Source organism: Strigops habroptila, chromosome 10 (assembly GCF_004027225.2).
Source record: "Strigops habroptila isolate Jane chromosome 10, bStrHab1.2.pri, whole genome shotgun sequence".
NCBI lineage: Eukaryota > Metazoa > Chordata > Aves > Psittaciformes > Psittacidae > Strigops > Strigops habroptila.
This window is the reverse complement of record NC_046359.1, coordinates 41,676,240-41,932,890: the sequence shown is the minus strand read 5'-3', so window position 1 is coordinate 41,932,890 and position 256,651 is coordinate 41,676,240. Positions and strand designations below refer to the sequence as shown.

At 43.3% G+C, this 256,651-nt stretch overlaps 5 protein-coding genes across 17 annotated transcripts; 3 read left to right on the top strand and 2 right to left on the bottom strand.

Moving 5' to 3' along the window:
• Positions 1-3,488: 3,488 nt before the first annotated feature.
• Positions 3,489-35,740, bottom strand: INTS7 (integrator complex subunit 7). 3 transcript variants are annotated; one of them, XM_030498849.1, is made up of 20 exons: positions 35,640-35,740; positions 35,338-35,467; positions 34,131-34,277; positions 31,877-32,014; positions 31,338-31,384; positions 30,132-30,331; positions 28,642-28,764; positions 25,288-25,405; positions 24,060-24,194; positions 23,432-23,562; positions 22,821-23,060; positions 21,534-21,671; positions 20,579-20,785; positions 16,651-16,845; positions 15,817-15,920; positions 15,170-15,238; positions 13,944-14,076; positions 12,846-12,944; positions 11,854-12,041; positions 3,489-4,432 (listed from the first exon to the last, which is right to left on the bottom strand). In XM_030498849.1, the coding sequence occupies exons 1-20, from the start codon at positions 35,728-35,730 to the stop codon at positions 4,429-4,431; spliced, it is 2,637 nt and encodes an 878-aa protein (XP_030354709.1). In that variant the 5' UTR covers positions 35,731-35,740; the 3' UTR covers positions 3,489-4,428. The 3 variants fall into 3 exon arrangements, with proteins under 3 accessions (XP_030354709.1, XP_030354707.1, XP_030354708.1); XM_030498847.1 differs by lacking the exon at positions 3,489-4,432 and adding an exon at positions 9,136-10,922 and having other exon boundaries at positions 11,856-12,041; XM_030498848.1 differs by lacking the exon at positions 3,489-4,432 and adding an exon at positions 9,136-10,922 and having other exon boundaries at positions 11,856-12,041; positions 23,465-23,562; positions 35,640-35,739.
• A 272-nt stretch (positions 35,741-36,012) lies between these two features.
• DTL (denticleless E3 ubiquitin protein ligase homolog) lies at positions 36,013-58,075 on the top strand. The gene is made up of 15 exons (XM_030500037.1): positions 36,013-36,087; positions 36,240-36,365; positions 37,628-37,726; positions 38,045-38,106; positions 38,198-38,318; positions 38,796-38,861; positions 40,014-40,129; positions 40,785-40,858; positions 41,789-41,892; positions 43,151-43,255; positions 45,268-45,380; positions 48,929-49,018; positions 50,198-50,333; positions 55,393-56,246; positions 57,747-58,075. The coding sequence occupies exons 1-15, from the start codon at positions 36,042-36,044 to the stop codon at positions 57,813-57,815; spliced, it is 2,181 nt and encodes a 726-aa protein (XP_030355897.1). The 5' UTR covers positions 36,013-36,041; the 3' UTR covers positions 57,816-58,075.
• A 40,743-nt stretch (positions 58,076-98,818) lies between these two features.
• Positions 98,819-145,667, top strand: PPP2R5A (protein phosphatase 2 regulatory subunit B'alpha). Of its 2 annotated transcripts, XM_030499990.2 has the most exons (13): positions 98,847-99,807; positions 118,294-118,490; positions 124,348-124,449; positions 128,542-128,634; positions 131,101-131,231; positions 131,320-131,379; positions 132,614-132,722; positions 135,167-135,220; positions 139,989-140,039; positions 140,875-140,994; positions 141,078-141,205; positions 143,360-143,461; positions 144,443-145,667. In XM_030499990.2, exons 1-13 carry the CDS (start codon positions 99,657-99,659, stop codon positions 144,573-144,575), a joined length of 1,431 nt encoding a protein of 476 aa, XP_030355850.1. In that variant the 5' UTR covers positions 98,847-99,656; the 3' UTR covers positions 144,576-145,667. The 2 variants fall into 2 exon arrangements, with proteins under 2 accessions (XP_030355851.1, XP_030355850.1); XM_030499991.1 differs by lacking the exon at positions 140,875-140,994 and having other exon boundaries at positions 98,819-99,807.
• PACC1 (proton activated chloride channel 1) lies at positions 144,661-239,051 on the bottom strand. Of its 10 annotated transcripts, XM_030499997.1 has the most exons (11): positions 183,812-184,018; positions 179,413-179,762; positions 178,484-178,570; positions 172,958-173,087; positions 164,113-164,272; positions 162,359-162,568; positions 160,639-160,793; positions 159,019-159,161; positions 152,176-152,320; positions 149,082-149,186; positions 144,661-147,437 (listed from the first exon to the last, which is right to left on the bottom strand). In XM_030499997.1, the coding sequence occupies exons 5-11, from the start codon at positions 164,150-164,152 to the stop codon at positions 147,276-147,278; spliced, it is 960 nt and encodes a 319-aa protein (XP_030355857.1). In that variant the 5' UTR covers positions 164,153-164,272; positions 172,958-173,087; positions 178,484-178,570; positions 179,413-179,762; positions 183,812-184,018; the 3' UTR covers positions 144,661-147,275. The 10 variants fall into 10 exon arrangements, with proteins under 10 accessions (XP_030355857.1, XP_030355858.1, XP_030355855.1 ...); XM_030499998.1 differs by lacking the exons at positions 172,958-173,087; positions 178,484-178,570; positions 179,413-179,762; positions 183,812-184,018 and adding exons at positions 192,953-193,095; positions 234,962-235,021; positions 238,312-239,051; XM_030499995.1 differs by lacking the exons at positions 178,484-178,570; positions 179,413-179,762; positions 183,812-184,018 and adding an exon at positions 174,782-174,868.
• On the top strand, positions 169,042-176,446 carry NENF (neudesin neurotrophic factor). The gene is made up of 4 exons (XM_030500003.2): positions 169,042-171,897; positions 172,940-173,000; positions 174,082-174,185; positions 174,833-176,446. The coding sequence occupies exons 1-4, from the start codon at positions 171,748-171,750 to the stop codon at positions 175,007-175,009; spliced, it is 492 nt and encodes a 163-aa protein (XP_030355863.1). The 5' UTR covers positions 169,042-171,747; the 3' UTR covers positions 175,010-176,446.
• Positions 239,052-256,651: the final 17,600 nt, after the last annotated feature.

The window sequence follows — 256,651 nt, the reverse complement described above, 5'->3', positions numbered from 1 at the left end:
GATCAGCAGCTGCCCAAACCTCACACTGGCTCTGGTCACTAGTGTTAAGAACAGATGACAAATTAAATATCCTTACAGAATACAGTGGATTAATGTTCTGTTCCAATAGGACAGAGTTGAGTGTCACAGAAAAATCTATTTATTTGCTATTTTAGCCTGTATTTTTCATGTATTACCACTGCTTTTCAGTAGAATCTCTACTTAATTCACCAGTTCTTCCTCGGTCTCTGTGCCCTTGTTCATCCTGGGAGCCGTGTTGCTGGGATCCTACCAAGCCTGTAACAGCTGATGTGGTTCACACTGCATTCAGTGGACCTGTTATAAAAACCCTGCAGGGTTTCTACAAAGGTCATCACTATGTACACAAATGTACGTTCATTGCAAGATAAACAGTATGAATTACTGATTAAACTCACGTGAACCCAGGTAATATACACACACCAAAGACAACTTCTATATAATCTGATTGTACGAGTCAGTGACTTCATTTCAGGGACACACGAGCTGGAATGCTCAGATTTTTCACTCCAGTCTACAGTTTCACACACAGAGCCATTTGCATGTATTCAGTTCCAGGCTGAGTCCACTCCGAAGCACATGTGTTGTCTGCAAACAGAGTTCAACAGATCTGCTACATAAATGCAAACCCATAACGTTCTGAATTTGGGTACAATGTATTGGATTGGCCATTAAAAAACCGAGTCACAAACAAGCACAGGAGCATGTAGATTCTGGCTACTGCTACCAGCTAGATTAAAGAGGATGCTTATGAAGAAGATTCAAGTTTTTGCAATTCAGAAGTACCAATTCTGTTACATTAGACTTGATTGAGTACACTCGGATTAGTGGTTAATCAGTAAAGTTGCTGCACAACATGTGCTGGTTTAGTGCATTTATGAAATGCACCGTTAATATCTCCCCCCCAACTCAAATACCTCAAGATCCTTCTCACACTCTCTTTTAGAATTCAACTTTAATCTTTGCTACTACAGAAACATACATGTGCCCAGTTTCTCTTACCTCCCACCCCCTTCAGAGTCATCAGAAGCACAAATAAAGACTTAAATCCTTGAGAAGGCAGAAAACTTTCATACTTCTCCACCATACTCCAATAAGTGGAATGCCCGCTCAACTGTAGCTCTTTCTACTCCTGGGTAGTAAAAAGAATTCCAGAAACAATCTCAATAATGCCATCATTAATCACCAGCAGCATTCTTTGCAATGACTGGATTCTTTGCCATTGCCTAGATAACAGGTAGGCATTTCACTGTATCAGGTTGTATGTCCTGCCAGGCTTGTAATTGAAGTGGCCTGGCAGTTTTAATATTTCAGAGTGGCACAAATGAGTCATGGGCTTGACTGCTTCTGCTGAGCATGAATTATGTACCTCCTTTTAAGAGAGCTCCAATACAAAACTATAGCAGAAATCCTGTGCCCTACAGCATTCATCCTACACTTCTGGCTGCATTCTGTTCAGAAACGTGATTCTTGTGAACGGCTTGTGAACTGTCAAATAACCACATCACAGCTGGAGATTGCTACTCTCTCGCTAGACAAGACCACTTCCACCTCTAGGCTGTAATTTCAGCCATCAATGTTTCTTTACCACACTGCAACTAGTACTAAGAACAGGTACAAATGAATCACTGCTCAAACAGCTCAACTGCTCTGAGTAACCCAGGCTCCAGCTTCCCTAGAAACTGCTCAGAATCTCTCCTTGAAGGTAAAAGACAAAATGAGTCATGTTTTTATTCCCAGTTGATCTCAATATTTCAAAACTCTCATTTACTGAAGGTATAACTTTATTAGTTGCAATCATTTCTACGAGCACAGAGGATGTTTGAGTTTCTTCTCTTCCAAAAGGGAGAGAAGAGAAAATAACCTGGGTGATAATTACAGCGATAACATTTTGAAATAGCAGACTTGCAGCCAACTTTTGGCAACTGGTAAGCCTCACACAAGTGCTCCCCACCTCCTGCCACACTGCCTTTCCTACACTTTCAGTGGAAGACACTTGGCTTGTAAAACTTCTATGGAGGTCCTACTCTGCTGTTCCTTTACTCCTTGAATGGCCAAGTATGTCAGGCACAACCCAGCAAGACTGGACATCTGAAGGCCAAATCACAGCTAACTGAATTGTCCAACAATATTGTCAGAAGGACAGATTTTACTGAACATTTGGTTCTTGCTTTTTTCCTTTTAACGTATCTTTTTTTTAAGCCACACTTCCCGGAGTCAAGTACTAAAAATAAAGAATAAGATTATCCAAAACATAACTTATGGCTATTGTGATTGTGGAGAAGCAGCTGAAAGTAAAAGCTGAAGAGATTTAAAATGGCATTTTTAAAGTGCATTCAGATTGCACAGCAGAGTGCAATGCCAACTTCTCCCTGGGCTGCCTTGGAGCTGCTGGAGGCACTCAAAGATTTAAAGAGGAAGAGGGTGCCAAGCTCCCAGCAGCTTTTCATGTCAGATATTCTCAGCTCTGCCAGCAGAAGGTAAGTGGTCACATGTAGGTGAGAACTCAAAATCAGAAGTACATTGTACCACAGGTAAAGAGTGGCTGATTTGGTAATAGATTATTAGCCTGGAACTGCTGTTATTAGCCACAATGAAAAGGGCAATGTCCAGACAGCACAAACCCCAAGAGAAGCAGAAAGGCACATTTCAGGTGATGAGGCAGGCATCACCTTTCCCATCTGTCTTGTCACAGCAGGAGCTCTCTGTGTTTGCATTGCAGAATGGGCTCCACTGAAAACAAATGTTAAGTTCCCATATCCCTCTTGGGAAGCTGTTTTTCTGGTGAGGTAGTGTTTACGCGTATACATAAATACATTCAGTGAATCATCAACATTCCCATCTGCCATTTAGTACACTCATATCATTAAAGGACAGAGCTGCACATAAGTACCTGGGTTGCAACACTGGGTTTGGTTGAGATAAGTTCTCATTGAGATAAGTTTTCATTTCCTTTCAAAAAAAAAGGGGGTTGGGGGGGAAGATTGATTCATCCACATGGCATTTTGAAATAGCTTTTCTCAAAAGCGTTACTGCTGTGCAAGTTCTGCACTGGTTTTGTTATCTGGCCAAGCTGAACTATTGTGGGTATTGCGACACTCTTAGTAGTCACGGGACCTCCTTTTTCCTATACAAAAAGGAAAACATCCCCCCACAAAACAGCAGAACAGTATTTAGTACTTCCATAAGACCAACGAATTACTAAAACAGCAAACCATAAGGAATTAGGATTCGGTTTTGTTTTGTGGGGTTTTTTTGTTTCAATGGGAAAACCAACACACAATAACTAGGTGCTTTTCTGAAGGTCAGGCCAAAAATAGCAGGAAGACAACTAAACTCCCCCCCCAGAAATAAAAATGGGAGTATCTTTTTGTTCTTCACCTACTGTACACATGCTAACAGAAACACAACTCTCTCTAGGGGATCTATCATGTGGGATGTTCTACCCAGATGCACTCAGAATTAACCCTCTCAGAAATGCCTACCCAACTCACAAAGACTTTGTCCACACGAACATGCAAATGCTTACAACAGGCAAAACAAGGCAAGGTTCTGCATCTCTCCTACAGGACATGAAGACTGTCAGGTAAATCTCTTCCTCTGCAAGGATGGAAATGCACATCCATTCTTTATCGGTGACAGAGACACAAAGGAAATCAGCTATCAGAGTTTATACGCTGCAGGCAGGCTCAGTTCACGCTGGCTGAGGAAAAACGTCTCAGAGTGATGGCTTTACTAACTGTAATTAGTATAATTTATTACAATAGCTTTTGTTCCTGCCTCATGAAATGAGGGAAAGAGACCTTCTGAAGAGGTCAGACAACATTTCTTGTGGATTATTACAACACCTGGAATTTCCCATCTGTCTGCAGTGGGTGACTGACTGGCTGCGAGAGGTCCCCATCCACGTTGTTGCTTCACTCAGTACACAACCACCTAGTCTGAACATTGTCGTTTGCACAGACCAATTTCTGCAAATACACACCTACAAAAATAGTGCCAGTGGACTTAAGATCAAGTGATAAAAGCCTGGCTTTAGCCAAACTTTCAAAGTGTTCATGTAGGAATAACACCAGTGTAACTAACAAATAACGTGAAATCAGAACCTTGACATCTGCATACTTTAAGACTTAGTAAAACCAGGCAACTCAGATGGCTGTCATCGCTCATCACTGTTAGCTGCTGCCCATATGCACTGCTGGCAAATCAGGGCACATTCAAGCACACCTCACCCACTCCAGAGCAAAGACTGACAACTCACTGCAGGCTTGGCCTCATCCCCTGCTCCACAAGGGCATTCCTCCCCTTCTGCTGCCCCAGCCGTGGTGGTGCCTCACAGCAGATGGGAAGGCTGGTCACTGCTGCAGTGATCTCTGCCCTCTCAAACTGGCCATGCAGAAATGCTACAGGTCAGTGCGAACAGATTATTCCCTCTAGATTGGTGTTAAATACAGAAATACACCACAGATGTGTGCTCAGTCAGCCCAACAGTTGATTATTACTTGAAGGATACACCACATATCTTCCCCAGCACCTTCCTTGTAGTGGCTCTGTGAAGTTGCTGCACTGTCAGCCAAGCCAAGCCTGCTGATTCAGCTGAAACACCCCCCTAAAGATGAAACTTTTACCTGGATAAACTCGTGATCTGATGCAAAGAGCAAAGACAAAGGCAGGAGTAAGCTGCAGAAAGAGCCGCATCAGCAACACCACACCCCTCCACTGAGCGAAGTGAAGCACGAAAACTATACCCTGATTCACCCATCGTCTTTGGCAGAGTCCCTCCATCCACACACCGTTCAGTTTATATTTACGACAGACAGTCTCTTCTAGCTCAACTGCTACTCATTGTTTTTGCCCTGTAGTTAGAAGCTGTTAAGTATGGACAGCCATTAATTTCAAATTAACTGTATTCCTAAACTCAGGACTTCTAGTAGGCAGGGAAGGAGTCTGTAAGCTGGGCTGCCAGCAAGTCATGGAATTAAACTGTTGAGCAAATATATTTTAAATCAGACAACCCACACAAATCTTCTTTGGAGCTTTGTACTCACCACTGATACCCATAGAAACACCCCCAAATAACTGCTTTTATTAATCAGAGTTTTAAAAGGCTTTTTGAAAACCACAAACTCAAATCTGAGGGAATGTGTATGTAAGACTCCCTATCCATTTAAGAAAAAAGAAAAAAGGAAAAGGATAGGATTAGTTTTAAGACTAGGAGGTGCTTATGGCCTAAGTTTTATTTCTACGCAATAGAAGAGGTATATCCTTGACTGCTCTTCTAGGTCTCAGGTTCAACATTGACAAAAAAGAACACAGAAACTGCTTTTCACTACAGTTAGGTGTCCAGCAGACTAAGAGTTTAAGGCATTGCTCATTATCTTGCTAGCCTGAGAAAGATTTTTCTCTCAATATTCATGGAACACTCTTCTTACCTTGTCTAAGGTCCTTGGATCAGGAGGCTGAGGCTAACTGGAAACTCCATTAACATACAGCCAAGCTGCCCTTCATTTCAGTAGCATTGCTTTGAGGTTTGCAAGCAAGGGGTAGATAACGACTACCCTAAAAGCAAATGAGACCACCACGATGACACTTGCTATTTCTCAGCACTCTGCTGACAATCAGCAGCGCAGAGCACCTTTGAAGCACGCAGAACAGCAGCTGGTTTGAGTGCTCACTGTAAGCTGTGACTTCAGTGGTGAGTTTGAGCAGCTGCTGTTTGTCAGAGAGAGATCTCTTGGAGCACAAAGAACTCGGGAGCTACCTAGGGTCACCATCAAAACAAGCTTATTTCCCAGTAACACAAACCAGCACCTGGCTTCAAAATTCACATGGGGAGGAAGGTAACCGCAACACTGTGTAATATCTTGTAAGAAAAGCAATGGAACACTTGTTTTTCCCTTGCTTTTAAGAAGTGCTTCTATCACTCTCTCTGCTTTGAAGGTTAAGATAGGCCAAGGTTCTGGCTAAGTCTCCTTTTGCTTAGCATCTAAGGTTGTGTCCCTGGAGGCACCTATGCGGGTGAAGGAAGAGCAACTCCAACACTGCTGGATGCTGCGTTACAGCAGTTGGGCAGAGAGAACTACCAGTTCTTGGGCCCTACTCAACTCAGAACTGCTTTGTGAGCTGGCAGGGCTCTTAAAACACACATCCCCCCTTTATTTCCCCCCCTACACTTGGTTTGGACAATGCAGATATCTTACTGCACCTGCACTGCCACAGAAGGAACAGACTGTTTGGGAAGATGCTGCTAAAAGGGCACGTGTGTCGATATGCTGAGCGAGCAGACAGCAAAGCACTGTGGGCCAGCAGGAAGAGGACAGCCAGAAAAGGAACACAGCTACTTTTGAAGGCAAGATGCTTCATGCTGTACCGTATGAGATCTCTCTTTCTCTATATAGACACGTGGTGAACATCATTCAGAAGAGATTCTGGGAATGCAATATAATTAATTCAAATCCTATTGATTCTTCAGTAAGTTTTGTTGGGTTTTTTAAACTCAAGTTGTGACATCAGTAAAGAAAGTAATTTTACAAGTTTATGCATATATTTAAAGGATCATTGAGCTTTCTTGTAGACCTGTTAAGTCCTGTGAAACTGTACAGAAAATCAGGTTAAAGTGAACATATATCCACTATCAGATCCAAAAGCCTTAGCTAAATTAAGGCGCTTCAGTCCTTGGTTTTTGAGTGCATAACCAAGGAAACAGAACTGGGAAGAAGGGGAAGTCTCAGGTGCCCTGAATACCCACAGTGAGTGACACTTCAGGGAATCACTTGTGAAACACACTTAAATGACCTTAGCAGGAGGTTACACACTAAATTCCAGAGGAAGGCAGAATCTGACGGGAAATTCTTTCCCTTCGCCTTGTTGAGTTCCACACTGCCTTGAGCAAGAGGTCAGCCAGGAATCTAGGAATGACACTTTCTGGTATGTCTGAGCACAGGGTCACAGGAAGGGGAGTAGTAAGTACTTCTGAGAGCATCTGGCTCCATCACCCACAGAGAAGTCAGCTTAAATTCTCGAGCCTAGGAACCATTGCTATTAGCTTAATGCAGAACTGCACGTTATGAATACCTCCTGTCATCTTCATTTGATCATCTCCACCTTCCCCAGCCAAGAATTTATCAGAGCTAGATGAAAACTAGATGATGATGGTAGCTGCCTGCATAAGCCTTTTTGTTGTTTGAATTCGCAGCAGCAGCTTCAAACCGGTGTCTAGCCACTGAGTATTTTCTTTCTTTTGCCAGTAAGTGAAGAAGAGCTGAATTGTGTCCCATTATCAGTATGCAGCTATGCAGAGTGACCAAGTTACTGCTTTGTTTATTGGGAAACACTAGTGACATTCAACTTGGGTCCATATCATAGAAGTACTGTCTAGATTCTTTGCTGCACATCTCTAAGCACAGGCACCAGAAACAGAATGCAGGATTCAAGCAAGATAGCCTCCCTGCTTCTATTAATAGCCAAGGATCACATTCACTGCTGATGGCTTTCTGTGCATTGCTGTAACTGTAACACCCTTCTTCACTTCTCTTTGGGGGCTTTGAGTCATTGATTTCTGTGAAAACCTTGGCTTGCAAAGTGTGTTTCAAAGTGTATTAGGAATAAAGACACACAGTGTTTGAAAACAAACAAAACAAACACCCAAGGAATAACCTCACTACAAACTCCACATAAACCACTGCTTCCACAGAAGGACAATATAGTAACAGGTCCAGGGTCTTGCCTGATCAGCACCCACACATAACGAACCTGCAAAGGAGCCAGCATGGGCAACCCTTCAGGGGGTTAGGAATTAGATACTCGCACAACAAGCCACCTTCCTCTGCAAACTCACCTCCAATAAATGCTACTCGCCCTTTTCCAGAAGGCATCTACGCTCACCCTGCAATCCCCCACACCAAGCACCCAGGTTTTCAGACTTCAGTTTTATTTGCCTGGCTCCAAAATTGATCCAAGTTCCTGGAAATTCTAGAGGCCTTTCAGATCAGGTGAAGAAGCTTGTCTGGAGAAGGAACCATTTTTCCCACTGCAGTAGGGTTAATCTTACTGATTCACAGGCCATGAAGCCTCAGGTGAGGTCAGGGATTTCCCTGGATAAGTTTTTTTCCTATTGGGCTTCTCCCAAGGTTAGCTATTCACTGTAAAACATCTAATGACTTAGGAGGAAAGGCTGAGTTGTTTCTGAGTTGTTCTGGAATGCTGCCATCACAGGTTTCCAGCAACATATTGGTCAATAACAGCAAGAAACACACATTCATTATGCAGGATTTAAAAAAAGAAACGTTTGACCTCTCAGTCTTTTTCTTTTTCTTATTAAGGAGGGTTTTGTGGTTAAGACACCGATCTATGACTTTAATGAAAGAACCCAACCCATCACAAATAGTTCAGATCTTCAATGTGACAGACAGCATGCACAACACCAGAGGAATCATCTCTTTCTGGAGCACGTAACTATATGTAGCTTTAGGTACATGTATGCAAGTGTGCATACACACCTGTATGGACCTGTTGGAGAGGGTCCAGAGGAGGGACACAAAAATGATCAGAGGGCTGGAGCACCTCTGCCACGAGGAACTGCTGAGAGAGTTGGGGTTGATCAGCTTGGAGACCTTATTGCGGCCTTTCAGTACTTAAAAGGGGCCTATAAGAAAGGTGGGGAGAGACTTTTCAGCAGGGCCTGTTGTGACAGGACGAGGGGTGATGGGTTTAAACTAAAAGAGGGAGATTCAGGCTGGATGTGAGGAAGAAATTCTTTACAATGAGGGTGGTGAAACACTGGCACAGGCTGCCCAGAGAGGTGGTGGATGCCCCATCCCTGGAGACATTCCAGCCCAGGCTGGATGTGGTTCTGGGAAACCTGGTGTAGTTGAAGATGTCCCTGCTCATTGCAGGGGGTTGGACTAGATGAGCTTTGAAGGTCCCTTCCAACACAAACTGTTCTATGATTCTATGATTCTGTACACATACACACACACACAAAACTAAGTAACCATAAAAGTGGGGAAAGCAACTGCCACTTCCCTCAGGCAGCTTGAAGGGCAGGGGTAGGGGTAGTTTCCATCTCCTGCACAAAATAAAAATGAGCTTTAAGAAGGATGCTGCTGAATCTTCCACTGATTTTGAGAGTCTTCTATTTCCACTTTGTATCCCAATTACCTTTGCTGCTCAGTATTACAGCATGACCAAGCTATTACGAAACCTACCATCATACTTCCAACTCTTTGTTAGTCTCAAGCCAAGAGGAAGAAAGTTGATTTCTTAAGCAACTATTACGGGAAAATAGAGCGAAAACAATTCTTCGTCCAGCTATGCCAAAGAAAGCTAGGCTTCAAACAATTCATTATCATTTTCTCTGCATGTAAGGCAAGCTGAATCTGCAAGCTCTAGTCAGCTTCTACACTGAAATCAACTTGCAGTAGCATCCTAGGAATTTACTGAGAAAGTAACTGAAAATTTATGCTCCAAGGAGAGGTATTACACCATTTACAAACTGAAGTCTGTAAGGAGTGCCATCCTTCCTCCTCCCCATTCAAGTGGGTCCTACTTTCCTGCAGAGTGACGAGCAGAGATTAGTTTTGAGGACTAGGTGAAGGACACATTATGCGATCTATTGCCTGAGAGTCCAGACAGAGGCAGAGTTCAGCCTTTTACGCCTCAAAAGAGGCATGAAAACTATGTATGAAGCAGCATATTCCCAAAATTATCCTGAATCAATTTCTAGTATTGGCAAAATTCTCCTTCAAGTTATCCTGTAAAAGTAACAGTGAAGATTGACTGAGTTGGTCAAAGAGTACACAAGATTACAAAGCTTTGGTATATAAAATTCCCTTTTAAAAACAAAGCAGTTAAAACAAATGACAACTTGCAATTTTCTCTTCAAAGAACAAACAAAACTCCAACAAAACCAAAGCCTTCCAAAATGCATGAAGATTGAAAAACAACATAGTAATCTCTTCTGTATCATCTGAGAAACAGTTATTGTTCCCATCTGTAAAACTCTGCCTCTTGTAAGACTCCCCAGACAGCAACTCCCTCTACAACTAGGTATGAGAAGTGAGACACAACTTCTTTCCTTTCAGATGCATGCATTGGGTACTGCTGCTGAATTGTAGTAATACACATACACCAGACAAATACTAGAAGCTGCTACTAAAATGTCACAAAAAACCCCAAACCTCTGGATATTCCTGCTAATTCCTTCACATTAAGAGATACAGACTTGGTATTACACTCAGTTCTGTATATAACTATCCAAATAACTATCCAAAGTGTTCACTGATGTCCCATAAGCCTAAGATTAGAACCTGTGTGCCTCAAAGAAAGTACCAGTCAAAGGGCTCTTAGTGTCCCCTGCTGTCAGGGTTTGTGGAGCTTGCTGCCACACATTTGTGAACAGAAGTGATGGGGCAGAAGTTCTTATATTAAAAGGAAATGTGAATACAGTTGCTCCTGCTGAATCAAGTTCAGATTTACCCGAGATCATTTAAAAAGCACAAGTTGGCGTCTGAGATTTTCTAAGAGAAGGTTAAAATTGTAGGTCTTTCAAAAAAACAAAAAGAAGTGTCCAAGAAAAACTGTAATACCATTGACCAGGATCGAGTCCCTTCTGGGAATTAAAACCGTGAGTATGCTGTTCTCTGCTGCTGCTGCTGCGATGGCGGCTGTCCTTGCTGCTGCTGCAGACGAACCTGCTGGGAATAGGGATCCTCAAGAGATTTAACAAAAATTGTTGTTTTAGGCCCAGTTTTCCAGACAATACCGTTCGAATCTATTACAGAGGACTCTACTGTGATGTTGTGGGTGCCAAGTATCACAAAGTTTAACAGAAACTGAGTGCTGAAGTAGTCGTTGTGTGGTTCCACCCTCTGCTCCATTTCATTGGTCATGTTGTCAATAGGAATCTGAGAACACACGGAAGGTTAAAATGCTATTTTGTAGAAACCTGTTCAAGTAAGTTTTCTGCTCTCCATTTGAAGGGGAGAGAGATAAGAGAAAAATCTTTGTCCTCAGTTTTCCTAACCAATGTATGTGCATGTTCGAACCAGCTTGACACGTTTTATCATTGATGAATGCATTCTTTTGATATCTATTCACAAAAGCAAGGTAGCTAACAAGTCTTTTTCTCCCTGAGGTTCTAGTTATCCACAGACCAATACAAGTCAGATAAACATCACACACTTCCTAGTCCTGTTCATCTTTTAAAGCAACTTTTTCCTTTCCCCCCTTAAAAAACCTCCCAACCAAACAACAAAACAAACACAACCACCCCAAGCCCACCAAAACAGGCCTCTCACTGAATGTCACACGTTAGCAGAACCTTAACTTCTGACATGCAGTCTTTGACAAAACTGTTGACTCGCATTTCACATGCATCTCCTCAGGTGCTATTTAATTTGGACAGCATGTCCTCCCAGTTTCCATAAACAAATGGAAAAATCCACCCTTAAAATGAGGATAAAGAAGTTCTGGAGTCCACATGGCAGAGAATAATCTACTTCTGCCTTTTTCCCTTTGCGGTTTCATATGGTATGTACCTAGGCTGAATTTTCCCCAATTTCAAGCAGATTCCTAATGACTTGTTCTGAACATCACAAAGCCTCTTTTGTTTGGAAAAGCTGTTACTAAAAACACATCAGCACACAGCAGACTTAAAAATCTCATACACTCTGCCTGGCTCTGGCATGGGCTTGAATGCCAACTGCCCAGAGTGAGAGGATTACAGAAGAACCTGCTCATTTCAACCTGAAATTCTGCTAAAGCAGAGCCAAACAAAAGAGCAGGAAAACACAGCAAGAAATCTTAAGACTCCTCCTGACTCTATTCTATCTATATACCTTATAGTCTTGTCCAGATTTGCTCTGCAGCACTGAAGAGACATTTAGACAGACGGACTGGATTTTACGGAAGAGGCCTGGTTTAGAGCCATGCTGAACCACTCCTTCCACCTTTAGAGCCAACTGCTGATTGTTCTGTACCGCAATAGGTTCTGCTGGGTTCCTCGGAGATGGGGATAGAGCAAGCTGAAACACAAGAAAACAGGCTACAAATGTGATTTTACACCTCCAGGAAAGCAAACACAATTCCAGGATGAAACAGAACACCTTCTTATAGCAAAAATTCCAAGGAGGGGTTTGGAAGAGAAACCAGCAAATGGAAACACAAAACTTCTATGTGAGGATCGTTACTGTAATAATTAACAAGCATCAACACCAGTACCAGATGTGGTCTGTCAGTTTCATTAATTGCACTTCTTAAAAAGAAGTGGATAAAGCCTTCTACAAAATAGCCCAGGGAAGTACAGACTAAGCTGAACAAAGAAGTAAAATGCAGTAAGAGTAAACAGTAAAAATCTTAAGGCTTTCCCTTTTCCCAATCAAAAGGGGCACTTGAGTAAAGAAAATGATGACCACTGCAGGTCACATATAGCCATTCTTACTCAGTCACCTGATAAACATTACCATTTTCTTCCAAGATAGTAAATGTTGCTTTTTAAAGGAAAACCAGTACAAATGTATCAAAGTTGCCTTCTTAGGACTAGAACATTATTTAGCTTTGCAGACTCAGAATCAACAATTCCAGTTAGATTTTCTCTTTAAGGCTTTGCAGTCAAAGAAATGAATCCTACTTGCCTAAGCCACAGTCTGGTGGTTCTTAATGACCATATGTACATATTATTGAAGTTATTCCTAACAGATAACCCCAGATGCTATTTGCAGTTAAGTATCTTCATTAAAAATGCCACAGCTTTGTGCCTTCAGGGAGGCTTTTCTCATAAGATAGACTCTATAAAGAGAGATTTCAGGCCACATTTGAGCAGTACTTACCTTAATACTTGTAGACTGCAGCTTTTGAAAAAAGTACCTTTGAAACGAAAGGGGTACCTTCAACAATGCAATAACAGCATTGCACAGACAAGCTGTATGCTGCAAGAAACAGAGCCAAGCCATTGAGAAAAATACATCATTCAGAGCATAGGGAAAAGAAATACACTTGAGGGACTGAAACTGCAGTAATTTCCACTGGAAGTCCAGAAATACACTGATACACTCACAGGATAACAGCCTTTTTGGAACTAGATGATCTTAAGGTGCTCTCCAACCCTAACCATTCTAGGATTTTATGACTACATTCAGCCTCTCTGTTTATGTTCTGCACTTTATGAAGAACTTATTCTGCTCTGGAAAGAACAATCCAAATCATTTCAGTCATAGTGTTAGAGTCAGTGGAGTAGGATCCGCTTGAAACACACCCAAAACCTCAAATATACAACAATTCCCCTCCAAGCAAACAAGTCCCTCCAAGCACCACAACTTCATGTGGTGCAATAATTAAGTTTTAAGCTTTCTGTCTACTCTTTCTTTCCTCACTACACTACACTGTCCTTCTGCCCCATCTGAGCCAAGGTAGTGGTACTGAAGTCACCAAGCTGCATGGAGCTAGTGACAACCGAGTTTACAGGGTTTACCTTTGCTATGCTTTACACAACTCACTCCTCATTGTATTTGGAATTGGTAAGGATTGTTGAATTTAGAAACGAGGCAAACAGATGCCAGCCATGACAAATGAACTACCTTGTTCCCATCGACATGCACTACAGCTTTATGATGTTCACTAAGAGATGAAACCATACTGGCCCTGTAAAGGAGTACGTTATCAGCTCACTGTTTGCATTCAGCACACTTTACTTTGTGTTCTCTGATGACCTGCATTGATAAGAGAAATGCTACACTCACAAAACACAGTACTAACTGCCAGCAGCTCAGGGACTGAAGCTAGGCTAGTGCTGCATGCTAGAGACTGTTCATGCCAGTAAAAGCTTAGGTTAAGCGTGCTCTTCAGTTTCTTGCCCACTAAAGATACATGGAGTTGCTGAGTTTTTGGAAGGTTTGTCTACAGAATATACATTTAAAACTATTACTTGCCAAGTAAGACACAGGAGCATACTTCCTGTTGAGGGATTCCACTTCTTCCAGTACATGATTAAATACAGACATCATTCTTCTTTCATATTCACTCTCAACATGTGCTGTTCCATTCGAGCTGTATTCCTGGAAACTAAAAAAATCCAAAACTTTTCACTGTGTCTGACATACTTTCCTCTTTGTAATGTGGGAGGCTTATTCCCAAACAGACCCAACAAGACCATCCCCTGTTACAACTCCAAATCCATCAAGAAATAACTGTTCAAACTGTTTACTCTGTTTATTTTTCCACCATAAGACTTGCCCTTTACATTTAAACCCCTAACTCCATCTTATCCCACCTTCTGTCCCCATCCTCTCTCACTTGAAACATTTAGAGGTCCAACAGGCTCAGCCCACTTAATATACCTAGCTTTTATTTAAGCCTGTAGTGTTTCTAATGCTTTTAGAAGTCTCACAGCTCAAGGAAAAGCAAGAATGCCAGAGTTAAGACTAAATCTGGAAGTTTATAATCTCATGCCTTGAATACAATTCCATCTCCTAGACACCTCATGTTTTGAAGTCCCCAGCTTCATACTTTTTACAAGTCTGATCAATACACCTTCTAAGCAATGCTTAATTCATAATGAGTAAGGACAGTCATTTTGATGTTCACTTTTACTTCCAGTTATAAAATCACACATTTAAAGCTATGTTTATCCACATTATCTTCCATTTAATCTCAGCCTGGGAGTTTTAAAGAGTGATTCGATTCATAGGTACTTCATTTTCTAGTGGGTATAAGTTCAAAGTTAATGTAAATCCATAACCTCTGGCTCTTTTTTTAAGAGTTTAAACTAATTTAGTGCATATATTTTCAGGACTCTAAAGGAAACTGATGTGTGCTTACAAGGGCAAACAGTAGGTATGAGAGCCAACACAGAATGACACAAGTTGAAATAGGTGGCTAAAGAAGAGATTAAAAGTTGGGTTTTATTTTAATGCAAGCCTATATTTAAAACATGTCCAGTATAGTACTCTCCAGAGCAAAATCAGGACAAATGCAGAACCCAAACCCCAGCCCCTAGCCTGCCAGGTACAGCACGGCAGCACCAGGTCCTCGAGCCTGCCCAGAGTGGAATTAGAAGGGTCTATTGAGAAACCTTCTGAGCATTCTTTGAATTCCTAGGCTTAAAGCCCCCAGGGATTTAGAAATAAACAGCAAAGGACTTAACTATCAGACCTACTTTGCAGATTCTGGATCCAAAATCAGCGCTTCTATTGCATGTGAAATCAACAGGCAGCTCTGCTGTTGTCTGACGTTAATATTAAGGAGTTAAAAGAATTACAAAGATTGCACCTAAACCAAGAAATGGAGTATCATTACTGGACTTCTTATTTCTCTACCTTCTGCAAAGTAATCCTACCGTCATTACTCCTTTAGTAAACAGAGCAAGAACCATGAAAATCCCCAACTTTACGCTGTTGCAATTTTTGTGTCCAAACTTAAAGTTAACATAAAGCAATTCCAAACAATAGTATAGCAATGTTTATTTCCAAATAGGTTTTAAGCAACGAGTACCTAATTTTTATGTTACTGTTTTAAAATGATTTTGTGCAAGTCTCCACAGAAAAGAGGATTGTTCAGCATCATGCTGTCCACGTGAGAAGGAAAGTCTACATATGAGAGGGTGCTCAGGCATTGGAACAGGCTGCCCAGGGCAGGGCTGGAGTCACCGTCCCTGCAAGTGTTCACACCCCGTGTAGCCGAGGCCTCAGTGCCATGGGTCAGTGGTGGCCTTGGCAGTGCTGGGGAATGGTTGGACTGGATGAGCTTAAAGGTCTTTTCCAACCCAGCTGATTCTATGAAATCCTAAGATTTTTAAAAGGATACAGTTCTACATTCCTTAGAGTTGCCGAGTCGGCATCAAAAGATGCTTGATACAGCTCTCCATAGCGGGTAGCCAGGTTTCGGAATTCCTCCATGGAGTGTTTCATCTACAGAGACAATGTTGGTAGTCAAAAAAACCCAAATCAAAGCAAAACAAACGCACGCCACACACATCCAGCATACTCTAGCAAGATATATAACATTCTTGCTTCTTCACACAGATACAAGTCACCTAAGTGACACGCTGTTAGCTGTGCATTAAACTGGTATGTTTTCCTGTAACACAGCACCAACATACCCTCCTTGGGTTAAAAATGAAGCAAAACAAACCAACCAACCTCTAAACCCCACCAACAACCTCCAGCATCCCCTAAGGTAAATCCAGCTGCCCTGTCTTTCAAAGACAACCCACTGATGCCTTCTTGCAGACTACATGCATTTTAGAAGCAGACTGTCTTGGTGTTCTCTGTGGTAGCAAGCCTGTTGCCAACGCTCACCAAAAGGGGTTGCAATAGGATCCTAAATTATGTATTTTTCCTTAGTGTAATCACAGTATCTGAGGGTGTTTCAAAACAAGGTCTTGCTGCAAGTGTGAGCTTGCTCAGAGGCTTACTACATGCATATCTTGGAAGCTGTGTGTGTGAATGTATGAGAAAACACATGTACAGAACTTCATAATACAGCCTGCTACAGGCAGACATTTGTATAACTATAGGTGAAAACCAAGGCCCACTATTTAGCAAAACTCTTCACTACCACTTTTCACTCCTTTCATCAGATACGTTTGCTGAGAAGCAAAGTTCATGCCAAACACAAGAGCAGAATGAGAACACATGCCTGGTTAGAGATGCGTCCACACCTCTGGAGGTCATTTCCTGATGTCATAGCAATCGTCGTGGCAATAGCTGGTGGTGGACTTGTTTTGAGGCTGTTGCAGGTACAAATAAGTTGAGAAAAAGCTTGCAGAAGGTCAATCCTGAGTTTCACAAACCCGCACTGAAAGCTCAGCGGATTAAGTGGCGTACTAGCAGCCTGAAACACAGCAACAGGAATGTTGGCAATCCAGGTCAAAAGCAACCATGATAAAATAACTTTGCAATGGCACTGAACTGTCCCATCCCACAACTGAATTCAATTCTAAAAGCTGCTGTTTTAAAAAACATTTAAGAGATTTGCTCAATTTAAAATCATTCTGAATATAAACAACACAGTAATTACTAATCCGTATTTCTAGTGTATCACCCTTGTAACAAATGTGACTTAAGCTGTTACAATGCTATTAGGGCACCTATTTCCTCTTTTCTGAAGGCCAAGCCATTAGTCTTAGGATGACGTTAGTCCTCTCTTACCATAAGAGAGGGCACACTGAATTGGAAGGCAAAGGGAAACACAAGGACTAACAAAGCGATTCCCTGCATCAGCCAGAAGAGAAAGAATTGGCTGAAGTTACCTGCAGTGAGAGGAAGGGGCAATAACCTTGGACTTTTTGTGAAATGGAACATTACAAAGGCACTGAACCTTGCATTTGATGCAGGCAAGAGACACAGTTCAGTGACAACTAAGAACAGTAAATAACACAACTGCAGGAGGGCAAGACATGCTGTTGTTATTTAGAAGATGCAGTCCTGTGAAACTGCTCCCTAACACTTATCTGATGTGTGAAGCATCTGTGACACCTCAGGACACCCAAGGTGGGGGTAAACTGCAGCACCCAATATTTCATACTAGTTAGGCCAGAAATCCACTGATTTTTCTTACACTGTTGGATTTTGAGTACACTTTTTTCCTTAGGAGAGGGAAAAGCCACCTGTAAAACAAAGCACTGGGACTGTCTCTTACTCAGAGAATGGTAGTATGTTAAACCCATGCACATCATCTCCTGTGCTTCTTATTCCTCAACAGAAAAGGTTACTGCTGAAGGCAAAAAGTTATAACTCATTCTAAAAACCTTATGAAGATCCATTTCATTGCCAACAGGAAAGCAGCAAACTCACAAAACACCTAGGAACTGGCCCACTATTGACTAAAGGGAAGAAACATCAGCCAACAGCAACCACTTTAAACTACTGAGCTAGATTTCAAGCAAATAAGACTACTTCAGCCCTTCTTACCCACTACTTTGCTTTCTCCTCTACAAGGGCATAAAAAAAAGAGAGCCCTTTTGAATGGAAATTGTTCAGTTTATTCTGCAAGGGTGGTTTCAGAAAACCCTCTATGGAAGAGACTTCACTGCACTGTAATTGCTCTACAGAGACTACAGGCTTTTATAGAGAGTAAAGGAGCAGCACTTAGAGCAGAAAATCCAGACATTTTTAGTAGCACAAATTGGACTTGACTCTTGTAAATGGAAAGACAAGCTTGTCTCATTAATACTCAATTTACCTTATCTGCTACTCCTATAAGCCATGGGCAATGAGTTACAATTCTTTCTAGAAAATGGCAGAGTTCTTTGGCTCAGCCAAGTTCTTCAACAGCACCACTTCTTATCAACGTATTTGGAGTTAGCACACTTAATCAAAGGTTATTTTAGTGCTTTGTTCAAGTTCTGTATCTTCACTAGACTGCCAGCAGTGAAAAATAAGCACAATGCTACCAAATGAGATGCATGTTTTGTGCAAGAAAGAGCAGGTCCTAGTCAAAAATTCACTAACTATACAAGCAAGTACGCAGAGAGACAGATGGGGACTGTGGTCAGTATGCTCCATGACAAGACCCTGCCCTCCCTGCAACATCCATGAAGTAATGGGACTTCTTCCTCAAGTGAACTAACTCATGTGAAAGAACGTTTTGCACAGAGCAGTGCAAGGCACACAGCTGCACGTCTATCAAGAAGGCATTGAGAAATCTTCTGACAAGCATTTCATCATTGCTAAACTGGGCTGAGTGAACATCTACAACAGATTTACTGACACAGCGTCTTCCAGCTACAAAGTGGGCAGCTACACAGGGCTCATCATATGCACTGAGTCAGTGCTCTACAGCACCAACAGTGCTGAGTCATGCCCTACACTGGAACAGCAACAACAGTAAAGCTAAACTCAGAGGGGAGAGACAGCAAAGGTCTTCAGCAGCAAGACTATCATGTGCACATGGCACTGCTTCCCTTTGAGAAGCTGGGTGCTGTAGATGTAAGCAGCGAGTGGCTCCTTCTACAACTGATACACACAAGGTTAGGAATTCGTCCAGAGCGATGCAACAGCCAGCTATAAACCCCATTTCCTCTTCTCTAGGCCTTAAAAACCCGTACTTACTCCTCTGGACCACAACCACCCACAAGGAAGGTATTGCACTCAGCAAAGTACTATGTGCGACCAGGAAATGAAGTCAGCAGTTGATGAAGACAGGAATCCTTCCACAGAAAAAAACCCCCAAACCCTAGGGAAAGGCTCATTAAATTACTGACTCACAGAATGACCTATTGAAGCCAGTTATTTTCCTGCCTCTATTAAATATTAACGTCTAATTAGATGAGGTCTCCCCCTCAATGTCTTTTAGAAAAATCTTGAAATGTTGAATTACAAGCCTTGTTCACTCAGCCAACAAGTTAAAGGCAAATACTTCAGGAATAATAGAGCTTCCTCTCAGAAGAACAAAGGTGTAAAATTTATATCCTTCCTGCTTCTTGAGGAACATTTATTAATAAGCAGTAGTATCTGAACTTCATTAAACAATAATATGTGGATTGTCACAACACTTGACAGTTCCAGTAACTGAAAAAAAGCAGCTTAATTCCAAAGACAAAGAACTGCATGTAAAGATTTCTTCATGGAAACTAAGATATGCAAGTACTGTGTGAAGCTGGTTTGTCTTTTGCTAAGAAGCAACTTCACAGTAAGAGCTGGTCCATATTCATTACTGGCCTTTTTTGTTAACATTCTCAGCCACCACACAGCTTCCTGCTGTTTTCACCACTCCAGAGAAACAGAAAGTATTTGCAGAAAAGCAGGTACCATCTGAATTCTGCTGGTTTGATTGTCCTCCCTCCTCCTAGTAAACTGGTGTTGCCTTGTTGTTAGGATTCCACAGGATCACATTTTCAAAGAGAAGGCAACGTGAACTCAGCAGGAGGGAGGAAGACAATTAAATCCTTCTCCATATCTTGAGAAGATAGCAGCCGATGTAGACAAAGTCCCAAGCTTTAAACTTAAAATAGTTTTTAAACACTATGATAATAGTGTTTATTCAGCCAAAACAAGGAGTGGCAAATTTTAAGTGCTGTAACTTTAAAAACAGATGTGTCTCATATCACAGGATTTGATCAAGGCAGGAAGGGGTGGTGGTGATGAAGTCTAGCTAATCACACTTGGCTGAGCTACAGGATCTTCTCTCTGAAGATGCAGTGTGTTACAACCGGCTCTTCCCTGCACTCCTCTCAAAAAGAGTCTGGCAGATGTCAAAAAACTTTTCAGGGGTTTAAGAACAGAAATCAAATAGATCAGGGCCTGTAGCGATAGGACAAGGGGTGATGGGTTCAAACTGAAACAGAGGAAGTTCAGGTTAGATCTAAGGCAGAAGCTCTTCCCTGTGAGGGCGCTGAGGCGCTGGCACAGGGTGCCCAGAGAAGCTGTGGCTGCCCCATCCCTGGCAGTGTTCAAGGCCAGGTTGGACACAGGGGCTTGGAGCAACCTGCTCTAGTGGAAGGTGTCCCTGCCCATGGCAGGGGGTTGGAACTGGATGATCTTAAGGTCCTTTCCAACCCAAACTATTCTGTGATTCTATGCTACAGTATTCAGAAAAACCATCACTAAAGTAGGTCTGTGCTAACCGTCAGTGATGCTATTCCTTTGTGATAGGATTTTAAAGCTTCAGCAATGCACGACAGCACCGAGCTGTAGCTGTCCTCCTGCAGACCTGTCAGACACTGTTCTGCATGGGAGAACTCCTTCAAGCTGTTCAGCCAGAAGTAGAAGTGTTCTGAAGCCACCTGAGTGAGCAGGCTTTGATACAGTTCTCTGGCCATGTCATGGTTGCCCTGCAATGACAAGAACGTTTTTAAGACGGGACATTAATGAAGGCTGTGCCTTTCTACAACACAAATCTACATAAGAGAACAGTAACATCTCCAGAACTACTCTTACTTTAATGTTAGAAACAGTGAAACTTCTTCCAATCATTTGATCATGACAATCCTAACAATAAATAAAAGCACAAACGCTTATTTTATGGAAATAGCTGCCTGTATATATATTTACCTATATGTATATATATTTATACTAAATAAGTATAGTACTTATTTAGACAAGGTAATTCAACAAGATGAGAAACAAATACTGACATTTACTTTTACGCCAGCATCTCGTATTAGGGTTTCTACATCATTCTAACCCCACCTGTAATAAAGGGAAATAGTATCTTTTTCTTCCTTTCATCACATTGAAGAGAGAGAAGCACACATGAGGATGGCCTATATCACCTTCTAAAGAACAGCTAGACAATGCAGATTAGGCATGTGCTCAAGAAAGTATCAGATCATTACTTACTTACTTACTTCCCAAATACTTCAAAGAGACAAGTGAAAAACCATCCTGATGGGATGACTGCCCTAAATGTCATATATCTTAATCAGCATTCCAGGGAATTAAGAAGGAAGTTTCCCCATCCCCCATTCATTTCCTCCTCCCAAGTCCTACCATTTCGCTTATTTTCTTTTTCTAGTTCAAAGAAATCACTAGCACCCTTCCAACCACACTAAGCCATTTTCCTCCAGGTATTTCACTTACCATTCTGGAAGCCTGCCTGGCTATCCTGTAGGCTGTCCAGCCATTGGAGGCATTCTCAAGCTGCTGTTTGATAACAGTTTTGATTTCTGAAGATAAAGCTTTCTGGCTGGAAACAAATATCACTGTAGCAAGAGAAACCTAATAAAGAATGGTGAGGAAGAAGGTTATATAGCAGGAGCTAAACAAAAAAAGGAAAGAAAAAGCCAATTCTGTTTCCTAAGCTACCAGAAATGATCTGCTTGATTTTAGACTCAAAACTAGAAGATTAGACTCAAAAATAGAAGATTACATACACGTTTTAACTGAGGAACTTTTCTCAGTCATATATCTTTTAAGCAGTTATTTAGCTTCATTCTTGGAGATGAAAGTCACTTTCATTTAAAGAATCTTTACTGTGGCTTTTAACTGAGATATTTCAAATGCAATGAGTGAATTAACAGGAAGCTTGGAATTTCTCTCTTAAAATTCAAATTCATTTCCAAATGGACGTGAGAAAAGCATTTTTATCTCTTACAGTATATTAAGTCATGTGAGTGAGAGTTACCAGACAGGAAGTGAGCTAACTGCCATTTCGGTTTTCTCTAACCATTATTTTACAGATATCCCATTAATTTCAATAGCTGGATTTGTCTAAGCAGTGCCACCTGCTGGCAAATCTACTGGAATACACTGCATAATGCAGCTCCATCCATGAGAGATTTCAACATTGAACATGTGTCATCAAAAGTTAAAGCAAAACTGAAATGAGTGGCTATAGACTCTGATGTAACAAATGGCTTAGCTGGCCTTGTAAATAAAATCAATCCACAGTAGTTTGTATAGAAGTTTGTGCAGGGCCTGGAGCACAAGTGTGATGAGGAACGGCTGAGGGACCTGGGGGGGTTTAGTCTGGAGAAGAGAAGGCTCAGGAGGGACCTTATCGCTCTCTGCAACTGCCTGACAGGAGGATGGAGCCAGGAGGCGGGTGGTCTCTGCTCCCGAGGAACAAGGGATGGGACAAGAGGAAATGGCCTCAAGCTGCACCAGGGCAGGTTTAGATGGAGATGAGGAACAATTCCTTCCCCAGAGGGTGCTCAGGCATTGGAACAGGCTGCCCAGGGCAGGGCTGGAGTCACCGTCCCTGCAAGTGTTCACACACCGTGTAGACGAGGCCTCAGTGTCATGGGTCAGTGGTGGCCTGGGCAGTGCTGGGGAATGGTTGGACTGGATGAGCTTAAAGGTCTTTTCCAACTCAGTTGATTCTGTGACTCTACGACTCTAAGGCCTGTTGACCAGAGGAAGTCTTACCAAGAGTTCCTGTTTTTTATCCGTGGCAGATTGTCCAATTAATTTATAGAGGTCCATTAGGTCTCCTAGCATCCCATCTGCTAGGACAGGCAGCTGCATGGCAATAGCTGCTAAACAGTGGCACATGAGAATCCTGGCAGCATCCTGGGCGCTGTGCAGCTGGGTCAGCAGAGATTCAACTACTGACTGGCTCAGGTGAGGACGGCACTTGACCAGCTTCACCATGCAAGTCAACGTGATCTGCAACTCACACAACCAACGGGTACAATAAACATAATGTCTACTTAAAAATAAAGCAGCCAGACACACTTATCTGCAAGTATGACTGCAGAAATATAGAAAACAAATTCAAGAAATTATGATCTTCTTTCTCACATCACCAGCCTTTACAGTAAAATAACCGGATAAAATTACCAGGAGCAGCTTATGAAGTGGGAAAATTAAAATAATAGTTTAGAGAAGTGCTGCAATCATGCACATTGCATCCCCATCTCCAAAAAGCAAGTTCTCTCCAAGAGTCTATTTGTCCTCCAGAGACACCTCCATGCCATGTTCAACTTCATGTTTTATTATAGCTGTTCCTCTGAGAGGAATATTACTACAAAACTTACAGCTGTGCTAGGGGAAGACAATAGTAATGTCACCTTTAAGGTTGCCTGAGCTCCTGGACTGTCATCTTGACTACAGAGAACAAGAAGAGCTTCTAAGCCAAAAACCGCATCTTGCTCCAAAGGCAAAAGATCTAAGAAAAGAAAAACAGAGTAAGTTAGTTCTCAGTTACATTTGCTGACCACAGTCGCTGTAATGTTTGGACTGGTGTTGCATTCATGACCAGTAAGTATCTTCCTAATACCTCTGCCTCTCCTTATTTTGATTAGAAACAATTCTGCTGTTCCATGTCTCAGGTAACTTATTCAGCAGTCACACCAACTGTGGCATTTGTAGAGCTAAGTCTCTGGACCAAGGCTTCCAAATGCCCCGTTATTCTTTTGCAACAGGCTTTGTACAAAGAGTTTTCAAAGGTTGACAAACAATTCTAAATCAAAGATGGAATCTTCCCAACCATTCATAAAATAATACAGAGTATTCTCTACTAGATTATACTCCCCATTCTCCCAAACCAGCATGAAGGATCAGGCAGATTTACTGGCAGGTTCTCAGACAAGACCAGTTAACACGTGTTAAGTGCATAAGCCCAACTGTACACAGACACATTTCACTGTCCTTGCTTTCATTTACCTTTTTCCTGACAAGAGGCTGATATATTAGTCAGAATTCTCACACCATGAGCTGCAATGCCACGGTTATTATGGTAACAGCACTCCTGCGCCAGTTTTACTAAATCAAACGACCTCGCAGTTGTAGCTGCTGTTCCTAAACAAAGACAAGGCAAACAGGACATAAACCAGCAGAGTCCATAATTACACCACAGATCTCTTCAAGCACATTCCTACAGAAAGCCTAAATTGATTTAGGATTATTTCTTTTCATATGTTTAAAGGATAGGATGAAAGCATCTCTTTCTGCACACACAGAGGCTCTCCCTCCATTCCTGAAGACTATATAAGTTAGACATAGATGAGAAAGAATATTTAGGTCTAAAGGCTGATGTTTCAGAGACTCAGAGGAATATTGCCTTAAGAAATGTTATATGTGATTAAAAAAGCTGGTGAACATATTAATTATTTAGACATGCCAGAATGACTGAAGAGGATGTACTATTTTTCTCTGTTTCTGCAGCCCATGTAGTTGGGCTTGTACTAACTCATTAGGGCAGTCTGGCTTCCACGAAGAAAAAGAAAACCATGTGATCATCATTTTAAGAACAAGATACCTTGAATCACTTTTAAATGTCTACTCTATTTCTTCAAAACACAGTCACAAGGCAGAAAGGTTCACCTGGTACTGAAGCAGGTCACTCCCACAAATGTGGCGTAGCTTCACTGTGCCAGGATAACATGCCAGCCCACACTCACACCATTAAGTCTTCATGCTACTCAAAAACTATGCAAATCCATGGTTTCAAAGCAGAATGCAGGTCAGCCACTTGGGAGGCATTACATTTCTTCATTTGATGAAGAAAAGGTGAAGAATCATAGAATCAACCAGGTTGGAAAAGACCTTTAAGATAATCAAGTCCAACCATTACCCCGGGATTGCTAAGACCGTCACTAAACCATATCACTGAGGGGATGTAAGACCCAAAGGTAAGAAAACCTTTCATAAAGCACATTAACCACAAAATCCAGAAGAAAATCTTAGACCATGACTATTCATGGGTATACAGTATCCCATTTTAAGTTCACGTATGATGAACACATTCTGACTCTCATCTAGTGTCCTGAAGTTCAAAACCAGTTTAAGAATACACTACAAAATGTTTAGATGAAACTGATTATCAGTAGACAGACATGTCAAAGCATCAGAAATGCCAAAGATAGATAATCATCTGATCTTGTTTTCTTACCTGGAGCAGTGCTGAAGTACTGTTTAATGGCAATGGTCCCGGATAACACAGAAAGAACAGACAGCATGCCCAGCTTCAAGCTGTCGTAAGGAGTGTGAAGAGCAGATTCACAGAGTGCCTAAAGATTAGCAGGAGAAAAGATACAGAGGGAAGGAAGTCCCATGAGCTATCTGTATTCAAAGTTTAGTTGCACTTGGCTGTGAAAAGTTTTGAGAGTCAAAATAGAAATACTTTGAGATTTATACTGACATCAAAAGTTAGAAGTCATGTCCTGAGGCATCTGTGTTAGTAGACCTAGGACACGGCTTGCAGAAAAAGGACGGTGGGTTTCATATGCTGGGAAACACCAATTCTAAGTCATTTCTTAACTAAAAATCAGTTGCAAAAATGTCATCCATTCTCATTGATCAAATACTGCAAAAGATGTTAAGACAGTTCTCCAGTCTTAGAGACATATGTGATTATTTAGCCTTGTAACAGTCTGTAGGGGTTTATGTAAGTATAAACCTCTGAAGGACAAAGTTTCAAGTGTTCCCTTTAACAGCCCTGGTGTTGAAGTTTATCGATAAACATCTTCAAGCACATTTCATTTTTTAACTCATTTATAGTAGAGCTCCTGACGTAGTTTTGTGCCTTTTGCCAGATCTCCTCAGGCCTTATCACATGGAGGTTGGAATAAGCCTTAAAATGCACAATGTTCTCAGATGTGTTATGCTAACGCTGGCCATAATTTAGTCATTCACTGGTTTTGGAGGCTTTTTTAGTCAAAATGAGAGAAAGCAATATGAGACACAAATGGAAAATGTAAATATAGTCTGCCTCAGAGAGTGCCAAAGCTGAATGACAACATTCAGTACTGAATAAAGAACAACAACACCACAGAATTAGTTTCACAGAACAAATAAATACCCCAAGTAGTGCTCTTCTCAGGCATACTAATGTTCTTCTATGGTTAAAGGGTTAAATACTAAACCAATTTGTCATTTGTGACAAAGTAGCATTTTGCTAATCCACTGAATAGTATGGCATCAACAGACAGATGAGGATACAATGATTAGGGTTGAAAGGGAGTCTTGATGCCTTTCAAGTCACTGAGGTTTTACTCCAGTGCTATTAGATCACTACTCAGAGAGTCTATTTGAAACAGTAACTGTGAAGAAGGCCAGGAGCAGGAAAGAACAAGCAGGATGGATTGCAGCCTGCTTGTTATTTTCACAGTCAGTATGAAGAACTGCTCTAAGTATCAAAAGCAATGGCTTCTAAAACTGATGTCCAGGAATCAGTGAAGTCTCCACAATTCGAAGACCAAGCCTCCTATCTGACCTACACAGACAGACCCAAAATGCTGAGGAAGTTAATGCTGCTGAAACTCCTGTTGGTAAAAAGGTACCTCCTTTCCTTACAGCAAAACCAAGAAGCGGGTTTTGCTGTGAGAAAAGGAGGGTCTGTTCCAGTCCTTGCTGGATAAACATCATCAAGTTGTTTAAAAATAGGGAAGAGAGTTGCCCAGCTCAAAATGTTAACTTGATCTCAAAAGTCAGACAGCTCATTACTCCTGCGAGCCATTCAGCAAGCAGCAACAAGCTTCAGTTAATGAATTTTGTTCTTACCCACTCACTGGTTTAGTTCCAACTTCAATAAAACTTTTTCCTATGGATTTCAACTATCAGAACACCTACTTTAAGACACTACATAATGATGAAAGCCATGTCATCAATGTCTCTCACTTGTATTAACTACCAACCAGGCATAATGGTATAAAGTAGCATTTTGACTGCAAAGAATCCATAAACCATTACAGCAATTCCTTAGAGTTCCTAAAAGGCAATGAATTTCTGGGTATTAAATGCATTATTAAGAATAAAGCAGTTCACTGAAACAAAACCCGCTTTACACTCCAAATCATCTCATCCAAGAATGGAAGAAAAGCAAAACATGCTTGCTTTCTTACACAGTTATGAACAAAAATCCACAGTTTTTTTTCCCCCAGCAGTATTTTTCCCCCCCAGTTTTTTTTCTAACAGCATATAGCAAAAGTAGCTTGCAAAAGCAGCAAAACAAAGACAAAAAGACCCAGCAAAAAGCAAAACTCTAACCCTGTGCTGTTAAGTTTTGAAGTATTTACTTTCCCATTAATCTAACCAGAAGTTACTTTCTATAGTCATTTCTACCCGAAAAAGGGAAAGACAAGGAGAAAGAAAACAACTAAAAGGAAGCAGCAGCACAATCTACAATTACCAACTGCTTCCCCAAGTAACACAGATGCACTATAAACACCTTCTCAGGTGTCTCATTCGTACAACAGGAGACACAAGGATACTACTGAAACTGAACCATTAATGAGAGTCTCCCTGCAGTATGGCATTCAGTTTGGGGGCCCCCAGCATACGAAAGACATGGAGCTGTTGGAGCAAGTCCAGAGGAGGTCACGAGGATGATCAGGGGCTGGAGCAGCTCTGCTCTGGAGCCAGGCTGAGAGAGCTGGGCTCGGTCAGCCTGGAGAAGAGAAGGCTCCTGAAGGGGACACCTTAGAGCAGCTCCAGTGCCTGAAGGGGCTACAGGAAACCTGGAGAGGGGATTTGGGCAAGGGCCTGTAGGGACAGGACAAGGGGAATGGCTTTAACCTGCCAGAGGGGAGACTGAGATGAGCTCTTAGGCAGAAGCTCTTCCCTGTGAGGGTGCTGAGGCGCTGGCACAGGGTGCCCAGAGAAGCTGTGGCTGCCCCATCCCTGGCAGCGTTCAAGGCCAGGTTGGACACAAGGGCTTGGAGCAACCTGCTCTAGTGTGAGGTGTCCCTGCCTGTGGCAGGGGGTTGGAACTGGATGATATTAAGGTCCTTTCCAATCCAAACCTTTTCCAAATCCAATCCACAACTCTGTGAGTCTGTGAATCCTATGAAACGAAGTCAAAATTACATCTGTCCTTCAAGTATACCTTGCTGGATGCCATGCTTTGACAAATCCTGGAGGGACTCTCTATGTTACATTGAACACATATTGATACTGTCAGACCATAACAATGGAAACATTCAGCTCCTGTCATCTTAAATGAGTTTGTCAGATGGAAAAGTTATTTCCATACTATAAAAAGGCCTGCTACATGACACATGCCTTTCCTCAGTTACACCACCCCAACTTTGATACTTACGGGTCAACTTAGCCAACTCAAGATATTCTATGATTTCACAAACTATTCATTAATACTTGGCTATCGGCTTGGCAGAGTAACCTAAATTAAGGATATGGAGATGTATGTTCTTCCTTTGTTTACCTCCAAAATTGTTCTTCTGGAGAGAATCCTGCAACTTATTGCAAATTCTCATAATAAACTTTAGCTTAAAAGAAATATATAAACCTGAATATTTTCTCTACTCCACGTATGTGGTGTCTTGTTGGCCAACAACTTTAAATCTTGGATTGCAAGCCTCTTCACAGCCTTCCTGGGGTCATTCTTCAAGTACTGCAACAAAAGCTGGATCTGCAACAAAGTAAATTCACTGTTTAAAAGAGATGCTACTAGAAGGAAGGTCTTTTTAAAAGTACTTATGAGGGAATTTTGAGCATACTCAGCCGAAACTAACTTGCCTTATCTGTCCAACTGCTCACCACATGGAAAAGCCACTGCTTAGGCTGTAATGCCATGGCAAGCTAAAATAGTCTGATTTCTATCATGCTGCTCTGCTTTTTCAAACACCCTTCTCTACCTTCTCTCACCCTGCATACCTGAGAAGCCTTGAAACCTGTTTTGACACTCTCAGAACTACCATAAAATATCTCCAAGAAGCTCAATAAAAACTTTATACTCTTGTGATTATGCTACTAGCAACTAATCTGGGCATTTGAAGCTAATTTGGGTGGCTGCGTGATCTGCAGTTAACAGACAGCAACACAGACACCTTCTGTGTAGTTGCCAAAACCAACCCCTAAAACCCAAACACACCCAACCCCTATCCACTCCCTCTGAAGCACTGATCTCAAATTAAATGACACTTAACTGCATGTCCTTTGTGGTGTTCTTTTGCTGAAACTTCACAGAGATGGAAAGATGGAATAGCCAGCACATGAAAAAGCATGAACGTGCTGGCCATGGTTTTGCTCTCCATCCCCACCCTGGCTACATCACTTTTAAGCAGCATTGGCTGTTCTGTTGCAGAAATACAGCCTAAATCACCACTTTTACCTCATAAAGGTAATAAATCACCACTCTTTACTCATAAAAAACCCAAAAAAGCCTATCAAGTGTTCTAATGTTGTTTCAGATGGCTTAGATTCAGTACTATTGAAAGCATCCTCTGAAATACAGAAATCAGCCATACCAAAAAAGAAGTTTCAGACAGATCAATGTTACTGCTTTAACAGTAACAGACACCAGCCTTTCATAGCTGTACAGGATGGAAAGCAAGCAATGACTTTCATGACTACAAGGACTAGTTAGTCTCAGATGTCACCATGTTCAGATCTGCTATATAAATCATGTCCACAAAGCACATGATCAGAACATAAAAGTGTTGTATTTTTCTATCACTTTCATTTCTATAGTCATTTCTACCAGAAAAAGGGAAAGACAAGGAGAAAGAAAATGACTAAAAGGAAGCAGCAGCACAATCTACAATTACCAACTGCTTTCCCAAGTAACACAGATGCACAATAAACACCTTTATAGTTCAGAGGTGACCAGAGAGGGCAAAAAATATGAAAGCAGCAGCAGTTTCAGGGTATTCTTTATCTACAGCACATAGGAGGAATCATCCCAGCATATACATCATGATTTATTTTCACCATCAGCTAGAATCTGAGGTTTTTTAAAAGTACTTTAAGTTGAAAGACTTAATTAGGAAGAATTACCTGCTTAGGAATGTCAACCAAAGAAGAAGCAGCAAGCAGAGTAAAGGTGTGCAGAGTAACAATGACCATCTTGGTAGAGGGATATGATGTTACCAGCTGCTGCAGCAGCTGCCGGGAGCTGGAGGCCAGGCTGGCATCATGATGCATGTGCTGTAGAATAGGGATCAACTTCAACTTCAAGTCCACAGGTGTGGCCAAACCTGCAACAGGGAGGAGAAACATAGGCAGTGTTAGTCCTTTGTACTGGCTTTTGGCAGTACTGAGGCACAAATATGTCTGCATTGCTACCACTGCTGACTGCAGATTGTACAGAAACCTGTGTTAGCTTCAAATAACTCATCTACCAGCTACAAGCATAAGGACAGCAGTATCGAGCACTTTCATAGTTCGTGGTGAAGATCGCTCCTTGCTTCACTGCAGGTAACACAAGTATCTGGTGTCCTCAGCATAAGAAGGACATGGAGCTGTTGGAGCAAGTCCAGAGGAGGCCACGAGGATGATCAGGGGCTGGAGCACCTCCCATACAGAGACAGGCTGAGAACATTGGGGCTGTTCAGCCTGGAGAAGAGAAGCTGCGTGGAGACCTCAGAGCAGCTTCCAGTGTCTGAAGGAGGCTACAAGGATGCTGGAGAGGGACCTTCATCAGGAACTGGAGCAACAGGACAAGGGGTGATGGGTTCAAACTGAAACAGGGGAAGTTCAGGTTAGACCTAAGGCAGAAGCTCTTCCCTGTGAGGGTGCTGAGGCGCTGGCACAGGGTGCCCAGAGAAGCTGTGGCTGCCCCATCCCTGGCAGTGTTCAAGGCCAGGTTGGACACAGGGGCTTGGAGCAACCTGCTCTAGTGTGAGGTGTCCCTGCCCGTGGCAGGGGGTTGGAACTGGATGAGCTTAAGGTTCTTTCCAACGCAAACCATTCAATGATTCTATGATTAACTCACCTGAAGCAACCTGTGATAGGCTATGCAAGTTTATTCGTTATGCTATAGATGAGTTTTTATTCTTTGCTAAACAGGTGTTCTGAGAACTTAGATTTTAAGAGGACGTAAGAGCCAGGCATTAGATTAATGGTTAGCTAATTTAATTTAAAACCAGGAATCATTTGAGGATAAGGGCAACAGCATTCTGATATAAAATATTTAAACAGGGATAATAAAGAATTCTCAGAAAAATGAGGTTTTCCCTTTTATCACTCAATATACATATGTACCTTGTATCATCTCACTGATTTTATTACATATTCCAGCAGCAAAATCCCTGTAGAGAAAAGACAAAGTATCAGGTGAGATAAATAAAACAGGGAAATCATTAAAAATAAAAATCAATTGAACTACCAAACACTGTGCTTTAACAATAAAAGCTTTCACAAAAGAATGCTTGACAGGATCTAAGTTCTTTTAGAACCCCTGCACATATGGGCATGATCGAATGGAAGCTTTCAAGAATGTGTCAACGTGACAAGCAGCACTAAGTTTTGTTCCAGAATATGACTGCTGTAAAATAATCACTGATTAAAGCTGCTATTCCACTTTGCCTTCCCATATTTATGAGCTTTCCATTACTATTTTAGAAAAAAGAAATATCTGTTAAACTTGTGTTCAGATTTCTTTACAATGCTCTTATTCCACCCAATTAAATGTTTTGCTAAAAATTACATGGTTGGCACTACCAAAAGTTTGTGAATGCCAGTGCTAATGGAGTTTCCACTCTCTGTAATATGAAAAACTGAAACCAAAAATGACATCTTACTTTGACTGTGCAGAAAAATTGGCAGCAGCAAATATTGCAGCTTCAACTTCCACATTATCATGGGAATCCAAACTTTGACGAATACTGTGATGTGCATTCTTCCTTTCTGGAATGATAGATGCCATGCTGCCCAACATCCTACAGAAACAGATCACAGCAAAATCAGGAAGAAGATCAGAAGTGATCGTGAAGAAATTCAAGATGAAACCAAATAGAAATGGAGAAGGACTGGTTAAAAGACTATTCCGATATAAACATGAGCTCATCCACATCTATTACAGAAACAAACAAAATCATAAAATCAACTGGGTTGGAAAAGACCTTTAAGATCATTAAGTCCAACCAAGGCACTGCTCAGGCCACCACTAACCCATGGCACTGAGGCCTCGGCTACACGGTGTGTGAACACTTGCAGGGACGGTGACTCCAGCCCTGCCCTGGGCAGCCTGTTCCAATGCCTGAGCACCCTCTGGGGAAGGAATTGTTCCTCATCTCCATCTAAACCTGCCCTGGTGCAGCTTGAGGCCGTTTCCTCTTGTCCCATCCCTTGTTCCTTGAGAGCAGAGACCGACCCCACCTCACTATAACCTCCAGTCAGGGAGCTGCAGAGAGCAATAATACTAAAAGCAGGCAAATAATTAGAAGGTAACAAGTTTTGTCATGTGGGTTATGGCAGTGGTTTAATAAAACATTTATTACAGTTTGATACCTTTCACCTTGAAATGGGCACAGTGAGAAACTTTGGGGAATGTTTCTCAATGACACTTAGAACAAGCTGTTTTAAGGTGCATTTGCATTCAAGCTCTGGTACCAACACGAGAGATTTAATGCTAAAATGTAGCGATGGCTCTTTTCAGACACACATGAAGTACACGTTATAGGATATAAATTCAGGAATGTGGTAGTATAGGGGGATAAAAAAATCCCACAATATTTAAAGAAGTGTTTCCACACCTTTTGTGTAACTGCTAAAAAAGGAGCAAATCAGTCTATACTTTGCTACCAATATCCCAAAGATACTTTTCAGACATGTTGAGCATAATCCAATCAATGAATCCAATTCATAACGAACAAATGCAGGATTTGCACTGACGGTACTTTCAGCAAGGGTTCTATGCAAATATTTACACACAGTTATCTAGCACTACAATTCCAGAGACACAAAGTTGGGTTTGAGCAGATCTTTCTTTCAGCACGTTCCTCCTTACTGACACTACTTAAGGAGGACAAAAACAAATCAAGACAGATTTCCAGCTGAAACTGCCATTTTAACCTTTCACTTGATGCATCCCATGAATTGGTTTGTAATTTAAGTATTTTTTCAAACTAAAGCAGATTCCTGGGACTTCTGATAGTCTGTAAAGATAGCCCTCTACACCAGTCAACAACTGTAACCTTCTATTAGAATAATGAAGTGGAACTACAAGAAAACAGAGATATGCTGTATTTACAGATTTCTGAGACACCAGAGCGTGAAAGCATAATCTCAACTAAAATAAAGAAATGGGCACAGGAGCTCATCAAACAAATCCCTGTTAATGCCTCCCATCTTTCAATAGTGAAATCAGTAACAGTTCTAGACGGATTGAAGAAAAGAATACAAAGGGAGAAAGAAAAGTTCTATCTTCACATTTGAATTCACCTGCACAGGAGCTGGAAGATGCAGTTAAGATAATAATGTTGTACAGTGTTAGACATAGACACCAAGGCAGCAGGACAGTGACATTAAAAGCTAGCTTAGTTTTATTTCTTTATGTGACTGCAGGGAGTCCAAAGCAATCCACAATACAATGGCACTTCTTTAGAAGTCACTGACCAGAGATCAACAAGCAGTAAACTCCTGTGACAACCATTAATGAAATATAGATGGAAGCATACCAATTTTGACATGTAAGGAAACACCTTCCTTTTGGTCCTGGTCTAACTATATCATAGGCAACATAAGATATATTACATTTAGCTCCTCTCTGGGTTATGCATAAAACAGGCTCATTTGTCTCCTCAGAACAGAAAGTTTCAATGCTGCAAATTCTGGTTTGCCCAAAGCCACACACAAACCTCTCACCATTGTCAGTGGTTAATAACCTTGTTCTTCTGATCTCAGGTCTTTATCATTCCCCACCTTTAAAAACAAATGTCTTTGCTTTAACTCTGTAAGCAATGCAGAAAACACCTCCCACATTTCATTGATGGTAGTTTGCTATTCCAGACCAGCACAGTAAGTAAATTAGGTTCATTAATGTCATTTACATACCGAAGTGTAATAGCCCGAGCAACTGGATCATTGCTGTGAATTACTGAGAAAACTCTCTTGACAAACTCATCCACATTTAGGATCTTCTCTAAGTGCTTCTCACTCTGCTGCGTAACTTTCAGCACACACAGCCTCAGGAAGTTGTTTCTGTTAGGAGAGACACACATTTCCACACACATTTATTTATCAGGCTGTTTTATAATAAATATTCAAACACTTAAAATATGAAAGTATCGTAAAAAATAAAAGAACAACCTTCCAAGAGTAAATTAAAACAAGGAAAGGTCTATGCTTTAGAACCATTATATTTAATTAGACTAATAGAGTAAAAAAGACTATAGACACACTATTATTTTATTTTCTAGTATAGGTAGTGTCAAATTTGGGCCCAACTCCAGGGAAATTAACTCACTGACACCAGTGAGGAGGACTGTAAGCAAATCATAAAATCATAGAATGGTTTGGGTTGGAAAGGACCTTAAAGCTCATCCAGTCCCAACCCCTGCCACGGGCAGGGACACCTCACACTAGAGCAGGTTGCTCCAAGCCCCTGTGTCCAACCTGGCCTTGAACACTGCCAGGGATGGGGCAGCCACAGCTTCTCTGGGCACCCTGTGCCAGCGCCTCAGCGCCCTCACAGGGAAGAGCTTCTGCCTTAGGTCTAACCTGAACTTCCCCTGTTTCAGTTTGAACCCATCATCCCTTGTCCTGTCGCTCCAGTCCCTGATGAAGAGTCCCTCTCTAGCATCCTTGTAGCTCCCCTTCAGATACTGGATACCTGTTTTGTGCACACTTAGGGATCAAGATCTGCTAGAAAAGCATGACCAGAACAGTTTAATTGCCATTGCCAGGTGCGAGTGAATTTCTTCTCCTTCCTTGAGCCAACAGCAACAGATAACCTTGTAAGCTATGACAAAGTAGCTCCAATTCCATCACATGCATCCATCATCAGGTACTTGGAAAAGCTAAACTTTGGCCTTTGTTATTAACATCCCCTGGAGATGGAATCTGCACATGGGATCATTCATCTATTTATTAATTATAATTTGAACATGTCTATGGAGTAGAATTAACACTCAGTGCAGGAGGTACCACTGTGCTATTACCACACAAGCAGAAAAAACCCACAACTGCCCAAGCTCCTGCGCACCAACACTCCCAGACACGCTGCATCACTATAGACTAAAGACGGACTGATGGTACTTACCCGACTCTGAACACATCAGCCAGCTTCAGGAAAGCCGAATTAATGAGAATGGGGAAGGGATATTTCTGGAAAAGCCTGGGAAAACGAACGACGGCTTCGCACTGCTCCCCGAGCTTCCCGGACCTGAGACCTAAATGAGACACCCGCAGTCACTGCAGGTACCGACCCTCCTCCACAGCCAGGCCCCGCTCACAACACCGAGCCCCCGGGCACCGCAGGCCGGGACGACACCACCCCTCAGAGTGGGAGCCGACGGCCCTAGCGGCAGCCCTTCGGGGCGCGCAGCCCCAGCCCCGCCGCACCTTTATCGAGCTCCATGAGGGCGGAGTTGGCGTCCAGCTCCTGCTCGCCATAGCCCGCATCGGCCAGGAACGACTTAGTGCTGGCCGCCATATCCCCCGCCTCAGCGCGGCCCCTGCGCTGCGCATGCGCCGCCACCCTCCCGCCGCCTCCGGCCGCGCCGCTGCCTTGTGCGCAGGCGCAATAGCGCGCGCGGCTACTCGCGGCGGCGGCACGCCGGCGAACAACTGCGGTAAGTGGTGGGCGTGGCCTGGAGTCCCCGCCCCTTTTGCGCCAGCCAGTCAGAGGAAGAAGGCGCGGCGCGGATGGCGCCTGCTGCCCAATGAGGGGCCGAGGGAGGTTTTGGCGGGTCGGGTCGGTGGCGGGAGTTGGCGCCAGGACGCGGGCTCGGCCGCTGCCGGATCATGCTGTGCCGCGCTCTGCTCCGCCGCGCCGCGGCCCCGCCGCACCGTGAGTACCGCGGGAGAGCCCCGCACCGCGCCGTGCCGCCGCCACCTCTGCATCGGCCGCGGCGGCCCCAGCTCCGCTGCCGCAGCGGTGGTGTCGGAGCCCCCGCGCGGCGCCTGGCGCGGTTACGGTCTCGTCTCGTTGTCTCGTTGTAGGTCGGTGCTCGCCGCTTCCTCTGCAGCACCTCTTGGACAGCTACCGGTGCAGCCGGGAAGATGACCATCTGTCTTACGGGGAAACGGGAATGCCGGTCCCTCCTTTCGGCTGCGCCTTTTCTACAGGTAAAGTCACCTCCGAAAGGCCTTTTGGGGGGCCAGGGTGTGGGCACCGCTGTTTGCTACTGTTTTGTGGGGGGGAGGTTGTAGTTTTAATTATATTTCATGATTTGATTTCAGAGTTTCTTGTTTTAAGGTGAGCTGGGAATAGTGTACTTGCATCTAGATGTGGTGTAAATTGGATCTGACCAGGAGGGGGCTGGTCTCTGCTCCCAAGGAACAAGGGATGGGACAAGAGGAAACGGCCTCAAGCTGCACCAGGGCAGGTTTAGATGGAGATGAGGAACAATTCCTTCCCCAGAGGGTGCTCAGGCATTGGAACAGGCTGCCCAGGGCAGTGCTGGAGTCACCGGCCCTGCAAGTGTTCACACACCGTGTAGCCGAGGCCCTCAGTACCATGGGTTAGTGGTGGCCTTGGCAGTGCTGGGGAACGGTTGGACTTGATGATCTTAAAGGTCTTTTCCAACCTGGCTGATTGTGTGATTCTATGATTCCATTTCAGAGTTTCTTATTTTAAAGTGAGCTGGGAATACTGTGCTTGCACCTAGATGTGATATAAATTGGATCACAGTGCTCCTAGATATCCTGGTGGAATTTATCCTCTTAAAGAAGCAGCTATAAAGCATTCCTTTTAATGGCTCTTTGTTTCAGCTTTGTTTTCAGGTGCATCCTTTTGGTGACAGTGCTAGGCTACAGAGTTGAAAAACTGGGCTTTGTTCAAAATATATAAAAGAAGTAACAGGCTGGATAACAGTACGTAGAGACCAAAGGTGGATGGATGTCACTAGACTTACATGCAGCATTTCCCCATGGTGAATTCATGATGAGTGATACATATATAGGGCAAAATTCATCCGTTGTACTCTAGATTTGGTGGGAGCTTATACGTTTCTCCAAGGCAGTTTCCTGCTTTTCCAACTCAGCTCCATAGAAAGTGCTGGAGGTTGCAGATGATAAGTAGTATAGATACACAAAACTATAACTATAGAGCTATTACAGCTGGTGACAGAGGCCATTACCACAAAAGCTGCTTCTGGAGCCATTTGATTGCCCATGTGTGGTAGAGTAGTTCCTGCATGGAACATCTAGAAAAAATGCTTGCCAGTATTTCTGCATTTTGATTTAAATTGCTACGTAAATACTGTTTATTTCACAGCTATCTATTTGCTCTGTACCTTATTTAACGTGTCTGTGGCCCTTCACAAAGAGCAGGGGCATGATTATGAATCAGCTGCATAATACACAACTACATTTCCATTTCTTTTCAGCCCCGAATTTGGAGCATGTCCTGGCAGTTGCAAATGAAGAAGGGTTTGTTAGACTGTACGATACCGAAGCTCAAACTCCCAGCAAACGCGTCTTTAAAGGTAAATGTTTTACAGATCTTCATTTGGTGTGACAAGTATGTGACTTATTGGAATCAAAGAAAGCTTTTTGCAAGTCGTTTAAACATAAATGTGGGCAGTACTTAAATCCCTTCATATACTTTGCTGAGTCTTCTTTACAAAGCAGCAGCATGGGTGCGCTCTTACAACTGTAGTAGTAGCTGAATTGATCGGTGTTGTTTTTCATGCCTCAGGCAAGCTGCTGACAAGTTGTCTGATTTCAGGGCCTGATGTTCCTTAGTCTTCTGCAAAAATATCTGCAATGCACGGAACTAATCTTGGCATTTGTTTTCTCCTTAGAATGGCAGGCTCACTCCAATGCTGTGTTTGACCTTGCCTGGGTACCAGGGGAACACAGGATTGTAAGCAATCATTTACCACCTCACTTTATTTTTAATGCTTTGGCAACTGTGTGCAGAGAATGACTAAAGCTTTTTATATTTTCCTCTGAAGGTCACTGCTTCAGGAGATCAGACAGCCAAGGTGTGGGATGTGCGAGCTGGCGAGCTTCTTGGCGTATGCAAAGGTCACCAGTGTAGCCTCAAGTCAGTTGCTTTTTCTAGATTTGAGAAAGGTAAATGTTGATACTCTGTGTTGTCTGTTGTTTTCCTTCTTTCCCCCTGGCACATCCGTACTTTTGGGGCTAAAAAAGGGCTTTGGAAACTGACAGTTGCAAACAGCTCAGGCCAACTGGGCAGCAACCCAGCCGGTGAAGCAAGGCTAACTTAGAACTTCACAGTGACCTGACGCTAATGTGCACATATCTGATCTTGGGCAAGGTTAAGATATGATAGCTACTTCCATACATAAGTGTGTAAATTCTTCTTTCATAAGCAGGTTTCTCTGGAGTAGTAGTAAAAAAAAAAGAATAGTAAGATTAAGGAAACTAGTTAAAAAGCACAGCAGAACAATGACCTGATTTTTATATTTCTAGGACTGGTATCTTCTGTTGGGGCAGAAGAGCCAGAGGCACATAGATCACAATGTGCTGCATTTAGTTAATTAAACTAACACTTTTGGAAGCTAATAGCACTCTTTTTCTCTATCTCAGCTGTCTTCTGTACTGGAGGCAGAGACGGAAACATCATGGTTTGGGATACCAGATGCAACAAGAAAGGTAACTGAACCTTCTGATATGTGTCGAAAAAGCTTGGTATCTCATGTGAAAATAGTACCCAGATGTAGTTGTTGGACTAATGCTTTTGATTATAATAAACGCAACACTTCAGTTAAGGAGGATTGTCAGATAACAGCACTGTTCTAGTACAGTAAAAAAGTGGAATAGGTATTTCTTCTATATATAAAACATTTTTTCACTTTGTAACAGTCTCAGATCTGCAGCGTGATAAACACGATGGCCTGATAATACCCCGTGTGTTGGTAAGGAGGTAAGGGAATACAGAATACATCCCTGTGGGAGACAGCACAGCGTTAGATGGGCCGGGTAAGAGTGTTTTGGTCAGAGCCATCCAGAGGGGTGAAGAGAAGTTGAGAACGCTCCTGCCCGAATAGGAAAGCAGGCAGAAAGTGCAGGATCAAAGGAGCTTGTGATTGCTGGGAGCAACTGAATATATTGTGAGAACACCTACGAAATGCAGGGTGAGCTCATTCTGCTCCTCTCTTTCTGCTTCCTGGAGCTTTCCCCTCCCCGGTCAGGTCATGCCCTTATGCCTCTTCCAGTTCCCTGCTCTGTCTCAGCAGTTTCCTGGCCTGTGCTGCCAGAAAATGTCTTATTCTCCCATCTGTCCCATGTTCCCTGGCTTTTCAAACTGGCAAGCAGGGAAAAAGAGGGGCTCCACATCACTGAAGTGGAAGGTATAGGAAAGAAAGGAGAAAAGTCAGTAGCAAAGCAGTAGGCTTCATAAAATGAGAAGTAGCAGACAAGAGGCTAAATAGAAAATTATAAAATAGAGTGGAAAAGCGCTGGAAACCTTCCTGTGAGCGCAGTTCTGCTCGGGATGAGATGGGTTGAATGCTTCAGGCCAGGGTGCATGCTGAATACCAGACCAAGGGGTAATGGTTTCCAAAAGCAGCCTGCCCAGACTAGTGTTAGTTTCAGTGTCCATGCTACACTGACCTGTCATTTTTTGCAACATATGCTCCTGTCTTCTGTTGTGTTCTTCTCATCTGTTTGGTATGTAACTAACCATTTTTGTTTTCAGAATGCAGAGATGATTTTTTAGGATTTATTCCAAGCTGGTGCCTGGTTTATTAAAGTGATAGCAAAATTGCATAGAAACTATAATTGAGATGGCTTGATTTCTTTCAGATGGATTTTATAGGCAGGTGAAACAAATCAGTGGAGCACACAATGTGGTTGACAAACAGACTCCTTCCAAACCAAAGAAGAAGAGGCAGAACCTAAGGGGACTTGCCCCCTTGGTGGTAGGTATCTGGGGTACAAACAAAATGTAGACCTTTCTTCTGGGAACAATATTATTCCTAGAAGCCTCCCTAAGTAATCACCGTGAGAAATACCTGGCTTGAATGTGCTAAAGGCTTCCATTTATCTTTGCAGAGGTAGCTTTTTGTGTCAGGTCACTTGCTATGGCTAATTTTAGACATTGTTTAGTTGTCTAACAACCCATGTGTCATCAAAGCCATCTTTGTGCAGGTGCCATGTGAAAATACATCTGTTTTTTCCCAGAGGGGAAAGGAGTGGCCAGCATTCCTTTTTAGAGGGGGGAGATAGGCAGGTTTGTAGGGTTTTTTCTTTCTCTTCCCCCACCCCCCGAAATTAAGTTACTGCCTTACTGGCGTAAGTCCTGCTCTTACTTAATCTATTAAACCTTGTGATGAACGCAGCTCTCTTATCTCTGACCTGAAAGGTATAGTCTCAAACTGCTGCCCAAACACCTACTGCTCAGTGGCAATTTCACTGGTGGGAGTGTTTGGAGGATTGTTGTGCCCTAAATGGCACCTGGTATTGCCAGGTTCTACCTGGCTGGGAGGAGGTTTTCTCAGGTTTCACTTGGCCTTGAACTAAGCAGCAAGACCTTGAAATAAAATAAAGTTCTTTCTTTTTCCTTTTCTTTTTAAGGATTTCCAGCAGAGTGTAACTGTGGTGCTGCTTCAGGATGAGCATACTCTTATCTCTGCAGGAGCTGTTGATGGGTAAGGAGGGAGGATACCTGCTTTTCTGTCTATTCTGTGTGGTGGTCTCAGTGGCACAAGAAGATTGGGAGGATTTTTTCCCTAAGATCACCCAGTGAGCCCACAAGGCTATAGAGTTACTATTAGGCAGAATCAAGCAGAGCTACTCTGTCAGCTGGCATTGGCGAAGCTGAATGCCACTGTTCTTCCTTACTGGAGATTGCAGCACTGGGACAAATTGTGCTTACGTGGTAAATGCTCCTTTTAGTGTCTTGGCTATGGGGCAGAACGAGCAGTGCTTAACATCTCTCTCCATTCTCATGGACCTATGGGCCTGCATATAAACAGATTATTGTTAGACAGTGAACTGTTTTGGGATGCAAGTGGGTGGTTGGTGCCTGGATATGTGTAGGCATGCTTGAGAAAATGTTGCCTTGAGTTACAAAAGATTAATTCTTTTAGGTGCCAGATCCGTTGTGGCATCTTTGAGTTTGAGCAGACTGTCTCATTGATTAGCGTGGAGGTTGCCCTCCCACGACTCAACTCTTTAGGAGGCTCCATGTGGTCAGAGCCTTTCTGAGGCAGATAAGATCAACTCTCCTGCCTATGGCTCGTGAGAGAGGCTTGCTTCTGGAAAGCAAGAAAAAACTTGAAGGCCTTAATTTTTAAAACTACACGTCAGGATTATAAAGGCATCTTTGTATTTCCTTTTACTAGTTGAAGAAAGTTGTTGTACCTTGTGTTAGTTACAGAAGAGAGTGCTGTTTCCTCATCCATACCCAGCAAATCAGTTGTTTGCTTTTAGCACATCTCTACTCGTGCTCTATTGTGTTCCTAAGCACTGGAAGCTCCTCAGGAATGAGCAACCAGTCTTCCTGTGCTCTTAGAAGGCCCTATCAGCATTGCAAAAGGAATTTTGAAGTTAAAGACACTTGTGCTTTTCTGTTTCAGTGTGATCAAAGTATGGGACCTGCGCAAGAACTACGCTGCTTACCGTCAGGACCCGGTGCCTTTCAAGTCCTTTTGCTACCCTGGGACCAGTACTCGCAAACTTGGTAAGTTACTGGAGGATGTAGTTGTTAAAGTGCAAAGTGACTTTAAAAAGCACTGTCAGGGCCATCTCTTTTCAGAATCATAGAATGGTTTGGGTTGGAAAGGACTTTAACATCATCCAGTTCCAACCCCCTGCCACGGGCAGGGACACCTTCCACTAGAGCAGGTTGCTCCAAGCCCCTGTGTCCAGCCTGGCCTTGAACACTGCCAGGGATGGGGCAGCCACAGCTTCTCTGGGCACCCTGTGCCAGCGCCTCAGCACGCTCACAGGGAAGAGCTTCTGCCTTAGATCTAACCTGAACTTCCCCTGTTTCAGTTTGAACCCATAAATTAATAATTGAGCCAATTATTGATAAGACTGACAAGCTCAGCAGGGTGTTTTGATCACCAATACCAAATTTTCAAGTTGAAGAGTGAAAGTGCCCCACTTATGTATCATCGCAACAATGATAAAGACTTGCATAAACTTCACCCGTGCACTTTCAGAAATGGAGATGAAGGAATAATAGAGCTCCTGAGGTAGAATTTAGCGAGTTGTTTTGATGCATGAGTAGAAATCAGATTGAACTCTTTCTTTGCATTTTATCTTGCAAAGACGACAGACTGGACTGGGTTTTTACATTATAACCTTCCAGAGTTCAGCATTACTTGAAGCTGTTTGTTATCAAAAACAGTAGTGCTTTTGTCTGTGTTGCTCTGTGCTTCTCTGTATCTTAATGCCTTACAATGCTCTGGTGCAACACAGCAATTCCTGCCGGCGTGTCTAATCCCCTATCTTAACACAGTAATGGTCAAGTGGCAGTCCCAAGAACATGAGGGAAATCCTCAGGGAGCTGGTTGTGAAGTAATTTGCTTGCGGAGAAAGATTTTCCTTGAACCCGAATCATTGGCAAATCAGAGGATGGCTTATTCTACCGAAGCATGAGGGCTTCTGTTTCTTTTTGATCTCTGCTTCTACAATTGGTTATCCACTTAAAACTATCAAATAAACTATCCACTGTTATCCACTTAAAACTATCAATTAAATTGCTTGCCTGCTCTGAAGGTGAGATTTGTTCCTAAATATACGTTGTTATAGAAACTTTCCTTCTCCAGCAAGTGCTTTGTCAAACAAACTGTACAATGACAATCTCATACGTGATAGAGATCCTTTCCCAAGTTACCTCTCTAGGCATTTCTTTGAGAATGCCTGTTTTCCAAACTGTTTGGGGTTTTTTTGTGGAGTTATTTCCTATGAAGAATTTCTCTCTTTGTCAATAGGATATTCTAGCCTGGTTTTGGATTCCACCGGTGCTAATCTGTTTGCTAACTGCACTGATGACAGTATCTACATGTTCAATATGACAAGTTTAAGCACCACTCCAGGTAAGCATGATATCTGTGAAAATAGCTGCAAAAAATAGATGTTACGCAGTGTAGAAAGAGTTTCTCACTATGACATAGAAAGACAGAGAGCAGATTGAACACTTAGAAAACCTGTTCCATGCTCTTCTGTCTAAAGTTACTTGTTACAAGGACTGTTCATATTTTGTGATAAGCTATCAATAGAAAGTTAATGAGACAAAAATTTACTTAAGTGCAGATGCTGCTTCACCCAGACAGAGACTAGTGGTAACTTGCATGTTGACACTAGTTACCTGGTGAGGAATGGCTAGTGTCCAGCTGCTACCCACCTGAGGCAAGCTTGAATCTTCTACTTACTGGCAATCACTGATTTCTCAGATATGAATCTCAGATATCAACATGGATTCATACCAACTCTCAGATATGAATCCATGTAGAGTGAGCACCTGCTTTGTTGTATTTGGGTATTTTACGGTGTCTTTAAATTTAGCTTCTACCACAGTCTCAGGGAGAAGGTGTTTTGTGGAGATGCTTCAGCTTTTCAGATTCCTTCAGTTCTGCATCTGTGACCTTTACATTGGCAAGATTATCCCACAGCCCTTGGTGCACTAAGCGGCTCTGTCACAGGCCAGTGGCTGCTTCTCAGGAAGCAGCAAGACTTGTTAGATGCATTCCAGCCAGACACATGACTTGTTTCCATTGCCTTTTCTCAGCCTCTCAGTTAATTGAAATTAAGTGAACAATGTGTCCCTCTGTCTGCTCCTCAGGAAGGCAGTCTGGTGGGTGGGAACGCTTCCAGAACCCAGAAGTGGAGCAAGTAGTAAATATTACTAGCTCAGTTGTTGAGGTTAACCCCGGTGCCACCACCAAGTTGTGGAAATACACTCACTGGCCTGTCCCTCCAAAGCACAGCACGTCCCACCCTCAGCCTCCTCATGAAGCTCATCTCTTCTGTGGGCAGCTGATAAAGGCCAGCAAGCAACCTGGATTCATCCAGCCGGATAAAACATGTGCTGCTGTTCCCGCAGAGGGCAGCGCCTGCCTGCGGGATGCTGCCTCTCTCCTTGCTCAGCAGCTTCTATCCAGATTGTGGCTGCTTCTATGTGGTACTGAGGCAGATTTAGTTTGCAGGGGGACATGAAGAAATCCTCACTGTAACAGGACTTGGTGGTTGGTCTGGCTTAGGAAGGGACCTGCTGTCTGGTAACCGCTGCTCTGGGTAGAAACTGAAGGATATTTTGGGGTGCTGCAACTTTTCAACGTGTGCCAAAGGCAGTTGCACATGCTCTGGTCTGCGAGTTGCCTTCTCTACCAAAATCACTATTAAAACAGGGCTGGTAGAGGGTACCAAGTTGGGAAACTCATCCATTCTGCCCTGCTGAGAGGATGGGATACGATGCAGCCAAGTGCTCTAGTTCCACGCTCAGCTCTTGTGCCGGCTGCCAGCTATTTGGGTCCTTGCAGCAGAGGGAATGGCAACCACTTGGGTGATGGTTTCAGGGCTTTAGCAAACACTACTAAGGCTTTAAATACAGGCAGCGTGGCTGACACGATGTAAGTCTTGATGAAATAAAGACGTTGGCAGCAGGACAAAGGAGCAGTAAGTGCTTCTGTTGCCACCTGGTTGGAAGAAGGCCCTTGCTGTGTGTTCTGTGCGACTGCTCTTGTTAATGTAGCAGGGCTGGTGATGGTGGCTGAGGGAGGAAGAGACAAGGAACCTTAACTGGAGTAGTGGGACAGCCCAGGTCTCAGCCTTCCTGTGATATGGGTCAAGCTAAAGCTTTAATGAAGCTGCCACTGCTCCCTAATGATGTGGAGAGAGTTGTTGCTTCATTTGGAAAGCCTGAAGGGCTTTCATTGAATAATAAAAAGCCAGAGCCCCGGAGCAAGGGAGCAGTGCAACCACTTTCTCCAGAGGATATGTGGCTAGGCAGGAAAAGCCTGTAAGATCACCCCTCCTTGAGCAACTGACTCCATGGCTGTGCATCAAGTAGGGCTTATATTTACTGGGTTTTTCCCTTTTCTCTTCACAGTGGCAGTTTTCAGTGGGCACCAGAATTCAACCTTTTACATCAAATCCAGCACCAGCCCAGATGACCAGTTCCTGGTCAGTGGCTCGAGTGACTGCAATGCATACATCTGGAAGGTGAGGTGGTTGGGAGAGACCCAACCCTGCAACCCAGAGCTGCTCTGCTCTTCCATTTCATTTACTTCTCATGTTCATGTAGGACACTCCCTGCTTCCCACTCCTCCTCAAAGCAGCATGGATTTAGCTCCTGGCATGTTGTGTCCAGAGTGTGTTTGTTGCTGTCAAGGCTGGATGTAACTGTTTAATGTAAAACAGAGCTAACTTCCTGCCATCAATACATCTCTCATCACAGCTGCTTACTGCAAGTTGCTGATCTTAATCTGGTTTTAATGGGTATTAAAATCCTCTTTCAATCCTGTTGATTCAGCCAGCTGTGACAAGTAGACAGACAGCTCTTGGTTCATATTTAGCAATATTAGCCAAAATCTAACAATTCCATTGTTTTAAAGGGCACTCTTTGCCCCCACCTCCCCTTTTTCAAGCTCTTGCTTCAGACATAGCTTTTCCTCATGCTTAATTTACAGTGGTTAAAGCCTTTGTATTACAGCAAGGGCTCAGCCATAGCCTTCAGCAAAACTCAGAAGCACCATCTGACAGCCAAAAGGCTTTGTCATTTGGCACCTTGAACTGACATGTAGGAAACGCAAATGTCACCAAGTTAATAGCAGGGACCTCAGAATAAGGCGTGCTTCAAGTTCTGTTCCCCATATGGGAGCAGAGTAGACTTCTTACTGAAGTAGAATGGGCAGCAACCACAGGTGACTGCCTATTTCAGGTTTGGGGGGATTTTTAGGGAATGCTGAGTTTACCCTTTTTGAGAGGAGTTTGAAAGGAAAATACAAACCTTTCAGGGCATAGGTTGTGGTTTCAGCACGCAGTCTCTTTGATTTGGAGAACACTTGTAAGCAGGTAGGTTGCTTACTCAGTAGCAGCAGGAGTGCCACAGCATGGCTACTCCCATGCCAAGTGGTATAATTCTAACCTTCCTCATGTTTTGTGTGAGTTCAGCAAAAATACCTGTGCAAACTTGAGTTGCGCATCCTGCATCTGTGTCTTTTGATACTTTCTTGGAACACTGGCTGAGACTGGGTTGAGAGCATTCATACATGTCATTACATCTCAAAGCTTAAGCATTTAAGCATATTGAGAACGCATTCTTGTACAGAAGGCTTCTGTTTCTATCACATGTGAGTGACAGATCATATTGCATATTTATTAAATCATCAGATAATTACTTTTATTTTAATCCTATAGTCATGTTAGAAAGTGGGACTTGGAGCAAAACCATCTCTTTTGAGATCTGTCATATCCGGAGGCTTCTTAATTTGTTTTAAATGTTGGCAGATCTAACTGACTCTGAAACATATGTGTCTTTTCCTGGCATGAGGACTTATGCTGTGAAAAAACCATGGTTAGATATTGCATGAGCAATTAACAGGTAACGTTCGAAAGAATCTAATGAAGAGCGCAGCTTTCCCTATATAGAAAAGAATGAAAGGCAGAGGAAGACCTTGTTGAGGAATGAAACACAGAGCAGGACCTTGTTCAGAGTATTTCTTTGAGAGATTTTTGCAGCAGTGTAAGTTGTGTTTGGGTCAGCATTCCCAAGAACACTGTGGCTAGAGGTTATTGCTGACGAGGATGCTGTTTCAGTCTTTTTCCATATATAAATCACTTCCAGGCAGTGAACACTTGCTTTATTGTGTTGTTTGTTTGGGGTTTTTTTAATTGCTAGCCTGTTGATTAATGAACTGACTCTTGAACAACCCGAAGATTATAAAAGCCAGAGAGCAGAGAGGTTTCTCTGCACAAAAATGCTACCCAAGTGAGATATCTTCTGGTAATAAAATTATCCTATAGAGACATATATTTCCATTGTCCTTTTAATCCTTTGGTATGGACCACTCTGAGGTGACCGTATTAAGTTACCCTTAGGTCTCTCCAAGCATTGGAATTTTAAGTGCTTCTGTATCTTGTGGTACTCTAAGCTGTACGTATGCTGCATTCTATGCTGCATCTTGAAGATGAATACATCTGTTTCAGTGAGTAGAGTAACTAATAAAGTCTTATTTCCTAGTTTTCTCTTTTTACCCGTTCCACAATAGCTCTAACTTCCTCACAAATATCCTGTCAAATCAGGCAAAAAGCAGCATGTGCTGTGGCTAATCCTGACTTAACATGCACAGACTAACCTACTGTCTTCTGCCAAACACAGCAGACACAGCTATAACTGTGCACGTTCCTTTAGTCTGCAATATCAGTTTGGTGTAGTTGATTTAATTCACACCAGTATAGTGGAAAACCAGTGTGTCCCAGCAAGAGTAATTCTCTTCCTCTGCTTTCCTTTCAGCAATCAGTTACTACTGATTAGACACTACTCTATTGTGTCTGTTATGTGTGTAGAGCAAGATTGCTACTAAAAGTAAACAAAGGTATTCTCTGCACCAAGATCTCCTGTTGTTTATTCCCATAATAGGGATTTAGTTTCCATGGTGTTGCATGTTTTGGCAGAGAAGGGAATATTCTGACTAAAGCATTTAGTGGATATTTAGTCAAGTGATTGCCTCTGCTATGCCAGTTAAAAAGAAAGCTGCCTGTTAAGATGAACCTGTTTGTATCAGAACAACTTTAGGATTTGAAGCTGGATATTCAGTTGTGGGTTTGCAGGCTGTTGTAGGACGTGATCCACAAGAACAAAACTTGAGTGTAAATCAGAAGTCTTGCATCTTCCTTTGAAATCTGTACGTAATGTCTACTCCTTTGCCTACACAGTAAAGGATCTGTTCATTCACTTAGTCATTTATGCAAATCCCCTTAATAAATCCCCCTTATGAATGTCACATTGATAACAGTGACCCATAGTTCCAGAGAGGATTGCCTGCTGAAAACATGAAAACTTGGATATAATCTCTGTGCATGTGTGAATGGATGTGTGCTTTCTTCCTTGGGCCACTTAATGCTAGCTTCAGCTGTATCTATCACTTAACATGATCTGTAACCAAGGACTCACAGTAATACTTTGGTTACCATGTACCTTTATGAACTCTTAAGAGTGTCTCTGGTCCAGCTGGTTGGTTGGAGGAGTTACAGGCACTTGGCAGTCACACAAATGCCAGTTCTGATGCCAGTGAAGGTTCATCTATAGGATTTTGTTGGTGGCAGTTTTATTCTTTTAATAAACCACTGACCTGGGGCATATGTAAAAAAGCAGCAGAATATATTTGCCTATCCTCATTCGAAGTATGAGCCTCCCAAACTTTTAAGCATCTTACCTACAATAGGTAGAGGTACTTAGAGTAAAATGCTTGTGTTGTGTTCTGGGGTGACAACTCTGGAGGCAGAAATCCAGTGTGTAGCAGGAATTGAACAAGTGTTTCCAGGCAAGCCAGTACATCTCAGTGCTGAGCAGCTGCTTCCCCTCTAGAAATGAAATGTGAACTAGTTGCATCAGTTGTTGCCTCACGATGAGAGGCTGAGAGCGTTTGATTTATCTGTCTCATATAGGAAAGATGGGAAGTATTCATATGCTGAGGGATCTTTTAGTGATATGTATTAGACTGCAGGGCTTCTGACTGTGACACTTGTTTTTCTATGGAACTTTTAAGGTTTCTGAGCCCAGCCTTCCTCCACGGATGCTCCTTGGTCACTCTCAGGAAGTTACCTCCATTGCTTGGTGTCCTTCAGACTTCACTAAGGTTTGTTTTCTGGAATACTGTCTTCAGCATGAAACAATAGCGACTTCCAAAAATGTTCATTTGGGGGGGGGGCAGTAAACCGAGCTTGTCACATGAGTGCAACGTATCAGAACATTTAAATTGCTTTCAAATCATTTTAGGCTATTTGATAAGTACTAGGAAATTGCAAAGGAACAAAGACCTCTCCTGATCAAAAACCGTGTAGACGAGGCCCTCAGTGCCATGGGTTAGTGGTGGCCCTGGCAGTGCTGGGGAGCGGTTGGACTCGATGATCTTTTCCAACTGAGGAAAAGACCAAAAGGTCTTTTCCAGCTGAGTTGATTCTACGATTCTGTGATGAGAGCTCGTGGCACTACCTATAAGAGACAAAACTGTGAAGCCATTTAATCAGGACTTCCATAAGCCAGAAGCTTGTTTTGTGGTTCCATATTTACAGCTTCCTTACCTGTCAGACCATTCCATAGATCCTTTTGGAGCACGTCATGCTGCTCTATGTGGGAATCTAGACCAATGTTTCTAGCAGAGTTGGTTTCTCTGCCAGATACTGCTGACATCTGACTTTGAAGAGCTAGTGCTTAAGGCTAGTGCAGCAGCCTTCCAATGTCACCTTGGAACGATAGAATAGTTAGGGTTGGAAAGAACCTTAAGATCATCCAGTTCTAACCCCCTGCCTTGGGCAGGGATGCCTCACACTAGACCATGTCGCCCAAGGCTCTGTCCATCCTGGCCTTCTCGGTGTGTTGCAGATATTTGTCCCCAAGCAGAAAAGGCCCTGAGTAACAGAGGCAGACTTAGATGCAGGTGCAAAGAGCAGCATGACTGCTTTTGTCTACTGAGTGATTGAGATCTCAAAACGTGTGCTGGCCCTTCCTGAGCAGACTGTCACCTATCACAGAGCTACACGAGGCAAATGGTTCTTGGTGACTGAGATTTCTCTAGCAGAAAAGACATGAAGGCAGCAGCCTTTCCCTTCTTTAAAGCAAATACTGCAGTCTGTTATAGTAATGAAACAGAGTTGGGTTGTTTGGTTTGGTTTATGGGCAAATCTTGTACCCCCTCAACCAGGCTTCACGCTCATTCATATTGGTATGGTGTGTCTGGTGTAGCTGTTCTAGTTCGCTTGGCTGGTGAGCCATAGGATGTGCCCTGGTTGCTCCAACAAAATGATTTATGCTGCAGATTGCCACGTGCTCTGATGACAACACTGTGAGGATTTGGCGCTTACGACATCGTCCTGAAGAGGAGAAGTCAGCATCCAGCAAAATCAACTTGGTGGGCTGGGTCACTCAGAAGAAACCACAACAGCATGGAGCAGGTAAGACCCCTAAGCTGAGATATCCAGCTCTGCAGCCTGACTTCTAAGTTTGGCTGTTCTCTGTACCAACAAAAGCCTTTGGCTTGTCTTATTAGTCTTCTATTTTTTTTCATATAGCCAGACAAACACTTCTATTTGTAATTACTTCAGCCACCAACAAGACAAGCGGGCTGAAATAGCTGACAAGTACGCTGAAGTGCAACCAGACTGCAAAGCAAATATTCATTGATACATCTTGTTGGGCAGCCAGATTTTTAGTGGGAATAAGCAAGTTTTAGTAACTGAACAGCCAAAGGAGATGCCATGTGTGCTATTTCATGTGTGCATCACACTTTTATATCAAATAATGGCTGAAAGCAGTAGGATCATATGCTTTTTCCTGTTTGCTAGTTAACCCAGTAAAGGGCTGACAGCACATACACAGCCTTGGAACTCTGAACTCTTTCCTCCTGCCCAGTAGTTGTGTTACCGTAAAAGTCAGTCAGAGAAACTCTCTAAAACTCAATGTGGAGTTTCAGAAAGCAGCATTCTTTATTGCAGTGCTGGGCGCACACGCAAACAGCTTCGCAAAGGTGATCGCACCCGTTCCTTGCTGGCAGCAGCTGTATATTTAGCATACTCATGCATATTCACAGATTTTCCAGGAAACTATTTACATATTCATGATATTTCATGAGAACTGATTATAATATTTGCATCCTAATTACGCATGCGCTTTCTTGCTGAGTAGGGGTCTCTGGTGGTCGCTGATAGTCTTCCTCACTGTGTTTCCTGAATGGCCTCAGTGCTCGCACACACTTGCAAGGTCCTAGTGCTGAGTTAGCAGCTGGTATGTCCTTGCTTCTGTTCTCTTCCAGCCTTGCTCCATGTTGGGCACCACTGCTATCTTGACGGCTGGCATCCTTGATCTTATTTGCTGTCTCCCTAGTTGTTATCAGTCCCATGATGTTCCTTCCCCCATCAGCCGAACATTCCTTTCTCTCTATGTGTTAGTAAGTTAGAACAGTTTGGTCTATTCTGCTACGTTAAAGGCTCACACACTATTGTTAGTTTAAAATTTAAGCTTACAGTTGAATGCTACACAGATTTCTTTGCTGCTGCTATCAATATTACTGCTTTTCCTCAGCTTCATACAGTGGTCCCGTCTATATAGACAAATGCCACATAGTGAAAGTACTTCCAAAACATATGTAGATAATCATTATGTGATCGTAATGTTGCAGAATCAGTAGCATTAATCTATTCACGTGTTAAGGCTAGTTAACAAATGCCTAGGTGGTCAGACAAGCTATGCAGCAGGCTCTCACAGCTCACCACCACTACTCACTGGACAGTACCCTAGACCAGAAGAAAGAAGCCCCAGATCATAACACTACTTTAACTTGTTTGAAACTTATGTTTTGTTATAGTAGAGTAGGTGAAAGGTGAATAACCCCCCCAGAAAGTGAAATAAGAGTAACTTCTCTGTAGAGTAGCTCTTAAGCTAAGAATACAATAGCTTCCCAGCAGCTGCTGGTGTGACTTCCTGTGTTCCACCTATCTTTTCTAGCCACCTTCCAAATGAATTTCACCTTGGCTAACACAAATAAAGGCGGAAGGTCTCCAAATCCTCCTAATGGGATAACATTACCTCTAGGATAACATTACCTCTAACCTTTTGCCAGTGAGTAACAGTCTTGCAGGAAGTTTGCAGGACAATAGCAGGGTGAGTGCCAGGTCTACTCTTTAGCTGGTAAATGCTTTGTGTGTATGCTCTGATTCAGAGAGGGCTCAAAATTCACTTTGTGTACTAGTTTCAGCAAAAGAAAAGTAAGCACAGGTCTAGTCCAGAAGCCTGAAACCTGAAGTAGCTTGCACACTAAAACTTCACAAGTCAGATTTGGCAATTATACTAGAAAAATCATTTATTTCTCCTTGCCCTTTCTGCATTGAAGTAACACCGGAGGAAAGAGGAAGTACACAGACACTGCAAACACAACAGCAGGCTTCCTGCTGACCTTGGGTCTTGAACACAAAGCACGTGCTGTTAGAATGTAGGAGTTATCTGCAGAGGCTGATTCAGAGCTAACAAGCAAAGTGCTATTTCAGACCTGCTGGGATGAGAGCTGGGTAGTTCCCCACCCATTTATGTGCAACAAACAGCGAGAGTGAGGTTGTGTATTGACTGTTGACCTATATCATCAGGTGTAGCAAGCACAATTTCCTTTCCTTTAGAAATTATTTTTACGGTTTCCCACTTTCTCCTTTTTTTTTTTGTGTCTAATCAAATTTCTGGAGCAGGGCTGTGCCTGGATGGTTTGTGACTCTTCAGTCTGGAGATTGATAATATCACTTTAAAAGATTTGTAGCAGACAAGGCAGGAAACAACTGAAATAACCTGCTTTGGTGTTATGCAGGTTGACTGCAGGTATTTACAGTACTGTATGACATGCAATGGCAGCATAAAAGACAACAGCTTGGAGCTGGCCTAGTAGAAGCCTGAATAATGCAATGCAGTCTTAAAAAGAAGCCTGATCTTCATATTCTGTATCTCAAGGTTGGGGATGCTTCTCAAGTTTGGGTTTGCTCCTTGCCATGACACCCATCCAACTCTCAGAAGAGCTTTGTTTTCCCCTACCCAGTGTCTCCCCAGTATAACTTTCAGACTGTTCTGGGATCAAGAGTGCTTATACCAAGCTAGTCATGCAATGTTTCTGCTGTATGAATATGTAAATGATTGTTAAGGGACCAAGAGCTGCTGAGCTTGCTATTTCTCTTCTTCCTCTAGGAGCTCAGATTTTTAAGTGCAACTAATTCCCCAGTTGAGATATTGTTGTCTTGTAAGTGCTCATTAAAGTACAGAATATGAGAAGCAATCTTGGCAGTTAATTTCTACTAGTCCAGATTGAAGCAAGTTGTTATGAAGTAACAGATTTTATCAGGAAAGGAGGCTTTAACTCTGTTTTGTGTGTTACAGTGATTTGTAGTGGGATATGTTAATAGGGAATCCTGTTTAATTTTGCTCTGATGCATCAGTACTTGTATTTTGGATACCAGATAATGCTAGTAAAAGAGGCTTAGTATAGTATATAATCAAAGAGTCATGTAGGCACTCACTTGACATGTTGTTTGTGAGACAGCCCAGCGTCCTAAGGAAAATGGCAGGTTATTCACACTAGGCTTCTCGTTGTTCTAATGAAGTGCTTTATCGTGCTAATGCTGAGATTAAATCCCTGGTATATAGAAAACGTTTCTTGTGCTCAGCACTGGAAATACACAGAGTAACTAAGGTGCTACCCTGTTTAATTGCATCACCCCATGTTAGATGAATGAGAAAGCAGGCATCTAACAAACCCACTAATGTGTTCTCTCTTGGAGGGTGGTAGAAATAAAAAAACCAAAATAAAATAAAGTAAAAAACGAACTCTCTAATATTGCTGCAGATCAAGATCTTTGCTATAGATGATTCTGAAGGGGGCCAATGAGGATGCTGGGGAGGGACTCTTCCTTAGTGACTGTAGTGGTAGGACAAGGGGTAATGGCTTCAAACTTAAACAGGAGAAGTTTAGATTAGATATAAGGAAGAAGTTCTTTACAGTGAGGATGGTGAGGCACTGGAATGGGTTGCCCAAGGAAGTTGTGGATGCTCCATCCCTGGTGGTGTTCAAGGCCAGGTTGGACAGAGCCTTGGACAACATGGTTTAGTGTGAGGCATCCCTGCCCATGGCAGGGGGGTTGGAACTAGATGATTTTAAGATCCTTTCCAACCCTGACTATTCTATGATTCACACTGTCACAAGTAAGATCCTTATGCCCCTACCTATGACTACTGTTCCAAGAAGCTGGGTATTCAAAACCTCATTTTAAAAGCAGTGGAGTGTACATCTTCGCTAGTGAGCTCAAAAGCCACTGTGAAATCTCTGTTTGAGAATCATTTGTTTTTAAAATAATAACTTACTAGGGTGACAGATTTGATTTGCTTTGGAATTTAAGTCCTTGTTCAGAGGGTGAAGAATTTCTCACATTTCCCTGGGTGTGGTAAATAACTACCATCCTCATACCACTATAGCATTGCAAAAATCCTCCAGCAAAAAGGCAAGAGAATGAAAGTATGTCCTTTCCTGTTCTCACTCCTTTCTTTTCCCATCTTTAAAATATGCAGCTATTAACAGCTGACTAGGAGCACTATTCATGTGGTAGCGTAAGGCTTCCTTGGTATTGTAGTTAGCTGTGGGTCCTGCTCACTGTGCCTTTGTCCCTCAGCTCAGCTGTGCAACCACTAAAGATGGTGGTGCACTTGGGGACCAGCCTTTCTGTCCCGCAGCATCTCAGTACAGAGCTGCCTGGACCAAGCTGTTGCAAGGCTTCCAGCAAAGCTAGATAAACTTGAAAGATTCAAGATCTATTTTGTCTGTCCGTCAGTCATAGAATCACAGAGTGGTTTGGGTTGGAAAGGACCTTAAAGCTCATCCAGTTCCAACCCTCTGCCATGGGCAGGGACACCTTCCACTAGAGCAGGTTGCTCCAAGCCCCTGTGTCCAACCTGGCCTTGAACACTGCCAGGGATGGGGCAGCCACAGCTTCTCTGGGCACCCTGTGCCAGCGCCTCAGCACCCTCACAGGGAAGAGCTTCTGCCTTAGATCTAACCTGAACTTCCCCTGTTTCAGTTTGAACCCATCACCCCTTGTCCTGTTGCTCCAGTTCCTGATGAAGGTCCCTCTCCAGCATCCTTGTAGCCCCCTTCAGACACTGGAAGCTGCTCTGAGGTCTCCATGCAGCCAAGTCCCTTGGCTGTAGCTTCTGTGAGAGTGCTCGTTGCAGGAGGGATAGATATTAGGCATTACACAAACATGCTGTATTATACTTACCAATATGACAGAGGGCTTTACATAGGACTTGTAGAAGTTTAACCAAAATTAGATGGATTTATGCAACCTCTTAATGCAAAAGGGTATGCCTGAGAAGCAGGGTCAGTGCTAGTAGAATTCATCTACTAGTTGGAAGGGGTGTTTATACAAGGGCTGTCTTTAATCTGCTGTTCTGTGTTCCTCATCAGACTACTTATTTCTCCACTACCAGGACAGCCAGCCAGCCCACAGAGTACTCCTGCCAAGGCCTTCACAGCAGGCAGCCTGCGCATGTCATCTCCACAGCCAGCTGCCTGTGCTCCCATTGACTCTGGAGATCTTCCCCTGTCTACAAACACTCCAACAGGCATTCTTAAAACCCAGTCGGCTGCAGCCTGCACCCCAGCCAAGCAGAGCAGAACCAGCCCATGTGCTTCTCCCAGATTCATCCCTTCCTCCAAAATGTCCATTAAACACTGGATTACAAGGACTCCATCCTCTTCTCCAGAAGTGGGTAAAAAGGCTCCTTCTCCTAGAAAAGCCCTGGCAGAAGTCACGCAAGGTGTTCTGGAAGCCACTTGCCCTCCTAAAGCCCCGCACTCACAGTTTGAAAAGCGTGCCAAGAGAAGGCTTGACTGTGGCAAGGAAGACAATACGGGGCAGAAGTGTCTGCAGGCCTGTAGCTGTGTGACTGAACTGGACCATGCAGCTAAGAAATCCAAGCTAAATCTATGTCACTTGGCCGCAGACCAAAAAGCTTGTGATGAAGGCTCGCTCAGCCTGTCTGGCTTGGATAACGATAGTGAAGGCTCCAGCCACAGCCCAAAAGAGCCTTCCTTTCCTGGAAGCTATATGAATCAATTGAGCCTTCAAACTGCCTCCCATCTTTTTAGATCTCAATGCAGGAAAGACACTGAGGTGGTGGATAAAGAGAATAGTTCACCTGAAAGGAAAAACTGGTTGTCTGCTCTGGGGGAGAAGCTGCGGACTGGCAGAGCTGGCAGCCAGAACACGTCCAACAGCCCCCCAGCATCTTGCAGTCCTGGTGCCAAGCGACAAGAGGCAGCAGCCACTCCACTGAAAACTGTAAGTAGGACGATGAGTGACAGTGCTCATGAAAGAAGTTGTCCCAGCTGCCACTCTTCCCCTTGTTTGTTCTCTCCTGCTTAGGCATTCAAAGAATTATCTGATCCCCTTTGGTTATGGACAAAAGGGATGATTTCTGACCTAATAAGTCAGATAAGTTAATGCTGCCGTCTACTAATCCTCTCCGTGCAGGAACTTCATTTTTAGGATGGTGGCATCCCTCATTTTAAAGGGACTTAGGGCACAGATTTGCTCAGAGATCCTTGCAGTCCCAAGCTAGATGTTCAGAGGATGTAGCCATCATCTCTACTCTGAGAAGCACAACAATGACAGCGCCTTTCCTGGCAGATCTACCGTATATGTGTTCATTGCCACATCTGCCTGTTTATGTTACTGGAAAGCCACTTGCCAGTGGAAGAAAGAGCTAAATTCTATTCTAGCCCAGGTAGCAAAAGGATTTGTTACCCATGTTAAAACCATGGGGCTAAATAATGCCTTCTGTTCCTTCACTTGAAAACTATCAGAAAACAAAGGAATCATAAAAGAGTGAGAGGGCAGGATCTGACCTATGTAATCCTGGTTTTGATGTACAAGAACCCTGGCACAGAGCTCACTCTAGGATCTGAAAGTTAAGCTTATAAAGCAGCTAAAATAGTTGGCATGAGGACATGAGGGTTTAACATGCAAACTGAGAAATGATAATTACCTTGTTAAACCAAACCAAACTTGGCTCATCTCTGAAACTGGACTCCAAGTCCTGCGGTGCCTTTGAGTCTAATTTCAGTAAATGCTGGGTATAACTTTCAATCATTAAATTTTAGTTGTACTCTCAATTGGATATCTCATGCTAGAAGTTGTTGCCATCATTAAGGCTTATTTTGGTATCTCATTTCTTACCTGATTTCACCTCTTCCAGCATTTCCATCAGCTATGAAGTGGGCAAGTCACCACTCCTTATGCATAAAAGTTGAACTCTTCATATGATGGTTGTACTGAGAAATCTTGGTTATAGGAAACCTACAACTACTTGTGCTTTATGCTGTGCATGTTTAAACACAAATCAGAAAGATTTGCCCCCAGGAGAGATTACTATGGAATGATTACCTTTCCTGCCCAGTGTGCTCTAGTTCAGATTTCAGAATGCTCCTGTGTTGTACTCAAAGCCTGAGGAGGTGCCTAGAATACCAGCAGCATTCAAAGATCTGGTACATCTTGGAAATCTGCAGTTCTCATCTGCTGTAGGGAAGCTGAAACTGCAGCCAGACTGCTTTTCTTATGGCAGGAAGACAACCCTAGGATTTAGCCAGTGTTTCCTGTAGGTAGTAAGCCTCTTATCTGTGAGACAGATTATAGTAAAGAACCTTTCCTTTACTATCTTAGTTGGGAAGCTAAACAAACTGGAGCGGTGATGGAGTGGAGACTTTAGGGCTCCTGCAGCATATGAACTGTTAACTTAGAAACATTTCTTGTCGGTTTTGTTTGGTTTTTCCTTCTTCCTAGGCTGCAACCACTTCAGTTTCCATGAGGAAAATCTGCACATACTTCCACAGAAAGCCACAGAATGACTGAAGCAGCACGCGGCGGTGGCACCTGATGGATGTTGACACTGTGCTATTAAGACGAGATTTAGCAACACCGAGAACGATGCACTGGGATTACAGTTTGTTGTCAGACATTCACAAACGTGGGGGTTTATTCTTCTGTTTTTAAAGCCGTTCACAGTAGAAGTCAGCTGAGTGTGGAAAATCTACACCACACTTACACATGGTCCATACTGACTTTGGATGGTGGATTGTTTTAATTAATAAAGAAAAACTGAGCATTTTTCACATGGTAACTGTTAGAGTCCAAAGACAGCAACAGCTCTGCTGTGCGTTGTTGACAGGCACATATAGCTTGTCAGTTTAAGTTACTAATCTGCCATTGAAACTTCCTCTACTTAAGAATAATGTGTCAATCACTGCACCCTCCTGAAAAGCAAGTGTTGGAATGTGTGTAGAGAAACTTTGTGGAGGTAGATCTGAATGGCATTTCTACAGTTATTCTTCTAGTACTGCAATGACCACCCACTTCCAGCAGGGAACTTAAGAATGTGTGAAGTAAATATAAAAGACTTTTAAACACCCTGTATCCATCCTGTGGTGATGACAGTCTAAGTGGAGACAAAGTATAATCAAGTAGGTAATGCCTGTACTCCTCTTGCCATCCCCTTTCTTCTCCAGTCTGAAAACTTCTGTATTTACCAACTTAGTTGGCTCTTGAACCATCAGCACTACAGCTTTGAGGCCTTTTATTTCTCTGAAATAAAATACTGGCAATAAGTTTGATCTATCCCAAATAGGCATCCCATAACAACCAGTTGCTCAATCATCTCTTACAGATCCAACCTGTAGCAAAGGCATTAATAACTGCTTGTAACATAACTCCATAACACTTTTATAGTACAGAATCTATACAATAATAGCTTGTAAACTGGGGGAAGGGCACTTGACATTTTAGAAAGCACTTGACAGAGTTTACATATTAATATTAAATGCTTTGCTGCTGTAAGTCGTCACTGAGGCTGATAAAAGAAGGTCACTGAAATGAGATCACTGTCCTGCTGGCCAATGATACTAACTCCTCAGTCATGCTTTCCCCAGGGGAGCTAGTAGAAGATCCTTATCTTAGGTTGGAGCATTTACTCTGTCTTCTGATATAATAGGTGCTATGAACTTAAAACCAAAAAAACCAACCCAAAACCAAACTGCTGAATCCTGGTTAAGTTTTTCTGCTGCTAAAGAACGAAAGTATTCGAAAGGGATGCGATCCAGCTAACTCATGTTTTCCATCTGAGATTTCCACATGTACTTTACAGTAGCATCAAATAGTACAGAAGTCAAAAAGGATTAGAGGAAAACCTGCTGGTTTGTATTTTATGTTATAGATTCTATTTTGCAAGGAAATAAACTGCTCGAGAGAAGGTGGCTTTTGTGAAAGGTCTCTCACAGCTACAAAGCAAAAGTAAGTGGAGTGTGCTTTCCTAAAAACATAAAAAGTAGTCATCATCACGTCACTTCTTTTACCAGGAGCGCTCAGGTACACACAGGAGCGAGAACAACTCTCTCCTGTTTACTGAGTTACAGGCCATGATCCCATGAGCTTTGAGGAGATGCCATTAGGAAAGTGGGAAAGGTAATGAATACTTCAGGCTTTTTTATATAGTTTTTGTTTTTTAAAAAAAGATGGATTTTTAAAAGGTGATTCTCTGACTAGACCTAGTATCTTGGGCAAAACAGGAATATAAAAGATCTGTTACTTTAGTTTTAACCTACTGCAGGACATTAAGATAGATGGAACTAGTAGAAATGTATTCTAAAATAAGTAAGTTTTCTAAAATAAGTAGGTTTGGGATTGAATTCTGTCTTAATTTTAATAATTGGAGCAACTGTATAGGGTACAACCTGCTTGACCAGTTTTCCATGCAGGATACTTCCATGCAGTCTGTAAATAATGGGTTGCAGAACAAGGAGAGTGGACCCTACGGAAGTACTGAAATGTCAACAACAGGATTTCACATTCCTCCACTTCTTCCACAGTATTTTCCTCCAAGAATGTTCTGCAACCAGATAACTCCCATATCTCCTACCTCCTGTATCTTGTAAATGGCTGCCTAGAGTTGATTTACACTAACGGGTTACCACTTGGATGAATAATATTATGTGGAGATGTGAGATTTTCTCCTTTAAAATAGTATTTGCTTATTGGAACAACTCATTTTATGGACCACCAGGCATCATTTCTTTCATTTTAAGCTGACATCAACCTTGTTCAGAGCTTAGGAGAATTAACTGAAACATATTCTTCTATGTCCAACTACCTTGACCTTATCATGATCAAATCAAGATTGCAAAAGCATAGAATAGTTGCTGATACAAATCATGGTTTAAGCTAACCAGTGCTGTCTTTACCTGAGACACACACTGAACTAAGCATTCAAAGAACTGAACTCTTGTTGTGAGCCAGCAAGCTATACCTTTGAATTACCTTTCCTTCTAAAGGGTTTATAATCAAATTAAGCCTTTTGAGATATTACTCCCAAAATCTATGTATCTGTGTAAATCTCATCTTCTGTATCTTGCAGGATGTCTTGTCTTTGTCCTCAGTGTTTACCCTCTAATTGCCAAGTGGGATTTGGGAATTACCATGCCAGTTTAGGCTGGTACTATTTCCAATAGTTGTTTCTACTGCTTTTTAGGAAGTTAAGCGACTCACTGCTCAGCTATGAGCAGTCAACCAGTTTAGTTTAATAGCAGCCTGACAGTGACTTGAGCTAACCTGGCTTAGCAAAACTGAAGGGCACTCCCAGGATCTGTACAGATGTATGACCAGCAAGCCTTGGCAAGCGTTTCTTCTGGTAACACCACTGATTTAAGAATCCCTTGGGGAAGCTAACTACAAATTAAACCAAAAATGGAATTGCCTCAGTTCCCTGACTGGTTATACCGAAACCATTGAGGGTGTGGGGGCAGCATTGCTACTGAGAGTGTTCTGTCAGACCATCTCTTGATGTGTAGAACTGGTAGCTTCGTGTTCGGCAGGGGGTACTAAAATCTTCCTTTGGCACTACTGTTCCTGCAGCCATTGAACACAGCTGAAATCTCCTGGATGGTCCATTTTAATCATAGAATTATAGAATAATTAGGGTTGGAAAGGACCTTAAGATCATCTAGTTCCAACCCCCTGCCATGGGCAGGGACACCTCGCACTAGAGCAGGTTGCCCAAGACTCCGTCCAACCTGGCATTGAACGCTGCCAGGGATGGAGCATTCACAACTTCCTTGGGCAACCCATTCCAGCGCCTCAGCACCTTCACAGGGCAGAACTTCTTCCTCATATTTAGCCTAAACTTCCCCTGTTTAAGTTTAAACCTTTGAGTGTCCACACCACCCTAAATTGACCTACTGAGATTAAAGAAAACACTACTGTGGCACTTGAAAGCATTCTAGGTGCCATCTGTATATGGTATATATAATTTCTTAACAAGTTTTGTTTAGAAATAGATGCTTTCCAGCCAGGGATTTGCCAAAAGCATTTCATAGCAAGCTAGAGGTATCACCATACTTAAGGGTTTATGTGTAGGCCTTGCATCCAGAATGCCTCTTAAAGAGGTTCCTCAAGGTCAAATATTAAGAGGCTTTCATAACCAATACTGGTTTGGCAGAAAATGGGAAACAGTGTTGAGGTCCATTATAAACAAATTTCATCCTTTCCCTTGTGAAGCTGACCTAAACAGTTTCCCAAGTGCATGGAAACCATCACCCTCTGTTTCTCTACACAGAGGATCAGAACCCAATGGTGTGCATTGTTTCCTCTCTCTGATTTGTGTATGGCCCGGTCTACAATAAATAAAATGCATTCTGCTGCTATATGCTGCCCATGTGTCATCCTTCATAGAACAGCTTTGACCATAACTAAGTGCTCTCCATCTGCGCTTCACAAAATGCCAAATGCAATGGAAAGCAAGGATGAGGAGAAAGCAACCACGAAGGAGCCCACATGTAACTTCTTGTTTTATAACTATATATATAAAAACTTGAGAAGAAACATGTCAATGGTTTTATAGAAATATGGACGATGAAATGAGGACAGCATGAACTCAGAAGGGAAAAGATAAAATTGTAATCAAGGATTACCTTTCATTTTTAAGCCTTAATCTGAACTACATATTTTTTAAATCAGAATAAGTGATTTTCTATCTTAATTTGCACATTATGGAAAAATTACGGGGACTAAAAGTACAACTAGATTACAACAGGAAGACCCATTATTCCAGGCTGGTGCAACTAGACAGAGACTTAAAGATTAGAAAGCATTACGTATAATGAAGTCCAAATACCCCATATACATGGTATTTTTAACTCTCTTTAAGCTACAGCATTTCTTAATGTTGAAGTTGTTCAGCCTTGACTTAAAGGCTTCAAGTGGTAACAGGGCAATTGTGGCTTTACATAAATTATCCTAGAGGTGAAATGCTGTGGAAAGATTCACTGACTTACAGTTTGAATTTGTTTAGCTTTGTCTTTCACCTGTTAGCTCAGATTCTTCACTTTCTGGTCTGGGTTAAAGCTATTTCCACTACTACCGATCTTATCTAATATGTAGGAAGCCCAGACATGAGACTGAACCACCTCTTGTTCTCCTCTTTGAGGAGCTAAAGAGATTCTACATATAAACCCCAAAATATTTCTCAAGCTTGAATAAAACACCTAAGGAAGCGCTTCATTCCTTCACATTAAGGTGCCACAGTAGTAGCTCTATTTGTATTAACACAAAGCCTTTCTGTGTCTTTCCTTCAGCTCAAGGACTCAGCTTTATGATTTATTTCTCCCCTCTTGTCTAAAGAATGGCTGAATAATTAGGTAAAGTATCTTCAACCATCTACTTCTTTGCCATGACTCCCTGTTTGCCTCATACTGAGCTCTCACTTCGTGCTGTTGTGAGCATGCCAGAGGAGGAGATGAACAAAAAGCCAAGCAGCAAAGACTAAGCTGATCTGCTAGAGCTGATGGTTCTTTCATTAACTTACCTGTAACCGTGACAAAATGTCAGTATACTCTTGTGTGGCTGGGGTTTTATCCTTCCAGTGGTAAGATCCTTCTGATAAAAGTCTCAGTTTAGTGTTCTATTCCTGTTCTTGCAAAAGGTGCTAAGTATCCAAAACCCAGACTAATAATAGACTGTAGGACTGTAAAGCCATTTCCACTGTACACTGCAGCAACAGCAAAGTAGGCTGTGTTGACAGGAGTTTAGCAGATATTGTCAGAGTGTATTACTGAATTATTCAGTGTCACCATTATTTTTGTTCCGCTAGTTTTCATGGATTTCCTGATGGAGGAAGTGACAGTGTGTACACTGTGAAATCAAGAGATCCATTGGATTCTCGAAAACAACATGTTACTGACATAAATTCAATGAGCTCTGATTTGCTTGAGCAGACTGATTTGCTGCAGGTAGTTTACAGCAAGTTAGTTATGTGAAATCTGGAAGTGTTGTGTCATAAGAAATCAGCAGTTTGTACACATGCAGTTGTTTAAAGAAGCAGGACTGGAGTGATAGAGCAAGCTGGTGTTTGCAGAAGTTAGCAGGGGAAAAATAATGTAAGAATAAAACTAAAAGAACAAAGTACATTGCATAAAAGATGCAACCAACAGCAGAAACTAATCTTCACCTAATAGTTACATACTTAGAAGAAAGGGTAGGACTTGGGAGGTCCATGCTGCGCCTGCATATCAGACTGTTATCTACATACTCTTATTTCTTTTTCTTCTGTGCAATGGGACAGTTGTCTATGCTTGCCAATTCACACTAATTAAGAAAGGGTGTGAGTTTGAAGGCCGTTCCCAATCCTTCTGTGTGCGGGCACTCTTCTTCCATCTAGTCTGATTTTACCTAATCCACTATTGGAAAGATACAGAGCATTAAGATCAACCTGAATAACGTTTTCCTGTTTCAGAATAAGCCTGATTTTGCACAGGGTTGTTCAGAAAAGGCTGTTCTGAAACAGCAGCTCTGCAGTAACTCCACCACGTAGGCGATCCTTCAAGAAAGTGATGTGAGACTGCTGGGTGAGTGGTATAACACGAACCCAAGGGTGCTCTCAAGCATGGAGGCAGCAGCAAAACTTTTCTCCTTGAAAATTAACTTCTTAATGTCAGTGCCTTGGTACCCCTAGTCTTCATCAGGGACTGTAGCAACAGGACAAGGGGTGATGGGTTCAAACTGAAACAGGGGAAGTTCAGGTTAGATCTAAGGCAGAAGCTCTTCCCTGTGAGGGTGCTGAGGCGCTGGCACAGGGTGCCCAGAGAAGCTGTGGCTGCCCCATCCCTGGCAGTGGTCAAGGCCAGGTTGGACACAGGGGCTTGGAGCAACCTGCTCTAGTGGAAGGTGTCCTTGCCCGTGGCAGGGGGTTGGAACTGGATGAGCTTTAAGGTCCTTTCCAACCAAAACCGTTCTGTGATTCTATGATTCTGGACCAGGTGGAGAAGAGTGACTCAGAGCAGCTCCAGTGGTGTGTAACACAACCTGTGGTTTGGCTGTTGACATGCTGCTGCCTGTCCGAGGCTGAAGGAACTGCTGCAGAGCCCTCTCCTTCCTGCTGAGAGAGCAAGACTTCCTCTTGCTTCCGGATTTGTGCAAACTGCTGCTCCACTTTCCCACCGGACGCAGGTAACGGGGGTGCTTCCTGTCGCTACCACATCCCTGTTGGGTCCCCCAGGCTGTGCCTGCATCCCCACACCGCCGCCAGGCTCAGCATAGCCCTGCATCACTCTTGCAGCCTCCCACCAACTTCTGTCCCTGTCCCTCCCCTCAGAGAGGGTCCTGAGTGTCCCCCTGCGCTCACACAGCCAAAGTGCTCAGAAAAGTATGTTCTGGCTGTGGTTTTCTTTGCTTGCCATGCACCCAGCGGGGACACCACCTTGGGGCCAGCCCTGCCGAGGAGCGTGTGTGCACCTTCCTGTTCCATTCTCTCCCTGGGAGGTGGAGAAGAGGGAGTTTTCGATACGATGCTGTGAGTTCAATGCTGCTAAGCAGAGCTTGTCTGATTGCAGATGCAGCTGGAGCTCCCGGCTTAGTCCCGGCACAAGTGAGTTAAGGACAAAAGGTCTTCCTTGCTCTTATGCAAAGAGGCAATGTCTGTGGCAGCTGAGGGCAGCATTAGTATTCATGCCTTGGCTGGGCTGGCAGCAAGGCAGCTCATTTGATATTAACTGTGGTTTATGGGCTTTTTCCTTAATATATACCTCAGGTGGCCAACAAGTGGCTTTGTATCCGGATTTCCTTGGGGTACCTGCTCTAGTGATGGGCCTTGGGTTTTTCTTGCAATGGTGGTGGTTTATCAAGAGCCACAGGCGGGTTCTCCATGTGGCTGATTTGTTGTCGTGTTGTAATCCTGCATTGGTTTATTTTTCAGCAGACCAAAGTTCCTCTTAAACTCAAATCATCTGTGTTTACAAATACTTTATTGTGTAATATACTACGGCTTTTTCCCAGTGTTTGAACAGCACCACAGATATGCAGCTGGGACATTTCCACATTATATGCATTAGAAAAGTGTTACCCTAAATGACTAATGGAAATTATTTCTGCTCCAGGAAGCAAAATGATGCTGAGTGAAAGAGAGAAGAAGGTTTATATGGAAACAAGAATATATTCCCCTTTGTTCGGGCCCACTGAAATGCTCCCTCCCCTTTCCCCCTCTTCATGTGTCTCACCATGGCACGAGGGTGTGCCAGAACATGTTCCCACAACCTTTCAACCCATTCAGCACAGCCTGCAACTTTCCTGGCTATTTTTGTGTATTCCACTCAATGATTAAGTGCTGAAGACTGTGATAATACGTCCTTTCACCACCAGTGCCCAGCAAAATGCAGGCTCAGCTGCTCACAGACCGCTTTTCCAGTTATTCTCCCTAAAAAAAAATGGGTTATCAGTAGATTATCCTTCTGATCAGAAGGGTGTAAACTTGAAGATGTGTTATTCCTGGCTGGGACTCCAGGTCTTAGTAATCAAGCGTTATTCTTGTTGACAATATGATTTCTGCATCTAACCAAAGCTCTTTGCAGGCTGCCTTTGCCTGTTGCAAACAACGTGGCTCATCTGCTGCTGAAGATAAACCACCTCTGGGTCGAAAGAGGGCAGCTATTTAATGATACAAAGCTAGAGCACGCAGTGGTTTCCTGAACACCTCCGGTTGTACAGCGGTATTTTAGCTTTGCTTCAACTTCTTAGGACTGTGCTGATAGAACAAGGGGTGATGGGTTCAAACTGAAACAGGGGAAGTTCAGGTTGGATATAAGGGAGAAGTTCTTCCCTGTGAGGGTGCTGAGGTGCTGGCACAGGGTGCCCAGAGAAATGGTGAATGCTCCATCCCCGGCCGTGTTCAAGGCCAGGTTGGGCAGAGCCTTGGGTGACATGGTCTAGTGTGAGGTCTCCCTGCCCATAGCAGGGGCTTGGAACTGGATGATCTTAAGGTCCTTTCTAAGCCAAACCATTCTGTGACTCTATGATTCTATGATTCTATTTACCAAATATGCCATAGCCCTGCTAATGATTTATCCTTTGTAGAAAAGTCCCTTTGTGCTCTGACATCTGCAAGTTTTTTCCATTGCTCAGCAGCTCTCGGGTGCTGCTGCCCCACTATCACAGCAAGACTAAATCAATCTCACATTGACCAGGCGCAAGAGTTACCATCAAATCACTGTGGCTTGTCAACACCAGGACAGAGTCTCCTCTTTTGGGCTGAGGTGCTGCGATACAGCACAAAACACTGTCACAATTGCTCCTGCTACATTGACTGACATCAACCAAAGCACAACGCATCTGTTGTGATTGATGGGCAGCCCGTTGACAGCTCACAACCCAAATCACCTCTGTTTCGCGTTGTATCCTGGTGAATTAAAAGAAAAGCAACAACAAGACGATAGTGTTACCATTGAGCAAAGTAGGGGAGCATCAGCCACTGAAACGTGGGCAGGATATGACGGGATTGGAAATGGGACCTTTTAGTTCCCACCTTCCCACTCATCTTCAGGAGTGCCTGAATCCTTGAGGAGCCTTCATACCCTGAGCTTCCAGGCAGGCTGCAGCAATGTTCGCAAGAAGAAGTTTCTCTTCCAAGGACCTTTGGCACCAATGAACGTTTCAGCATTAAGGCCTGACTCAGTAAATAGGGTGGGGGTAATTGCGGGCAGCCAAAATCAGGATCTGGCCCTGCAAAGACCTTCACAGACAAGTGATATTTCATGCCAAGGTGAGCTGGTAGGAATGGGGCCAGGCAGAAGGGGAAAGCACTCCCCTGATGGGTTAGCTCTGCGACTGCAGGACATACCCACTGAGTACCTCGGGGCAGCCAAGGGAATGTCTCTATCCTGGAGTAGAAAATGAGGCTGCTTTGGGACCAGACAACCACGGCTGATGGGAGTTACATGGACAATGGGCCAGAGTCCTGCAGATATAAATCAACCAGGCTCCATGACACTGCTGCTCTGCTTGTTTACACTAATGGGAGGTGTTGCCCATTGTATTTCAGGTGTTAGATTCTAATTCATACTCACTCTCTATCCCACTACAAGGCAGATCACACTCATTGGCAGGCTCTTGGCAGAAGAAGGCATTGCATTATGCCTCTGTTTTAATTTTAAAAAGTAAAAGCAAAACCTTGTAACTTAGTCCTTCCAAATGGTGGTATGAAAATGCATGCCAAAACTGTGCTGTAAAAACACTTGGAATGCTAAAAATAGATTGGCATTTGAATAGCTGTTGAAAGGGGAAGCATTCCCAACCAAACCTGGCACGACCAAAGCTGTTTATTTTCCATATACTAATTTCCAAACAGGTTCAGCACACGCAGTGATCATTTCCTCAGAGGGTCTCTGTAAGCCCAGGTACCACTGATGGCAGTTCCTGGTGTAACTGTAGCTGGGTTTCCACTGCTGTCACCTGCGTTCCTGGCCAGGCATCCAGCCTGGGCATTGTCGTCATCAACCTGGAAACTTTTCTCACCAAAGGAAACTATGAAAGTTGAGCTAATGAGAGCAAAATTCCCACCTCAGAGCAGACCAGCATCTTCAGATGGAAGCCTCTGAAACCCTTCTCTGTTATTCTAAATGCAGAACTTACTAATTTATCAAATCATCAGACAGATCAATGTATGGAAACATATGCTACTTTCTCAGTGCTCTGTGCTGATGCACTTGCACATTGCTCATTTTCCACCACTGAAGTCATGCTGTAGTAAATCAAACATTAAGATGTAAGTCTCCGCAGCATTCTACCATGGCAAAATAATGATACCTTAGAAGCATATTTCTCCAGCTCAAATGTAAGTGTGAATGTATTTTTTATACCTCTACAATCAATATTCATCTTTAAATATGGGAGACCTCCAGCACTTCTCATGAAAGCATTTTGAAGGGCCAGAGCATGAGAGAACTAGAAGGCCCATGTTAGGGAGAGGGGAATTGGTGCCATGAGGAGTGATGAAGATGATGTTGTGTGAAGCCAACAGAAAGGCAGAAAAGCAGTAGATAAATTTTCTTATATTATTCTTGTCTGATTTAAGCCTCAAACCATTTGTACCACATCATTAGCAAGAAAGTGCTGCCAGTGGAGTCTGAATGTATTTTACATGACCGTATTTGTGTGTATGTTTCTAAATAAAATCTCCTCTGCAGCAGGCTGCAACAGTCGGCTTCACACTTTTTCCAGGCAAAAAGCTTCACCTTTGTTCTCTCTTTTCAGTATGCCCCACTTAAATTGAGCCTGGCTTTTTGATGAGCGCCCGAGGTGGTTTCTCTGTGTGCTAGGAGAATCACTTCCATAGGCTTATTTGTTCTAAAGCACACCAGAGGAATGCAGAGAAGTGCACTGGCACAGGGAAAGATAAACAGTGCAAACAAAAAGAGCGGTTTGATCTTGCTTAGCTGCACCTCTGCTGCAGTTCTGCTTCCTCTGTGGGGCTTGGACACAACCGCAGTGCAAGCGGCCAGCTGAGAAGTGTGGCCAGCCCTGCCTTGAACCAGAAAGACTGAAATACCTACAGAAAAGGTTTGCTCACCGGGCCATAGCATACAATGGAATGTTCCTCTGCCATGGGTGCAATCTGTTGGTAGCCTCTTACATTTCTCTGTCACATATAGCAGGCACATCCCAAGAAACCAAGGCAGCAGAGTGGCCATATAAAGTGGTCCTCTTGGCCAGGACAAGAGGCTTGAGCTGAGCCCTGTTCCTGCTGGCAGCAAGTTCTCTGCAGGTTATTTGATGGTGTTTTTTCCTTGTTTCTCCTTCATAATGAGGTTATTCCTTTCTATTCTGTCTAATGCTGGTGGCACCTCCCACTTGCCAAACACTTTAAAATCACTGCATGACAGGACAGCTACAGAGATGCGCTTTACAGCTCCAGGGCAACTGGAGAGAGTATTTTGCCCTGCAAATCCAAAGAGTTAATGTAACAACAAGTTTCCTGCCTCAGAGCTGGGAATGCCAAAAAGATGCTTCACAGTGAACTCTCCTTTCTGGCATCTCAGTGTGGGTGAAGGGAGGGGAAACCCAGGGAAGCATCACTACAGTAGGGCCTTTAAACCTACACTTTGGCCAAAATGGAGGTTTCCTTCCTCCAGTGCAGCGGCTTTGAAAAACATGGGCTTACTTCAGGTAAAGCCCAAAGAGGTGAATGATTTGAGCTGTGTCACAGTTGATGAACAAAAAACCTTAAGCAAGAACGAGCCTCCCTTCTGAGCTGCTTTGAAATAACCTTTGGCATAAATGTCTCTCTAGACTCAGGATATCTAGACGCAAAGCAGATGTGACCCACGGGCTCCTTCCCCTGCTCTCGTATACCACCTCTGTATTGTTTTTGTCGTGATGTATTTGCATTTAAAAGTAACAAAGGGAGAAAAATTACACTTTGTGGGAAGTTCAGCTCTGTTCACACCATCTGCTTTCATTTTTTAGCTTCCTGTGGTGCTTCCTGTATGCTCAGGGAGGTTAGTTGCTGCTTCTGGCAAAGCACATTCTCAGCAGAGAGGGGCACACAGGAGAGAAGGGAGCACAGGACAGGTAGTTTGTGTACAAGCAGCCCCTGCCAGCACAAGAGGGGATGTGTATTTGAAGGAAAGATGTTTTTCATGCAGAAGTCCCCCTTCTCTTTGGCCTCCTGGCAGAGTGAGCACAGCATCTCTTGCCGCAAGCCGCTATCTCAGAGATGCAGCAATTGATTTCAAGCACGAGGGTGAAGGGAAGGTGGCAGCCTCCTTGCCCTGCCACCCTCAGCTGTGATGGCACCTCTGGAGAGAGCAGCGCTTCGGGGCAGCAGTCCTCACCCCTTTCTGGAGGTGAAGCTCTGGGTAGCGCCCTCCTGCACCCAGAGGCACCCAGGGGGAAGAGAAACACTGGGCAGCAGCAGATCCCAGTGTCCTGCACAGCTCCATGCCCTGGGTGCCATGTGGATTTGCAACATCCCCAAATCCATGTGGGAAAGCAGAGGACATCCCTCCCTCCCCAGCACCACCAGGTGTGTTTTGGCTCCTCAGTGTCTGGACCAGGCTGGTTGCTGCTCCTGCTTGAGGACGCCTCCTTGCCCATGCTGCTGGCAGCGGCTGCAGTCATTCTTTCCATGCGATAAATACGGCAACAGAGTTTGCACGGGGTCAGAGCTGGGGATAAATTCCATTGCTCAAATAGGAGAGAGCTAAGTTTCATTCACTCACTGCTGTTCCAGCTCTGTGTCAACGCTGTTTGTTAAGGGTGACCTATTACGGGTGACCTAGAGGCTGCCCTGGAAACCAAATTCACTCACTATCTCTCCTGTAAGCCTGCACAAGCACCTCGGGTACAGCCAGCGACCCAGCACGCTGGCTGCGTTTGCTCCCAGCCAGATGCACAGCTGGGGCACAGGTTAGGGCAGCAACAAGGACAGAAAGCAGAAGACCTGGCACAGCACACTTAGGATGGTGGAATGGACCCAGCCGAGGTGGCATAGTGCTGGATTCGGCTGCTTGTTCTGCATCCAGAGGTCTTGCCTGCTCTCCCAGGCCCAGGGAAGCTGGGAGCTCGGCACCATCACGTGGTGGTTGTGCAGCCCAGGAGCACATGCTCTGTTCCCAAAAGGCTTGTCTTGGCTCCAGTGGGAAAATACCTTTCCACGCATCTGGACGTTGCAGATAGGTCAAATCGCTTGCCAAAAGCTAGTGGTTGGAGACTGTGCTAATACATGCAGAAAGAGATAGAATTACACATTACAAGCATGGGTTTTTTAAAACTCTGGCGTTTCAACAGCCCTCAGCACTTCCCTTTGTGACTTAAAATGGAGAGTAAAAGGACATGAAATATTCCATGTGTGGTGTATGCTAAATATGGCAATTGCATATTGAAGACCATTAATCTCTTTCTGCTACCCATTTTTCCTAGATCGCATAGAAAAGACTTACTTTTGAATACCTGAAAGACCGAAGTGTTGTCCAGGTTAATAAATTATGGGCAAACCAACTGTCCATGTGCACAACAACTGCTTGGTGAACATGGGAGAGGAAAAAGTCTCATCTGATCATAGCTGATGGCCTTTACACAGTTGAGTTGGAGGTTACCTAACAAATACATGTTCTATTTGAATGATGAATCTGCCTCACTCTCACTGAATCTGCTCAGATTCACTCAGCCGTTGAAGTTAAATTAGTATTTATACACATTTATGTCTGGTTGAACAGGCCAGGAGTGTCATTTCAGGTAATGATGTTTTGACTGGGGGCAATACACTGTGGAATAGTAGAACAGCTTTCTGAGCTGTCGGGCAATAGATCATACTGGACGATGTGAATTCAAAACCTTAAAGCTGTACCAAATGAAGGTGGATTAGGCTGCTTCATCTTCATGCTAGTTTGGATACTCAAAAAAAGTTCTCTGTCTTTGTTATCAAGAAGCTGGACTAGGTGAAACGTAGGTTGCTCCTTCCTAAATTGTCCCTATTCATTACTTTAATTCTGAGAATTCAGGGAATAATGTCACTCTTATGCCTTGGTATACGGATGATGAGGGAAAATGTGTATCCAGGATGGAAAGTGGTATAATTTACATGAGGAAACTCTAGGTGAAAAATGACCTCTGAAATCCAATAGCTTGCCACTGTACAAACGTAGAGCTACCACAGTCTCAGTGTGCAGAAGCAAGTTTTAAGACTCTTCAAAAAAACCAGAGCCAGTTACAGTCATTTCCAGTTCTCCTCACATACATTACTGAATTTTTAACTGTCATCCATAGGTACACCAAAACCAAACATAATTCCTGCCTTAAGGAATTGTCAAATCTAGTAGAAGACTGATGAAAGTGCAATATATTACAGATAAGCCACTTCCATATTTTAAAAGTATCCAATTAAACTTGGAAATATACCTGCAGAATCATCTGGTACCTCATACTTATACAGGCAGGACTTCTCTAATCGAGTTAAGTGGGAATATGTATGCCCAGGACACATCAGCGATGCTTGCTGATAGGTTTGCACTATGTGCCTTCAGTATTTCCCTCAGGCCAATTTGGAATTTCTAGGCTGTTTATTTTCATTGTAGGCTCCCTCAATGACCACATCATTTGTTCACTGAAGTGCACTTGAAAGGCCCTATCACTCTACGTTGGTTTTATTTACAGGCTATTGGAGATGTTTTCGGGTGCCAAGGCGATAAGCATCACAGCAGGCTTGTAGAGCTGGCTTCCAGGGCTCACCTCTGACGGAGGTGGTAGGAGGGGAGGTGCTAAGGCTGGCTTGGGAGAGCATAAACAAAGTTGTCTTCACGAGGAGTAAACAGATCCATCTCTTGGCACAGGAGAAGGGTGGGAATTACGGCTGAGTTAACTTTCGCTGTTTGCATCGCTACGGACTTAATGTGTTTGTAGGATGAGTTTAAAGAGACGTGCGGATGTTTACAAAGATCTTCCTTCTATTTCCTATTCTAAATACACTCTCCTTTGAAATACAGAGCCTTGAGACAAACGCTTAAGTCTTTCATGAGAATTTTGCCTAAGTAATAAAATGAATAATGACTTCAGGTTTTGGCCCTGGATAAAAACAGATGTTCTTCCTGTGACAGAGAAAAGAATCCATTGATATGAAGTATTTAAGTGGCCACTAACACAATAAATCATTTCATAAATCCCTGACCACTGGTATTTCAAATGCTTTACAGTTGGAAACAGATTGACTGCATGCTTTAGAAAGTCCTTAATTAAGCACTTTTTCCAATACAAGTATTCAAACCTCTCACCTGACTAATACTTGGTTTTAAGCCAAAGCCTTGACAGAAGGTGAGATTAGCTGATGGCTGCCTCCTGAGCAGATGTGCTGGAAGAGCAAAGGGCACTTGCGGCACATCCGTCCAGAGGCAGCAGCAGCTTGGCTCTCCTCTCAGGGCGATGGCACCAAAGTATTCCTGTTGCATCATTCACTTCGGTCATCCTCTCCCTCATGACACAGCGGGTGATACACTGTGCTTACAGAAAGGATAATCAATGCTGCTGACTCAAACAATTCCCAATTTGGTGTGGCAGAAGGATATTGCTTACAGTTATCAGGACCTGTCGTATGCAAGTTATGGGAAGTTAAATACCAGGAAGCTAGAATACTGCATTGCAACTTCTGTTAATGGATTACCTTCTCTACTGTTGTCTTTCAGAAACCTCTTCAGTGGAGGTTTTTCCTGCTCCTGGATACTGTATAGCTACACAAATACAAGTGACCAGCTGAGGACATACCAGAGGGGTGAAAAAATCCCAGATAATCTGCTGAATTTCATTATTGAATTTGATATTTTTTTCCAGAGTTGCTTTAGCATCTCTGCACTACACCAGAATTGCTTCTCTTGGGTGAGTGAGCTAGAATCATAGAATGGTTTGGGTTGGAATGGACCTTAAGATCGTCCAGTTTCAACCCCCTGCACTGAGTGCAGTTCTGGTGTCCTCAACATAAGAAGGACATGGAGCTGTTGGATCAAGTCCAGAGAAGGCCACGAGGATGATCAGGGGCTGGAGCACCTCCCGTATGGAGACAGGCTGAGAACATTGGGGCTGCTCAGCCTGGAGAAGAGAAGCTGCGTGGAGACCTCAGAGCAGCTTCCAGTGTCTGAAGGGGGCTACAAGGATGCTGGGGAGGGACTCTTCATCAGGGACTGCAGTGACAGGACAAGGGGTGATGGGTTCAAACTGAAACAGGGGAAGTTCAGGTTAGATCTAAGGCAGAAGCTCTTCCCTGTGAGGGTGCTGAGGCGCTGGCACAGGGTGCCCAGAGAAGCTGTGGCTGCCCCATCCCTGGCAGTGTTCAAGGCCAGGTTGGACAGAGCCTTGGGTGACACGGACTAGTGTGAGGCCTCTCTGCCCATGGCAGGGGGTTGGAACTGGGTGAGCTTTAAGGTCCTTTCCAACCCAAACCATTCTATGATTCTACAGATAGATAGATAGATAGATAGATAGATAGATAGATAGAGTGGGTAGCTATATTTGTGTGAAATCTGGAAAAGTAGCTATTCTTAAATTGCCCCATTTGTTCATGCAGATGTTTCTCTCTCCCCCATGTACTTTGTAGAAGGACAAAGCTCTCATCTTGTATGTTTTACATCCCACAAACCCACCAGCAGTGCAGTGCGCAGCCCTGTGACATCTGAATTTCCTGTGTGGCTCCAACCCCTCATCACCGAGATACCCTTTGTTACAGAGCAGCCACTTGTGACGTTGCAAGAAATCCCTATAAACTGATGGGATACTTTTTTCCACCACTGCTGGAATCTGCTGTTCTAACCTCCATCCCAAGGCAAACTGTATGGGGCTGGTTGTACCTCTGCACACAGCTCTGCAGTGTCCATGCAACCTTGAGGGTCTCTCCAGCAGAACCGAAGCCTAATTCTGTTGTCTTGGGGAAGAAACCTGATAAAGCTTTTAAAAAGAAGGACAAAAAAGGCATGTTCTATTTCTTTTCTATGCTGGTGACCACAGCTTTACGCAAGAGTTAAGGAAGGAAGTGAAGAAAGTTGGCCGTTGTGCTGTCTCAAGCCAACAACTTTCTGCAGCTCCTCAGGCCAGTGAGAAGGGGATCTTAAATGTCCTATGATAGGTAAACACCACACTGGGGGTATCAAGGATATCGAGGGCAGTATTAGCCCTGTCCCAGGGTATCTCTGTCTTTCTAGTTCAGACCCTATATGCAAACATCAGCCATATCGACAAATAAATACATGACACATCAGTGCCATGACTATGCTTCTAAATGGGATGAAGCAGGATAGGCCCTTGCCGAGTAGCTGCCCAAAGTCATGTTTGTTTTATGAGCCACATTTAGCTGCACACAAGATAAATGCTTGCCAGCTTATCACTGGCATAAGATTTACCTTCTGTATGCCACAGCTAAATTAATTGCTTGTGCTTATCATCTAAATTGCAGTTCTGTTTCTTCTGACTTAAGACACATTTGTAGTCAGAGGGCAGCTGATGCACAGATGGCATTTCCTTCACCAGTGTGCCCGCTCCTTGAAGGGAAAGTAGTTTGTTGATTTTTTACAAAGAAATTGCAATGTTACCTGTTTCCTCACAGCAATGGAGTACGTGTCTCTGTAGCCTTTCTTTTATGGCTCTGGGACAGGTAAATCTTCGCCAGACTCAGCTCAACTGCGCACTCAACTGTGCGCAAGTGCCTCCTTTCCCACAGGGATATTTAATTCTGTCCTAAAAACTAATCGGGTTCTGGCTTCCAATTAAACATCCAAGCCTCCATCTTCAGAACTTGTGCTGCAAACCCCACTTCTCCTCGCTGCCAGCACTGCTAGTCCCAGGATGGCGCCTGCCAGCTTCCTGGTGGTCCTGATGGGGAAGAAAGAGATGGGGAGAGGGTTGTGAGGGTCCCCTCAGCACTGGGTGCATTCCGGCTGTTCCCATTTTAAGTTCAAAGCCTTCTACACGGCAACTGAATGGGAGGCTTTCCAGGATCTACAGGAGGCTGGGAAGGAATCCAACATCACACGGAATATCCTGACGGAAACAGAGGAACTGGCAAATAAGCATATGTGAAACGTACCCATTTTTGTCACAACCAGAGGCACTGTTTTCCCAACAAATACCCTGCCCTTTTGGAAAAGAACAGTCGCTACCTATCACTCTGGATAATGGCCTTGCTGCCCAGCCAAAGAGAGCTCGGGGCAAGCAATCCCTCCTCCATTCCCTGCTCCTACCTTGTGTTCCCTTTCCAGTATTGCTGCCCGTTTTTCAACAGACAGTGTTTTTCTAAGATCCTAGACCTACAAACTACCATAGTGTCGTGCAAATGAGTTCATTTGCAAGGATAAAGACTCATCGCAAGCACAGTTTTTATAGGACTGGGCCTTATATTTCTCCTTGAAGCCCTTGCAATGATTTCTCTCCTACCAAATCCCTTTCTATCTAGATCCTGCTCTTACATTCAGACTCCATTTCCTGTGGCTTTGGTTTGGCTGGAGTTTGCGCTCTCTTTTCCTTCGTAATACCTCAACTTTCTTTTGCTGTGTTTTTCTGCCTCTCAAGCTTGTAAGAGCGTTTCTGTGACCAGGCTGCTTCTGCACAGCACTCAAATGGCAACGCTGCAGGTCTGTCTGACAGCATTAGTCCACAAGTATGGGAAGAGGCAGAGAAAACCCCTCTGTGTCTAAATCCCACCATTTACACTATAATCATGGATTTACAGGAAGCCCTTTAAATGTTTTTTTTTGTTTAGAATTATCATATCTCAAGTGCCATGCACACTGCAGGCACAGACTTTATAAGTAACAGATTTGCACCAAAATCAGCGTTCCTCAGCTTTCTTCCCAAGCATAGCACCTAACTCTGTCCTGGTTTGCCCTTCCCTTTCTCCAGTGCCTGCAATAATACCAGAGGAGCAAGAGCCTCCTGCTTTGTGTATATCAGTGGGAAGCACAAGGACAGAGCGAGCCAGTGTTTCTGGCAGCGCAGGCACATGATAACTAGACAGCGCTGGTTACATACCCGTCAGTGCAGGAATGGCATACTTTCCTGGTGAGTTGGCAGGGGCAGGTAATCAAGCTTGCATGCTTACACGTTCATTATGAACAGACCTACTAAGAGCCTCTCCTCCCAAAGGAATGCTGTAGCATACATGGAAATGATTCTGTGGTCACCCAGCATTTCACAGGTATCGAGCTGCACGCTCAGCAGACACCGAGCATGCAAAGCTGTGCTGCACCTCCCAGGCAGAACCCAAATATTCTTGATTACACAAACAGGATCCTTTCAGCTTGGGCAAAGAGAGGGTCCATCTGCTTTTAGTGCTGTTTGGACCACAGTCAAAAGTCATGTCTCATTGTCTTCTCATTCTCTTGCACATACACATAAAAGCCCCTAAGGGCAGCTTTTCTCCATCTAAAATCCTCTCGATTACTTCACAAGTTTCTTAGCCAATATTTCATTGATTACTGTTGCTATAACTCCTAAACAGATAAGCGCTCCAGAGAAACGTCCCCTTCTCTGCACTGACGTGTGTAGAAATGCCTCTCATGCTTTCTGGATCTAGCTTATCTTTCCCAACGGCTGGGGCATGATCATCCTTTGCTATTCTTTTCTCTGCTATTTAGAATGGTTCTTCTGCCCTTCTCAAAGGATGGCAGAGGTCAAAGTCTTCCCCTATATATTTTGCTGAAGTTACAGTATTTCAGACAAGTTATTAATGTTAATGCTATTAATTGTTTTAGAACATATTTTTACTGCCTTATAATATTTATGGGATTTATTGTGATCCATTTAACTACTCCCTTCAGGCATCCTTCCTTTGAAGTAAGGGGTACAGTGTAAAAGCTTGAAATCTCATGAGCTGCAAGGGCTTAGGATGCATGTGATGACGATTAGTATTTCCTTCAGGAACTTCATGTTTCTGGGATATTCTTAACTTCGAACGCCTGCATCCCTCTGACACTCAAAAATCCCAGGGGATCAAGGGAAGCTAGTCCAGCCAAGCCCACTTATTCCCACAGTTCGCTTTCCACACCTCATTAAAAGAGTGATCCAGGATTTATCTTCAAAGCTTCAGCAGCCCTGCACGTTAGAAGAGAAACCTTTCAGAAACAAAGCAGCACAGGCTGTTGAGTGCACGCAGCACTCTGAGAGGGATTATATGGCAATAAGGAAATATTTCTGTGCAGAAACCAAACCAGAAGAATAGTTTTCAAAAGCAATGCAATACAAATGAGACCAGCAGCTCCTCCTGACTGCAAACAAGATGCCAAGGTCTACGAGGACTCACTTATGCTTACCAGTTCTGCTACTTTAATTATGCTGATGCAGAGCAGCATAATGCCTTTCTGGCACAGTAGCAATTATACTGGTACAGTTTAGTCCAGTTACACACAGCAAAACAGGGTACACTGCCATACATTTATTTTTATAGCTCTATATGCAGAGTTTTTACTGGCTATATGTATATATCATATCAACAGAAAAATCATATTCTCGTTAATAAAACCTCAGTATAATAAAACCTCAGTATCAACTAGGTGTAAGTCCCAACTAAAGTTACTTTCACTTGAACTTGCATATTTCTCCATCACTTCTTCCAGGATTTTTCTCTGGGGATTTCTTCATCACAACCCCACTTTAGCTTCCCTGCTGTGCTTCTGTGTGTGCTTCCACAGCTTCCAAACCTCTTCCCAGGCTTGATTTCAGGCTGAATCCCTCCCATTCCTCTTGCAACACCATCAGATCAAACCTATGGGTATGAATGATCATCTAAATTCCAATTTTCCTTCCAACAGTCACTTCCTCTTCTTTCCTATCAGATGGGTTACCAAACCGGTGGCAGCAGAAGGCCAACATGAGCCCAGTTATTCCAGCAGAGCAGGTGAGTGTTAGGCAATACTGTTACCTGCTCATTCCTGGATTTTCATATAGGAAGACAGAGAATGAATACAATTTGGGAGAGGTATAATTTTTCTTCTTACCATCAGGCTGCCTCACCAGCCTATTTTCCATTGCAAAGAGGTTTCCCTAAGTACAGACCTTATTTTTCCCCACACAGGTTCTCTCTGAGGCTATTGCCCATTTAGATTCATTGGATATTTTAATTAGAAATTAACAGCTACCCCACAAAACTGGCTAAGGCACCTTCGTGTGTACATCTATCTTCCCTACTGCTTCTCTAGTAGCAGCAAGATAATTCCTCCTGACTGGAATAACTCCTCCATGCTTCCTGAAGGGAGTCAGCATCCCGTCAGCCCCTGTACACACATTAACACGTCCTTCTCCGACGCAATCACAAGCTGGAGGCAAAAAGGGGGAGAATCTTCCATCTGAAGCAAAGACTCCAAGTACATGTCTTCACACTGCAGCTGGCACCAGTAGTTTGAAGGGGGTTTGGGATGCCAGGCTCGTCTCTTAAAAATTAATAGGAAGAACTGTGTATTGATGTTAATTGATTGCCCAGAGAGTTGTCCTGCAACTCTGTGGACTGGTAAACTTGAGGCTTACATCTCTGCTGGTTATGTCAGCTGCAGGAGCAGTTGGATTTCCAGAGAGGAAGCATGAAAAGGGCGTTAGAGAGCTGCCTGCGCTTCACCGATGTCCTCCTTGCAGATGGGGGAGGTACCAGGCTGCTGTTAAACAGTGCTGAGAGAACTAATGCACAACCGCAGCCAGGAAAACTTGCCCGTGCCTGAAGCATGCTCAGGCTTTTACCTTTGGGAGCTGGGGAAGCGAAGGGCTGCAGAGTGCTGAGTATGGTGGGGGTTTGATGCCTGATTGATCGCTTTGTGTCAAACCTAGTGACAAACCAAGGGAAGAACCTAGCTGAGGTGACCAGTAAAGACAAAACAAGACAAGCTGCAAAGTCTGACTTCCATCATATTTACTTAACTTCAGTGAGAACAGGCAGGCTGCGCAACATGAAGTGGTAGGAGTAGGAAACTGAAGCCCCATATTGACTCAAATATCAGCCTGAATCCTGTGATGACCCAGATCACAAAGATTGAAAGCACCACAATCCTTGAACTAATGAAGTAGGTAAACAGATATGGCAATGATGGTGTGATGCTTGGTTACAGTTTGCGTACATTTTGCAATAAAAAGAAACTCTTTGGCTAACTGATTAATTTATTCCCCTCCTTTTCTCAGCCTGTCTGGAACCAGCACTTACACTCTCAGAGCATCTTGATCCTGCCAACAATTCTGAGAGGGATGCTAAATGCTCCTAGCTTTAGAAATGCGGTAGTACAGAAATGGCTTAGCTTTCCCCCATCAGTGCCTTTTCTTGTCTTTATTTACACTGTAAGATGTTTAACTAGGGAAGGGACAACTTATTTTTATGGATTTGCATGATGGATTCAAACTACAGCTCCTATATTTCACTGGGACCATTAGCTGCTGCTGTAAAAAAAGTAGTAGTATGAAAAATCATACAGGGATATGCAGTGGGACACTCAAGTGGTTACTGGAAAACTGTTTAGGAAGCAACAAATCAAAAAATATGATGCTCTACTGCAGGACTGTCTTACCCTTGGGAGTGGGGATGGCAGTTTTGGAACACTTCCATGGACCAGCTCTGAGCCCCATGAGCACCAAAGCTGGCAGGGATCAGGGTCCACCCATGCATGCACAGGGGCACTAGGAGGCCTTGGGCTATGGCTTTGTAGTTGGATATCCCTGTATTACTAACTGCATCTATACTGACTCCCCTTACAGACTAAATACTCGGGGGATCCCTCTAAACACTGCAGGGAAGACCTAGGCACTAAAACAACTGTCAGCCTTGTATATGCTGCTGTTTTGTAATTAAAGGGATGGAGACTGCAATTACTTGCTCATCTTTCAAGCCTTTATTTTGAAGAAGGTAACACTCCCAGCTACAACCAAAATGATTAAGACAGCAGAAACTGCAGAGCAGATGAGTAAATAATAACCATTGACTCATTTCCTAACTCAAGAGGTGCCTGGAAACTGAAATTAGCGAGTCACAGAGCAAAAGGCTTCATCTTTCAGTAATTTCACCTCTTCTTTTTATTGGACATGAAGAGAGAAAACTCTGCAGTTCATGGGACTTGTGACAGGGTCTTGCCAAGGCCATTTACAGAAGAGCCTGCACTTTGTGGTATTTAGAGGCACACCATGATTTCAAGCACAGTGCATGGCCAGAGGGTCTGCAATCCACCTTCCTGAACTGTTGGTGCCATGGGGCTTTTTGGTTTTGGGCTCTTCTTACCCTCTGAGCTGCAGGTCACAAGTGGTTTGGGTTGTTATTTATGATAACAGTCAGATCAAGATTGATTTTAACACAAAATTGCCTTGCTGCAAGGAAGACTGAGTTTTAAAGGCTAACTAGAGCGTGAATTAGAAGAAACCACAAGCTAAGAGAACCCTGCTTATGTTCATGAGTGAACTTACTGTCCGAAGGTGGCTGGTCTCCACCACATCAGCCTGCTTTCCTTTGCAAATATGTTGATTCACAAATGGACTTCAAGAATCTAGGAACTAAATCCACCACTCTTTGCAAATCCTAACATTCCCTGAAGCTGCAAGGAAACCTATCTTTGAGGTTGGACAAGTAGCATGGAAGTGCTATATAGCGTTGTGCTCATTCCTGAGCATTCTAGAGGGAAGCCTTGCCTTGGATGCACCCACAGAAATTCATTACAAGAGTAAATACGTGGTACAGAAATGATTCATCTCACCTTGACAACTTGCAGTCTGGATTTAGGAGGTTAAGAGGTAAAATGCTAAGGCAGATAGGAAAACTGCTTCATCTGAATGTAATTTAAACGTCCAGCAGAATGTCACTGTAGTCCCAAGTCACCCAAATAAACGACTGCTCCGAAATGAGGCTCAGGGAACATTGTTCAGAGTTTCAAATAAAGGGATATAAAAAATGGAGATGATAGACTACATTATTTATAAACGCTGGTCCATGGAAAGACCCAAAAAACCTGAGCTTTCAGAAAGTCCAGGCAGTGATGATCCCCTGTCTAGAGCCATTGGAGGCCAGAAATCAGTCAGTGGAATTCACCCACGGGAGAGAAGCCCAAATAAAAAGAGGAAATACTTAAGAAAGCAAAAAATCCATAACAGTCCTGAGCAGCAGAAGATAACTTCCAAATCCATCAACCAGTTGCTTCATTCTTATGTTTACACAGTACTAGTTTGTTCTCAAGGGTTTATTAAAAACAGCATCATTTCAGATTTGAGTAGAGCAAACCATACCGAAACCATAACCAAAACATATGGTCTACCTGCAATTTTAGCAATTATCAAATGTGCTATTTTGAGTTAACACAATTATTAGCAAGGGTTTTGCAAACATTTTGGATGTAATGCAAAACAGGCATGATATATATTTGCCCGTATTTGCAGTAGAAATAAAGACACGTTGAGGTCCTGTTGGCCTCCCTGGCAGTGCTCCAGCAACCTCTCAAGTGGGCTGAGGTGTGGTGCCAGGATAACAAACCTTACCCTTCCCATCTGCCCCAGCAGTCCCAGTATAAGCAGCAACGGGAGGCGTCCCACCCGCATGTCCTCACTGAGTCCTGCTTTTATCTTTCTACTCTGCCCCAAATTGGCCATCCCCCATTAGTCCTTCCACAGACTGTCTTCCCATCCCCATTACTCAGTTACTACCAGTTAAACCAGGAGAGAGCAGCAACAAAAAGACATTTTTCAGCTCAATATGATGCCAGCTGAACAACCCAGACCACATCTTTGTCTGGCACATCTTCTTCTCCTATGCCTTCACCTGGCCATGACTCTAGGAGGCCTCTCATACAGTCATGTGCCCATTTGTCCTACCTATATTGCTTCTCACCCAATTTCCAGCGAAATTCCTGGTTGCCATTAACATGACTGTGCATACACAGCCTGCACAATGCAAGCAAAACAGCCTTTCATCCAAGGTGACACAGTTACCTTTCTCCCTCCCTTTTTACTGCCTCTTTCAGAGGTGGAAACTTTAACTCCATTTGACTCCAAGCATTTAATCGAGCCTCTTCAGCATCAATGCCTCATCATTCCCTGTTCACTGAGAGGTTGCAAGAATGCACCTTCAGTACATCTATCAACTGACTGTAGAGGGAGCATAGATCTCTAATTCCGGCACCTTATGTGCCCAAGATGTGTTTGCATGAATCCATGCAGCCACGTGTGTTAATTGGTACAAGTATTGATGTCTGACACAGATATCCTGTTTGGAATAGTTACTGTATTTCTCTGGACTTATCCAGCACCCAAGGGAATGGGCCTGGAGCTATTCTGGAAGACAGATAAAAATAACCACGTGCACAAGTTGCAGTGTAGAAGCGAAGCCTCTCAAGCCCTCATAGAAAACCTGCCCTGTGCAAGGGGTCCTGGGCATCCTCAGGTGAGTTCTGCATCTCAGAACCCCACCATCAGACACAGATTCATGAGAAACAAACATACCAGGTCTTCAAAAGGGGCCAGTTTGGATCCCAAATTCTCCTACCTGACCCAAATGAAGAATTGATAAGGACCTCTCTTTACTCACCAATAGTGAGAAGATGTCAATATTTTCAACATTATGGAGTGTTTTCACCACTCTGGTTAGGAGCACTACCTTCATCTCCATTTCATCTGGGCCCTGGAATCACATCTGGGTCTTTTTCTGTACAGTTATTGTACATGAAGCCATCAAGGATTTGGGTTTGTTTGTTTAAAACCTGTTTGCAGCCAGGAGGTGTTGAAATTCACACTTTTTTTCAACTGCTGAAGCAACACTCTGGGATGACATATCACAAAAGCGAGGCCAACTGCTTTCCAGAAGGAAATATATCATAAAATAAAATAGATGACAAAGAAAAATGGGCCACTGTTTAAGCAAAAGAGAAACAGTGCGAGGTGATAGCATAAGCAATCAAAAAAGCAAGCAAAGAAGAAACGTACAGGAGCTCACACCACCCTTTCAATCCACAAAACTACTCAAATAATGGCAGCAGTATTCAGTGGAAACTCCACAAAAGCGCCATCATCCAGCTGCTTTATTCTTCTCTTATAAAGATAGATTTAGTATTAAACAGTGCAGCTCCTTGTTAGAACATGAGGAACTAAGGCTGGCCACACACTATGAATCACAGTGAGTTTCTATCTGCATTTCAATGTTCTGGACTTTGAACAAACTGACCTAACAGCTAAAAATACAACCCAGTTCCCATTTCTAAAATCCCATTTCTGCCCATCCTGCAGTTCATCGCCGGGATTGTTCACTGCAAAGGCACCAGTGCCTCCTCTTTTTAAAAGAGATGTAATGCAAGCTCTTACTGCTTGGCATGGAGAGGTATTCAAGCAGGCACCTTCTCTAGCTATCAGTTCTTAACTTCTGTGTTGCTCAGACATGGTGACAGGAATATGGAAGTTAAATTACCTGGCAATTTTTCTTCCTTATAAATATTTTGTAATACTGACTTTTGGCTCCTGCTACAACACCGTGGGAACACTACTGCTGCCTGTGTTTGGTCCTGAATGGCACTGGCAGTAGCAAGCAGTGAAAGAGGTATCTTCCTTATAGCAGCCTTCCAGTGTCTGAAGGGGGCTACAAGGATGCTGGAGAGGGACTCTTCATCAGGGACTATAGTGATAGGACAAGGGGTGATGGGGTCAAACTGAAACAGGAGAAGTTCAGGTTAGATCTAAGGCAGAAGCTCTTCCCTGTGAGGGTGCTGAGGCGCTGGCACAGGGTGCCCAGAGAAGCTGTGGCTGCCCCATCCCTGGCAGTGTTCAAGGCCAGGTTGGACACAGGGGCTTGGAGCAACCTGCTCTAGTGTGAGGTGTCCCTGCCCGTGGCAGGGGGTTGGAACTGAATGATCTTAAGGTCCTTTGCAACCCAAACCAGTCTGGGATTGTATGATTATATTACTGCCCATGGAGATAAAGCAAGAGAAAGAAACAAAGGGTGGATTTTAACAACACAATTGCCACATATATTACGACTTCTGTAAAAGATATAAAGTTCCACACTGGAAGTTCGCTCTGACTTCACAAATAGGTCATTCAAAGACAAATTGATAATTATGAATAACTGGCTGCACCTAGTTTTGCATAGGTAGCTATATAGTACTATGCAGACAAGGCTGATTAGACTTGAAGATGTTTCTATGGGACATATAGACCAACCCCTTACAAGACGGAAGTGATTTATGTCCTCCATAAAGCTAAATTCAAGCACATGTGTTCCATAGGTCAGGTTGTAAAATTGTAATGATTCTTACGTAGCCATGTAGCTACATAATTTAGAAACTTCACCAAATCCTGCTAGTCTCACAACACATTTGGCAATGCTGTACAGTGGAAATAACGCAACTCCATAAACCAAGGTTATCTTGGGTATCCAGCAGGTGTATCCTCCTAAATCAGCTGCATTTGCTTAAAATAACTAGCAGGTCTGACTTAAAAGCACACATTCCTTGAAAGTGAAACAAGTGTTGTCAGAGGAGGGGTGCCTCCTTACTTGGGTGAAAGCTGTAATCCCATGGAGCTGGCAATTTCATCTTGTCAAGAAGCACACACAGTTATGTTTTCACAACTCTTCAACCGTGAGAACAAAAAAGCCTGACTAGCTCACTGGAAACAAATCATGCTGGAGAAGACTCCTACAAAAATCACGGTGGTAATAAAAGGATGTGCATTATAAATGGAACACGTTACCCAATAAATAAGAATCTGTAATGAGTGAAAGAGCTGTAACAGCAAATTAGAAGAACCTGTATGTTAACTGAAAGATTAAATTAACTATGTGAATGAAGCATCAAGTTTTTAAGTCTATTTTGCAAATAAATGCTTTTTCCATATAATATATGTAATATAATTTTTTTTTTAATATATATGTATTTTTCCCATACAATGGGCATTGTTTGTATCTCCTGCTTATTTTCTTCTATTCACAGACCAAAAGCAGCACTACAGCAAAGTGACCCCGTGACATTCCCCATCCTGGAGTGGAGGGTCTTTGTGATCCACAGAGGATGGGAGCTACTCTGGGACTGCTCCCAAGAGTCAGGATACTATTGCTGCTAAGAGGCCAGTACCTCTTGGGTACACAGTGAAGATTATCCACATCTGACTAATGACCTCTCCTGGAAGAGCCTGAGGTGGAGACAAGAACCATTACAGAAGCAGAGGCGGGATCGGCCTCGTATGTGTCCCTGGAGTTCCAAGGGGACCACGGGGGCAGACCCATGGGGGCAAGCCGAGGGACAGGCCCTATGGAGCTCGTTAGCTCAAGGGCAGTCCGGATGCCCAGGTCTTGCACACTTGATGAACAGATCCCATGGAGCACTGCATTCCTCAGAGCCCCCCTGGCTGCCACCTCCAGCCTCACACTGACTGATACGCTAGTACGTAAAGTGGAGGTTGTGTTATTACTCCCACAAAAACCTGATGGCAGCTACATCTTTGCCTGCTCTCTTTAGGAAATGGGACTTACGCAACCACCCCGTCCGTTAGATGTACCCCCTGAGACTGTTGGTCAATTTTAACCACAATCCGACGGAAGGGCAGGGGTCTTACAGATAAAAACTCTTCTGAATGTCATGCAAATCTGCCCCTGGGTTGTTGTGGGGAGAGCACAGCAGTTAGTCCAGCATGAGAAGAGATCACTATGAGAGCTCAACAGCCGTGGGGGTTTTGGCCGGTCAACATGCAGCAGACCTCAGAGCCAGCCATAGCACCATCTCCATCCTGCCAACAGGAGCACTGGGGCACCATGGAGGTCATAAGGACACATGGGGGACATCTGTACTTAGTAAGGTGCTGTACGACACCAAACACTTATGAGAAACCAGGCCCCGTTATTTTAGCTCTGCTGTACAGCTTGTTGTTCCTTTCTTTAGGTTAATCTACAGAAGGAAGATCCTTGTTAAAGGTCACAGCAACAGAGATGAAGTTTGCAAGAAAGTGTTGCCAAAAAGCCAATATTTTAATGCCTGACAGTTTCAAGTGCATTGCACTGACATTATGGCACGACAACATTATACTATTCTAGTAACATTCTATAACATCTGATGCTCACGCAATCTGTAGATCACCATTCTGAAACTCTGATTAAAAAAAAAAAATCCTACTGTCTTATGATTATTTGGAATTTTATGTTGAACTAGACCTTTATAGGCCTCTAACTTGCACACAGCAAGGAATGAAAACTGAAGAGTGCAAGTAGTTTTCCAGTGTTTTCTCTGGTGAAGATGAACAAGCATCTTAGGAAGATATGAATCCTCAGCACTGAAGGGAGCAGTCAGAGAAAGCTATTGAGCATACTAGCACTGCTATCAGTTGGCAAAGCCATTTTCTAACTTTGAAAGCATCATTAAAGTGTGTATTTCTTTGCCTTCCCCATCCCCACCAGCACCTTCTGCAGAGAACTACCCTAATCACCATGAAAGCAGGACACATTACAGTACCAGCCACAGGAGGATGTGGTCTGCGCCCTTCGGAAAACCCAGAATCACCAATTCTTGTCAGGCTCGTTGAGGAGGAAGGGAAATGGGAGGTTTCAGATTGTGGATAGCACACTGCCTCTTTTAACCATCTCCTAACTAGAACTGGGAATGTACAATTGTACTTTCTGTAGAAGAAGAAATTGGAACCAATATGACTTTTTTCAGTTCTGTTTATTTATAAAGAAGAAAAAAACCGCTGTGCCTTTGAGAGGACTCAAGCAGCAGGAGAGGCAGGCTTTGCTCACAAATCCCATTCATAGCTAGTATTCTGCTCAAAGCTCCTCTTTTCTCTAAACCATTTCTAACCTTGCCAGACCAACTATTGGTACTTCTGTGACTGCTGCAATCGCTTCCTTACTGCCTTATCTCAGTTCCTCTGTTTTTTCTGCCCTTTCTCAGAGAACTACAAACCTTTACCAAACAGTACTCAATAAAACCTCTTTACCTGCATATGCTTGTGCACTGGACAATAGCTCGTACTGTTTCAATGACCATCTGGTCCATAAAACATCCCTTTTCTTACCAGGTTACTAAAATTTACCTAAACTTGATAAAACTATTTACTCCTCTAAGGGCCTGATTACTGTTCAGATGCAGCAAAATGATAGCAGCATCCAACCTGATGAAAGACACCCAGTGTAACATGGCCTGTGAAAGTAACACAAAGAATTTCAACTCTGGTCTGCAGAGCTAAAAGCAACGCTAAATCACATAGCACTACAATCCCTACAGTGACAGATTGCTTGTGGTTAGAAAAGATCAGTGGTCAATGAAAACAGCAAATGTAACACCATAAACACAGATTGGGGGGGGCAGAGAAAAAGAAACTTACTAAGAAAAGACTGATGAAATTGCCAGATATTCAACTAAGTCAATCAGTACATCTTCAGTGAAGGTGAAGAACTTCTTTAATGTAATGGAGCTAAGAAAATGGCCGAAAACAATTATTAGAAATTAGGATGGTCGTAAAAGAATAACGGGGGAAGAGAAATAAATTAATGAAAACTAGTTTCACTTCGCATTATCCAGCAAAATCCTTTAAATAACATGCTTATCATTACTCATATGAACAGAACATTCTAATCTTCTAGTTATGAACCAAATAACCTACTGATGGTGATGGTCATGGTAAGCTACTTCTATAGTCAATGTAGAGAGACAGACCATCTCCAGAGAGCAATTCAGCCCACCTGAGATGTGACCTTCCACTGCAGAGTGTCTGTGTCACTCCACTGCCTAGAGAGAGCGTTGGTTATCAGGCTTAACATTGAGGTGCTTCAGGTAGGTGGCTACAGCGGGGTAGGACCAGGCTGTGTGTAAGTCCCTGTCTGTGCAAAGCAGGGTTCCTAGCCATGCAGATCTTGTACCGAACTCTAAACCAAGTGACTCTGCACTTAGCTCACAAAAGAAGCATACATTGTGCACAAAGTCCAAGCCTCAGTTTCTACAGTACAGTTTGGCAATAGGTCAGACATCCTCTGACCTGTTGTAGGTCCTCTACCATATCTACAAGTTTCTCGCATCAGACTGTGTCTCCTCAAAACTGAGGTGCCTTTCTTGGGCATAGCAGGGTCTCATAGTTAAATCCCCTTTTCTCCTGCTTCAGAAAATCACCTTTCTTTCCCATTCAAAACCTTTGAAGGACTTCATAAATCTTCCCCTTTGTTTCCTCTGTGAGTCCCTCTGGAACTACCACTCTCTTAATTTCTGTTCCTCCTTCCTGCTTGAGAACTTTCCACTTTATTTGGTACAGCCGTTATCATTAATGGCTCTTCATCACTTTGACAAGTGCGTGCTATAGACCCAGCCAGCAAAAGGCCTGTTGCACATTAAAAATACAGCATTCATAACAACATTGTCCAAAATTCATAAGATGTGTAGAGTGTGCTGGACACCTCGTATGGCTGGGATCAAACAGAGTTTAAATGTTGTTTAAAAGGGATGTTTAAGTGACAGTTGCTTTGTAGTTTAGCAACTCTATGCGTAGAGAGCAGTACAGTGAAGGTACTTTTAAAATAAAAAGCCAAGAACTTACACACACTCTGAAACTCTGCGGTAAAAATTACTGAAGACAGACAACAATTTTTGATCTAGAACACACATTTGGAGGCATGAATGGGTCATTTCCAACCACAGAAATCAAATAGATATGGTTATTACAGCAATTTGTCTACATTATTTTGGAAACACAGTGACTAATAACAGAAGTTGTCGTAAGAAGAGATTCCATCTTCTACCCATTAGAGTGACCTTACAAAATACTTAAAAAATGCTCCTCTCACTTAACAAACTTACTCATGATGCTTCTTAACATCCATAAAGATCCAAAAGTCCGATCAATCATTCTTAGGCTAGAGACAAGCAACAAGGTCTGGGCAAAACCATCTATCTTTTGGAGTCCTACTGCTGAAATCTTCATAGGACTGAGTATTTTGGGATCAGTAAAGATCCTGTTTTACCAAACCTTATGTTGGAAGAACACCTAATATTTTTCTGCCTTATTTTTCACACACTGTTTATCAAGTACCAGCTCAGGTGTATTGACACTGTTTGTGAGAAACTCATGGGAAATGTCTTTAACCTACAAAGTAATCCCTGTCAAAACCCAATCACTATTTTCCCTGATTGCATTCATTTATCAGCATGATAAGTCACTCCTTTTTAAACATTGCTTTTCAATTGCAAGCCCCTGCCAGGTATTGACTGGGCCAGCAAGCCATAGCAACCTGCTCTAGTGGAAGGTGTCCCTGCCCGCAGCAGGGGGTTGGAACTGGATGAGCTTTAAGGTCCTTTCCAACCCAAACCAGTCTCGGATTCCACAAAATGTTCTATTTCATACATTTCTAAGCTGCTTCAAAGACGTGCCCCCAGTGGTGGCTCCCCAGAAGACAAGAAGCTTCCACAAGCAGTGAGGTAGTGAGCAGGCAGTGCATACAGCACGATGCATCCTATGGGAAAGACAACCGCGTTTATTTTTCTTAAGAAAGCTCTGTAAATCATTATTTTAAGGCAACCAGAGTAGGTCCAGGCACAATGCTACACTTTGGTGCACTGGTTCCTGAATAGTGAATGCCTATAACACAGGTGAGGTGTGAGGGCTGGTAAACTCTGTGGGACTTGTGCCAGCTCTAGGCATAAAGAGCTCAGGACAGACTCATGCGGATTTTCCAGCAGGGGCCAGATATCATCCTGGCTGCAGCCAGTGGAAGTGCTCTCCCACAAGCAGGACACCAACCGGGTAAAAAAGGGAGGGGAGATGGCAGCAGCAGCCCCACGGACAAGAAGAAGCCCAAAGATGCTGACGGTAACGAGGGAAGCAAGGATGCAGTGTGTGCAGTCCAGCGGGGCACAGCACAAGGAGTGAGCATTAAAGCGTGCCAGCTACAGAAAGGCTAGGAATGGGTGTTCTGTGTGATACCCTGCTCATGCCAGGACAGAATCCTTACGGATCATTGCATTAACTTGGCAGAAGGATGCAGCAAATGCGTCTATCTGTTGGATAGTTTTGGTGTTAAGGATTGCATGGATGTGGGAGACCTGACACCAAACTCTGCAATTATTAGGCAGATAACCCAGCAAAGGGCTGCTGAAGTGGCACAGCGCAAAGGAACTTTGCAGGCCCTTTTATGCTGTGAAATCGAGGGACTGTCTTGAACTCAGTTTAATCTTAACAGAATAACTGGAATAGAACATACAGTATAAAATGAAATACAAATTTGTCACTTAACACAGCACAGTGGTAGGACGCCCAAAGCAGTCACACAGGCAATAGCAATGGAGATGGATGCAAGTCAGCAAGATGTCTAACCCAGGCCAGTGGACTGCTCAAAGAGATAGAGGTGTCCTGGTCCAAAGCACACATATTTCAGAATATATATACCCAATATATATACTTAAGACTGTATATATGTATAGTTTTAGTCCAGTCACATTCCAATATATATTTAATGTTTTTAACTGTGGCAGGGAGATCAGGATCATTAATTTTCTTTAGAACCAGTCTTAGAATACCATTGAGCTTTACCTACAGATCAGCTTGTACTTCTGCTGCCTACCTGTTCTGTAGGAAAATGATTTGCTTTACTTTCCAAACACCCATTTTAATATTATTTTTTAAGGAAAATTTAGTATTTTACAAGAAATTTTCATTTCAGAAAACTTAATTTTACATTTTTGATGATGAAATCTGGCCTCCAGGCTTATTTGAGGAGCTGGTCCTTAATGACATGTTAGTACATTTTATGTCACTAACTTTAACCACTTTGGTAGTATTATGGTCTCCAAAAACTAGCTTTAACAGAAGCGGGGAAATGGATGCGAAATCTGAGATACCCCTGTATAAGGGCATACATGACCAAATAGTTTAGCATGTATTTCCTTTAAAGTCTGTTTTATGTTTCAACTCTTTAATCAATAAGAAATAATCTAGAAAAGAATTACACCAGCTGCTTGGTTATACTATAATTATTCTGCTTCACCTCAAACAAGTTCTGAGGTATATTAACACAGAAAAGAGTCTGAATCTTTTCTTTCTTTCCTTAAAAGCTGGCAGCTTTATAACAAAGAGCTAGACCGGAGTAGCATACATAGTCCTTGCAATCTGTTCTGATCAGTGCTGGCTAATTACGGCTATAGCTAATGAAAGATGGTTTGCGTTAGAATCTGCAAACTCTTGTTGAGTAACACAAACAAGAACTGAAAACATATGTTACACACCGTGTAGACGAGGCCCTCAGTGCCATGGGTTAGTGGTGGCCTTGGCAGTGCTGGGGAACAGTTGGACTTGGTGATCTTAAAGGTCTTTCCCAGCCTGATTAATTCTATGATTCTATTCTTTTACAGGACTGGGTGAAGATAAGTATGTCTACAGCAAGATTTCAGGTTGGAGCCCATTACACTTCCTGTGATCGACTTATTTTATACTGTTAAAAAATGTTATATGTTAAAAAATATGGTTGGCTCATCTTTTAAGAATACTCAAACATCTTTAATATTCATGACATTTGGCCTATCTGCATTCAAAAAGCTCTTTCTTGAAAGTGAAAATACAGCACGATTTTCCCAGCAATCTTTAACTTTCTGCCTCTTAAAGAGTAAAGCAATCCTGCTATTTAGATTGCAAGAACAGCAAGAAGAACATTTGCTCTGTTTGAATCTTCTCTTTCTGAAAACATGGCTTGTTTGCTTGTCTATAATATGTGGAAACACACTTGACAACTGGTTTTGTAAAAAAAAAATAGTATAAGGAACAAACCAGAGTTATGAACTCAAATTACCACAGCAGTCTGAAAAGCCTAATAATCAGGCTTAAAAACATGCTATGTTGCTAACTGGTAATTCAGGGTGGAATTCATCTCCTCCAAAAATGCAAGGTCACATGCTACCTAATCACATTCACACTACATGAAGTTTTATTTCTCTCACGATCTTTGTCTTTTTAGTTGGTGTCGATCTAAGATGTTAGAAGTGATTGCAGGCTACAGCAACAAGCAAGCAAAAAATCAGTTGTTAAACGTGCCTGACTCTTGGAGATAATTCAAATGGAAAAAAATCCAGGTCATTGGCCTTTTTAAATAGACCCCCGGCAACATTTACTCCGCCATAAATAGCACAGTCACATGAAATAAAACTGTGTTCAGTAAAGCCTGCAAAACAAAAGAACAATTTACAGACTGAAACGCAAACTGTGGCTCTGGGTAGGATTAAGTGAGCTTGCCGCACGCTCCGTGCTTAGTGGCTGTGGTGTCAGATCCGCTGGAAGGAGAGCAAGTCAGGTCACTGAAGGTGCTCCATCCTTCAGCAAGAGCAGGGAAACGCTGGGATCCTGCTCTGGAAGGTGACCTCTGAGAGACAGCTTTTGCTGTAATGTCGTGACTAAGAGCTCCTCTGCACAAGGAAAAATCACGGGCATTACTGTGCTGCTTTAATTCCACCACTATGGCTCTATGCTGTGGGAAAGGCAGTACATTTCTCCCAGGTAGACAAGCCCTAACGTGGAGGTACATACTCCTCAAATCTCAGTAGGACTATTTATTTCATCCGCTGGCAAAAATAAATCTTTTCAGATGTTACTGACAATAAGACAAATGACTAAATGACTATAAACATTATTTACAGCTCTCTAAAGCTCACATCAATCTCTTTTGTGTGCTTACCCACACTTAGGACTTTATCTCCATCTTACTTGTATTTTTTTCCCAAAGATCCAGCTCTGGGAATCCTGTTCATAAGAACCACAGCTGTCTCTTTTAAGTCCCTTTTGCAGCTCTGAAAACAGTTGAGAAAAACTTCAAAATGTGAAACAACTGCACACAAAAGTTTTGTAACCAATACAAGAAATGAGTAGTATCCACAAGTGCATGTGACTTGACTTCATTCATTAACCAGGGAGTGGAAGGATTGATTATAATTAATCAATATTTAGGTCTCTTTCTTACTAGGAGCACTCATTCTGGTTTTGCAGAAGCTTGAACAATGCCGCTGGAAGGTGACAGTGGGAAATTGAGCCAGGTTTGAGAGGGCAGATCTGCAGACAACGGGTGCCAGCCCACTTGCTAGCTGGCCACGGAGAAGTGGCTGTTTGGCTGACTTGGCTCTTTGTTTCCAGTTGCTAAATCACAGCAGGGACAGATGAAAATAGAAAAAATACATTTCTGCTATTATTGTCCAAGGAGAATAGAATTACAAGGGAATAGAATTACAATTCAAAATGCAAACCCAATTCCTCACAGAAAGTATTCTACACTGTCGAAGTGCTCAGAAACCCTGGTACTGTGAACCCTTCCCACCTTGGATTTATAGAGAGATTTCCCAATCCTCTCCATTTCTCTCTGCTACAGCCTATATATCTGGTTTGCATCTCCTGGCCACGTTTTGGACTTTTCTGGCTGCCACATTCATTAAGTTTCCAAGAGCAGCTGATTCTTAGCATGCCGTAATTCTTGTGAGCCTGCTGAGAAGCTGACAGAATAAACCTTGCTGTTTGTTTGTTTAATTCCTTTCACTGAGCTTTAGGAATTATTTCTGAAAGAACTCAAGCTTCCAGGTGCTCACTTTTACATGCAAACGTTTCATAACAGAAACAGTTCCCTTTTATTCTCTATATGCTGTGTTAAACGACCTTTATAGAAGACTGTAAAGCTGAGGATAGTGCTCGCTGGCATTTACAAAGGTCTGCTTTGCCACAGAAAAAAGCATTTAGAAAGTGGCAGTGGAAAGGCTACGGTGGTGTTTGTTGTTGGCAGTAGTGGTTGGTTGTTGGGGAGGGTTTTTGTATTTCAATCAATACAGGTGCCATTTATTAGATTTAAAAATACAACGAATCCACTCCTCTTGCTGAAGATCTTTCCCCGTTTTATATATAAAATGCAAACAAATCTTCAGCACAGAGAACAGCTTAATAAATACACATATGCTCATGTTCTGTAGCTTTTTGTATGGAAATGTCATTATGGCAAAGATGCTAACTGACTTTGAAAGCTTAGTTGTAAACTTATATCCCTGAGGGATGCTTTGCATCTTACCGAGCCAAAATGACTGCTGCTGAGTTCTCAAGCAGCACTGTTTCCACCCAAAATGACAGTTCAAGATACAGGTGGAATTAAGGAGTTAAATTGGGATACACTTTCATTGGACTGTTTTGATAATCAGTGTACGTGTGTGTGCCTGTGTGTACAAACTTGATAAAATACATCTTTTATTTGCAACCCAATCAGGCTGGATTGCCTGACGGAAGATTTAATGAAAAGGTTTTTTAAAGTAACAACATGAATCAGAGCTAGTTTTAACAATCCACTGCCTGCGCAGCCCCATTCACACAGTTTTCCCTGGAAAGACCATAATGACGTTACTCAGAGGTATGCCAAAAGACATCAAACTTGAGGCTCTTACAAAGAAGGTCTCATTAGCTAATCTCTGACTTCCAATCCCAGAATTTCAAATCCTGCTCTGAGAGGAAGGTGACAGATGGCCCCTGAGATGACCAATGCTATATTATTTAAGGATTTATCAAGCACTAGACTTAGGAACACTTCTGCTAGAGAGCAACTAGCCAGTGCAGACCACAGAGTATGTAAGCAGACAGTTTAACCTGAACTCTGAGTAATAGCACACTTGGTTTTACTGGGACAGTACAAGTGGTTAAACTGAACTCCGTGTATGCTTGAAAGAGCACAGCCTCAGCTCAGAAAGTCTTTTAAGTTAGCTGAAATACCCCCCAAAAACTGATGGGGGTAGTAGTAAAGATAGTGCAGAAGTAAATAGAAGCACAGCTGCAGCCAACAGGGCTTTTCTTTAAAAATTTTCATTTTGAAAAGGAAATAAAAGTAAGTTTTCATATTCTTTCTCCACAAACCTTCCTGGCTGAGGGTTCACCCACTCAGGGCATCCTCTTTACTAGAGGATATGCCATAATATCTTTACTAAGATATTCCTCCCACTGTCTCCGAGAAGAGCTAGATTCCTTGTAACTTGGCCCCTAAGCATCAGTACAGAAGAATGGGAAAGCAGAGCTACAGTTAACTCCTCATTTGCTGGCAGCCAGGCAACTCCCTGTAGTAAAAACTCCATAGCAACCTGGTACTCGAAGCGCCACGTTTTCAAGCCAAGTTAGTCAGGTTTCTGCAAGTTAATGATATGTCATGTTCTCATGTTTGCACTCACCTTTCGAAAGGTCTCACTTCTGGGTAAAAAGGTGCTAAGAAGGAAATAAATCTCTTATGACTGAATGGAAACAACTGCAAGTGTGACTTTTAGTTAAATCTGCTCCAGAATGTTGCTTCTCTGTTTTGAATAACGATTGTGAATGATAATGAGCTTTCTTCCAAGTCAAGTTAGAGACATGCGTGTGGTTTTGCAGAATCAATGCTTCGGCGCATACTGAGGGCTCCGATCTGAGACTGGGAATAGCTTGGCATAAAATTACTATTCACAACATTCTCTGCGGAGACCTCAGACTTTGATGACTTGGGTTTGGAGCCAGCAGCTTATAACCTGGCATCCTCACTGTGTGCCTTTAAATACGTTCTCCAAACCAGGAGGTTCAGAAGCTGACTCAGAGCAGCTCCGGCAGCTGTGTAGGAAGCAGTATGTGCAGAAGGCAGGGAAGGGCAATCTTCAGCCTTCTCAAACGCAGCTATTTCAGATTGATAGTCAGAGCTCTTGCTTTTGTTTTTCTCTCCGAACACCCCAGTCCCACAGGCCTGCACGCTCCCAATGGTTTCCCACATAATGCCACTAACTTTGGGTGGACATTAATTCAAACATTACCATTTCAGTTTGGGAAACTCTATCTGGTCTATAGAGCTGCTGCCGATTCTTTTCCGAAACAGGAGAGTAATCTTAAAAAGACAAAAAAAAACTCAACAGCTAAAAATACTTTTCATTTATTTGAGAGAATACACCAGCTTTTTGTTGGGCTGACTCAGATTTCACCAATGTTTCCTTTATGAGTGATACACGAAGATACGGTCTGAAAATACCTTCCAGTGCAATTGATATGAAAATCCCATCATCGCAAGCCTACACCTATTATTTACCAAGGTCTTTGCGTCACGAATTTCAGCTGCCAACAGACTTTTACAACATAGTTTTAAACAGCAATGAATGCCACTGCAAAGCCTCATCAGAAGAAAATACTTGAAGAAGAAAATATTTTAAATCTCAGGACTTGGATAAGGCTCTTCATTAAAAAAATTCAAACTATTTAATTGATGAAACTTTAAGGCAGCCCCTTTTACACCGGGAACAGGCAGCAAAGCTCAAGTTGCCAATAAACAGTGTACAGGACACATTGGGCAGTGTCAGCTTCTAAAAATGGGTGCAGAAGAAAATGACAGCTGGTGGAGGGCAGGCAGGAACAGAGGAACACACCGACACAGGGCCTAGGCCTGAGTGCTCTCGGTAAGAGCTGCGAGCCGTAAGGCAAAATGTGAATTAACCTGGGAAGGAATGCAAAGATATCTTCACTGCAACAAATCCGTGAGTTGGCAGGTAAAAAGACAAGCGCCTAAAGACTGCCATTTCGTCTGTAAAATGGATTTGGTAATAAAGAAATACAAAGTCTTACACACCTGCAAGAAAAATGACAGCATACCACACTTGTTCCCTGCTATTTCTAGCTATGCTGTATCCAGAATTGAAACCAAAGTATACGGAAAAAGAATTCTCTCTCAGAACTCTCCATCCCTCTATTTTGAAACACTGAAGATGACTTCCCAAAGGCAAGAAAGTCGGGAGATGCACAAGCAATCAGACATTAAAAAGTTGTGCTGACAGAGGAAAGTAAAAAGGAAGGAATGACAGAAGGAAACACAGACAACAGTTTCTATTGAACAAGCTTCCACAGTCTCAGTCTTCTTTTATGTTTGCATAAAGCTATAATCTACACTTGGCTTTTGATTTATGGCTTATACATATAAAGATTAAACTCTAACTCGTGAAGGCATTTAACAAACATTTATGGTTACCTTGCGGTATTTATGTCCTACCACAGCCACTGAAACTTGAGTGTGTATTTAAAACACTACAAATACTCATTTGCTGAATTGGTACCTAAAACCATGTAGTCAGAAGAAATGTGCTGATGCGCATAAAACGTTCTCTATGTGAATGACTACAAGTGAAGGCATCCTGCATGTCTGCAGCTCAAAAGGGGGAGCTGCTCCCACAGGGAAGCGGGACCGAGCACCAGTCAGGCTCACACACACCACCGTGATCCCGCCGTGCTGCCGCAGCCCCGGTCTCGCTTCCCGCGGCACCGGGAACCCGAACCGAGCGGTTCAAAGCACTGCAGAGTCACTCCATGAACACCCCTCCGAAGGGAAACACGTGCTTGTCCGGGGCACCCCCGCGCCTTCAGCCTGGCAACGAGGCTGTGCCCGGCGGGCACAGAGGGAGCGCTCCGGTACCGCGGCTCCGCCAGCGCACACCCCGCCGGCGGCACAGGAACCCAGCGCACCGGGTGCGCCGGCAGGGTGGAAGGGGAAACACAAGGCACCCGCCCCGCCAAGGCGGCACGAAGCGCCTCCGCCCGCGGCTAAACGCCCTCCTCGCAGCTCCCCCGGGCGGAGCAGCGCCCGCCCGGCTGCTAACGGCTTGCGGAAAGCTCCCAGCAGCCGCCAACGGACACCGGAGCACGGACACCGGAGCCGGGACCCCCCTCCCCGCCGCCGGCCGCCAGCGACCGGTCCCGGCCCCCGCGGGCAGAACCAGGCCCTGGCCGGCTCCGAAATAGGGGGGGGGGCCCGCAGCTGCGCGGCGACGTCACGCGCCCCGTGTCCCCGCCCCCCAGCGCGGATTGGCTGGCGCCCGCCCCACCCACTATCTCCACCCTTCCCCTTTGACCGTCACCCTGTAAGTCCCGCCCACCGCTCCTCCCCTCCTATCGATTGGACAAGCCTGCTGTCAATCACGCCGCCTCAGCTCCCGCGTCCTGCCCAAGCCCCTGAGCGAGCAGATGGATGGGGGGGGGGGGTGTCCCGCCATCCTCTCTTGTCATTGGCTGTCCCGCGCCGCCAATCATCCAGCGCCGCCACTCCTCTCGCCCCTTCTTGCCCCTTTCGCGGTGGCCCCGCCCCGTCCCTCTCCCTTCCCTCCTCCCCTCAACTCCGCTCGCTCCGCCAAGTTCCGCGGCCCCGCGCCCGCCGGCTCCGGGGCGCTGCGGCTGCGGCGGGCGGGCACCTCGCGGCGGCCCCCGGCGGAGCTCGGAGCAGGCAGGATGACGGCGGAGGCGCGGGGAGCACCCGGCGGCAGTTGAAGGCAGAGAAAAGGGGCGTGTGGAAGCCGAGCAGCGGGGAGTGGAAGCCGCCTCTCGCGGCGAGCTCGGCCCAGGGGCGATTCCGGCCCATGACAGCGGGCTCGGCGCGGGCGAGCCCGGCTGAGGGGGACGCGGAGAGAGCGAGGCGAGAGCGGGGCAGCGGCTTCCCCGAGCCCGGCCCGCGGCGGGTCGCGCCGCGCCTGCCCTGAGGAGAGCGGGAGCCCCGGTCGTGCTCCCCCCCTCCCCGCCCGCCGCGGGAAAGTTTGGCGCCCGCCCGCCCGCCCCGCGGAGCGGAGTTGTCGCTGGGTTGGTTTGTTTGTTTTTCCCTTTCCTCCTCCCCTCCTTCCGCTCCCCCGCCGGCCGCCGCTCCCCCCCCGCCTCCCCGGCAGCCGGCTCCGCGCCGAGAGGAAACGCCGGGGGAAGCAGGAACCGCGGAGCCAGGCAGCAGCCCGGACCCGGGAGCCTCCCCAGCGCCCGCCGCCAGCCCCTCTCCTCCGCTCTTGCCGTCCGTGCGGTGTGCGCGGGCAGGGGGACGGGGGTTTGGCGTTCTCTTGGATTCTGTGGGGGTTTTGTGGTTTTTTGTTTAAGCCCGTTTTTTGGCCGCCCGCTTCTCCCTCCGCTTTAATATATGCTTCTGGAGAGCGACGTCCCCCCGCGCCGCCTCACCGCCCAGCCATGTCGGCGGCCATCTCTGCCGCGGAGAAAGTGGATGGCTTCACACGGAAATCGGTGCGCAAGGCTCAGAGGCAGAAGCGCTCGCAGGGCTCCTCGCAGTTCCGCAGCCAGAGCAGCCAGGTGGAGCTCTCGCCGCTGCCCCAGCTCAAAGGTACCTGTCAGCCGTCCTTACCCCCCCACCTCGTCTCCTGCACGCCCCAGCCCTCCGGCTACAGGTGCCGGTGCCCTCGGCCGCCCGGGGCTGTGTTCTTCTGACACCGCTCGCCGGCCCCGCGCTGCCTTGTGGCCGCCTGCGCTGCCTTGTCCTCTCCCCTGCACCCTCTGCCCTTTAGCCGTGTCCTCCTCCGCTCCCGGTGCTTTCCAGGGTGCTTCCTCTACTCGTATAAGTAGGTGTTGTACAGGTTGGTTCTCCTTTACTGCCCCAGGGACTGACTCCACTAACTCGCCACCCTTTTTCTGGGTAGCTTAGGAGGAAGCGTAGGGCGGGCAGGTTTGCTTTTTGAGGGCTTTCTAGGGGAAATGTGGACGGTAAGTTGAGTTCAAGAGTGCAGGGAATCGAGCTCCTAAACCTAGGAGTGAGTGGTGGCTCCTCCCACGGGGGGACTTTGCAAAGAGGAACTCTGTGCCTGTGGCATAATATCCTGAGTTACCGGAGAGAGTTAGTGTTTGGCGTCTTGGTCCCTTTCCATCACTTTTGGGTAGTAGTTGAATGGCGTTTTGGCTTATTTTAATGATCAGGAGTTGCCTCAGAGGCCTTCTCCTGCATAGAGCTGTACTGGGAGCACTCGCAAGTGAATGGAAGCTGTAGATGCTGGCACTGCTGACAGTGAAATAGATAGTGCAGGTTTTGTCCTTTGTACTGGAGCTAAAATCTGAAAAGACTCAGTTCTTTAGATTAGATTACAAAAATGAACTGGAAGTTGATTGCAACCTTTGAACATCAAAATAAATTTACAGGTATTTCTTCTTTTAAAAATTACAAAAGTCTTTATTAGGCAGAGAATATAAACTTGTTATTAAAGTATTTGACAGGGACTTGGAAAATAAGGGAGAGAGATTACCTTAACGAGACCCAGCACAGTAATTCGACTTCCACAAGTGTTAAAGTCTCACGGTTTTTGAAGCTGCATCATATGATGGTGGAAAAAGTCTGATGACTGGCAGCAGATATCCAAAACCTGAATTAAATAGAGCAAACTTAAAAATATTCCAAGATACTGCGTATTTTTGTTTTCCTGTTTGATTTTTATGGCTTCTACAGCCATGTCTGTAGTATTTCAAGACTTTCGTTTTTCCCTACTCGTGAGTGGCAGAGGTACACGAACCATAAAACTGGCTATTGGCAGAAATGTTGTTAAACACAGATAAGCTTGGGCAGGAGAAGAACAAGGGGAGTTTTGGGGGCTTTTTAGCGTGTTTGTTGTAGCAGCTTTGGGTGTTACTTTTAGCAACAGCAGGGGTGTTCTTGCTGCCTGTTTTGGGCTTGCTTTTCTCTCTGAAGTTGTGTCCTGTGTCGGTGCACTCATTTGATTTGGGGGATTTGTAACGAGAATAATCTGTTTCAAATAAAGATTTAGTTCCTGCCGTCCACGTGCTGCTTTGACAGTGTATTTTCCTCAGAGAGCATTTTTATAAAACAACACTTGAGACCTTGTAAAAGCACTTGGTAAATATTGCACATAGGTGGCAGGCTTCAGAAAGTTTGAGTCCTGATCCAGCAAACAGTTAAAGATACGTACTTTATGCAGGGAGTAATTCCAGCTTCAATCAGCAAAATGTCCAAGTTTACATTCTTTGCTGAGCTAGGACTTCAATATTAAATTTGTAACTCCATATGATTAAGTCTTACAGTTTTGCGAGTGTGGTTTTACAGCTTTTTACTTCTAATACAGAGAAATTTTGCATGGCATCAGCAGCTCAGATGTTTGGAAATTTGAGGCCAGAAACTATCAGAGGAATTTCTTCAGTTAGGCAGAATTTTATAGTGGTTTGAGTTGCCTTAAGTTCTTAAACGAAAATCACAACTGTTTTTATGCTTATGATTTAGACACTTGTCCTGGAAACCTGCTTCAGAATGTAAATTGTGGGCAAAATATGCTTTTATGAGTTATAATATCCAGTTGTCAGGAAGTCAGGCAGCACTATTCCGCATGTGTTCTCCCTTGGGTTTGTGATGTTAGATTTGACCTGAACATAGCTATAGACATAGGATGATTCCTCTCCATCTGCCTTATTTTTCTTCCTTTTCTCTCTTGAACCTCCCCTGCCTCCCAAACCAAAAAAGTGTCTAGGAAAGGAAGTGTTTGCTCTTTCTATACATTTGTAAACCATTTTGTTCTAATCAAGGAAAGATGAAGCTTTGCTTTAAAGTTGGAATTCAGTAATAGTTGTGATGCTGCCACTGTGGTATCATCTATGGCACAGTAGACAGTGTTCTGACAGGGGCTGTGAAGTACAGTCATTATACTGATGCCTAAGGGTGCTCAGCATGCACTTAGGAAATTAGATGAAGACTTTTTGCTTTTCCAGGTATGTTCTAATAAATGGTTAAATCTGAGGTGTTTGAAGCCTGTATTGGGAGAAAAGTAGTGGTTTGTAGCTGAAAAAGCAGGTGGGTGTTAATCTGCTGTAAAATCTTTCATCTTGTTTATGGTTACTTTTTTCATCACTTTTCAGAAACAAATATTCTAAATGAAATATAAAACTCCCCAATGGGTTTGTGAGACTGGCCTAAAATACTTGCACGGATTTTAGTGGAAGGAGAGATGTTCCAAAAGAAAAAGTACTCATCCACTTTAAAAATTACCTTCTTGCGTAGATAATGTTGTGGGTATTTTTGCCCCTTTATCAAGGGACTGTTGTTTGTTTGGCACTGAAATGGCCAGATCAGATTGTGTAACACGCTTTTGTAGTTGTGGTGTTGGAAAGCCTGTAGACAGATTATCTTAAAAGTACATATTTCTGGACTTAATCGTCCTGCTGCTGTGGATGACCAAAATGCCTTAATTTGGCTGCATAGTGTATCACTATGAGGAGAAGAAATCTATCTGTAACTAGTAGGGGACAGTCCCAAATAGTAGGTGAATTTCTCTTCAGAGGTTTTGTTGGGGAAGTGAGATTGAGATGAGGGGTAGCAAGATTGTGTGTTAGTTATTAACGTTCAGGTTATTTATTGTATGGGATTATAGCTATCATTTTAGCTAGAAGCTCAGCAAAACCTGCTTGATGTCAGAATGCATACAATAAATTAGCAATGTGTTCTTCTGTTAAGCAGGTTTCTTATGCGTTTGTTATTCAGGAGAGTGTCCATTTTACTGTATTCTTTAAAAGCTGAAGAAGAAATAACTGAAGACCCAATGACAGCATTTAAAATGTTAAACCTGTTAAAAGTTGAAGTTACTTTTTCCCCATCTCCTTTTCATTGTTACTTTCTAGTTTACATCATACAAATCCTTTGAAAAATGTACAGCCAAAATAACAGCAGGATTTTATCACTCTATGGGCAATGCTGAGTGTTGACTTTAAAGAAATCTGGCAAAGGAACTGTTATTTTTAACATCTTCAGAAGTAATTTTGTCTCAATAGCAAGTTGTTTCAAAGCAAGACTGCAAGAGCACGTGCAGTTACCTTCATTTTTTGACAAAAGAGGTGCAGCTTGACCTCGGAGCTTGATCTGACTCAGTGCAGTAAAAGTATGCATACTTGTTTCTATCACTTCTGGGTGAAGCAGCATGTAAAAATACAGGTGGAAATGGTGAATAGAAAGCCCAACTTGTTGCTTTTAGTACTGTTAATATGGTCTGTCAGGTTGTAAAGTAAATAATACCTTTTTCTTTTCCCCTATGTACCAAACATGTCAAGTGCAGCTGGAATGAATAAACGCTTCCTGATGCCTTTCTGTGATCTTCTCAGTAGTGAATATCCATTTGGGAACATGCATGTCACCACAGGCTTATTTACTATATCATGCAAACAAATATACTGTATCGGCAAACAAATACATTTAAAGAAATTCTTAGTATTTGCTTCCAAATGAAACTGTCTCCCCACAGAGAAATCTCTGGCCCTTACAGCAGAACAACTGGAAAGTGGTCCAAAAATCCATCAGCCATAGGCAAGTGATGGTTATAATGACCTCTGTGGGGCTGGGGAAGTGGTGAAGTACCCTGGAATAAGACATATTTAAGGCAGCCTTCCAGTGTGTATTTTCAGCATTGAAATATGGAGCCTAAAATGGGTGTTAACAATAGTATTTTCGTTACTTAACCCCTTGAGAGAGCTTGGTGGGTTTTGGCTGAAAACCAGGTGCTGTGTTCAGGCTAAGCTTGTGGGGGAATATTCCAGGAAGGCCTAACAAGCTTGCTTATGGGTAGAATTTTAATGTTGTTACATCTATCAGGGTCAGTTCAGACCTTCAACTTTGACAAGTTTGAGTCACATAGTTTGTGCTTGAGTGACAAAAATAAGCAGGGTTAAAAACAGCTGAGAGGAATTCTCTTCTCATGTTAAATTGCCTTTGTTCCCCAAAGGAAAATGTGCTTCGAAATTTTAGGATGGTTTTACTTTTACTACAGCCTTAATACATTTTTGTGCAATGTCAGTTTGCTGTCTCAGATTTGCACTTTTTTGTGTATCCCTTGTGCTTCATTGTTATTTCCTCTCCTGTAGTCCCCCATCCTCTACCTTTTGTATTCAACATCCCTTGCAACAGCAATCTTCTCGCAGGAGCGTTACCATAGGAGAAAGAATCTTTGTTTCAGACAAAGTATGAGGGTGTTCTGTGAGGAATTTAGGTTTAACTCTTATGTATAATCTCAGCAGGGCATACTATAAGGCAGTCAAAACTTCTGATTACTGAAGTTGCAGTCTTGAGAAACGGAGAACCTGTAATAGCCAAAAAAGCTTGAAGGTTGTTTTTTAATATTCTAATGTAGTTCCCTGTTTGATTTTACTTTTTTCTATATTAAGGAACTGTTCCTAGTTTATGGAGTGGAACATTTAGTCTTTAATTCTTAACAAATCGACCTTTTTTATCCTTAGACTTGAATTTTTGGTCTTAGAATATACTTCCATCAAGAGCAACTCCTAAATATAGAGCCTATTGACAGTCTTCACATGAACTTTTCTATTTAAATCTTTCACATCTTCTGTGTGCCAGCTTAGGATCAGATTTCTTTTTCCATATTCGTTGCTTTCTAGTTTAGGCAGATATTAGTTTTGCAGGTGCTGAACTTAATGGTAGTTGCTGTAGGACATACAAATAGAATTGCTTTATTGCTCCACGCTATCTGGTCAAAAGAAGATTACTTCAATCTACAGATTTATTTGTGGGTGTGTATATATATATATATTTAAGTATCTATCTATCTAAAAAACATTCAGTGTTTTTGAAAAGGTGTGATACCAACAGTTCTGGATAGATTAATACTGTATATCAGCATAGAGGGGGTGTGTGTTGTGTTCTTATGAAAAAAGGCCCTGCCATTGGGAAGGGTATAACATTTACCTTCTATGCCATTGTAGTCCTGACTCTTGGTTTAATCTAGCAGGCTAAAATTATATTTATAGTCGCACAACAGTGTGTGGATTTGGAAGGTTGAACCACAGCCAAACCAGATGAATAGGTAGTAAATAATGTCTGTTTTATAAGACTTCTGCAGCAAAATGCTCTGTTACAAACTAGACTGACAGTGACAGCTTCTCTCTAATATCTGAATCACTGATTTTTATCAGAGAGTCACTGAACTAGTTACTGTGAAGTTTTGTGGAGGTCATGGCCAATGAAGTATGTTGTCTACAGGATGCCTATTTCATAGTATACTTTTGCCTTGAAGGCAGAGCTCCTCGTCGTTAAGGTCGCGCACAATTTTCGTTCACAAGACCTTATTCTCAGCTGCTTACAGCATTGCTAAACCGTTTGGACTGAAGTTTTCCATGCCAAGTATGGACAGTTTGATTTGGAACTGTTCCTCAGACTAATTTTCTTAGTTTCAGCAAAAACAATTCGAACTGCTTCTAAGACTAGAAGAAAGAGAAAATGTCTAGTGTCAATATTCAGAAAAAAAAAGATTAAAAATAAAAAGAGAGGGACTCTTCATCAGGGACTGGAGCGACAGGACAAGGGGTGATGGGTTCCAACTGAAACAGGGGAGGTTCAGGTTAGATCTAAGGCAGAAGCTCTTCTCTGTGAGGGTGCTGAGGTGCTGGCACAGGGTGCCCAGAGAAGCTGTGGCTGCCCCATCCCTGGCAGTGTTCAAGGCCAGGTTGGACACAGGCTTAGGTGACATGGTCTAGTGTGAGGCGCTCATGGCAGGGGGTTAGAACTGGATGATCTTAAGCTCCTTTCCAACCCAAACCATTCTATGATTCTAAAAAAGAACTGTCTTGAGGCTTAATGTTTGCTGTACTTCAGGGCTTAGCACATAGTTCTTGTTGAAGATGCATCCAGTTTGGTTCAAATTTCCAAACATTCTCAGTAGCTGTTGCAGGTCAGTAGCAAGACTGATGATTCAGTATCTACTGTGCTATTCTGTATAGATACTTCAGGATCTACTGAAGTATCTATCCTGAAGGCAAGCTACTCTCACCTACTGTGCTGTGTGAGGCTGCTGTGCATGGCTTTTCTTTGGTTTTCTTGCCTGTAATACTGCTAGGCACAGCAGCTAAGTGTATGGAAAACTTGTATTTTTCTGCAAGCAGGAACCCAGAAATGTGTTACGGGTGAGGGGATAGTATGGAAGTGGTGGGCTGGTTAAAGAAGCTTGAGTGGAAAAAGACTGCAGAAGCTACCTCCTCTCCAGTAGCTGTAGTAAGCTCAGTATTTAGAGTCTCAGCATTCCTCTTGGCCGTGAAACTTACTGGAACTGTTTCTTGTCATACTCTCTTCTAGTTTCTAGTTTCTTCATAGTTTTCCCTTGCAACCATGGTTTTTGAACTTCCCATGGTCTTCCTGAAATTTTATGGGCTCAGGGCTTTTATTCTGTACATCAGGAGTTGATTGCAGATGAGTTGGCTCACAAAATGAGAGTCTTTACTTGAGAATTTAAAAACTAGGAGAACATAAATGCAGCAACCATGAGTAGCGCATGAAATTCACTTTCACTGTTGAGTAATACTGCTTCTGGCTACTACATGTTTGGGGAGGAGAGGGAAAGTGAAGCTGAGAAAGGCCAGTGAAATGTAGATGCATGATACTAGGCCTTAGTATTTTAAGGGTATGGAGGCTATGGGAAGAGACAGCAGTCTGATCAGAATTGTAGCCTGCTAAAGCAGCAGTATGTATTGATGCTGTGAATATGGTGAAAGGAAAAGGCTATGCTTGGTGACATTGGTAGCTTTTGTCAGCTTCATGGGTAAGATAGGGTTCAGGAGAGAAGTAAGAATTTTGCTGTGGAGCTGGGAGGTCAGGTGTGAGTAACAACAAAACTGCTATTTGCACATGTACATTCAAGATGTTCTAATTCTAGTAAGTGATTTTTAAACCCTTAAGAATTGAAGACACTAAAGCTACTCCCTACCAGAGCAAGAAAACTTTCAGTATGCTGTACAGATTTGCTTTTTCAAAGTACTGACTGAAAGTTTATACCCAAGACCATCACACACCTGGAGAGTTGTCAAGCTGTGGATAAGAGGCAAAAACAGCATTGTAGATCTCAGAAGAACAGAAAGAGGAGGTGGGGTGAGTAAGGGTAGAAAAGGGCAGTGTAGCGTGGTCCAGTGATCTGAAGGTCCTTTCCAACCCTAACTATTCTATGATTCTGAAGAAGAGCAGGAATGAAAGTCACAGCAATTTGTCTGAATATGAAAGGGGAAACAGCTTGATTTCTGCTCTTGCTGTATTTGAGAACTAGCGTAAACAAGGCAACTTTCAGAAGTGATTTAATAGGTTACTTTGGCTCTGTAGGCGGTTGGGCCTTTAAAAAATAAATCCACAGTTTTTATTTTCTTAATGTCTCCCCAAGTAAAATTCTGTGGGGAAGTGTAGGGGAATAAAATGGATTTAAAAAGAAAAAGAAGTTCCAATTTTAGTGTAATTAAGTAAAGCTTTTGGCAAGCGTATGATGTTTCTCATTCAAAATCCTATGCTGAAAGTATGGCATACATGAAGTCTCGTTAAGCAGCATAAATTTTGGTTCCACTCTGCTGTGACAGCAACAAATGATGAGACTTGAACTTAGATTTAGAATTCTAGACGTGAAATCAATTTGTGCACTTCAGCACTGTTGGATTCTGTAGGGAAACAGAATCCAGGCATTATTTTGAGATGCAAAACTCAGATGCAAATGTCAGAACACCCTAGAGAGGTGCAGGCTGGGTCCCACAGCACAGCCAGGAAGGGCAAGGACTGGTGATTTATATTGCTGTGTATTTTCCCTTAAGAGTAGGAAGCAGGAGCAAAATAAACTCAGTACATCAAAACTGTGTATGTTCAGTTTAAAAACAGCCAAGAGATTTTGCCAAATGGGAATATACTCAAGTGTAGGATCCCTCGTTACTGAATACTTCGTGTTTACAGGTTTTGATAGAAAGAACTCTTAGAGTAGGATTAAAATTGATGAGAAAAGTAGCTCAACCTTTTATTCAGGAGGGTAAATGTTCAAGTGAAGTGGGTGAAGACATCCTGCAAGTGCCTGAATATTTGTCTGCTGAGGATGGTGTAGTCCCATTGAGGTCAGTGGAAGTGGGGTCACTGAATGCAGCAGAGGCAGGATTTCACCTGTGATTCCAGTCGAATTTAATCTCAGTTCTTCCTACCGTAACACTTACTATAAAGTACCTCATCTGCCTCACAAAACTGAAAATTAAGAAACACTGGTTTAGCCAATTCATAAAGTACCTATTTATCTGAGGAATTAATCCATTACCTGTAACTTCCCCCTGGATTTACAGAGAGATTCAAGGGCAGAGGGATTTTTTCCCTTGGCTTTTGAAAAGCCAGATTGCACGTTTCCTCTGGCACAGATTTCTTATTAAGTTACTTCCCTATACATCCCCTTCACACATTTAAGTGCTACATGAACTGCAAAGTGAGGTTCTGTACTTCTCTGAAGTATTGTTTAGCAGCAGCTACCCCTGGGTTTCAAATAAAAGGTATTTTTACATTGCACAGCACTGATTTTGCCATGTGAAAACGACATGAGTGTTTCCTCAGTTTCTGGGAAAACACAAACTTGATTTGTAATGTTGACTTGCATTTCCCAGTGTGATGTCAAACCGGAGCAACTTCAGCATCTTATCCAAAATGAATTTTATGCTTCAGGAAGGTGAGGAAATGATTGGGGAAGAATACAAGTTAATATATTTAAAAACAATATCCCAGACTAGGTCCACTTATGGCATACTTATCAATGCTCTCTCGTTATAAAATACCACCATTTCAGTCAGACAGGAGTTTGGCAGTTGACTTAACAAAAAGGGAACTGAAATCGAAATACAGTTTCTGTCCTTTCAAGCTTAAAAAGTGCAAATCAGTTTGGTTTGGTTCTTTGGTTCTGGTCACGTGAAGTGTTGATGTTCCTGTGGCTAGAGAAGGGCTTTGGTACAGCGCTGTGTAATGGGTACTGAGCTGCAGTTTTGGCTGAGTCTGTGTGGCACACAACCTTGTCACCTGCTTTTCAGCTGTCTTTATCTCCTGGTGTAATGTACATAGAGACTACTACAGCTGTTGGGGTTGGAGCAGTAAAATAAGGAGCAGAGCTGTTCAGATGATTCTTCTTCTAATTCTTAGCAGGGTAAACGTGAAACAGTTCATGGAGTCCACCTTGTGGCAACCTCTGTAGCCTCTTTCCCTTTCTATGGAGTCCTCTGGGTCTTGGAGCTGGTTCATTTTCCTGGTGCATGAAGGAGTTAGTGGGAGTAGCGGATTGTTGTGTACCAGCCTCTCTGTGGGGGCTTTCAGCTTGTAGCTAATACAGTCTATCCCGGGTTAGACTTTAAAGAGAGGACGTGTTTATGTACCCAGGACTTTTTCACCTTTGTTTGCCCTCTTATTAGGAGGACTTCTTGAAAGCATGTGTGTTTTACCATAACAAAAACCTGTGTTGCATTTCAGTATGCTATTTAGGAGTTGTGTTTTCTGTTTTGGGAAAGCGGGTTGAACTCTCAGGTGTTTGTATCAACTTTGATAATTTTAAGTTAAAGGTTGCCATCTATCCCATATTCACATCTTCTGAGAGAGAATTTCCCAGTCCAGAAATCAGTTACTCTCCCCTCTTTCCCAGTTTAATGACCTGGCTGTGCACGTTAATTCTGTGATAGGATTTATCACTATTTCCTTAAAGAGACAGGGTGCCTATTTCTAAGATCATTAATACACCTTCATCAAGCCAGTGTAACCACTGTTTGGGCTAATGTCTTGCATGTAGGAGAGAATCATAGAATAGCTTAGGTTGGAAAGGACCTTAAGATCATCCAGTTCCAGCCCCCTGCCACAGGCAGGGACACCTTCCACTAGAGCAGGTTGCTCCAAGCCCCTGTGTCCAACCTGGCCTTGAACACTGCCAGGGATGGGGCAGCCACAGCTTCTCTGGGCACCCTGTGCCAGCGCCTCAGCACCCTCACAGGGAAGAGCTTCTGCCTTAGATCTAACCTGAACTTCCCCTGTTTCAGTTTGAACCCATCACCCCTTGTCCTGTTGCTGCAGTCCCTGATGAAGAGTCCCTCTCCAGCATCCTTGTAGCCCCCTTCAGACACTGGAAGCTGCTCTGAGGTCTCCACGCAGCTTCTCTTCTCCAGGCTGAACAGCCCCAATGTTCTCAGCCTGTCTCCATATGGGAGGTGCTGCAGCCCCTGATCATCCTCGTGGCCTCCTCTGGGCTTGCTCCAACAGCTCCATGTCCTCCTTATGCTGAGGACACCAGCACTGCACACAGTGCTGCAAGTGGGGTCTCACGAAAATAGAGGGGCAGGATCACGAAGCTCTCAGAGTCTCTGGTTATATTTAAGATAGGCCCATCCTGGCATTAAAACTGCTTGATGGTTTTGAAATAAAGACAGCAAATACAGTAGCAGTGTTTGCCAAAACAAGAAATGAATGCACTGGGGAGCGTAACAGTTGGCTTACTGTGGAAGAAAGCTGCTTTCAAATACAAGAGGAGTAGCATAGTGGGTTTTGAAAACATACACTTTGGCTGTGTAAGAAGTGAAACTTCTTTGCCTTTTGTGATAAACACAGTATCACTGAACAACACAGATTGCTCAACTCCTCAGTGCTTCCACAGCCAGCACTGATTCAGCTGTGTCAGGTCATTGGACAATATTCTTACTTTCTACCTTTCTTGTTCTTGCATGCAGCTGAATCTCAGTTAGATTCTGAACTGGTGCTGTGCTCTTGAGGAAACCTGTGTCTTGGTGGAGTTTGTTAAGGATGACTTTGGGGTATTTTACGTTCTGATTCCAGTCATTGGTATGTTTGAGGTTTTTGGTTGTTTAAGGAATCAATGGTGCTTTAATTCTCCTTTTTCAGAAAGCATGGTAGAAATGAGGTGAATTGGGGCAGACCTGGTTACTAGAGGCTTACTATCTTTTTGAAGACCAAGAGAATAACTTCTGTTACTTCTTGCATCTGACTGCATGTTGTTTTCTGTAATTAGAGACTAGGAAATAAGCTATTGATATGAAAGCACTTCAGCAGGGTACTTTCTTACTATATAAAGTGTCTTGGTTGACTCAAATCTTCATGAAAATCAGGGGATTTAATGTGGTGGTAGCTGGAAATTCTTAACTATGAGATTATAAGAAAGCTTGGAAGGTGGTAGAAACGATCGAGATAAGACACCTGCAGTTTCCCATCACTGCAAGGAGTCATGGCCCAGCATTTGTGACAGATGTTGGTAGATCAGCATAGGCTTTTCAAATTCAGGACTGATTTGTTAAGGTCAACTGCTGGCCACGTGGAGTGGCAGATGTGAGACTGTCTGAACAAACAAGATCTGTTACTGGATGGAAGAGAGCTTTCCAGGAGTGCTTTCAGTAAACAGCTTCATATTATCTATAGCCTCGCCTTTGTGACTTCATAAATACCTTTTCTCCTTTCTTCATTTTTTCCCCGCTTTCTTCTTTTTTCCCTTTTTTCTTTTTTCCCTCCCTTTTCCCTTGGCATGTATCACAGAATTAATCTTAAATCCAGAATATTCTAATGAGAAAATGTTCTGATTTCTTACCAATTTCAAAAGCAAAATGGAGATTTACTTGGATCATTTTTACCAGGTTGTTTGGTTTGGGCACTTTTAATTTGACTTTGCACAGCTGGTTGGAGAAAGGTGTGTATTAACTTGGATAAACCATGTGTTACAGGGGCAGCTGAGCAAGTAGGGTGTCACAGTGTATGTTTAAAGTACTGTTCATCTTAGTGCAAGTACTGGATCTCTCAGTGCAAGTCCTGCCTGACCACCATCTGCAGAATAGTTTACCTGTAAGTGGAATCATAGAATAGTTTGGGTTGGAAAGGACCTTCAGATCATCTGGTGCCATGGGCAGGGATGCCTCACACCAGACCATGTTGCCCAAGGCTCTGTCCAGCCAGGCCTTGAACACTGCCAGGAATGGAGCATACACCACTTCTTTGGGCATCCTGTTCCTTATATCTAACCTGAACTTCCCCTGCTAAAGTTGTTTGAACCCATTACCTCTTGTCCTATCCCTACAATTCCTGATGAAGTGCAGCAGCAGCTCAGCTCTGCTCCTTATCTTGGATTGCTCCTTTGCAGTCCTTTTGCTTTCTGAAATGAGGTGGTTAGTATCAGCACACAGGTCCTAGACAGGATTGACCAACATGCCTTCTGTACCTTTAATTCTGTGCCAAGTTTTGTTTTGGTTCTCTCCTATATGTAGTATGAATTTCCTTGTAGCCTGGTGTTTGAGATTATTATTCTGCTTTGTTGTCTACCAAACTCCTCTCATGAACAAACATACTACTGTGTACAGAGTTGGATAATTTTTAAGGTGCATAATGTTGTTCTATCTGACCTGGAAAGTCAGAGCTCTGTTGACTGAAAACACACAGAGGAACTTACTCAGCCCTTTGCAGAGTTCAGCTGTAGGCTTTGGGGTAACAGGTAACTTGAAAATACATGCGATTAAACTCCGAATGGAGGGAGAGGGGGAAACCTACAGCCCTGGTCTATTAAGAAATGGTACTTATTCCTTAGGGTTGCAAAGTTTTTCTGCATGGAAGACCTGAAAATACTGGTGACAAAACTCCTTGGATACCTAAGGTGCTGCATGAGTACTCATCTGAGTAGCCCCACTAGTTTCAGTTGGGCTGCTGAGCTTCCAAAAGCTTCTCTTATGGGTGTATGGTGTTACTGCAGAATGTTAGAGACTACCAGTATAGCCAAGAATATTGTGTGATTTTTATACAGGGCCTACATTTTCCTTTAAAAAGCAACTTAAACAAAACAAATAATTCAAAAAAACCCATATAACCCAAAATTTATTGTTCAGAAAAGTGCCTAACTTAATGTGTGGGTAGGATTTTTCAGTTCTCATACCTCTAGAGTTGGGTGATATGGTTACAGAGGACACAGTGAACTAACGAACAGCTCACTGCAGCTGAAAGGAGTTTTTGCTCCCATCACTAATCTTGTGCCAGGGCACATCAGGCCCCTCCAGAAGCCATTTAACCTCCCTAATACAGCCATGTTATTGAGTTAAAGCAGCTCACAGAGGAGTCTGACAAGTTCCAGAGCCAGTGTTGAGGGATGGATGTGACTGGGAGCAGAGGAGGGGCAGAGAGGAATAAATGGCAAAGGGGTAGTGGGGCGAGACTTCTTTCCTTTTCATTGTCAGCCAACTATTCTGCTGCCTGTCAAGCTGAAGATGTAGACTTCTGAGAACCTGGAAACACTCTGTCTACATCAGTTCTAACATCAGTGGCATCAAAACTCCATTTCTTAATGGTTTACCATGCCTGTAACATAACCACTGACACCCAGATGCTGTGAGAGATCACAACAGTAATACACACAAAAATTTCCCAGGACAAAAAAAATCTTAAATTTAGGTTAAACAGGGCTCCCTACACTTGATTTATGTAGGCTGGGGCAGAGTTTACCAGACTAACCCCTTCCAGACTAATGGTATCTCTGAAAAGAGCAGGTTGTACAAGTGTTGATAATTCAGTGATGCGAAGAAATAAATAAAGCAAGCAAACAAACCCAAACACTTGATGTCTCACAGTAAAGTTCTCCTGTCTCCATGTCAGTGTTATGCCTTCATTCTGCTCTAGCACATCCCTCCACTCTTGAGTACAGCTGCATATAGTACAGTAAACGGAACAAGACAGCAAAGACTAAATGTTGATCTTCACATTGTGGAATATGTAACATAACCGTGGCGTGATCCTTGTCACGTATCAGTCCTTGCCTGTGTTTCAGTTTGTCAGGGAATTATGTAGAAGTGTAGGATTGCCATCTCTCCTTACCCAGGTTGCTGTAAGGAGAGATGCAGTACTTCATTCCATAAGAACACTGTCCTCTAAGTGTTGGAAAGGGCTGTGTGTGAACTGCTTTAAGAGAAAAATTTCCTGGTGGTTTCTTTGGCTTCTGCATCTTCCTGGGGTAGCTTTTTCAGGGAAAAGTAGAAATATTGAATTAGAGATATAAAAAAAAATAATAAGATGCTGGGAACTGGTTGCAGATGTTTGAGAGGGTTTATTTTCCATTGGCAGGGAAATATGGTATTTGAACTTCTAATTTGTGTAGTTGGGAGAGGGTGGTTTTGTGGACTCAGCTTCTGGCTCCTGCTACTGAAGCAAGGATTACGTTAGGTTCTCTGGCTTTGTACAGAAGATCTTGGGAAAACAATTCCGTTGAGAAAGGAGAAGAATCTATCTTTTCCTTTCAGGAGAAGGGCCTGTAAACATAAGAGATAAATATAGTGGGAAAGACGTCAATGTAGTCCCCTGGCTGGTGATACGGTGGTGTTTGTCTCTCCAGTTACATGCTAGGGAGGTAGCTCTGCGATTGTGAACTCTCTGTTCCTGTCTGTGTTTTGTTTGGGCCCTCCCTGAAAGAAATTCATCTTTTAACTCAACATTCAATGCTTGGACTTGGATTGGTGACCTTAGAAATTTGAAAGCATTCAATTTGCAGGCAAATCTGTGCAATCAGACAGTTTTAATGTTTCGTAACTTCTGCTCAGGAGGAACTTTGAGTCAACTTGTTTGTCACTTTTTATCCTTTGATATTGTGGCTCTTGTCAGGTTTTTGTAAATGGTAGAAACAGTCTGGTAGATTCCAGTATTATGAAGGACAGTGATCAAACTGTTTTCAGCTGTTACAAACTTTTTACCATGTATTGCAGAAATGCCCAGAGACATTGAATATCCTTAGAAAGAGGCATGGTTAAAGTGGATCATACTTCACAGCAACTCTTTTGGTGTCAGATGGAAATCGGTGTCTTTAGGATTTCCTACCACATGATTAAGAATCAGCTTTCTCTGCCTGCCTAAAAATCTCATTATTACCTTCCCAAGGACTTCAGATCAACTTACAACCAGCTTCTCAAGGAATGGAACAGTGGATTTAAAGAATTTCCTAAATCACACTTCTGTTGAGCAGCATCTAGAAAACAAAGATGAGGCAATTGCATTTCTATCACTTGGAACAGATGATGTGCAGACTGTTTTCTGAGGTGTGCTTTAGCATATGATACTCTTCTAGATAGGATGAAATGCTTTTGTTTGTTTTTTCCTGCTTCAGGCTTCCTTATGGGTTTGGGTTTTTTCCCCTTTCCTCCTTCTGAGCCTACATTATCCTCTGTGGTCCTTAGGATATTTAGGGTATTTGAAGAGAAGCAGTTATCTTGAACTTCAGATGTATGGTGTAAATCTTGATAGGTATTAAATTGAAACTGGTTTTAAAGTCATGCCACAGGTTGTTATACTGCTAAAGCTAAAAGCTCTGGTGTGATGCACTTATGGTGCCACAGGTCATTTTATTCGTAGAACTGGGATAAACCATTGCAATATGATTTTACTGTGGTGTAGGCTTGTGTAGCTTCTGTTGTGCTGGGATAGTGAGATGGTTAAATACAAGGCTGTAAAAGTTCAGAGCACTATCTAACAAACAGATCCTCCCAAATCACTTGGTAGTTCCCATGGTATCTCTGATAACATTCCTGGGACAAACATGTGATGTGTCAAGAAGGGATTGAGCGCATGAAGACAGGTAGTGCTGGTACAACAGAGCTGGCTGGCTTATTGCCTGATTTATTACCACGGGTGCGCATAATTTTCATCTCTTGTAGAGGTCTTTATAATTCCCCTTACAAGTATGGCAAATGGATGTATGTGTAGGAGAAGATTTGCTTTGGTTTTGCTTTAAACGATAAAGGTAACAAACCAGATTAATGGGCAGTTTTTCATTTGAGAAAACATGTCTAGTTGAGATAGATCAGATTGCTAATGAAATGGACTGGTGATGCATGGCAGGAGAGATAGGATCTGTTACTCATATCTAACTGAAAGGGGCTAATGCAGGGGTTTCTTTGATATTCTGGGGAAGGGAATAAGTGATTAGATTATTTTGTCTGAATTCCCGTTATTTGCTTTTAACCCTAGATCTTTAGTCTGGTTTAACCCCTGCTAGGAGCACTCAGGTGCTGTCTGCTGGGAAACTTTGATTAATGACACGTCATCTTATTGAACATCAGCTAAATGCACCCAGCTCACTGCTGGGTTTTGGCACCTTGGAGTATAGTTAAGTTTTTGTAGGGAAGAAAAAGAGTAGGGTTGACTCCTGTTTGAGCCTGGCTGTCGTTGGAGCTAGTGTCAAAGAAAGCTGTCCTCCCTACGTTACTTCCTTAAATTAGGCATTTTGGATTTGATCCTCGGCATGTTGCTGTTGCTGCTTTGTTGCTGTGATACAATACTTACTCATGCCATCGGCTGTAGAGTATTAGATCTGAGCTGAAATGTTGTGTAACTTACAACTGTTTTCACAGCTGATGTTCATGATTTTGCACCTTTGTTGTTCTCTGAGTGAAATAAGCAGCTTGCAAGATCTTTATTCAAAAGAGAAATGGTGAAATGGCAGAATTAACATTCCAAAAGTATGAATTGTTCTTTGCAAGGGAATAGCAATTGGTAGCTTTTTCCCAAAAGCTCACTGAAGTTGTTCTGCTCAGTTCATAGGATCATAGCTGGGAAGGGGAGCACAATACAGTATTGTGGTGTTTGAACTCTCAGGGCAGAGTGAGCAGTTGGGATTACAGCAGAGGGGTTTCAGTCCATTTTAGCAATTACTTTTGCTTATGAGAACAAAGTCTATGAGATAATGACTGAATATTAAAACCACTGTTGACTGTTGTTGTTCCAGCTGCTAAATGGAAGCTGTTTGGGTAAGAAACTTGAGGAACTGGCATTATCAGAGTGAGTTATTAAATTTAAAACTCAAAATGAAGTTGGTTTAATAAGAATAATCCTAAAACAATCAGGAGAAGCAGGAGGTCTTTTTGTGGTTGGTTTAGATTTTGAAGTGAGACTTCAGATTTTTGCATACTCAGTGTTACAAGGCAATTGCTGCCTTCTTGTCTTGATAATGTCCTTATGATGACCAGCAGTGCTACTATCAGTACTACAGTGAATGCATGAAGCTGTAGGGATTAGTTGTCTGGTGACAGGCAGGTCTTGAAAACGCTTCAGAGGGAGAACATTCCGTTCTTGCAGATGAAATTAGAAATAATCTTTCACCAGAATAAGTGGAATCCCAACTGACTGATGGATGAGGTGATGTGATGTTGCTGGAGTGGCTTAGAACCCCAACAAACAATTAAAAACAAGAATAAAAGATGCGTTAAACCAAACCAACTTCTCAGTTAAAACCGTGGCTGCTTTTGTTGTGATCGTGCAAGTTTTGAACAGTTACAATATTTGGAGTGTACTGCACTTAATCCATCTTTTTGAGAGCTAATGTGAACTAATGGAGGAATTTTGCTTATCAGCTCAGAGAGAAGCTGCACTCTCAAATGAAAATGCCAAGTCATAGCCAAACACGTTGTCTTAATAGACCAAAAAAGCTGGAAAACCTGATGTGACTAAGATTGTGATAAATTAGTTAGACCAAAGCATGGAAATTCAGGGTTAATCCTTTTGAATTATTGGAGTTGATTCTTAAGGGAAACATTTATCACATGATGTCTAAAGTATGTGAAGTATTTTGTATTGGGGTAAAAAGACAAGGTTCCTTTAAAGCAGCTTTTGCAGTTTTTAAGCCAGGTTATATAATAAAGGATTAGGGAACAGAATGAGCCAAATCGCATGAATGGGAGGTTAGAATGATGCACTGCTGCTGTATATGACTTCTGATGAGAGTGACTTGGTACTTATTCATGTCTATATTTCAAATAAAGTTAATTCCGGAGCTCATTTTCCATAAATACATTTATTGCCGTATGTTTATTCATTATTTCTTGTATGAAACACAGGTTGAGAATAGTGAGTCATTCTCTAATATACTTAAACAGATGTTTTCAGTTTTGACAATATTGGTTTATTCATTTGCTGTCTATATAGAACATACTATTCCCCATAGTGAAAAACTGGTGGCTATGCAAATGTTAGCCAACGAAATAGATTTAGCAATTCAGACTTTGTTTCTCTGGACTTAACTGTTGGTTTTTGGTTTTTCTTTTATAGATGCCACCTTCAATGAACAGCAAGATCTTTTTTGTCAGAAGTTGCAACAGTGTTGTGTCCTCTTTGACTTCATGGACTCTGTTTCGGACCTGAAAAGCAAAGAAATTAAGAGAGCAACACTGAATGAACTGGTTGAATATGTTTCAACGAATCGTGGAGTGATTGTTGAATCAGCTTATGCTGACATAGTGAAAATGGTATGTAGAATGCCCATTATATTTTCAATGTTAATAAGATATCTTAATCAGTTTATGGCTCTGTTGGCATCTAACTCAGGCTTGCTGTTGGTTATTCTGCTTATGCAATATAGTATAATTCATGAATGATAACTTGGTCTAGAAGATTGCTTAGAAAGGCTTGTAAAAACAACTTGAGTTTTAATTAGCTGAGTTTTAATATTAGCTGAAATATGATGCATGCAGGTTAATGAAAATGAAAGAGCAGGTATATTGCAGATGCTTGCAGTTTGGCTAAGCTTTGAAGTTGTTCTCATTCAGAAAAAGGCAGTATTTCAGTGCTGCCTGTCTGTTTCAGAACGGCAGTGGAGTGAAGGCTACAGTTTTCTAGTAAAGATTCTTGTGGGTACTAGTGTCAACAGAAACGTTTATCAGTGTAGGGAAGCAACTCTAGTTTGTAAATACTTTCTAGGCCTGGCTGTTACTGTTTTGGCCTTGGAGAGCTGTGCTAGAGTAGTCTAAGTGGTTCGCTTGAGTTGTAAACCATGGGATGATTTATGCTGTGCAGTTTCTACCAATGGCTTGTTGAATAAGCAACAAAATATTTGTGGTTACTATCTGCTGGCTTTCCCAGGTGTGTTATATTCATTTTCGTGTGCTACCTAAGCGATGTTTCAGCTGTGCCTATACTCCATGTACAGGGAGCTCAGCTGAGGGACGTTTGATAATCATCTGGAATACTTGAAAACTGCCTCTTCTAGAAATGTTCAGTGTAGAAAGAATGTTGTTTAATGCCCGTGCATTCAGGCTAATGGTTCTCCAAACTTCAGTTAAGTTTACAGACATGCAACACTGACTTCAAAAGTAGCTGTCAGGAACGTAAGCAGACCAGCTCAAACATATGGCTTATGTCTTTTGTGGTTTTCTATACAGTGCAAGCTGGTTTTTTCTTCAAGGGTTTTTGCTGGGTTTTGTTTGGTGGCTTTTGGTCTTGTTTGCTTTCGGTGAGCAGCTGATATCAGATCTTTAATAGAAATAAGCGTAAAAATGTGCCATTGTGCTGAAGGGCTGGAATTATTGAAACCCTGTTAATCATTTTGGCTGTTTCACCAGATGCTTGGTAAGTTTCACAAAAGATCTAGGACACTGAGGGGGTTTGTATAGTTTTGCTTTTTTAAAGGACCTGTGTTTCTGTCCTCAATGTGTTTTACACAGGAAAATCAAGGACAGGACAGAGCATGTCCACCTCTTCTCTGGCTTTTATATTGCTGCTGGTGGCAGCAAGCCTGAAGCCTTGCAGTATTTTCTTACTCTGTGTGCCCTCTATAGCCTATTCTTAGAAGAAAGAGTATACTAACTAGCTTATCATACTTGTTGAAGGGAGATTTTCTTTTACACTGAAGTTGTTTTCTTTTCTTGGAGATAAGGTGGTGTTGAGCTGCTCTTTGAGGTTATTGTTGTTGTGCAAATGATTGGGCTCTCTGGATGCTTCTTTTTCCTTCCATAACAAATTTCCATCTCCGTTTGTCCCCTAAAATGACCGAAAATGAAGAAGGCCTTAAATTCTCAGTGAGAGCTTTTTCAGAGCTTGAGACAAAAGATCCCTCCAAGCCTGAATAGTATTTCTAGTCTCCCAGGCAACTGGCAGCAGCAAAGGTCTTTGCTGTGGATCAGGCCCAAGTGCCAGCTTCCAGAAAGAACGCTGGATGGGTCTCTCCCTCCAAACAACACGTGTGTCAGGCTCGAGGCCTTTCTTTTTTTAAATCTCATTGAAGTTTTACTACAGAGGTTATTTCTTTTTTTTCTTTTTAATTTTGTAAGTTTTTGACAGTGTTACTATGTTAAAAGAAAAAGCATTTGAGGTTTCTTTGCAGAGTCTGAAGGATAGTGGATTTTGGGGTGAAAAAGTAGAAATCAGCCTTAATGAAACCCAGCTGACTGGTAGTAAAGGATGTACAGACTCCAAAAATTCTCTAGCAAAGCCGGAGTGGCATCAGTGGCAGAAGCAGAGCCAGTTTCTTTCCAAAGCCCCTTGTCTTTCCCTAGGCCTGGGACACCTTTCCTCCTGCTTGCAGAGGAAGCAGCCCAGTTTCCTTGGAGTTGCCCAAGTCTGGAGGAGGCAATGTCAACAATCCCTTACAGATACCAAGAGGAAAATAAGTGTTGTTCCTGACCAGTGCATAGGCAAGGTCTGTGCGGGTGAGGAGGGCTCTGAGCATTCCTTCCCTTCACATGGTCTCTGTTACTGTGATAGCCAGTACCACGCAGTAGTGGTTTGTGTAGCTGTCCCTGCTCGGATCCTAGGTAGGGAGCACTGGTGGAAATGATACAAATATCTTCAAGCCACCAAGGAGGGAACAAGATCATAAAAAACCCACAAAACCCCTTTGTTTAGGCAGAGGTGCAAGACATGCTGTAGATTACTTTTTGGTGCCCCAGGCAACCTGATTTCACTATAATTTCTTTGCCAAAGCCTTTGAATTAAGAACTGAGAAGTTTTACTTATAAATAGTTTTGAAGGGGTAGCCCAGAATACCTCCTTTCTGATCATCTAAAAGTAATGTCTTCTCTGTTTGGAAGTTCTCAGTTGAAAGTACTCTGAAGCTAACAGCAAATCAGAGTTTGGCACTGTGAATATGTTAAGTTTGAAAACATCCTGGGAAGTTCACAAGCTCTGGCCTTTATCAGGTTTGGGAGCGTAACAGAAGTGTCCCTCCAGTACACGACTCCTCCATTTCCTTGTCCCTGCCAGCCTCTTCTTGCTCCCCACCAGCATGTCAAAATCTGATGTAAATGAGAGTGTCCTAGCAGCTTGCACGAGCTAGGAATTCAGCATTTCATCAGTTATCCCTATCTGCACGCTCAGAAACTGGAATTGAATCTGCTATCTCTCGAAAAGCTCCTTGGGAAGTGCACAGGTAATCATAAAATCATAGAATAGTTTGGGTTGGAAAGGACCTTAAAGCTCATCCAGTTCCAACCCCCTGCCATGGGCAGGGACACCTTCCACTAGAGCAGGTTGCTCCAAGCCCCTGTGTCCAACCTGGCCTTGAACACTGCCAGGGATGGGGCAGCCACAGCTTCTCTGGGCACCCTGTGCCAGCGCCTCAGCACCCTCACAGGGAAGAGCTTCTGCCTTAGATCTAACCTGAACTTCCCCTGTTTCAGTTTGAACCCATCACCCCTTGTCCTGTCGCTCCAGTCCCTGATGCAGAGTCCCTCTGCAGCATCCTTGTAGCCCCCTTCAGACACTGGAAGCTGCTCTGAGGTCTCCACGCAGCTTCTCTTCTCCAGGCTGAACAGCCCCAATGTTCTCAGCCTGTCTCCATACGGGAGGTGCTGCAGCCCCTGATCATCCTCGTGGCCTCCTCTGGACTTGCTCCAACAAGATAATAAGGGACTTCTTTCTTGTTTTAATAAAATAGAATTGCTGTATCTTAATACATTAACTAGCACATTTTCAGATGTCACTGTCACCAGACTTTCTGAGATTTAATTTAGGAAGCTAATGCTGGGGTTCTCTGGAAACCTATCCAGCTGTAAAAGCCTTTTAGGATTTGTATTTCTCAAATCACAGTTTTGGGATAAGACCCCGCTTACAAAAGAAAAAGGATGTTTTAAGGAATACAAGAGGATATAGAGAAGAAGTTGCCAATGGAAAAACAATGGGGGTTTTAGCCCAAACCCCATTTTTTATCAGTACTATTAGCAAGACATTAGAAATAAGCAAAGGAGACAGGAAGCAAAAGTATTCAAAACAGAACGAAGCAAATGAACAGTGGTTTTAAGGAGACAGGCTAGTATATAAAAATTGTGCCCAGTTTACTCTAAGTTTCTGAGTTCTCAGGAGGCTGATAATACTAGTAGAAGCACTGAATGCTCTGAAAATCATAGCATTAGTTTTCTAAAGATCTGGCCAAGAGGCTTGCTCTTTGTTTCCACTGCACAAGTATCTTCAGTAGGTAGTACCTTTGGTTTAGCCTTCAAACTGCTGCTTTCTCTACTTGGAGGTTTTGAGCTAAAGGGTTGACTGGGTCATTTCAGCAAGGTGCATCTAGAAATAAAAGGATGCATTTTCAAGAGATGTTACCCAAAGACTTATAAGCAGAGGTGAGGAAGCCTCTGTAAGGGACTGACTTGTACATTGCATGTTTTTGTTGAATACCTACTAAGAGTAGACAATATTAAATAACACAACTAGGACTGTAGTCTTGGGGTTTGGGCTTGATTAAACTTCACCTTCTCGCAGACTCCTATTTCCCCCTCCTTTCCCCCCAGCCAGTTTCTCTTGTGCTCCAGAACCCCCAGTCCCTTGTGTTTACAACTTTAAAGTACAACTGTACTGTTTCAGGTTGGGGTTTTTTCCTGCTGTGCAGTAAACAAGGAGACTGCTGTAGCGCCCATCCGTATGGAACATCATTGCTCTTCTACTCCAGAGCAGCAGTGTCTGCAGCTTTACCGTGTACCAACAGTACAGACAGTGACAGGACACGGAATGAGGCGCATAGGAGGGAATGAAAAGTCAGTTTATGCAATAGCTTTGTATCTTGTTTAATGAGGCAGGTGATTCTTCAGTGCAGAGCCAGCTGGGTGACTTCAGGAGCTTTTCAAGCCCTTCTGCAAAATCCTTCAAACACCTTGGAGACTCCCTGGGAGCTGTGCAGCAGCATTTGCTGCAAACTGACATTTCCTATGGTCTTTAGTAGGCTTGGGTGGTTAGCAGCTATTTGAAACAGATTTGGTCAAAAAGAATAAAGGGTTTGAAAGAAGATTGGAAAAGTTGGGCTACACATGTTCCGGAAAAACCAGGAGAAAAGGCAGAAACAAAATGAACTCTTATGTTCTCCTCTGTTCATGTTAAAGAGGCTTAAAATCCAGTATGTTACATCTGGCACAAGAGATGCCATTTCTTTTTCTTTTGACATCTGAAAGATTGGTCTTCTCTCCAGACTAACGTATACTTGAAAAAAGCCCAGAAGAAACCTCTTTAAACTTGCCCTTTTGAATTGGATTTGACAATTTGTACTTAAAGTAACTTGGTACCTATTTTTCTTAGGGTTTTTTTTTCCAAAGTTACTCTGTGTTAAGTCAAACATTTACAATTGTTAATATAGTTCTGACTGCCCCAAACTGTGAAACATCTTGAAATGATGAAAGGTGAAAAATTGTCACAGTACTTCAGTTCTTACTTTAAAGTGAGAAATAGCTTGAAATTAAGTGAAGAACTCTAAAATGAGAGATGTTTTGGGGGTTGTCTGCCTTAGATGTGGAGAGCACATAATTAGTGGTTAGTGATGCTGTATTTGTTGTCTTATATAGAATCATGGAATAGTTTGAGTTGGGAAGGACCATAAGATCATCCAGTTCCACCCCCCTGCCACGGGCAGGGACACCTCACACTAGAGCAGGTTGCTCCAAGCCCCTGTGTCCAACCTGGCCTTGAACACTGCCAGGGATGGGGCAGCCACAGCTTCTCTGGGCACCCTGTGCCAGTGCCAATAAAACCAGCTCTTGGTGACACAGAGTTGAAAATTGCTCTTTGTAAGAGGAAACTACAACTTTAACTTTCTTGGTTTCAGAGAAAAATCTTAAACGTGACCGTGTCCAGCTCCAAACTTGTAACCCACTTGAAAGACAAATGTTACTTTCTTATTATTTTCATTGGCCTGTTTCAGACTTTTGGCTGTTTGGATTTAGCAGGTTTGAGGGGAGTGGGGGAAAGGAGATTACAAAAAAAGGCATTAAAATATTTATCTATTATATTGGGTTTTTTAAATATGGTTTTGTTTCATGTAATGTGAGGACAACATCAGTGCCTTGCTGCATTTGACCTGTGGAAGCATAAAAAGTGATATAATTAAATTCTCTTCTCTTGCAGATTAGTTCTAATATTTTCAGAACACTTCCACCTAGTGATAATCCAGATTTTGATCCAGAAGAAGACGAACCGACTCTTGAAGCCTCATGGCCCCACATACAGGTATGTGATACCTTTATAGAATCATGGAATCCCAGACTGGTTTGGGGAGGAAAGGACCTTAAGCTCATCCAGTTCCAACCCCCTGCCACGGGCACGGACACCTTCCACTAGAGCAGGTTGCTCCAAGCCCCTGTGTTCAACCTGGCCTTGAACACTGCCAGGGATGGGGCAGCCACAGCTTCTCTGGGCACCCTGTGCCAGCGCCTCAGCACCCTCACAGGGAAGAGCTTCTGCCTTAGATCTAACCTGAACTTCCCCTGTTTCAGTTTGAACCCATCACTCCTTGTCCCTGATGAAGAGTCCCTCTCCAGCATCCTTGTAGGCCCCTTGTAGCCTCTGGTGATAGCTGTAACGATTATAAGTTTGCAAACATCAGCATGCAGGAGAAGGGAGCAGCTGACTATCCAGAAGTGGCCATTGCAGCCTACTTCCTGAAATGCCTGAGGTAAAGCTTCATGGATTTCCCAAGGATTTCCAAATTGACACCTTTTACCAGCTGTACCTGTTCTAGGAGCAGTGGTACTGATTATCAGGAAGCTTGACAATTTTGAACACATTGAAACTGCATAAACACTCCTGCAATGTACAAAACTTCCCTGTGCTACAGCTCAGAAACTGGATTTTTGAGCACTCTATTTCTTTTTCTGAAAGCTCTTTAAGAACAATAGCAACAGTCATGATTCTGGAATTGCATGTGTTTCTCTGAAGCATCCAGGAGGTTACTAGTGCATATTCTGCCTGTGGAAGAAATGAGACGTGACAGTTTAAGTTGTCATCAAGTATGGAGAATCTTGGATTAATATTGACTTGTTCTGTTTTATAGATGACATGTACCTTGGATTTGGTTGTAGTTGATAACCTAAACTTAATCTTGGACAGCTTGTACCAGGATGTTACAGCATTATGCTTTAACTTAGTTCTTCTGCTTGATATTTATTGCAGTGCCCATATCTATTTATGGAAAGAAGCCACAATTGTCCTTCCCTCCCCCTATCCTTTTGGGAAAACAAACTATACCAGTTTAATCTTGACTTGTAAAAGGTTCTCTGTCCCATGACAATTCTACTGGCTCCTTCTGTGTATCCTTTCAGGTTTGAATACATTTCCTCAAGCATGTGTAGGACTGGACATCTCTATCCGTACTGTCAGTATCTTCCTGGAATATCCCAGCATTTCATCTGTCACTTCCATGTCTTCATCGAGTAGATGGATCTTAATCATCCTTTCTCAGCTCGAAGGCTGCCTAAGCAGAGCTTTTTCTTCAATCTCTGTGATGTTGCAATGCTTGAGTTTCATGCTGTATTTCTTACTCCAGGCCCTCAGTGTCAGCGTGTTCTTTTTTACTGATAACCTGACATACTTCTTTCTTCTTTTTCCTCTTTTTTCTTTTTCCCTGGTAATAGCTTCCAGTGTTGTGTCATTGTCTAAGTAATTTACACACATAACTAGGTTTTTGTGGTGGTCACTGACATAAATACTTAATTATAAGAATTTATTACAGAAATATTGATTGAAATTTGATGCCAAAATTAATCCCTATGAAGCTGTGCTAAAATCCTGCCTCCAGCTGTATGTTTCCCATCAATACAAACCACTGACGAGTTTATCCTGTTTCTAGCTTGAAAAAGATCAGTAGAATCGTAACATGGTTTGGGTTGGAAGGGACATTCAAAGCTCATCTAGTCCAACCCCCCTGCAAGAAGCAGGGACATCCTCAACTAGATCAGGCTGCCCTGAGCCCTGTCCAACCTGAACTTGAATGTTTCCAAGGATGTGGCATCTGTACCAGGGATGTCGCACCTCTTTGAGCAACCACTTCCAGTGTTTCAGCACCTCCATTGTAAAAAAATTTCTTCCTTATATCTAGCCTGAATCTCCCCTCTTTTAATTTAAAACCATTGCCCCTTGTCCTGTCACAGCAGGCCCAGCTAAAAAGCTTATTCCTGTCTTTCTTAGAAGTCCCCTTTAGGCACTGGAGCTGCTGTAAGGTCTCCCCTTCAGGAGCCTTCTCTTCTCCAGGCTGCCCCAGCCCAGCTCTCTCAGCCTGGCTCCAGAGCAGAGCTGCTCCAGCCCTCGCAGCAGCTCCGGGGCCTCCTCTGGCCTCGCTCCAGCAGCTCCACGTCCCTCTTGTGCTGTTGCCCCAGAGCTGGATCAGGACTGCAGGGGGGGTCTCACCAGAGCGCAGCAGAGGGGCAGGATCCCCTCCCTGAGCTGCTGCTCACGCTCTGGGGGTGCAGCCCAGCACATGGGGGGGTTCTGGGCTCAAGCACACACTGCCAGGTTATGTCCAGGTTTTCATCCACCAGTACCCCCAACTCTTTCTCCTCAGGGCTGTTCTCAATCATACCTGCAGCCCGTATTGGTACCAGGGGTTGCCCTGACCTGGGTGCAGGACCTTGCACTTGCCCTTGTTGAACCTCATGAGGTTCACGTGTGCCCACCTCTCAAGTTTGTCCAGGTCCCTCTGGATCCCATCCCTTCCCTTGGGTGCATCAACTGCACCTCTCAGCTTGGTGTCACCTGCAAACTTGCAAACACTTGGTCCTGCTGTCTGTGTCACTGATGAAGACATGAAACAGCCATGGTTTATCTCTTTCTAAGGCAGAGGCTGGAGTATGGTAATACTTAGAATTATGTTATTGGATTGTCTATTACCACGCTTTTAAAAGTTCTGTTCTATGTTGTCTCTTGTGCACCTACGGTGTTTATGCACAAGAAGACAAATTAAGGCTATCCAGGGAAGCTTGGGTTTTAGTACAGTATTGTTACATGAAATCTGTATACATTTAAACTGCCAATATGAAAAGCTCTGGTTACAGTCTGTCAGAGGGAAGAAAGAGTGAAGGGGAACTTGTGTTTCTGAGCTTGTGCTTTGCAGATGGAGCAATACCCTCCTTGAGGCTATGTGTAAGTAATGTTCTAGATAAAAAGTAGCTATTGTCAAGCACTTCTCTCAGCTGAACTTCATAATCCTGAACTACTCAGGTGTTGGCTCTCAGTTTAGTAAGTACTCAGAGTGGTAATAGTTCAGATACCTGCCTGTGAGTATGACCACAGCTCTGTGTGGGTTTTATTTAGAAGTCCAGTCAGTGATGTCTTTATGTATCTAACTTGCATGTTAGTATTATTACTAACCAGTTTAACACGGAGTTAAGAAATAGGTGTTGAGAATATAAGCAGCCCTGAATGTATCTAAACATACACGTTTCCTCTCAATTCTGTCTTGGTTAAGAGATGCCTTATGTGTATTTTACACATCTGCCATTGTAGTACTGTAGTACATTGTAGTCCAAGGCACACAATACTGCAGTACAGTATTGTGTGTGTCTTGGACTTCTGATGAACCCCAAAATATGGCACTTGTGCTCTGGCTGCTTCTTGCCTCTCTCTGCTATCTCAGTCCTTCACTCTCTCCTGTCTCTTTTTCCATCTGTGGGCATCATGGGTTCATAGCAAGTGGGGACTTGAACTCAACAGACATAATACACTACAAAATACAAAGGACTGAAGATATGAAGATAAATCTGCAGAGGATCCTATTGTTTGATTTGAGTGTCCAGGATATAGAAACCTAATGTTGAGCCAAACTCTTTAGTTTCTGCGTATTCATTGAGCTTTTTAATGACTTTTCATTTTTGGAGTTTTCAGCTGTAACTTAATTTCAGGAACACTTAGCAGATTTTTCTTATGTGTTTAAGGAATTACATGGTGTTAGAACATTTAATTTTACCCTCAGTGCTGTAAAGTGTTTGGTAACTTATTTCTACAAAATAAATTCTTAATATAGGAGGAAGTGTGAATTTATGGAATATGAAATAACTATGGAGTAGTTGAACTTGCTTTTTGTCTAATAGTGATATTTTCAGTCAATTGTTTACTAAACTTTGACTCTTCTGGGAACTAGTGTTCTTGATACTTAATGTAACTGTTTCAGTAAATTCCAGTAGAGGTTGTGATTAAACAGTGATGCGTCAGGCTTCAGTTTCATGCTTTTCAGCATGTGACTAGCCCCACTGACACTGTGGTGGTGGGCCTGAGATCTGTGTTACCGTGCACTCACTAACCAGAGAATTTTCATTTCGATGTTTGTAGTTGGTGTATGAATTCTTCCTGAGGTTTTTGGAGAGCCCGGATTTTCAGCCTAGCATTGCAAAGCGGTATATTGACCAGAAGTTTGTACAGCAGGTAAGTAGAGTGTTTTCCCACCCCTAGATTTAAAGATCACCTCTTCAGTTGAACTTACCAGGTGGACTGTACAGACAAGGAGAATATTAGAATCATAGAATGGTTTGGGTTGGAAAGGACCTTGAGATCGTCCAGTTCCAGCCCCCTGCCATGGGCAGGGACACCTCATGCTAAACCATGTCACCCAAGGCTCTGTCCAACCTGGCCTTGAACACTGCCAGGGATGGAGCATTTACCACTTCTCTGGGCACCCTGTGCCAGCGCCTCAGCACCCTCACAGGGAAGAGCTTCTGCCTTAGATCTAACCTGAACTTCCCCTGTTTCAGTTTGAACCCATCACCCCTTGTCCTGTCGCTGCAGTCCCTGATGAAGAGTCCCTCTCCAGCATCCCTGTAGCCCCCTTCAGACACTGGAAGCTGCTCTGAGGTCTCCACGCAGCTTCTCTTCTCCAGGCTGAACAGCCCCAATGTTCTCAGCCTGTCTCCATACGGGAGGTGCTGCAGCCCCTGATCATCCTCGTGGCCTCCTCTGGAGCTGCTCCAACAGCTCCATGTCCTTCTTATGCTGAGGACACCAGAACTGTACAGTGCTGCAAGTGGAGCTTTCATGCTGATACAGGGTTAAATTTTAGTTGTTCCAACAGTGGTTTCTGCCAAACACCACATAAACAGCACATTGTACCACACAGGCGAGATGTAATTACTGACTTCAGAAACACTTCGTCTTCAGTTATCAACCTTCATGCTTTGCAATGCAAGATAGTTGTCATTTGTAAATACAGGTTGTGTTGTTAACAATTTGTAACTTCCAGTCAAATCAACAATGTGCTAATTGAATTTTTGTAGTGCTTTTGTGTTTGTTTTTCATAGGTTTATCATGGGAAAACTTACAGCAAACTTTTTTTCCTGCAAAAACTTCATGTACTTATTGGACAGGAAATGTGTTCCAACATCTGCTAACTCGTGACTAGATAGTGTCATTCTCTTTACTATTGTTTGTTAACCAGAGAAGGAAAATCAAGTAAGAAGGTACATAGGAAAATCATGCTTTGCCTTGCAAAGTAATTACGAGCTAGAAAGTGAAGTGAGATTTCATATTAAATATGACTTCTCAGGGAACTGGGCTGTAGAATACCATAACAATTTTTGTCCAAGGTTACTCAGTGGGGATTTTCTTTTACCACGTCAAAATAGTTGTTTGCTAAGGAAAAGCTCAGTATCTGCAGAGTGAGTGCCGGCAGGCCAGCACAGCACAGCAATGAAGAGTGAAAACATAGATGGACACTTTCCCTCCCCACTTTCAGTGGCTGCATTTAATTTCCACTTATTTGGTTTTACTGTTTTTGTTTAGAGGCATTTCCTTCTTTATTTCCTTCAACTTTCCCACAAAACTTAGGCCTGGAGCTGCTGCTGAACTTTTGGCTGTGGGTATCCAATATTGACCCCGTTGCAGTGTTTCAGTTCCTGACCTTTCACTTGATCTTTCTGTATAGTACAAGACAGACAATGCAATGAACTGAGATAGATACATATGTATAGATAGAGATATATATACATATGGGGGGGAAGAAGTGGAGTAGTGACCTTGAGAAATTCCTCCTAAGTGCAAGAATGAGCCTGAACAAAGTTCCTGAACAGCTCTTTCCAGTCCCTTGTGCTGCTTGCTGTAGGCATACCTGAGCCCACAGACCCGGACTGAGCAGAGGCTGAGGACTGCTTGAGATAAGTTACTGACCTGTGTAGTGCAGGTAGTGTTTCTGAACACGCTCTTACTTGGACCTGCAGGGGAAATAAAATCACTACAATAATGGTCTGTACTGGGATGGGAACATCTTTTGATGTCTTCAAGGGAGTATGGTCTTTCCTTGGCAAACTTTCTACAAGAAACAAATGGGTGGGAAATCTTCCTAGCTGCTTGTGGCATTTAGTTTGTATTAGCAGAGAATTGGTTAATAGTTATGTATCTTACGCTTCTTTTATGACCCCTTCCCTATTATTAATTGTGACATTTTGTGTATGGGAATGCTTTTGCTTAACCTTCAAGACAACAAGTAGCTTTTTGAGATGAGCTGTACAGGATTTTGATTAAGAAATTGTAACTGACACAGACTTGGTTCACTTTGATTTCTTTAAGACCAAGTGTAAACCACTTACCTTAAGGTTTGATAATCTAATTCTTACAATTTAATTTTCCTTTTGATAGTGTGATAGTTGTTGGAATTGCTTTGTCTGTTGTATACAGGCTTCTGAAGGGAATGAAGCTGCTGGTTTCTTTATTTTTTTAATAAGCAGCTTTACTAAAAATCTAATTTTGAAGATATAATGTTGACCTAAAAATGATCTTCAGTTAAACTGATTTAGATTCTTCTAATGCCAACTTGTAAATGAAAGTTAATACTTGAATTGGTTATAACATAACAAAATTGAAGTCCTTCAGAAGTAATACCTTTCAATTTCATTTTTCAAGTTGTTGGAGCTCTTCGATAGCGAAGACCCACGAGAACGTGATTTCCTAAAGACAGTTCTTCATAGAATCTATGGGAAATTCCTTGGTTTAAGAGCATTCATCAGGAAACAGATCAACAACATTTTCCTCAGGTATGCTCTGTGTGTGTGTGACTAGGTTGAGGAATATTTTATCTTTGGGATCTCTGATCCTCTGTTTTGATGTCTGTTTTTGTAACAGGTTTATATATGAAACAGAGCACTTCAATGGTGTTGCTGAACTTCTCGAGATATTAGGAAGGTAAGTTTGATCTGACAAATATAAAATGTTGTGGGTGTTTGCTTCTGCTTGCTTGCTTTGGGAATGGAGGGGAAGAGAAATACTACAGTAACGAGTAATGAAGTGCAGTCACTGATCTAATACTGTCTGGGTTACCGTGTGAATATCAAGTGAAGGTAGAGTATAAATTATTCTGTTTTGGTGCAAGTTTTACAGATGACTGGCAAAATATTTCTCAAGGCTCCTTGTTTGTCAGGAATATCTACTCTTCCTTGTCTTATACAGAATCATAGAATAGTTAGGGTTGGAAAGGACCTTAAGATCATCCAGTTCCAACTCCCCTTGTTCTTGGATTCCAAAAATGAATGTTAACTTTTGCCCTCGTGCTGAATGAAATGCTTTAATCTTCAGCAGGCTGGTTTTCTTCAAATTCTATTCAGGAAAGCCTTGTAAGTGCTGAGGGGGGAGTTGAGTTGTCTTTTTTTTTGACATTATTTCACTAATATAATTTTTAACTTTGAAGGTTTTTTATGACAATGTTTTACTGTTTTTCCAAAACTGTCACACACATTTTACAGTAGAAAACTTTATAAATATTACTTGGTCCAACTGAAAATCCAACCATTGTGAAGCTACTGTGGAGCAAACTGTCACGAAAACCAAATGAAAGGAATGCCATTGTTTTCTCAGCGTTAGCTAGAATGTAGGGGGAAGAGAAACCCCAACCTCTTCCCAAAGGACTTTTGTCTGTTCTACAACTGATCAACTCTTCAAAACAAGTTTACTGAAGCAATGAGAACTTTTTAATGTTGCTTTTGGAGGGGAGGGTTGTTCAATAGTCTCAAACTGCTCTGTTAAAATAGTTCCAAAACATATGCCACAATGTCTCTTTCTCTGCAAGTGGCGTGTGATTGTGGGTGGAATGGATCAGCTTCCTCACGCATCTGTCTAAGCTTTACAGTTAGACAGCAAGGCGTACTGTGGATGGTTTTACTTAGTCAAGGTCACAATCAAAATGCTTCAGCTCATCTAACAAGTATTATTTGACTCCTGCTGTGGTTCTTAAGTATTCCCACCAAAAGTCTAAACTCTCATGAGACCAACACTTTAAAGGTTATGCATATGTAGAGCTGGTTTATGGCTTCAAAATAACCAGGTTTAGAAATGGGGCGTCTCTCGAATTTATATAAATTCTTGACTTGCTGGGAGAAATAGATTGTCATAAAAAATAAACCCTGCTTATTCATGTTTTCAGTATTATCAATGGCTTTGCACTGCCACTGAAAGCAGAACACAAACAGTTCCTTATGAAAGTTCTGATTCCCATGCATACTGCAAAGGGATTAGCTTTGTTTCATGCACAGGTAAGCTTTTGCCTATTCTTAAGAGTTGGTGGGGGTTCTTTGTATTTGCATTTGAAACTAAGGAAATCTAAAGCAGGATGTGTTGTTCTGTCAATATTCCAAAATATTTGCAAATTCAGTCACTCTTAAAAGAAATAATCTTAGAGATCTTATGTCTAAATGTTAATTTTGAGATAATATTTAGCATATATTAAAAGTGAAAGAATGTACCAGTGAGTCAAAGTCATGTCAGCTGAAGTGAGAAGCTTTCTTGCTTGCTGGTCTCGTCACACTTTAAGCTTCATTTAATCCCAGGACCCTGTGCTGTAGTCACATCCTTTATGTAACCTAAATGCCGTGCATAAAGGAACCTTGAGGATGGCCAGGTACATACTTCAGAAGTGCTTTTGTATTGCTAAAACCATACCAGTGACAGAGAGGGGAGGAGAATGTTGGATATAAACGGCAGAAATGCCCAATAGCTCTCTGGATCAATCCAGCTAGAAATTATGTAGATCCTGACACACTGTCAGAATGCTGCAGTTCATTTGACTTCCATTCTTATACTTTGCACAGACATTCAGCTTTTTATTTGAGGAATAATGTGTGTCCTTTCCAGACATATGGCACTTGAGTATTGAATCCATTCGATGCAGACTTGCAATTCTGCTGTGGCTAATTAAAAACTTGCTTTGTTAACTTAGCTCACTAATACAGCTCCTTATAGACTAATGATATAAGGAAATGAGTTCCTAATTAAAGCAAAGTCATTATGACTGTAGAGTTACCAACAGGATTGAGTCAGAGCTCAAGTTAATTCCTGATTCTCCTATAAAGTTTTAAGTTAATTAAATCACTTGTCTTTGTGGCTTATTGCCGTGCAGTAGGCTGCTCCATGGAGTGAGTCAGTGATACGGAAGGCACCAGTGGCTTGCCAAAGGTCCTCTCCCTGGCAGATCAGTACAGCAAGCTGGCCTCTTTGCTGTGAGATGTTTAACATCACGAATGTTCATCACTACCTGAAAGACTCCTATTAATTCAGCTGTACTGTGGACCCCAAAGTAGCATTTGGTTTGCTGACCAGGCTCTTCCCCCTCCCTTCATAAAGCACTATTGCCACGTGCAGTTTCAGCACTGGGTGTTTCTGGTTTTGTATTATCCTGGAGGTGGAGACCAGCATCACATCAGCTTAGCAGTCAGGGGTGGTCTGGTTGCTTTGTACAGGACAGGTTTAGCCTATTCTTAAAAGTTAAAGCCATAAAGTTGAATTAAGCTGAAGTCTTTGTGTCTGTGAATAGAGCATTACCGCACAATATGTGTAATGGGATTTTATGAGATTAAGGTGTGACATTTCTTATTTGTTGAAGCTACACGTATACATCCTTAGCCTAAGGGTAACAGAAATAAATTAGACCTGTGGTAATTACAGAATTGTAATTATCAGCTTTGGGATAACAGATTAAAAAAAGGAGAGAAAGGTGATGCTTGAATTCAAGCATCTGAAGTATTGAAATGTAAGTGTAGCACATGTCCATAATCTTTGCTTTATACTGTGAGATGAAAAACCTGTGACTTCTTAAAATCAGCCTTAGTGGAATCTGGCATTGTAACTACTTTAGTAATAGGATTTTTGCATGGTTTCTGTACTGGGCAGATGTATAGTTGTTTAGTTAGTTGATTATGTGCTGAGTAACTAAACAACAAGTAATCAGGTAACATAAAATACCACACTTTGGCCTAAGAAGACTTTCCTGGGCAGGACTCACTAAAGGCTGGGAGAGCACGCTGGGGACTTGATGACGTTTTGCTTCCCCTGCTTCAGACACTCTTCATGGGTGTTTGTTGCTGGCCATTGCTGGGGACAGGCTGCTCAGCTGCCTCATCTCATGTGGCCATGCAACACCTGCAAATGCTTTTGCCTGTAATCTCACTGCTGAATGTTGTATGCTGGACATGTCTAGTACTTGAGCAGTGTGTGCTCAGTCAAACCTGTTATAAAACTTTCTTTTTTGACTGAAAATATCACCTTTTTTACCTCTGTGTAGATGTTTGAAATTATAGTTTTGTAATGTTAATACAGGAAATACATCTTACTGTATATATTTAACATAATACGTTGAGGGAAAGTCTGTCTGGATCCTGGATTTGAGTTAGGGAAATATCTGTCAAGCTTAAAAGTAATTTTCTTCCAGGCTGGGGGGAGGGAGGGAGGGGAAAGAAAAAAAGGGAAGGTTTTTGGTATGCAGGAAGCTTTAGTAAGATAGAGCAGGCCTGTATATCTTGCTGCTTTAATTGCTGTTCTGTTTAGTTTGGAAGAACTCGAAATGACTGTGTGGTGGGGTTTGGGTTGGGTCCCCCCTTGCCCCGATCTGAAGTGCTTCCATTATAAGTTGTGATACTCAGTTATGCTGCGATGTCTAAACAGTGTCGGTTTAAACTAAATAATCATCTACCTTCCTTTCTAGCTCGCCTATTGTGTTGTACAGTTCCTGGAAAAAGATACAACTTTAACAGAGCCTGTAAGTGTGTTTTTTCAGTTGGATGGTTTTCTATTTTTAATTTCAACTAAGTATTGCAGTGCAAGTTGCTGGAGTTGTAGAGCAGTACTGTCTGTGCTGCCTTCACGAGCCAGAGGCATTTGGGGGGTATTTTTAAATCTAGAACAGGGTTTGAAAGGGCAGTTACCTCTTAACCCGTGACCAAGATAGGGCACAAATGTAACTCAAAGTTCAAACCACTGGTATCCTGCAAATCACCTCATCTGAGAAAGCCCGTAACAACTGTCTTCCCTCCTGGTAACAACTAGAATCCCAGTATTTTTGGTGCTGGTGGCTTGTGCCTAGCCACTGCATAAAGCTGAAATATTTTAGGGAATAAACAATCCCAAAATAAGAGTTGGAAAGAATAACAACACTTTATTTAGGCAGGAAGGGCTCTGAAATTCTCAGTGTTCCTGTTCTGTCCCTTCAGTTCCTGGGGCACCTCTCAGCAGCTGTACAGGTGCTTCAGGCTCTTGCCAGGCTGAATCTCTGTGATCCACAGTGACAGGACAGCTCAAAGGGGTTTCAGCACTTCTCTGTGCTGGGGCTTTGGCAATGCCTGTAAAGAAGAGCACAGGCTCGGGGCAGTGCAGCAGCTCATGGGGACACAGGCTGATGTCAGAACAGAAACTGAGTTTAGTTGGGCACTTGGAAATCTTTCCATTAGGGGTATGTTGATGTTTAAATCCTTTGATAAGTTGATATTTAAGACCTTTTTTGTAACAGGAAAATGAAAAGCTTATGCAAAATCTAAATTTTTCTGTAAAGAAAAAAAAAAGATGAACAGTTTAGTGGGAACAGTGTGGATCTGCACTGGGATTGCAGTGAAAGCTTGTTTTCTGCACAGCCACTTAACCATAGAATGGTTTGGGTTGGAAAGAACCTTAAAGCTCATCCAGTTCCAACCTGCCTGCCATGGGCAGGGACACCTTCCACTAGAGCAGGTTGCTCCAAGCCCCTGTGTCCAACCTGGCCTTGAACACTGCCAGGGATGGGGCAGCCACAGCTTCTCTGGGCACCCTGTGCCAGCACCTCAGCACCCTCACAGGGAAGAGCTTCTGCCTTAGATCTAATTTAAATCCACCCTCTTTCAGTTTAAAGTGGTTGCCTCTCTTCCTATCCCTACATGTATTAAGTATTGGTGTTCCTCATCAGAAAAGTTATTCTGTAGGTGGTGGAAGGTGGCTGACCTGACTGTAAATGTGCCTTGTCTCCTGGAAGCACTTTCTTTCCCCCTGCACTGCAGCGTTGCCAGCTGTACTGATCAATAAGCTTATTTTGTTGGATAGGGCAAGAAGAAAGGAATTGTGTGAGCCTTAAGCCAAGTGATAAAACCACCCAAGCATCTTGAGAGCTGACGTGAGCAGAAAATGGGTAGTATTACATGGAGACCTGTGAGATTGAATGAACTGATCTGAATTCACAGAGCTGTGATGCAGGATCCAAGCCCAAGCTTTGGCAGTGAAGAAGGCAGGGCTTTTGAAATAGGAGTGCCATGGTGCAATTCCGGGGCTCCATCTGGATGATATAGATGGTTCTGGCTGCCTCTTGATCAGTAAAGATAAGTTCAGAACAGGGAAGGTTAACTCACTGCAGAGTCACTGCCTGTGCTTGCTTTGGTCATTACTCTGAGCATACAGCAAAACTGGCTTTATAAAGGAATAAAAGTTGCTAAGATAAGAAGGCAAAGCTCTGAAACTTCCCGAAATGCTTGAAAAGTCAATGTTACATCTTGGGGCAACTGATGAGATAGCATCTGAAATTTTTTCTTTGGCTTTAGGTCAAGTAATATTTTAAGAACCCCATCAGCAGGCTGCCTCCACAAGTACCTTCCCGTTATTTTTCTGGCAGCGATTGTCACTCTGGGTCAATTTAGAGGACATTCAGTGTAAGCTCTTGTAGCTATGGGAGGCTGCCTTAGGTCAGTCCTGATGTTTGCAGAGAAGCAAACTCCTGTTTTTTGACAAGAAGAGTTACCTAACCCCGCTCAGTGCAGTGGCCTTTACGTTGAAGAAATCAGGCTAACCGTGTGGTTCTTGTACATAAGATTTCTAAGCAGTGCCTACTGGTGTAAGTCACTTTGTGAGCTCAGGAAAGAATATTAAACTGAAGAGTTTTGTGTAGTACGAGCAGCAAGATCTCAGCTCTGCATTCATGTCGAATGTTCCTTTGAATACGATCTTTGAACATAAATGAGCATATATAAGCTTTTCAATATGAAGGCATAGTCAAGCTAGAAGCTGATGTTCTCTCTGAGGAGCATGGAATAAGTATCTTGTTGAGGTCTGCCCTCTTATACTCTGATCATATTATTCCTTTATCAAGTTGAGAATATGAGTCTCTGTAGCAAAGTATATCCAGCGCTCTTACAATAACAAGAATAGTGCTGGAAACTGGACTCTTCCAGCTATCTCAGTTTTATGCTTTCAAGAGCAGTAGATTCATGTTCCACTTGGGGGTGTTTGGTGGGTTCTCACAGCCTTTCTTTGGCAAAGGTGCTTGTCTGAAATTTTTTGGCTCGCTTTCATTGTAAGGGGGAAGGTGTTGGCAGAATGAGCTATGATACCTGTAAATGTTGGGGTTTGTTCTTGAAAAACACAAAATCTCAGTAGTATATCACAGAGTCATTCTGTTTCCAGCTAACCAACAGTGTAATGGCCCTAGGTTTAAAGTGTATTTACATAGACTGCTTCAGATCATGAATCCAGAGAAGCAAATGTGATTCATTTATAGAAGTGAATGAGTGAAGGATTGCCCCGTAAGGTAATGGCAGTGCAATGGGGGAGCTTCACATGTCTCCTCCCCTTCTCAGACAAAGGCAAAGCTGTCACCCATGGCAGCTGATTGCTCCTGCATCTGGCGCTGGTGTTGGTGCTGCAGCTGCCTGCGCCATGCAGCCAGCTGGGTAGAGCTGCCTGGTCCAGGCTCGGCTCTGGAAAGCTGCTCGTACAGCACACAGGGTTGTGAACAGAGCGGCCATCGGGGGCGCTGGGGAAAAATCAACATGGCAAAAGCCAAATCCCAGCCTGGTTTGGGCTGGAAAGGACCTTAAAGCTCATCCAGCTCCAACCCCTGCCACGGGCAGGGACACCTCACACTAGAGCAGGTTGCTCCAAGCCCCTGTGTCCAACCTGGCCTTGAACACTGCCAGGGATGGGGCAGCCACAGCTTCTCTGGGCACCCTGTGCCAGCGCCTCAGCACCCTCACAGGGAAGAGCTTCTGCCTTAGATCCAACCTGAACTTCCCCTGTTTCAGTTTGAACCCATCACCCCTTGTCCTGTCGCTCCAGTCCCTGATGCAGAGTCCCTCTCCAGCATCCTTGTAGCCCCCTTCAGACACTGGAAGCTGCTCTGAGGTCTCCACGCAGCTTCTCTTCTCCAGGCTGAACAGCCCCAATGTTCTCAGCCTGGCTCCATATGGGAGTTGCTCCAGCATTCTAATAGTTGAGGAAGTTTTCTAGCTGGATATGATCAATTAGGTGTTGTATCACAGAGAGAGAGGCCGTTGCTTCCAGTGAATGTTTCTAAGGCCCTGAGAACGTTTCTGCTTCTGAAACATAGAGTTACAGCCTTCTTTTTTTAGCCAGCATTAATTTTGTCATTTAGATGCCACGTCAGATGTTTGTTTCTAGGAGACAGGCCCCCAGCCTCTGTTTGTTGTGCTCCCCCCTGCTCCTCCTGGGGCTGTGCTTTCTAATTCAGCTTCCCAAAGGTTTTTTTCCAGTCCTGTGTAAGACAGTTTCCAACATAGATACTGAAATCTATTTTCTGTGTAAGTTCATATCTTTTCTTTTTAGTTTTCAGTCCTTAATATTTCACATTCCAGAAGAGCAGAGGAAGTGGTGGAGACCAATGGCTCCCCTGCAGTGCAGTCAGCATATACCGCTTGTGCTCAGGCTTCAAGCCTTGATGCCAGGATAGGGGTTCCCCAAAGCATAGACAAGGGAAGGCAAAAGATATTATGGGAAATCTAGCTACAGGAGAGTTAAATGCATGGGGTTTTTTAATCCAGTGTTACCAGGATCATGTCAATATGTGCAGAATCATAAAACCACAGAATGGTTTGGGTTGGAAAGGATCTTAAGATCATCCAGTTCCAACCCCCTGCCACGGGCAGGGGCACCTCACACTAGAGCAGGTTGCTCCAAGCCCCTGTGTCCAACCTGGCTTGAACACTGCCAGGGATGGGGCAGCCACAGCTTCTCTGGGCACCCTGTGCCAGCGCCTCAGCACCCTCACAGGGAAGAGCTTCTGCCTTAGATCTAACCTGAACTTCCCCTGTTTCAGTTTGAACCCATCACCCCTTGTCCTGTCGCTCCAGTCCCTGATGAAGAGTCCCTCTCCAGCATCCTTGTAGCCCCCTTCAGACACTGGAAGCTGCTCTGAGGTCTCCACGCAGCTTCTCTTCTCCAGGCTGAACAGCCCCAATGTTCTCAGCCTGTCTCCATACGGGAGGTGCTCCAGCCTGAGGGGATGGGAGCTGAGTGTGACCAGATAATCAAAGACCTGTGAAGTGATAAAGGTCTAAATTACTCTGATAATCTAGACCAGATGAATATTAGATGAGACAGCACAGTATTTGATTTCAGTGGAGCTACATTTAGCTGTATTCAGTTTTCATGTAACCTCTGGGTAAGGAAAAGAGGAAAAACAAACTACTTTGGGGTGTTCTTTTGTTTTGTTTAAATCTTCTCAAGTATGTAATAGAAACTTGTTCTGCTTTAACTTGTTTGTGTTTTTAATATAGGTAATCAGAGGACTGCTCAAATTCTGGCCAAAAACGTGCAGTCAGAAGGAGGTTGGTTTTGTCTCTTGTTTGTGGCGGTGTGGTGCCTGCTGTTGTGCAGGGTAGCGGCGCAGGGGCAGGTACCTCTGCTCTGCTTTCCAGGAGACCCTGCAGCAGTCCTGCGCTTCCTGGAGCTTCTTGGGGTGCTTTGTCATGTTAACTCAGTGCAGGCATTTTGTCTGCCTGTTCTTACCGTGGGGTTCCCATGTTAAACCATGTTGGGAGTTGTGCTCTAATAAAGATATCGTATCGAGAAACTATTTTGAGGTGAGAAGTCTCTTATTAGGTACAGCCCAGGTTGGAGGTAGTCACTTGCAACGTGACACTGATGTAGCACTTGAGATAGCAAGCGTCTGGTGAAGATGCTTATGTTCTTTTTCCATAGTACAAAAATAACTTTAAATGGTGTTGGAAATTCATCTTTTCTTTCTTCTATGTAGTCAAAATGAGTTTGAAGATCAGGAGTTTGATTTATGCCACTAGATCCCACCCCCTGACAGCTCCTTAAGAGCAGGGTCCCTTTATGCCATTGTCCCTCTTCCTGTGAGTGTTCCTGTGCCACCCACCCTGGTGCTGGTTGTAATTTAAACCTGGAATTAACTATTTCTCACTTCCTAAGCCCCTTTGGAGAGCTCTGGTGACAGAAATCCCTGCAGCCATGCTCGAAGAAATCAAATGCTGCTCTTGCAGGCTGCACGGAGCCCTTGGCTGGCTGACACACACAGTTACATACAGCGTTCCTGGCAGGATTCCTGAGTTGATGTATGAGCTGTTTGGCTTGGTTCTGTTTGCAGAGGTGATATAAAACACTCTCACGCTTTTTGATGTATTTCTTTCATACCAACAGGTCATGTTTTTAGGTGAAATTGAAGAAATCTTAGATGTAATAGAACCGACGCAGTTCAAAAAAATAGAAGAGCCTTTATTTAAGCAAATATCCAAGTGTGTGTCAAGTTCCCATTTTCAGGTAAAAAAGAATATTAAAAGGGAAAAAAAAACCCCAAACTTGTAGGAATTCTCTTTTTTTGACCCCTAAACTTTGTGTTTCAGGTTGCGGAAAGAGCTTTGTACTTCTGGAATAATGAATATATCCTTAGCCTGATCGAGGAGAACATTGATAAAATTCTACCCATTATGTTTGGCAGTTTGTACAAGATTTCCAAAGAACACTGGAATCCGTATGTAACATTTAACTGCAGCTCTGGTACCATAGATCAGTTGTCTGCTGGGTCAGGTTTGGATCAGAAGCTTGTAAATGTGACTTCGTTTTGACTTAAATCAGATGAGCTCAGGGAGATTATGGGTGCTAAATGTTTTTGGCAATAGCACGTGGTCACTGTTGTGCCATGTTATGATGGAGACCTGGAATTTACTGGGAAAGTATGAGGAAATGGGATGCTGCTCTTCATCCTGTAATCACATTTCATCCTACAGCTTAATGAAAAATGCAAATTAATATTACTTAGACCAAAATCATCCCCAAAGGATGCTTCTGCTGTGTTTATGCTTTGCTGTCCTTTCCTACTTCAGCTCAACAAACCCCTGTCAGTGTCTCCATAAGACGTTATTGCTGCCCAGTGGGATAAGAAGGGCACAAGATACTCTCAAGAACAGAGCAATGCCTACCACTATAGAGGGTGGTAGTGAGAAATGAGTGACTACTTCACCTTACATTTAATGCCAGAAGTTAAATACTAGTAATTTTATATCGTGTTTGACAGAAGCAGTAATCCCACTGAAATACTAAAGAGCAACTTTGCTTATGTCCAGCATCCGGAATTGAGTTGCAAGTCCATTTGCAGGAGGTAAAGCTCATACAGGCAAAAGCCAGGGTAGGCAGGTCCTCCCACAACTCCACAGTGAACCTGGTGTCCTGCTTTAAGCCCTTGGAGGCTCTGAAATCATTCTGGATCTATCTAGGTGGTGTGTCCAGTCGCAGAGGTATCAGCTGGGCCTGAATATAAATTGTAGAGAACTAGTTCTTGGAGCATTGATAATACTTGGGATCTCACCAAATGTGAAGGATGTCCCTCTTTTCCTGACTGCAGATGAAGTTGCTCTTTATGAAGGAGGTGGGAGATGCAGGATCATTGTGTATCTTGAGGACTGAGGAAGTTTGGGGAAGAAAGTTTGGGGTTTGAACTGGTTTGGAGGGCAGCAAAACAGGCTCAAACTGTCTGTCTGATATGGCCTTAGCTGCTGGCTCAAAATCAAGCTTTTCTTCTCAGAAGGCCAACACCCTGAGTGAGTTTTGTCTTCAAACCACGTGAAAGCCAGTGTTCAGAGAAAGCCAAGCCAGCAAAGGTGTGAGGCTGGGCTCAGAGGTGTGCTCTGAATGAGGGTGAGGCCTCTGATGTGCAGCCGGGAGGTTTCATAGTGCCACAGTGGACAGAGCGCATTGAAAAGGCAAACCAGGACCTCTGGCTGCTTCCTTAGGTGGTTCCTTCACTCATTCTCAAGGCTTCCCTGCTCCACAGCCTTGCAATCAATGCTGCTGAGTGCAGGTGAACTGCTGGTGAGGGAAAAGATGGGAAGACTCCTTTCTCTTATCATCAGTGATAAGCTTAATGCCGAGCACCTTCTTCATGTTCCATTTCATGCTGGTTTTGCATCTCTTTGTATAATTGAGCAGGTTTAAAGGAGAGAAACACCACAATATTGAAGATAATTTACTGAAACGCAAATGCTTGCACAAGACAAGAGTAATACCCAAGGTCAAATAGGGACAGCCATGCAAGACACAGCCACTACTGCTCAAGCTGTTTAGTTTGTTAAGGAAAGGAAGGAACTGGGAACCAGCATCCGATGGTCACCAGTCGATTCTTTAATGGAGCATGCATTAGCAGAGCTCCCTGGCGCCCAGAAACCCTTCAGTAGAGCTTTTAGAGACTGGCTGGAACCACGTGCCTGTGGTTCCGCTGCTGTGTCCCTCTGCCCAGGCTCGATGCTGCTGGCCAGAAGGAGTTTGATATTTTTCCCTCGACTCTCACATTTTTGTTACTCAAGTACTATAAAACTGTTGTTAAAACTTGGTTTAAATGTTAACGTAATTGAATGGCTTCATAGCACAGCCACAGCGCTGATAATTATACCCTGTGCAATGACAAGAATCAGGATTTTAAGGTTAAACAGCCATTTCGGAGCATGTTTCAATGTGCCATTTATTGATTTTCAGAGGAAATGATAGTTGAGGATTTTGTTTCACAAATTCACTGATCTTTCAGTAGAATCTTCAATAGGAAGCTCAGCGTCCAAAAAAGAAACTGAGCACTTGTTTACTGAAGTGAGGCTTGTGTTGAGTCACGCTAATGCTCGTGTTCCTTCTGTTCCAGCACCATCGTGGCGCTGGTGTACAACGTGCTGAAAACCCTGATGGAAATGAATGGCAAGCTTTTCGATGAACTTACAAGCTCATACAAGGCAGAAAGACAAAGGTATCGACCAGTTCTTCTTCCAAACATGTGTTGATGACAAGAAAGAGCTTACCTGGTGTGGCTGGGGGGGTTCTGTAGTGGAACTGCCCAGCAGTGGGAGGTTGCAGCAGGTAGGGCCCAGCTTGTCCTGCAGTGGGGCAGGGAGCCCCCACTCTCCTGAGGGGTCAAACCAGGTTTGGCTGATAGAGCTGCTGCTGTGAGGGGCTGCCTGGTGCTGGGGCTGCTGCTCTGGGGGGTGTCTGAAAAAGCCTGAGCTGGAGAATACCTCATAGCTCAAACTCCTCCCTCGCCCTGTGGGGTGCAGGGTGTCCTAGGCCAGCCGAGGCAGCATGTGCTGTGCCCTGGCAGTAGCTGTGCTGCTCTCCCCGAGATGTGTAGTCCCTTCACTTGCTTGCATGTAAAGAACCTCCTTAGGCTCGCAGCCGTCTGTGCAGAGCCACATGATAGCAGTTCTCTGGGTTTGCTGAAGCAAAATTAGAGTTTTGCCACTAATGGTTACCAGTTCGTGCACTCACTTTTTAACAGAGGAAACTGTAATTGCCACTAAAAATAGCTTTGGAGAAGAACAGGAGGAATTATGGGCCTACAAGGATGCTGGAGAGGGACTCTACATCAGGGACTGCAGCAATAGGGCAAGGGGTGATGGGTTCAAACTGAATCAGGGGAAGTTCAGGTTAGATCTAAGGCAGAAGCTCTTCCCTGTGAGGGTGCTGAGGCGCTGGCACAGGGTGCCCAGAGAAGCTGTGGCTGCCCCATCCCTGGCAGTGTTCAAGGCCAGGTTGGACACAGGGGCTCGGAGCAACCTGCTCTAGTGGAAGGTGTCCCTGCCCATGGCAGGGGGCTGGAGCTGGATGAGCTTTAAAGTCCTTTCCAACCCAAACCAGTCTATGAGTCTATGAGATGTAAACTGTGGTTTTTAAGTGACTGTGTCTCCACATCACACTCCAGACACATGTGAAACTGATACCTCGCTCTTTGCAGAGAGAAAAAGAAAGAGTTGGAACGTGAAGAGCTGTGGAGAAAGCTGGAGGAGTTAAAGCTGAAGAAGGCGATGGCAGAGAAGCAGAACAGCACCCACCCCGTGCTCAACGCACACAGCACAAGTGCCAAGTAACAGCCGAGCGCCGCTGCCCGGCAGACACACACTTTTTGTACCCTTTTGAAATACGTAAGGATTTGCAAGAGAAACCTCATCAGTGTAACAGCAGCAGCCACTTTTATTTCCCTCTGGCAAATGTAAAGATCTGAATTTCAATACAGCAGTTGAGTGATGTCATACCACAGCATATTGTAAACCTGTCTGATTATCGGTATCCTGTCACCTCCAACGTTTCCTAGGCCTGAATTAGCATCCTTTAATGAGTGAAATTCTTACGGGAGTGGTGAGAATTATGACTTGAATTTCTGATTGTGTTGCACATAGGTGGTAGAGTTTGCTCTGTACACATTTTTCCTTGTTTTCTATGTGCTTTTCACATCGCTGCATACTTTGGTTAAGATGATAGAAAAGGCTTCTAGTTGTGCTGTATTTTCTCAAATAAAACCAAGGTACGTTACCAGTAACTCGAGATACTCGGTATGTGCCCCTGGCAGCAGCAGGAGGAACTGGGATACGGCGCTGTCCTGGAAGTCCTGACTGGATTGGGATCTAGATTTATCTAATGCTCGTGTTAGAACGAGGCAAGGTAAGGAGGGAAAGTCAACTCCAACAGGTTGGGTGCTCCGTGTGTCTAAGCTACCCCTTGGCGAGTGCCTCCACCCCGTTCTTGCTGCCTCCTGGCCCTGGGCTGCTTAGAGATTTCCTCCTGCTACAGCCGAGAATGGAGCTTCCCCTAGAGCCCATCAATGATGCTCCTCACCAGCCCGAGGATGCCCTGCGGAGTGGTGCTCGGGGATGTCTCTGCATTAGATTTAGCATCTCATGGACTGAAGAATGAGACCAAAATTGGGATTATTAATACTTTAGTAAGGAGGGAAGGATGTCAATAAATAGTTCCTTGTTTTCTTTCAAGAAAATGCAGTCTGTTTCTTACCAGTGGAAAGCTGACAATAGAAGTCTTGTCTGTTTACTTGATCAAGTATTTTTCACATCTTTTATCAGAGTACCATTCCAATCTCTTCAATTGCAGTTGTGTGGAAAACTTTTGTAATGAAAGACCTTTGGGGAATTGAGCAGCATTCAATAAAGTCTTTATGTTTGTATTTAGTGCTGTACATCACATCTTTGTGTTCACAAAGACCAGGAGAATTAGAAGGGCTTTTACAAACCACCTTTTAACCACCCAAGTCTCTGAACGATCTGTGGCAGGAGTGGTGGAAGGAGGTGAAGGCTGCTGGGTTTCAGGTGTGGTGAGGAGGGTGGCTTTGTTGTTGCTCCCTTGTTTAGCTGTGTTTGGTCAGTGCACTGCCATGATTTCCTCTGGAAATCAGCTGAAAGTAGAAGATCTTACAGAATCATAGAATCACGGAATGGTTTGGGTTGGAAAGGACCTTAAGATCATCCAGTTCCAACCCCCTGCCACGGGCAGGGACACCTCACACTAGAGCAGGTTGCTCCAAGCCCCTGTGTCCAACCTGGCCTTGAACACTGCCAGGGATGGGGCAGCCACAGCTTCTCTGGGCACCCTGTGCCAGCGCCTCAGCACCCTCACAGGGAAGAGCTTCTGCCTTAGATCTAACCTGAACTTCCCCTGTTTCAGTTTAAGCATTTGTTCCCAAATGCTTCCTTCAAAGGCCAAAAGGAAAAGGGGGGGTACTTTTGATATGCTTACTGCTGTATTAATACTCTGTTAGTAGAGGATGGAAGCAGCAGAACAGGACTTGGCATGCGCCTCTCCTTGCACCAAAGCCTTTGGAGCAAACACACCACAGGCCCTGCTGCCCTGCAGGCTCCACAGGTCTGAGCTGGGCATCCAGACAATGGAGGGACTTGCAAGGAAGCAGCAGCCCTGCCACCAGCACGGTTCGTGAGCACACACTGCCTGGGTGGTGCAGGAGCACAGCCAACTGCCCGGCTCCTGAAAGACCTTTTCACTTCCTCAGCAAAGACTGGGGGAAAGAGGGAAGAGCAACAGCCTGGGCCGGACTTGGAAATCCACCCTCTGCTCGCATGGCCAAGGACGGAGCTGCTCGAGTTCCCTTTGAGCTGGACACATCAGGAACAGGTTTTTGTTCCTCACCTCATCCTCCTGCAGTACTTCTCCTGCCTGGAGCAGCTGTGAAGCTGCATCTGAGCACAGGTGCTTTCAAAGAATGCACACAGGATCTTCTTGGAAGTACTTTTTTAATATTAAAGTCACTCTACTTGGAATCAAAACCACCACGTACTAGAATTCCAGTGTATTTTGTTAGAACACACACTTTGGAGAGGGGAGGCCAGACTGCTGTTGAGTGCTTTACCTTCCACTAAACCCGGTCACAGCAGTAACTGTGTGAGGGGAGCAGCTGCAAAACACAGCTCCTGCAGCACTTGAATGCTCATTGGTGCTGAGACACATTCAAACACTGCCCCTCTTTTAAAACCTTAACCACAGATTTTTCTGCCCGTGGCTGAATTCTCTCCTTCCCTCCTGGTCCCCCATAGCCTGAGGTACACTTGTTAAATTTGGACTAGAAAAGCGTGAGTTGGTTAGACCTGTCCTAGAGTTAAGCCCCTTTCTGAAGTTGAGAGGCCAGTTCCTGAGGCTGCTCCTCCAGCCGTGGCTCTTCTGGAAGCAAACATACCTGCTCCGCAGCTGGAATTGCTGATTGAAGTTTATTCCAGTTATTCTCTATCCCTTCTGCTGTGAGCAGTTCAAGGGCAGCCTGCGGGGGCTCAGTTTATGTGGTTCCTTACTTGATGACTCCTCTTCAGATGTCTCTTTCGGATTTTGATCATCCACTTCACACTTAACTTCGCAAAGTCCGCTGCCTTGAACAGAGCCAGGAAGATACCACAGAGGAGAGCAATCATGTTCCAGGGGTTTGCTGTGACAATCTGAAAGAGATGGAAAACGTTATTCCTCTCACCTGACTCAGCATCTATTATATACCTACTGCTGTGTTCTGCAGCATATTCCTTTATGCCACACACCTCATGCCATGGTTTTCCAATTCCTTCCATCAGGAAGAAGACGCACTGTACCAGCTGCAAGATTCCTTTTAGGCTATATAAGGATCGTGAATTTAAAACTTTAGTTACATAGGTAATTTTAAGATTATAGATTTAAATTAATTGCTTGCTTTTTGTAAAGAAATAGCAACATTAAAGCTCTTCCAGAAGACAAAGCACAAAGCAGCAGTGTAGCACTAAACCAGCCTTTGACAGCAGCATCTCCTTCTGCAGACTCACTAATATTTGATGTTTCTAATTACATTTGGCTCAAGAGTAGTTACGTTTGTTCATAGTTTGTGATTCTCTCACACCTCTAGGCCCAAGGATGACGTGTACGATCCGAGGTGGTGCCAGCAGAGCTCAGCTTAGGCAGCAGTGAAGAAGTGGCACACAGCTTTGGGATGTGCCATGGAGTCTGCAGCTCCAACGGCCAGCACGAGCGTGGTGTGAGCACCCAAGCCAGAAGGCCTCAGACAGGCTTTGTGTATTGTTCATCGTCCTGCCAGCGCAGGAGGAACTGAGCGCTGGCTCAGGGCAGCTTTCAGCAGCAGGAGGTGCGGGGATGGGAGCTGGCTGCAGAGAGGAGGGTGCCTGGCCCCAACACGGACACAGCAGCAGGAGCGCAAAGGACCAACTCCCCCCTCCTGGTGCACAGCGCCTGGGGTCACGCTCTGCTCCGGGGCACCAAAACCAGACCTGTGTGGTGAAAGTGTTCACACACCGTGCAGGAGAGGCCCTCAGTGACACGGGCAATGGTTGGACTTGATGAGCTTAAAGGTCTTTTCCAATCCAGGTGATTGTGTGATGGACTCTGGTTGTCAGATTTAAAACACACTGTATTAAGCAGGTTTCCTCTGCACACTTTGCCGTTCTATATTTTTATGGGGAGGGCAAATGTATCTGACCTTCCCCCTCCCCAAACACCAGGAAAACAAGATGTAGCTCACGTGCTTAAGGCACATGTACCTGCAGTGCCCTCCTGCATATCTTTTAAGCACTCCAGGGCCTGCCCACAGTCTCATCTGGCCCATGGAACACACTAAGCTCGATTCTGAAGTGCATTTTTGCATTTGAATGCAGTACCGAATTCTAGTAACAAACAAAAGACAGACCAGGCTATTGCTATTGTTCTGCTTCAAGCCGAGGTTTCTTGCTCGTCAGTTAATCAAAGTCATTAAATCAGTTTATCCAAGCACACTTGTTTAAGCAAAAAAGTTCAGGCTTGACCTGAAGCCACCCTTTGCTGTAAGACAGAGACGTGTTTTTTTCTTAGCTACATGTACCTCCAGCTGCAAACAGAACACTGAGTGTTCCCAAGCCAAGGAAAGGCATCAGATGGTCTTGACCTCTGCAGAACAGGCATTACTGGATATAAGGAAGAGCCTAGACTGACATTTCAGCAGCAACCTCTCACTCTTCCTCCGAGTTTCTGCTCGGAATGAGGTACCAGAGGCACGTGCATGCACAAACCATGAGCATGGACAGTGAGGCAGCCATTCAAGAAGGGACTAACGTGATGATACTCACATCTTGCACAGTCTGTATGAAAGGATCTTTCCATTCGAATACCACAAAAAACAGCTGGTCACTTCTTGGTTTAGTTCTCTGGTCAATGTAGTTCACCACGCTGGTCTGGGGCGAGGGGAAAAGAGAAAACAAAGGTGCAGGTTACCCGCTGCAGTGCTGTAATGAGTCTGCTGTGCAACAGAAAAGGCTTGGAAGAAGGTGAAAACAGCAGGCTGCTCAGGGTCTTCCAATTTAGCCTTCCTCTACCTGGAACAGCAGGCTCCCAAACTACGGGAAGGGATGTTTCTTCCATCTCCTGTTCATACTCTTTTCCTATTTCTCACTTAGTAAACCACTGCAATACCATTTTCACACCAGTAGCCAAGGGCTTTATTTTATCACATAGATTTTCCCTTTCAAGGGGGTGAAATTTCATTTACAAATACTTGGAGTAACAGAGCATTTGGGAAGTCATGAGTGAATGCCAGGTTACCTTTACTTACAGAGAACTGCACAGTGGTGGCAGGCAGGCTCCTCTTTGAAAATCACCTGTAGAATAAACTAGAAGGTGCAGCAAGTGCAGAAAGAACTGGAGGGGAAAGCAGCCGAGCTGCTGCCAGGGGAAGTTCAGGTTAGATCTAAGGCAGAAGCTCTTCCCTGTGAGGGTGCTGAGGCGCTGGCACAGGGTGCCCAGAGAAGCTGTGGCTGCCCCATCCCTGGCAGTGTTCAAGGCCAGGTTGGACACAGGGGCTTGGAGCAACCTGCTCTAGTGGAAGGTGCCCCTGCCTGTGGCGGGGGGTTGGAGCTGGATGGTCTTAAGGTCCTTTCCAACCCAAATTGTTCTGTGATTCTATGACAACTCAACCCATGCTTCCCAGCACCACTCATTAAGTAGGTTACTGTTTGAAATCAGCACTGATCACTGAGCTGCAGCACAATTCCACCCGGGCACAGTTTAAGACACCAGAGCAGTGTTACAGCCACATGAAGCCATGGTCTTCAGAACCACCCTCAGGAACGTATCAAGACATCAGGCCTCAGAAAAGACCTTGTCTTGTAACAAACACTCCCAGCCCAGAGGGGATTCTGCTGCTCTTCCTTACATTAGTTTAATACTGCACAGCAAGAAATGAATCCATTAGCACTGTAACTTCATTTGAGGGTTGTCACAGGAACACGGGACAGATGGAGGAAACTGCCCTTTCCATATTTTGGGAGCCTGTTGTTCCAGACAGGGTAAGGCTGAGTTGGAAGTCCCTGAGCAGTCTGCTGTCCCCAACTTCTTACAAGTCTCTTCATTGTGTGAGGGATAACCCACTACAAAAACCTCTCATCTACCATGGCTTAGTTTCTTTACAAATACTTAAAGATTCTGCCAGTCTCCTCCACACACCCTGCCCTGGCCAGATTTTAGGCTGCAAACACGTTGAAGCAGGAGCTAGAACACTACCTGTGTCCATTCAGAGCACTTGGGAGCTTTACCACCTTGTGTTTTCTGGTCCAGCACCTTTGCTGCAGCTCTACCCTGTATTTCTACAGCTCATCTATTTCCTCCAGCGTACCAGCACCCCAACTACACTCAGCCAAGAAAACTGCGCACCAGGAAACAAGGAGTACACAAAGTTAAATGAAGGCAATGGAAAAGGAAGGAAAGAGCAACTAATGACTACTGGGCTGGTTAGCAGGCTGACCAACTGTGCTATGTGACCTAATATGTGTACCCAAATTCCTGGTATGGCTTCTCCCAGCTTTAGATTTGAGAGGCTAATGGACTTCCTCATGCAATTTGAGCAGACAGACTGTCAAACAAAGCAAGTGCAATTTATATCTGAGCTGGTTCAGCTTCTGCTATATTATTAACAGGCATCTGAACCCCAAATTCACCCCAAATTTGTACTGATTCCTATTTCCTAGGTTTTATTAAAAACCAAAGCAACCAACCCACAAACCAAACCAAAAACCCACCCAAAGCCAACCCAGCATTCACCAGCTGCTCAGAGCCTGGAAGTGCTGCACTAAATGGATGTTTATTGTCACAAAAAGCTCAGCTTTTTCTGAGTTTCTGTTTCCACTTTGAGCCGTGTTACACTTGGGCACTGATCTTCCCTTAAGGCTTTGCCACACAATGCCCTACCAGTGAGAAGTGAAGACAGGAGAACTGAAGAGTCTGCTTCATTTTGATCTCCACAAAGTACTCCTTCCAAGCGTACCATGGGCTAAGATAAAGTGTAGTCTCTGAAAGATACGCTCTCTGGAAAGGACTGCTCTTCACATTCTCACTTCTCACCACTGAGGATGCTTCCTCTGCAACCAACACTGAGAGCAAGGTAAAAAACCCAAACTACAATTCTTTTCCTGTCCATTAGTGTGAAAAGAACAGGACTGGAAGTCAAACTCATTTCACCTCCAGCTAAGTTTGCATTTCCCACCTGCATATCTTCTAGTTCTAAATGATGCAAGAAGTTAAGTTACACCATGTTTCTAAGGATACTCAACACTTAAAAGATCCCAAACAACAAGCAGACACAAGAATGCTATGAAAGATACAAGGCTTATGTTTACCTCTTCATCCTAACATCAGCCCTTGTGATAACCAATTCCTCTTCCCACTACTAGCTGTTACTTAGACAATTCCTTTAGCAGTTGGTCCCCAGCTTGATCTAAAGGAAGCCGTGTTATTACTTCAACGTTGGCCTCTTCAGACCCTTGCCTCAGACTACGGGCGTCACTTATAACACCACATTCAAGGCCTGGATTTTCTGGCCTCTCAATGAGGAGATGTTTTCCTGAGGTGTGCCACGAGGCCACACCAAGAGCTGAACACACCGAGATGTTTAGGCTTTTACAGACCCATCCATGTTAAGAATGCAAGTAACTGTACAGCCAAACCTGCTCCGTGGTGCATGGTGGAATGGATGCAATGAAACAAAACCCGAGCTCCTGATGTTTCCCTTAACCAGCCAACCCACCCTTCTTCCAACTCATATCGCTGTTAGCCCCAAGAACCGGGTCAGTTGGCCAGTCAGCATTGAAATCATTGCAGTAACTAGTTCATAGTAAACCAAGACGTCCCAAAACACTCTTCCTGAGTGGTTGGTTGGGTTGGGTTTTTTACCTCTTGTTTGAATTCAACAGTCTCGCTGCCATCTTCTTCTTTTGTTTTCACCAAGGACATCTTGACCCAGGTTCGAAAGCCTCCGGAAAACTTCCAGCTGGAATATGAACTTTCACAGTCCTTCATGAATTCTGCTTTTTCTGGACTAAAGGAAGAAGACCATCACTTCACCGACCCAGCTCAGAGCAGTACCTGAGCTTGGTAGGTTCTGCTGTAGGCAGGAGAATGTCAGACCTACAGGCACTTCAAAACATGTTCAAAATTCAGCAGATCTAAACCACTGCAAGCAGTGATGTTGGGATTAGTGACAGCACTTGCACTTGGGTTCTCAACTGCAGAAGCACATGAGTTACCTGGTGCCCTACCACCACCCTGGGGTTCTGCCTGCTCCTAGGGGCTGTTCTGCGTTATAGGGGAGTTCGTTCTGCTCATCTCTCATCTCTGGGGCAAAGGAGCAGAGCCAAGACCCCAGGAAACAACTCACCCCAATGCAAGAGGTGGAAGGAAGAGCCTAGAGGCAGGGCACGCTGCTTCCCCCATTTCTGGGATGCAAATAAACGGCTGGCAAGGCGGGCATACTTAAAATGCTTTGACATTTCTATGTGGTGTATTCCCATTATTTTGGTGTTATTTTTGCAATACCATGGCTGGTTTCCCAGTAGCCCCAGAACAGCAGGATTGCTTCGTGCCTTGTTTTTAAACACAGTGAGCATAAGCCATTTTAAGGCGTCCCTCACGCTGCAAGCGGTAAGGAGGTACCTCCAAGGCATTCCTGGTCTCCATCCTTCTCTACAAACTGCACAGGACACAGTGAATGAACCATGCTGTCTACTTGGAGCTCCTCAGCACCGGGATTTTGGCCACTTTCACATCATCTCTATGAAACAAGCCTGGCCCTGCAGCTGCTTTTTCAAGGTTTCATTTGAAATGAAGGGGGAAACCACTGTGATGAGTCAGGAACCACTAGCGCACAGACTGCTGAGCTTTACTAAAGATGGATTTCAGGCTGCAGAGATGTATCAGGGTCCTCGAGACAAGGGAAAGGATTTTGACTCAGAGTAAATCCATCTTCCTAGGTGAAGAGTATAATTTGCTTCTGTGACAGAAGGACATAGAATCATAGAATGGTTTGGGTTGGAAAGGACCTTCCAACCCAAAAGCTGATCCAGTCCCAACCCCTTGTCATGGGCAGGGATGCCTCACACTAGAGCAGGTTGCTCCAAGCCCCTGTGTCCAACCTGGCCTTGAACACTGCCAGGGATGGGGCAGCCACAGCTTCTCTGGGCACCCTGTGCCAGCGCCTCAGCACCCTCACAGGGAAGAGCTTCTGCCTTAGATCTAGCCTGAACTTCCCCTGTTTCAGTTTGAACCCATCACCCCTTGTCCTGTCGCTGCAGTCCCTGATGAAGAGTCCCTCTCCAGCATCCTTGTAGCCCCCTTCAGACACTGGAAGCTGCTCTGAGGTCTCCACGCAGCTTCTCTTCTCCAGGCTGAACAGCCCCAATGTTCTCAGCCTGTCTCCATATGGGAGGTGCTGCAGCCCCTGATCATCCTCGTGGCCTCCTCTGGGCTTGCTCCAACAGCTCCATGTCCTTCTTACGCTGAGGACACCAGCACTGCACACAGTGCTGCAAGTGGAGGCTCACAAGGTACATGACCAGGTCTGCTGGGAAATGAAGGTATTTTGGTCTTTCAGGAGAAAGATGCAAAGATGAAAAGAGGAAAAGCCAAGCTGAAGCAGCAAGCTCTTGTCCCAGAGAACAGATCTGTCCTGTACTAGCACTGACCGGGTTTTTCCATCTCCGAGGTGCGTGTCTGAAGCCCTGGCTGCAGAGCAATGGCTTTTCTAGGTCTTGCCTCCCCATGAAGGTGTGTGTGTTCATCTATTCAGCCTGAGCAGGCAGTGTAGTACGGAGCAGCCATCAGTATGTATTCTTTTTATCAGTGTGCACTACTGCTGCCTTGTAGACAAGGCATCTCGGTTTGTAGGAAGAGAAGCAGCCCTGATTCTGGAGACTAAGGAATAAAAGACAGGAAAAGTAAAAATTCTGCATACAAACAGAAAGGAGAAGTGTTTCTGGAAAGAAAAACTAACATGCTTTGCCCATCAGGGCAGGTGATATTCCAAGAGTGATTGCCCAAGTCAGGACTATCTTGATGTATTTGTAACATTAGGTGCTTGTTTAGTGATCCCAAGAAGACAGCAGGGCACCACAAGGAAGACGTGGGCAAAGCTTAAGCACAAAGCCCACTGCTCCTCACCACACAAACCAACGACACAGGGAGACCTAATGTGACAATGATTTCTTCCCCCTTCGCTATGTGGGTACAGCAGCAGCTGATGGGACAGGAGGAAGAGCACGGCTTTGCCACTCAGGGGAACATACAGAGTTAGCACTCTGCCAGCCAGTCATATGCCTAATGCCCGGCTAAATACAGCATCCTAGAAAAGCTTTCCAAACCAGCATGGAAAATTGAGGCAGGAAGTTATGACACAGAGCTGAACGTTACAGCCACAACTCCAATGGCAGGTGGACAGCAGCAGTATACTTTGCCTTCAACTGTAATTGTAGGCTTGAAAAAGAGAGATTAATAATATCTTAGGAGAAGCTGTGGAGAAATGATCTCAGAAGGGATCTCTCTGCATGTGCCCATAATCCAGACCACTGCCACAGAGTCAAAAGAGAGGCAAAATCTTTGCACAAGTGATAGCAGAGGGCAAATAACACAGCTTAAAACCCACACGCACCCAGTGAACACGATACAGGCATTTTAAGCTGAAGATCAATTCTTCAGGCAGTTTCTTTTTACTCCTTCTTCACCCCAAAGACAACCTGCAAAGGCTGCACATTTGCTTGCTTTGTTCAGTAAGTTCTCTCTTACATGGTCCTTTACATGTATGGAATACCCTGCACCAGGCTTCCCCGGGATATTAACTGCACCTCAAAACCATGCCAGAATTCCTACATGACAGCAGAGGAAGGGACGTGCACGAGGCCACTGCCTCGCTCAGCCCTGGTCTCCTCTCAGCCAGTGGATCAATGTCAGACCATGACAGACAGGATCTGCCCCAAAGCTGGGAGCTACTATCCCAATTCTGGACCGGGCTGTAGCGCTGCAGTGGATCCTTCTAACACCAACCTCTATGGACTAACCCACCGGAGCCAGAGGCAGCTTAGGACATCCCACCAGCAGATTCCAACGCACCAGCAAGAGCCAAACCCACACACAGGTCAAACCCCGTTTGTGTTTATTGCCTTTGCTTTTCCCTAGATTGAGAAGCCCTCAGCCAGCCACGGGGTGTAATACAGGTTCTGATGGTGTAGTACCAACAGTCTTGACCCTTCTACATTACAACTTACTTCTCTGCACACAGCAAACCAGACCAGAGACATGAACATGGAGCTTAAATAATCTCTGATCTGCTCAGACTGGTATTCACCATTTCACACGGCCAGAAGTTATTTTACATGCTATGCTAACAATAGTTTTGTCAGTAATGCGTTCAGAGATTTTCCTCTTAAACCCATGTATTATGCTAATGACAGTTCAGGAAAGGAACTTGTATTTTTAGCTACACTTTTTTGGTAATTTGCAAGGGTTTCGTTATTTCCTTCCCTCCAACTAATATGGTGCAGACAGGAGCTGCTGCTGGCTTAAAAAGAAAGAAAGGAGAAGAAAGAAGCCAGTGGCTGTATCCCTCCAACTCACAGGCCAACAACAGCACCCAGTTCAGTGGTGTCCTGTGAAGGCCAGAACAAAACTAGCAAGCAGTGCCAGTTTCACTGTAGTGTGTCCATCCAATTCTAACAGAAGAGCTGCAGAGAACAAAACCCTTCACAGAAACAACTGGACTTATACTTGAGTCCTCACCACTTGCTGTGCTTCAGAAAACAAAGATACAAATCTCTAGATGCCATTTTTATTACTGCTTATGGCTGATGCTTGCAGCAGCCTTCACTGATACGATTATTGCTATTTAAAGCAAAAGCAAGCTGCACATAATATTGTCTACACAGACACTGGTGTAGATACAGCAAGACTCTTCTCACCAATCTCAAGAGGGTTTGTATTGTGATTTAAGACGATGGAATTCCTTCACATATCTTTTACAGCAGTCTGCCCAGCCCAACCTAAGCCCTTTGCAGCCATGGCAAAAAGCTGTCATGATGAGAACTCAGGAGTTCTAGCATATATCTCAGCACCTTTAATAGCACTTCACATGAATTGCTGGACACAGTGCTAAGAATATGCTCACACAGCCAGTAAGTGAGACACCTGGTCTGGAAAAAGCAGGTAACAGTGGCCAGTAACTGAAGTTTTCAGAGGCAGTATGGAAGGACACACAACAGTTCCTACATGTATCTTAGCCCAGACTTCCCTTCAACTAAACTTAGCATCTGCTGATGAACCAGAAATCATTTCTATTTTCTCTTCTGCTGGAAGCTGGACAGGATGAGTACATTCCACATATGCATGTGGTTTCACTTCAGAGTCAGGAGAAAAGGTAAGCTTTCAACCTGCCCTGAGCCTGCCCAGCTCCTGCCCTGGGACACCAGCACAGCAACACACAATACCGAGCAAGACAAGCCATACAATTTGCACCAAGCTTTGAAGGATGCTGTAAGAGACACTGCTGGCCTCCTGTGCACGGCTGGTTCTCTTACTGCATTTCACCTAGACACGCAGATCATTTACCACTAAGGTTAAAGGCCTCCATACCTTTGCCCAGTTTACCATTATCTGGGTTAGTTCAAAACCAGTTCCAACACACATTCCTACTACTTGCTGCAAACAGGCACAAAAGATGTATCCCCAAACAGGCACCACCATTTCCTACCTTTCCACTTTGCTCCAACATAACCCAGCCTTCACTTTCCCAGCTTCAGTTGTGGTGCTTTCTAACACCAAGACAAGGCAGCTTCTCTAGCAACAAAGCAACACATCCCCACCTCTTTGGGGATCAATTCTGCCATCTAACTGGTTTGAACTGGCAAACCTGGAGACAGGAGGTTGTGATCGAGGTTCTCCCAGGCAGCTTACAGATAGTTCTTGCCGATTCACCTACGCTAGCACAAACACAGCCTTAGAATCATAGAATCATAGAATCGTAAGGGTTGGAAAGGACCTTAAGATCATCTAGTTCCAACCCCCCTGCCATGGGCAGGGACACCTTGCCCTAAACCATGTGGCTCAAGGCTCTGTCCTTGAAGCTAGGACCTTTGCTGGACTGCTTACTGCTGTTCTGCATGTCCCTCCTGCCTTTGCACAACATGTAGCACAAGCGTTTGGGACAGCAGCAAGCAGACTCACAGCCTGCTTGCAGAAATACTGCCAGCTTCAATAGGACATACATGTTTTAACTTGGGAAGAAGTAGCTCTTTAAAATGGCTTATCTGCAAACTGATACAATGAGCACAGAAACGTGGCTTCCAAGACCAAGTTGTGTCTTGGCAAGTTGGCTCATCCTGCAAAGAGCCAGGAACCAGATGTAACACAACTGTGCCTTCTGTTCTGTGTTTCAGGGAGTTGTGTCTTGCAGTATAGAAAGAGCTGTGCACCTAGCTGTACATACCACTAACTGCAGCACAAGCCACAAAACCAGAGAAAAAACAACACAGGAAGAACAGGTCGCACCTTTTACATCACTACTCTTAACTGGTATTTTCTCACCCTAAAACATCAATGCCTAAAATACCTGGAACATTAGCATTATATCAGGTGATTTAGTACAGTTATAGAAAGTATTTCATGACTTAAGAGCTCTCCTTCACTGAAATAAAAATGCTTTGTAAAAAGCAAATTCGTATAATTGGTCTCTGGCCACCCAGAGCTACTGTGACTGAACACTTCCAGTCTTTGCTCCATCTGAAACACACCAGCATCATCATGTCTAAGACGCCAAAAATGCTTTTTTACATTAAAATCTACTACTTCTCTTCCCCTCCTCACCTAATTCTGTTCTGCTTATGGCCTTTATCCCCTGTCCCTTTTCCACTGAGCATCTGACTATTACCAGGTTAAGGCTTTCTATTAGGTCTCACTGTGACTAATACCTTGACTAGCTTTCAATCTGGATCACAGAGAGAACAGTACTTAACTACTTAATTTTTGCTTTAATTTAAATTCAAGTATGAAACTGATTCTCACAAGGTGGGTAAAAAATGGGCGGCTTTCAAGAAAAGTCATGACAGGATTTGCGTGGAGACCTCAGAGCAGCTTCCAGTGTCTGAAGGGGGCTACAAGGATGCTGGAGAGGGACTCTTCATCAGGGACCGGAGCGATAGGACAAGGGGTGATGGGTTCAAACTGAAACAGGGGAAGTTCAGGTTAGATCTAAGGCAGAAGCTCTTCCCTGTGAGGGTGCTGAGGCGCTGGCACAGGGTGCCCAGAGAAGCTGTGGCTGCCCCATCCCTGGCAGAGTTCAAGGCCAGGTTGGACACAGGGGCTTGGAGCAACCTGCTCTAGTGGAAGGTGTCCCTGCCCGTGGCAGGGGGTTGGAACTGGATGATCTTAAGGTCCTTTCCAACCCAAACTATTCCTTGATTCTATGATTCCACTCCTGCTAAAATGCGAAGGTGGATCAGTCACTCCAATAGCATCAATGCCAAACCAATAAAAAGCAAATTTTAAAACCCCACCTATGCAATTGTATCGTTCTGTAGAATCTTACATAAAGCTCATAATGCAAAACAATACAGCCAAGCTTCCAATGAAATCACAACAAATCCATCTAGGGATCTGATCTCTGCCTCATTTGAGCTAAAAAAAGCCCTGCTTTCACTAGTTTTGTTGCAGCCAGTTCAATGCAGGTAACAGGCTCAGCTGCTGATGAACTCGTACCTGTTGATGAACTCTTGGAAAGAAGAAAACAGAAGGTAGTCAATGGCACTAAAATCCTGGTCTGTTCCATTTAAATGAAACTGCAAAAACACCAGTTCCTTTTTCTTCACATCACGAGGGCCTTGAACAACCAAAGCATTCTTCTGCAAGCAAACAGAGAGGTGGTGAGAGTAGCAAAGGAATCCTCATGTCCTGTTCATGAATTTGCCATCTGTCACTAATACTGTATAGCAATCTAATACAACTGAGATTTTCTTGGCTGCTACTAAGTATGCCCCTATTAAAATACCTAAGAATGCCAATTGGATCCTTCCTTTTAGTTTGAAGATGAAGCCTTTACATCAACATTTAGTGTTTTTCTAAGAAATCAGCTTTACTTATATCACAGTCCTTTGGGTTCACGTGGAACCTGCACTCTGCAGAAGGATGATCCAAACTGTTTTGAGCAGTAAAGTCTACAAACTTTCAGCTCTTGACATGAAACAAGTAAATGGGGAGTCTGGTGTGGAGAAGAACATCAGGCTTCTGCTGTGAAACTGAGGAACAGCTTCACAGCCCCCAGCACCTCAAGTAAGCTGCCAAAAGGAAAAACCCACAATGAAAAATGCTGGCAGGCAGAATACAACTTGATGTACTGCAGGCATCATATCTAACAGCAAGCTGCTGCCTGCAAAAGGACTCAAGACAGTGTGAACAGGACTCTACATGGTTCAGAGGTCTCTGCCTCCAGTGCCTCTCCATTCCTCTGCAGGACTAGAGCTTATTGGATCAGCAAGCTTCTAAATGAATGTACCACACAGCCTAAAATGCAGGTTCTTCATTTGTTAAAACATGCAACAAGAGCATGTGAGTGGCAGAAATTAGACTCGCACCTAGAGTATTACTTTCACATACACTAAGGAGCTGCTTCCCAGAAAGAAACGGTGACTAGACAAAAGGCAAAACATGAAGAGGAAATAGCTGACTAAATGGGTACCCACAGAGTTAGTTTGTTCACACTTAGTTGCCTTCAAAAAAATCTGAGCAATCAATTTAGATACAGATGACCACATTTAAGACTTCATTTTTTGGACCACTTATTTATACAGACGCTAGACTGCATTTTTAAGGGCACTTTAAGACAATCACTCAGTGTACCCATTTTACTGGCTCACTGCATTTCAGTCTAATGAAACGCTTGGTGCCCAGTTACAATTCTTCCAAGTGTGACAAAAATAGTATCTAATTCCCAGCAAACATACAAAAAGAGATAAGCTCTCCTGCTTTAACAGAACAACTGCTCCTGCTTTCAATCAAAGCTAGATTTACTTTATCAAGGAGCATACTTGGCAGTTCATTTAGGAGAGGAATGAAGCGAGAGTTTCATTGTGAAAAATGACTTATTTTGTCCCATTCAGGCTTTCATGCTGCACACCCCCACATGACAGCTGATTTTCCACAACACATACACACACTGCCTGGGGTCTTCTACATTTCTGAGAACAAAAGGACAGATGGCTTGAAAAATAAAAACCAGAAGCAAGAATTTTCTGCAGCACTCAGTATTTTTACTTTCAAATATCACTAGGAGCAGAACCACCCCCCCCAATAAGCTTTGTTGTATTATATTATTATTATTACCATAGATTGATTAGTAAAAGGATCTGTGTAGTTGATTCTCTGAGTGATGCATTCAATGTCTCCTGGCTGACCTGGATTGACCAGAGGTGGAATGTGATCATAGTAATGATGCTTGCAGCTCAGCAGCCGAGCCTTGCCTGGATAAAAGGCAATACCTGTTTGGGGAGAGACAAAAAACATTCATATATACCATAAACCTACCGCTTCAGACCAAAGTCTGCATGCTTTAAGAACCTCAGCCACCTCAGCCGTAGAAGGCTAGCAAAACACAAGGCCCAAAACCAAAACTCCTTTTACACCACATATGCCACATTTATTATTGGAAACAAGATTGCTTGAAGATAATCTAGACCAACTACCAAAAAACCTCTGTGATCTGAGGTATCAGATATGATTAACCCATCCAACTGAGGTGACCCGTCTGCCAAAATGCAAGATGTCAAAGCAGTCAGCATGTACCAGTCTAAAAATGCTTTATCCTTTTCTTCAGTGCTCCACACTTGCAACTTGCCATCCTGTCACTTTAACAGAGCAGTGAAGAAAAGGGCTACATTAATTTAGGTTCTCTGATCTGGCAGGGACCCCTGACAATACTTTTGGATTTATATGTATGTTGCTTTATTGCTTTAAGTGACATTTGCTTCCTGATGCTGTATGAAAACATCGTGTGAGGAAAAACAAAAGGTGGGGGGGAGCCTACTCATACAGTCAGATCCACATGGTCCAAACGCAAGGATCTGAGCCTAACTGGCCATGCAGAAAAACAACTACAGGAATATGGCAACAACTTGAAACACCTTTCAGCCACAACTACATCTGTAAAATGTGGTATCACGTCAAACAAAAGTGTGATTTTTAAACTGGAAACTGCCCTACAACTGTTTGAGCTGCACTTGCTACCACAGCTCTATTTATGACCGGTTACTGGATAATTTACAAAGATAACAACAATAGAACTCATTATTCCCAAATGCTTCTGTGGCGTAATCCCTCGCGCGAGCTGCAACCCAGTTTTCTGATGCCACACTGCATTTTGATGCCAACATTGTTCCCTGCGGTCACATCCCACCTGCTTTGCCCACTGATGTAATACCAAGTTGTAAACAATGCGCAGCAGAAGCAGAAAGTGGCACTGTGATTATTTTGTGGTTGGCTTGAGAAATTCACCTTCGTTACTGTCAACAGCATCTCACTGTCCAGTGCAGCACCAAGGCTGTGATACACATCCTATGTGCTACCCTCTTTGAACAATGCAATTCTGGGACTATTTCCATAAGGAATTACCTCCTTTCTCTAAAAGAGGACTCGTTCTAGAGTCTGGAAACACTTTTTATCTACCAAATGTTGCATAACACTCCACCCCAAAGGAGTGATAAATGCCCCATCCTTGGCAGTATTCAAGGCCAGGTTGGACAGAGCCTTGGGCAACCTGGTCTACTGTGAGGTGTCCCTGCCCATGGCAGGGGGCTGGAACTGGATGATCTTAAGGTCCTTTCCAACCCAAACCATTCTATGGGTCTATGAAAGCTCCCAAAATCTCCCATAGAATATTAACATTTCAGTGCAAAGTCAACACAACAGAGATTGAAAAAACAGGGAAGTGAAACATCTGGGTCAAAGCATTAGAAGCAGTCTGGAGAATGTGAACACCAGAAATGTGAAGCCATCTAAGATAAATGTGAACAACAACTTAACCCATTTTGTTTGTTACCACTCTTACCAGGTGCATCATACAAGGACACTTCCTTGTAAGAGACTGACATCACTGGGTGCTTGAGCTTCTCCCTGAAGTCACTGATGGTTTGGTAGACAAGGAACACAGCTACAGCCATGAGCAGCAGATAAATAAACAGGAGAATTACTGAAAAAACATTCTTTAGGCAGGTCTTGCTGAAACGCAAGGAAGGGGCAGTGGTACCCAGTTCACTATCTGGAACCAAACAGAATATGGATTAGGACTTTAAAATACAGATATTTGGGCTGAATTTATGAAGTGTTCATTTAGAGATCAATCACTTGAGGAAAGTGAGCCTCAAACTTGGCTTGATTTAAAAAAAACCCCTACAACTATTGTTGGTTTTGATGATCAGACAGATGCTTCCTTCTCAAACATGAGGCATAATCATCCAAAGATTGTGCCTCTTCTTCATTAGCTGAATTTGGCACTCTGCTTCAGGACACAGCAGGCAGGAAACAAGGGTTGTTTTCAAGAAGGACAAGTCCTTCTTGAAAAGCAAAGTTCAAAATTCAAAGTCAATCTTTCCTCCTGGAAAAAATAACTCCTTTTTCCCCCTCCCAGTCTGAAGTGATTCTTACACATGCAGCATATGCACCAACAGAGAGATTTAATGCTGCAGTGCTACATACACAGCTATCTGCACTGCATCTCCACCATGGTAGAAATCACTAGATACTTGTTACCCTCTAGTTCATAACGACTTGTGTGTACTACAGGAAGTTTCACAAAAGGATTTTTCCAATTCTCTCGCAGTCTCCTTGCCCTCCAAGCTTATTCTGTGAAGATCTTCACACTAGTTTCACCTGTACACAGACACTGCTTTCCCCATACTCCTTGCATTCACCATTCCTTTTGCCAATACTTGTAAGGAAAATGTTCATGCACTCCTGATTTACATGCCATGTTTTGACCATAAGCATTAAAACCCAACATATAAAAGGAGATAAGTAGGCATATTTTATGCTGGCTCTTCTGTGTAGTGTAATTTAATGAGTCGGGCCCTGCCACATTCTGCCCTTCAACTGTGATAGCATGGTTTGGTGTTTGTTCTTTACCACAGCAAACACCAGCCTTTTACTAAATCCTATTGAACACATAACCTCTTACCACGGTCACATATGCATTCCCAGGAGATGACAGCCAAGGAAATTAGGACACTAATATCCATAAAATTGCACTATAGAAACAAGTATGTCTTGAACAGCTGTAAAGCATTTAGACAATACTCAGTGCAGCTTGGCGTACCTTAATGCCTACACCTGAGCTGCAATCAGCCCACTGAGCACTGCCTGCACCCTCCAGAGCAGGTCTGAACAGTCTGTGTAGTCTGTGTAAGAGCACATCTGTTCAATATTACATCTTGCTCATGTGAACCTGGCACAGACTTTACTTGCAATCCACCTGTATCAACTCAGGTAAGATACAGCATAAAGGAAGATGACATAGTGAGCTAGCTCAGAACCAGATGTGCTCCATCATCTTTGACTGAGCACAGTTCATGACGAAGAAACGTTCTCATCTCAATCCCTGGAAAAACGCCTGGGCTTTCTATCAGTACTTATTCCACAAATAATAAGTAATTTAATGTTTATTCCCCCAAATAAGTAGTTTAGTGGTTTGTTTGCTTTCAGAAGTGCAATAAAAAAAATAAATGCAACAAACCACAACCAAATCCATACACAGAAGGAGCTTGTCAGGCACTTAAAATGGGTAATTTCCGGGTCAATAGATCTCACCTGGTAGAATAACAGAGCTGGCGTCTTCATGCACTTCCATCTCTCCTTCTCTCTCATCTGTTGGGTTTTCAGATGCTCGCTCCACATCTTCACTCAGCTGTGTAGTTAAAACAGTGGTTCAATTTCCAAACATGCTCTCAACTTGCAATTGCTGGAATTTCTATGGTACAAATAAAAGAGGCTCCAACTAACCAAACACACAAAAACATGCCCCCAGCCCAAGAGCACCCAACTGCTCCACTTGCGAACTAGAGCCACATTTATGTAGACCTACAGCTAAAAATTAAGTGACTTGCTGCAAAAAGAGAAAGACAGCACATTAAATTTAACCTACTTCTACCCTGCCACATCACCAATAACATCACCTTTTCTTTCAAGATCAAAGCAATTTTTTCCCTGGCAGCTTCAGCTCACTTTAAACCCTCAATTAGGACAATGTCCTCTGAAATAAGCACGAACTTCATTCCATCGCTCAACAACGTAGTTTTAGGCACGGACAAACCACAGCACATACCAGCGAACAGAGCATTAGCACGTCTTAGGAAAGAGGTGCAAAAAGAGTTGCATTTTGACAGGTATTAGGAGAAATAACTCAAATGCTGCCTCAGCCACATAGGTAGTGGGTCATTACAAGACAACAGGTCCAACATCTCTACATTTCTGGTACTTTTAGTTGAGCTCACTACACATATTACTAAATATTAGTGGTTATGCAACTAATTATTCTTCCACTCTTTCCAAAACCAGATGTTTTCTTGTTTTGCTATTCAGAGCTCTGGGCCCAAACTTCCAAGATACTTGTGTCACACTCAGCAGCTTGTCACATCAGAGAGGCATCACAGGAGGTTGTGAAGCATTAGACTTTATGTATATGAAGTATCTCCTGTATGTTTTCCATATTTCTTTTGAGGCAGGAACTGACAAACAAGTTACAGCAAGGCAAACCTTGCATGTCATGTGTTGCACAGTAACTGTCCAAGCTAAACACTCAGCATCAGTTACCTCATGAGGTAAGGAAGATTAGCTTTGTTCCTGCTTCAAGGAAAACGGGGGCATGGTTAATGCAGCAGCCATACCGAGTGCTATTAAACCTTACACCCCCAACTTACTCAACAGTAACGTGCGTGTATCCATAAGGAAGTGCTTTCATTTCACCCAACTTCAATTCAGTATTGAAACCATCATTATACCATTAACAAACCATCATTTGCATTTATTAGGAAAGAGTCCACTCCTTTTACGTCTTCGCAGTCTGATGTAAAGTCTCCGCATCACCTCCTGCTGGATTTCTGTATTGATTTCCACCATGCAAAGCAGGTTGAAAGCAGTTACCCAGTTGTTTTTAAATGCTTTGCACATAAATAAAGCATGATTTCCCATGGTGTGAGGCATGGAGCAAACAGGCAATTAATAGGCTAAACTCATCTCACTTGCGGGACACTCGGTAGGGTCCAGTAGAAGATACTTTTTTCAGTTATCTTCATAAAGAAAAATTAACACCCTGCTCCTTTTTTAGGAACACACAAAACAGTTCTATTTGTTTACCTGACCCAAAACAAGATATTCTGACACAAGAAGAATGTTTCCTGAACTTCCTGTACTGGTTAAGCTGAATCTGCAAACAAACCAGTTCAAATCATACTCATGCGAATTCCTTACACAGAGCTGATCCAAAAGGCTTATAACACCAGTTATAAAGTCACTGCTGATTCTCAGCTGACTCTAACACCTCTCTGGTTCACCACAGTTCCCATCGTACAGGCACCTCGTCAACTGAGGGTATGTAGAGGTTAAGCAAGTTCTACTCCTGAGAACAAGGAGATCCCAGCACAAGTTCAAACAACACAATATGCGACACCTCTTATCCTCTCAAGAGGATCTACAGCAACTCGTCAACACACAGGAGAATAAAAACTGAGAAAATGTAAGCTTTCAGCATTCATCAGAAACAAAACCCTAAACAACATGCAACTACGGTTTCTTAATCTCTGCTCACAAGGCAGACATGGTTTCATAAGCTTTTTGCACATAAAGCCATGGGAGGACTGCTAGTCAAAAGCAGGAGTACCAACATTGCCTGAGGTGCAGTGACGTGGTTCAGCTGGTGTGCAAGACCCCCAAAACCAACTAATGTCCCTGCAAATGGTGAACACCTGACTTGGCAAGAAGTTGCACAAACCTTCTCAGCCAGCAGGAGCCTAGCACTGCTCCTGGCTCAGCTACCACGTTCTAAGCAAACAGACTCCACAAGGCACAGCAGCACAGACCTACAAACCCAACAGCTCACAGGCAGCCTCAGCTACAACCTCACAGCGACGGGAAGCACAGCACGACAGTTTCTTCACACTTGACAGACTCCCCAGATCAAGGCAAAGGACAACAGTGAACCTGGTGTACGCCAGCAGTGTTCACCCCCACAGGCTAGCTCTTCCTACAGCTTATTTTTGGCAAAGAGATGAAGCGTGGTGCTAATGCAGAAGGAACACAAACCTGCAGGGTAGTTAAGCTTGCAATAGGATGCAGATAGGATAGGATGTCAAGAGCAGGAAGGGCATGGAACAGACCTTTGTTCAGCATTCCTCTGGGCTCAGCACTTACAGCTGAGTGAGAAACAACAGCAGAAGCCTGCCCGTGACCTGGCAGCTCCTTTTCCTGCCTGCACATAGAAAAGCACTGGACAAAGAGAAGATCAGAAAAGGCAATTCCAGACATTTGAGCATCCCTGCTAGGGACAGGAGCATCACAGACTGCCCCAGATGCTGGAGAAGGGATGGAAACACAGCCACTGCACTTACACAGCATCTAGACTTGTGCCACAGAGTTTGAGCAATCCCTAACATATGGAGCAGTGCCAGTGCTGGCTGATACACAAAGTGGAACGTAACATGCATAATCCAGGCCACTTCAGGCATCAATGTGACTTCATTAACCCTCTCAAGTACCTCCCCTACATACAAGCTCTTACATGAGTTAATTTCATCCTGATAATCATGGGATAAAACCCTCCTTCTGGATAAAACCCTCTTAAATAAAAGGAGAACTTGTCCATACAGGCTTTTTGCTGGCCCACTGATACATCACCTTCCAATGCCTTCTAGCCTGGCACGAAAAGCAGAAGATGAAATTAAACAGACACTACTAAATTAAATTAGAACAAGGAGTAATGGGTTTAAACTTAAACAGAGGAAGTTCAGGTTAGATCTAAGGCAGAAGCTCTTCCCTGTGAGGGTGCTGAGGCGCTGGCACAGGGTGCCCAGAGAAGCTGTGGCTGCCCCATCCCTGGCAGTGTTCAAGGCCAGGTTGGACACAGGGGCTTGGAGCAACCTGCTCTAGTGGAAGGTGTCCCTGCCCGTGGCAGGGGTTGGAGCCGGAGGAGTTTTCAGGTCCTTTCCAACCCAAACCAGCCTGTGATTCTATGATTCTGTATTAAAATAGAGCCCCAAACGACGCATCACATGCAGAGGAAGGCAAACATCTGCATTCCTTTCGCCTGCAAGATGCAAACAAAAGCGCTCCGCTGCAAGCCTCTACCGCTGCTGAACCTGGCACCAACAGCTTATACCTCCCGCACGAGAGACAGGAACGAGCAGGGAACTCCGGCTGCTCGAGCCCGTACATTGATACGCAAACCAGCGGCTGCCCCGGGCTCTCGGCAGGAGGATAATGAGGCTTCAGTGTGCGACAGCTCCGGTACCGAAGCGCTTCTCACGCCCGACACACCACCCCCTTGCCATGGAAACCCCAGCGAGGGAGCTCACGGCCAGCTGTACCGAGCTCATGCACTTAGAGAGCCGCTGCCGGCAGTTTTAACCACGCTGAAAGGTAAAACACGACACGAAGCGTACCCACAGCACCCGCCTCTTTCTGCGGGTGTCGCTGCAGCCACCGGGCGGGCTGGGACCGCACCGGCCGGGGGACGGCACAGCCCCTCACCGCCCGAGCCCACGGCGGCAGCGCTCGGCAAGCGCCGCGCAGGTTATCACCGCCCGGAGGGGCTGCCCCGGCCCCTCCCGCCGAGCCACGGCTCCGTGGCCGCCAGCCCTGCCCCGGCCCCCCCGTACCTCCTGGTAGGATGCGGAGATCTCGGGTCTCAGCATGGCATTGGCGGGGCGCGGCGGCACCGCGGCCGGGCCGCACCGGACCGAGCCGAGCCGAGCCGCGCCGAGCCGCCCTGCCCGGGCAGGGCCACGCAGGCGCCGGGACCCCCCGCCCGCTCGCCGGCTGCTTCCCGCCCCGGTGCCGCGGCCTCGCTTCGGCGGCGCGGGGGCTGCTGGGAGGTGTAGTCCGGCGCCGGCCGCGGTGGTGGCCGCCGCGCTGTCAGGGAGGGCCCGGCCGGTCCTGCCGAGCTCCCTCGCTCCAGGCAGCGCAGAGCCGGGTGCTCCTCGCCCGAGTAACGGGGGTTTGTAGGGTTTATAGTGAACGCTGTGAGACCTCCCCTGCAGTCCTGGTCCGGCTCTGGGGCAACAGCACAGGAGGGACGTGGAGCTGTTGGAGCGAGGCCAGAGGACGCCACGGAGCTGCTGCGAGGGCTGGAGCAGCTCTGCTCTGGAGCCAGGCTGAGAGAGCTGGGCTGGGGCAGCCTGGAGAAGAGAAGGCTCCTGAAGGGGAGACCTTAGAGCAGCTCCAGTGCCTAAAGGGGCTCCAGGAAAGCTGGAGAGGGGCTTTGGACAAGGGCCTGTAGGGACAGGACAAGGGGAATGGCTTTAACCTGCCAGAGGGGACATTGAGATGAGCTCTTAGGCAGAAGCTCTTCCCTGTGAGGGTGCTGAGGCGCTGGCACAGGGTGCCCAGAGAAGCTGTGGCTGCCCCATCCCTGGCAGTGTTCAAGGCCAGGTTGGACACAGGGGCTTGGAGCAACCTGCTCTAGTGGAAGGTGTCCCTGCCCGTGGCAGGGGGTTGGAACTGGATGAGCTTTAAGGTCCCTTCAACCCAAACCAGGCTGGGATTCTCTATACTGAGGACACAGAAGTGTACTGTGTGGTGACAGGGAAACGAGTCTTTTCTACACCACACACTTCACAACGTGAATTTTCCTACACAAGAATGAACTAGATTGAAAAAACAATTTAAACCAGTCTTGCCAGCTCTCCCCAAGATACGCACAATTAATATTTTTAATTGTCAGGTTTTTGCTGCTCAGGGCTGTTTGCAGAACACCAAACCAACGGGCTCGCTTGGCAAGCAGACAGAACTTCTGCAGGGCTCCCACGAAGCCTCACGCATGCTGCACCAGCCCAGGAGCGGCAGCAATGGGGTGCTCCGTGAAGATAAAAGCCAAAACCACATGTGAGCTGACTCATGAGCCACCCGTCCACAAATACCTACGCAGCTATTTTACTTCCCCAGCACGGAAGTAATTGTTGATGTTTCATCACTGAGAAAAAGCATGCACAACATTTCTTGCATTGAGACGCAACACTTGTAGGGGAGCCCCTGCTCAGCAGACCATTTCCCTATGCCTAAGACCCACACTTCGGAGTTAATAGCCAAGGTTTGAAGTCATTTGACAACAACGATGCTAATATACAGCTTCTCCTTTCAGAAAGAAAATGTTTTAGTTCCTGTTACTCGATTTTCAGATGTCAGTGGTTCGAAGGCAGGCTCTAACTCACCCCCAAATCACTAACACGTCAGGCAGATGTTGGCTGGTATTCAGCACCTGCAGCCCTCCCCCGGGGAGGCACTAATAAACAATTATTACAGAATAAAAGGTAAATCTATAATGTGATTGAATCAAACCGACAAATTAGACTTTGCATATTTCCCAGCAGCACGGGGCTCTGTGGAAAGCCATGTAGGGTATCGGCAGGCAGAGCAACCAGGCAAATCCAGAGCTCTGCATGTGATGGGGGCATTCACGAGCTGTTTGGTCCAAAGCCTTCCTCAAGGTCCTTCTTCTGCCTTGTAGCGTGTGGAGTCAGCACATGGACGTGATGGGCAGCCGGGAGGGGAAGCCTGTTCTGAAGCCCAGCCATTGTTTAGGCAATGTAGGCAAACTTCATTGCTTAAGGAGAATCACAGGAACAACCATGTAAACCTTCGCCCTGGCAGGAGCAACACTCAGCTTGCCGCACCAGCATCAGCCTGCGGCAGTCGGCTCCCTGATGGAGCTCCCTGGCTTTGCGGGCTTGGCCTGGACCCTCATGTGGAGGTGTGTCCTCATGGTTGTCATCCCCATACTGTGGTGACATGCCCTGGAGTTCTCATCTTGTGCTGCTTTTGTCATCCAGAAGAGAACGATGGAGATGTTGCTCTGGATTAGCTACTTCAGCTCTGCTTGCACCAGAACTGCCTTTGGATAGCCTGTGGGTGTTAGCTCAGGCAGCATGGAACAGGTTTCCTCTGAGGCAAACACAGGGATTTTATACAAGAACAGTTTATAAACAATCCTTAAAACAAGGATGTTTCCATCTCCTGTTTGCTGTCCAGGTCCTTCTCTGAGCTGTTCAGCTTTCACAAAACACTGTACATGGAGCAGAGGTACCGAACAGGGATTTGGATTACAGCCCAGTAGTCGGGAAGACTGGGTGCCATGGCATCAAACATCCGGGCTTTAAATCCTTGAAGTCCTCACTTGCCAGCAGTACAGTGAGGGATGTGATATATGGATCTAAATTGTGAAAAGGTTCTAATTTTCTTAATTCTATATAGAGTTACAAACACCAAACTGCTTACTTTTCTGTCAGCCCAGAGTGTTTCCCTGTGTTGTATTTATAGCACAGGGAAATCACATAATTTGAGAATTTCCTATTTATTTCCTCCTTCCTTAGGCTAAAAAGACAGTTTTCTTTTTGTTAAAGTCATAAAAGATGAAACCTGCCCTTCGTGTGCTGGTTTGTGAACAAATATTTAGAACAGCAATAGAGAAGCTTCAGAGAGGGAGGAGGATGAAAACTGGGGTCCCTGCGCCGCTCATGGCCCTTCCTCGGGGCAGCACCGCACGCTTAGAACCACAGAATTACAGAATCACAGACTCAACTGGGTTGGAAAAGACCTTTAAGCTCATCCAGTCCAACCCATTCCCCAGCACTGCCAAGGCCACCACTAACCCATGGCACTGAGGGCCTCGGCTACACGGTGTGTGAACACTTGCAGGGACGGTGACTCCAGCCCTGCCCTGGGCAGCCTGTTCCAATGCCTGAGCACCCTCTGGGGAAGGAATTGTTCCTCAGCTCCATGTAAACCTGCCCTGGCGCAGCTTGAGGCCGTTTCCTCTTGTCCCATCCCTTGTTCCTTGGGAGCAGAGACCAGCCCCCTCCTGGCTCCATCCTCCTGTCAGGCAGTTGCAGAGAGCGATCAGGTCCCCCGTGAGCCTTCTCTTCTCCAGACTAAACCCCGCAGGTCCCTCAGCCGTTCCTCATCACACTTGTGCTCCAGGCCCTGCACCAGCTCCGGTGCCCTTCTCTGGCCCCGCTCCAGCACCTCAGTGTCTCTGTTGCAGTGAGGGGCGCAGAACTGACACAGGACTCGAGGTGCTTCACACTGTTACCCCTTCACACGCAGCAACTGAGCTCACTTCAGCGCGTACGCGCCCGGCCTCGACCCGAACCTCCGCGGGCCCGGCTGCCCGGGGCGGTGCCGGAGGAGGCGGTGCCGGAGGAGGCGGTGCCGGGCCCGCTGCCCCCGCTCGGCGCCATGGCGGGCGGCGCGGCGCGGGTGCTGCTGGCCGCGCTGCTCGGCGCGCTGCCGGCCCGGCCCGAGCGGGAGCTGCGCTTCAAGCCGCCGGCCGAGGCCTCCGTGCGGCTCTTCACCGAGCCCGAGCTGGCCAGATACGACGGGCAGCAGGTAGGGGCGGGCGGCCGCGGGGCCGGGCCGGGGCCACCTTCCCGGCTGCTCGGGACCCTGAAACCTCGTTAAACCTTGTTTTTCTGGTGCTGCGCTGTGTGCTGTGCCCCCCAACTCGCCTCTTAGGCTCCGAGAGCAGTTAGTTGGCATTCCCTCGTTCTGTCCTGCTGGCAGCTGCTGGGTTTGGTCCCTTGAAGCTGCGTGCAGGCAAATGGCACGTTCCTTTTCTGCTCATTGCCTGCTTGCCACGGTGCTGCTGCCAGCGTATCGCAGATTGCCGTAACTGCAGCCAAAGTAGTTTTTTCTCAATAATTCATTAAACCGTGTGTTTAGACCACTTTTCCCCCCCTACGAGATTACAGAAATAACAAAGCAATTTAAACTTAAGAGTTCTTGGCTTTCTGTGACACAGAAATCTCAGCAGAACTCCACATTCAAGATGATAATGTCCTATATTCATACATATCGTGTCTCTCTTTTACAGGCTTGCTAGCTCTCCTTCTCAGGGCCTTCTCTAGATACTTCCAGGAAACTACCAGTGTCTGAGTTAAAAATACATCTTAGGCATAAAAGACAAAGCAGAAACACTGGCTTATTAAGTAAAACAGATGTCAGCAGATGAGATTTGTGTGTGTTTATGTTGTTCTCTTAATTGAATAAAGAATGCTGTTGGCCATAAACCCTTTTGTCTTGGGCAATATCCATCTGCATTAGGAATAGAAAGATGCAGTTGATCATCGCTGAGCAGACAGGAGGTGACTTGCAGGAGGGATGTGTCTTCTGTGATTGTGAGGTTTAGATTAAAAAGTTTCATTGCATATGCTTAAATCCTCAAAAAATGCCCATAAATCTCAGGGACAGTTTAAAGCACAAGAAATTTTGAGAGAGAAGGTGTGTCTGCTGTGTACACCCACAAACAAGAAAAAGCATAGAACAGAGAATTTAATTTTCATCTTTGTGTCCTTGTGGATTTCATAGTTAAAGCTAATTGCTGTTTGCCCACACTGAAGTGCTGAGGGTATGTTGATGGCTTTCCTTCCAGGAAGGACAGCCCATTTACCTGGCGGTGAAGGGAGTAGTGTTTGATGTCACTTCTGGCAAAGGTGAGTTTGCTTCTCCTCTGCTGTCCATTTCATTTTCACGTTACTATTCAGTAATTCCTTTTTAAATATTCCCGATGTGTGAGAAACCTGCAGTTCAATCACAACAGAAAGAATATACTTTCTCCTTTTCTAAATCCCTGTTCTCCTCTGACATCTCCCCCACTATGGTTTTGTGTGGAATTTACACTGGTGTGAGATTATAATACACATGGACAGACAAGCCAGTGTAGTTCAGTTAACGTGGGTGCTGAAGGCACCTGCCCAGACCCCAGGTCTTCACCAGAAGCAGGGTCAGACCGCACACAGAAGGCTGTGCTACAGGACTGTGAGGCACTGGATGCACCAACTGACCAGACCCCAGCTAACCTGGGTGTACCCATATTGCACTATGCAGTGTCAGCATCGCTACAGCTTCATCTTTCCCTTCTGTGCTGGTGTGTGCCCACCCATGCACATGACTTTTCTTATTTCATGAGGCTTCTTGTCTCATCATTTACACCTCAACCATTTAGTGTGCTGTATTTGCAGTTTGTGCCTTCCCTAAGAACTACAGATGTTCTAATTTGAACTCCTGACACTTCATCCAGATTTGCTGTAAAATGTTTGAAGGGACAACTGGGGGCCCTGCACACTTGCTGTAATGTCATCATAAGCCTGTTGCTTTGTCCTAAGCTTGCTAATACAGCTTGTCTGGACATAGATGTTGGCTTCCCTTCAAATCCTAAGTTAGGCAAGGCTTGCCACTGCAAATTCCGAGTCTACAAACCTCTCACGAGAACGTAAAGCACAGCTCCCTATGGAATAGGTAGATTTTAAGAGTGCAGTGTAGGAGTTCAACAGTTGTATTGCAGAACCCACCCTCTGCTTTGTTTTGGTTTTAGGGACTGGGATGTGTTATAAAAAAGTAACACATCAAAAGTCAGTTTTGGAAAGAAGAGTTTTAGACTTGAGCTCTTACTTTCAGTTCACTGACAAGTGTAAGAGGCTGGGGAAAAGCAGAGGCTGAAATACCCAGAACACTGAACAGTGTCAGTGTCAGTGTCAGATCATCGCTGGAGTGTTGTTATTATTTATCTGACAGAATTTTATGGAAAAGGAGCCCCATACAATGCTTTGGTTGGGAAGGACTCAACAAGAGGAGTTGCAAAGATGTCTCTGGATCCAGCAGACCTTACGCATGACATAGTAAGAAAATAGACTATTAGTTTAATTCCATTTTGCAGAGTTTTGTTCTTTTGCAAGATGATGAGCGATACTATTAAATTACTTGTATTAATTTAAAGTTGATTTCTATATTTAAAACCCAAATGCATTAATATTCCTGAACTATATCAAATGGATATGTATTTACTGCTCATGAAGGGTACAGTGCTAACAGCCTTAAAGAGGAAGGGTTTTAATCTCTGCAATCAATACAACCTACGTAAGCACATAAAGGGGAAATTACCGGCTGTTTAACAAGATGCTTCCAAAGCAAGTAAATCCCCTTCTTTTTCAATTGATTTAGTGTATCCTGTGTCACTGACTTGGCAGTGAACGCTGCCTCTGGCAGTGGGTTGTTGCTTGTTTGAGGTGATTTACTTCTGCAGGGAAAACCAAGGGAGATGAATGGTTTGTTTGACCTGAATATATGAAAAGTTTTACCAAGGCTGAATTTGAATGAAAAGCATAAAATTACAGATTATACTATCAATTTTGTTAGTCACACTCTGCAAAGTAAACCCTAAAGCTGACCACAGGGTTTATAGTAATCAGTAAAAAAGAAGACTACATATAAATACCTGTATTTTTATTTCTTTGAGACAGGACTTTCATTTCCATCTTTCATTCAGACAGGACTCACAGAAGAGGAACTCAAGTCCCTGGATGATATCTTCAATAATGTTTATAAGGCCAAATACCCAATTGTTGGCTATACTTCTCGACGAATCCTGAATGAGGATGGCAGCCCCAATCTAGACTTCAAACCTGAAGATCAGCCACATTTCAACATTAAAGATGAGTTTTGAGGAACATTTCTTTTCTGTTCCTAGGGAATATTAGCTTGATTCCCTGTTGTTTGAGGTTCATTACAACAATTAGCTCTCATGAGTCAATTTTCTGTTCAGAAAATAGTGTATGTGTGCACACACGTAGTTTAGAGGAAACAAACAGATCTGGATCAGTGTCATACACTTGGCTCTTTGCTCTGGATTACAGGAACTATTTCATATGAGAGTTCTTTCTGCCTGGATTTGTCTGTTTACGAAGTGTGTAATGTGAAATTACATTGTTTAGAAGAGATAAGGAAGTTTTTAATAGCTGAAACATGACTGGTCTTCTTTTTTAAATCCCAACTTGTTTCCCACTCCTTGGAAAAGTGTGAATGCCTTATCTAACATCTTGCCCCAGTGCCTTGAACTAACATCAGTTCTCTGTGCTTCAGGTGAGTGTAGGTATCAGATGTACAGACAGGTGTAATAGAGGCTTACATTTTAAAAAGCACTGTGGGATTTAATATTTGATCATACTGAATCTCAATATTTGAGAGTACTGAATCTGAACCCACTCAATCTCTTTAAATGCAGTTACTGTGGAAGATTTAGGCAAAGCCTACAGCTGTAAACCAAGAAAAATAAATCTTTTTTCCCCCATAAGAACTACTGTAAGATTTTAGGACTATTATTATGTTAGTTTTGAATAAATGACACATTACTTTTGTTAATTAATAAAGACCTACGTCTGCATTAGATTATGATGATTTCCTTGTAGCTTCCTCCACTCTGACACATAAAGGAAATTGTAGCCCACTGTTTCGCACATACTCACACAGCACGGGTTTATTGTAATGGTTTAGTATCCTGTGGATATTGTTAGCATCTTTCTATTGACAACTGCAGCTCTCATTTTTCATTTCTATTAGTTTTTCTTTGTTCTTACTCTAGCTTCATCCTTGCTGTTGCCATGAAGTGTGCATTCATCCGTGTCTCTTCTTTTAACCTAATATAAAGCTGCACATCCTGATGGATGAAAGCAGGGCCCTTTACCAGGTTTCTCTGGCAGGCTTTCAGCAACAAGAGAGCCCTAAAAGCACGTGCTATGTAAATTGCTGCTAGTCACTGACTTTCACTAACTTAAGGAGAATGTAAATTGCTGCCAATTCTGTATTAATAATATAGATAAAAATACAGTTCTGTATTTTGTTCTATTTCTTTAGCATTTTGGCCATTTCCTTTGAAGGAAAGGTTTTATTAGCTGATTCTCCACTATATGGTTTGCAGGGGCCTGTCAGCTGAATAACCAGAAAAGCTGTTTCTATTTATTTGTCCTTTCTTTCACAATGTTACAGATCTCTAAACTTGGTTTGTGTCTTAACGACAGATCTCTTCATTTGCAGGAGGGACTCCATGGGCCCCCCTGCTGTTGGATGGTGCTCTGGGGTGGAATAAATAACACCTAAGAAAATACTATTGCTTCAGTGAATTATTTTTGTTTTATGATAATATTATTATTACTGGTGACCTTTTGATTAGGTACCAGCAGCAGCAGCTGGGACTCGTCCCCTGGATGATGCCTGCCCAGAGGTATGGGTGTAACGTTCCATCTTTATGAGGATTCATGTGGGTTTGGTGGTAATGGTGGTTATTCTTTTACCAGCATTTCCCAAATAATTTTCCAATGCCTACTGGTTTTCCCCCTTCTCTTCCCTTCCTTGCACGCTGTCTTATGGGGTGGCTTCAGTAGCTGTGCTGCTGTGATGAATGTAACAGTCTTGGCTTCATCTGGGACCAGCATATTCGGCTGCATTTCAAAACATTGTAGCTAGATGATAACTCATCAGCACCGAGTGGCTTACTGTTACTGTCCTCTCCCTGCTTTTCCTATTCATAGAATCATAGAATGGGTTGGGTTGGAAAGGACCTTAAGATCATCCAGTTCCAACCCCCTTGGACACGTTACACTAGACCACGTCGTCCAAGGCTCTGTCCAACCAACATTTAATCACTTCCTAGGCTTTTTCACTTGAGGTTCCCACTCAACAAAACACTGTTGTGATAATAAAGCTTTAAGTGGGCACATATCCTTAGCACGCTTTCACTGACTACTTTTTAACCATGAATTCAGAGTACCACAGTATTTCTTTCAGTGCTTATTTAATTTTATGGCTAAGGTTGTTACTTGCAACAACCTGAAATAGATTTTGCTTAAAAGCAAACTGCTGTGGTTGTTTTGTTCAGTAACTTGCATTTCCGTGACTTCTGAATTATTACAGTAAGACAAGTGCCCTCACCATCTATACATTGCACTTAAAGCAAGCAAACTGTATGCAATCCTTTTTTTTCAGTCAGCTGTGTTGCCCTGATGTCTCTATATTCCAATAAAACAGATGCCCTATCTATGAATTGCACTCAAAACAAGCAAGCTGTGTAAAGCCCTGTTGTAGCCCTCCTGCTACTCCACACTCCTTTGGAAAGTGAAGGATTTCCTTGCAATTTACTTGCTGCTTCCAGATAACATTGCAAAAGTCATTATTTTTGCTGTGCTGCTTCTAATTTACATCTTGCTAACTTAACATGGGTGTTTGAATGGGCTGAGGTTTTAGTGAATTGGCTGTGCCAATGAACTGCTGTACCTTATTCTTTAGTCATTAATAATAGTTTACTCTTCAGAATGTTAAGAATTATCAGATGGGTTCATCGCTTAATAACCTGAGTTGCTGTTTGCCACTTGGCACACTTCATCCCTCACTTTGATCTTTCTGTGACAGGATAGATTCTACCATCCGTACTGTAAGAAGGACTTCTCTGATTAACGGGAGCAACAGGACTAATAATATAAAGGACCAAATTTCCATAAAAGGGTTATGAAATGCAAATCAAAGTATTATCTTTACTTTTGCAGTTGCAGAGAGGGCAGTTAAGTGTGGCTGCCCCATCCCCGGCAGTGTTCAAGGCCAGGCTGGACACAGGGGCTTGGAGCAACCTGCTCTAGTGGAAGGTGTCCCTGCCCGTGGCAGGGAGTTGGAACCAAATGAGCTTTAAGGTCCTTTGCAGCCCAAACCAGTCTGGGATTCTATGAAACCCTTCTAAGAACGTGTTAAGGTGGGCGAGCAGCTGTTAGTCACAGTTACTAGCTATTGCATCCTAACCTAAACTCCCAGAATGCAGGGACTCCAAATCCTGCAGAGTGAGCAGCTATTTGTCCAAGAATTTGGGATTAGACATAAACCAAAGTTACTTCTTTCCTAAATGTAATGTGGACACCATTTTTTGGTGGCCCTTTGCCAAAATATGAACATTTCATTGATTTAAGTGCATCAGTTTCTGTATTAGTTTTCTCATGCAGAAAAGGCCTTGTATTTCTTTGAGGACTGCGGCCTAGGCTAATATTCTTTGTGCTCTGATGGTATCGGCTGTGAATTCCGGAATCAGTGTAGGATCATGTTTTGGACTGCGCTTGTCAGAGCTGCTAGGCTTTCAGGTTTCAGTAAAAAGGATACTTACCTAAGTCCAGTGCTTTGGAATGGAAGAAGTCTCAACACAGTTTGTAAATCACCTCCTTTCACTTCTGTTCCAAAACCATCAGGATACCTATTCAACAAATGATAGTTTGGAAAGGCATTCAGTAACTCCGGTTTTCCCTTACAAGACTCCCAAGAACATGGAGAACTCACTTGATGGTGCAGGAAAACAAGAAAAGAAATTGTTTAGCCAACTTTTACAAATGTCTCTCTTGTAGATAAATACACTTATCTGAAACGTGGTGAATATAATTTGCATCTGCTCAAGAGAATCATGGAATCATAGAATAGTTAGGGTTGGAAAAGGCCTTAAGATCATCTAGTTCCAACCCCCTGCCAAGGGCAGGGACACCTCGCACTAAACCGTGTCACCCAAGACTCCATCCAAAATGGAAGAGATGTGTGAAGTTTCAGATAGGAAGTCCCAATGTCAATTTTTCTGCTGATCTGCTTAAACTGAAAAGGAAAGAAGAAAAAATCAAAACCAAACCCAAACTTCTGACTCTTTTTGTGAGTGATAAAGCTGCCATTCAGTAGGATTCAGCTGCATGTGAGTAAAATGTGCCAAGCAGCAGCCCTGATGAGTGACTGCATGTTTTCAGATGAACACTGGATAATCTGAGGGCTATCTTGAAATCTCAGAACTGATGTAAGTGATGACAATCGTACACTTTGTTATCCAGCATCCATTTATGCTTTTGCTTTATGCTTTTCTGTCTATACAGGAGACAATATACAAGCCATGCACCTCGTATAACAAATCCATGCACCATGAGTGATATTCAGATAAAGTAAATCACATTTGAACCTATAACGTGAAAACTACTTCCATGGTATACAGAATGGCTGTTCTCAAAGCAAATCAGTCTTTGTGAATGCTTTGATTAAAACAAGTAACACCCCCCTCCTTACCTTTCAGATTTGTAAGAATTGCTGAAGTCAGTGCCATCTGCAGATGCTGATTCAGATAGCTGTAATACATAATGGATCTGACTGCTTTGAGAGAAAAAGCAGCGCTATTTCAAAAGGTGGGGGGTTTTCCCCCACTCTGTTCAATCAGAGTCTCAAAGAAGTCAGCACTTCCTGGTTTTGCTTCTGTCAAATACAGCCAATGATAAGGATGTAAACTTGTACCTGACCCATCTGTTGGTCTTTATATAACACCTTCTGGTTTGGCTGTTTTCGTCCTGTTGAGTACAAGGTGTGAGTCTTAGCTTACTTGTTTACAAAACTTCAGCTTAGATCTTCTTGGCTTGGGTTATCTGTTGACAAGAAATCCAAAATAACAGAAAGAGAGATTAACATTCTGTGAGAAACAGAGCTTGTGGACCTGGATGAACTGCAGAGCCACAGGAAGTATCCCTGAATAAACAATTCCTATTCCTGTTTCCCATAGATTATTTGTAGCTGTTGTCATCAGAAATTCTGCACTGTTAATGCATGTGCCGATTACCGTGTTCTGCAATACTTCTTGACATGAGCCTTTATCCTTCTGACATGAGACATTATACTTCTGAGAAGAGAGAAGTTTAGAAGAACCTGGGTGCAAGCCATCTCGGGGATAAGCCATCCAAGAAAAATCAAAATACAACATAACTTTCCTTCAACTTAAAGAAACCTCTCTGAAAAAGGAAAAGAAATCCAGGTCCTAATGTCTGTATTTTACCTTCTAGGTCATATTATGCAAAGGCAGCAGATAAACACTTGTCTTGTGAAAATTTGAGTCCACTTCTTGGCACATCTACTTGGGCTTCAGACATTACAACAACAGAGATAGCAGACTGATTACAAAGAGTCAAACACATGAACTGAATCCAAACAGGCCAAAACTTGTAGGAATGTTTAGATGTAGAGCAGAACTTAAAACTTTGCACCCTTCTTTTGTAGACAACAGAATCTTTGCATGAAGAAAACCATCTTAGAGGTAGCATTTGGTTTAGGCAGTTTGGGCAGATAGAATTAGATGACGACTGAAGGGAACTTCCCTGTGCCTGGTTCTGTGCTCCTTCACAGAGCTACTAAAATGAGTTGTGTTGGATACGCAGAGCTTAGTTACCAAGCAATTAAGTGCCTGGAGGGTAACTTTACAGGTGAAACTGATAACTGGTTCCAAATAGCTGTGGCAGATGAAGAGAATCCTGGGAGGCTTCTCTTCTTGTTGGAGGCTGCAGCTACATACCCTTTGTTTTACACTGAAGTGCTGTTTTGGTAATGATCACAGATAAAAGTCCTGGTAAATCAAACCTGGTAATTACAGTGAATCCTTTAATAATTTTTATGTTTGAGCAAAGCTCCTAAAAACATCATTAAAAAGAATAAATATTGCTCCCCCAAAAGTATTCATTCTGAACTCAGAACTGTGCAGCATCATATACTTATGGCAAGAGTTAATTGAAGGGATTGCATGTTTAAATTGAGATCATATTCTTAGGTAACATGTCTGTGTCCTACGTTATGCTTGGAAGTGTCTCAAGAATACCACTGCTTTTTCCTTGTTTATTATTTAACCATGCTCTGTACTTTAAAATAGTTACGCAGTAATTTGTAAGAATGGGGCAGTAGGATTTTCAAGGCATTGGTGATGTATTTTTGTGTTACAAAAAGACAAACGTAAGAGTCTTACAGTCTTTCTAAAACATGTTCTATTCCATGTATTTCTTAAACTGAACAGGTCAGAAGTGACACCCTGCAGAGTTCTGATCTCTGACACAACAAAAATGGGAGGCACAAATGAAATGATGATGACAACTTCTCTGGATAGCTGAAAAGTTGCCAGTATTAATGTGCAAAAGACCAACCTATCAGTTTTAGTGAATCATAGAGTGGGTTTGGTTGGAAAGGACCTTAAGATCATCCAGATCCAACCCCCTGCCATGGGCAGGGACACCTCACACTAGACCATGTCACCCAAGGCTCTGTCCAACCTGGCCTTGAACACTGCCAGGGATGGGGCAGCCACAGCTTCTCTGGGCACCCTGTGCCAGCGCCTCAGCACCCTCACAGGGAAGAGCTTCTGCCTCAGATCTAACCTGAATCTCCCCTGTTTCAGTTTGAACCCATCACCCCCTGTCCTATCCCTACACAGAAAGGATTTTAAGAACACATGCTTAGTAGGGATGTTCACGTATGTATTGAGCCTCTATGATTCTACACATTAAATACTACATATGCCCCTAAATTGCTGCTGCCAAGGATAAATACTTCCTTCCCATTCCTCAGAATGGTCTTCTTTGAGTTTAGCACATCTTGGAGCTGGAAGAAAACAGGCTGCTGAAAGGTTTCTACGTGAAGCAGCAGCATATCAGTGGAATATAACAATCTGAGGCAGAGAAGGAAAGTGAGTGCAATTCTACTTGTGAGAAGCAACAGGAGATTATAAATAGCTCACTGAAGAGTACAGTTTCAGAAGAGGTGAAACTTGCTGCTGCACTCGGAGATAAGGTTGAACTTGAGAACGGAAAAGTGTGACATCCTCCTTGGATACAGTTCTGGGAACATCAGCATGAATTAAACAGTTTGTGACTGCTGGCTTCTTGCTTGACATCCTCAGTCTCATTTCCCAAAAATACTGATGCCTTTGGCTTTGATACCTTGCAGGTGCCTGGATTCACAGAAAATCACTGCTGTTCAGTACATTACTTACCAATTGTTCTCACTTTGTCTTTAAGTGATGCTCCTTCTAGTTTAAGAAAGAAGGCTGCAGTTTTGCTGCTGAAGAGGTGACGAAGGACAGAGATGAAGGTACAATTCCCAGTTTCACTACAGTGTTACAATCCTTAATGCTAGGTTTCCTGGCTGTTAAATGAGCTGATGCTTCCCTTGAATTCCCTTTATCTTTTGTCCCTGTTGAGACTTCCAGCCATTTGAAGAAGGTAATGTTGGTTGCACTTGTGGGCTGGCGGGACCCTAAGATGGCTGTAATATCAAGAATGCTACTTTCTGAAGCTCCAGCTTCAATTTTCTCACTCCAAAGGGGTATCACTTAGTGGTGCTCCATCTTTCAGCTGAAGTGAGTGTATTTTGCCCATGCTCATCCATGTCTGTCATCACTTGGAATTTGCCTGTATGTCCGCTGGTAGAAACCATGATGATCCCAAACAGCATTTCTGGCTCAGTCAGTCACTTAAAGATATTGTATAAAAGGTGTTTCACAACATTGTCAAGAGTTTTAATGATACATTCAAAATTCAGCTACTAGGCTAAGCTAGTTTATGGTAAAATAGACTAGATATTTCAAATAAGAAATGAGCCTCTAATCTCAATACAACTGTTTGTAGCCTTTGCAGACTAAGATACATTAACGTGAATTTGCCTCAGTAGCTAAAGAAACTTTTCAGCTTGAAAAAACCCAAAAATCTTAAGCAAGATTTTCTCTGAATGATTATGTTAGCAGCATCTGCTTTGCAAAGTAACATATATTTATGGGAAACTTTAATACATGGGGAAATAGTTACAAACTATTCTTGCACAATACTGTAGCTCACCTTACTGCAAGCCCTGTCAGAGACTATGTGTGTAAATTCCTCATGGTACTGTGAAAACACAAATAGAAGCTAGCCTAAGTCTTTTAAATGGATCTGGTTCATGTTACCCTTAAATAAAAAATCACTCCCATTCCACTAGGCTGTTTGATTTAACAACAACAGAAATAAATCAGAGCTTGTCCTGATACTTGCTGAAAAACCCTGTCACTGAATGTGGTTTCTTCACAGCTGGGCTCGTGCTGGCCACTTCTCTTTCTCATTGCACACACTGTTCATAGTCACTAGAATTACTGCATCAATTACTTACATTAGTACTTGAAAAATCCTACTTTTAAACATGTCCTGTTTTTAATGCAATTGAACTGAAAACAAAGAAGTACCATATGATTAAAGAGGTCTCCACAAGCCACTGGAAAGCACTTCTTGATTTACAGGCAGGGTTTGGAAAGCCAAGTGAATTCTGCAGAATGTTTATATAAAAGCATTACTCTCCATAACTTCCTCTAACTGGACTGTCCTTTCATTTGTATCTTTTTCCATCAACTCATTTAGACTGACTCATCGCACCTAAAAATAGTTTCAATTTACTTGATCTTTTTATACTCAGAATAACACCACAAAATGGATCATGCCTACATGCAGTTATCTGACAAAACCTACTCTGTTATTTCAGCTCGTTCCTTTTGGTGTCTGAAAATCACTGAACCACATATTAGGTTGGTGTAAATTTACATAACCATGAAAGTCCAGGAAGTTACGTGCAAGAATCTGACCCTGATTTATGAAGTGTAACAAAGATTATCTCTGGGCCATGGAGAATGTCTCACCTTTAGATATCCTTTTAGAAACAGAGCATGACTGCAGTGCTCTTAATGGGATCATCCCAGAGCTGTGTTGGTGTTACATCAAATAAATCCAAGCTGCTTGAATTTAATTTTTTGCATGTAATGGAGCAATTTTTCCATGTAGCAGGAACTGGCTTTACACCACTGGAGCCAAGGAGGAACTCTGTGAATAGCAAGTTCTGATCCTGTCTGGGACAAATCGCAAGAAAGAAACAAACCTCACTGTAGTTTATTATTCTAATAATAATTATTATTAATAAAAACAAAAAATAATTATCATTAATAAAAAGACCCCTGCAATGGGGTTTTTTTAGAGAGGAAGAAAAAACACCCCAAAGAAGGGAACAGAAGAACTTCAGAGGAAGAAGTGGGACTATAGCTGCACACCAGAGAGCTGGTTTGAACTTCAACAGCAAGGCTTGCCCCTTGTACACATTTTTAGCGAGCACAAAGCTCAAAAATATTCTGAAACACTTAATACAAGGGAGAAGAGCACAGCTATGATTGACCTGTTATTTATCTACTTCAGAAAACAGGTTTGTGCTTCAAGCTATAAATCATTAAGACCTCTCGCTTTCAAACGGTGCATCGCAAATTGGCTTTAAAGGCTATAAAAATCATCCTAAAATGCCTCAGTGCTGTTTCCTTTCAAGACGGTCTACTGAGAGGCAGCTGTCGAGCTGGTTGTGCTGCTATGTCAGATTTGTGCCTGAGAGTCTCTCTGGGAGTTTTGTTTTGCTTCTATCATTTAATATTCATGACAATCATCATTAACCTGCCAGCTGAGCCGTCTTAGCATCCTGCCTCCAGACAGAGTCACAAGTTTACTCCTAGCCCACACAGCTCCTGGAAGCCTACATTTCACATTACAGGCTATTTTGACCTGGAATTCTTATGTTTAAACTAACAGGATGAAGAATAATAATAATAAGAAGAAGAAATCGCAGAAGAACTGGCAGGGAAAAGATAAAGCAAGAACAAGAAGGTGTTCAGCACTAGTTAGCAACAATGTGGTTAAGCAATTAAATGAATCTGATCATTCCAGGCTGTACACCAAGGCTTTGGGAAAGCTGACAATTCACATGTGTCCATTGATAATCAAATGTGATGGGGCAAAAAGGAGGGGGTGGAAATCCTTGTTTTTAAGCTCTGTGGGCTAAATTGTGCCACCTTAAAATTACTCATAGCTCACTGCATCTCTGTCAAAATAATACATAAGCATTGGGAATAGTAAATAATTCCAGTGTCACTGAGAGGAAATATATTCATGCTGAAAGCAAATTCTGTAATTACATTATGATTTGACTGTACATATTTTTCCATGAAGAATGTCAGAATAATCAAATGCTGATTAACCTTCTCGACAATTCAATTACACAACAGCCAGAGAAACCCAAGGGATGCAAAGTTTCAGCTTCCCCAGTGAGACAGAACAGAATATACTCTAGGTCCAGGCCTGGAGCAAACTGAAAAGCTGTCAGAGAATCAAGAAAAGGAGAGAGTGACACAAGGAAGAGGGAGTGATCAGTGGGAGAAGGAGAGTAAGAGTAGAGAAGGACCCCCAAAATTAAGCAAAAGAAAGGTAATAGATGCTGACAGCCACAGCAGAATAGGAGAAAAGCAGAGCCAGCCTAACAGCAGGGCTGGTTCCTGCCTCATTATTTCAAACTAGAGTAGCGGGGAAAGAAGATACACACATTTTAAAGAGAGGACTCTTGGGGATGAAGATTTATTTTATATTGTACTTGGTGATTAGAAGAAATGTTGAATTCTATTCCTCCCTCTGTTTTTATGATGGTTTTTGTTCAACTGCAGTTGAGCAGAGGGGAAAGGGGGAGAGGCTTACTTGTTGCCTGAAGGAGAAAAGATGTTTTCCCTTGCAATCAGGAGCATCAGGGATGGATTTGTTAGGAAACAGCAGTTGAGGGAATTAGGAGCTCACTCTGAAGTCAAGACTATGACATCTCATCATCTTTCCTGCGGAGGCATGCGTTTTTCTGGAGGGAACCAGTCTCCCAGGGATGTTACCAGTAACAAAGTACTTCCAGAATTACCTTTCAAAAATCAAGATTTTGATAAAAGCTCTTACATAAAACTTTAGATAACAGACTTACAAAACTTGCCAGTGATGGATGTTTCTTCCCCACTGACAAAGAATTTAGGAGACTTGAGGAATGTGAAATACAAATATCTAACATGATGAACAGCTGTCTACGCATCAAATGAAACTGCCAAACCCAGGAACAGTAAAGAAGGACAGGGCAAGGGCTTCTTAGTTTCTGTCTGATGGGCACCCCAAATGGGGTTGCAGATACACCAAACTAAATCGCAGTTCACTTGTCCTTCCTAGGTGGAACCAGCTCAGTTGTGATGGGGAGAGCACCAGCAGCTTTCACCAGACAAACCAGCACTGCTCAGCCTTGTTTCAGCCTCCTGCTTCCTTGTGCAAAATCAACACTACTGCATTCAGACTGGTTTAAGGCTTCAGCAGCAGAAAGTCCACGAGGACTTCAAGCCTGTTCCAAAATCCTAACAGGATGACCCAATTTTCTGGCACCTCTTCCCATGCTTCACATGGCCTTTCATAAGCATGATTCCATGAGCTGCCTAAGAAGGATAACCCCCCACTCCCCAAGTACAATATCAATATAAAATGGAAGAAGAGTAAAGCACAATGTAAGTTAATTTGCCAGCAGCTGGGTTTTCCCAGACCTCTAAGGGGAGGAAAGAGCTTGTTTTCTCTAAGTATGACCATGATGAGGCTTATACACATATGAGTTTATGCAGAAAAGAATGATTTTCTATGTCTAGTAAAAGCTGCTTATCAAGACTGTTAGGTGCCGTAACACCATTCCAATTTAAATCAGGGGAAAAATGCAGCAAAAATAAACGAGAAGCAGCTCTTACTGCGTATCAAATAGCAACTCAATGCAAGAGAAAACAGATCAGTTTTCTCAGACTCCTTTCTGGAAGCCACTTTTGGAAAGATTTGATCTTTTCTTCAAATCCAGCCATAAGGGGCTTTATGATGATGTGGCACAACTGTTGCATTAGCAAAAAGAGTGTGTCCCCATTAGCCTGTTTCTGATCTTACAGTCCCAAGCTATGCTTAATATTGTTTATTTGCTGTAATTTGTTAGATCATGTTTTACCCTCAAGTCCATTTCGTGGAAGTATTGCTCTACCCACTGCTGATTCAAAACAGTGAAAGGAAGTAGGATCAGGACAGCAAAGAATGTGGTAATAAGTAACAGGCTTAGAGGGAAAGTTTAGGGAAAGTTTCAGTTCAAGAGTAGCTATTTCTGTGTAAGCAGAAATCACCTACAGGCAATTTTCCTTGTTTTTAGGAGCCTATTAACTTGGATATTTATGAAACTAGTAAGCTGTTCCTTTGGAAACAACCATAGCAAATGCTTCTTAAGGTGGCTATAAAGCACGGGCGTTTTTCCCTAGAAAGCTTCGTTAGAAGTAATGGAAAACAAAAGAAAAGAAATGTAGTTCTTGTAAATATAATGTCAAGGCAGCTAAAAGAGCAAGCAAAGTTGGCTTCACATTGCAGGCCACATTTTCCAGCAACTCCCCACTAGGAAACTTCATTAAATTTCATAGTAAATTTAATTTAGAAAGGGTGCTGTTTGCACTGTAGTTTTCTTCCCCCGATGTTTTCCTAGATGGATGCTTTCAACACAGCTTCTTTGGTTTGCTTTGTTTCTGTGCAACTTGCAGCCCTAACCCAATTCCCAACTAGTGTACATCAACAGAAACCAAGAGCTCCAACTGAGCGATGCTGATTTTCACTATTTTAGAATCCAAACCCCCCTCCTTTTCCTGGACCACAAGAACCTCCCACATCATCAGCTTTGATGTTTTCTATGGTGCTCAGAAACCTACGTATTTTACATTACTTAGCTTCAGCACCAAAAAAGGACCTCTCTAATCATGAACAGAATTACAGATCCACTTCTCTTCCATCCAATTTTCTAATTCTTGAATTGGACAGACATTTGCTTTTGACTAAAAATACACTGGAACTTGAAGAGCTCTGTACTGTGCTCATCTGTGTATGTTAGTATGCCTTTCCCTTCATGCCTCCTTTTGCAGGGTTTTAATAGATCCACACAACACAGAGTTCTGGCAACACATTATCCCTGTTTAAGGTTTAGATGGTTAAACAACATTTCTGATGTTTAAATTTCACAGTATGATGTAAGAGAGAGCAAAACTTGGGTGACCAAAAGCCTTTTAGGTCCTTTAAAAATAAGCGAAACCCCAAAGAATTGATAACAGCACGTTTCAGCATATGGTAATAGATTGGTTCATAAACCCACCCGTTACAAAGAAACAGGAGGCACGCTTCCCCTGCCTGTTTTCCTTGCTGGCTATGGAGAAAACCAGCAGGAAACAGAGTGGAATGAAACCAGTTTGTAGTCCTAGAGAGGAAAACACTTTAAAAATATAACTGTGGGCAAACAGACCATGCAGACAAACAGAGATCACTCCTCAGGCAGCAGCCACAAGACAGGCAAATAAAACCAATCGGAGCCACGTGGATGCGAACACAAAGGTGTGTTTATGATTTTAGCAAAATGGTGTAACCAAACCAGTCATAAATGTTACATGTGCAGGCAAACCCCCCCCCCCCAAACATGGAAACACTTTGTAGAATGATCCTGAATTCCCACAAGGAGGAAAAAAAGAGGGAGCGTGAATTTTCCGAGCGCAGCGCTGGTTGAAAAGAGACTTGGGTTACCGCCAAAGGAGCTGTTTCCTATTGTCTTTTTTCCTGCTACATTCAGGGAAACAGGACCTCAGCTTAATCCCACTTTGATTACAAGGAATGTACACAAAGATCTATCACTTCATAGCAACATTTGGGACAGAAATTAACTAGAGGAGCTCAGATACTGGCCAAGCATTGACACAGAAAGTTACATGACTTCTTTCATAGATCCTGAGAGATGCAGAAAATAAATCCAGCCCAATTCTGAAAGATATCGGAATAAAGAACAGACTTCTAGCATTCAGAATTTGTAATATAAGTTGGGTTTTAACTGAAAGAATTAAACAAATAGTACGTGTATAAGGAAACCTGCTAGCTCACAAAATGCAGATGAAACTTGTTCTGAAAATAGTGTGCAAAAAATTAACTAGTCACCACACTACCCTGAAACTTAAAGATCTCTATTACATCCTTCCCTAGCCCCAAATTCCTGTATTATCCTAGTTAAATCACTGAAGCCCTAAATTCTCAGCACTCACCTTCACAGGTCCTTCTGAAATCACAGCCTGAGGCTTCACTCTGTTCTTCCCTAAACTTCACATCACTGAAAGCTATGTGCTACAAAGCAGCACGAAACTCTTTGATTCTACACAAGTCAGAGATGTTGAAGTCTTAACCTCAAAAGGATTTTTTGAGCATTTTCCTCCATTCATTTACTTTTTGACACCTCAACCAAACAAGAGTTGATAATGTGCATGCAGGAAGATTTCCATTGCTTAAGCAATGCAGCTGAGCAAAACAAAGACCTCGTCCTGTCCCCCCGCCTCACACAAATAGCCAAAAGTCTCTCCTAATGTTTACTTTTCCAGAAGAGGATTTCATGGGAAGTTCTGAATGTGTCTCTCTCTCAATTCTGTTTCGGAATAACAGACTCTTCCAGAAAAGGGAAATCCTTGGCTAACTGAAGTTACTACCAACTTCAACTAACCTGAGCCAGAAATCCTGGTGCATTTCCATTGACATAGCTTTTACTTACATATTGTATCTATTGAGAAAGGCACTACTGATTTTAACTTATTTTCTCAAGTAACATTCAGTTACTGGCAGCAGGTTCATACAGTTGTGCAGAGCACAACTGAGAAGAATGGGGCTGGGAAGAAGTGCTCTTGCAATGGAGGAAAAACGCATTTCCCAACTGTTAATCTTGCTCATGTCTCGTACTTACAGTCTATCATGTTGAGAGCTGGCCTGGTGCCACATCAGTTCAGTCATCTGGACAGCTGGCTTTCCATACTGACCCATTTATCTTCCTGAGACGCAGGTTTTTCACTCTGGAAGGCCAGTCCCCATTCATCCAAGCACAAGAGAGACATCCAGCGGCCGGACCATTTAAGTGCACTGTTTGACCTACCAAGACAAACTCAACTATATTCTTACCTACTTCCTGTTCTTGCGTGCCTAAGAAACCATTTATGAGCCAACTACCACACATACAGAACCAGAGATAAAATTATTCCAGTGGCTGAAGCACCATCGTCATCTCTGCTGTGTTATTTCCCCTGCAACCTACAGACTTCCTCTCTGCGTACTCCGAGTCCCATCCACAGTTCTCCCTTTTTCTCTTAGAATCATAAGAGTCACAGAATGGTTTAGGCTGGAAAGGACCTTAAGCTCATCCAGTTCCAACCCCCTGCCACGGGCAGGGACACCTTCCACTAGAGCAGGTTGCTCCAAGCCCCTGTGTCCAACCTGGCCTTGAACACTGCCAGGGATGGGGCAGCCACAGCTTCTCTGGGCACCCTGTGCCAGCGCCTCAGCACCCTCACAGGGAAGAGCTTCTGCCTTAGATCTAACCTGAACTTCCCCTGTTTCAGTTTAAGCTTCATTATTTTGATTCTCAACTCATGTGAATTTGTATAGGTCTATTAAATTCCATGGAGCTATAATGGTTTGTGTCAACCCAGAATCTCATTCCAATTGTTTGCCATTCGCACATGTACTTTTCACATCTACTATCTTCTATTCAAATATTTTCTCTAACCTCTACTCTATTTGTACTACTTATTTTTATCTGCATAGTAAACAGACTTCCCAGTCATTACTGATAAAAAATTCCAGGGAATCAGTGGTAAATCCTGGTATTACATGATTTGATCTTCGTCTAAGAGGAGGGAGAAATAGATTATTAAGTTGTCCTGGGTTCAGCAATAGCAGTGATTTTTCTCCTTCTTAGTAGCTGGTGCAGTGCTGTGTTTTTGACTTTAGCCTGGGAACAACGCTGATAACACTGATGGTTTTAGTTGTTGCTCAGCAATGCTTACTCAGATCAAGGACTTTCTCAGTCTCATGCTCTGCCAGGGAGCAGGGGAAGCCGGGAGGAAGCAGAGACAGGACACCTGACCCAAACTAGCCAAAGGGGTATTCCATACCACAGGCATCATGCCCAGTATATAAACCGGGGGGAGTTACCCGGAAGGCCCAGATCACTGCTCGGGTCGGGCTGGGTATCGGTCGGCGGGTGGTGAGCAATTGTATCCTCTCCCCTTGTTATTCCCCTTAGCATTATTATTATTAGTGGTAGTAGTGGGTTTGTATTATACCTTAGTTACTGGGCTGCTCTTATCTCAACCCGTGGGAGTTATATTCTTTTGATTCTCCTCCCCATCCCTCCGGGAGTGAGCGGCTGCGTGGTTCCGAGTTACCGGCTGGGCTCAAACCACGCCATAAATTTACTAATATAAATCAGTAGTATCTGCAGGACTTGTTATTAAGAAAACCCCTCCATATCTTTACTGTCACATCTAAACTACTTCTTGTATTTAAAAAGACACCTTATTTGGAAGCATAAATCAGCACAAAAGGGCTTATAAACTCCAAAATCTGAAGACAGGATGAATAAATAGAAGGGAAACATAGGGATAAACTTTTGGACAAAGTATTAGCAATATGAATCCAGAAGTAATTTATTCGCAAAAATCAACTTTGTCAATGCTACATGTTAAATAATTCATTTTGTTAAAGGGATTGACCCTGATCGATAGGAAGAGTTCTGGTAAGATAGTAAGGAATGGGTTAATTCTTCCATATTTAGTGAAGAATTGAAGGCAGGCAATTGCTGACTTCACTTACCACAGTGTAGGATGAGGTGCTGGTTAAGGGCTATGAGCAAATTTCCCAGCTTCTAAAGAGAAAACTGTATGCAGCCAACAGGGTAAAACCAGATAATATGACGTGAAGTCCCAAGATTAGCAGGATATGCTACTTAACAAACTGACATACCTGGGATAAGAAGAAACTTGGTTCCTTTCTTCCTGCATACATGTATGGAAAAACCCATCACACAAACCCCTCCCTGAAAAAAAAACCCCAAACAACAAACCAAACAAAACCCCGCAGACAGACAAAAATAACCCCAAAAGAAGGTGGCTCAAATCTTGTCCTGTGCCCTCTGCTAAAATATTTCACTTTACTGTGCACTTTCTTGCAAGGTTTTTTTAACTGTGCTGCTACAAAAACCTCACCCTTCTTCCCCCCAAAAGAAGAGAAAGTAAAGAATGTGGTAGAGCTAGTTTTCATTTTGAAATCGTTTCTAAAAGAGGATGTCTCTTGGCCTTGCTGTAAGGCAGTTTTCATGTGATCTATCTGGGTACCCATGTGGCACACCCCCAATCAGCAGCACCCTCCTCCCCAAGGCAATGAGAATACCTGATTAAGGAGCTTATATTCTCCCTGCTGTACGTCAGGGCTATTCGGTTTCTATATTGTGTCCTGTGTTTGTAAGTGATCAAACATGATCCATGATCCATTTATGCAGGTGGAGGTCCTCAGCACTGACCTGTGATGTGCAGCTCCATCTCAAGCTCCATTGTCAGCTGGCAGCAAGCCTCACTCCTTGAGCAGTCTGGGGAGGGATGGCGAGTTGAACCAATGTTGTTAGTGAGCTCCAGGGCCTCGTGTGGTGGTGGAGCATACAGGTGGTGAACCAAACATGTATTAAAGTCTAAACAACACTTCAGTGTCTTAAAAACCTGTATGTCAAAAACCTATTACATACAAAGCAAGCCACCCGAGCAAACAGCGATTTAGTACAGGGCATAGAAGAACACGGTTTATCTGACAAACCACAGAACTTCCATTACTGCTATTTCCTCCACAGCAAATCCTTCACTGATGCCTTTAGAGCAATACTTTGTAGCACACTGAGCTACAGCCCGGCTAGCCTAGAGCTGCCACCCTTCAAATTACCTTTGAGCAGTGTTAAATTAACTGTCCAGTTGCCTCAGTCAAATGACCTAAGATGAGGATTTGTCCATCTGCTGAGTCCTGAACAGTGGCCTCCAAAACCAGACACAAAAACAGAGAAAACCTTTTCACCAGAACTCGTGAAAATCATTAAGTCTTACCTAATTGCTGTACCCTGGAGATCTAAAGAAAGTCAGATTACAGCTCCACTGGGGGGAAAAAGGTGGCACTGCCTGGAGGTGATACTCAGTTTCTTATGAACTTCCTTCTTTCTTTCCTTTCTTCCTTCTTTCTTCATTTATTCCTTTGGAAGAGTGCAGAAAAATGCATGTGAGTTTTATGCTGTTATAAGAGTTATTAATTATCAAGAGGGAGAGAAGGCTCAGGGGGTTCTTACAGCACCCTTGCAATACATAAAGAGGGCCTACAAGAAACCTGGAGAGGGGCTTTGGACAAGGGCCTGTAGGGACAGGACAAGGGGTGATGGGTTCAAACTGAAACAGGGGAAGTTCAGGTTAGATCTAAGGCAGAAGCTCTTCCCTGTGAGGGTGCTGAGGCGCTGGCACAGGGTGCCCAGAGAAGCTGTGGCTGCCCCATCCCTGGCAGTGTTCAAGGCCAGGTTGGACACAGGGGCTTGGAGCAACCTGCTCTAGTGTGAGGTGTCCCTGCCCGTGGCAGGGGGTTGGAACTGGATGAGCTTTAAGGTCCTCTCCAACCCAAACCACTCTGTGGTTCTATGATACCAGACAGTAACTGGAAATTATTTATTACTTTCTATTTATCTCAAAAGATTTTTATTTTTTTTCTAATTTAAAGGTTAAATCAACACCTGAGTAACACTAAGAAATGATTTAATCATTTAGGTGTGAACATGTTAACAAAACATATTCTAATATACCCATATGAAAAGTAAAGTAAACATTTAAAATCTGCGTGGCTTTTTGATTTGGGTTGTTGTTTTCCTTCCTTGGCCTCCATCTGCTCTGCAGTCTGTCACACTAGGTAAGAATTCACTGAAAAACATAGAACTTAAAAATGATGAGCACGAGTTCACCCTGATTTTATGCAAGCATATAAAAAACACCACTTCTGAGACTGGATTCTCCCAAAGAGCTTGTGTCCTACTGTAACAGGCAATGTATTACTGTTTTTTTTACACCATATATTCTTTGTACCAAGGACCTTGTTTCCATCAACAGCCCTCAAACACCATGATGAAGTATCTATTATTGTCACCCTACTCTCCATACAGAAAATGGTAGGGAAAAATCACATCTAAAGTTTCACCAAGCCTTCACAGTCGAAACGGAGTGATAACTCAAACCCTTGATGTTTTGTACTTTTCCAACAAATATTCTTCCACTCGAGATCAAGGAACAACAGTGAGGATCGTGTGAGGCAGTCAGCCAAACCTTTCCAAAGCGAGATGGTTCTTCAAGAACAGTGTTATAAAAATACTATACTAACAGAGAGAAGGAAGAGCCTGAAAGCCCAGGCGTTTGAGGTAAGACTGCAACTGGAATACTTTACCACTAGAGGACAGTGTAATGTAACCTCCTGGAATACTGCGTTTGGCAGGGGAGACTCCTGGCTTCAACCTACTTTAGAACATAGAACATAGAGGACTTTGTGCAGTAAAGCGAGGAGGAGACAAACGCCAGCACATGGCTGATGTACTGGGACATCAATAGGAGCATCAACACAGAGCCACAATAACGACAATCTTGGGAGTGAGCATGCTTGCAAGTGCCAGGCAGAGCTGAGGGGGTGTCTTTGCTTCTCTGGGCTGGGGAGTAGGGAGAAGTCGCAGAGACTCTTCACACTGTTGTGTCACACAGACCTTAAAATGCTTTCTCCTTTTCACTGGTCCTCTTACTCAGGCAAAATGGCATCAACCTTGATGGGAAAGTTGCCCAGCTGAGAACTGAGGAAAAACTGGAGAAAGGCTTCAAGCAGTTGACCTGTTAACAGACTGCACAGAGCTGAAGAGATCAATGAGGTTTTATAATGAAATTAATAAATCATGAGGGAATATGATAGAGAATCATAGAATAGTTAGGGTTGGAAAGGGCCTTAAGATTATCCAGTTCCAACCCTCTGCCATGGGCAAGGACACCTCACACTAGACCATGTCATCCAAGGCTCTGCCCAACCTGGCCTTGAACACTGCCAGGGATGGGGCATTTATTGTTCTTTATTGTTTAATACCATAATCTTCTCATTGTGCCATATGACACAACTCCGATCCCATTTAGGTTTCTGAATCACTGATTTCAACGCGCAGGCTCCTCTGGATTTCCAGCTCTGAGATGAGCCTCTTTCCTTAGGGCCCAGATGAAGTGAGCCTGGCAGTATCAAAGGAGTTTAGCAGGTATCTGTATCTACACTGCACAAAGACAGCACTGTGTACTTTGGCAATCACAGCACAGGAAGAATCATAGAATCATACAATGGGTTTGGTTGGAAAGGACCTTAAGATCATCCAGTTCCAACCCCCTGCCACGGGCAGGGACACCTCACACTAGAGCAGGTTGCTCCAAGCCCCTGTGTCCAACCTGGCCTTGAACACTGCCAGGGATGGGGCAGCCACAGCTTCTCTGGGCACCCTGTGCCAGCGCCTCGGCACCCTCACAGGGAAGAGCTTCTGCCTTAGATCTAACCTGCACTTCCCCTGTTTCAGTTTGAATCCATCACCCCTTGTTCTATTGCTACAGTCCCTGATGTAAGTAGAAAGCACTTGAAAAAGAGGAAAATCTTACTGTGTTACACCTGGAAAAAGAAAGGCAAGACACTTCTGTACCAGAACCTACAGTTATGGGAAAGTTGTGGGATACACAGGACAGGAGTGAACAGGCTCTGTGCAGCCACTGCAGTCCGGAAGGGCTGATTTACAGCACAAGGAATGGCAGATTTGAGGTGAATACCTGGAAGGGACATACATCTGTGCAGCAAGATGGGCCGTTTGCGGCATCTCCTGTGGCAGCAGTGCCGAGGGCAAGGTGAAGAAAAGGACAATGAGATGACTGCACCAAAGACCAACGGTATCATACAGAAAAGTTCAGGTTGGTTGGGGTTTTTTTACCAGTGAACAAATTTACATCCATTCCAGTCTAACACAGCCTGCTCCTCCGGGGTTTAGAAGCAATGAGATTTCTCTTCAGCGTAAAGAGGGATCTGAATGAGGGTCTGCAGGCACTCAGAGCTAGGTCTCTGTTCAGAGCAAAACGACCACATAGAACCCAGCAGTTGCCAGAAGAGTTAGTTACACCCTCCTTCCTGCTGCTCTGCAGCAAAACAAGGGGTATTTTCACAAACATCTCTTTCAGCAACAGTGCTGGCTTTAACACCTTGTTCCTTCCAGCTTATTCCCACCTTACACCACAACCTTATTTATGCCAGAACAACTGCTGGTACAGGAACAGGTTGAACTGCATTGAGGAAAATAAGCCTCTCCTCGCCCCCAAAAAAGAATCTTTTAAAACTGAATTAGTTTCCCAATCTAATTCACTGTGCAAGCTGGTCACACAAACTGTTACACTGGTGTAAGTGACTATGCAGGTAGGGGCAGGCAGCAAGCAAGAATGAACAGCGAGTGGATGGCACTACTGTGAGAAAGAAGTGTTTGTGAAACCACAGCCTCGGAGGAGCCTGATTATTAATGGCTGCTAAAGCCCATTTAACTTTGGCACCAGCTGAACTATTCAGCTCTTGACATTTTACCCTGAGCACCTAGACAAGACTCAGGTGGTCTTTCCAGTTAGAAGATGCTGGTAGAGAATTTAACTCTAAAATAGTAACTGGTTTCATTATTACCAAGTTCACAAATAAGAATTAAACTCTTGGTTTTAATAACCAGCATTCATTTACCATTCCAAGGCATTCCCCATCCTCTCATGCCTGTTACCACTTCCACCTTGCTCACTGGACTTGCCACCCCATCAGATCTTTTCCAGCTGTACAGGAATCAAACGAGGCAGCTAAATGTGCCCTCAGCAGGTAAAGCAGGAGGCTGGCCCAGGAGCTCTCGCTCAGCTTTTCTTTACCCTTGCCCATGATATGCTTCCCACTCACTCTGTGGTTTTTCTGGTTTAGTTCCCAAACTCAGCTCTTTCTCTTCTGCATACGTGCTTCCCCCCTCTCAAGGCTACTGTTAGTACCAACATTGCCCATTAATCCAAATTGTTCAAATATCCAAGAATCCTGCACTCCCCCCTGCCCCCAAATTGTGGACATGCTCAGTAAATAAAATTACATAGAATCATGGAATGATTTGGGCTGGAAAGGACCTTAAAGCTCATTCAGTTCCAACTCCCTGCCATGGGCAGGGACACCTCACACTAGACCATGTCACCCAAGACTGATTTCAGAAATCACCTCACTATTAACAATGGATATTCATACACACACACAAATGCATATCTTTAACCCAGCTGCATCTTCCCCTTAAATATAACTACATATGAAACAAACAGCTTCAATTGGTCATAGAGGAGGATTTATACAAATAATTGTAAAAAACCTCTAAGGGGAAACAGTAGTCCTGATGTTTCCCCTTGAATATTGTATCAGAGAGAAGTTCCATATCTATCAAGAGGGGATAAAACCACTTTCACCATCCTATATTGCATAAAGCCTGCATATTTGAAGGTAAGTCATTACAGACATTTTACAGAGACATTTTCTCTCTTCCCAGTTTTGTCAGTTCATATTCCAAATCAGGTTTTAAAACCTTTTTTAGCTGTAGAAAACACAGTGGTTGCTAGAATGAAGCAAGGAAATAAGGAAGTTGTAGAGTAATCCCAAAGATGTGTACTGTAAAATGTACAGAATTTGTTCAATCCCATATACATTAATCCTACACCACTGGAAGAGGAAAGGCTGAAAAATAGATTTAGTTAAATTTCTGCTTAAAAAAGCCCCCAACCTCTTCAAGCTGGCATTATAAGAACGAAGTTATGGTGCCCAAGTTATACTGAACGCTTGTGTCCAACAGTGCTTGTACTTGTTCTGCTCAGTGTTTATTTTCATTTCTGAGCACATCAGACTGGCATTCCACTTGTAGGTGTAGTAAGAGAAAATAAAACTCAAACTCCCTTTGTACAATGTACAACGTTCAAGCTTGGATGCCTTCATTAAGCCAACTAAAGGTCAGAGCAGAGGAGCTGCAATTATATTTGTCATTACAAGCAACCCGAGGCCTCAGTCCAGAAATGCATCAATGAAACTGCTTAGCTTTCAGTTGCTGAGTACTATACAGCAGCTCAGCGGTGCTTCCCTAGACAGGATCCTAAGCATGCATTGGGCTTCCAAGTAGTTTACAGTAGATTTACCAGTTTTGCTAATAGGGACTGTTTCCTTCTACTTCACTCCACACAGCAGGCATGCAATTGCTTAAGGCACGTGCAGTCCCCTTCCTGGACCACAGCTCTGCCTGTGGCTGTATTAACCAGTTTTAGTTTTGTACTATATGATTTATAAGAATCATAGAATCCCAGACTGGTTTGGGTTGGAAGGGACCTTAAGATCATCCAGTTCCAACCCCTGCCAAGGGCAGGGACACCTTCCACTAGAGCAGGTTGCTCCAAGCCCCTGTGTCCGACCTGGCCTTGAACACTGCCAGGGATGGGGCAGCCACAGCTTCTCTGGGCACCCTGTGCCAGCGCCTCACATTCCTTGTCTCAAGCAAAAGATAACACCTCTAGCAGATGGAGCTTCATGTTTGCATCAGTATTGATAACCCGGACTCTTGTTGGTTGAAGTTATAGGGAATTCTCTCATTTTAAAGTTTTGCTAGTGTTAGCAAGAAGGTGTAGTAACAACAGGCTACGCTCCTCAGCTGGCCTGAGCTGCCTTTTCAGCCCTAAAGGTTGTATTTCCACATGAGAACAGAGATGCTGTCATGCCAGCATGAGGAAAACCTGCAGTGTAACCTTACATATGGTATCAGGGGTATGAAGTGTTGCTTCCCAGAATGGTGAGCACGATTCCTTCCCACAAGCATGAAATTGTCTACTTTGGAGGGGAGAAAAAAAGGAGGAAGACAAGATTCCCTAATTACGATATAATGTTCCTCACGCTGTCAAGTGACCCACCACGCTGTGGTGAAGCATGTGAGGCTGCCTAAACCCTGCCACGTTACATGATTTGGAGGTAACAGAGCATTAGGCACCTTAGCCAAGTGACTAAGCCGATGTGGCATTTTAAAATGTGTCAGCTTTGCCCTGGACAATCTTAAAGAAAAACCAAACAAAACTAATCAGACTCTTCCATCATCCTGGTTCCAACCTTTGGTGATTATTTTACTCCAAATTTTTGTCTGTGACACGTGATTTTCCCTCTCTATTCTCCTCAAGCCCCAGCTGTAGGAGATTTCCCACCTCCAGTGCCAATGACAGGAAACTGCTGCTCTGGGTCACATCAGCTGTCACAGGCATTCTGCTTCACTGCTTCACCAAGCCCCAGCTTCGCTGTATGTATCTAAACATGAATCTGGGAAGGCAACATGTCCTTAAGCTACAACACTTTCAAACACAAAAGTCTGTGAAGGAGGCACGTTCTCCATCTCATGACCGAAGCAATGAGCATGCTCCCCACATTCTACTTTTATAAAGCAAACACCTGCTCATAGAGTTATAGAATCCCAGACTGGTTTAGGTTGGAAAGAACCTTAAGCTCATCCAGTTCCAACCCCCTGCCACGGGCAGGGACACCTTCCACTAGAGCAGGTTGCTCCAAGCCCCTGTGTCCAACCTGGCCTTGAACACTGCCAGGGATGGGGCAGCCACAGCTTCTCTGGGCACCCTGTGCCAGCGCCTCAGCACCCTCACAGGGAAGAGCTTCTGCCTTAGATCTAACCTGAACTTCCCCTGTTTCAGTCTGAACCCATCACCCCTTGTCCTGTCGCTCCAGTCCCTGATGAAGAGTCCCTCTCCAGCATCCTTGTAGCCCCCTTCAGACACTGGAAGCTGCTCTGAGGTCTCCACGCAGCTTCTCTTCTCCAGGCTGAACAGCCCCAATGTTCTCAGCCTGTCTCCATACGGGAGGTGCTCCAGCCCCTGAGCATCCTCGTGGCCTCCTCTGGACTTGTTCCAACAGCCCCATGTCCTTCTTATGCTGAGGACACCAGCACTGCACACAGTGCTGCAAGTGGGGTCTCTAGAGTGGAGGGACAGGACCATCTCATCTAAGTTACATCTCTAAGATTTGGGGGATGCGGCCTAAATTCGTATTGAGTGTGTGATTTAAATGAACTGTGTAACTTCCCATTCAAGGATTCCCTAAATCCTCATTGCAACACCGTTTCTATTTAACTAAATGGCAGCCCAATTCATGTCCTGTAAATTAGGTTCCCAGAGTAGAATGGATGGCAAAAGAGGTATGGGTAGTCCAAATACACTGAGCATACGCTGCCTGCACATAGTGAATCAGCATATGATTCACCCACTTTCATAAAACAGTTGTGACCTTTCATCTGACTACTTCCTCAAACACAATGCAGAGAAATATATATAACATATGAAAATCAGGAACCAACAAACTGGGGGGATAATAATAGCTCATCTCATGACTTCTTGCTGTTGTGCTAATCCTTACTATATGCTTTACCACAACTCCGTGTCATCTCTTGCTATCCTTTGAACAATTAACCAGATCAACCAAGGCATAGGTTGTTCTTTAGAACCATAGGATCAACCAGGCTGGAAGAGACCTTTAAGCTCATCCAGTCCAACCGTTCCCCAGCGCTGCCAAGGCCACCACTGACCCATGGCACTGAGGCCTCGGCTACACGGTGTGTGAACACTTGCAGGGACGGTGACTCCAGCCCTGCCCTGGGCAGCCTGGTCCAATGCCTGGCACTGTACCAGTAAGTAACAAGCAGCTCCCATCCCAACCAACACACCATCGCGATTGCGACAAGATGCCACAGGAGGAGGAAACACAGGAACAAGATGGGGATGGATAAGCATAAAAATAGCTTGGTGAAAAGCAGAAGTCCAAATTTCTCCTTTTCCTAAGCATTTATTTATGTCCTTTGGCATTGTGGCACAAATGCAGATGACTTAAGGCTACTGTATTCACCCTTAAAGAGAAATTTTCTTCTTTGCTGCACTTGGGACTCTCTTTCCCCATTGCTTTGACAGCAAAAGGTTAGCACAGCTCAAGCAGTTCAGATGTTCAAATGCTGATGCAAATTCTGAAAGACTGGGAATGTTTGGCAGTTACCTGGATGCTGCAACAGGCAGACACCCTACAGGTATAGATGCAATGAGGTGAAACACTCAGGTTTGCAGTAAAGCTTAATCACATTAGCAAACAGAGCTGTACCAGTCACATGCTGGGTATTTCCCAGCTGCAGACTATCTCCCAAAGCACACATCCCTCGAAACAATCCAGTCACTATGTAATCAGCAGCCATGTGACAATTTCATTTTCTCTTTCAGAACATCCACACAAGTCTGGATTCAGAAGGACTGTATGGCTCAGCCACTGTGGCTTTTTCTTAGTGCTTTTTCTGTATGTATCATGTCAAATATAACACTGCTACAAGAGTAGGATGGTATTGGCTTTTACAGAAAGTACGTCCATGATCTTCATTCAGGAAGGAAATGTGTCTTCTTGTGTACTCATGAGATCTAAAGATTTCTTTAGCAACATGATCTGGACAAATCATATCAAGGCCGCAGGTTAAATGTGTGGCATTTAACCAGGCAGCATTAGCTTGTGAGTCTCTACCACTGGAAAATAGCCGATGAAATCTGTGTAAGATGATGACCATTTTACAGAGCAGAAAATTCCCAGGAAATAGGAGAAGAAAAGCCTGCATTTAAACTTCTTTGTACATTCTAATTCCACTTGTTTATTGTTCCTCTCCTTCCTCGGTTATGAAGCAGACTGCAAGCCCATGAAAGAAGAGGCGCAGCTGAATTTTGTGAGCTCTCTTTTCCTCTCTGCTCACCATGTATCAGTATCTGTTCTCAGGCAGGAAAACGTACTGAAAGAAATCTTTACTTCCTGTAAAGTCTGTGCTAATGGGCACAGGATTGTGTAGTTAAGCAGGAATATTACTTCAATTGCACATACATGTATTAAGGAAACAGTTTTTGCTGGGAGTACCTGCTGCAGATAGGAGACCCTACAGTGGCAATCATTATATTTCAAGAAGGAAAAAGGAAGTCAGAGGGGAGAATAGGGCTAAGGGCCCTGCCCTTGGAAGGCATTTGATTTCAAATAGTAGAGCAAGGAGGTATGGCCAAGCCATGTTTTTGGTTTATCACCTCTGAATGGCTGTTGCGTCTGAATGCTGACCAAATCTGAACACTCACTGCAAAATATGCAGTGTGCTCTACTCCTTGAGAGCAGCCTTTAATACCACTAACACATCAGCTGGATGCTGCAGTTCCCTCAACGCCCTTTACACCATCCCATTGAGTTTACTACATGCTATTCTAAAGCAAGAAAGAAAAACACACACTAGTTTGGAATGAGAAGCTGACACATGCTCCAGATATGCAGGAGTCTGAGTCACAAGGCAAAATGCACAAAATTAAAAGGAGGGCCTGCAAAAAACAAAGCTTCTTTTGGTTTCTGCTGGTATTCCACTGCGGAGGGCATGCTGCTGAGAACTGTACATAGAGAACATAATGTTGTGATGAAATATACCTGGAATTTCCTTTTTGCAGCACCGCTTCTGGAACAGATGACATTATCCTCAGAGTAAGCATGGTCAGATAGGTAACAAACTAGTGCATGACTTGGGAAGACTTCATGAAGGGCTTTTATGGAAATCACTCCCCTCTTAGCAAAACTCAAAAGGAGGATGGTGCAAGCGTTACCTCTTTGTGATCTGGAGCTAGGCTGGAGCAGGCAGGAGGATGTTCAAGTCGCAGCACCTAATGAAGTTGGTAAGAAGGCAAATACAGCACATGCTCAAACAGTACCTGAAGAAACTGACTTAGCATGGCAAAGAGCATCAAAAGATGACGTTTTTCAGGCCTATATGAATTGAGATTGGAAGAGGTTGTAAGCCAGGGAACATGAAATTATCACCAATGCACAAGAATGATGCCATTATAATTAGTGAACACGATGTAATGATTCACCTGATTCAAATGCTAAAAAAACCACCCTAAAACCATGCTAGAAGGGCAGAATGGATAGGAGAGATGAGGGGGACGCTGCTGCATAAAGCCACGAGCATGGTACCTGCATTACAGTTGTCAGTAATCCACAACTTCAGTATCCTAACAGAGCAATTCAAATGATGATTGAAATTGATGTAGGAAAGTCAAAAGGGAGAAGTTTCTCTAAGAAACCATCTTAGGATGGTTGAGAATTTGTTATTGTACAGTCAAGGAGAAGATAATTTTGGCTAAAAAAGGCATCTTCTTTACTCAAGTATAAGCAGTAGTTCATAATAAAAAGTACTATATAATAAATGAAGATAAACAATAATGACCTGTATGAATTAGGAGTTACAAAGGGGAAAAAATATCAATCAGGCAAGCTAGAAACATCAGCAGGAAGACCTCAGTTGACAGGACCAATGTAACATGAAGAATTGAAAACTAAAAAGTAGTAAGACTACAACAGTCCTAGCAGTTTCATCTTTTGCCAGATGAAATCATAGAATCATAGAATGGTTTGGGTTGGAAAGAACCTTAAGATCAGCCAGTTCCAACCCCCTGCCACGGGCAGGGACACCTCACACTAGAGCAGATTGCTCCAAGCCCCTGTGTCCAACCTGGCCTTGAACACTGCCAGGGATGGAGCAGCCACAGCTTCTCTGGGCACCCTGTGCCAGCGCCTCAGCACCCTCACAGGGAAGAGCTTCTGCCTTAGATCTAACCTGAACTTCCCCTGTTTCAGTTTGAACCCATCACCCCTCGTCCTGTCGCTCTAGTCCCTGATGAAGAGTCCCCCTCCAGCATCCTTGTAGCCCCCTTCAGACACTGGAAGCTGCTCTGAGGTCTCCACGCAGCTTCTCTTCTCCAGGCTGAACAGCCCCAATGTTCTCAGCCTGTCTTCGTATGGTAAAACTTTTAACAGTGATGCAAGAGAGACAGGAAATTTTTAGAAATATTTCTGCTCCATATTTGGACAGATGTTCTTAAGTCACTTATGTCAAACTCTTTTCCAGTCCCTTAGGAACCAGCAGGATGTTATCCAACAGGTACTAGAAATAAACATTTTAAAACCAGCCAATCCATCTCCCTCACACCTAAGAAGTACGACTGAGCAGACCTGAGAACTGATCATGTTTATTTTAATAAATTAAGGCATTCCAGGGAAATTCCAGATGACTGGAAAAACGCTAATGTTGTGCCAATAATAACAAAGGCCAGCAGGATGACTCAGGGAGCTAACGGATAGTCTGATGTTACTTCCAGGTAATAAAGCTGTTATAAAAATTAATAAATATTTAAGGCAAAGGAATATAATATCAGTCAACCCAGTTTTGTGTCAAATAGATCTTGTAAGAGAAAGTCATTGCATTGTTGGATGAGACAGACATTAGGCTGATGAAAGTCTTGGGTATCTGCAATACATCGTGGAGAGCAGTTGACTTCATAGTGTATGACATTCTCATTATGAAAATTAGCACAAGACAATATCTATAAGATTTGTGAGATTAATAAAATGATGAGGACGAAACCTGAAGACACTTGTGTAGATCAATTTGAATCACTCAAGAAACTAAGCCAGTTGTAATTAAACATGTCTTAATACAGCCAAATGCAAAGGGATTTGAACTAAAAGCTCCACCAGCAGCCAAGTCTCATCCCCGGAAAACACATGGTCTGAAAGGTACCAAGAGTACAGGTGACAAACAGCTGACACTTGTAGCGAAAAAAAACCCCAAACAACAGAAACCAAACCCAAAACCAACCTGATGTCATCCCTGCATGGAGAGATACAAAAGCAAAGCGGCTTTATACAGCTACCTGCAGCACTGGTGAAAATGCAGTGAAATACCCCAGCGAGTTTCACGTTTTAGAAAGAAGGTTTTCAAAACAGGATACCAAAAAAAGCAACAAAATCAGCTGAAGAGAAAAATGTCTTCCAGTGACATGTTTGAAGGAAAGACCCAAAGGACACTTTTTAACATTATTCACTAGCTTGACGTAATCTATCTCAGAAAATACTGGCTCCTACAGAGTTCTTTAGCATAAACTCTAAGTTCAGGTAGGAAACACAGCACATTGAACAAACTGCATGCTTACTACTTCAGCTGAACATAAAACACCCTATGCAGAGGTAACTGGGTAGTAATAATAATAATGACCTATGATATAGAGAGCAAATTAATTGACTTAATAGTTCTGTCTTGCTTGTTCCCCCCTGTGGATACCATAAATGTGTTTTACTCCCTCTTCTGAAGAAGTGAGCTGACACCACATCACTAATTTCAGAATACTCTGTGTTGAGATCTGCCAGAAATCATGAAAGACTGTCAGATCCTCAAGCTTAGTGTCAGAACGGGAATTCCCTGGAAAGTAAAAGTGTTTTGTTTAAAGAAAAAGTAGGGGGGAAAGAGCAGTGAAAATCCTAAGCCTGATCCCATTGACACTGCTATGGGATTACAAATGCGATTTGTCATTGATTTGCAGAGGCAAGATCTGGAGCAAAGATCATAAAACTATGGAAATAGTTCTAATGTTCTAATTGGGAGGTTCTTAATTACACTCACAATTTCTTCAGGAGCAACTGCTTGGCTCTATGCCTGGTGTAACAGTGACAGTCAGAGCTTCCGCTTTTCCAGACATAACCATGTCCTAAGCTGCTGCTTCCTTGTTTGATGTATTTAGACATCAACAAGCCTATATAAAGCCTCTCTAGAATTTGTTCACATACAGCAGTTTTCCTCTTGATATATTTTTAGACCAACTGCACTTCAACAATACTTCTTCAACCCACTGACCTTTGCTTTGGGCCAGATGATCAAGAGAAATGCAAACGCTGCCCTGTTTAAAGGATGACAGCCAACGTTTTCCACAGTGCTTGTGGAAAGGGTAAGGTACTACCAAGAGTTTAGCACGACCCCAAAGCGGTGCAGCACTCATGCTTACAAACTGCATCTGCCCTTTAAGTTGCCTCCAAAGCAAGATAGGTGCAAATATATCAATGTGCAAGAAGCAGAAGCAAACTCCTGATCTTTTGGGTTTCTAATAAATGGTGCCTGTCACTTTGAAGCAAACAGCTTTAGGCTGCTTTGCAAATAATTTTATCAAAGGGAGAATTGTAAGGAGTTAGGTGACTCACCAAGGAAAAGCTGTGCCTGTGCTCTCCTTTCCTGCTTTGGTACACGGTGCAAAAAAGCTGTAAACACTTGGAGAGGGTATTTTCCTAAGGCTAGGTTGTTGTGCGCCTTCAAGCATATTCTCTTAGGATCTCAGGAATGTCAAAGCTACCCTTTTCTGAATTTTCCAGCATAGAGGATATAAACAGGCCCAACTTCTGGTTACTGGATTTAGTATGGAAAACTTTTCTATCAGATTCTGCCATTCCCTACAGAGAAAGATACGTGGCTAAGTGCAGCTGAGCCTTCACGCTTTTCCATGGTCTAATAAGCTTGGCTACTAAAGCAGCAGAGTGGACAAAAGTCACAAAAGACTGGAGATAGATACCAGGATTTTTTAACATAGTTGAAATACAAGCTAAATCAGCCCCAATTCCAGTATTGGGCAGTGTTGCATGAATAGCTTTCCCCTCCCAGGGTGCAAAGTACACCAAGAAAAATTCATAGAGGTCTTGAAATACAATTTTCAGCTACCTTGTATGCTACAAAAGCTCTCCTCTTCTGATTCTGTTTTGATCCCAGGCAGCTAATGCCTGTCTTACTGTACAGAGCATTTGTGTAGGGAGACAAGCTGTTAGCATGTCCCCATTGGATGAAGAGACTCATTATGTGTAAATTGTGTTTTAAAACACTGATTAGCCACATAATTAAAAATCGGAATATTGAGGAGAAAAGCCCTTGGAACAGCTGCAGTTTGCAATGATCAGATTTGAGTTGAAAATCCATTGTGCATTAGGAGATACACACACACATCTCGCTACATCTTAGTGAGGAAACACTGCAGCCATTTCATCAGACACCAGATGATACCCCTGCAGGTAAATAAAACCTTACGACATTGAAAAAACATGACTATGTTAATCTTTGTGCTTTCTAAGTGGAAATTGTTGAGATAATGTATTTACAACTCTTTGTTTTTCAACATAGTCTTACATTACTAAACCATCTTGAGTGGTGATTTTTAAAAGATGTTCACAAAGTAAATACAGCTATAGAAGGACATCCCCTGGATAGGAGACCCCTAAAGAACTAGAGATGTTACTAGAGATGCCCCTTTCCCCTATGGCTCAGTACTGGGCTAAATTCCCCCATATTGTTTGAGAAGCAGCACATCCCATAGGAGGTCACACATCCGCTAGCATTTTCAAGAGGAAAAAGAGTCATAGAGGACATACTAAATATCACTTTGGCCAAGTATTCTACCAATCTCCATTTCCCTCTGAAGATTCAACTGAAGGAGCTGTTCTTCACTCACAGATACAGTGCTTCTAAATGCTGATTACTGGTAGAGTAAAAAATCCCTTCTCTATAGCTGCCTGGGCAGAATCAGAATACCTGTGTGGTCAACAAAGAAAGCCAAAGTGTATGTATCAGTGCAACATGGAATAAAGTTATGCCTGCTTTATAGGAACAGACATTCATAGAATCCCAGCCTGGTTTGGGTTGGAAGGGACCTTAAAGCTCATCCAGTTCCAAGCCCCTGGACGGGCAGGGACACCTCACACTAGAGCAGGTTGCTCCAAGCCCCTGTGTCCAACCTGGCCTTGAACACTGCCAGGGATGGGGCAGCCACAGCTTCTCTGGGCACCCTGTGCCAGCGCCTCAGCACCCTCACAGGGAAGAGCTTCTGCCTAAGAGCTCATCTCAATCTCCCCTCTGGCAGGTTAAAGCCATTCCCCTTGTCCTGTCCCTACAGGCCCTTGTCCAAAGCCCCTCTCCAGGTTTCCTGGAGCCCCTTTAGGCACTGGAGCTGCTCTAAGGTCTCCCCTTCAGGAGCCTTCTCTTCTCCAGGCTGCCCCAGCCCAGCTCTCTCAGCCTGGCTCCAGAGCAGAGCTGCTCCAGCCCTCGCAGCAGCTCCGGGGCCTCCTCTGGCCTCGCTCCAACAGCTCCACGTCCCTCTTGTGTTGTTGCCCCCAGAGCTGCACACAGGACTTCAGGGGGGGTCTTAGAAGGGCAGAGTAGAGGGGGGGGAAATCACCTCCCTCGACCCGCTCCTCACACTCCTTTTGATGCATGCATTCTTGTAGAACTGATTATATTGCAAGTCTTGTGTCTAGAGACACATGCGAGTAATCCAACGGAGGCTACTGAAAAACAATCAGGCACTAAAGAATAACACTGAGAACGAAGACGGACCACAAATGGACTTTGAGACAGAGAGGGGTACACAACATGAAATAAGATGGAAGACGACTGACACAGGGACAGGCAGGATAGGCACACAAACCCTACAGAAAAGGCATAGAAGCCTGGAAAGGGTGGAAGCATATGGATATATCATGTGCGACTGAAGTCAGTGAGAGCTGACTCAAACTGGCAAAAAGTGAAGGATACACGTAAAGGTAAAAGAATGGTGATGCACAGGGTGTGTGTTGGTGCTGATTTCACAGGAATCTGAAGCTAAGTAGTCAAGGCTCATAGTCTGAATTTGATGGAAGATGAAAAGCTGGTACAGGAAACCTTTTTCAGCTGTTAAAACTTGTATTAGGTGAAATTCACACTCCATCCTACCTGCTATGCATGCCTCAAGCCACCACATACTATCCGTCAGGATCCTGTAATGATATTTCAAATCCTGTAGAGCCCTGCCACCCATATGGCCTGGATCTTAAAAAAAAGTAATTTTAAGAGGGCCTTGTCCAGCAAATCTCCAGCAACTAACTCAGGAACAAAGGTCTTGAAGTTTCAGCAGGACAAATGCTCCTTCGTGACTTTTGCAAGTAAATAGAAGCAGTTTTACCACGCTTATTCATGAGGACCAGCTCCCATCACATGCAGCCCACTGGAACCCAGTGACACGGCTTGGGTGAGTCAGGAATCCAGCCCACAGAGACTAATGGATAAGCTGTTCCTATCCTGTAATCTAAAATGATTCGCTGGCCTCCAGACTCAGTTTTGATGTTCTCTCCTGACTCATGCTACCTTTCAGCCCTGGATCCTAATGAATCTCACTTAATCCACCCCTCTGCACTGTTGATCACCGCTATGTCTTCCCTATCTCTGTTGTCACGGTGCCATGCGTCAAGAAAAGTGAAGAACGTGGCCTTTGTGGCAGCACTGAGTGAACACCACTTTTAAGGACAATGTCCCAAATCTCATTAAAAGAGATAAAGCCATCTGGGTCCTACGACAGTTGGTTTAAAAAAAAACAAGCCACAAAACTATTTTAAAACCAATTTACTAAGAAAACCAGAAAGGAAAACAAGTTTGCTGCCAACAAACGTCGTAGCCCTTGTCATCTATTACCACATGAACAAAGCACTCACTGACTGACTCCAATACCATTGCCAATGATTATGACAACATACAGTATAATCATATTATGTTTACAATATAATACATGTGAGTATTCGATACAGCCTGGCAGGACTTTAGTCACTGCCTCTTTTATGCTCTAAAAAATCAATTTTTCAAACTGAGTTTGCTGGATAACATGGTCCCTAATTACATCCTTTACTGTATAGAGAACAAGAAAGGATATTGCAAGTGGTTTCAGGCAAAGCTCTTCACATTTAGTGAGATAAACTATTTTTATTCACACACGTTGCACCACTACCAGCCGACATCACGTCTTTATTCTATAAATACACCCCACCTCGCTCCCATTAACATTAATGGCAAGTTTTCCAAAAGTTTCAACTTCAGCTGAAACTCAAGTCCAAAATGTTCAAGGCCTAGTTTGGAAGGGGTTCTTGCTTCATCATTTATTCTTACAATTGCAAATAACTAGAAAGGTAAAAAGGATAATTTAAACATGAGCTTCATTTGTGAATGACATCAGATAACACGCTTACCAAATGACTCAATTTCTACTTGCCAAATCATGTGCAAGATACAAGCAGGAGGTTGCCTTGGAAAATATGAACTAGAGACATATGCTCACACTCAACTAGTGACTAAGAGACCCCATTGTCAGACCAGAGTCAATAAGTCAGTCAAATTCCTGGGTGAGCTACCTACTTTGCATTTAAATCAGGACAGTAAATAGTAATGTGCATTAAAATGTAATAGAGCATAGTAGGGTAAGTGCGCCATGCCTAAGCAACAGCACACAAATATGACTACAGTGATTCTCAGGCAGGCTTGGGTTCAGAAATAACATGGTTCGCAGAGCTCTTCATCTGAGTTCATGGACCTCACTAGATTTGAAATATCATTACAGATTCTTACAATGCACCAGCCTGGGTGCCTCCGCACTGCATTCCACTGAGCAGCCAGTTTCAAAGAATTCTTGTTTCAGGATCAGCTAATAATAAATGAACTCGATTTAGATTTCATAGAATCAACCAGGTTGGAAAAGGCCTTTACGATCATCAAGTCCAAATGTGATGCCAGCACTGCCAAGGCCACCACTAACCCATGGCACTGAGGCCTCGGCTACACGGGGTGTGAACACTCGCAGGGACGGTGACTCCAGCCCTGCCCTGGGCAGCCTGTTCCAATGCCTGAGCACCCTCTGGGGAAGGAATTGTTCCTCATCTCCATCTAAACCTGCCCTGGTGCAGCTTGAGGCCGTTTCCTCTTGTCCCATCCGTTGTTCCTTGGGAGCAGAGACCAGCCCCCTCCTGGCTCCATCCTCCTGTCAGGCAGTTGCAGAGAGCGATCAGGTCCCCCTGAGCCTTCTCTTCTCCAGACTAAACCCCCCCAGGTCCCTCAGCCGTTCCTCATCACACTTGTGCTCCAGGCCCTGCACCAGCTCCGGTGCCCTTCTCTGGCCCCGCTCCAGCACCTCAATGTCTCTCTTGCAGTGAGGGGCCCAGAACTGACACAGGATTCGAGGTGCAGCCTCACCAGTGCTCATAACCAGCGTAGCCCTGCTGGCTATGCTGTTGCTGATCCAGGCCAGGATGCTGGTGGCTTCTTGGCTGCCTGGGCACAAGCTGCTCATGTTCAGCTCCATCAATCAGCACCCCCAGGTCCTTTTCCACTGAGCAACTTTCCAGCTACTGTTCCCCAAGCCTGGAGCATTGTGTGGGGTTGTTGTGTTTAAAAGGTTCGTTTTAAAAGCGGTGGTATTATCTGCAGCTTTCTTTTCTCCAGACTGTCCTGGTCTCTTGCTGTGATGGCTTAAGTGCATTTCTATGATAAAATGCTACTTAATGTAATAACTGAATTACTAAAAAAATAAAAGTGACATTGATGAATTGATGTAATGGGTAGAAAAACCTGGTTTGCTCCTTGGTTTCACGAGGTAGTGGCTAATGGGTTGTCCTCAGCCTGGAGGCTTGTAACAAGTGGAGTACTGCACAGCTCTGTACTGGGACCTGTTCTGTTTTATATCAGTGACCTGGAGGAGGCAATGAAGTATGTTCTCACCCAGCTTCCAGATGACACCAAACTGGGCAGACCAGTCCAATATGCTCAAGAGAAGGGCCACCAGTCAAAGAGACCTAGGCAGGCTAGGGTTGGGCTGATCTGAAATCATGAAATTCAACATGGACACATGCAAGTCACTTGGGAAAGAAAAACCCCATGCAGCAGTACAGACTGGAGACTAACTGGCTGGACAGCTAGGGACACTGGCAAAACGTGAGCCAGCATCGTGCACTGGCAGCGAAGAAGGGCAACAGCATCCTGGGCTGTACCACCAGGCACTCAGCCAGCGGAACATGAGAAGTGATTACCCCCCTTCACTCAGCACACTTTTGACTGAATTGAGAACACTGCATCAGGAATACTGCAACAAGTTTTGGGCCTCCCACTAAGAGAAAGATGTTGATAAACCAGAGTGAGTTCTCTGAAGGGCGACCAAGATGGTCAGGGGGCTAGAGCAGAGGTTGAGTGAGGAGGTGCCAAGGGAAGTGGGCTTGTTCAGCCTGGAGAAGAGGTGGGTTTGGGAGGACCTAATGGCAGCTTTTCAATACCTGTGAGGTTACCAAGAAGATGGAGCCGTACTCTTCTCAGCACTGCATGGCAGAAGGATGAGGCATAAAAGGACAAGAAACAAGAAAGGCTCCAACTTGACATAAAGATAAACTTTTTCACCAGCCAAGCCTTGGAGCAGGTTGTCCAAAGAGGTCGTCCTTGGCAGGATTGAAGACCTGACTGAATAAAGCTCTGAGCATATGCTCTGAGCATGGATGCCACAACTTGAACTCCAGTTACTGACAAACACTGGCTTGTTTTGCTACGGAAAGGTGCTCAAAAACACATGCCACCACTGGCAGCTCCAAAGCACAGCCCTGATTGCATGGGGGGCCAAAGTCAGAGCAAGTAACAATCACAGGGGTGCCTTATTAAATGTGATGGTCAGCTTGGAAATTTTAGTGCTGGCACAATGGTCTGAGTGGAGCTGCTTTGCAAATACGAGGAGAATGTCTGGAACCTCTTAGAGACTTCCCTAATCCCTGTTGGGGGAATAAATTTTCACACTTCAGTATGATTTACACAATCCAAGATATGTGTATAAACTTCACAGGAAATTTGGAATATATGTCCTTGTATTTCTATAGCGCTAAAGGGAAAACAATTGAAAGTATCAGGCTGGAGAGACACCGTTAGGGTAATTCCTCAAGTATCTGTCTTGGAACATACTTAAGATTTTCCCTTGTGACCTTGGCACAGCAACTGGGTCTGTGATCAACTGTTAGTACAAAGACAGACTGTATTCCACACCAAAGGAGAGTGGGGAACTCTGCAATAACAGACACAGAATGATGTTAGATAAAATCAAGTGCATGGTCATACACATAGGAATAAGACTTCCTGTGACAAGTTGAAAATCACAAATGAGGAGAAAGAAGAGGGTGTATTGATGCATGAGAGGATGACTATGAACAATCACTGTGATGCGGCAGAGTTACGCTAAGATATTCTGGGTAAGATGTCAGAGAAGATAGAGAAGCATTAATGTCAGGATACAATGAGCTAAGATCTGTAAGATCTTGTCACTCATAGTCAAGAAAACTTTAATCAAAATAGAGCAATTACAGAAAAGCCTGACTTAAGCTCCCAGGTGACCCAGCAATAAAAATACGATAAATGCTAAAGATGTAGCTAAAATGTCTGTTGTGAAAGAAAAGTCTGATCAAACTATTAACAAGCGGACAAAATTCATTACTTTGAATATTTCCTTTACAATATCCTTCATGTGTGAATAATGGATATGGGTATCTATTGACAGCAACAACTTGGAAATGTGTTTCAACCTGGATCCTCACAAATACAGAGAAACTTCTGATATTTTGTAAGAGTTACAGGAAATTCTAACAGAAACATCAGTTACCAAGTAGAAACAGAAATGAGAGTGTTTGATTTCATCATGAAAAGAAAGTCCGTGCAATTATGAATTCATATGGCTGGAATCGGGAATCTTACTGCCATTCCTTAGGCAAAATCACTGAAAAAAAATCCCCAAACAACGAAAAAGTGGACAATTTCCCCCACTAACATCACAGACTTTGTCTGCAAGGCTGGCAGTAACTGTATAGTATTCTTCAAGTCAGACATAATGTTAAGCATTCCATGACACTTTGCCTGTTCCTAATGGCTCTCATGGTAGGTAGACAGTACCTGTGCCCAAAGCCACAGAAATAAATCCACTAGGATAAGAACACAGCAATGTCCATCCGTCTCCCAGCTGCATGTTGACCATTAGACCACAGTACTCTTCTAGGAAGTGATCCTGGCAAATTCCAAGCTTTATGGGAAACAGGTTCTGTTTAAACATTTAAAACCTTTAAAGCACTTACTGGAATTAAAGAGAAAAAAAGAGGAAACAGAAATAGAAAAGCTGAGAAATCCAAGTTAATCCAAGAAACACGATAGCAATTGATCACAGTGCAGCCTGGAAGGAAAAGGCAATCAATACAGAGGGGAAGAAATCAAATAAAAATGACAGTGCTTCAGCGACTGAAACTAAGATCCCCAACTTGCAGCTGGGGGTGATCAACTTGTTCTCATCCCTGTTATACAATGAAAACTAAGAAGCTAAACATTAGGAAATGTCATCTAATGACAATATACATCTTTCTTACAACTGCGTAAAGGTGGTAAAATATGAGCCTGGAATTGCTCTTAGAATTGCTGCTCAGTGCTTTAGAAGTGGCTTACTCACCAAACAAACTGCTTACTCACTGCAAGGGAGTGCTTTGGTGCACCCAGACTCCTGGAAAATGATGTCACCATGAAAATTCTCCCAGCTTTTAATGGCTTTTCTAGATCTGGTTTTGCTATTTTGACGTTTTGATGAGAAATTGACATTTTTGGTGACAATTCCAATTTGTTCCAGGTTTTAGGAATTAACATTGTTAAAAGTCAAGTTCATATATCTTACAGTATCTTATCCCATGTGTAGCTACAGTAACTCACTGCCAACACTTTCACAGCACAATAGTGCTGAGATAGAAGCAAGAATGCAAAACCTAGCTCAAAGGTTTTAGCAAGCAGTTTTTCAGAAGAAAATCTTGCCTTTTTGTTTCTGCCCTCTAATTCTCAGATTGTTCAGTCTCTTATAGGATTACCTCTGAGGGAAATACTTGGATACACACCCTGCTCTGTGTCCTAGACTTACTTTCTGGAATTACTGGTATAATTAAAAACAAACAAACAAACATAAAAAAAAAAAACCCCAAAAAACCGCAAACCCAAACCTAAAACCAACAACCAAACAAAACCCCCCAGACAATTCATCTAGGTTGTATCAGAAACTTCTCTGGCCCTCTGGTAGTACAAGAGGAGAGGAATGATGGTCCAGTTTCTTTCCCTCTTTCCTCAGATGGGTCACCATCACATAGGCAGGGAGTTGACTCCCTGCATATGGGGGGTCATAGGCAAATGAGTCCCTCCTCAGATTAATGCACATCTGATCCTTAAATCCCAAGGTCAAATCAAACTCTCTTTTCTCTTTTGGATCGTATTAACTCTGAGAAAATAAGACTCTCTTCTTTCCCCCCTTATGTTTCCTTGAGTTTTAATTCTAATGTCTTTTTAATGTAAGGTTTTCCTTAGTTCAGATTTCTTGACTTTCATTTTTAAAATAAAATTTTCTTCACATTTTCACTCAGAATTTAAACTCTTCTTTCTTCCTGAGGTTTAGGTTACGTTCTAAAACGAATGCTGTTTCTTTAAAGCTGACACAGTAAGAACAAGCAGGCTGTCTTAGATTGCAGGCCATTTCATTTCTCATAAGCGTGCTATCATTAGCTACCTTTAGGAGAATGAATTATATTGATTGGTTCAAATCAAACTTGTGACCTGGTGGCAGTGTTAGATGCTTGTTACAAAGCCTCATCTCCTCATTAATCTTTCATTAGACAGCATGATCCGAGAAGCCAGCAGCAGTCACACCACGCTTACTCTCTCGAGTGATGCCACCACAGAGGGCTCCCTTATTGGATCACAGCAATTACTGGCCTTACGATGCAGATCTGGAAAGCCTTATCAAATTTCCTCCTAGATATGGCAAGCTTACAAATAATCATGTGCTGTTTCTTGGGTGAGGACATCACAGAATTACACCAAAATGCAGTAAAAGCTGAAGTCACTTGCAATTAACCATGTGACTCTTGCTTCGGAGATGATACATCTTCTTTTAAGCATGAAGTATTTTACAGAAATATAGAAAAATTGAGGTGTATTGAAATGTTCCAGTCAAAGAATAGAAAACTGCCAAATCAGATTTCTTTATGGGAGAAACAAAGCAGAATCTCTGACATCTGGATTGCTGGCATCTCAGTGCTGTGATTTAAAGGAACTGGGTAAGAACTGCAAGTAAAGAGCAGACAGTAAGGGGAAGAAGCATCTGTTCCCAAGCACCCAATCTCTGCTGGAATAGAGCCCAAGAGACGGACATAGGTTCTTATTTTCAGCTCAGTGGCACATCAGAAAAAGGATCAGGTGGTGGTGGGAGTTGGGAATTGTGCCACTCTCACAATATATGGTTATTTGCATGCAAACATAAAAAAGGTTAATATTTTAGTGGCTCTGAGTGAAGAAGAGCCTTAATATACTGCATCTGACCTATACTTCCAGGGATCCTCAGGCTTACAAGTATAAAGGTTGTACCGCTATAAGCTATTTTCTGCAGCCATATAATGGTAGCTTTAAAATCTGAAGACGAGACATCTCATTAACCTCTGCAAGCCATTAAAATACAAAGGCCTAGCAAAGGACAAAACAACTCTCCATTAGAAGAGAACTTAAAAATGCACACTGCAGAAATGTTCTTACTTATGCAGCTTAAAAACGATTCTGGCTAAATTACCAGATGAGGGACAGGGAAAAGTGACACGCACAGTGCACATGGATGTAACGTAACCACCTCACTGTTACCTCAGGCAAGGTGGTGAACACCTTCCAGTCCCACAGATGTTACAGAAGCATCATCCATGGCCACAGCCATGGCAAACCCAATAGAGTCGCCCACTACCAATATGACTGTGAAAGGCCAGGCAGCCTACCTAGAGTATCAAAATGAAGACTGACTGACTCCCCCACATGAAAAAAGACCCACATAAAGACACTTCCAGGACAGGTAGATTTAGAGAAAATACAGGACAGGTAGATACAGCTCATGCCGCAAGTTGCGGGTTCATCTCATTACAGGCAGTACAAAATGTGACTGTGACAATTACTATGCAAACTCCAGTAATTCAGAGTTCGGAATTTGCTCTTAAAAACATAATTTGAGCTTTAGGAAACTGAAGTGCCTCATTTTTTACTATGTTGTTGGCCTGGGCACTTAGCTAAGAACTTATCTCCTCTCGTGTTCAACAGAAAGCTTCTATCATTGTTCTTTCAAGTCCTTCCACCAAAGCACGCAGATTTGGAGAAGCAAAATGATACTACTCTAATTAATATGATATGCTCCATCATATCTTACACGATCAAAATTAGTCCCTAGTTCCTTTTACCTGGGTTGCAATAACAGCAAAAAGACAGACAAGATGAGCCGACCCAGATTTCTATGAGAGGCAAATTTGCTGAACAAATCTGGACCCAGGATTTGTTAGCAAAATAAGGCTTCAAGTTCCACACTAACCTCAAAATACTTTGTCATGACATGGTTCCTCAGTGAGGAACATGGACTTTGGAAAGATTTACACTGTAATGGGTTGTCTTAGCTCACACCACTGTTCTCTGGCGTTACCAGACAAGTTTTGGGTAAGATACCAGTATTCTGAAAAACGTCTCTGATGAAAATCTTTTCAACTGGGAACATGCCATTCTGATGCAGAAGCTGAGACTGATAAAAGAGGAAGAAAATGTATGAGCGCTGCCAAGAGAAAATGAAATAGAACAAGGTATGATTCTATATCTTCAGTTGCACAGAACACGCACTCATACGTGACTGAAATGTAAATATTTCTAATAGAAAACCTCTATCATAACCTTGCAGTACATTTACATTACAGAATTAAACATTTTAGCAACAACAGGTGAATACAACAAATACACTTGAAATCCTATCAAAACAGTTGTCAAGCTAACATACCTTAGGCAAGATTGCAAGCCAACAGATAGAATTCATGCATGGCAGTCCTATGGCTTGACAAAATGCAGTAATAATGTTGTCAATCACCCTAACAACCTAATTAATATTCAAATACATGCCTATGAAAAGATTTACCAGGGTAACTATCTTTGAAGTTACCCAGAGATTACTTCAGCCATACCTGAAAGGTTATGGGGCAAAACATAGCAGCTGTGTTACACAATTAGTTTGGTTGTGGAATATGTTCCAACTGAAACTGCAGCAATAACTTAGGCAGCTGTCTAATTGTAGCTGCAGATACAGAGGTTAACAACCTTGAAAAGAATCTTTACTGACCACAAATGGTTTCTTTCCAAAAGACACCTCTGTATCACAGCATTCCACTGCACTCTCCTCAAAGCGTGAATCCCAAAACGTGAATTTTTAATACCATTTCCTAGAACACAGATATAGTCAGTGGATGTTTCGAATCCAAGTTTTTATTCAAGCTAATGGACCCTGACTCACAAGATGTGATAAAAACCAAAGCACAGTGAGAAAAACTGTGAGAGCCATACGAGTTAATCATATGCACCTATTTTAAGTGTGAGGCTGATACACAGCTATTTGTTCTTAACTCCTGGAAATATAGAAGTTAAGGGATAATTGTACTGTTAACTTACTATAAGTTTTCCATTAAAAGTCTGTATATTACTACCAGACTGCGAAACGTTGAAACAGGAAGGAATTGTATGATGCTGTGACTTTTAAACTCCATATAACTAATAAGCCACCTTTAATAAATAATAGATGTGTAAAGACAAACTTGTGATATCTAGAAGGACCAAGAAAGGCATAATTTAATCTTCCAGCTTACCAAGCCTCAGAATTCCTTGCTCAAATTGCTGGAGATTGATAATAAACTGTAGATGTCATCATGACCATGGCCATACAAGCCTACTACAAATGAAGCCAGGGGCAGCTTACATTTGCCAACAATGCTATTCATTTCACCCAAGAAGTCAGAAGTGGATCAATTCCAATGGGAAATAATAATGTGACACATGAAACATGTCTGACGTAACTTACTAGTAAACCAGTCCACATAAAGCCATTTGTGTTAGGAAAACAAAAAAGGACTGGAATAGCAGAAAGCTGCTTCAGAAGGTATAAAGCTCCCCAGTTCTGCAAGCAGCTAGATGTATTTCTAAGTGCCTTCCTGATCCAAACAGAGCTTGTCTAATGGCAATGGTTCTTTCCACAGTACAGTGGCAAAACAAAACCCTGCATATAAAAACGTGTAGCCGAGGCTCTCAGTGCCATGGGTTAGTGGTGGCCTTGGCAGTGCTGGGGAATGGTTGGACTTGATGAGTTTAAAGGTCTTTTCCAACCTGGTTGATTCTATGATTCTCTATTGAGCAACGGGTAAACTGCCTCCAAGTGTCTTACTGCAACATGTTACAAGACTTCATGTGTGGAACATTTTTCAGTCTGGGACATGTGAAGCAGTGACTGTTGATCTTCAGATCTGGAAGCTTCCTGCACAAGGAGGCCTTGAAAATGAAGAAATAGCAACTGCATTTTAGTAAACGAAATAACTATCTCCATGCCTCCCTCAGGCTCTTCCTTGCAGCTGGAAAACAGAGATAAAATGGAGCAGCTCATCTGCTTCTCAACAAGATGATGAGAATTCTTTTCATGATAAGAAAATATTTTGCATTTGAAAAATCATTTTCTGACAACGACAAAAAAATTCTACCAGAATCCTCATTTCACCAATCCTACTTCCATCCCCTTCACCAACTACAACATCCCTCACTTTTCATTATTCCTTCCCCCCCAAGGAAGCCCCTATTTTTCTGTTCCAAGTGAGGGCTTCTAACTTTCTTTGCTTGGCCACCTAGGAACGCTCCATGGGGCTAAGATACATGAAGTAAAATCAAATAAACTTAAGAGAAACTAAATCCTTCATATATAATCACAATCAGTTGGAAATTTCAAAACGATACTGAGGACATTCCTTGAAGTTTTGGAATAAACAGTTTGGCTTCAATAAAAATTAAGGCGCTGTAGTCAGAGAAATGTTAATGCCTTGATTGTTAGAGCTGACTTTGCTCAGCCATTATCACAGAATCATAGAATGGTTTGGGTTGGAAAGGACCTTAAGATCATCCAGTTCCGAACCCCTGCCACGGGCAGGGACACCTCCCACTAGAGCAGGTTGCTCCAAGCCCCTGTGTCCAACCTGGCCTTGAACACTGCCAGGGATGGGGCAGCCACAGCTTCTCTGGGCACCCTGTGCCAGCGCCTCAGCACCCTCACAGGGAAGAGCTTCTGCCTTAGATCTAACCTGAACTTCCCCTGTTTCAGTTTGAACCCATCACCCCTTGTCCTGTCGCTCCAGTCCCTGATGAAGAGTCCCTCTCCAGCATCCTTGTAGCCCCCTTCAGACACTGGAAGCTGCTCTGAGGTCTCCACGCAGCTTCTCTTCTCCAGGCTGAACAGCCCCAATGTTCTCAGCCTGTCTCCATACGGGAGGTGCTGCAGCCCCTGATCATCCTCGTGGCCTCCTCTGGACTTGCTCCAACAGCTCCATGTCCTTACGCTGAGGACACCACACTGCACACAGTGCTGCAGGGGGGGTCTCACCAGAGCAGAGCAGAGGGGCAGGATCACCTCCCTCAACCTACTGCTCATGCTTCTTTTAATGCAGCCCAGTATATGGGAAACCAAAAAGTGTGACAAAAACCACTGCATATGTACTTTGAGAAAGACCTGAATCTCTGCTTATATATGGATGACAGATCCTTACACAAAGGAGACTGTAATTTGTTTCTTATTTCACGAAGTGAGTTTAATCTCACAACTGTAATACAAAACTCCAACAAATATTCTAATAAAATTCTTGTATTTGATTCTATGCAGAACTTCTATTTGCAGACTTTGATCCTGCCTTCTTCGTGTACTGCTGAGCACAAGCCTGAGTTTCAGCTTCTTTCAGAAAAATCCAAACTCTCAAAGGCTCAAACCAGAAATTAAACAGGGAGAAAAAACTAACTTGTCTGAGAAGACACAGTTCTTGTCAGATTAATACAGAAATTGGGTTCCTAGCATTACCCGGCCTCATCACTGGCTTTTTTAATCTGATATACATGATGCAATACTTAAGTGTTGTAAAGGATTAAATCCTTAAAGCCTGATGTAGCAAAGCATTTAAGCAAGTAAGCCCAGTGAAGTAAGCAACTAAATATGAGATGTGACTTCCATGAAGAAAGTCACACTGTGAGAAGTTTAGCAAAGGTTTCTACAGCTAACTTTCAAATATATAGGGTTATAGGAGGAGAAGGAATAACCCAAATAAGGCAAAAACATAGCAAAATGAAAAAAAAAAAGTTAAATTTAGGGAAAGTAGGTTATAAGAACCTATTTAGTACATTCACCTATGAAAAACATAAAATATTGCTGTAAAGAGCAGTAGAGACTTTAAATGCTATTAACAGAGCAAGGCCTAGTTTGAAATAAAAACCACACTGAATCTTATATGGTAAAGTACTGTGCTGAAGCCAGAGGAACTGGGGAAAATGGGACCTGATCCATTCATAGCTGCATAATTTTTTCATAGACAACTTAATGTTGAACAAAGGAAATAACTCACCAGTAGTAAAGTATGACAAAACAGATGTTTGTACTGTAGACATTCATCTGGAATCTGTTTGGTTTAGAACACATGGTATAAGAATGATTGGTAGTGAGAGGAAATGCTGTGAACAAGTTTACAAAATCTAACATGTACCTCATGCCAAACCCAGACTTTCTGCTTCATGGAACAAAGTGAACTTCACCAAGTTCAATGCCAAAACACAACCAAAAGCATTCACAACCCTGCCTCTGAGTAATTACATTTTTGGTGTCTTGTCACAAACCCATGCAATTTCATTAACTCTGTACTATTTCAACGTCAGAAATATGTACTCTGCATGTTTGGACCCATTAGCACACAATTTCTAGACATCCACATCAGTAATAATAGCAACACCTTCTAAAAAGATTTGTAAGCGTGGATGAGCCTTGTTCACATACAGAGTACACAACAAAACACAAAGCTAGAGACTTTTTGCTTCTAGCAAAGCATAACTCCCTCCTATGCTGTCATTTCAGGTCACAGGTTGGAAAAAAACAACACACGTTCTCATTTAAGTCTGTGGTATACTGTATCTAGCATGGCATTGCTCTGTAAGCAAAGTTCACTTAGGTGAAGATTATTTACTAATCAAGCATTTGGTAATACATTAAACAAATCAAATACCTTCTATACAGTGTACTTTCCAAGGACTGCAGAATGCATATTCTTCAGAGATTAAGAATTACCTACCCCAGTGAGTCACACAAAATGCCAATACTTGGCTTCTTTCCAAACAGCCTTGCTAAAGAAACCAGAAGATTTATAGTAAATGACTGTTGGTTTTGTAATATGTACAATGCTGCAATTCTAACAATCCATCAGTTGTAAAAGGGTGACAATATGGGGCAACATCCACTACAAGGAAATCTAAATACATTATCTGTGTCAGGGAGGTTTTAATAACTTCACCTGATGTCTTCTGCACGCTAGAACTCTCGATTAGAAAGCCAGACAGCAAATACTAACCTGGAGAAAGCAATCTCGTTTACAACCAATAAGAAAACCAAAAATGTAAAATCCACTGGAATAGCAGTAACTTATGAGATAAATGGTACTTTTGTATGCATTCATACATACATGTAAAATAAATTACCTGTTACCAAACTGCATGATTGGTGCTCATCTAGAATACCAGTTTGGTAAAGAATGTATAGCAATACAGTGGTTTGTATACCAAGGTATACATATGTACATTGAAATTTGTACCCAGCCTATCTTAAATACAGATATTGTATCTACCATACAGAACAGAGTGCATGATCTTACTCTAACCACAGCACTCCCACTGGTATCCCCCTGTCATATGGAGAGTCACATAATAATCCAATGTACGTTAAAACCATGCTAGACACATTTTATGCATTAAAAAACCAAATAACTTGTTATGCAAAATATAGTGAGTTTGACAATTCTTTGTGGAAAACTTGGCAGAAGAGATAAGGTTATAGATTAGTATAGGCACATGTGATGTGTTACTGGATGATCATCCTCAACAGTTCTGTATGTGTTTTGAAATGTACTTGATTAAGGGCTGCAGCACCTCCCGTATGGAGACAGGCTGAGAACATTGGGGCTGTTCAGCCTGGAGAAGAGAAGCTGCGTGGAGACCTCAGAGCAGCTTCCAGTGTCTGAAGGGGGCTACAAGGATGCTGGGGAGGGACTCTTCATCAGGGACTGCAGCGACAGGACAAGGGGTGATGGTTTCAAACTGAACCAGAGGAAGTTCAGGTTAGATCTAAGGCAGAAGCTCTTCCCTGTGAGGGTGCTGAGGCGCTGGCACAGGGTGCCCAGAGAAGCTGTGGCTGCCCCATCCCTGGCAGTGTTCAAGGCCAGGTTGGACACAGGGGCTTGGAGCAACCTGCTCTAGTGGAAGGTGTCCCTGCCCGTGGCAGGGGGTTGGAACTGGATGAGCTTAAGGTCCTTTCCAACCCAAAGCAGTATGTGATTCTACGATTAATTAAGTAACTATACTTTATAATTATGAATAACATATGGAATTACATTTGGAAAAATATTTAAATTCTAAACTGACAACATCAAACTGAATAGATTGGCCTGATTTTATGGGAAAAATTCACATTATCCGTTAAAATAGATGGCCATTTCAACAAGAAAAGGAAATGCAGAACTGTATCTAGGCCTTCCATGACCATTCCTCCTGACCTAGAAGGAAGAGTTAACTATGCAGGATTAATACTTGAGCACAATGTCTGCTCAGCATTCAGAGCAGTGAAAGAACAGGCACTGCATATCCATTGCAAGGAACAAAGAAGAATCCAGAAATCCTATTTTTCGGGGGTATGGTTATACTCTGCTTATGCCAACAGGACCTCTCAGTGAATGCAGCCAAGAGGTAAACCAAGCTTCATGAAGGTGGAAGTGGATACAGATGTGCAGGTATGAAGGGAAGAGAAAGACCACTTTCACATGGGAAACTAATGGCAATTCAGCATCTCACAAGCTGCCAGAAGAGCATTCTTGTAAAGCAGAGCTGCTGTCCTCATTAAACAATTGTTTTGGTGGTTGTTCATACTGGTCTTAAACCGGCTATTCAGTGAACACATTGTACCTCAGCCAAGTGATTTTCGAGGATGTAATATTTAACATAAAACCTTTTTTGAGCCGCTGACTAGAAAACTTCAGTATTCTAGCCATTTTTTGCTACTAGAAATAGAAACGTTCTAATTCTTACCTGTTGAGAATGAGTGGATTTTTGGATTTAACTAAATGCTTTATGAATTTCAGTCAAACACTGAACTTTAGTTCAATATGGTCCATTTCAGTTTTATATTCCATACTGCTTGCTATGTCACTTCTCTGCCACAAAACATCTACAGAGCTACCCATAGCTGATCTACACATGACTAAATCTGGATATGTGTAAAAATAATTCTGTCCCACAATATTTGCTTTTAGAAAGGCCAGAATTACCCAAGATGTATGCATCATAAGGTCCTGCTTAAAGTTACTTTAAAACCTCTTGGGTACATCATTGCTTAGAATTTTCAAAGTGTGAAGTGCAACCAACAAGTATTTTTTCCACGTAAGAGGTGTTCACACTGGCTTTTTCCCATAAGAAAAAGAACTTCAATGCTCCTTTAGTCTGAGTGGCTTTTATCTCACATCAACAGAAACAATAAAATCAAAGAGAAAGGAGAAGTGTCTCCAAGAGTTGTCCTCATAAAGGAAAAAATTATGTTAACTCACAGTAATTAAAAATGCAGTCATAACATTGGCTGCAGTATAACCTAGACATGCCTGTTCTAGCTTTAATTTGCTGGGATACTTGTAGCTATCTAGGTGGGGCAGCATGGAGCTCAGCAGTGGCTACCAAAATGGTCTACTTTGGGCAGCCAGAAGCTCAATGGAATTGAAAGCTTCACAACAGCAATTCACTTTGAATTCTCACACAAGATTAGCAAATGAAATGTACAACTGTGCTTCACTGTAGTCTTTAATTCAGAGGATGTGCTTGGATGATCAGTGTCCTCCCTTCCCTAGGTTTTGCCTTTATATTTATAGGAATTGATACTTTCATTCTTCAGAAGGCCCATACATGAATGAGACTTGTAAGTCAGATCAGCTACTACTTTTTGATCTAAGAGCCACTCCTGCAGGCTTTGAAATTTGGTATTAGATTTGGTTTTGCTGTTATCTTAGCTCAAGTGGCAAGTGACTTTAAATTAAATCTTATCTATACATTAAAAAACCCCAAACCTAACTTGATAAGGCACTGGAAAATTAAAGAACAGGTAAAGGTCAATTTACACACCAGTTGCTCACACCATCACCTCGTAGTGTCGATATTTACTTACAGGCAGCGTTCAAGGCCAGGCTGGACAGAGCCTTGGGTGACATGGTCTACCGTGAGGCATCCCTGCCCATGGCAGGGGGTTGGAACTGGATGAGCTTAAGGTCCTTTCCAACCCAAACCATTCTATGATTCTATGATTCTGTATGCTACTAATGTTTCAAAGATGTTCACAATTATTTCCACGTCTCCAGAACAAACAATCCACTAATAATTCAGAGTAGCAAAATCCACCGCAATAGAAGAAACCAGGAAATATGCACCTGAATTTACCCCAGCACACAAAAATGAGTGGATTTCTCATATAGAACCAATGTGCTTTGTGGTCCCTGCTTAAGCTAACTTGAGGACAAGTTACACAGCAGAAGAAAAAAGCCCATTGTCTGGAGACAAGAAGTGCACAGTGGCTGCCCTTACTGTGTGGTTTCTCTCCATATCTGCAGATTGTCCACATCAACTCAGATTCACTGCTGTTCCTATGCCACCAATGGTACAAGGATATGAGGGAGGTGGCCTGCACCTTCCTCAGTGAGGGTCAGGTTCACGTACAACCACCAGCACAATATAGGGCAGTTCTCCAGATTTCCCAACCTGTGCTCCTGATGCAGTCCTTATAAATTATTACAAAGAGCTGCTATCTGCACACAAAAGCATTCTGACTGCTCCCTCCCCTCAAATCACTCCTGCGCTCAGACTGTGTACAGGGGCCAGGGATGTGGAGGCAGGATGCTGTAGTGGCTATGAGAAGAGACAGAGAACTGGCACAGGGGGAGGCAGACAAGACCTTTTTGCTCTCTTGTCCCCGTGTATCTGCACGAAAAAAGGGGGGGACCAAAAAATGGGACCAAAAAATGGCTCCTAAATGTAGAATCAGCACACAATCATGCTGACATGTTACTAACAAATACATTTTTTTCCCCTCTGTTACAGTTATTACCTATTTCTCTTTTCTCAGGTGGGAAATGAGACTGTAATCAAGAAAAACACTGATGCCTAAGAAGATTAAAGTTCCATCAGCAAATCTTCCTCCTAAAATCTTAGTCTGAGTACAGATGTCACTATGATCTTCTAAGATGCACTTTGTTATTTAATTGCCTCTTATAAAGAAATAAAGCAACATTACTGCACAGAACAAAACTACGGTCTACAGTCTGCTTCTATACATTTCTTTTCCTAGACTTGAAGACAACAGCAACATTAGAAGGATTGCTACTACAGGATAAAGTAGCCCATTCCCCCAAACACATCTATATTTAAAAAGCAATGTAGTGGTTCCTCATACTGATTTTATGTGTATATAATTCTCAAAGACAGCAATAACTTCCCTTAAGAACACGGCCAGGGATGTGTACTATGTAGAAGGGAAACCCAGTTACTAACCTTTTCCTATCCTGTTTTTGGAGTAGATATACCTCTTCCACTCTTGGTTGAGGCACCTACTGGGCACTAAAGCCAGATTTTTCTTGGCACTGAGGGGAATAAGCACTTTTTTGTGCTTTTGACCAGAGTAGATACCACTCTGACCTGTTTTCCATTCCATCATGTGAAACTACGGATGGATACACATGGTGAAATGGAAAAGTGGAATGCACCTCATAGAGCAGGCAACTATATAAAAGGAAAACTAATACTTTGCCTGTGTTTACAATTCTTCTTTATACGACTTTCAAAACATACTTCACCAATCCTGAGAATCCCAGTGTATTTGGAAGACATGAACATTACCAAGTCAACAACAGCCCTCAAAGTGACAGCGCTTTGCAATGATACAAATGGGTCATCTGAACACTTACTACAAGCTGACAGTTTAGCTCCTCAATAAGAAACTATCCAGCAAGTATTTGTTAGAAAGTCTCTATGGATAGGCAGATATACATTTCTCTTTTCTACACATGGAATAAACAGGGTAACAGCAAGGCTTCAGGTTTAGAATATCAGAGGGTCAGACAAACAGCTGCGGCTGCAAACCTTCCCTCTCCCCTCTGCCTGTGAAGCTCAGCTAGGAAAATGAAAGATAAATAACAGCAATGAAGTCAATACTTCTTTCTGTTAAAAACTTGGAAAAAACCTCAAAAGTCTTTGCCCTTGTAGAAAGAGACAAAAAAAGGGCCGTGGTACTAGTGATAAGGGCATTACTTTGGAGTTATTCAGAGTTAATGAGGTCTTCCATAGCAGACCAATAGACTTGACCTTACCTAGCACCAGGACTGAAGACTAGCCATTGAGCCATCCTGGGGCACTGAAACATCAACAACCCTTTAGCAGCCATCAGTATCATCTGCTGTAGCTAAAGACTATTTCATCCTGTGATGTTGAGAAAAACACTATGAGTAAACTACAGGATGCTAAGTTCTCTAAACTCTACCTTGTAAGACACATGCTCACATATGTTAGGTGACTGCACAAGTGAGACACGGAGCTGACTACAGTCCTTGGAGGTGATGAAAGTGATGACCCATATTGAAAAGAATTAGTAGAGCAGTAGAGCGTCTATAGAAAAGAATAGGTACAACCCAGACACGGCCATGGCAAAGAGGACTACTGCTACTAATTCCAGGGACCTGTCTCTGGCTCTATGGCATATTTATTCTCTGTTGTGGAAATAAATTTCTTGGACATAATGCGGACCAGCAGTCTAGATCAGCAGATCACAAACTGGGAATCATGAAGGATGTGATCTCATTGACACGGAGCACGAAGTAACGCCAAAGGCCACCATTTTGACATCTTCCTTTCCCTGGGGATATGATCCAAATACAGCTGGAGGACAAGGGTGGCAGAAGCGCAGGCCCCAGCAGCCACCCTTGTCCTGTAGCAGGGAGAGGTACCTGTAAACGGCAATTCTCCAGAAAACAATCTAGACTAATCTCCAGCCTTTTATCTTCTCCTGTTCTGTTCCCCCTACTTCAAGAAAACATGTATCCAGATGAAAGGAAGGATAGAGAATGGCAGAGAAAACATGTGAGAACTCCTCCTGGATCCACCTCATGCAGTTTTTCCAGCAGATCCGGAATTTAGCTGGGGGCATAAGCAGTTTATTGGCACAGGTGAGGTTATATCAAGAGTAAAAATAGGATGGTATTACCAGTCTGATGTTGCTTCTAACATCAGCAGAGACTGCAATGCCAGCGCGGGCGCCTGCCTCAGAGAAAAATGACATTAGAGGTTTCCAGCCTACACTTCAATCTATAGCGGCATTGGAATCAAAGGAGGGAAAGGAATACCCAGGTAAGAACTACTAACCATGCCAAAGCTCTCAGCAATGGGAAGAATACTTTAATACCTAACAAGGGAGACAACAAAAGTAAGAAAACAATTTTCCTCCACAGAACCAATGCTGTCACATAAACCTCTAGCAGGGATGGCACCAGAAAGGTCCTAGAGATTAACAAAAGGGGAGAGTTTCAAGCACTTTTGCTATGTCATTGTGCCTGGCTGTAATGACAGACAACAGGACCAGTCTTGTTTGTAGAAGACATCAAGCCCTGGCTCTTTTTCTTATTCCCCATTGTAAAGGTAACACTCTGTTTCCCAAGATATCCCAATGTATTTTCCTGTCTTAATGGTTTTTAGGGATTCTTTGGCTACTGCTCTGGGAATCTTACAATAATGCCTTGAAGACAGAACGAACCTTTTCCTGTCTCAAGACAGGACGTGTACTGCAACCTTACAGAGAAGAGTTAAATAGCACTAAAGCAGCACTCTCGAAACAGGCTTGCACAGCTTTCAGAAGAGGTCCTGAGGAGTCCTATTGCTGTCTTCCATGACCTAATAGAAGGGCGTAGAGAAGACAAAGTCAAGCTCTCCTCTGAAATGCAGTGAAAGATCTGCATTTGATGAGGCAATAGACACAAGTTGCAACAAGGATAATTTTGATCAGCTATTATTCACCACAAAGGCAGCCAAACCTTGGCACAAGGTTACAAGTTACATAAAAGAAAGGTCAGAAAACTCTGCATGACAAGAGTGCCCATCCTACCCTGATGCTACTAATTTTTGCATCTCTGATGTCTGAGATACCCACGTACCAAGCATGGAAAACACACTGCTATCAGTAGAACACGGCTTAGGTCTTCCCAAACACTTCTGCTACTATCACAGTCCAACATCTTTATTACAAAGCTGAATTATATTAGAGAATCTTAACAGGAAGTTTTCAACTTCTCCCAATGTTTTATGACATCTATGTATAAGAAGTGATAGACATTTTGCTCCTAAAATTAGAAATAGCACTGTAGCATGAGTACTTCCCACAAATTTCACAGCTAAGAAAGGAACAGTGCTGGTCACTGCTTCACTTCTCTGCAGTTCACCATTTCTAGCAAGTTTTGAAGTATTCTTTAAAAGGGCAGTGTTCCTTTACTCCAGTGCTGTAGGGAATTTCTTGATAATTGGGAGGAAGTAGGAGAAATGAGTGTTCCTTTCAGCAAAAGCTGAGTCACAGTTACATTTCACTATGTGACACTCTGCCCATTGTGCCCTTCTGCTTAAAGGCTGCAGAAACCTTCAGCTGTCTACAAGTTGGAAGTCATGTTCCAAAACCAAACTATGAAATCAGCAACTTTTGTAATGTGTCACATGGATCTGTGAGCATGATTTTGGGAAAGGTCCAAGTTTAGAAGATGTTGTTTCTACTATTCCAGTTACGTGGCAAGAACGTTTTGTTTATATGGCTTATTTGTAGTACTGTGTAGGACTGGGGGTTTCAGCCTGAAAATGAGATATTATTGGAAACTGACAGTGACAATGGCCACTAATGGTCCTCCATTACATGTGGATGCATATTAGGAACTGCAGAGAATTAATCAACACACATTTATTATGTCATATGGTGATGAACTCATCAAAGTCAATGGAGAGACTTGTGCTGCTTTCAATAGCATTTGTAGCAAACAAGCCATGATGCAAAAACAACCCAGCCCCAACCAGCTGATATTGAACCCTTGGGTACATGCTAAACAAGGATGACTGAAGTTCCCAAACTGACATATTGTCTGTGAATAGTCAGATTCCCAGACTTCTGAGCACTCAGAAATGATGTTAGCTGCCAGCAAATCTGCCAGCAGTTCCAGCTCCATGTTGGAGTTTATATACCCAAGCTTCACAAACAATGATAGAAAGTCTTGTGGCTGTTGGAGACCTGTTAGTGCATCTGCTAATACCTATGGCTTATTCACGCAACAAATGGATGTTGTTTAAGATGCTCCTGCCTGTCTCCAAAGGGTTAACGTCACCAAGCAGAGGAAACAAATGTATGAGCAATCCTGAACAAAAAGCAGCTTCAGCCATTTGATAAATGAACATATCCTTTGTGAAGCTGAGTTATACTGACAAAGCCATGAAGGCATGTAAATGCCTAACTGGATTTTTGCACTACATTTTATGTATCTATAGTTCAGTGTTTAAGGTCAAGTTATTATTACATTTTTCTGGCCAGTTTATAATCTTCTCTAATTTATCTTAATGGAGTAGTGTATGCATACTGCACAACATCTTCTTTGCCTCTATCCCCTTCTAAACCTAAACCTTCTGGTTTCAAAACTGCTAAAGATAAGTTTATAATACACAATGTGAGCTTATATATTCTCAGCCATAGCTCCAGCATTAACTCAATCACAACAGTACTGTGCCACATCAAAACCCCAAACTAGACACAATGCTGCGCCATATGGCTATCATAAGCTTATTCAGGATTTAGGCATTCTCTGCATATGCACAACCAGATGGTATAGGCATCCAGAATGTATTTCAGAAAAAGGACCCATCCCATCTCTGTAAAGTTGGTTCCAATCTGCACCCATCCATACACAGTGAAACATTATGTACAACTTGCACCCTGTAGTATCAGAAGATGAACTAATATTCAACATCCCAAAATGGAAGTTCTCGGAAAGCAGATACAAGCAGGAAGGACACGCTGCCATATCTGAGTATTAGACAATACTTCACTAACACAATTGTCAGTGTAATATGCAAAACCTCAGGTCATCTCCAGATTTCTTCATAAACCATTAAGCTTTGGAGAAGAGGTATCTTGAGATACCCAAAAAAAGGACACAAGTGGCTTTCAAGCATGTTCTTTGTATATTGTATCATACAATGAAAACAAAAGGAGACTGTGAAGAAAGCGGAGAAAATATTTCTTCCTCTGTACGACTGCTCTCCTTTAATTTGCTGCATTCTGTTACAAACTTCTAATCCAATTCTGTGAGAAATAAATGCTTTTTTATGGATCTACGTATTTAGCAAAACCAGGCAAAGACTATGAGAGTTATTTTCCCAATCACATTAACAGTGATTGAAATATAAACTGTGATTGATTGAAACAAGAGTTAACACTGCAACACATTAAAGGGACAGTTTATAGCACTTTATTGTCCAAAATGTAGGTCTTATTTTTCATGAGTGTCCTCATAATAAAATGATTGTTATAAATGCTAGAGCACCATAATAAACCAGAAACTTTCATGCTCATCTTTGAGAAACATTAAGTGGGGGGAAAAAGTAAAAAGAACTCCAAGTTACATCCCTTACTCCTGGTACTAGAAATAATACAAATCAGCACCTATGGCACTAACACATTCCAATACTATAGTCTAGATGCAACTAACTTACTCCTGTACAGAAGGGATTAGCTTCAAAACAGCATGGTCCCACCTCTTCCTTGGCTTTGTGAAGCACATTCCAGGAGGGAGCAGAGACTTTAAGACTGAGGACACCACTGTTACTCTTGGAGGGTTTACAGGAAGAGAATGAACAGCACGGTGGAAGTTTTGTATCAAGAAGGTACCCCCGAATCAACGCAACTGCGTGTGGTAAATGTAGCTTTCCTCTATACAGATGGTCATTCATAGATTTTCATTGCAGCACTTCCTATTGTACAAGATTGCTGTTTGGAACTGGATAAGAATCCGCACAGTAACACTTGGAATACTGAACCTTCGAATACACATTTCCTCAATGTGAAGTCAGAAATGGTGATTAAAAAAATGTGTCACCTTGTTTTATGGTTCAAATGTACTATAAAAAAAATGTTCCTAAGAAACATCTGGTTTGTATTCACACCAGTTTGGTTTAAATACATATGTCAACAGATAATCCTCATATTCTGAGTGAAAACAGACCTTTTCAGCAAATTCAGCCTTACCCTAATCCCTTCTGAAATAAGTAATTTCTACATTATTTGGTGCAGAGTATTATTCACTAGGCATAAAACTCTCAATAAACTTATGAATCTTACCTTTAATAACCCACTCTTACCTTATCCTATTATCACTGATCTCAGTGACATAGGAACATACTCTAAAGGATCATTAAATAAACAAGCATATACCTTTTTAGATTTGAAATTGTATTTTTCAAAGAACTGACAACAAGAATAAAAATACACCATCATAACCTTTATTACAGACGCACTCTGATTTTCAGCACCTGAAGACTCTCTCTTTTCAGTGCTAAGTAACTTGGCATTTAAGCAGAACAGCAATCCCCAAACAACAAAACTCTACAGCAGTTCTGAAGAAACAAAAGAATAAAACCTGGATTTCTTTCTCTGCATTTTCAAGCCCTTACAAAGACTGCACTGAACACGGGATAACAGCCCAGGAGGCAGGCAGGAGACTGCACTGCAATCACAGCTAGTAAAAGCAATCCGAATTCCAGAAGTTAAAGCAAAACCAAATGTGAGTACTGTTTAGTATAGCACAAAATTAAAAATCATTCTTTTTCCAGATTACTTTTAGGACATAAGCTCCTGTGACAAATTAGTGCTGTTATTTTTCTAAACTGTGAATAAACAATGAAAGATTATGTGAAAATTAAATGAAAGTAAGTTTTCAGGAGAGTCTGGAGTAACATTCAAGCAATATGCAACTCAATCCTTAAAAAAGCCATTTCATTATTTATAACAAATCAAATTTAAAGGCTTAAAAAAAAAAATCAACTTCTCATTAGGCATGTTGTATCACTGAAATGCATTGCCAAAAGTAAATCAGTGATTTTACTGGGAGAAAGGAAGAATCAAGCTTTTGTGGGAAGCCTTCCCAGTCCAGAAAGTATGCAAACTGAGAAAGCCTTGGAAGACCCTGCTTGCAACAACATAGCTCTCAGTTCAAACACAACTCAATGACCAGAAATACAATTTACAACAGACTACAAACAAAATTGGTGTATTAAAAGGATCAGTACATTGAAATGATTTTTTCAATAGATTGAAAAAAGGGAATCAAACAAATTTTAAACCAATTTTCATTTTTAATACTGTTCAGGTTGCGTGTCCTAGCAGCCAAAGCCGTGTCTTTTGGTCACGCATCAATCCATATGAAGAAAGGAAACCAAGAATGAGCAAGCTCTCCCATCCAAGAACTTACACACCAAGTCCTGCATCACTTCAGTTACTGAGAACTGACTCTGAGCTCTACATGAACAGGATCACACTCCACTTGGAAAACAGCTCTATCTTATTTATACTTTTAAATGTAGGGCAGAAAGCACATACCGCTTCAGAATCAATCAATAAAAATGTATTTTGAGATTTAAACATGCAGAAAAGTCCAAGAAATGAAAGATTGAATTCTCACAAAGTACCACTTCTCCAGTGTAAGCTGTATGGTGCATTTCTGCTGACGATGTTTTAAATAGCTTGCCTTGACACATGTGTTCATGCATGGTTTCGTTTCTGCCGTGCATTCAACTGAGTGAATCAGGGATTAAGGATTTCTTCTGAGCATTGTGCTCTCTTAAGATAAATATTTCACAGTACACAGTGCCCTGTTGTTTATGGAAGTTTCAAAATCGTAGTCATGACCTACTGAGTCCATTTCAACTTCTCACATTCAGTAAGGCATTCCAAAGCAAAAGACAAAGTTCCAAAGAACGTACAAACCTAAACACTTACAAAACCAGGAGCCCTTGGGGAAAACAGTGGTTTTTAACTTGTTTCAAACTTCTTTACACAACTGCTCTTGCTCTGCAAGATATATTTCCCATTGTGATTTACAGTATACTACAGCTGCTTCTTTGTGAACTTCATTAATAAAATTGTCCACTTTTTTAATAACATTTGAACCCCAGAGTTCCAGACCACTGGCAGCCCTAGGTTAAGGCAAATATCATGCCAGAGCAAACAAAGAAAGATCCAGTGGATACACGGGAAGTGACATGAGGTTTCAGAAGAAACAAACAGAGAGAAGTTTTAAAGAGCCTGAGCTGCATCAAGAAGATTTACGTGAAATACTTCAACTTTATAGTGTTGGAAACTTTGATTTGGGGTGGGGAGGGAGGCGCAGGCAGGGAGGATTAGAATGGAGAACACGGCAATAAGGCTTCATCCATTTCTGAACTCTGTGAGTCACACTCAATGTAAACTTGCAAGTTACACTGTTGGTAAACAGCGGTAGCAACAACAAGTTCATCAATTCTCTAATTCATTCCCCCATGGTAAACACTACCAGGTAACAATATCACCCTGAGCTTGTGAATGGACAAGCTGACAAAATGCCACTCAGAAATGAACAGCCTTCTGAAACAGTTTCATGTTCAATGAAAAGCTATGATAACCTTATGATGTGAAAGTTCGATTACTTCACAGAGAACCATCACAAAATTTGTTAGAGCTGAATGCTTTGAACTCTTACCAGGATTTGAGGACAGGAATAAAAAAGGGACTTTTTGGGAAAAGTTATTCAAATTGTCAATAATGTAACAAATGTCACAAGTGGAACAGATTTATTTGTGAGACTATCAGGCCACAGCAGATTCTATGAATAGCTGTACTGTTGCAGTTCCTACAGATGCTGCATCACCATTTACTGCAGAAAGTAAATGGTCAAAAGAAATAGGTAAAGTCTTTAATGTGCACTTACTATTTATCTTAGGTATTTACATGACAAACAGCCTTAACATTATGCTCCCCACATTGCTCTAAGGTACAAACCACACTATCACCAGAAAGCATTAAAGGACTTACCTATAACACCCTGTGGTACACTGCACATTTCTTGCTCACATCTTTACTATTCTTTTCTACCTGAAAACAAAAATGTTCAGGATCACTGGTAATTCTGCTTACACTTGCTCCAAGAAAGGAAGTTGCCACCTAAGGAATAAGATAACTTCTTGATTTCTTAAAAAGCCACAAATTGACTTTGGTGCTGCTAAAAACCCAGGAACCTCTCATGAAGAAGAAAACTACAGGATACTGACCTAGTGCCTATGCTTGATCAAGGGCTGTTCATAAGCAATAGTAGAACTGTACTGAGGGGTTTGTAAACTGTCTTTAAACATTCATTTTCTCACATACTTTCATCAGCCAGGCTATACCCTCTTCTACAAAACCTTTTGTCATGTCCCTTCTTGAATCCCATCTTCCCTCATTAGATTCACAACCACAGTGTAATAAATAGCTTTAAGGGTAACTGCCATCCTCCACCTTGCATAACCTAACGAACCAACGAGAAAATTCTCTTTCAAATCATTTCAAATGCATCATGTTTCCTCTAGAATGAAAAACCAGACTGCAAGAACTGACTTGACATGCAGCTCTGGTTCATACCAAAAGGAAATCCTTATGATTGTGAAGGAGAGGAAGTAGCACGTTTAAGTCACATATATAAAGTCCCATTTACCTTTATGGAGAGTTCCCACAGAAAAAGGAAGACAACCACAAGTCAGAAGTGGTAGCCAAGCCAAATCTTCTCTATAGCCACAGGAAAGGTGCAATTATAATTTAGCAACAAAACAGCAGCTCCTCCAGGCAACACTAAATCACAAACATCATATTGAGAAACAAAACACTCCTTTCCCTCTGCCCTCAGGCTTATAATTAAAGGAAATTCAAAAGAGCTCCTCTACAGTTCTATTGCTTGAAAACAATGAGCCCTGTTGAGTCAGGGAATACAGAGCTAGCTCTTCCATCAGAAACTCCTTCTAGCCTGCCCTGAAAATGGATTCCAGACATAGAAGTCAATAGAAAATCCATTTTTCTTTAAAAATCAGATCAATAGATCTAACTTGTTAAACGTGTGAGGAGCTTCTTAAGTCTCATAAGACTGATGATGTTCAAAAGCTCAATGTTTTTAGAGAAAAGGGTAATTAGCACTTAGCAGTGAAGAGGGGCCTTGATCATCATTGAACTTACAGAAAAGCTATTCATCATAGCCTGAGCGAAAGCAAAGAGCTGACAGGAAGTATAATAACAAAATGAAGTCCCAAATTTATGTTTCTGTTGAAACCACAGCCTTTACATGTCTGCCCGAGTTACAACCATTAAGCTCTGGGCTTTATGTTTGGCAGACTTGGATTGCTCAGTGAAAATGCTCTCCATCTGCTGACTGGCCATTTCTGTCCTTCAGCTTGTGAGAGCCTGGTACCTGCTGGGGTTCATCCTAGGAACTTCCATAAGGACATTCAGTATACTGAGCAAGCGCATCACATTCTAGGATAGGAATGAGGAGGAGCTATAGATCGTGGTAGTTCTGCTGTAGAGGGCATTTATTATGCAAGACTCACACGGAGTCTGATTCTGCTCAGTACTCACCGACTTCCAGGAAGGCTGTTCATGATGAGGCTCCACCTGAAAGCGATGAAGGGCAAGTGGAAAATTCTGGGAAAGCTTCATTCCGAAGCACAGAACTTTTTCCAGGATCAGGGGATTATTTTCCATAGTGCATCACAGCCAGAGATGTACAGTCAGTACAGATCTTCTTTCAGAGTTACAGTAAGCTTTGCAACGGTATGCTGGTAGCTCATTCAAAAGCCTGTTTCTTTGTCAGCATACACTCATCCCTATAAAGATGAGGTAAGCATTGCAAGTGCCCTGTTCAGAGGGGATGCAGTGTTATCTCCAGAACTGATAATATACCCTGGAGCTGTTTTGTTGCACTTAATTGTGCAACTACATGTACATTGGTCCAAACACCATTCTGTTTGACAGGCGTGTTCATAGTAGCACGCAACCAGGAACAGCTTAGTGGAAAAGTAGCGGCTAATAAATCCCTAGAATACAAAGAAGTAATGCAGGGTTTTAATATAGAACAGCTTCATCATCCTGATTTTAGGAACGGCACAAATTTGTTTCCAGAAATTGTTTTTTAAAACAGCTAAAGGAGAAAGCCTTGCATTCCTGAAAGCTCGCCCACTTCTTTCCTCTCTTCCTCTGTGATTCAATCTAATAAAGATCCAGCCACTCTTTACTAACCATCCCACCTTCCCTTGGAATGCTCTGTGACTGCAGTGTTTAGCTTAAGTTTGCACTGCACCATGCTGTCAGTACACTGCACAACAGAGCCCTTCAAACTGGATATGCAACCTCTGTGAACTATGAACTATGCCACTTCACAGTGAAAGACTGAAAAAGGAGGACTCCCCACTTGCAGCACTGTGTTCTGTGACACTTGCAGTTCCGGTGTCCTCAACGTAAGAAGGACATGGAGCTGTTGGAGCAAGTCCAGAGGAGGCCACGAGGATGATCAGGGACTGGAGGACCCCCCATATGGAGACAGGCTGAGAACATTGGGGCTGTTCAGCCTGGAGAAGAGAAGCTGCGTGGAGACCTCAGAGCAGCTTCCAGTGTCTGAAGGGGGCTACAAGGATGCTGGAGAGGGACTCTGCATCAGGGACTGGAGCGACAGGACAAGGGGTGATGGGTTCAAACTGAAACAGGGGAAGTTCAGGTTAGATCTAAGGCAGAAGCTCTTCCTTGTGAGGGTGCTGAGGCGCTGGCACAGGGTGCCCAGAGAAGCTGTGGCTGCCCCATCCCTGGCAGTGTTCAAGGCCAGGTTGGACACAGGGGCTTGGAGCAACCTGCTCTAGTGGAAGGTGTCCCTGCCCGTGGCAGGGGGTTGGAACTGGATGATCTTAAGGTCCTTTCCAACCCAAACCATTCTGTGATTTTACGATATGATTCTGTGATTGCCAACAACTATTCAACTACCTTTTCTAGTGCACTGCCACGCACAAAGCACTGAACCTCTACACTCTTCCATTTAGTCAAGACCTTAGCTAAGCCTGTTCAAAACCACTTGGAAATAATCTCAAATGAACTACTTGATTAAACTGTGGAATGAAAATATTCCTGGTTTAGATTCAGTTCAGGTTAGTCTAGACTTAGTTCAACACCTTTATCTTTCCAACAGAAAAACAGATGAGTTTAAGAGCTTGTGCATGCTGATGCAGACACATCAGCCACATGGGGACAGAAGCTGGCACTCTTATTTTGCCTTTAGGTAATTTTAACCCACTTTAGAACTCTTTTTTTTTTTGAGACCTTTATCTGGTGCTTACTGCATAACTCTTAATGAATTTTTCTAGGTCTTTTACCTGCTCAGTCACTGGTGGACCAGAAGGTACTTGCTGGTGATGCAGTTTCAGTTCCTTGTTTCACATGGCCAACCACATTTTCCTTGAGCTCAAAAAACCTGAGAAGATGCCATCCCAACCTAAAGATCTATTTGCTGCCTGGTCTGTCTACACAAAGCAACAGCTTTAGGAGGCAGACACACAGTTACTGACTTCTATGCACAATTCCTCAACAAAGCCGCATGCAGAAGGGATCCAAAGGACCCAGCAGCTTTGTAATACCCAATTTTGAAATACAAAGAATGACAAGTGCGTAACCCTTGTCTACTACTAAAAGCTTGCACACGTGGCCCAATGTCCTTTCAAACATACAATCACGATAACACTTTTTTTCTAATGTAGTATCTGGTTATTCAAAATAAGGTAAGCGGGGTGAGGCCAGCTCCTGCAGGGGAGAATGAACACCCCGAGACTTTGGTCTTTCCCAAAGAATACATGGCCCCAAAAGTTACAGAACATCCTCAGGATGCCCGTGACAGAGAGGGGCCCGGCAACTGAAATAGAAATGAAACAGCATCCTCAGAAAATTCTAGAGATAAGCTTCTTCTGTCATTGCTGCAGTTAAGAGAAAGGCTGTAACTTCAATGGCATCCCCGACATGGTATTTATGTAGTAATTAATTGTGGGGAATGCCATGTTCCAGTGGGCATAGAAACCATCCCCCGGGGTAACACATTGCGTTGCTGCAGCGCTGGAACAAGAGCTCCGCAGTTGGCGGCTTGCTCCCGCTCTCGGCGTGAGACACAGTTATTCCCTCACACGGCACCGCGCAAACAGAGCTTAAACGGCGCCCTTGCTGATGCCAAATAAAGGCAAACCGGCGGCCCCGCACACAGAAGCCTCTCTCTGCCTCCTGAGCTGTAAATTCAGCCGGAGCTACCGACCCCCGGTGACTCAGAGCCATGAGAAACCAGCACCGCAGCCTCTGCTGCCCGCGGGGCGGGCACGGCTGCGCCGGCCCCGGGCGCTCTGCGCGCCCTCCCCTCAGCCGGGGCAGCGACAGGCCCCGCCCCACCCGGGCTCCTCACCTCTGCCGGCCGGCCCCTCAGCTCCCCCGGGGCCGAGGAGCGCCCGGGACGAGGAGGCCGCAGCCTCCGCCGCGGTTGCCAAGCAACCACCGCCAGCCGCGGTAAACACCGCCACGCACGTGACGTAGCACGCACAGTAATTACGCATTACGTCACCTCTCCCGCACCTCCCAACGCCTATTAATAACCCACGCACGGCGGCGGAGGGAGGGGGGGCGTGGCTCCGTGGTAGCGTCACCGGTGACGCGTCTCCCCCCCAGCCCCGCCCTCACCCCCGTCTATTTTTAATCCTTTGTTACACGTCCCCGCCCCACCGCCGGCCGCCGCCGCCGCCGCGGGGTGACGCCATCCGCTTCCCGGAACGATGACGCGCCGCGGGAATGCGCGCGGGGCTTCGCTGCCTTAAAGGGGCAGCGTCCCCTGTCCCCGCCCCCGGGCGGGGGGCGGCCCTGACGGACGGGCGCAGCTGCCGCGGGGGGGGCGCGGAGCCTCCGCGCTCTGCCCCGCTCCAGCCCCCCCACCCAGGGGCAGCGGGGCCTCGGGCGCTGCTCGCCCGGAACGCTGCGAGGGGCCGGGCGGCAGGTGCCGGCGGTCGGTGCCGGTGCCGCCCCCTGAGGGAGCCGGGCGGGTGGGTTGAGGGTCGGAGCCGCAGCGGTGGGGCTGGCGGTGGGTGGCTGGGGTCGTTGTTCCCGAGCCCGGCCGGTGCTGCTGGGTGATGGTGTTTAGCGGTGCTCTAAACACACCGCGGAGCAGCACCCCGCGGCCGGGCCCTGCCGCACGGGCAGCGGGGGACGGGAGTGCCGCCAGGTCTTGCCCCGGAGCAGCAGCATCGCTGTCTGCGGGGCAAACCTCGTACACATCATTAATAAAGCGACGCTAATTGACAAAAGAAGACGTCCTCAATGTACCCTTTATGTATTTCTAGCTGAAACGCAGAAGCGCCGAATACTGTAATAAAGGTTTTCTACCGGTGCATTAAGCATGAACGTGTTCGGTGTGATAAAACCCAATTTTAACTCGGCTGACAGCTAGTGTTGTCCATAGTAGGTTATCTCTGGATCAGGGATGTGCTCCGAAATAAAGCCCCTCACTCAGTGTAAGGTCGAGATGATGCTGTGGCGTCATATTTAGCTCATGGCTCGTAGGGAAATCTAGGGTGTTCTTAGTCACCTATGGTATGACCTTATATTCCCACTCAATTTAGTAACAACAGTTGGTTTCTTATGGGGCATGTGAGATTTCGTTTATTAACTGAGTTTCTAGGGTAAGTGGGGAGAAAGTCAGAAAAGGCGTGAGATGAGCAGTGAGCAGATGAAGGGGAAGTGCTCAGAGGGATGGAGCTCCCAAAGAAATGTAAGTCATGGCTCCTAAGCTTCTCAAATGGACGTTAGTGTAAATGTACAGTTACTTATCAACAAATATTTTGGATACATGTGATTTTTCCCCTGACTTTTAAATTACCTGGTTATGATTTTCATTTCGGCTTTCGCCTTTTGTTTCGTTGTGAGCCTTTTTATTGAATAGCACGGTGGGATCTGTGGAATACTAAAATTCTTGTGTTCAGAGAGTGATGTTTCAGCCATCTGAAAGAAAAAGAACCCAAAAGCCTCCATTTACATTCAGATGGTATATATTATTCATATTCTACAGATGGTATATCTTATTCACCAGGCTGGTATGTGGGATATTGATGTATGTTTGAGCATGTAAAATCCTGGTAGGCAAATACCAGAATAACCTGCCTCTGTATATTATAGAAAAGAAAAATGCTGCGGCTTAGCCCTCAGGTAGCCAGTGTGTCACAGATGTATGTCCCCTTATCACTGAGCTCTGGAATGAATTCTGCTCTTACTGTCCCTTCGGCTGCTTCAAGTTAGGACAAGTTATGTTACAAGGACTTTTAGCTTGTTGAAGAGCTTCTGGCTTTGTGCATTATGATCTAAAAGTGAGCTAAAAGGATGCTGGGGTTTTTTCTTACATGGTCACTTGCATTAACTAAATCAAGAAAGAGGTAGAATTAGTAAAACATCAGAGATGACTGACTCTGAAATGTAATCTAATTAGGATGTCAATTTAAATAAATCACTGCCGTTTGAACTAAATAATGAATGTCAAAAGCTGTTTATGTGCAGAAGATACCTGTGATGTTTTGCTGGGAAAGTCATTCTTTAGACATTCAGCATTTTTCGTTCTTGCTTTTATAATAAATAATCAGGCAGGTTATTCTCTTGCCAATTTTAATGTTTCGGTGAATCTGAATTCGACTGTCATGCAAGCTTCCTTATGAGTCATTATCATAATTTCCCATCACTCATTAAATGAAAGTTGTTTTTCCCCCTAACTCCCCTAACCTACTTCTATCATGCCAACAGGAGCATTCAGAAACTGGCGCTAAGGTGCAGCTCTCATACAAGTTTTCTCTTTCCCTGTGACTCATTTGACATTAACATAATTATGTTACAGGAGTCAAAGTGATTTTCCAACTATGAGTAATGCACAATGCTAGAACGAATGTTTACAAGACACCGAGGCATATCAGCTAGCTGAAGTAACCAGCTGCTGATAACAGCTGAAGTAAGTTAGGGAATTAAAAAGTCTTAGAATACAATTAGCCTTCTTTGGCGCTCGGTGTCATGCACAGCCGTGAGGTAGGTTGTCAGCTCCGTGAGGAAGGATCCAGAAGCAGCACTGTGCCATAACAGGGAGAAGACTGAGCCCGTGGGTAGCTCGCACAAGAAGTCTTCATAGTTTTCTTCCCACTTGCATATTTATGGCAAAGTCGTGCTCAAATGAGAGCAGTGATCTTTTCAAGAAGCAGCTCTATTTACCAGAGTTCATTTCAAACTGCCAGTGACACACATCCTCTCAGCCAGGAAAACAAGATCCAAATGAAACGGCAACAAAACTAATATTAGGTCATGTCACTAATATTTGGAACTGTGAATAACACAAAAGAAGAAAACAGAAAAGGATAAGGCAAACTTGAGTGCTGGTACCATGATGAAATATCTTTGTGATAAAAATATCTATCTGCAAGCTAGTGGTAATGGTACAGAGGAGAATTGCAATGAATATGTTCTGAATAAATAGCAGAAAGGGTAGCTACAGAATGTGTAAGCCGTAAGAAAACACTATAAAAATAAGATAAGATTTTAGTGGTAATGACTTGTTTCAGTTGTTCCGCAAAATTTTTACAAATTAGTGACTTCTCAGGATTTTTTTTTTTAAGTACTTTGAGAAATAGGTTATATTTTTCTGACTGCTTTTTTCACGCATAGCTTTTGAATGAAACTGGGGCACTTTCTGTTTAGAAGTCTGTCAAATTTGCCTGGATATCCTTCCGATGAGGCCTTATCCTATAATGTGCTGAGCACCCAGAGCATCGCTGGTTTCATAAGAGCTGAGGACACTTAGTTTCTCCTAGGATAAGCCTAGAAGGTAGAAACCTAATTTTGAAATACCAACACAAACTAACTACAATTTGCTAAAGTACTAGAAGCAAAAATAACCAGTTAACAACTTTCCTATAAAATACCACAAGTGGGAAGGAGGGTCAAATGGAGAAAACACGTGCTAGTAGCAGAATGCTTGCAGAAAGCATGTTTTCCAGGAGACATATTCCAAGAATTCAGAACAAAATTCCACGTCACACCCGGTTCTTTATTTCATGAGAAAATCTGCTGAGGCCAGACACTTGGCACGCTGGAATTGCCATCACTGACTCTCAGAGCTGGGTGAGGACCAGAGCTGGTAAAAAAGGAAAAAAGGCGTTTGTGGCTGAGGAAGCTGGAGGTGGAAAGGTTTGCCACAGAACCTTGCGCTGGCAACACTCCCCATTTGCCAGGAGAGTCAAGACTTGGAGGTTTTCTGGTTTCTCTGCTATGGTTTTCATGCTGCGTGACTGTGGGCAAACTCTAGATCTGTTTCCTTCAGTTTGCTCACCTCTTACTTATTGTAACCTCTTACTTACTAGGAATAAGGTTACTCATTGTAACCTTACTTACTTACATACTAATGTACCTGCTGTGCAGAGATGGCTTTAGATGGCAACTGCTACTAAAGTATGAATGTACTTAGCGTGTTGGTAAAATCCCCCAGCAGAACACAAACCAGACATAAACAGAACAATCCAAGCCCCATCAACATAAATAAATTCCCATAGCACAACTTAGCAGTCTTAAATTTAATCTGATTTGCTGTAAATTCATCCAGGACTGTCGTTTTATAACTAGGAACACCACCTCCATAGCATGCTGCACCACTGGGTTCACATCTACTTTCACTGCTTTTAATTACCAATATCCCTAACTACCAAAGCTCAGCTTTTTGTACTCCAGTTTTACCACAGCAGGTTCTTCTACTACAGGTGTATACTGGGTTATTCCTTATAGTAATACATAACAGGAGAGGTTTATAAAACAGTTCTGCTTAGCTCCATACCTACCTGAAGTCCCCGAATGAAGCTGTCTTGAAAGCAGCATGCTCTGCATTTTCACCTCTTGCTTTCCAACTCGTGTCCAGAGGAATTTTCTTCTTATAATGATTTTCAGGGCAGCTGCACCCAGTGCTCCCCCCTTTCTCCGTCTTGGAGAAACTACCATTTAGTTGTAACGTTTATGCAGCATTCTGCAGTGATATACAACCTGTGCAGATTCCAAGTATTTAACCTTTGTTCCTTGCCGAAGCTTTGCAAATTAACTTTAAATAGCAAGAGTGAAATAGGCACCGAGGGACATTGGCTGGAAGTAGCTGATAAAATCTTGTGAGTGTTGCTGGCCCTTACTGGTTGATTGGGATTTGTTTTCAAGCTGAGCTTCCAAAACAGAATGTTCACAGACAATTACTGAGTCTATAAAATCATTATGATTTTAGAAAGGAAATAAAAGTAAACAGATCCATCAAGATTTAGCTTATGTTCTGGATCAGAGAAAAATTAGCTGATGGTATTTTTTTGGGTTTTCAGAGTATATATCTTGTAACAAGGCCCAGTGTTTCTATAGTAAAAACAGCTATCTTGGTGCCAACTGATAACATGTTGCTCTGAATTAGCACCAGAAAACAGAACTGGGAGTGCATACCCATGCCAACAGCAATGAAAATCATTTCATCCCATTCCTTACCTGAACGAGACCCCAGTGGTGGTGTCTCCCTTACTTTGCATGGAGCAGCATGGGCTGCTGCCGTATCCCACTGCAGGACAGCCGGGAGACCGCAAGCAATCTCCTCCATGGCTGCCAAGGGATTTGGGAGCATGGATGTTAATGCCAGACCACCATCACAGTAAAGGTGAGCAGCCCTGCCAGGAGCATGAGTTCTATTAGGAAATACTTGGGGAAACCCTCGGGTGAATGGCAAATATTGCTGTTTGGGATGGTGATGGCTACCCAGCACGTGCTTATGGGCTGAGAAGGGCTGAGTTACCATGAAGACAGCATGGCTTCAGCATGGGACAAGCTGGCCTTTTCACGTCTCTGGGCTGGAAAGAGAAGAGCTGGTCAGGAAGAGCTCCCAGGTTTTCCCCATGGGGCAGCACAGGGAGGTTAAATGCCTCTGTGGAGATATTTGCTGTGCTGGAAACTCACTAAAATCAACAAGTACCAAAGCTGAGACTTTGTTCTGCTAAGTGAGGGGAAGCTCCTGCACCAGGGGACGTGCTGCCAGAAAACAGTGTCCCAAGTTTTAACTCCCTCAGTGGCCTGCTCTCTAAAGGGTTTCTTCCATGAGGCTGTGTGTCAGGTCCCCCATATGACTCTTAGTACTTCTAAGAAATATTATAAATTATAATATATATATTTAGAAATATTACATGTCATAATATATATCTCAGTTAAAATGTGTTAGATACAGATTCATTTTTATAATACATTTCATATAATGACTTCTCTTAGAAAACTTAATTTAACAAGGTATTAATTCTAACACTGAAATCTAAACATTAGATTTCATGCTATTTTAAAGCCCAGTCCTGCTAACACCTATATCTGTGCTTAAATTTAAACAGATGAGTAGTTTTGGGCTCACTGGGATTTACGTGCATGATTAAAATTAAGCGTGTGTGAAAGCGTTTCAAGGTCAGGATTTCCCAATTCCTTCACTTTTTTTTTTTAGAGTAAAAAAACCCCCACAAAACTAAAACAAACTAGTAACCACTCATTTGTGCAATAAAATTGTTTGTGTTAAGGGACTTATTGTCATTTGATAGGCAAAGTATCTTACAGAACAATTTTATATCCAACTTAACAAAATTGAACACTCCAACGCTGTGATTAGCTGCCCAGGCGGCTGTATTAGGAGGAAAGAGAAATCCTTACCCTAACATCTTGAGTGTCAGCTGGGATTAATATGGTTATTTTAGAATAAGGTGGCATGTTTCAAAGAAGAGCTGAACCTTTTATTTAATGTGTTCTTTTCATTTTTCTATCAACATGAGTTTGATGTTTTCCAAAAAAAAAAAAATCAAAACTAGCCAGTTTTTTACTTCAGCATGGAATTGTGCTTTTTGTTTACAAGGAGTACTGAACTTTGCTAGATCACTCATCAAAATGTTCACACAATAGTTCTCTCACATTACAAGTTCAAATTAGATGGTTATGGAGGTGTTGAGTCTTTCTCCTGTCTAAACATTTTCCCACTGCTTTCTAAAAGAGAGTTGTCCCTGGTAGCGGTGCACTTGGGTTATCACAGGAGAAAATAGAGCAGTTTCTCATGCCTTGTTAGTGATTGCTGCCTTTACTGTATAACATAAACTCACTCAAGAGGCTCAGGAGCCACCTCAGCCACCCAAAATCTAGTTGCAGCAATACCTGACTTCTAGGTCCTCTTTCTTACATGCCTTGATCCTCAGCTGGAAGGCTTCATCCCCCTTGAAGTGACTCTGAAGTTAGCCACCAAGGTGTGCAGCGAGCGGCTCAGCCTCCCCAGTGAGAGATGGAGGATTGCTTCAATCTGGGCTGTAGGGAGGCACCTCTGTCCTCTTGAGAACCGCAAACCTCAGATCTTTACCAGTGCTTTGGTCTCTTAGTTTTAGTTTCACAAAGCAACGCTCCTTTCTTGCAAATGCTGGTGAAAGGATGAGGTGGTGCTGCTTCCTTTAAGCTTCCAGTAGGGATATGTAAGATCTGGGGTTCAGTTCCACTGACTGTCTAATGAGGTTTAATCTCCTATTTCTTTTGAGCTGGGAGGTTGCCTGAGCTATCGGGCTATGGATGGAGAGAGGAGCACCCTCCATGCTCCTTGCGGAGGCCATGTAGAAGATAGAGGACAGTTGGCTTGGGAGGAGACTCTGTTTCTGATCCTCACTCCCAGGGCTGCTCAGAGGTTTTACACACGTTTTAGAGCAGAAACAGAGCCCTGTTCTCACTCTTTGAAGCAAGTGCCCTAAAAGGGACCTGGTGTTTGAAAGAAAGGCATGACTACCCTGAGCAGGAGCTCACTCCCAGTGCATAGGATAGGCATAATCAGAAAACACATACCTTGGAGGACCTTGGTGAAAATTTACTATCAGAAACCCACTGGACACAGTCCTGAGTAAGGCCTCTAGCTGGGTAGCAGGTGCATTTGAGCATCTGTGCAGCAATGAAATTTTAAGGTGTGCAGGAACATGAATGTTGCTGACTGCAGCACATAGGGGTGTGTTTATAGCCCTGGGCAAGGGTTTTCTCTAAAAGGAGTTTGGAGTTTGCTTCCTTTAGGTTACTACGGTTTCTCCACTCTAAAGCTGCCACCCTGATCCATCACAGGAGAGTTTGAAAAGGAGGAGAATCCAGATCTCCTGTAGATAATGGCTGTGGTTGAGGTTCTGCACACTGTCTTTGTCCCGAACAGCTCTCAGAAGTAGTTCACAGAAAGGATGTTTTCAGTTTAAAACAAACAATCTATAAATATTCCAGTAAAAGGAAGGGATGTGTACTGGGTGAACTTTGAGATGTGCTCCAAAAATATGTTGCTGACCTCCTACTCAACATACTCTGTTTCCCTATTAAACTGTAATATAATTAGGGCCTGCTCTAACCCTGACGCTGTTTTAATGCTTACATCAATGGAAATATGGCCTCGCAGACTGCAGTGAGGGTAAGGTATACATGGAAAGTCTAAAATAATCCATGTAAAACGAAGGATTGCCAAGAGAGAGCTCTTACCCCTCTTACCTTGCAAGATATTGTGGTGTCTTATCACATAAGTGTAAACAGATATTAGGTGAAAGATCTTTGGTAACTTGGACTCAAAGCTCAACTCTCTTTTCATTACTGCAAATGAAGTGCAGCTGAACTGGAGTCCATGAAGTCACACGGAGAACGGAAAAGAGAATTGGGACCAAAATTAACTGAGATGCAGAGTTGAGGGCAAAGACCACAGGAGATTTGGAAAATAGGGGATGACTATGCTGGTAGGTGGTCATGGTGCTAACAGTCACCATGATGATAATAGTTGATGACTGTTAGCTTATTTCTCCTGTGGCTGCTAAATTTCACCCAATAACACTTCTGTTGAGCTCTGGGAGATATGCAGCAAGTGCCATGAAAGACAAGGACAGGTCCTGGTCTAGCGTAATAGAAGAAGGGTGATTATACTCCCCACCACCAGGTTTTATAAGCAGTCCATTGGGTCAGGCACATTCACGAGTAAGTAAGATTCAATGAACAGATTATGTCAGGAAGCCAAAGGGTGCTGAAGTTCCCCTCTTACACAGTTCACAGGAGTGAGTTTAGAGAGGAGGCCTATGGCTCTTCCTACCGGTACCCATGGTGGGGAAGAAGCTGCATGAGGGTGCTGGTGAGCTGCTGAGGAGCTGGGCTGCAGCCAGGAATGCTGCTTTTACAACACCTCTTGTAAAAAGATGTACGTTTTAAAAAGGAAAAAAGATTTAAGCATATATTCAAGTTGGTGATGAAACCTACACATGCTTAGGCATCTGCATGGATATTTTAGGGATACAGAGGATTAATGGAAAAAATTGTTATATTATATTACATTACATTAATTATATTATATTATATTATATTATATTATATTATATTATATTATATTATATTATATTATATTATATTATATTATATATAATATGTTATATTGATTTATATTGATTTATATGAATTTATAATGACCTGTAATAATTGTAAACCAAGCCCCAACAACTCAAATACACATTGAGCCCACACACTCTGCAAAATAAAACGTGCACATTCCCCTTGCTGTGGGAATCTTCTTTCACTGCAAGCACTCAGCCTAACACATGGCTGATTTACAGCCTGAGTTCAGAAGACTATATGGACCACTAAGGAAATGATTGAGAAAACTTTGGAGCCTGGACACCCACTGTTGCACAAAAAGCAAATCATCTGTAAAATAGAGACCTGCCAAATTTAAATGGTGACTTCTACGTTACATATTCCCTCGGCTTCATACAGATGCTTTGAACACGAAGTAAATCATCAACAAAAAAATACCAAGCTAAATCATCCCAAGCCTAATCCTTGGGTGATGAAATGAAAGCACTTATGCCAGTTTATATCGGTGAGGAGTTCATAGCTTGTTTGGGATACTCTGTCATATCTGTAATTCCTGCTCCAGCCATGAAGCTAAAGATTTATCTAACTGGTTAAAGGGGAGTAGTGTGTAAATGGCACTAACAGATACAGCCACACTAAAGCCAGGAAGCGTAACACTGAGCCTAACTTGTGGTTTCCAAGCAAGCCGTAGGACTGATCCTGCAATCCCAACTTGAGCAAAACCTCTGAAGCACTGGGAATGGCTATAAATTCAACATGGAATGGCAAGCTCGGCTGGGGGCTGCCTGATACCTCTGCCTGTGCCACAACACAGATGTTGTTTGGAAGCAGACTTAACTAAACGTTTCACCATTTTTCTGATACAACGTGGAACATCTTGGCTTATGCAAAGACAAGAAATACTTTTGCATTAGCAAGGAAACTACCTTCCCCTTCAGAACATGACCGGCATCTGTCTCTTTAAAATGGGATGGTAAAGCACATTTTACTTCAATCAGCTTTCATTCACGGGGAAAGAAAAAAAAAAAAAATTTAAATAGACTTGAATTACACTTTCTCTTTATGAGGAATAATTCAGTATCTACTAGAGTTCTAAACCTTTTTTATTTTGGAAAAATAACAGTAATTACTGTACTTCAAAGGTCTGTAACGAATTAATTGATCAGCCCCTACATAGAAGAAAACTGCCAAAGTAAGGGCCTTGACAAAAGACCACAATATTGTACCTTGCCAGGCAAATAAATGTGTTAGAAGAAATATAATTTCACAGGAAACAGTTATAATTTTTATAAATACTATTTTAGATCTTTGACAGCAAATCTTAAGTTAGGCAAGACTTTTGGACCTATTCAGCCATGTATTTAATTGCTATGCTGAATATGGGCTTATGTTTGGCAGTTGAAAGATTGTCGTCCTTTTTAGAGCCCAATATAAAACAATTGCATATAAGAAAAATACTCTCAGAATCCTTAATAAATACTACCGCAACACAGATATTGAATACTAAGAATAGACGATAATGCATCTAGAGAGCATTCAGCAACAAAAGGCCCACGTCTGATGCCCATTAGAATGCTAATTAAAAATACACCAACCTTATCTGTGATTTCCATTTGGGAATCTCAGCTACTTCACCCTTCACCCTAGAATGTAAAGTATTGTTATGCATTTCAAGAGCCTGGGAAACAGAACCAAAGGAAGACCATTATCCTAAATCACAAAGACGGTGAACAAGGAGCCCTCTCATTTCCTGACTCCCAGTCCAGTGAGCATCACTGTCCTCATCTGCCTCATGAATAATTATTTCCAATGTAGAAGGACTGAAGCCTGGCTCCACAGAAGGAGGGTGGGCATATTGAAAATGATTGTGTCCCTCTATACCACTTACCATTTAACCTGCAGTGCAGAGTTAAGCATCACTGTGATTTGACATTTACAGCCCCAAATTTCCCTTATAGACTTGGCCTAGGGATTAATAAAACTCCGTCAGCAAGAGCCCTTCATCTGGAGGGAAAGACCTGAGTCATGTTCTCAGCTCTGGCTGGGAGGGATGAAGCTCATGTCCCCTTTTTCTGAGGAGAAATGATCTAATTACAAACTGATCAGCCGTGCTGTTTGGGGAATCTTACTCTAGACTTCTTCCACTCAAGCTGCTCTATCATGAAGTTATGTGCCAGTTAGTAAACCAGATTGTGCCTGACTTTACAGCCTTGTGATGAGGACATGCCCTGGACAAGGGGCATTCTGCAGCCCGTTTTCTCTCTCTGTAACCGTTTTGCTTCAAAGAATCACCAGATAGAAGATGGACCCTACTCCACATGGGGTGACATTCCTCACTGGACTGACATCACTTGGGAACCCCGGATGGGTGCAGTGGCTCCCTTCATCTTCCCCCATTGCTGACGTGGCCTCATCGGCAGCCTCCCATGCCCACAGAGTAGTCAGGATTTGGGCTCAGGGATTGCTTCTGTGATTGCAATAAAGGCAGTCTAATTTTAAAACTGCATGCAGCTCTATTGGTTTAATTTTACTTACACTTTGTTCTTACTATCTGGGAAAGTTACTGTACGGTTAAAGTCAAAAAAATAAACCAGGATAGATAAGAGGCTGAAAGTCAAGATCATTCATGTGTTCCTTTCATGGCAAGGCGCAGGTGAAGTAGGTGAGAGGACAAACAATAAGCAGAGTGGAAGCTGCAATGGCAGCCTCAGTTTTGAATCTTCTGAAGATAGCAGATTTGTCATACATCATTTTTATTTGAAATGGTTTTTATATAGAAATCAATGCTTAATGATTGGAAATGTGTATTTTTAATTATTATGGCAAATTGAAACTTACATATTTATCAGGCAGATGAAAAAAGCTGTTTAAAACGTCATTAATGACATTAAGTCCCAGTGTATTCTTTATACATGCATGCTTCCAAAGGCACTCAATGGAAACAGTTTTTATAGGGGGGGTGTGTTTGTGTGTAGCATTCTGATTCCATAATGCATCCAAACTATTTGTAACTTAGCACAGTAAAAATAGACATATTCTCTCATTCACTTCCTTTCACTCTCTGTGTTTCCCTGGAAAACTGATGATACAGAAAACTGATAATACCATAATTACATTAGTCCACCTAAGGGGAACATAGACATATCAGCAAATCATTTCTAGCATTTCTTTCAAGTCATTTCAAGAGGAGAGCTTTGTATGCTGAGAACCAGCGTGACTAAATGCTGATTTTTCATAGTCCCCAGGGGCTAAATTTGTCTCTCATGGAAGTCAATGGGAATCTTTCCATTGACTTCAGTAACAGTTGGATCAGGTCACAGTACTTTAATTGGTGATGATTTTTTTACATGGAAAGCCATTGATGAAGTTTGGTATAAATCTCTAACTGCTCCCAAATAAAAGCTGGCATGCATTTACAAGGTGGAAAGGGTGGAGAAAGGGATATGAAGGGGAGGATCTGTGAAGATGGAGCTTTTCTTGCCATTAAATGGATGGGACTGTAAAGGCACCATCAAGGAGATATGATTTATGCTTTCATGAGAGCAAAATAATATAACTGGTATATCATTTTGCCTGTTAAGTGGAACCAGAGAGTTTGCTTTTTTCAGTCTAGTTTAAGACAGGATTCTTTCATATGTGGGATCTCTTTCGCTTGTTGGTTACTACCTGAATGTATCCAAAGAGATCAGAAATTGCATCTACAGGTTATTGCACTTAGCCACCTCCTATGCTGGTGCAAAAAGTTCATCTGATAGAAAACAACTTAAAAGGCTTCAGCAAAAGGGAACTAAAGATATACTTGACCAAGCCAGCGTCAGGGCTGTCTCTCAGCTAGAGAGAAGGGGTGTTTGTGCAGCCTGTCCCTCCACCCCGCACTCCCAAAACACTGCCTACAGCAGCGTCTGACAACCTTGTGGAACATTTAGTTTAATGAAGTTCCACTAAAGCTCATGGTAATTTGGGGCATGGGAATCTGGTCCTGAAATGTAGATCTTGTTGCGCCCGCCAGTAATTTTGTTATCAATGCCTCCATCTCCTTAGTGGGGAAACAAAAAGTAAAATGACAGAAAGCAAAAGAGAAAATTAAAAGGACCATTTAAGCTTCCTCAAGAAGCTGCCGAACAGGAGCGGAAGCACCAATGGGAGAGAAGTTGTTGGAAAAAGGGAACAGAAAGGGGGATGATGGAATCCAGGGGTACAGGGAGGGAAAAGAGAGAAATGAGAAGAGGAGAAACAGGGAAGTGGCAAAAGGAGAAACTGCTGTTTGAAGGAAATGGGAAAGATGACTACCACTGAAACAAAGCAGAAGATGGTAGGAAATGGGATGTCCAAAAGGAGATAATAATGGAGAATAAATGGATTTAGAGGAATAGTGATAGAAAAAAGAAGTAAGGAAAGAAAAGTAAGCTGAGGAGAGAAAAGCAAGGAGCAAATGAATTTTGTCTTCAGTGTTACATAATAAAATAAGTTCAGATAGTGCACTTACCTCCACAAAACATAATACTCATCCACTTGAGTGGTACTAAGTGTAAGACGGTACCAGGGTTTGCCATACAGCCTCTGTGGAAGTCTCTTCTCTAACTCTGTGGTTTTTAACTCCCTTCAGTTTTTGGACCTTTTAGCCCTGTAGAGATCCAAACCTTCCAGAGTGGATTTGATCTTCACTACCACAGGCTTGGGGTTTTTTTAGTCATTTTTCGGAGAAAGTCTTGGAAGTAGCTCACAGATGCCCAAGGGGTCCCCAGACGGCAGCTAAAAAGACCTGGGCTGGGTGGGCATGGCTGATGCTGCTTCTACTGCAGATAACCCCCGTAGTTCAAGCAGCAGCAACCTAAACCTTGGCAAAAAGCATCCTAAGTTTCAACTCTGGTGTTAGTCCAGTCAGATAAGAAAATTGGCTCAAAACTAGTGCATGTTTTGGGGAACAGGGGATTCTTACCACACAGATTCAAGCCTGAATGTACCATATGGGAAAAAAAAGGAAGGTTAATTCCCATCACGGAAATAGAGAATACTTTTTTTTAGGGCAACATAAAAGGACCCTGATTCTGTGCTGATTTTCCCACATGACAACTCTGAGTTCTGGAAACCTGTTTCTCATATATGTGCCATGCAAGGAAAAATTGGACCTGTCAGGATTACAGTAATTTCAAAACTCAATACAATTAAAACTGCAAAGCACAGAGAGAGACAGGTCATACTCTAGATACCACTACACATTTTGTTATTTAAATCTCATTATATTTTCACCAGACCAATAGGTTTATTGGAACTGAATGACCATAAACCAACATAGGATCTGGATGGGACACAGGGATTTTAGTTGTGGTACTCTGAAATCCGACAGTTGCATAAATGTTAAGACAGGAGACAGCAGAAAGCTTTTGCTGTAAGGATGGGAGTGTGTTCCTCTGTATAATGTTGTCTATAGCTCTGTTTGGCAAAGAGACAACCATAGGTTAATTCTAATCAAATACCCACAGTGTATGTAGTAGTGTCAAAGGATGTGGAGGCAGGATTTAGTCAGGAAAAGGCAAAGGAAAAAATTCTTTCCTCTGCACTTAAGACTCCTGGAGGGCTTCAAGGACCACACTGTGGGCTATTATATGCAGCCTAATGCCTCTGCAGAGAGATAAGGATCCAATATATGTTGGTCTTCCAGTGATGAGCTGCTGTACCTGGCTTAAGGGAAAGTAGGAAAAACAAACAAGCACGAATGTCACCTTTAGGAAGTGAGTGCTGTTGTCCCCTGAAGTTTGAATGATAGAAAGAAATGAAATGGAAAAGGACCAGTAAATGTTCAGAGGAAAGTAAAATAAAGGTATTTTATGAGCTGGAAAAAGAAACTGACAAAGAACATCAGAGCATCTGGTGGCTGTACTGGGTTTAACTTCCTGATAGTCTTCATTATTAATTCTTGTTTGTTTTGTTTTAAACCAGAGTGTGAGCCTATGTTTTTACTGAAATCAAGTCAGCTTTTGTTTCAAATGGGAGCAGGACAAAACCTATGTGACGCAGTGGAACCGGGTTTATTTTTCACTGTGGTTTCATTTTCCTTTTTTCACTGAAGAATTTCAAGCCAGGACATGTTTCAGTGGCCTAATCTTAACTGCGCACGGGAACGGTCTCTGTTTGCTTTGCAGGGAGGAGCTGGCTTGCTTCAGGAGTAGTTCAAGAATGAACACAACTGGTTTGCTGTCAGTTGTTAGCACCGGCTGTAGCTCACGGGCAATAATGGTACCAGCAGTGGCGAAGCAGCATTGTATAACAAGTAAATCTCTTGGCTTTAGTTTTGTATAATATAGTATGATTTCAAAACAATCATCTGCCTACTTGGTGAAGTGTTGTGACTGTTGAGCAGATGTCAGTGACTTAACAACAGGATAACAACACTCGCATTTCCAAAGTACTTCTACCCACTTTGGAGGGAGCTGCTTTTTTCCTTCCTTCATTATTCTGTGACATTGCTCTCTGCTTAGCTGAAAATACCCTAAATAAATTCCCATTTTTGCTACAGCTAGCTAAAAAGGACTGACAGTTGCTGAATCTCTGTCAGAATTACAGCAGGCACCTGTTCATGGCCACTGAACCCGACGTTGCTAACACGTTTCCACAATAACTTCATGCTCAGAACTTTCCAACCAATTATTTTCTGAGAAGAAATTTTCCACATTTGGCCTTTGCTTGAGAGGGATTTTTGTGTTCTTTTTTTCCTTCTAGGCTTGAGGAAATCGATGCCAGCTGTTCCTGAACCCAACACGAGTTATAAAATCATGCCTCTGAAGTAAAGAGAACTTTACAGGCTGCACCGAGCTGAAACATAAAGCTCGCTCTAGACCCTTCTGGGGAGCAAAGTGGGTTTTTTTGCCTGGCATTATATGTGACACTGATTAATAAGGATAAGGCATTAAATGTGTTTTGGAGGAGCTGTAGGTGAGTGAGAAAGAAAAGCTTGCAGCGTGCACCACCGGAGAGCTGCCAGGTAGGTCAGAGGAACTCGCTCCTGCCCTCGGTAAAGTGTACCTCATTGTTTGAGAACGGGGATTGACTGCACCTTCCACAGGAGGAAAGCCCATGTCACTGCTATGTCCCTTCCCCACCAGATGATGATTCTTCTTCCCAGAGCAGGCAATTGAGTGCAAAACAGCAGGGTTAAGTTTGCAAAGCTGAGCACGCCAGCGCTGGGGCATTTAAAAAGGTAAGATTGCTAGTCCTGCCTGTGTGGCCAAGGTGTACATTTATGTATATACACATATACCACATATACACGGAGTGGAGTTGCAGAGGGACTTTCAAACTAGCATTAGAAATCAATATCCTTGCTAAAATGCTCCAAGCAATGCATGTATCCCAGCATACACCACTTGGGATATATTACCTATTGTCAAAATACAGCCACATTGAACGTTATGCAATTAATTAACCAATTGGAGCACTTGGTGGGTATATATGTTTTATATATGAAGGTATTTATTTTATGTTGCTTTAGTTAGAATAGCCTCAAGCATGAAATGTCCTGATCTTCCCATGCCTAGTGCATAGACTTGAGGAATGTCTCAATGACAAGTTTGTATGTATTGTATATGGAATATTATCGTCCTGGATAACAGTGTGTGTCTCTCTTTGTAAGCCTTCTGCATCTCTTCTGTATCTTATTTCCTAGCACTCTGGGGGCTTTTAGAAGGCAATTTCTGTCGTTTAACAAACCAGGAAGCTATGGAAACGAAAAAGAAAAAAGAGAGAACTAAACAAAACCCCTTCCCCACAGCCACCACCGTATCTTCCTCTCGCCTGTAGGGACTCTGGTTTTCCCTGAAATCACAAGGAAGTCGTGTGCTGTTGTGTTTTAAGAAAACTTAAACAAAAACCACAATCAAACAACAAAAAAACCCCACCCCGAACCGCCTTATTTTTAGCTTTCTATCGTTTCATTCAACGGGTCTTTCCTCCTCAGAGTAAAAACTGAAGCCTTCCTCTTCATGTAAAATAAACTTTTAGGTGTCACCTAAAGCAGCGCTGGGCATGGGGGGCGGGGAGGGAGGGAGACAGAGAGAAGGGGGAGTCGTTAAACAATTTGTTCCTGTAGAACAAGATCTCATATTCTGTCCTTTCGAAAACGATACAAGGGGGTTTTGTTTGGGGTTTGGGTTTTTTCGTCTCTTTTTTCCCCCTCTTTGTTTTCTTTTTTTGGCCGTGAAAGGGACTTTGATTTATTTTCAGCAGCAAAACGGCCCGGAGAAAGGAACGCTCGGAGCCTTCATCTTT

What these genes read in the sequence shown, in the direction of transcription:
- PPP2R5A (XM_030499990.2), top strand. Translation starts at nt 99,657, where the DNA reads ATGTCGGCGGCCATCTCTGCCGCGGAGAAAGTGGATGGCTTCACACGG. An exon ending in ATGCTGACATAGTGAAAATG is followed by an intron (nt 118,491 to 124,347) that starts GTATGTAGAATG and finishes CTTCTCTTGCAG; the next exon opens with ATTAGTTCTAATATTTTCAG. An exon ending in TGTCAAGTTCCCATTTTCAG is followed by an intron (nt 140,995 to 141,077) that starts GTAAAAAAGAAT and finishes TTTGTGTTTCAG; the next exon opens with GTTGCGGAAAGAGCTTTGTA.
- PACC1 (XM_030499993.1), bottom strand. Translation starts at nt 168,209, where the DNA reads ATGCTGAGACCCGAGATCTCCGCATCCTACCAGGAG. An exon ending in CAGCTCTGTTATTCTACCAG is followed by an intron (nt 162,569 to 164,112) that starts GTGAGATCTATT and finishes GTTTGGTTCCAG; the next exon opens with ATAGTGAACTGGGTACCACT. An exon ending in TTCCAAGAGTTCATCAACAG is followed by an intron (nt 152,321 to 159,018) that starts GTACGAGTTCAT and finishes TTCTTCCTTTAG; the next exon opens with TCCAGAAAAAGCAGAATTCA.
- NENF (XM_030500003.2), top strand. Translation starts at nt 171,748, where the DNA reads ATGGCGGGCGGCGCGGCGCGGGTGCTGCTGGCCGCGCTGCTCGGCGCG. An exon ending in CCAGATACGACGGGCAGCAG is followed by an intron (nt 171,898 to 172,939) that starts GTAGGGGCGGGC and finishes CTTTCCTTCCAG; the next exon opens with GAAGGACAGCCCATTTACCT. An exon ending in TGATGTCACTTCTGGCAAAG is followed by an intron (nt 173,001 to 174,081) that starts GTGAGTTTGCTT and finishes TTTATCTGACAG; the next exon opens with AATTTTATGGAAAAGGAGCC.
- INTS7 (XM_030498847.1), bottom strand. Translation starts at nt 35,730, where the DNA reads ATGGCGGCCAGCACTAAGTCGTTCCTGGCCGATGCGGGCTATGGCGAG. An exon ending in GTGGACGCATCTCTAACCAG is followed by an intron (nt 15,921 to 16,650) that starts GCATGTGTTCTC and finishes TTGTCTCTGTAG; the next exon opens with ATGAAACACTCCATGGAGGA. An exon ending in TGCAGTCTACAAGTATTAAG is followed by an intron (nt 12,042 to 12,845) that starts GTAAGTACTGCT and finishes CTTGTGTTTCAG; the next exon opens with CTTGCTCTATCCCCATCTCC.
- DTL (XM_030500037.1), top strand. Translation starts at nt 36,042, where the DNA reads ATGCTGTGCCGCGCTCTGCTCCGCCGCGCCGCGGCCCCGCCGCACC. An exon ending in AAGTTTAAGCACCACTCCAG is followed by an intron (nt 43,256 to 45,267) that starts GTAAGCATGATA and finishes TTCTCTTCACAG; the next exon opens with TGGCAGTTTTCAGTGGGCAC. An exon ending in CAGCCACTCCACTGAAAACT is followed by an intron (nt 56,247 to 57,746) that starts GTAAGTAGGACG and finishes CCTTCTTCCTAG; the next exon opens with GCTGCAACCACTTCAGTTTC.